General features: G+C 39.4%; 6 protein-coding genes and 2 long non-coding RNA genes across 26 annotated transcripts; 7 read left to right on the top strand and 1 right to left on the bottom strand.

Moving 5' to 3' along the window:
• Window positions 1-9,593: 9,593 nt before the first annotated feature.
• Window positions 9,594-38,415, top strand: PDCD4 (programmed cell death 4). 11 transcript variants are annotated; one of them, XM_074002699.1, is made up of 15 exons: window positions 9,594-9,684; window positions 13,627-13,711; window positions 13,874-13,978; window positions 14,586-14,671; window positions 15,180-15,267; window positions 19,356-19,658; window positions 21,142-21,236; window positions 23,375-23,488; window positions 25,783-26,004; window positions 27,951-28,048; window positions 28,967-29,081; window positions 32,483-32,590; window positions 32,802-32,912; window positions 34,343-34,482; window positions 36,438-38,415. In XM_074002699.1, the coding sequence occupies exons 9-15, from the start codon at window positions 25,786-25,788 to the stop codon at window positions 36,496-36,498; spliced, it is 852 nt and encodes a 283-aa protein (XP_073858800.1). In that variant the 5' UTR covers window positions 9,594-9,684; window positions 13,627-13,711; window positions 13,874-13,978; window positions 14,586-14,671; window positions 15,180-15,267; window positions 19,356-19,658; window positions 21,142-21,236; window positions 23,375-23,488; window positions 25,783-25,785; the 3' UTR covers window positions 36,499-38,415. The 11 variants fall into 11 exon arrangements, with proteins under 11 accessions (XP_073858800.1, XP_073858797.1, XP_073858798.1 ...); XM_074002696.1 differs by having other exon boundaries at window positions 13,672-13,711; window positions 14,586-14,732; XM_074002697.1 differs by lacking the exon at window positions 14,586-14,671 and having other exon boundaries at window positions 13,672-13,711.
• Window positions 38,416-38,634: 219 nt separating this feature from the next.
• Window positions 38,635-57,957, bottom strand: BBIP1 (BBSome interacting protein 1). 4 transcript variants are annotated; one of them, XM_005566414.4, is made up of 4 exons: window positions 57,885-57,957; window positions 56,866-56,958; window positions 39,933-40,007; window positions 38,635-38,935 (listed from the first exon to the last, which is right to left on the bottom strand). In XM_005566414.4, the coding sequence occupies exons 2-4, from the start codon at window positions 56,900-56,902 to the stop codon at window positions 38,769-38,771; spliced, it is 279 nt and encodes a 92-aa protein (XP_005566471.1). In that variant the 5' UTR covers window positions 56,903-56,958; window positions 57,885-57,957; the 3' UTR covers window positions 38,635-38,768. The 4 variants fall into 4 exon arrangements, with proteins under 4 accessions (XP_005566471.1, XP_005566472.1, XP_015312155.1 ...); XM_005566415.4 differs by having other exon boundaries at window positions 57,601-57,957; XM_015456669.4 differs by lacking the exon at window positions 57,885-57,957 and adding an exon at window positions 57,281-57,441.
• Window positions 40,231-56,718, top strand: LOC135965190 (uncharacterized). 2 transcript variants are annotated; one of them, XR_012418207.1, is made up of 5 exons: window positions 40,231-40,369; window positions 40,476-40,590; window positions 55,643-55,706; window positions 56,276-56,468; window positions 56,548-56,718. It is a non-coding gene; the product is annotated as an uncharacterized lncRNA (long non-coding RNA). The 2 variants fall into 2 exon arrangements; XR_010578093.2 differs by lacking the exons at window positions 40,231-40,369; window positions 40,476-40,590 and adding an exon at window positions 54,486-54,615.
• A 401-nt stretch (window positions 57,958-58,358) lies between the features above and the next one.
• Window positions 58,359-149,352, top strand: SHOC2 (SHOC2 leucine rich repeat scaffold protein). Of its 4 annotated transcripts, none has more exons than XM_074002692.1 (8): window positions 58,359-58,426; window positions 122,319-122,456; window positions 136,425-136,555; window positions 140,590-140,778; window positions 143,192-143,314; window positions 144,895-145,032; window positions 145,357-145,474; window positions 147,288-149,352. In XM_074002692.1, exons 4-8 carry the CDS (start codon window positions 140,701-140,703, stop codon window positions 147,494-147,496), a joined length of 666 nt encoding a protein of 221 aa, XP_073858793.1. In that variant the 5' UTR covers window positions 58,359-58,426; window positions 122,319-122,456; window positions 136,425-136,555; window positions 140,590-140,700; the 3' UTR covers window positions 147,497-149,352. The 4 variants fall into 4 exon arrangements, with proteins under 4 accessions (XP_073858793.1, XP_073858794.1, XP_065377483.1 ...); XM_065521411.2 differs by lacking the exon at window positions 58,359-58,426 and adding an exon at window positions 101,237-102,108; XM_074002693.1 differs by lacking the exon at window positions 122,319-122,456.
• Window positions 58,403-101,528, top strand: LOC141407628 (uncharacterized). Its single transcript, XM_074000856.1, has 4 exons — window positions 58,403-58,426; window positions 58,520-58,914; window positions 59,355-59,393; window positions 101,172-101,528. The coding sequence occupies exons 1-4, from the start codon at window positions 58,403-58,405 to the stop codon at window positions 101,314-101,316; spliced, it is 603 nt and encodes a 200-aa protein (XP_073856957.1). The 3' UTR covers window positions 101,317-101,528.
• Window positions 149,353-152,916: 3,564 nt separating the features above from the next.
• Window positions 152,917-185,104, top strand: LOC141407740 (uncharacterized). Of its 2 annotated transcripts, XR_012418205.1 has the most exons (5): window positions 152,917-153,077; window positions 155,581-155,693; window positions 160,627-160,811; window positions 163,652-163,709; window positions 184,995-185,100. It is a non-coding gene; the product is annotated as an uncharacterized lncRNA (long non-coding RNA). The 2 variants fall into 2 exon arrangements; XR_012418206.1 differs by lacking the exon at window positions 163,652-163,709 and having other exon boundaries at window positions 184,995-185,104.
• A 23,510-nt stretch (window positions 185,105-208,614) lies between these two features.
• Window positions 208,615-212,511, top strand: ADRA2A (adrenoceptor alpha 2A). The gene has a single exon (XM_045361523.3). The coding sequence runs from the start codon at window positions 209,583-209,585 to the stop codon at window positions 210,978-210,980; it is 1,398 nt and encodes a 465-aa protein (XP_045217458.2). The 5' UTR covers window positions 208,615-209,582; the 3' UTR covers window positions 210,981-212,511.
• LOC141407741 (leydig cell tumor 10 kDa protein homolog) lies at window positions 208,615-237,571 on the top strand. Its single transcript, XM_074002701.1, has 3 exons — window positions 208,615-209,145; window positions 220,397-220,522; window positions 236,388-237,571. Exons 2-3 carry the CDS (start codon window positions 220,516-220,518, stop codon window positions 236,639-236,641), a joined length of 261 nt encoding a protein of 86 aa, XP_073858802.1. The 5' UTR covers window positions 208,615-209,145; window positions 220,397-220,515; the 3' UTR covers window positions 236,642-237,571.
• The last annotated feature ends 50,787 nt before the right edge of the window (window positions 237,572-288,358 follow it).

Genomic DNA, 288,358 nt, shown 5'->3' on the forward strand with positions numbered 1-288,358 from the left:
ACTGCCGCAGTGGTGGCTGGAGAAAAGCCCTTCCATGGAACAAGTTCCGACTTATCTCTGGCCCTGTTGCCTGCAGCCCCACGGCCTCTGCTCTTTAAGATGTCTTCCCCATGATCTGCCTGTGGAAATTTTATAGTGCTTCCTATGCCTAGGATGCAGAAAGCACGTGTAGTCTTAATGTGTCACCCCAGGCTACTTCTCTGGGTGACGCATTAAGACGACATATAATAATTGTGCAAGAGCTCAAGACGCTTCACAGGTGGTACTTAAAGTATTCCCAGGCCTCTAGTATTCCCTGGGAAAGCTTGCTGTCAGGGCTGTTACTGACTCAAATGCCTTTGAAGGTAAGCTGGAGTCAGCACTCCTTTTCTCTGAGATAGGGGGTTCTCCCACAGAGCAACAATACCTGCAGTAATAACTTTGGTTCTTTGAAAAGAGGAGTTTCTCTTTAAGGTTATGTGATCACAGTTGCTAAAACCTTGCTGGCTTCAAAGAGGTTGCATAGTTTCCAAAAAACCAGCCCCATCAAATGCACATGGCCACCAGTCAGCTGCCTTTGTGTTTGCTGAGGTCTATGGCTATGGACCTACCACACATACTCATCACAGTGAATAAAGCTGACCCAGCTTTACAGCACTGGTTACATTCTGTTCTGGTGCCTCGACATTTGCCTTATCTCTCCAAAGAGTTCTTAAGAGAAGGTTGCTTATAAGCGAAATCATTGCACCACGCAGTCTCCTGGAAGAAAATATGCATAATCATGGAAAATGGCTATAAGCAGAATCTTAGACCAGATCTCAGCCAACTCACAGATCATATTGGATAGACTACAGCCCCAGAAAGAATCTGGGAAACGTTTTAAGTTCTACACCCTTGGAGCAGTCAAATTACCCAAGGTCATACATCCGATTAGTAGCACAACTAGGATCGGAATCCAAACCTCTTGCCTTCTAGTCCAGATCTCAGTCCATTGAATGTGTTTTCCAATATGTATTCCATAAGATGTTAATAGACAACATGTACAAAAGAGTGTTATGGTCAGATAAGAACAGCAAACATGGGGTTAAAGAAAATTGAATGGGTTACTAATGACAGAACTTCTCAGAGCCTTTAAAACACCATTATTTATTGTGATTTTCTAAGAGGGGAGATGATTAGCAGTTTTCCTAAATTTACTTCATCCTAAAACCCTTTTGTGGTAGAACATCTGTGGAGCATATTTTGAGAGACATCATGTAATACTTCCTCTCTTAAATAAGTTCAAGAGTTTTTTAAAGATATACTCATGGATAACAGGGCTGACTTTTGTTTAGGAAATGTTGGGAGGTTCGGCTTATATTTTTGGCCCACTGAAGTCATCATAATGGGAGGTAGGTGCCAGGCCTGACTAGAATTACTATTGGGTGTTCCAAGATGACAATCCATCTCTTTTTAGGACCACTGCCGTCTTAAAAACCAATTTTGTTTTGTTTTCCTACTGTTACTTTGAAGTACTTTGACACTGCACCTGTTTGACATATAGAGGAAAGGTAAGTCTGGTGGCCTCTCTTGATGAAACACTGTTGTATCAAACCCCTATCTACTCCAATGGGGATGGCACCAGGGTCAAGAGGAGGAAGAAGAGACCTAGAGCCAGCAAATGAGATATGGGGTTTGGCTGGGGGCTTACATACAGGAGACAGAGTCTAGTGGTGGTGGGCTGGACAGGATAACTGCATGGTGCAGTGATGGCTGGCTGGACAGGAGAACCACAACTGCTTGCAAAAGGCATGCAGTTTTTATATCATTTTCACTTAGCATCCTTTCCCTAATAACCTCCGCCTGGCAACCTTCACTCAACCCAAAACTCAGGACCTCAAGCCGCTGTACAGCCCATGTTTCAGAGGATGGTCTGGGAACTCAGATGTTCCTAATAGACAAGGAACGAATCTCCTGGTTGGCCACTTCCAGATTCCCTAGCTCGGAACACACATTCAGGTGCATTTGTCATACAGGTTCATTCTCAGGGTATGCTTTAGTTATTACTATCAGATGCATTTACCATACAAACACCCAATCTGAAAATGGGCCCAAACGTAGTAAGATGTAATAACATAAATGTAGTAATATACTCCAGATGTTCTTGATCTTTTCTGGGACATGATTCTTTTGGGGGTCTTATGGGAAAAAGTTATTGACCCATTGTGGCATCAAATGCATATTCATAATAAAACTCGCATAAAATTTTAGGGTGTTCTTGCACCCTCTGAAGCCAACCAATAAAGCACTGGGCTAGATTTACTGTCCTCAAAGAGGGCTCTCTGAAAACAAAACGTATCATAGACCTGTGTAACACAAGAAACGGTAGTAAGACTCTCAGTTGTCCGCTGAGCAGTTATTTTTTTCTTTCTTTTGAACTCTTGGTTCTTGGAGGGTGGCCTGTTGTTTGCTAGTTCCTGTTTCGATGTTGGCTTTGTCAATCGTGCTGCTGAATGACTGTCAATCATGTTACTTCAACTGCCGAACTTGGGGACTTCCTGGAGCTGTTGTTTACAAATGCCAGTCCTAGTTTTTCTTTCTGGACGCTGTCCTCCTAGCTTTTTGGAAAGAAAGAAAAAAAAAAAAACAGGGCAGAAGGACAAGATACATGCAGAGAACCATATGGAAAAGGAAGGCAGCTGTTGGCAGTGGAATGAGGGCCTATGGCTCTGTCTGTGACTTGCTGGGAGCCGCACCACTTCTGTCTGGGCCTTGGTTTGCTCATTTGTTAACCGAGCAAATTGTCCTCACCGGGTCATCTCCTGGGACTTTCTTCTTTTCTCTGACCTTCCAGGGGGCTAAGCTTCATTTTTATTATACACATGTAATAACAAAAAGCAACATCTTTCTTGGGTTTCCCTTGTTTTCCTGTTGCCAGTACTTTCATTTATTTATTTTTGCTCAAAATAAATAGAGGTTCGATTAGTTCCATTAATTAACTTCTACCCAGCATTTGTCTCTTGAGCCACCCCCCTCCCTCAACCCTGCATTATCCCTGCCCTTCTCTAGCCTTCTCTGTTTGTACTTCCTTGTAGATCTGGCTGTCTTAATCACAACCCAAGATCATTCATTTCATTTATTTTCCAGAATGAAAGTTCCTCATTTTTATACGAGGCTCTCTGGGCTCTATCTCCTTGTCTGGGAAGCAAGCCGACACTGCAGACATAGAGGGGAGGAGGGCACGATGGCAGCTATGTGCACTCAGGGCAGCTGGAGAAAAGAGGATTAATTCTGAGACATGTGAAGCCTAGCCCAGGACCCAGTGTTCCAGAAGAATGCAAATAAAGCCCCCAGAGATACAACTGGAGGAGCACTTCTCTACCCTGACTCAACACTATTAAATGCAGGGCGTGGCAGTTATAAAAACGCTGAAAAGCATCGGGTGGAATGGTCTGTGATTGCAAAAGCCTAATGAGCTGGAGTTTTCAAAGGCTTATAACTTAGGCCAAGTATAGGAGATGTGGTAAAATTTGTGTTTTGACGGGGGTTATGGTAGGGGAACGATTTCTTGCTAGAGTTCCTCAACGTTAATTGAGCTTTTTTCTAAATCTCAGGTGGTAGGAGTGATTTGAGCGGGGGAAAACCCTACAAAAGACAAATGTACTAAGAAAATCTTTCGAAACCTGAATTGAGGAAATAAAATCTTAGTAGTCTTTCAGTTTTTCTTGGTACATACTACAGTAAAATATTGCATCTGTTTTTTGAACTATGCTTCACATTACTCTATGCTTGCTTTTTACCCCAGGAAAGACATGCTAGAAATGCCCCTGAAGGGTTTCTAAACATTGTAAAACCCTTACTACCCTTTCCCTCTCCCCACTTTCAGGCCCCTCAGATGGATTCATCTGATACCAGGAGCCTCTAGGGCTTAGAAATTTAGCTTTCAATCAAGAGGCATGTGAGAGAAAGTCCATCGCAGCCTGGGTGCCAGAAGGTCCGGATTCCCGGTCTGCATATTCCCTACAATGCTGGGCACTGAGATCTCATATGCACTTCTGGCTCAGCTACTAACTTAGCTGTGTGGCTGTAGGTGACTCACTTAACTTCTCCGGGTCTGTTTCTTCATTTGTAAAATAAAAGATTTGGACTACGGAATCCCCAAATTTCCTTTCAGGATAAAAGTCCCATGATTACCAGTGACCTGCTCAAGTTTCATTATTTCCCTCCTGTTTAAAGCACAGAATCTTGTCCACTTCATAGGGAGGTGGTAAAAGTCTATGCAAATGTGCTCAGTAAACCTTAAGGCAACACAAGTGTCAGCTGTCATCATTATTATAAGTATTCTTTATGCAGCTCTCTCTTCAAAACATGTTTTATGTCTTTTACCATTTGTGCTAAAGTGCAATTTCTGCCTTACAGGAATTCTCAAAATTCAGGCTTTGGTTTGACAAAAGGAGACGAGACATCAGTTCAGGTAGATGAAGTTGCTGCAAATGGCAGCAGCATCTAAAATTTCTTAGGAAGCAAGTGGGCTAAGACCTACTCTTACTCCCCAGAAAGACAAATTCTTCTCAATTTCACTTAGGGGCATGAATGTTGCTTATTAAGAAACAGAACTCTCAAATAAGACTTTACCCAAAGAATGAAAAAGCCTTGGAGAGTTCCAAAGGCAATAATAGTAAATCTAGGTGCTTATCTTTTGCCTTCAACTGTGCATTTTCAAGTACTTTACCCAAATTAATTCATTAGTGCTCCTAAACCCACACCAGCCATCACTTTGCCTTTGGGATGGAGGGAGGTGATATTATCTGAGCTGTGCATTAGGAGAAAGCCCCTGGGTTGACAGTCCCTCTGTCCACACCCAGTGGAATCCTCTCCTGCCAACAGTGGCAAACTCCTTTCTTTGTTTGTTTTGAGGTGGAGTCTCTCTCTGTTGCCCAGGCTGGAATGCAATAGCGCTCTCAGCTCACTGCAACCTTCGCCTCCTGGGTTCAAGAGATTCTCCTGCCTCAGCCTCCCGAATAGCTGGGACTACAGGCATGCACCACCATGCCCAGCTATTTTTTTTTTTTTTTTGTATTTTTAGTAGAGATGGGGTTTCATCGTGTTGGTCAGGCTGGTCTTGAACTCCTGGCCTCAAATGATCCTCCCACCTTAGCCTCCTAAAGTGCTGGGATTACAGGCATGAGCCACCGCACCCAGTCAGCAAACTCTTATCTCTTGTTCTCCATTCCCAGGACTCCCATGGTACCAACTCAGTACCTTGCTCAGCATCCCACGGTATTAGAACTGAATGACTGCTTATGAACTCCCTGCGGTGGGCACCTCCTTCTTTTACAGCACAGAAAATCGAAGCATTCAATTCACCCAGGGAGAGGAAGCGAAACACCCAAAGCAACACAACTAGTTAGGGACAGGGTCACTACCTTGTCTTAAGAGGCAAAAAATAGAAACTATCTCCCACCCTCTCCCCTAACAAAACCAAACACTTGCACCCCTCCAAGTATCTCAATATTGCTTAAGCCTGAGTAGTACGGGAAAATGAGGTATATAACGTTTATCTGCTCACACAGCACAGAGCTTCTGTTGCCATCTCTGAACAGCTGTCTTGTTCTGGGCAACTGTGATCTCCCTTCCTCTCCTAAACTCTTGGAATGAATCATTCTCAAGGGAAATGGACGTTGCAATTCCATTATTCTGTATAGAGTGAGTTCAGGGGAAGGACCCTCTCCTTTTCTGTCATCTAATAGCTAAATTAACATAAGCCCATAGGCACAGGGATTCAGGTAACAGAAACCTAGTTTGTGACAATTACAACGTGAAATGAAAATGTACGTTGTGGCCCAGAAGCCTGGGCAGCTCTAGGCTTCAGATATTACCTACCCTAAAGTAGTACAATGCCTTTTACCAAGAACATAGCTGAATCAACTGTGCTTTTCACAGAATAGGCACACACCAAAATATTTCTGGATTGATTTGGTAGGCAAAAATTCTTGGCACTTGGATACTTTTCTATTTTCAGCTTATTCTTAAAAACATTTTTTTAAAAAAAATGTTTAGCTGCAAAGGCACAGGTGACTAGTGTTCAACACAGTTGGAAGGAATGTTGGTGATAGTGGCTATCATCCATATTTCCCAAGTTGGTTTCTAAGTAACACTGCTTCTGGGGTATCTTGAGAAAAAAAATGTTCTGTGTTCAAACAAGGTAGGAAGCATTACTAATCTTCCTACCTTGGTCTCCCAAGATGCTAAAGGCACATAGTTTATTAAAAACACTGAGAAGGCCGGGCACGGTGGCTCATGCCTGTAATCCCAGCACTTTGGGAGGCCGAGGCGGGCAGATCACTTGAGATCAGGAGTTCGAGACCAGCCTGGCCAACATGGTGAAACCCCATCTCTACTAAAAATGTAAAAATTAGCCAGGCGTGGTGGCAGGCGCCTAGAATCCCAGCTACTGGGGAGGCTGAGGCAGGAGAATCACTTGAACCCGGAAGGCAGAGGTTGTAGTGAGCCAAGATAGTGCCATTGCACTCCAGCCTGGGCGACAAGAGCAAAACTCCATCTCAAAAAGCAAACAAACAAAACACTGAGAAGAGTTGTGGGTAAAGAAACAGTTTTATCTTTGTTTAAACGAGTTATTTCCAAGAGCATTTGACCATGGAACAATCCCTCCCGCATTTTTTTTTTTTTGCATGATATCAAAGTTCCACAAAATTCGTGTTCTTTGGAAAATACTTTGGGAATTAGTGATTGAGCCCAATTTCTGAATTTTATTGGTAAAGAAAAAGGTCCTGAGAGGGACTGAAGTTCTTACAGGAAGTTAGTGGGGGAGGTAGGGCTACAACCCCATTTCCTGAGTGTCTGGCCCAACCTTGTCAACCACACGCAAATATGGCAGCATTCTCAAAGGTGGGTTCTGGGATCCCCATGATCCCCCCCCCAGCCATCATGGGTACTGCTTGAGATAATATGCAAAAAGGACACGAACATTTTCCTCCCTAATGGGTCCTTTGGGGGCAATTTGCTAAAACATAACAGGTTGTTTTAGATGCTTTGTAAAATTGGTAATCATATTCCATTCTTTCCTTATCTCATAGATCTTGGGATGCTTATCCAACACAGCCTGATTATGCTATAGGTGCTGAGTAAGTACATTCAATGAATGACTAAATGGAAGACAGGGAGGAAGAAGGAAAGGGTTGGGAACTGAAAGGAATGAGAAGAGAAAAAATGTGGAGAAAGAGAAGGATGGTAACAAAGGACCAGCAGTCACTGATCAGTAGAGTATAGGTGAGAGAGGGGAAAGGAGACAGCTGCAGATAATGGAAAAAAACAAACTGAGGTCTGGGAAGCTGTGATTTTAAAAAGTGAACATGAATTATGAGACTAATTCAGATACTGGCCAGGCCAGGAGGCCACTGCCCAGGAGATGAGGATGACCACCAACTGCTGAGAATCTTTGTAAACTCAAATCAAGGTGTATTTTGCACAGGCACAATAAATGAACAAGGTATCTTAAGTACTACAATAACGGGTGAGTGGGTCATGCACAGTGGCTCACGCCTGTAATCCCAGCACTTTGGGAGGCCGAGGCAGGCAGATCCCTTGAGCTCAGGAATTCAAGAGAAGCCTAGGCAACATGGCAAAACCCCGTCTCCACTAAAAGTACAAAAAACTAGCTGGGTGTTGTGGCACACGCCTGTAGTCTCAGCTACTTGGAAGGCTGAGGTGGGAGGATGGCTTAAGCCCGATAGGTCCAGGCTGCAGTGCGCAGAGATTGCACCACTGCTTCCAGCCTGGGCAACAGGGCAAGACCCTGTCTCAACAACAACAAAACCCAGATGAGTAAGACACAGGTCTTCCCCTAAACAAGGTTACAGTCTAATGGGCAGAAGGGCTAGACAGGGACTCAGATAAAATAATGCCAGGTAGAATGTGATCAGTGCCTCTGGAGGTGTGACAAGCCAATACGGTGAAGAACCAGGGGCAGGAAGATCATATCAAATCACGAGGCTCCAGAAAAACTACCAGCGTCCAGGAACGGTGGCTCACGCTTGTAATCTCAAAGCTTTGGGAGGCTCAGGTGGGCTGATTGCTTGAGCCCAGGAGTTCAAGACCAGCCTGGACGACATGATGAAACCCCGTGCATACAGAAAATACAAAAATTAGCTAGGCATAGTGAGGGGCACCTGTAGTCCCAGTTACTCAGGAGGCTGAGGTGAGAGGATCGCTTGAACCAGGGAAGTTGAGGGAGGTCGAGACAGCAGTGAGCTGTGATCATGCCACTGCATTCTCCTGGGCTACAGGGCAAGCCCCTGCCTCAATTAAATAAAACAACAACAACAACAAAATAAAAAACTACTAGGGAGGGCCATGAGGCACAGAAGGATTGCACCAGGCAGAGATAGGAGATGAGAAGAGAGACATTTCAAGGTGATATATAAAGAATTACCAGGGGTTGAGGAGGCATATAGGGATATGTGTGGAGACACAGCTTGAAAGTCTTTAAGTCACATTGTGGAGCCTTGAACGACCGACCGTGGCGCTGACACTCAAGAGAGGCAGTGGGAAGCCAGTGAAGGTGTGTGTGTGTGTGTGTGTGTGTGTGTGTGTGTGTGCAGAGAAATAGCAGCATTAGAGATGATTCCCAGGCAGGGTGACTGGGCAGCCAAGGGAAGGCGCTGGCCTGCGCGGGATGAGGCAGTTGGGTTCTGGAGGGACCAAGCAATCATTCAGGTGCTGCCCATCAGACAACTGAAAAATCTTATGAGAGGTAGTGGCTAAGTCCCCTCCTGGGAGCACAGAGGAAGCATAAGGTTCTGGTTATCACCCTCAGGGGACCGTGACGTTGAAATAAGGACAGGACCAGGCAAAACGAATGCAGCCAAGAGGAAAAGTCAGAGAGAACAGCGAGGGGAGGTGGAAGTTTCAATAGAGAAATTGTAGCCATGGCTGAGATTCCCAGCACCGGAGTCCGGAATTAGTGCGTTCGAACGCCAGAGGCTTGGCAAGTCATGATTAGCAAAGGGACTTCAAAGAGTTTTGGGGCCTGTTTTATATCTGTGAAATGGGAATTATTTCTATCTCAAAGGTTTGAGGGGATTCGCTGAGAGAAACTTCTTAGCATGGGATCTGCAGAAACTAGAAGTCATGGAGAAAGCAGGGGTCAGAGGGAGGAGGAATCGGGCAGGCTGATCACTTGGAGTGTTCACCTAAGGAGTGTCTAGAAATGGAGGCAGCGACGTCAGGAAGCTCAAAACCTGTGCTTCAGCCCAGTTTGCAGAACGCCCTGTAAGGAGAATGGGTGAGCTGGGACTAGGCAGCTTCATCCTCGTTCCCATCCCCCAGCACTGCCCTTTTCCCGACGCTCCCATCTCGCCACGCTTCCCAACACACCCCCACCCCGGCTTCCCGCTCCGCTCCCGCTCCAGCCAGTCTCAGGAACCACAAGCGCATGCGCTCTCCGCGCCCCTCTCCAACTTTCCACGTTTCACTCCTCTCCCCTTTCCGCCTCAGCTCCGGCTCCACCGCCACGATTGGCCAGCCGACCACCCGGCCTTGGCCAATAAGCGCCGCCCTCTCGCCCCCGTGTTACTGGGTAGAAGAAAACAAAAACAAACAGAGCGAGAGGGGCCAGAGACTCTCCGAGGCGGCGGCAGAGCCAGAAGAGCGGGGTCGGGGCCGGCTGACCAGGGACCTGGGCGAGCAGCGGCAGGGGCCGGAGGGGTCAGTACCAGTAGGCGCGGCTCACACGCTCGGGAAGACTGCGCCCTCTCCCCCATCCCCCCTCGGAGGCAGCCGCACGATGGGAGGGGGCGGGGGCGTGGGGGCCGCGGCCCTGTCAGGTCCGGGCCAGCGGTGCGGGGCCCCGGCTGCCTCCTCGTAGCCCCACAGGTCCAGCCGCGCCCGCCCCAACGCCCCGGACTGCGGGCAGCCGGCCCGGTTCCCTCTTTCTGGGCCCAGCCTGGAGCGTGGTGGCGCGGGCCCGCCCCCTCCCGGAGCCCTCTTCCCACTGAGAGGGGCGCGCGGGACGCTTGCCCTCGAAGGTCTCCCTCAACCCACCTCCCCCTCTGGCGGAGGTTGAATTCAGGGGCCGGGATTGGAAGGCGTGTTTCCGGCTGGACTGAAATCCTGTGAGGAAGATTCGCGCCCTCCCCGCCCCCTGCTCTCCCTGGGAATTCTCTGAAGATGCGCCCCCCTGCTCGGCGTGACCCTGGAGCTCCGTTCCTGGCCCCGGCCCAGCCCCTTCCGGGGGCCGACCCGGGCTGGGGACTTCGGGGGTCCTGGCCTGAGCCCGCTGCGGGAGAAAGGGTCCGGCCGCTGTGGGGAGGGGCCGCGCGCTAGCCTCACTGGGGGGGCCCTAGGAGGCGAACACGTGCCGGCCGCCCGAGCCCCGCGCGAACTTCGCCGAGCCAGTCCTCCGGCAAAGGGTCTCTTTTTTTTTTAGTTCAGGTAAAATATAATCTCCCAGAGAAAACAAAGCTGGGAAGGGAGCCCCCTTTCTGTGAAACGCATGCCGTCTGCTGCATTTGTCAGTTTGATGCTGTAACGTACATGGAGTTTTGCAAGAGCTTCAAAACTGTCTGCAGACGTCAATGTCGCCCACCTACCCCTTTTGAGAACTCGCTACATAGCCAGCGACTGTGTAGTGTCTACAAATGATGAAAACGATCAGAAATGCGACTACATGTCTGGCAAAAAAGGGTTTCCCTTGTTTTTTAACTTGTATTTTTACTTTAATTTTTATGATTTTGATAACGTGACTTTTTTTGGGAAACCACCAAGTGCTTTTTAAGCAAGGAGTTACTGGCATTTATACCCTTAATATTCCTTCATTATAGGCTTATTGAATACCTTAATATTTCAGTAAGTGTCTTGGAATTATAATTGATTGGCTTTTTCTGTGGTACTAATGTGAAAGGAAAAATAATTGTTAGGACTGCAAAAATAAATGCCACTTGAATATTATCTGTAGTGCTCACTTTTGCATTACTGTAGTAGAATGCTTTTAGCTGGTTTTAAGCTGCTAATTAGCTGTTTGTAGCCGGAGAATGAATACAAGTAATCCTAGTTAATAAATGGCCAAAGCTTGACTCCCCAAAATGCCAGAGCAATTTATGAGGTATAGTTCAGGAAATACATATATATTTCGTGGGAGAGTGGAGGGTCTCTTAGGGAATGTTTTGGCAATTGAATACTTCTGATTGCTTGTTTCATGTAACACTGAAGAAAAGGACAGTGTTTAATGTCAGCCTTCATTTTCTTCTAACTTGTATGTATAGTTTTCTCATCGAAAATTCATTTTTGTAGGTTAGTATGAAGGAAATAGGGTTTGGATTTTTTGCTTTATATTTTCTTGTTTGGGCCAAGTAAGGGTGGTTAAATAAATTGGAAAAAATCCTACTACTTTAAAGAGAAGAAAAACGTAGAACGTGTCTTATGCTTATCTAAACTCTTAAAACGTGTTTGTTGCTCTCAAATATGACTTGAGTTCTTGATCAGGTTATCATTGCCTAACGACACAGGACTATTAAGATAACTTTGTTTTTATCTTAATAAAAGAGATGATAGTCATTTCCTGACAGTTTTCTTTGTTTGACGGAATGCCTTCTGTATAATAGTTTAAAATAATTATTTTTAGTGTTTGGAAAACAGCATTTAAAAGTTTGATTTAACAGCAGAAGTCTGTTTTAATAAGCTTCTGGTAACCCTTGAAAATAATCTTCCTGTGGGTTATTAAAATCTTGGATTGAACTTGTGCAAACAGTACTGGATTTGGAAGGTCTGAATTCTCGTCCTGGCTGTTTCACTAAGCAGCTGGCTGTCGTTGGACATATCACCTATCCTCTCTGAATCTGTTTAGTTGTGTGTAAGGTACTTACCTGAAGATTGTTCTGTAAGGTACATTAAATAATACATGTACAATTCTTTTTGAATTGTAAAGGGCTTTATAAACATTAGTTATAATCATTTCACTTATTGGGCTCTGCAGAAAATATTCTCTCAAAGGTTATGCTTTCATCAAGAATGAAAAAGACTTTGTAATGGAACTCTAAAAAACTGAAACACATATGACATTATTCCTTTTCTATATGTAATTCATGCATGGAATTAAAACAGAATGTGGCCTTTTCAGCCATGAAGGATGCTGAATGTTTAGATTTGCAAATCATTTTTGTTCATGTATTTATATGAATCTCTACATATATTTAAGATTTTTTTCATATCTAAAGTTGGCGGGAGTTGTATTAAAAAGTGATTTTAAAGATTCACATTATTTTATTCTAAATAGAATTAGAGAATGATTTCACCGTTTTGTTAAGTTCCCAAGCAATATGATAGCATGTTAGTCTGAGGATTATGCCATAGCAAGAAGCTTATAGGCCGGGTAGTGGCTCACGCCTGTAATCCCAGCACTTTGGGAGGCCGAGGCGGGCGGATCATGAGGTCAGGAGATCGAGACCATCCTGGCTAACACGGTGAAACCCCGTCTCTACTAAAAATACAAAAAATTAGTCGGGCGTGGTGGTTGGCACCTGTAGTGCCAGCCACTCAGGAGGCTGAGGCAGGAGAATGGTGTGAACCTGGGAGGCGGAGCTTGCAGTGAGCCAGAGATCACACCACTGCACTCTAGCCTGGGCAACAGAGCAAGACTCCATCTCAAAAAAAAAAAAAAACCTTACAATTTTAACACAAGGTCCATTTGTTTTTGCTTTGCAAAATAGTACCCTTTTCTGAAGAAAAGGGCTATAAACTTGTGTTAGCAAATAATAGTATATAATGTGGAATTTAAAAGTCAGTTTCACCTTTGAGTCCCAGGAGGCTCTGCATATATCATTGTTATCCTTAAATGACATCTAACAGTAGGTTACGTTATATGGAAAAAAATGTGCTTTTCTGTAATTATTAGGCATTTCCATTAATTTGTGCATTTTATATCTCTGAAGAGCACACTGCTAGCAGCCTGATTGTAAATGACTGGAAGGACTTATAACCAACCTATGTGACTTAAACATACACTTAAGTACTCTAAACCACTATTTAAAAAATACTTCTAGAGAGATTCTGAAATCTTAATTTGGTTGCACTTTTTCTGGTAATATATTTTTTGAAAACTATTTTGATATTTCTTTCATATAACATTGGATCTGTATCACTAAGTTAATTGTCTAAAAGGTAACTGATTTCATCACACCTTCCAGGATTAATAATTTTTAAGCCATTTTGAAACTGAGGCCTAAAATACTGAGATGCTTATCTTGTTGTACTTACTCCTTTCTGAAATGATCAGATTTTTAAAAAATGGATTTCTCATATAAGTAATATTATCAAAAAAGCTGATTTTAAAAGTTTCTCCCAATCTCAAAGTCTTATTCTGGTAATTATAGACCTAGGTAATGAGTGGCAGATATATCTGCCTTTCAGATATGCCGTAATGTGAAAAATAACACAGTCATGTGATATTCTTTATTAACTAAAACTGTGTTGTTTTTATTTTGGAGTAGTTCTCATAATTCATTGGTAGGGAACTATCCAGTATTTATATTCCTATATATGTATATCAGATTAATTTTGAGGCTTAGTATTCCTAAAAGATTTGGATGTGTGTATTTTTTTTAACTTGACATAACCACATATCGCAAACATATCTTTTAATTCCAATTAAAGGGGTGCTTTGGCACATGCTGAAATCTGGAATTTTTTTTGACTTAGATAAATTTATCAAGAAGATTGGAACCAAATGTTAATTAGGGTAAGTTGTCTTTGAAAGTAAAGTGAACTCTTTTATTTAATGGAATTATGTTTTTTTTTGTTGGTTGTTTGTTTTTACAGTGTGCTTAAGTAAGTTTAATTCAGCTTAATTACATCAGTTTAAAAGATGTTGAAGCTTTCTTTTTTTGTTTTAAAAAAACAGATTCTGAAGGAAGACTTCCATTTGGTAATTTGTTTAATCAGTGCAAGTGAAATTAAGGAAAAATGGATGTAGAAAGTGAGCAGATACTGAATGTAAACCCTGCAGGTAAGTAAGAATTTCCTTTTTTTTTTTTTTCTTTTTTTCTTCGTCTTGGGATGAGATCTTGCTCTGTCACCCAGGTTGGAGTGCAGTGGTGTGATCATGGCTCGCTGCAGTTTCCACTTTCCTAGGCTTAAGAGATCCTCCCCTATCTCAGCTTCCTCAGCAGCTGGGACAACAGGCATGTGCCACCACACCAGGCTAATTTTTTATTTTTTGTAGAGAGAGAATTTCACTATGTTGCCCGGGCTGAATATCTTGAACCTTGACTATGTTGTGAGTAAGCTTCAGACCATTCCATATTTTATAAAAACATGATAGAAAAACTATCTTTAAATACTGCTTTATTCATGCTATAAGAAAACGGGCTATATTATTTTTAAAGTCAGGTTTGTGATTTTTATTTTCATGGGAATTCATTACACGTCCTATTTTTCTGCGTATCCTTTCACATTCCACACATTCCTATCCTGCATTATGTAGTACAGAACAGAGAAGAATAGTGAGCCTGCTTATTTTCACATGGGCTAGTTAGTGATTTCTGTAATATTAACTTACTGGTATCTTTTGATATCTTTCTTAACGAATAATTTTTATATTCTGAATTACCTAGGGTATTTTCCCTAATTCTCCATGGTGCTTCAATAGTATGTTATTATCATAAAAATGAACAAAGTTTTGTGGAATAGATGACCAAATGTGAGTAGCTCAAGACGATTTGAAATGTATTTATAGTTTTCAAAATCATCTCCACAAAAAGGTAATTAGAATTGTATAATATCTGAATAGTGAGAACAGTTCATATTGGTATACTTTAGATAATTCTTTGCCTTATAATTTTATTAATATTGAAAGCTGTGTATTTTCTGTCATTTTAAGTGTATTTCATTACTACATCTTTATTTCTTCAATGACAACTCAGTATTGTTTACAACATACATAGTTTTCTTTGATCTGAACAAACATGTTGAATTTGAAGCTTCTTTACCATTGTTTATTTACAGATCTTTTTAAAGTGTGGTAAAAAATTGAAAAAATTTTTATGTAATTAATGATCATTTCTGTGCTGCTATGTACAGAAGCTGTATGAGTATGCTTTAGGGTTATAAATGGGTAATATATACCTACTTAATTGAGATGGGGATGGTAATAGAGTTTAAGAATATATTTTACATATAGGTAATTGCTACTTTTCTGCACTGTCCAGTATAGTAACCACTAGCTACATGTGATTATTATTACTCCTGGGCTCAAGTGATCCTCCCTCTTCAGCCTCCTCAGTAGCTGGATTACAGGTGTGTGCACCACTGCGCTTCGCCACGTGTGTTTGTTGAGTACTTGAAATGTGGCTACTCTGAGTTGAGATGAAGGTCAACTATCTCAATAATTTTTTACATTGCTTGCATGTTGAGATGATATTATGGTTATATTAGATTAAATAAAATTTATTTAAATTAATTTCACCTGGTTTTACTTTTTAATGTGGTTACTGGAAAATTTAAAATTTCTTATGTGACTTGCATTCTATTTCTATTAGAAATAGAAACATAGCTTTAAAATGTATACTTTTTGTTCCTAACTACAATAAGACCTAGTTTTAACCCTGTTCTTGGTGCTTCTGTCCAGCACTGCCTTAAAATAAAAAACTTGTTCTTCAATATTTGGATAGGCGTAAGACAGACCCTCTTTGTAGTAAGTTCTTTCTATAGCAATCCAAGTCACACTCTTACTCTTTTACTTGGAGGAAGTAGGTTATTTATTCTGACCTTCAGTTTCTTAGTGTATAAAATTGGGATATAAACACCCTCTGTATAGATTTATAATTAGGATTTAGTGAGATACTGTATATGTGTGTTAAGTCTGTGAAGCACATAGTAGGTATGTAATACATGAAAATGTGGTAATATTCTAATTATGCCACTCATTGGACACCACTAATTGAAAATGTGATTTTCGGGTGCTGTGGTCATATACAATTAGAGTGGTTACTATTGAGATGTCAGAATTCAGAAAGAGGGAATTAGTACACAATAGAAAACAGTTTTGAAGTCATCACATTCTGTACTCAGGTTATCATTTTAATTTTGGTTTTCTTAAAGTCAGCTCAATAGGGGCTATGGAACTCCAACACTTAGGTTAGTATGAATAACAAAATATAAAGCAATTAATATAAACATAGGTTAAAAATTATAAGGTCAAATATATAAATTATACTGAGAGAGAATGTTTACTGCTGCAAAGACATAAACATACTTGAAAGAATATTAAAATGGTTGAAGAAAAGAAAACTTGATTATGGGAAATAGATACATTTAAATTGAATACTCCAAGGGACAGTTTAAGACATTTTATTATAGTTCTGAGTCCTGTGTCTTCTGGACTAGTTTTGTGGTTCACCTTAATAGTGCAACGATGAAAGCGCTATGTTACAGGTAGATATTTAATGTTTTTCTCAACCATCCACTCTTACATGAAAATGTCATCTAATTTATCTGATCCTGGTCTTTCTGCCCCTTCTACTTAATCATTTTTGTTTATCTCTCTTTACTTTCACTCCCTTGTCCATTTTTCTTTAGCTGTCAATACTCTGCGATATTCCAGTTTTGTATTTTCTGTAGTTATAGTCATATGGGATTAAAAATATGGGTTTGAATCCTAGCCATAATCCTTTCTAGATATGTAACTTCTTGTGAAACACATTCCTTCTGTAAAATGAGGATAAACAGTTTCTTTCTACAGCTTTTGAGGCTTACAGACCACATATGTAAAGTGCCTAGCATAGAACCTGGTATCTAATAGGTACCATGTAGTGTGGAACCTGGAATCTAATAGTTGACAATAGTAGTGGTAATGATGAAAGAAACAGTACTACGGCTGCTTCCACTAAGACTGTAATTACTGCTGATGGTTGTGGTGATGTCCCAAACACACCATCCTAACACCGGCTTCTCACCAGTTCGAAAACTTTTAAGGCATTGTTCCACTTCTCTTTAATCGTAGATACATTCTGCTTAAAAGCCTTTATTATTTTCTTTAAAAGTATAACATTATTATTTTCCCACAGTTACTACCCTTGCTCTTTACCAGTTAGCTTGTGACTGAATTACTGAAACATTTTCTTAGTGGTTTCCCACTTTATACATACTCTTTTTGTAATATACTCAATATTCTTCTGCCAAATGAATCCCTCCCATCTCCTTCCTATGATATCTAACTTAAGCTCTGACAATTTTAGTGTGGGAGTAGTTAGCAGTGATTCTGGTGAGGTAAGCAAGGGCAAGATCAAGTTACAAGGTAAAGAGTTTACATTTTGCCCGGCTGCGGTGGCTCACGCCTGTAATCCCAGCACTTTGGGAGACCGAGGCGGGCGGATCACGAGGTCAGGAGATCAAGACCATCCTGGCTAACACAGTGAAACCCTGTCTCTGCTAACAACACAAAAAAATTTGCCGGGCGTGGTGGCGGGAGCCTGTAGTCCCAGCTACTTGGGAGGGAGAGGCAGGAGAATGGCGTGAACCTGGGAGGCGGAGCTTGCAGTGAGCTGAGATTGCGCCACTGCACTCCAGCCTGGGCGACAGAGCGAGACTCCGTCTCAAAAAAAAAAAAAAGAGTTTACATGTTTTGTGACATAATGGGATTACTTTTAAAGGATCTTCAGTGAGGGCATGCATGAGAAAATCAGTCTTCATTCAGTATAGTTTGAAGACTGCAGGCAGGGAGACTACTTAGGAGACTAGTGAAATAATTTGGCTCTAATAGATGATTTTGTTTACAATAAAACATTCCCACCTTCCTAAGTATGTCAAGAATTGTAAAGATTTAAACACATGTAGGCTTTTTATAGGTTGATGAAAATTTTTGGTTTGAATATATCTTAAAACGTTAAAGTCCATGCACATAGACCTGACATGTTATAATTATCTTTAGGCATATAGAAAATGATTTGAGTGATTCAGCTCTGATTTGAGTTAACAATAATGAACAAAACTCTGGCCCAGTGGTAGCTAATTCAGTAGCCTTTCTGACTTAAAGAGCTTTCAGGGCAAAGCCAAGTGCCTCCACTTGATCTCCATGGAATTTGAGTATGAAGGACACTCTGCTAGGTGATGGGGATACAGAGAAGGACATACAGTCTAGTTGTGGTTTCTCATTTGAAGCGTATGACTTAGTTGGAAGAAAAAGACTGTTATATAAAAAGAAAGTGCTTTCCATGACGTGTTGAATGAATAGTATGTGAGCAATTAGTGTTACTGTAGCTAGAGTTGTAAGGGAAGTTTTAATGGAGGGAGTAAGACTTGGGCTATATCCTAAAGGATTTTGATAACTGAAAATAACAAAGAGGGTGACATTCTAAGTAGGGGAACCACTGGAAACTCCAGTATGTTGATCTCTTTTAGAAGAATCAATTTTATATAGGCTGGAAGATTTTCAGGATGGTAAGTAATATGAGAACAGTTTAGGGAGATGAATTAGGACTTTGAGATGATGGCTTTTCTTGAAAGCAAACTTTATCTTGAGGCAGTAAAGCATCAGCAGTTCAGCTTAACAATCATATGGATTATTTGCTAAATTCCTTTCGTTCTTTTTTGGATTACTAATAGATCTTAAGTATTTATACCTAGTTACGGGATGTTTGGCAAATCATTTAAACATTCTCAGCCTTAGTTTCCTTATCTGTCCTCAATGTTATAATAACTAACTGCCAAACTTGTGCATAAATAAATGATAGAGTGTCTAGTACAGTGCCTGATAAATAATAGTAGGCATTCTATAAATATTAGTTTGTGTCTCTTCTCAAGATGCTTTGTCTTTTCTTAATATCTCCAATTGCTTAACTCTTAGCTCATAAAAGTCTAAGGGTTTTATATTTGGTGTTGCTGTTAGCATAGATTTTATGATCTAAACACGTGAAATAACATGCTTCTTTTGGTAAACTGTTAAAATTCAGTGCCTTGGTTTACTTTCCTTGATAATGTGAAAAATAATCTTATTTAGTTGTTATTAGATTGAAGTAGATGAAATTCCCAATATGCGACTGTAATTTACCCGCAAAAATGGTCGTGTCATGTGATTCAACCTAATCTAACTTACCACTATGTCTGTAAAACAGTAGATACTTAAAATACTTAGAATTTTCTTTCACCCCGTCTCTACTAAAATACAAAAAAAAAAAAATTAGCCGGGCGTGGTGGCGGGCGCCTGTAGTCCCAGCCACTTGGGAGGCTGAGGCAGGAGAATGGCGTGAACCCGGGAGGCGGAGCTTGCAGTGAGCTGAGATCCGGCCACTGCACTCCAGCCTGGGCGACAGAGCGAGACTCCGTCTCAAAAAAAAAAAAAAAAAAAAAAAAAAAAAGAATTTTCTTTCTTCATTTTTCTCTTTAAGATCCTGATAATTTAAGTGACTGTCTCTTTTCTGGTGATGAAGAAAACCCTGGGACTGAGGAAATAAAGAATGAAATAAATGGAAATTGGATTTCAGCATCCTCCATTAATGAAGCTAGAATTAATGCCAAGGCAAAAAGACGACTAAGGAAAAACTCATCCCGGGACTCTGGCAGAGGCGATTCGGTCAGCGACAATGGGAGTGACGCCCTTAGAAGTGGAGTAACTGTGCCAACCAGTCCAAAGGGAAGGTTGCTGGATAGGCGATCCAGATCTGGGAAAGGAAGGGGACTACCAAAGAAAGGTTGGTATATATCATGTCCAACAAATGGAAGATAAACAAGTGGAAAAAAATTGTCTGGTTCTTGTACTACAATTTCCTTGTTCTAGGAATGAGAGAAATTAAAACAGTGATAATATAAGGCTTTACAGTTTGTATATATTTTTACTTAGTAATAAGGTGAGGACCATCTCACTTTTTCTTTAGGTTGATCTTTTTTCTTGTTTGAGTAGATTTAATTTTCTTTAGCAAAATGTTAACGGTTTATTTCCAGCAAAATATGCACTGATGTTTTTCACTGTTACGAGTTTTGCATATGTTCTTTAAGTTTGAAAGGAGTCAGAAATCCATCATACTTATTTAATTAATATAATTATGTCCATTACTACTACTAGTAAACATAAATTTGATTGATACCATCTGGATCTGAATTTTAATGTTTTCCGAGATCTGGTTGTGAGTTCTCATTAGCTCTTTATTTTGGGTTCTGTAGTGCATTGGTCTGTTTCACTGCTGTATCTCTAGTACCTGAAATAGTGACTAGCACGTCATAGACAAATATTTGTTGATTAAGAGTTTTCTGATGATTTCATCATCTTTTGAATGGTGGGAACTTCAATTTATAGTGTAGGTTTCTTGTAAAATGTTTTTGTGGTGTCAAAAATTATTTTTGTTGAATGGCTCTGCAATCATGGTTTATATCAAAATGAAACCTGGTTATCAGATTCTGTTTTGGTCTGATGGCAAGGATATAGTTGGTACAAAATAAAACCCTCCAAAAACAGAAATGTTGGTGACATTGTAAAGATTCTTTAAAAAATAATGTAGTGCATTGGTCCTTAAAACATTTCAGTAAGTTGATGTAGAAAAGCAACTTCGAAAATTGGAATTGTTAAGCTTCTATTGGTTGTTTTGTATTTAGAAAATAGAATTTTCAGGGCTGTTAATGCTTAAAAGCAATTAGTATTGTTTTCTATATTTGTAATATATTGCTTAATAGTGTGGTTTAATGTGTACTTTTATATTTAAAGAGTACTGTATTTGACTTTAAAATATTTGATGGTGGTTACTGTCCTTTTTTGTCAAATAATTTTTCCCTTGTTGAGTTTTCTATGCTACGCTTTACTGGCCCAGCATGTTTCTTTTTGTCTTGGTCCCAAAGAAATGTCGAATAAAATTTAGAGCTCAGCTGCAATATCATACCCTTTGAGGTCCTCAGTATAGCTATTTTTTATCTTTATTTGTTTTTGCTTTTATTTTAAAGTATCTGCTTTTTTAGTTTTTAACTTCATAAGCTATTTGAACTTAATGTTTTCAGAAATATTGAAAGAGTGGTCTGAACAAAAAGGAAACCAATAGGGAAAGAAAACTGGAAAAAAAACTAACATAGACATTAAATACAAATTTTTTTAGCTGTTATTTAACATCGGAACATTTAGGATTATTTTAGATTTCAACAAATTGATGAATTTTATGTGTTTTCTTTCTCAATTCTAAACTTTTTCAGGTGGTGCAGGAGGCAAAGGTGTCTGGGGTACACCTGGACAGGTGTATGATGTGGAGGAGGTAGATGTGAAAGATCCTAACTATGATGATGACCAGGTATCAGTGCTTTGCTTTTTCATAATATTTAAAATGTTTATGAACTTTTTTGACTTCATGTTTGTAGTTTACTCATACATGTGTCAAATCATATATATATATGTTTTGGATTAGGAAACCAAGTAAACTGACAGTAATATATGCATAACTTTCACTTGGTTTCCATAGTGAGTCAAAAATAGCTCTTTACAAATTCACTTAGGATTATTAAGTTGACCATTTTTCAGTAAATTCTGTTAATATAGTTTGTTTCTATAGTAATTATAATTGAGAATATCTTCTTTTGAATATTATGAGTTAGAGATACTAGGTTGCTTTTAAATATTACCGTTTAGAATGGTAACTAATTTTGTTTTGGGGACGTGCATCTTTTAGGGATAATGCTGAAAATGTAAATTTTTAATAAGATTGTGTAGTGAATTTTTAATATTTTTTTAATGGAAATTTTAAAGTAGAATAGTATAATCTGCTTGTACTCTTCTCTTAGCTTTACAAACTTAAATAATTACAAACTCATAGGCAGTCTTGTTTCATTCCATTTACTCTCTGTCTTCTCTTGGCCTGTTTGCCCTACCCTGTTTTGGATTATTTTGAAGCACATCCCAAACATTTTGATTATGTTTTTTGAAAATCGTGTCTTTGCATAAGGTAAGACACGGTGATGGAAATTTTAGACAGGAAAATGTTAAAGAGTATATGTTACATTGTTTTTATTGTGTGTTGTATGTATGTATTTAACTGTTTTAAGTAATAGTTGGACATGGAAATATTTCTAAGAGAATATGACAAATATGAAACTAGTAGGATTCAAGTACTGTAGAATCTTTGCTAAAAATGTCTTAATCTTTCAAGTATATGTTTTTAGGCTGAAGCCAGTCACAGGTTGCAAATATAGCAGTCTCTTCTTATCCGTGGTTTCACTTTCCACAGTTTCAGTTATCCATGGTTCGGTGTGGTTTGAAAATACTGATTGGAAACTTTCAGAAGTAATTCATAAGTTTTAAATTGCATGCCATTCTGAGTAGTGTGATGAGATCTCCCGCTGTCCAGCTTCATCCACCTCATCCTGCCTAGGATGTGAGCCATTCCGTTGTCCAGTGTGTATCTGCAATGTATACACTACTCATGCATTCGTCACATGGTAGCTGTCTAGGTTATCAGATTGAAAAAACAGTATTTATTGGGTTTGGTACTATCTGTGGTTTCAGGCATCCTCTGACAGGGCTTGGAACATACACCCTGTAGATAAGGGGGGGCACTACATTTCAGAGCTTGTTTTGCATGGGGAGAGAGGAGTGGTTCGATGATGTATGTTAATCTTCTTTTTGAAATTTCAATTGAACAGTGCTTTTTTCCTTAGAGATTTTTTTCTGTCACTACAACCTTGATCTTTGTGTTATACTTTTTATTATAATAATGCTAATCGTGAAGGCTTTGGTTTCTGCTTCATTTTTTCTAAAAGTGAAGTTTTAATTAAAATACCATATATGATAGGAAGCCATCATGAAGCTTTTTGGTTACCGAAAGATTGGTTTTGAGAGAGACATAAACATTTTGAGAGAAAAAATTAAGACATGGGGGTTGGGAGCAAATTATGTATTTGCTATGGTTAATGGCTCTAATCTATATATTGGCTTATTCTGATTTTGTAAAAGAGCAGTGACATACACATTCTACTATTTTTATTATTATTTTATTACTATTTTCTAGCTTTGTTGTCCATGCTGGAGTACAGTGATGAATTAATTATAGCTCACTGCAGCCTCAAACTCTTGGGCTTAAGAGAGCCTTCTGCCTCAGCTTCCTGAGTAGCTAGGACTACAGGTGCAGGCTACCATGCCTGGCTAATTTTTAAAATTTTTTTGTAGAGATAGGGTTTTGCTATGTTGCCCAGGCTAGTATTGAACTCCTGGCCTCAAGTGAACCTCCTGCTTTTGCTTCCCAAAGTGTTGGGATTGTAGGTGTGAGTCTCCTTGCCTGGCCTAGATTCTGTTTTTATGTGATGAATGTATGTAGCATATCTTTGTCTTGTGCTAAGTGGGGATTATTAACTACTTAGAATATAAAATTATACAACAATTTCATTTGTTTATTTGCATTTTGTTTTTTATAACTCTTACTCCCTTTTCCCCTCACAGGAGAACTGTGTTTATGAAACTGTAGTTTTGCCTTTGGATGAAAGGGCATTTGAGAAGACTTTAACACCAATCATACAGGAATATTTTGAGCATGGAGATACTAATGAAGTTGCGGTAGGTTTAAAGTTGCAAGTGTAATTTATTTAATATAGGAGAGAAGACATCTTTTATAAGCAAAATACATCTGGAATGATCTTGGGTCACTGAATAAATTTAATCATTTTCTTTTGCATGAGTGAATTTCTAAGAAATGGAATAAAATCTCATTACATTAAAATAGTTATATATTTGGGATGTGATGAGAGCTATATGCCATTTTCTTCTCTGAAAAATGACAATATTTTAATAATTTTTATAATGATAATTTGTAATGTATATGAATTTATAAAATCTGTTTTTATAATTTATAAGATATAATTTTAGCAGTTTGAGGGCACTTATAGACCCCCCTGAAACCTCTTCAGGGACCTCAGACAAGAATGCCTGACATAGTTTCATTTTTTTGACATTTATTTCAAGTATATTCAGAAGTAGGATAAAATTTCTTTGTACTTTGTCCAAAAAAAAAAACCCCACAAATAATAAAGATTTGAAAAAGAATTAGAAACCATGAGAATAATTATGAATTGTTCATAAAGTAAATTTAGGATAAAATAAAACTATTGGTCAGTTAGGATTATTGAATTAAAGTAATATAATTGTAACCCTTAGAAGACTTTGATCATTTAGATTCTTAAAATTTAGACTAGACTTTTATGATTTGTCTGGTACTGTGAGGTTTGTTATCTTTGGATTTGTAGGATTTGAATATAAGACAAATATTTGTTCTGTGCATACCATCTGGAGGAATTTGTAATAGGTGATTCTTGCCCTTTTGAAGCCCAGTCAAGTGAAAGAAATGATATGTAAACAGATTATTAAAGTATGTGAAACATTCTGTTATAGAGGAAAAGTTTCCATGAGTCTGTGAGGGCAGGGACTGTTGAAATCTTGTTATCTACCTCGCATAAGACCATCTGTATACTACATATCTATTAACTGAGTAGGTTTGGAAAGCATAAAATAGAGAGTAATAGTAGAGATGATTCTCTGCTGTTCTGAAGGATGGTGAGGAGTTCGCCAGTTAAGATAGTTTTCCAGGAAAGAGGAGTATCGTGTTTGAGGGTAATGGATTAGTTGTTAAAGTGCAGTCAATGAAGATGAACTGTAGTGAGTGAGAAGAGATTACTAACAAGGACACCAGTTAGGTGGCTGTAAAATAGTTCTGGCACTCTCTTAGTAGTGTATCATGATTTAAAGATTCTAAGAAAACTTTCATTAAAGAGGAGGGCACTCTAACTGAATTAGAACTTAGCTTCTAGAGTCAGTCTACCTTTATTCCGCTTTCAGTTTGGCTACTCCAGCTGTGTGCCCTCTCTGCTTTGAGTATGATAGGTATAATAATTTAATACTCAAAGGGCTATTTGAGTATTAAATAAGATAATATAAATAAAGAGGCTATTATAATGCCGGATACATTAGTCAATAAGTATTAGCTGCAGCTATTATATTTCTAGTAGGAAATTTTAAATTTACCCCAGAATTTTAAACCAATAATCCTATTTAAAAACAGTTGTTTAAGATCTAATTTTAAACTTGATACAGAAGTGTAAAGTGAATTTTTATTTCAAGAGAAGGCTTTGAAGAAAAGTAGTATATAAATAGCTTATGATAATGTAAAATGAATTTCTCCACAAATTCTCATAAAACAGTATTTATAGAAATAATAGATTGTAAGGCAGGTTAGTTACTCCTAATACCAATCTTAGCAATATTATGTGGTTTAATGAACTAGCCATGAGCTGCATAATGATGTTTCCATGACAGACTGCATATATACCTGTGGTCTCAAATAATACTCTTTACTATATCTTTTCTGTGTTTAGATAGGTAACCATTGTGTTATAGTTGTCTACAGTATTCAGTATAGTAACATACTATACAGGTTTGTAGCCCAGGAGCAATAGGTTATACCATATAGCCTACATGTAGGCTATGCCATTTAGGTTTGTGTAAGTACACTCTATAATGATTGCACACTGATGAAATCACCTAAATGGTGAATTTCTCAGAATGTATCCATGTCGTTAAGTGACCCATGACAGTATTTTAAATGTATTTCACATTTTTGAATTTAGCGATGTTAAGGCAGTTAAAGCTTGACAAAGTGGATCAATGTCTAATTTATGCACAGGGAAAAAAGGTGTATTTATCCTATCTCCTAAAACATGACTGTGTCTTTTGATTATTTCCAAAGAGTGAGAGGTAAAGACATATAGATAAAAGCTTGATTTTTCAAATATAAAATTTTATTGAACTGTAGGTAGTGATACACGTTAAAAATGTTTTTAAATTATTTTTTTGAACAGGAAATGTTAAGAGATTTAAATCTTGGTGAAATGAAAAGTGGAGTACCGGTGTTGGCAGTGTCCTTAGCATTGGAGGGGAAGGCTAGTCATAGAGAGATGACATCTAAGCTTCTTTCTGACCTTTGTGGGACAGTAATGAGCACAAGTGATGTGGAAAAATCATTTGATAAATTGTTGAAAGATCTACCTGAATTAGCATTGGATACTCCTAGAGCACCACAGGTTTGTATGATTCTTCTTTTTGTTCATTCCCTCCCACGACTATACTCCTAATTGTGGAAGTAATGTATACTCCTAGGAAATTTTAGTAGATGGAAGGGGATGGCCCACATTTCCTACCACACCGAACTACCCCTCTAACATTTCGGTGTATTTTTTCCTAGTTCTTTTGTTTTTTAAACATGGTCTTCATCATGCTATAAATTTAATGTTACGTTGTACTTTTCCCCCATGATCTGTGTAGTTTTTAGTTCTTTTTTTTTTGTTTTGCCATATATATAGTCTTTATTATATGTAATTGTTTTATTAACTAAGATTTTTAAAAAATGTAGGTTACGATTGCTTCACTAATGTTTATTATAAAAAGTCAGGAATAAGACTCTTCCCTTTTGTAGCTTTAAAAACATGTGAAATTGTTATTGTCAAAAGTTTTTAATCAAGGTAAAATCATTTTACCTAAAACATTAATTTAGAAATAGAATATAGGCATGTCAGTTCCTAAATGCTGTTTCTGTTATACTTATGACAGACAGTAGTCTGTATGAGATATTGAGTGGTGATTCTAATGCAGACATTTTTTCCTTTTATACCAATACACGTACTGTAACAAAATGATTATATAAGTTTATATTTATTGTAGAATTTTTGAAAAATAAAAGCCGGAAAGAAGAAAGGCCAGCAAAAACTGCTACTGGTGTTAAGTTTTCCATTCTCCTTTCTGTGGGTATATATCAGTGTATGACTTCTATAAATCCTTAATTTTTTTAAATTAAAAAAATGGAATCATACCATGTATGCTATTTTGTAAACTTGATTTTTCTCATACCATGAAATATGGTAAATATCTTTCCCTGTGGCCACATAATATACCATTTTACATATATACCATTGAACCATAGCTTTATTTTTGGACACTAATTTCCATTTTTTATAATAAGTAATGCTGTGAACATACTTCCAGCTATTTCTATACAACTTTTCTTTCTCCACAAGATAAATTCCTTTGATTAGTTTTTGAGAGAACCTAGTCTTTTTTTTTTTTTTTTTTTTTTTTTTGAGACAGAGTCTTGCTCTGTCGCCCAGGCTGGGGTGCAGTGGCCGGATCTCAGCTCACTGCAAGCTCTGCCTCCTGGGTTTAGGCCATTCTCCTGCCTCAGCCTCCCGAGTAGCTGGGACTACAGGCGCCCACCACCTTGCCCGGCTAGTTTTTTGTATTTTTTAGTAGAGACGGGGTTTCACCGTGTTAGCCAGGATGGTCTCGATCTCCTGGCCTCGTGATCCGCCCGTCTCGGCCTCCCCAAGTGCTGGGATTACAGGCTTGAGCCACCGCGCCCGGCCTCCTCTTTTTTTTTTTTTAAGAAGACTTCACTTGACCTTAAATCATTCATTTAACCCCAGCACTTTGCGAGGCTGAGGCAGGCAAATCACGAGGTCAGGAGTTTGAGACCAGCCTGGCCAAGATGGTGACACCCCGTCTCTACTAGAAATGTGAAAATTAGCCAGGCATGGTGGCGTGCGCCTGTAGTCCCAGCCACTTGGGAGGCTGAGGCCGAAGAATTACTTGAACCCGGGAGGTGGAGGTTGCAGTGAGCTGAGATCACGCCACTGCACTCCAGCCTGGGTGACAGAGCGAGACTCTGTCTCAAAAAAAAAAAAAAAAAAATCATGTACTATGTATTCAGGCAGTGTGCAAGGTGGTAGGAATTCATTAGTGAGCACAACAGAGGTGGCCCCCACTCTGGCACTTAACTTGAAGGTTAAGATGTGGGAGTGTATGCCAGGCATAACAGGTACTACATAGGCTTTTTTTTTAAAAAAACTTCCAGCATCTTTCAGGTACTGACTGTGTACTTCAGCCAATCATCATCATTTATGTATTTAGAAATTGTGTCCTATAAAAGTTATTTAAGATTTTTTTATATAGCTCTTTTTTTTTTTCCTTATTACAGTTGGTGGGCCAGTTTATTGCTAGAGCTGTTGGAGATGGAATTTTATGTAATACCTATATTGATAGTTACAAAGGAACTGTAGATTGTGTGCAGGCTAGGTAAGTAAATCACTTTTCCTGCTTAGAATTTCAAAATAGGGGAAAATTCTACAGGATCATATTGAAATGACACTTGGCATTAATCAAACACTCTGTACATCTGTTTGTCACTTCTCTATATTCTCCACTGTTAAAATGGAGAGAATGTTGACGTGACATACCAGGAAGAGGACAGTACTATAATGCAAAAGTTCTGGAGTTTAGCTAAATCATTAATTACCTTCATGTCAAGCCACTCTTCTTTGGGCCTCAGTTTCTTTATGAAACAAAGCCATTGGACAGATCTTTTAAGTTCTGTTTTCAGGTTCTAGCATTCTGTAGTAGTTTAATATTCTAATAAGATGGATAACATTAACAAGAGAGGCCTCATTTATAGTTTTATTTTGTATTTATCTACTGTAGGAATTTTAGTCAGAAAATGTCTTTTTCACTCTTGTGATTTAGTATAATTAATATGATATTTGGAATAACTAAATGTGATATTTGGGAGTTATGCTATATGATTTTTCTTGACTTCTTGGAGACTTGGACTCAGCCATGTCTTAGTTTTCCTTAGGTCTGTATATTAATTTTCTAGGGCTACTTCACATCATAGTGAAATGGTCTTCCTGGGTAGGAAGACATGGATCTAGGTGAAAGTTAATTATATATGAAGTGCTTCTTCTCAGTGTAGATCAGTTATTTTGTAATGTGTTTTGATTTTTCTTGAAGGAGAAATGAAATAAAGCATGAGAATATTAACATGAGGATCAACTTTTTTTGCTCCTTTTTGTTTTGAAAAAGTGTTTTGAATTTTATTTTGCTTTTATGTTTTGTGAAAGATTTAGGGCATATAGGATTTTGTAAGCTTTATCCATAATTTGGTAAACTTTAGGTATGTCCAGCTACCAAACTTAAATTTTTTTTCTTTCTCTGTAGAGCTGCTCTGGATAAGGCTACTGTGCTTCTGAGCATGTCTAAAGGTGGAAAGCGTAAAGATAGTGTGTGGGGCTCTGGAGGTGGGCAGCAATCTGTCAATCACCTTGTTAAAGAGGTAATGATTGGGTATTGTCTTTAACTTAATTTACATGTATTCCTCTGAGTGAAATAAATTGTGGCTACTAGCTGTTATTTTTATGGACAAAAATTAAGTTCGGTCTTACAGCTGTAATTGGAAAATGAAATAATTCTTTTATATTTGACTTTATGAGCTTTTATTATAAATTATATGATAAAAAATGAGTCTGTTAAAAGGGCTTTCATGAATAATTATAAGCAAGCCATCTATGAACTTCAAAGGAATGCCTGAAATCTTTCTCTCATATTATTATTTAATAATTTTCAAATGCTGTTGAAATGAGATTTTCTGTCTTTTAGCTATTCAATAAATATGCTTTTATATAAGTAAATTAAAACTAGATAGTCTTAAATAATGAGTTAGGAATTATGAGCACTAGAGTAGATCAGAGTGTTAGATTTTTGTGAGGACGTTCACTACCCATATGCGTGTTTTAAAAGAAAATTGATAGTAATCCCAGTACTTTGAGAGGCTGAGGCAGGTGGATTGCTTGAGGCCAGGAGTTCGAGACCAGCCTTGTCAACATGGTGAAACCCCATTTCTACTAAAAGTACATAATAATTAGTCAGGCATGGTGGTGCGCACCTGTAATCCCAGCTACTCAGGAGGCCGAGGCACCAGTATTGCTTGAACCCAGGAGGCGGAGGTTGCAGTGAGCCAAGATCACGCCACTGTACTCCAGCATGGGTGACAGAACAAGATTGTGTCTCAGAAAAAAAAAAAAAAAAGCGATTTATTGCATTAAAATGCCAGATTTATTTCCTGTGGATTTTTTTTTTTCTGGCTGTATTGTGGTATTCTGTAACAAGAAACCAAAAAACAAAAAAAACTCCTTATCTGCAGATCTCTTTAAGAAAAGGCATGCAACTAGAAGATTTGTAGTTCATGTGCTTCTGATTTTTGAGTATAATCTTTTCATGTAACTGTAATTTTGATTTTTAGTAAATCTTTTAATGAGGGGTGTGTGTGTGTATGTGTATCTAGCTTAAGTGTTAAGGAGTTCAAAATGTAGTTAGAGCCCTTGACCATTTTTGCTTTTATATATGTTAAAAGAGATGAGTCAGTGTTTGTAATGTTGTGATTTAGTATCTGTTTTTAAAAATTAAATAATAATTAGAAAAATTGAGGTATAAAAATAGTAAAGATGCCAGGGCAGTTAGGCAGGAAAGATAAAAGGCATCCAGATTGGAAAGGAGGAGATAAAACTAGTTGTATTCCCAGGTAACATGATCTGTATTCAGAAAATTTGAATGAATCCACATTTTTTTAACTCCCCAAGACTGAAACCAAACTATTAACTAAAAAATGAGTTCAGAAAGGTTGCAAGATACAAGATTAGTACACAAAATTCAATTCTATATACAGTAGGAATGAATGATCTGAAATGAAATTATTGCATTTATGATAGCATCAAAAATAAAATACTTAGGAATAAATTTAACAAGAGAAATGCAAGTCTTGTACACTGAAAACTGTAAAACTTGTTGAAAGAAATTAAAGAAGACCTAAATAAATAGAATGATATCCCATGGTTATGGATTAGGATATTTAATATTGTTAAGATGGTAATACTCTCCAAAATTAATATTTTTGGAAACTGGACAAGATGTTTTATGGTGTATGAATTCTCTCTCAAGAAAGAAAATTGACAAGATAAAAAAGGAAATAAAACTACCAGTATATGAGTTTGAGGTTGACATTATTTGGATATTTGCTTACATGGAAGGGTTGGATCAAAGAAGACTTTTAGAAATGTATAAATGTATTTGTAATTTATTCTCAGAAGTGCATGGAATTTGATGGGGTATATTTTTAATACTTTTAAAGTTATGTAACAAATGTTAAAAATAAGTAATATGATTTGAATAACAAGTACAGTCATGTGCCACATAATGATGTTTTGGTCAGTGATGAACTGCATGGGATGGTGGTGGTCCCACAAGGTTCTAATGGAGCTGAAATATTCCTATCCTCCAGTGATATGGAGACAGTTGTAATGTTGTAGCACAGTTACTTTGTTTTTTCATAAATTTAGTGTAGCCTAAGTATACAGTGTTTATAAAGTGCATAGCAGTGTATGGGTAATGTCTTAGGCCTTTACATTCACTAACCACTCACTCATTGAATCACCCAGAGTAACTTCCATCCTGAAAGCTCTATTCATATTGAGTGCTCTATACAGGTGTATCATTTAAAAAATCATTTATACTGTATTTTTACTGTACCTTTTCTATGTTTAGATACACAAATACCATTGTGTTCCAATTGCCTATATCATTCAATATACTGACCTGCTGTACAGATTTGTAGCCTAGGAGCAATAGGCTATATCTTATAGCACTGGTGTGTAGTAGGCTATACCATCTAGGTTTCTGTGAGTATACTGTATGATGTTTGCACCATGACAGTCATGTAACACACTTTTCAGAATGTATCCCTATTAAACGATGCATGATTATGTATTAGTTTGTAATTATAAAGTAAATATATTCAAATGCTGTGCTTTAAATATTTACTTACATGTAAATATTTAAATACATATTTACTTACATGTAAATATTACATCCTAAGGCATGACAGCAATTAAATTTTACTTTACCTTTTATGAAAATACATTATAAAAGTTGGAAGGATACTTAAATACGATTTTTTTAAATTCAGTCAGCCAGCATTCAACATTCAGACAACTAGATATGTGCCCACCAAATACAAAGAGGATTTTAACAAAGAACATATAGGCAAAAATATTCCTAGCTGAAGCTCTTGTGCTGAAAAAGTTCTCCCACTTTTTTGAGATGTTCAAGTTTGAGCAGGAAAATCAAGACTTGTTTCTTTACAGCTGGAAACTGAATTATTGAACATTTTAGATAATGAGTTTCAAATTCTCAGTTGTAGAGAAAAGAGAAACTGTGTGGAAATCTTTGCCCTGTCTAGTAATACCCCATTATCATCTCTCATTTTTTGGCTCTCAGTGCACTATTAAGAGCATCTTGATAGAAGTGAAATATTTATGCCACTTTATGTTGAAACTTTGTTAGTGCCCTCTAGTGGTATTTAAAATCCCTTATTTTTAGTGGCACACTAAAGCATTATGGTCACAACCCAGGACACGTCCATTATAAACCTACTCGTAGATCTCAGTGATTCAGACACACTGAAGCATTGCATTTGAGTCATAATTATGAACCATTTAAAAATTGGGGATTTATTTTTTAATTATGAAAAATTCTGTGATAATAGTACCATGTCCAGTCTATATGTTACTAGCTGTTACCCATTATTTCATTATATTGGAATGAGGGCAAATAATCCTGTAGGCAAGCACGATATTTTAAAAGTTAGGAATTCTAACACATCTCAACTTTTAAATCTAATAGATTGATATGCTGCTGAAAGAATATTTACTCTCTGGAGACATATCTGAAGCTGAACATTGCCTTAAGGAACTGGAAGTACCTCATTTTCACCATGAGCTTGTATATGAAGTAAGATTACCTTGCCATGTCAAAGAGAATTATTAAGTGTTCCTTTTTGTAGCATAGTGACTTATGCTTTTTAAATAATGTACATCCTTTTTTTAATATCAAAGGAGGAAGTGGTTTTTAAATTTTCACTATTACAAAAGGCATCTGATACATTTAGGAGCGGTTTCATATATAAATTAACCAAAAATTCACTCATTGATTCAATTTTTAGGCTGTTATAATGGTTTTAGAGTCAACTGGAGAAAGTACATTTAAGATGATTTTGGATTTATTAAAGTCCCTTTGGAAGTCTTCTACCATTACTGTAGACCAAATGAAAAGAGTAAGTATACCATTATTTTTGAACAACTTTTAGGATTATGCCTTAAATATATGATTGAATACAGATTATGAATTGTCAGTGACTTTTCTTTAGGTATGTTTAGTGTTATTATGCCTATATGTTTTATTTTTTCTTAATGGTAATGTTTGAGGTTTGAACCTTTTGCAACCATTTCTTGGAAAGTAACACTGCAGTGGGTTTTTTGTTTTTTTTTTAACCTACTTTGACAAATGTGATTATGTATTCTACCTCAAGGGTTCGGTTTCTAAGATGTGACAATTTCTATTTTATATCTAGCGAGAAACATGAACCTTTAACTTTTAACAAATTATAAAGTACTTTTTTCCTATTTAAAATTTTATGATTCTTGTTTTAAATGTTTGTGAGGTTTGTGTTTGGCCTGTATTTTTTAAAAGAACATACTAAGTGTATATAGAGAAGTAGATGGGAAAGGAGTTTGCCCAATGTCTGGTGTCTGCCTACAGCTCTTTTAAGAGAACAGTATTTAAAAAAATTTTTTTAGCTATGTAACCAATTTTACTTATTTTTTAAATTTACATTTTAAATTTTAGATATCAGAGGGGTACATGTACAGGTTTGTTAGATGGGTATATTGAGTGATGCTGAGGTTTGGGCTTCTAATTAATGATCTTGTCTCTAAGGTAAATACAGTACCTGATAGGTAGTTTTTCAACTCTTGTCCTCTTTCCCACCTCCCTACTTTTGAAATTCCCAGTGTTTATTGTTCCTATCTTCATGTCTGTGTGTACCCAATGTTTAGCTCCCACTTACAAGTGAGAACATGCATTATTTGGTTTTATGTTTGTGATAATTTTCTTAGGATAATGGCCTCCACCTGCATCTACGTTGCTGCAGAGGACATGATTTTGTTCTTTTTTATGGCTATGTAGCATTCCATGGACGTATATGTACCACATTTTCTTTGTCTAATCCACCATTGATGGGCACTTGGGTTGATTCCATGTCTTTGCTATTGTGAATAGTACCCGATAAATATACAAATGCAGGTGTCATTTTGGTAGAATGATTTATTTTCCTTTGGACATACACCCAGTAATGGGATTGTTGGGTTGAATGGTAATTCTATTTTGAGTTCTTTGAGAAATCTCCGAACCACTTTCTACGGGGGCTGAACTAATTTGCATTCCCACCAACAGCATATAAACCTTCCCTTTTCTCCTCAACCTTGCCAGTGTCTGTTATTTCCTGACTCTAATAAAAGAGAGCAGTTGTAAAACACTGTAACAAATCTACTTTCTGTGCTTCTCACTATTCAAATCAGACTTCAGTTTAACCACTTGAACATTTGGTCTTAAATATAGATTGATGACATAGTGATGGATCGATTGTGTTTTATGACATATATTTTATATTGGCTAACAATTCTGTGTGTAATTTCATTGTTGTAGGGTTATGAGAGAATTTACAACGAAATTCCAGACATTAATCTGGATGTCCCACATTCGTACTCTGTGCTGGAGCGGTTTGTAGAAGAATGTTTTCAGTCTGGAATAATTTCCAAACAACTCAGAGATCTTTGTCCTTCAAGGTACTTTATTTAAATACTACTTTCTCAATATAAAATAGTGGATGAGGTCTTTGGGGAAGTTAAGTGCTAAGTTAGTTTATCATTCCCTGAAGTCACTGAAGAACATGACTCTTGTGAGTTCATGGAGAAAGAAGGGCGAAGCTTGTTTTAGCCCCCTTGTAAATCTGTACAGGACTGCCTCATGAAGTCCCAGTTCATTTGAAAGAAACTAATCTTGTGGAGCAGTTGCTTTGTTGTAAGTAGTTTCAGTGTTATTTTAGAGTAGGTATTATCAGTGATAAGATGAGAAAATTGAGGCTTAGGGAGGTACACTTTTTCTAAGGTCACATGGCTAGTACATGGTAGAAGCCAAGTATGAATCCAGGACTTTTCTGGCTTCAAAGATCTAGGCTCTTACCTGTACTGGACATGGCTTCCTTGACTTTTTTACAGGTTGGAGAACTGGGTCTAATTGGATGTTCTCATTGGAAAGTGTGTGTGTTGGGGGGTGTGTGGAGGATGTTCTCACTGGAAAGTGTATGTGTGTGGGTGATTTTCCTTGGAGCTATTTTTTTGCTACTAGGATGTAACTCTTAAGGAGTTGCTAAGTTTTTTGTTGTTGTTAAAGCTAATAATGAAGCTTATAATGTAATAATATAAATGTTTAGTAATAGCCAAACTTACTGCTTGTGTGGGTCAGTTTTATATAATCTTAAGTTCTTACAATTTTTTATCTGGAAAATTTCTTAAGCTTTGATATTTTTATTTAAGTGCATTGTAAGAATTAAAACTCAGAAAAATATTTCCTAGTAGGGGCTTTTGCTTTAGAATTTTAGAAGCCATTAAAAGAGAGGGAAAAGAAAGTGATGAAAGATAGTTTAATAGCTTTACTAGAAATATTTGGAAATATAGACATTAGTTTGGTGATGGCAGGATTTATGTATGGATGTGCCAAGTGGTATACATTAGTAAAAACTCTGAACTTTGGCAGGCCTTATTATTATTGACTGCTTCTTCATTCCCTACCTTGGTCTCAATACGTAGTCTGAAGCCTTTATGTTCAAGATGATGTAGCTGTTTTCCACTTAGACTTGATATGAAAAGGGGCCAGTACCCTGGCATTGACTTTTTGAAAGTTTTTCAGCCTCTGTTTGAAAGTCTGAATGTTTCTGTGTGGCTTTATTCTCAAGGGTCATGTGAGGCAATAAACTTTCTGTGTATACATACCATATAGCTTTGACTTGGGTCCTTTATCTTTTAGCCTATTTGGGTGAGGTGCACATTTGTGTGTGGTTTTGCATGCTTGTGCCTGTAGGCCTGGGGTCAGAGAGTAAGGGCTAATGTTGCCCAACTTCTATTTCCCACTTACTGCTTTAGGCCACTGGCCAGCTGTTCCTTCTGGGCTATTGCCACTAGCTAGAGTGTGGTTACGTTATAGAGCTGGGCTTCTTGAGTTTGACAAAGCACAAATCCCAACATGGGGCATAGGCTATGATTCTGATTTCTTTTTCCACATTCAAGTTATGGCTTTTCTACAGTTGATAAAACTTTTTATTTTTTTTAATTGTCAAACATGGATATTTTGATAGGTTCCACAGCTCCAGTTTGCATAATTCTGAATTATGTTAGTGTTTCCTATTTGGCTCACTGTTAAGCTTACAAATAATAATTAGAAATAAATTTAAATTTCTAAATAAAATGCTTTAGTTTGAGTCAACTTTTTTTTAATATGACTGTTTGGATAGTGAACTTACTAAAACAAAAACTCAGATTTGATATTGATGTTTTATGGTAAGATACATAGTAGGGAGTCTTTGCCAAAGGAATTAGAGGCATGCTTTTTTTTTTTTTTTTAAATGGAAAACCCTTTAAAAGCTAACATGTAACAAAAAAATACCAAGTTTTTAATTTTTTTTGTTGACTATAGTCAGAATCTGTATCTGTTTTCATGTCTTTTTTTTTTTTCTTCATTACAGGGGCAGAAAGCGTTTTGTAAGCGAAGGAGATGGAGGTCGTCTTAAACCAGAGAGCTACTGAATATAAGAACTCTTGCAGTCTTAGATGTTTTAAAAATATATATCTGAATTGTAAGAGTTGTTAGCACAAGTTTTTTTTTTTTTTTTTAAGCACTTGTTTTGGGTACAAGGCATTTCTGACATTTTATAAACCTACATTTAAGGGGAATTTTTAAAGGAAATGTTTTTTCTTTTTTTTTTTTTTTTGTTTTTCGAGGGGGCAAAGGAGGGACAGAAAAGTAACCTCTTCTTAAGTGGAATATTCTAATAAGCTACCTTTTGTAAGTGCCATGTTTATGACCTAATCATTCCAAGTTTTGCATTGATGTCTGACTGCCACTCCTTTCTTTCAAGGACAGTGTTTTTTGTAGTAAAATCACTGGTTTATACAAAGCTTTATTTAGGGGGTAAAGTTAAGCTGCTAAAACCCCATGTTGGCTGCTGCTGTTGAGATACTGTGCTTTGGGAGTAAAAAAAGAAAGTTGTTTCTTTGTCTTAAAGAATTTTTTAAAAATTAGTCATGAGACTTATTCATCTTTCCAGGGAACATACTGATTGGTCTTAAAAGACTAGACAGTTAAGTAAATGGTGGCTGGAACATCTATTTTTCTACAAAACTGGAAAAATGAACCTGGTTCTAGAAGAATGTACACCAAAATAAAACATGTGAAGCAGTGTTGATTCCTTATTGGGGGTACATTATTTTAGGTCTCTTAAACTTTAATTTCACACAGTAAAGTTTAAATCTCATAAGGAAGCATATTTGAACCTAGTGAATTTAATCTTAGTGTTCCTTGAAAACTTTTTCCCTACAAAATTTCAAGTGAAAAGTACAATAGTAAATTAAGATTACACTGGGGAAAAAAATGCAGGTATCACTTTACTCCATTATTATCTGACCTAGAGCTTAATTAAGTTTTAGAAATATGTTATACCTTCCATCATTCCATCATCCTTAAATTCTGTTACCAAATAATGGCTAGTGTTACAAAAAGTTATACTCCAAAGACCCAAAGCTTGACATTTACCCAATGTATGAGAAAATATTACCAATTAGTAACACAGAATTATCATATTTTTAACCTCTTTTACATAGCCTAATAACTCAGCAAGGCCTCAAGGTCTATGCTAATTTAAACTGCCAAATATTGACTGTAGCAAACAAGAATTATATTCAGAATTTATGAGGGTACTGTTAGGAGTATACTAATTACAGGTTTAGATACAGTCCGTTAGAATTAAAACCAAGTTTAATGTTCATATTTACCTCATGGGTTTTATCCAAGCCCATATTTCCTCGGCTTATATAAATATAGTTACCATTTTTAGGTTTTTTATTGTTTGACACTTGGATGATAAATGCAGTCATTTTATTCTCAAGTCCTTAAAATTAATGTAATTAAAAGTTAGCTGCCCACAGAATAGGTGAGGGTTTCTTAAAAATGAGATTTAAGGGCTGGGGCGTGGTGGCTCATGCCTGTAATTCCAGCACTTTGGGAGGCCGAGGTGAGCAGATCACCTGAGGCTGCGAGTTTGTGACCAGCCTGACCAACATGGAGAAACCCCATCTCTACTAAAAATACAAAATTAGCCAGGCGTGGTGGTGCATGCCTGTAGTCCCAGCTACTTGGGAGGCTGTGGCAGGAGAATAGCTTGAACCTAGGAGGCGGAGGTTGCAGTGAGCTGAGATGGTGCCATTGCACTTGTTTGGGCAACAAGAGCAAAACTCTGTCTTAAAAAAAAAAAAGAGGAGGTTTAAGACAGTTTTGTTATTACTGGTAGGATCTGGTCACACAAGATAGCATTAAACGTGACACAGCACATAAAATTGGTTTAAAAATTTCGTTTTTTATGTAATGTGAAAGCTCATTGAACACTTTATGCAAGATTGGAATGTATCTTCAGATTTAATAAACATAAAGATCCTCTGTATATAAAAGTTGTATTTAGTCCCTTGTGCCCAAGAATGTTATCTATAAGAGATCCCAAGCAAGTTACCTATAAAAGAGAGCAATAGCAATGGTGAACAAATAATGTAATTTGCAATTCTAAAAACATGACTTAAACCCCATAAAACTTTGTTCATAGTTCAACTGTTTATGTTCAATACAAACCAGTGTGTTTATATTCATAATACAAATTTCATCAATCTTGGATATTTTTGTATTTATATGAATACTCTCAATTTTATTGATAATATTAACACATACTACTTTCAGCACACAGAAGCATATTTTCTAGTTATTGTTAAATAGTAGATAATGTAGGTTGTTCCCTAAAGCGCTCAGTTATTCAGTGGGTTATTTGCCGTTGATCCTTTTCTGCCATTTCTTGTTGGTGAATTGTATTCTGTGCTGCTTGATGCATTTTCTCTAGTTTTTCCAGAGTCAGAGATTTTAAGGGTAAAAGTTTGGGTTTACACAGCACCATTGTGGTTATATCTTCCACAAACAATGGCCCTAAGTTTAAGAAGAAATAAGAATTAATTCAAGAAAGATAACCCAGTTGTTTGGTAGTTAGATTTGCAGCTAGAATGAAGGTCTAAAAAATTAATCTGTTGTCAGTGAAAAACTCTTGTACCTAAACTGAGTTTTGCTGTGGGACCAGAAAGATCATTGTCACTCTAAGCAGCATTTCTTACTACTAGGGTGTTTCTGAGGAAGACAAGTTTTGAGCTTTCTACCCAAGCTATGCTACCATAAGACACAACTTTTTGTGTCAGAAGTTTAATTTTAAAATAAGATTTGGCAGAATATATATACATAGTGCAAAAAATATAGCAAAGTATGATATTTAACATAAATATTCAAATAACTGAATGTTTAAACCTTTGGCTTTTCTTACTGTTGCTTTAGGTTTCTCTTTTTCCACTTTCAGACCTTATTTAACATTACAGTAAATTCTATTATTTCTTTCATTGAAGTTTCATATTGAGCCGGGCATGGTAGCTCATACCTGTAATCCCAGCACTTTGGGATGCCAAAGGGGTTGGATTGTTTGAGACCAGCCTAGGCAACACATTGAGATCCCATCTCTACAAAAATAAAAACAAATTAGCCAGGCATGGTAGCACATGCCTGGCTAGTACTAGCATATCAGTAGGCTAGGGCAGGAGCCCAGTAGTTCAAGGCTGCAGTGAGCTATGATTGTGCCAACTGTACCCAAGCCTGGGTGACACAGTGAGAACCTGTTTCTTTAAAAAAAAAAATTCATATTGTAATTAGCAATTTTAGGAATTAATTAGCTAATTGGCAATTTTAGGTATAAGAAACAATGTTTTATTTGTTATCCTTTTACTGGATATCATGAAAAAGCATATAGTACAAGTAGACAGTAAATGGGATAATACGGAACACAATAGCTATAGATGTTTAGCTGTTAAGCCTCCTATGTGACACTGCCTATCACTTGTTTAGTCCCTATAATAATGACTTCAATATTTTGTGATGTACATACCTTGTTTTGGAAGAACTTCCCGGAACATTGACTTCAATTCTGCCATATCTGAGTTGTTGGATACAGTATTTTTTCCTTCAATGAGAAATCAGTATTATTCAAGAATAAATTCCCAAAGCAGATTGCCTGAGACATTTCCGTTGTAGTTTAAGAAGTAAAATCCAAATTCCTATAGAAAGTGAACTACCCTAACCTTGTATAATATTGCCATTAATTTCCTGTGACCTTGGGATAGTTCGCATAAACATTTAGATCTTGTCAACTTCCATTATTCAGTTGTGGTGTTAACTACAAGGCTAGGTGTTACAATTTTTTTTTCTCTCATAGTGAAAACTTGGAAGAGCTTCAGTTTTTAAGGCAAAGATGATTAATATCATCTGAGGAAAAGGCATTTGTGTGTAGCCAGCATGGTTCATTGATAGCATCTCCCCTGAATGGTGAGTGACAAAAAACATGACCACCATTTGAGACGGGGGGTGAGGCAGGTAGGTAGGAAAAGGAGGAACTGGCAGGCTAACATAAGATTCCTACTTGTCTCAACAGCTGGTTTCTACTTTGTGCCTAACAAAAAGAATCCTATGGCTCACTGGCTACACAGCTGCAATTGGTAATGAAGTAATACAATAGGTGAAACTGGCTCGTAAAGAACAGAAATAAGGTAGAGTTTCAGTTTACTATTTTCCTCTAATACTGAGATTCTATATGCGAAAGGACCAGCAATACTTAACTATGAGTATTTCTTATGAACATCCCAGCATATATGCCATTTTTGCCAGTGACATTTGCTCCAAGTATTACAGCCAAGATTCTGCTATGCTGTGTTCAAGGTGTTCTGGACTAAGCTGTAGAATGATCCCTTTCCAAACACAGATGCTTTTCTAGACGGTCCCACCTACTCAAGTGATTCACCTTGCTGATGCAACCTTACCATGCATCTTTCACATCACCCCCGCAGATTTATTATTTATAAAGTGGTGAATCTGGCTTGGTGCCTGCCTTTACCAACCACTGCAAATTAATTATAATCAAGTGAAGCTTCTTCTGGTCTTTGTTATTCCCGCTCCACTACTTTGACATTCCTCATAAAAGCTTCCTACTCTGTATTCAAGTCTCTTCCTCTTTCTTGCTCAGATTCTTATTCTGGAACGTCTAAGTTCCTGAAAACCTCTATCTGCTTTCCAGAACTTTGTCATCAAACTTTACCCCTATACTGCTCTAGCTGGGAGAGATGATGAAATAAGTAATGGACCAAGAATAAAGCAACTCATCACTAAATGGAATGTGAAGTAAATAAATATACAATTTCCTTAGCCTGCACAGCTTCTCCTACAATATTCTTTTCTTTTTAGGCCTGCCAGTGGTACCTAGTGATCACTGCCTTTTTTTTTTTTTCCTCCAGGTTAGGATGAAGGTTACTAGCATTGCAGACCCCCTGATTAGCCTTGAATTAAAGTATCAAAAATACCACCTAGCCTCTCCATTAAATATATCACAGTGAAAATATTCATTATGATCACGTTTCCTTATTTGAAGCAAACCTGACATGATATGCCACTGAAAGGGAGGACATTATAGATGTTGATAAATGTGAAGGAAATACATAGGAGCTAAGGAGTTTTATATGTATCACCAAAATCCTAAAGTGGTAGATGAACAACTCTTAGCTGTTATATAGCGTAAGCAACTCCAGCTACTCTGAATTGTCACTATCCTTTGTTTCCTCTTAGTCTGATACCTTTTTCACATCCAAAATCTGACCTGACAAAAACAATGAAACTTGGTGCTCTACCAAACCTCAGTTCTCTGTTTGACTAAGGTGCCATTGTTACTGTAAATGGTGTGGAGCCAAAGGGATGGTAGGGAGTGGGTTGTGCCTAGTGTGGGGCAGATCAGTGCCAGTCACTTGCCTGGATAGAATGTCTGTTTTAATAGGGTTGGTTCTTGTTTCTAGGCCCCCTTAGGCATTGGCAGGAAAGAAACAGGAAGGGAAGGGCTAAAATAAGCAAGGTGGTGGTTGGATGGCCAGCACTGGCTGGGCTCTACTTTGATAATCAACTGCCCTGGGAGTCCAGAGTAGGAAGGAGTACAGTCATGTGTTTCTTAATGATGGGATATGTTCTGAGAAATGCATCATTAGGTGGTTCTGTCATGGTGCAAACATCCTAAGAGTGTACTTACACAAATCTAGATGGTATAGCCTAACATAAATCTAGGCTATATGGTACAGTCTACTGGGCCTAGGCTATAAATGTGTACATGTTACTGTACTGAATACAGTAGGCAACTGTAACACAATGGTAAGTATTTGTGTATCAACATAGAAAAAGTAAAGTGTTCTGCCATAATATCATGAGCATTACAACGGGTATGACATCATTAGGCAACAGGAATTTTTCAGCTTCATTATAATCTTATAGAACCACTGTTGTATATGCAGCCTATTGTTGACTACATGTTGCTATACAGACAGTATTTCCTTCTCCCACACGGCCTGCTAATAGCCAGACATGGGTGATTTGCTTAGAGTAATGCACTCTAAGCAGTTGTGGCTACTTTTAAGAGAACTTTCTTGTCAGGTGAGATGTATTTAAACCAGGGACAGATGGGCCAAAGGAGAAACATAACAGCTATGGCTGAAATTGACGTGTATTCTACAACTGCCATGGCCATTTAATTCAATAAATATGCGAGTTTTTTAAATCATATGCCAAGCATTGTTCATAATGAACAGGACAAAAACTCAAAACTTTGCCTTTTTGGAGACTACAGTCTCGAGTAAGAAGAGAGAAACAACACCATGCCAGAGGGTCTACAGAAAATAGTGTAAAGGGGATTAAGGAATGCTGAGGGGGGTGGTGGTTCAATTTTAAGAGGAAAATTATGATGACCTCATTAAGAAGGTGACATTTAAACAAAGACTGCTTTTGTGTGTATGAGTGCATGTGTAATGTCTTTTTAAACAGCAAAAAGTTAAAAGTCTGATAGTATCCACAGGTAGGGACGGTATAGGGAAATTAGCACTATTAAGCTTTTTTAGAGGGATTTTGCAGTACTGTATCTACTAAAACTAAATATGCATATTTTCTTTGACATGGTAATTGGCTGTAAAGAAACAACACAAATGTAAAAAAGAATGTTCATTAAAGCATCGTGTTGAATAGCAAAATGTTCAGCAATAGATAAAGCTAACTAAATGTTCACCAGCAGATCAAAGGTTAAATAAATCATGGAACATCCATAGAACGGAATACTATGCCAAATTAAAAAATGATGCAGATTGTCAAGGCATATTTTAAGAGAAAACATTAAATTACAGAAAATGAAATTTTTCTTACATTAATAGAACCAAACTTACAATGCTCACAGAATACAGTGTCAATTCATCATTTTTTGAAGGCCTTGGTCTAGGTAAATGGAAAATAATCTGCTGCTTCCTTTACTTACGTAGATTCTAAAGTTTGTAATTTCTCCCAGAGATAATAGTTTTGATGAACAGTGCATTCCAAAATCATGATAAGGTATGCAAACCTGTTGTAGCTATTTGGGCTGGATGTCTAAAATTAATGCTGAAAAACTTGAAGGAAAACCAAATCTTTGTTATGAAATATTTTACTCTGCTGTAGGAGTGAGAGTTAAAAGGCATGTCTAGGATGGATTATTGCCTTCAAATCAATCATACACATTTGGCAAGTTAAAAATCCCTGGTGCGGGGGCTGGGCGCAGTGGCTCACACCTGTAATCCCAGCACTTTGGGAGGCCGAGGCAGGCGGATCATGAGGTCAGGAGATCGAGACCATCCTGGCTAACACAGTGAAACCCTGTCTCTACCAAAAATACAAAAAATTTGCCGGGTGTGGTGGCGGGTACCTGTAGTCCCAGCTACTCGGGAGGCTGAGGCAGGAGAATGGCGTGAACCCGGGAGGTGGAGCTTGCAGTGAGCCGAGATTGCGCCCCTGCACTCCAGCCTGGGCAACAGAGTGAGACTCCGTCTCAAAAAAAAAAAAAAAAAAAAAAAAAAAAAAAAATCCCTGGTGTGATTTAGCTGGATAACCAAACTAAATAATGGGTGTGAGACCAGACTAGATCACTGAAGCTTCCTTCTGAACCTGGAGAATATATTATCAGTGGTCTTCAAATTTTCTACTTGCATACTCCCAAAGAGATTTGGGAAAACTAGGCATCACTTCATACACTGATACTTAAATTTATTATCATAAATTTAAATTATAAAGGATATAATTTCCAGCATATTAAAAATAACTGTTACCTCAGTCTTTTAAAAACATCCAATATAATCTAAACGTAACAGCAAGTTGATAGCTACCATCATCCATTAATAAAAAGAAGCTAATTTTTAAGTTAGAAGTTTTATATCATCTTTTTTTCTTCCTGGACCTCTATTTCCAACCCACTTTATTCTAGTGCAACATATTTTCATGCCTTTTTTTTTTTTTTTTGAGATGGAGTCTCGCTCTGTCGCCCAGGCTGGAGTGCGGTGGCGCGATCTCGGCTCACTGCAGGCTCTGCCTTCCGGGTTCACGCCATTCTCCTGCCTCAGCCTCCCGAGTAGCTGGGACTACAGGTACCCATCACCACGCCCGGCTAATTTGTTTTTTGTATTTCTAGTAGAGGCGGGGTTTCACCGTGTTAGCCAGGATGGTCTTGATCTCCTGACCTTGTGATCCACCTGCCACGGCCTCCCGAAGTGCTGGGATTACAGGTGTGAGCCACTGCGCCTGGCCTCATGCCTGATATTTTAATGATCATCCTATCATACTTCTTTGCTACAAAAATGTTTATAAACTTCAAAATATTTTGGATTCAGTTATTACAATTGGTACGAAATTGGTCAAAATGCATTACACATTGATAAAGCAATTGTTGAACATAAAAATAAAGTTATTGGCCATGTATGTTAATAAGAACATAGCTTTATTTTCTCAATTAGTTCATGTATATACATGGCTGAAAATTTACTTATTGCTACAATTCTGTTGTTGTTCTTTTTTTTTTTTTGAGATGGAATCTTGCTCTGTTGCCCAGGCTGGGGTGCGGTGGCAAGATCTCAGCTCACTGCAACCTCTGCCACCTGGGTTCAAGTGATTCTCCTGCTTCAGACTCTTGAGTAGTTGGGATTACAGGTGCGTGCCACCATACCCGGCTAATTTTTGTATTTTCAGTAGAGATGGGGTTTCATCATGTTGGCCAGGCTGGTCTCGAACTTCTGACCTCAAGTGATCCGCCCTCCCTTGACCTCCCAAAGTGCTGGGATTACAGGTGTGAGCCACCGTGCCCAGCCCTATTCTTCATTTTTGTAGATGTAAACACTGAGATGAGAATGGGAAAATTTTTTTCAATCTTTGAACCTAAGTTATATGCTAACAATCATGTAGTGACCTATCATCAAGAAATAATTTTAAATGACTAGCAGACTACTCAATTAGGTATTCCTTCAGTATTGCTGAAAGCTGAGAACAGTCTCTTGACTTGCAAAAGCACTACTTAATAATTAGCAAAGCCCTTAGTCTTTCTTACTAGAGTTACCAATGTTTCCTTGTCTCTGTGTTTAGCTCCTAAGAGATGTTTATTCCCTTGAGCATTTTGTCATAGTAAGATTCTACCAGGCTAGAGAGATGCCTTTCCTTCATACATTCTTAGAAAAATAATTGTGGGACTGGTATGGTGGCTCGCATCTGGAATCCCAGCACTTTGGAAGGCCAAAGTGGGAGGATTGCTTAAGCCCAGGAGTTCAAGACCAGCCTGGACAACAAAGCAAGACCTCATCTCTACAAAAAATTTAAAAAAAAGTTAGCCGGGCATGATGGAGTGTGCCTGTTAGTCTCAGCTACTTGGGAGGCTGAGGTGAGGGTACTGCTTGAGCCCGAGTTTTAGGTTGCACTGAGATATGATCACGCCACTGCATTCTAGCTTAGGTGAGAGTAAGAGCTTGTCTCAAGACAAAAAAAAAAAAAAAAAGAAAGAAAGAAAAATGGTGAAAGGGGAGACAGGAAATGAGATGAAGCATGATGGTTTATCCACAGGTCCATTTTCTCAGGGAATGCATTATCAGCAGACATCACATATAAAAGTTTAGGATCTGAAAATTGATTGTTCTTAACCTCGCTTGCTTGTATACCCCTCCGATTGTCTTCAGGCATCTTGAGGGATATGCATATCCTGGTATATAGACTGATGATCAATACAATAACCACGTTGTTCTTTGAGATGTTTATGGACTTTCTGAGAAGATTCCATAGTATTAAATTTGAGAAGCCCTGGGAAGGAAAAAAGTTAAACTTTCTTTTTAACAGCAGGACTCTTTAGAAACTTTAATATGCTAACGTATGTGATACATTTCAAACAGGAGAATTGAGTATATATTGTTTCCTAAAGTTATGTGATTCTGGAATTCTTTAAAAGTGCAATTATGGGACCAGTATTGCCTAGAACACACTTTGTATTCCTAGGGCAATGTCGCTTTCAATATGGCATATGTAGTAATACGCACATTTAAGGAAAATACCAGTATTTACAAATAACTAATTTTGAAATTAGTAAAAACTGTATTTCTTTTGAATGTAACATTTATTAAAATCAAGTGAAGAATGACTTTTTTCTCTGTTAAGTGAAAAGTTTAGACCATCCTGGACAAAGCTGTTTTTTTAAAAAGGAATTATTTAAATATGAAAAGATAAAATCTTGCAAAAGACTTGTAGAGTTGGCAAAAATGACATCTTTTTCTCCTATCACAAGGATATTCTGATATGGGGGTTTCTAGTGACACAAGTACAATATTTTGTGCCAAAATGCTAACTAATGGTTATTTATGGGCCTTATTTCTACTTTCTATTACATGAACATCCATTACTAAGAAAAGGTTAAGAACAAAATTGAAGTATTCAAATGGCAAGTCGTCTTATATTGAAATTTTAATTCAGCGTCAGACTTACTAAGGCACAGTCTCTAGGCTTGAGGATCCTGAAGGATGGGGGTGGAGGGAGAAGAAATAGGCACATAAGCGAAGAAGCATAATGCAATATAAGTTCTATACTTAGAAGTATTTGTAAAAATGCCATGGGAACACAGAATAGGGAGAAACTGTGTCAGGTACAAATGGTGGGGGAGGAACTTTAGGTGCAGGTAACAACAGTTTGTGGAGAGGCATGAAGATGGGCAACACAAAGCACATGGTGCATTATGGGAGAGGCAAGGAATGCTATAAAAAAAAAAAAGTTACGAGCAACCTGTCTGGAAACAAACCCAAACCAAACTGCAGTCAAATTGATTTTGAAGGAAATAAGGAGAACCACTGAAATATTTTAAGAATGAGAATGACCTGAACAGATTTAAATGTATTCAGGAGGACAATTACAGGGGTATTTCAAATAGTTTAGGTGCAGGTGAAAAATGGGTGCTTCAATTGAGCAACTAGCTACACTGTGAAATCATAAAGCTAGGGAAAGACAAGAGTTCAACTTTGGAATCTAATGACTCAGATATGCTTATGAGACTTTTCAGAACAAGTGTCCAATAGGCAAAGGGAAGTATATGAAGCAGTGATTTAAGTAAAAGCCATGATAGGGTGGTGGTTAACTCAAGCCAGCAAAACAATGATACCCTCAATAGATTTTCCATTAGGCAAGTATCTTCATAGAAACAAAAGCAATCAACAGCAGGACCCTTCAAACTGTAAAGACTAAGATTTATATAATTTTGTTATGAAAAGGTTGGCCTTTTTTTTTTTTTTTTTTTTTTTTTTTTTGAGACAGAGTCTTGCTCTGGCACCAGGTTGGAGTGCAGTCGTGCAATCTCGGCTCACTGCAACCCCCACCTCCTGGGTTCAAGTGATTCTCCAGCCTCAGCCTCCCGAGTAGCTGGGATTACAGGCATGCGCCACTACACCCAGCTAATTTTTGTATTTTTAGTAGAGACGGTGCTTCACCACGTTGGCCAGGCTGGTCTCGATCTCCTGACCTCATGAGCCACCCACCTCAGCCTCCCAAAGTGCTGGGATTAAAGGCATGAGCCACTGTGCCCGGCCAGAAAAGGTTGGCTCTTACGTCATCTCTTGAACTTAAATGTTGTAGACTTGCAGGAGACCTACAAATGAAAGTCTTAGAGAAAGACAGAATCCTTCACGAAGATCTTCCCTGCATACCTATTACATATTTGGGAAAAGAGCCTAGCTCCTAGTTCTTTGTTCAAGAAAGTATAAATCTCTACAGTGGACAGAAATTATGAGTTGATAGGTCAAATTAATGCTGTACCTTGTATTCTATTTGGAAATAAACACTGGACAGTAAAGACTAGAGTGATAAACATGAGAATGTCATTGTTTTAGGTGACAACAAAAGCATTACTCTTTCAGAGTAGAAAACTAACAAATGTAACGTGAAAAGAATTTGGAATGATAAAGTGCCTATACGAACAGATTTTTTCTTTCAACAAACATACTAAATGTCTATAATGTACCAGCCGTAGCTAAGTGAGGGAGACAGAGTAGGTAAGAACCAGTTCCTTTCTTTGGTGGAGGTGAGGTAGGGAATGAGACACACGTAAATAAGTAATTATAATTGAATACAATGTACTTTAATAAAAGCATGCCTATTGTGCCTTAAGAAATGAAAACTACTAAAAACTTGGCCAAGGATAGGGGACAATGGGTGGTCTCTGAAAAAGAATCATTAAACATGACATTGGAGCTAGTCCCAGAAAGTTGAATGGGGGTTTACTAGGCAGAGAAGGAGATGTATAGCAAAGGGTAGATGTTGTAGACAAAGTGAACAATATGTTCAAATGAAGAAGCATTAAAAAAATAAGTGTTCTGTTGGGGGACATGGCTAGAGGGCAGTGCATGTACCGTGTGCAACAGGTATTGTGGTGGGAGTGACCAGGTAGAGGCCAGTTCACACTCAGTCTGCAATGCTGAATTTGGACTTTGTATCCTATAGTCAGAAGGGAGCTAATTGGATGGTTCTAAACAGTTATGTGACATGATTCATGTTTTGGAAACACATATTCTAGACAAAATGAAGGAAAAATGAGAAGAGACACTAGAGGAAAGATTAGTAAGGAAGCTGTAATTGTTTAGGTAAGATGATGAAAGTATGAATTAAAGCAGTGATAACAGACACTAAGAGGAGAAGATATAAGAGGTAATTAAGGGTACAAGAAGTTGAGATTCAAACATCCTCCACCTTCCCACCCCCCACCGCCAGTGGGTGATAATGAAATGACCACGGACGACTAAAGTGAGCTAACATGATTGTGGATATACCCGTATTAATTAATATTGGAAACACAGAGGAGAAGGTTAAGAAGGAAGAGTAAAGACCATAAGTTCGGTTTAGATTCACAGAGTGTGGAAGTCCAAGAGGAAGGTAAAAAGGACTGGAGGCCCAGAGTCAACTGTACAGTAGTGCAAGCTACAGAGGTGGACATAATCATTCAAGAAAGATATGGCAAGATGGTGAGTGGTGGGGTGATGGTAAAAAGAGACAAGAGTATAATATGGTGGTTGAAAGAAGCAGCTGAAGTCAGATTAGTCGCTTAAACAAATTACTTGATTTTCTAAGCCTTTGTTTCAACTGCAAGATAAAGCTTACAATGGCATCAACTTGAGATGGCTGGTGCATTAAAGATATAATTCATATAAAGCCATCAGACCAAACCCTGCATGAGAGCTCAATGAATGTCAGCAATTCTTACCATACTGTACCATTATAATGTTGGCATAAAATTACATTTTCAGAAAAAATAAGCTTATTAACATGTATTAGTTATAGAGGCTTGTTACTAAAAAAGCATGATGAAAACCCTATGGGCAAGCAAAAATATTTTAGAATTCTCCACCTCTTCTCTCAATACCTATACTCTTAAGAGTTACATGAAAGGCAGAATCGTTTAAATGTCAAGACATTTACCTTAGCTTCTTTTCTTTAGTTAGCTTAGTGGCTCTTAAATTTTAGTTTGCTTAAGAATAACAATAGCAACACAGTGTTTAGTATGAAGTCACGCATGTATTTCAACTAAGTAGATATTTTTAAGGAATTTTCTGCAGTAATTTTGAAAATAACTTTTATCACCATAACGGGTGATTTTATAATCGAATTACCCATGTGCCCATCCACTTCCCACTGCATCTCCCAACTGCAGCGGGAGGTGAATGGGCACATGGGTAAAATTATATATTGGGTACACATATATATGATGAAATTTAACAGACTAAAACAAGGTTTAAGAAAAGTTATCTTGTCCAACATCATATAGTTGACAAGTGAAGAAATGGGATTTGAACTCGGGTCTGCCTTACTCAAAGGCAAGGTCTCTTTTCAGTTTTCTCTATGCTGCATCTGTAGGACTGACAGGGAGGTCCCCTGCAGGTTTAGTATGGTGCTTCACTGAAGGAATATCAACATTTAAGAAGACGGTGGAGAGATAATCGTAGACTATGGTGTGCAGAAGCCAACAAAGGCTGAAGTAACATACAATCTTAAATTTCTACTGAAATGGGAAATTTTGAAGACACTAATAACCCTTACAAAGGACGGTGAAAATAAAATATGAGGCAAACAGTAAATCTCAGGAATGAGGTAGATGAAAAAGTAAGTGCAGCATATTGACTAAAGCACACTTCTTCCTCCTTAGTTTAGGGGAGCTGTGCCACAGTCAGACCAATATATGGCTCTAACCAACATGTAGCTTTTCTTTTTTTTTTTGTCTTCTTAATTTGAGGATTTAGCATTCCAGTTGTCATGTTTGATGCTTTCTGAAGTAAATCTCTTAGGAAAAAAAACTGGTTTTTGACTCTAGATTTTGTTTACAGCATTATATATTATTTAAACACTATGTCACTGAAACTTTCAAATCCCAAGCTTAATTAGAAATATACAACACTTTAAAAGCTTACAAATTTTGCATTTTTAAATTATCTTCATCATATCACAAATTATATGACAGCTTATATCACAGCTCATATGAGAAGATACTGATCCTGGGTTGAATAGCTGAAGAGGGCAATTAGCTTTACACTGCACCTATCTTCATCTAGCCATCTGGAAAATGTAAGCTGTGGCCACACAGGGGACAGACAGAGAAGGAGACTAAATTACTAAAATTCAAACTCCAATTCCTGATTACTCACAACGTGTACATATGGATCAGAAACATCAAAATGAAAACATATTGTGGATGCCAAAGTCAAGTCTTGGTTTCTAAAAATGTTCAGGATGGGATTTGGATGTTTTTAAACCTGTCCTCCCCACACTAAATCTCCTTAATCTAGTATTTGATCTTTGCTGGGAGCCCCAAGGAGCCATTCCATGCGTCTATGTGTTTATTCTCCATAATATATGCCTACTACTTCTCACTTGTCACTACATCTTCATTGTAATTCCTTTTTCCCTGTATTAATGTATCTAAACTTATCAGCTTATGCTTATTGTACAAGACCCCAGTTTTAAAGTTAGAAATAGAATGCTTGAGCATATCCTAGGATTCCATGTGTTTTAAATACTATGACAGTAAAATCCAATGTGTGACTTAAATAAAACAGAAGCTTATACTAGAGTCTGTCATTTTTTTTCTAATCAATCGATTTCACCTTTATATTTTAAATGAAGTACAGGGTTGCTCTCTGGTGCTAACTAGTTGTACTCTATTTCACATTTATACTTTGAATGGGGTACATGGTTGTACTCTGGTCATAGCTGCTAACTAGCTGTGTGACCTTGAATACATTTCTTAGCTAACTAGAGGTTTGATTTTCTCATACAAAATATGTTTATTATCTGTCCTGGGTTGTAAGGTTCAAGTGATAAGTGGATGTAAAAGTCCTTAGAAATACAGTATGACATTTATTATTCCAGGACTAATTTTCATATTGCTATAATAAAGGGCTTGTTCTAGATTACCATACGGTATCTTCTGTCTCTAAAAATCTTTGAATCTTCATAAATATCATGGTATAAGACAGCATGATCTATTTAGAGGTGCTTTTCTTTAAAAACCTGTTTCACTTACTTTTGAAGCACTATGTGCTGCCAAATTGTGTTCTTAAATGTTTTAAAAAGTATGATAATAAAGCAAACCTATTTCATAATAGAACTCAAAGTTGAGAAAATATGAACAAACTTTCAAAAGGGCAGCAAAGGTTAAAACCTTTAAAATTATAATCAAGGGAACAGAGGCTTGTTGTATAAAATAATCTATCTTGAATTTTTGATGGAGATGACAGTGACTTGTTGCCTAACCTATAGAAGTAAATGCAGTTGACATATGGCAAAAAGAAAAAATTTCTAAAGCATTTTGAGATTCTCAACAAAAGCACCACTTATGTTTTCATGTTAAGAAACATACATGTCATAAACTGGTAACCCTGGATGCTATCCACTTAAATATTTTGTTGGTTTACAGGTATTTAAAAAGTATTTGAGCCGATGTTTAAAAATCAGGAAATTTCACGAAAAATCCAAATTTTAGCTCCACTTGACAAATCTGGCAACATCAAGCCTACATTTCAATATGGCAAAATTTGGCTAGGGCTGGGAAGTGATGCTTCACTTAGGTAAGCACATGCTCTGGAATTCTCCAGTCCTTCCTACTGCCTATTGTTTCCTCTTACTACTTGCCCATCCATTGTACGCATTTGACTTTGCAACTACAGTAAAACACAGAGCCACTGTGAACATATGCCAAGCTAATTTTATTAATGGGCATTGAGATACAAAAATACAATCTCTGGGAACTGAAGGAGTAGTCAGGAGCAATCATGGCCATGGACTGTAAAGGATACTTTATGTAAAGAATATTTTTCTTCTGTGAATATTTATTAAGTTGGGTTCCTTAAAGTAAATTCAACCTGCCTACTGTGGGGGTTCTGAGTGGGGGTGGTGACAATAGTAGAATAACAAAATTTTTATCTTTTGTCTTATCCAAGACTTGTGGTTAACTGATAGGTGAATTTTCAAAAACATACTAGATTTCTGAATGTAAATATAAGAAAAAGGTGAAAAGGGAAGCCTAGAAAGAATGCATTTTTCAGCAAACATAAAGTAGTAATACTCACTCAAGCAACTGCCCACATGCTAGCAGAATGCTTAATTTGGATTGATAATGTTTATCTGGAGATGCCAAGTAACATCATATGTCATATACTGGAGACTACAGTAGATTCTACTGTTTTGCTATCTGGCATCTGCTGGTAGAAAAATGTTCCAACATGTTCGATTTAGCTAATTAATTCAAGCTCATGTGAATAAAATGTGTGGTGTCTAGCTTCTGAAATGTGCCTAGGCCTAAGAACGGGAATTCTTCTTGGGTGAACTTGGATGATGCCACTGGCTCTGGGAAAATCCAGTAGCAGACACTACTATTAAGTTAGTAATGATACATCCTACTCACGTAAAATGTCTTTTTCTAATAACCCTTCCTATTTCAAAATTCAATACTAGACAGTGGTCCTAAAAATGTTAGCTATTAACCTTTTTTTTTTTTTTTTTTTTGAGACGGAGTCTCGCTCTGTCACCCAGGCTGGAGTGCAGTGGCCAGATCTCAGCTCACTGCAAGCTCCGCCTCCCGGGTTCCCGCCATTCTCCTGCTTCAGCCTCCGGAGTAGCTGGGACCACAGGCGCCGCCACCTCGCCCGGCTAATTTTTTGTGTTTTCAGTAGAGACGGGGTTTCGCCGTGTTAGCCAGGATGGTCTCGACCTCCTGACCTCGTGATCCACCCGTCTCGGCCTCCCAAAGTGCTGGGATTACAGGCTTGAGCCACCGCGCCCGGCCAGCTATTAACCTTTTAAAAAAGTATTTGCTCACACCTGAGATATTTAGTTAGCTATTTCAACAGTGTGCAAGGAAAGAGAAAAGTTGTTTGATACTCTACAGAGTGCTTCTCAAAGCCCAGTCCCCAAATCATCTGCATCAAAACTCCCTGTACAATTATTAAAAATACAGATTTTTCTGGAGCTCTCCAGAAATCAGAATTGCTGAATCAGAATACTTTTTCTTTCTTTTTTTTTTAGACAGGATCTCACTCTGTTGCTCAGGTTAGAGTGCAGTCATGTGATCATGGCTCACCACAGCCTTGACCTTCTGGGCTCAAGTGATCCTCCAGCCTCAGCCTCCCAAGTAGCTGTGACTACAGGCACATGCCACCCTGCCCGGCTAATATTTTGTATTTTTTGAGACAGGGTGGTCTCAAACTCCTGGGCTCAAGTGATCTGCCCACCTGAGCTTCCCAAATTGTTAGGATTACAGGCATAATCCACGGCAGCTGGACCCTAACTTTTAATCAAGTCCCCCACATTAAACTTAAGAGAACTACTGCCATAGATTCATTCCTTCACTCACTAAATAGTCAATGTCAATATGTGCCCGAATTCAATACGTCCCCTAACTGGACTGCTTTAGAAGTTATTAACTACCATACACCGACTGCACTCCATGTGCTATATAAACTGAGGTAAAGCACTTTATATATATTTGAATTAATTCTGTACAACAATCCCTAACGGTTTTAAGGCTCTTTTTTAAAAATGTTACTTATTTTTTTCTTTTTCGAGACAGGGTCTTGCTCTGTTGCCCAGGCTGGAGTGCAGTGCCGTGATCTTGGCTCGCTGCAACCTCTGCCTCCCAAGCTCAAGCGTTTCTGATGCCTCAGCCTCTTGAGTAGCTGGGACTACAGGTGTGTGAGACCAAACCCGGCCAATTTCTGCATTTTTAGTAGAGACAGGGTTTTGCCATGTTGGCCAGGCTGGTCTCAAACTCCAGGCTTCAAGTGATACACCTGCCTCAGCATCCCAAAGTGCTGGGATTATAGGTGTGAGCCACACCTGGCAAGGCACCGTTTAATAGATAATAGAGTGAGTAGACTGTCCAAGGTCATCCAGTTATTGAATAGTCTTATTCCTGAAACCCAGGTCTGATGCTAAAACCTGTGATCTTAATTGGTATATTATTTTGCCTCACTTAAATCTGGAGTATTCCCACACAAGCAAATTCCCTTCTACCCAAAGGAAGCAACTAATGGAACGCATTACGTAATTTTCAATATGATGGCTAAAAACATTCTATACCAATCTAAGAGATTCTGTCCTCCCAGAGCATTTTCTTCCGCTCCCTTATGTGCAGTTTTTTCCTTTCACTTATCTTTCATAATCAAATATAAGTCTAGGCTAGGAGTATATGAGGTTGGCAGTCTTGAGAATTTTCCTTTTGTGATTATGAAGTAAATTCCACAAACACTTATCTATCCATTAGACAGAGGATGTATCTAATGTACTAAGTATAATCTTGATTTTGTAATTTTTAATAGGCTCTGCTTAATGCTACCAAAAAGCTATCACAAAAACACCAGGACCAATTAAGACTTGCATGAGAATTTCAGTGAGAAAAATAACAATGCCTAAATTGGAATGTGACCAGATGGCCAACAGTTGCCTTGGTATTTGCTTTGATAACATCAAGATTCATCTGTATTTGAATAGCAGGGCCCACACATCTTCCAACAATGTCTGCAGGGTGCCAGGAGTTGAAACTCATAAACTATGCTGACATCAGTACACTTTACTGCAGAAATACATTGCATCAGCTCCAAGAATAGGCAAAGTAGCAGCAACACTTTATTAAAGGTAGTCAGTCTATGTTGCCAACCCAAGGCACTAACACATACTCTATACACACATGATTAAATGCTACCCTCCTCTTTGTAGGACACCGGAGAGGGGTAAGCAGGCTGAGAAGTGAGATGGATTTAACCAGCAAATCATGGAAAAGGTGCGTATACTTGGCGTTTGAGAAGGCTTAGTCATGACTGGAAAAGTATGAACACTGTGACATATCCTTGCAAAAAAAAAAAATGTTCAACTTAAGCCTCTAGACTAATTTCTGGTTTACAAGAAGAAAAAAGGGGGGCCCATTTCCAAAAAGACTCCTGGCTTGAACTCTTCAAAATGCCAATATCACAGGGGGAAAAAGATGGGGGAACTCCACTACATTAAAGCTGAAGAAAAATTTTGACTGGATCCTGATTTCTTTTTTTTGCAAGAATGGGAAGGAGAAGGTATAAAGGATATTCCTGGGTAAATTAGGAAAATTAGCACTTGGGCTAGATTTTAAACATTACAAAACAGCTGTAATAATGATATTGTGTTTTGCTAGAGAACTTCAAAATTCTCAGGAAATTCATGCTCAAAGTCTTAAGGGTGTCTGCCTAACAATAAGTGTCTGCAACTTTTTACAACAATGAAAAAATGAGGAGGAATGAAAAAAATATGGCAAAATGTTAACTGCTGCATCTAGATGACGGGTATATGAATATTCATTAAATTATTTAATTCTTTCAGCTTTTAAATATATGAACACTTTCATAATAAAACATTGGGGAAAAAAATCATGTCAGAAAGACTTCACAGGGGAAACGTCAAAAAAGGCTGAGTAGCAGGCGCTCAGTTGAATTTCTGATAAATTGAAGATCTCTAAAACTTGGCTGGAACTGTCTTGGGCATCCAAGAGACACCCGAGATATTCAAACTTTCAGTAAGTATTTACCAAAATAATATCATGTGCAGGGTGAAAATGACAGGAAGACGAATCTGATACAAACCATTCTATTTAGGTGCAGACATGGTAGTGAAGTTAAAAACATAAGCGGCTATTATATATATATAACATACTGATTGTCATAAAAGACGTGCAAAAAATGCTAAACTCAGAGGAATTACTTTCTGCTGGGGAGAATCTGGAAACACATCTCCGCGAATAACAGAATCAGACAGAATCACAAAAGGTGAGTGCTACAACAGATTTCAGTAATTAACCGCCAAGAAACAAGAGTAGTTCATTTTGGCTGGCGTGTAAGTACCAGGGAAGTAGAAATTAAGTCGAGAAGGTAGGTTTTGTTGACTGGCTGGATATTAACAATTTTCAATTTTACCTGAAAGTTCTGGTCTTTTTGCTGCAGCTTTAAGCATCCAACCCGGTATTACCAAGATGACTGAGAGTTCTTGACTCAAGCATACAGAAGAAACTACAAGATAATGTATGATAACTTTGTAAAGGGCCATATTAAAGCAATACAGCATTTTCAAAAATATTCAACACGTTAAGAATCTGTAGACCTGCAGGATTAGGATAGTATATCCCACCACAAGAACCGCAGTCAAAGCTTACAAAGGACAAACGCGGAAAGGGGGGAAAACTCAGAATGAGAAGGCAGGTGGCAGGGGAAAAAGATAGAGGTCTTGCCCTGATTGTAGGGGCTCATCTTTTTCTTTTATAGCTGAAGGTGGAAAATTATTTTCTCAAGTTCCCGAATTCTCTTCCCTCTAAAGGCCAGAGAGTGAAAGTACTTAATAGGAACTTGCGGAGGCGTGGTCAGGAGCTCCATTTTGCCGGAGTTAGGAGCTCCGCCCGAGGTCCGCGCCCATTCCCCGCTGGGGCCCTCCCAGCCAGCCTGGCTCTGGCTGGGCTAGGGCGGCCTGTAGCGCTGCCTCACCCCACAGGGAGCCTCAGGGGGGCGGAGGGAGGGCGGGCCGCCGCTAGGCCAGCCCGGAAAGAAAAGCAGCTTCTAACGGAAGGGGCCCTGAGCCCCGCTCTCCATTTCAGCGCTCCGTCCCACAGGGACCGTCCGGCTCGGGTCCGGCCCACTTGTTGGGGCCCAGGGACTCACCTCACTTTGCAACTGAGGTCAAGAATGGGCATTCCCTAGGGCACGGGCGGCGAGGCTATTTACCCCCTTACCCCCTTCCGCCATGACCCTATTCGGAAGTGCCAAATGCAACTTCCGGGCAGGAGAGGGATTTTCGGAGCCCTAAACTATAGTCCATCTACGTATGTGACCAGATGTCTCAGTAAAATAAGGGCCGGGAAACTGGACGTGTAGTCCAGAGTATGAATTAACTTGTCTAACATGGGATGTCTGGTCACCCACGGTACCTCTTTGGGCTTACTTACAGATGCATCCCTTCCCAGACTGCTCAGCTGTTGCCCCGGGTAACGGTGAGACTGGCGAAGGAAAAAAATCTACGTCACCCTGGAAACAGGAAGCCAGGAAACTCCTGTTGCCATTATCAGTTATGGCCGCCTTAGCTTCAACAGTAACTTCCGATCGGAGAGTTGTCACTCTACCCTGCAGGAGGCTTACTCTGTAGCCCGGCTAGCCAGCGGCGCCCAGTGGGCGGGAGACGGCGTAGAGGAACTGAGGAAAGGAAAAGGGCGGAGAGAGAGAGAAGCAGGCGCCACTGCCCTTCTCTGATTGGGCAGCTTCGCTTGCCCCGGCTCCGCCCATTTTTCTTGCCTAGCGAGTGACGGGCCCACGCCGGAGGGGTGGGGCGGGGAGGCTGGAGCGAGAGTAGTGGAGGGGCGGGTGGGGCGGGGCGAGTGGGGGAGGGGCGGGCGGGGGGCGGCGGTTGGGCAGCGTCGCTTCTTAGGAGGAGGAGGAGGAAGAGGAGGAAGCAGGGCGAGCGAGGAGGATGGCGGAGTCGGGGCTCCTGACGGTAACCCGGGGCCGATGAGGCGGAGGGTGTCTGTTGGTCGGTTCTTCCTGCCTGCCTTCCTGTCCGTCGGGCTGTCGGGCTGGCTGTCGGTAGGGGGAGGCCCCGCGCGCCCTGACAGGCGCGAGCCGGCAACGCCGGGGCGAGGCCCGAGGGGCCGGGGCCCTGGGAGGCGCCGCCGCCGCCGCCGCTTTCCTGGGTGCTGTCTCCGGGAGTGCGGGGCCCTCGGAGCCTGCTCGCGTGGGAGCCCGCAGCTCGGCGCGGAGAGGAAGGCGGTCGGGTCTGACAGCGGCCGGGGCCGGGCCTGCGGCGGCGGCGGGCGGCCAGGACAGCGCCTGGGCGAGGGCGAGCCGGCGCGAGGGCGCGGGCCGGGGGCGCCCGGCGGACAGTCTCGCTCTTCTCGGTTCCCGGGGGCCCCGGGCCCAGTCCGCAGGGCGCCCAAGTCGTGTAAATCGTTGGCGAGGGCCCGGGCGCAGCGGCGGTCATACAGGGTGGGGTCTCTTCGCGCCCCCTCCCTAGAGCCCACCTTGCTTTCCCGTTCTCCTCTCCCTGAAAACCCTTTGAGTGAAGAGTGCTGGATCGGCTCTGGGTGTGTTGCCTGGCGAAGCGAGTTGTAGCCCTTCGAGACCGCCTCGTAGAACATGCCGGATGGCAACCTCTCCCCGTGATAGCACAGCTTTTAGGGAGAGAGGAAAAGTAGTCTCACTCTCCCCCGACTCCCCCAGGCTTATAACACAAGAGGCTTCGGGGCAAGACGATTTTTTCCCCCAGCCCCTCAATATCCATTGTTTTTGTACCATCCCCCTCCCCCCATGCCTAGGTGGAAGAGTAATGACTCCAAAGCATTAATTTGCCTTTCTTTCTCTTTATTTCTTTTCTTTCTTTTTCCTCTTTCTTTGTTTTTCTCTTCTTCCCTCCTTTCTTTCAGCAGGCAGTTTGTGTTATTGTGGAATTATGGATTTACAAACAGGTGGGATAACTACCGATTCGGGAGCTAGAAAGAAGATGCTTTGTGTGTGTGTTTAAGCCCTTATAGTTGGCTGTTTAATTTTCTTGTCTGTTGCTTTGTATCGTAATGGGGGTGATGAGAATAAAAGAGGAAGCACTGTTTTGCAACCTACCCAAAGAAATATTTTCGAAGTCTCTGGGGATGCTGAAGCAAAATTAGGTTGCAAATGTGGACTGTATAGTATTTGCCTCCAGCGTGGTAACTACCAGCAGTGTCTAGGCTTACACCTGTGTCATTTCGTATACTTTTCGTCGATACCGAGTGCGTCTAGTTTCTAGTCAAGAGGGACTACTATATCAAAAGCTTTTTGTTATGTTTTTCAGAATCCTAAGGTACACTTGTGTAACCAAGTGTTTTTTGTAACTAAATGCAGCAAAAACTGAAAACTAGTTTTAATTTTAAAGACCTCAGTTTATTAGTGTACTTACTAATCTTTACTCTCATCCTCCATGCCATGGGCTGTAGAACTGTTACTGTGTACTTGAAGAGACTTAGCTATGTCATCCAATTTGTAACATTCAGTAAGGTTATATTTATAATTTGAATTTATCAAGTGTTGATGTTTTGCTATGTGACAGTGAAAAGAATTTTAGGAATAAAGCATGCAAATGACCATTCTCATATGAAACTTACATTGAGTATGATAAACCTTTTATCTATTTGGACATAAAGTATACTGTAAACTTTTTATGTAATTATAAATACCCATTTGAAAAATAGACAAAAATAAAGACAAAACTAAATAAAAGCTTTGTCTAAGATTTGTAACTTTCAAATGGCTGAAATTTAATATAAAGCCAACATATAAAACAATATTGAAATCCCAGTTTCAAATTATGGACAAGTCTTTAAGGGTACGGCATTTTCCCAAGGTGCTTGTTCAGTTTTATTTTTAGTTTTTAATTTTTATGGGTACATAGTAGGTGTTTATGGGTTATATGAGATATTTTGATACAGGCATACAATGCATAATCACATTAGAGTAAATGAGGTATCCCATCATCTCAAGCATCTACCCTTTGTGATGCAAATATCCAATTATACTCTTAGTTATTTTAAAATGTACAATTAAATATATTGAGCATGGTCACCCTGTTGTGCTATCAAATACTAGATCGTATTCTTTGTGTTTTTTATATCCGTTAACCATCCCCACATTCCCCCTTCAGTTTTTGAAGAAACAGCTACATTAAAAGTTGACATTTCTGATTACTCATTATTAATATAATTTTTAAGTTTAAAAATTTTCTCATAAATTATTATGGATTAAAGAGTGATATTAAAATATACATTAGTAGTTTGCAGCTAGATCTTTTTTTTAGTTTTTAAACTACCGTATTCAGAAAGTTCATCAGAAAGATCAGAAAAACATCATCAGAGGTGTTTTTCTGGTAGTTGTAGCAAGTAAAGGTCATGCATCAACTTGTGAAATACAAGCCAGTTGGAAATTTGAAACATTTCATGTTTAAGTAGAAACATGAAAATTACAAATTCCTATGTCATACTGGCTGGAATTAGGCTTTTAAAATGATACTATTTTTTTTCTGTGACTTGGGTCAGGGAAGAATGACTTTTCTCTCTCCACATCAGAGAGACATAAACTGGAATTGTATGTGGAATATTTCCAAAGATGGTTTCCGAATAGTGGTTGGTATAGTTATTGCTTTGACTTACCTGTATGAATTATGGAGGATGAGTGAATAAAGCTGAAATTCTTTATTATACAGGTGGATAAATTATAGTCATATTTGCCTTAAAAATACTCATTTTCAATATTTGTTGTATAATTTAATATTTCTGGAAGACTGTTCTTTAAACTGTTCAGATATTTTGATTTTTTTGTAAAAATATTTAAATACAAAAATCTGTGTTTTGACTAAAAGATATAAACTCTATATGTAGATATAAGGATGCATATTTTTGGAGGCTGCAGATTAAGTGAAATATATCTTTAGAATTTGGTTTACTATATCATTCATGTATCTTTCATGTTTGGAAAAGCATAAGATTTATGCTTATAACAAAATAAGATTTAAAAAAACCCCAAACGATAACAACAAAACAAGTTAACTCACAAATCCTTCAGTGAGTTCTGAGATTTGTAGCTTGGACTTGGGAGAATTCTGCTACTTGTTTATAAAATGTCAATTGATAGAGGAAATTTAAATATAAATTGGATATTTTGACATTTCTTAAGATTAGTAGGGATTGGTATTTTGCTATAGATGAATAGATGGAAACTGTAATTTAGAAGTAGAATTATACATTAAGTACTTTTATGTGATACTTAAATGAGTACTTCAAATAGTAAGTGAGTTGTATTTTTGCTTGTTGGTAGACCTTTATTTCATGCTTTATAGGTTATGCATTAGACATAAAAGTTGGCTGAATCTTGGACTAATTTATGGACATATATCATCATCTGCTATTCTTGTAATCCCCTATTTTAACTGCTTGGCCTTCTGAATTTTGTTTCATTTACTTGTTACACTGCATCAAAGTCATGCCCTGTAGCTCTTTTTTGAAATATTTTCTCTTAATAACAAATTTTTATGTTTTCTGACTGTCTAAACTGACTTTTAAAATCTGAATAATTTCTAAATTACAGATGACCTGTGGTATGCTTGAACTTCATATATTATAGAGTGTTTTTAAAAGTGTTTGTTATTGCAGGTTGAAACATACATACATAAGTCTGAGAAACTTTTATGTTCTAAAATATGTAATTGAATTATTTTAATATAAATCAGTGTTCATTCTGGTTTTGTTTGGTATTTTCCCCTGGGTCTCAACTTTTTAACACAGCATCTTTAATTCAGCAAAGCAAAGTTTATACACACAAAAGGATATTCTGATTACCAAAGTTTATACACACAAAGCAAAGTTTATACACACAAAAGGATCCTTAAGCTTTTGAGATGATGGTAGCATATGTGCTTCTTGAGAAAGCATGCAGTCCCATTATCAAGACTTAAAAGAACACTAATTCATTTTCACACTGTATATCTCATTCCAACTTCTCCAAAGGTCAGAACTGCAAAAAGTAGTACATGCTCTGAAAGCTAAGGATTCATTTATAAGAGTGAACATACTGCTTGTAGCTAAAACATTACAGGAGACCTTTAAAAAGGGTATAATTGGTCTCTGTGTGAAATGAACCTGAAATATTTTTATAAATTATTTCTGCATGACTATCTTTTGTTTATAGCACTAGGAAGACTTCTAATGTTTAAATACTTTATTTGCCCTCAATTATTATTTAAAATTCCTGTAATTTTAAGTAATTTTACAGCTGACAAAGATAAATCTTCTTTTCTTTTAGTTTTTCTAATGTCTTGGAGGTAAAGTGGAAATCGCCTGTTCTGACACATAATTTCTACAACTTGGAGTTAATTTGATCAGTTAAATTTGTTTTTTTCAGTTTCCAGTTTTGTGTTGTATAACACTTCTTCCTGCTTTCAGTACTTTCTCAGTCTTGCAAATAGTCTTTAACTTTTCAATTTTGTTCTATAAATATTTCTCAGTAACTACAGTTTCACATTCACCAATGTCATGGAACTTCTGCTGAATGCCATGTGTGTCCCAGGCTCTCTGGATACAGAGATAAATATGTTTCCTTCTTTCAGTAAGTTCAGAGTTTGTTGCATGAACTGGACAAGTCAATAGTTAATTGTTAAACAATGTGACACATGCTTTTAACAGCAGTATACACTGGCAAACTCAGATGAGTTAAGACTCAGACTGCACATATAACTGGCAATGCCTACTGGAGGACAGGACTGCAACAAACACTTGAGGAATAAGTAGGATAGAGGAGGGTAGTAAAAGCGCAAAGGTTAGATATGTTTAGGTCCATTTGGACAATTGGAGAAGAATAACAGTTTGGATTCTAATAATAATATTGGTTATACGGTAATATTAGGTTACATGGTAATATAAGCTTCGGTTACAGCTTATATTATTGTTAATAATAATATTTCTTATGTTCCTAATTTTATTTGGGCTTTGAACTGCAGATCTGTATTAATGTTGACCATACTATTAAAGCTTTACCTTCAACACCTGTGAAAAGAAGGGAAACATTTTCACTTATTTTTAATTAATATTTTAATTAAATACAAGGAGAATATATCAGTGTAACGTGGGTAATAATTCCCAGGTTTAGAACTTGGATAATGATAATGTTTCAAAATCATACTTAAGGCTGGGCGTGGTGGCTTACACCTGTAATCCCTGCACTTTGAGAGGCTGAGGCGGGTGGATCGCTTGAGGTCAGGAGTTTGAGACCAGCCTGGCCAACATAACGAAACCCCGTCTCTACTAAAAATACAAAAAATTAGCTGGGCGTGGTGGCAGGCACCTGTAATCCCAGCTATTCCAGAGGCTGAGGCAGGAGAATCTCTTGAACCCTGGAGATGGAGGTTGCAGTGAGCCAAGAATGTGCTACTGCACTCCAGCCTAGGTGACAGAGTGAGACTCTGTCTCAAAAAAATAAAAAAAAACATACTTAAATATCTTTTGTCAGCATTTATGTTTCATGTTAAGAGTAACATTTATTAACTTTCTTAGAATTCTTAGTAAAGTTTTATTTTTGTATAATCATTTAAAATGTACTCTTTTTTGAGTATACGTTAAAAAATACCTTCCATACTTACTTGACAGTACCTCTCTTTAGGTAAGTCATACTGTATGGTCAACAGTTATATCCTAGAAGCAGACTTTGTAATTGTCTTGTATGATTTAAAAGTTTTCTGAACTTGAGAATTGAGTAATTTTTCATGCAGTATTTTTTGGGTTTTTTTGTTTTTGAGACAGGGTCTCTTTTTCATGCAGTATTTTTTTGTTGTTTTTGTGGGGTTTTTTTTGTTTTGTTTTCAAGACAGGGTCTCGCTCTGTCATCCAGACTAGAGTGCGGTGGCACAATCATGGGGCTCATTGCAGCCCTGACCTCCTTGGCCTCAAGTGATCCTCCCACTTTAACCTCTCGTGTAACGAGGACTACAGGTGTGTGCCACCATGCCTGGATAATTTTTCTATTTTTTGTAGAGACTAGGTTTTGCCGTGTTGCCCAGGCTGGTCTCAAACTCCTGAGTTCAAACAGTCCACCTGCCTTGCCCTCCCAAAGTGCTGGAATTACAAATGTGAGCCACCACGCCTGACCTTTCATGCAATATAATTTAATACTTCTTCCAGGGCATAGTGAGGCCTAATTTTGATGTCCCAAACTCCATTCCCTGCAAAGTGCCATAGTTTTCTATGTTGAAACACTCATTTGCATTTCTTGATCCTTGTAATTATTTTTATTATAGAAATTTGAGAAATTTCTTTTTAAAATACTCATATTTTAGCAATTGCCTTAAACATGTTGTTACACCTCATTTATCTTGAGATTACTTACTAGGAAACTAAAACTATCTGGTGTCATCTGCTTGGTTACTACCTCATGAACTCTTCATGTGGCTAAACTCTAATCACCCTTCAGGCTTCAATTTTGTATCCCATCCTTTGGGAGACCTTCCTTTGATCCCTAGTTAGGTTCTTCTGTTTTAAGGTGTCCTAGTGCTTGTACTTCCTTTTTTGTAACACTATTTTTGTAATGATATGTTTGATGTCTGTCTTTACTGCTAGACTGTAAGCCTCAAGATGAGCATTGAGTATGTCTGTCTGTCTTACTGTTCCACCAGTATACAATGTCTAGACTTTGTAGGCTCCAAGTGGAAAAATTAGTTTTAGATGAATAGTCTACAGCTCCAAAACAAACTGAACAGGCCCAAAGGAAGGACAAAGAGATGTCATAATGTTCTTGTTTTTAAACACACATTTTCTGTTCTTAGAGTCCGTCAAACCTTAATTCAGGCATTTTTATTCTCACATAGTGTACAATTTTTAAAAGTTTGGTAACCAAATGTAAAAAGGACTGAAATTACTCCTAGAGGCATAACAGAGTTGAAAATAAGAGCAGAAGAAAAACACTCAAAAAGCAGATGCAAGACATTTTGTAAAAACAGCAGTTTATAGCAACTTAGTGTTATGACAAATAGAATATTTCAAGACACAATTTGTTTTATACATAAAATAGTATAAAAATAATAATCTAGGATCATGAAGAAGAGATTATTAGATATTAGTAAATTTTGTTAATGATAACATAAGATCATGTATTTTGGAAAAATTCCATTCAAAATGATACAATTTAAAACTTACTGTGTTAAGCTTTTCTTACTGGAAAGGCTTGCTTAATGAGGTAAAACATACTAGGTAACAGTATTTATTGAACAAAATTAAGTTGAAACAAATTATCTGAAAGTACTGAATCAGTGCAGTATAATATACCACCTTATAATTTGTAGAGGTAGATGTTATACTTATTATGTGTTTATTTATTTACTTTGCTATGAAATATGTAAAATTGAGTAGCAACATGTTTTTCTTGATCCACTTCTAATGAAAACATAACCTGTTGCATTGATAAGACAAAATAGCTAAGTATTTCTTCCACTTTTATTCTGTTAAAGAAAATAAGCTTAATTCCTTGGCATTTCCTGGTTACCTGGACTGGGAAAATTAGGTTGAAAGTCATAGTTCTTTGCTAAAAGTATGTGGTGTCTGACAGATTGGGTGACCTGAAATAGATTATATTTAATTCAGTTTGGGTTTGTATATATCTGGGAGATATATATATATATATGGTGAATTCAAAATTTATATTCATATATATATAATATATATGGTGAATTCAGAATTTCACCAGAGCTTTATATCTGGTTCAAATAAATTATGTTTTATTTAAATATTGCGACTCTTGAAGTCTGTGACTATAAGGGTAGGTGGGAGAGCTAGTTATTTTGCTCCTAAAAGAAATACTGGTTTATCTACCTTGTGCTAATTGCAACTCTAAACTCATAGAAATGGGATGCTTATATACTAGGCGGCTTAAAATAGTAAGGTTTTATGATTTAATCTTGAAGACATTTATTTCTGTACTTGGGAAGTAGTGATTTGAAATTCTTAATACTAGAAAATGGCCTAGTTTCAGAACACCCACTAAGCAACTGTGGGAACTCAGTATGCTAAATGGCTGGTAGTGTTGCAGTATTTTTTAAAATTTCCCCACCTCCTGTTATGTAATAGCTTATAGTAGTACAACAGAATATGAGTATTTGGGACAAGAACAAAGCATATCGAAACCTCAAAATGATGTGAGATTGTGTCAGGCTTTGTGTTGGGCACCAAGCACCTTAAGATAGTCAGATATAATGATGGTTAGTGAATGTTTGAATAAATCAGGTGGTAATGTTTTAGGTTGCAAATAAGGTTTATGAAAATAATTATTTGGAGGCTTGAGAAAAATGACTTTTAAAATGGAGTCACTATTTTTAAAACACAACACTCTTTTATTAGGAAAAGTTTGATAACTCTGATATAAATATTCCGATGATGCTTGTGTACAATACTTAAAGCTTTTAGTGAAAATAATTTTTTAAAAAATATTTCCCCTGGCTGAGTGTGGTGGCTCACACCTGTAGTCCCAGCACTTTGGGAGGCTGAGGTGGGTGGGTCACCTGAGGTCGGGAGTTAGAGAACAGCTTGGGCAACATGGTAGAACTTCGTCTTTACTAAAAATACAAAAATTAGCTGGGCGCAGTGATGCATGCATGTAATCCCAGCTACTTGGGAGGCTGAGGCAGGAGAATCGCTTGAACCCGAGAGGCAGAGGTTGCAGTGAGCTGAGATCGCACTACTGCACTCCAGCCTGGGCAACAAACAAAAAAAATATTTTCCCCAGACTGTTGTGCAACCCAGTCATTGTAGCATTGTTTCAGCCCATGAGAACCAGATACTGAAATTGATTAGAAACTATTAAAAAAAAGTTCAGTAGTTTTTATTTACTTTTTTATTCAGGAAAATATGTTTATAAAGGAATTTGATGAAACATACTTTTACCAGCTTATTTTGTTAATTTATAAAGGGACCAAGTTGAGCCTGCACTAGTTGTAAAAGATAGATTAATATTAAATGTTTCAGATAAAAGATTTTGTGATATGAAAAAGGATGGACTTAAATTTGTTTTAAACGTCAGCTGTATGGCAGGTGCAGTAGCTCATATCTGTAATCCCAGGAGTTTGGGAGGCTGAGGCAGATGGATCACTTGAGCTCACGAGTTTGAGATCAGCCTGGGCAACATGGTGAAACCCCGTCTCTACCAAAAATACAAAAATTAACAGGGTGTGGTGGCATGCATCTGTAGTCCCAGCTACTTGGGAGACTGAGGTGGGAGGATGGCTTGAGCCTAGGAGATGGAGGTTGCAGTGCGCTAGATCTTGCCACTGTACTCCAGCCTGGGCAACAGATCCAGACCCTGTCTCAAAAAAAGTCAGCTGTGTAACTCTTGTAGCGTTAGCTCTGTGAATAATACCTTAATGCATAGGAAAAAACTTGCCAGGCTTTTTCTCAGTTGGAACTCAATTGTACCTGATACTTGCATGTATATATGCGTATATATAAAAATTCCATAATATAGCAACAATGATCCTGTGCCAAGATCTTGAAGATTTTTATTTTATCAAAGAAAGCTGAAATTGTTTAATATAATTGAAGTTTTCTTTTATTTTGTCATATTCAAATTCTTTGCAAATTGATAATCTGTAAATAGTAGATTCATGTGGTAAAAATAAAAATTGTTCATTAGCACATCTTATGGCCATTATCCAGTTTTTATAACTAATTATGCAAATTGATAATAGTTGAGTTGCTTCCAAGAGCAACTAAGAATCACTAATATCAACATTTTTTTCTTCCTGGCATGATTTAAATAGTATATCACTTGCTACTTGCAAATTACTGTATGATTTACATGTTTGTGGTATGGAAATTTTTTCATATCAAAGCTTCTTTAGCCTATGTGGGAATCTTATTTTGAGATTTTCTTAATCTGCTTGAACTGCTATAATAAAATACCATAGACTGCGTGGCTTAAATGACAGTATATATTCTCACAGTTCTGAAGGCTAGAAAGTCCAAGATTGAGGTGCCAGCCGTTTCTGTTCAGAGCAAATGAAGAGTCTCTTACAGATGGTGGTCTTCCTGCTGTATCCTCAGTTGGCAGAAAGTGAGAGAGCAAGTTCTCTGGTCTCCTCTTACAAGGGCATTAATCCCATTATGAAAACCCCACCCTTGTGACCTCATCTAAACCTAACTACCTCCCAAAGGTCCCATCTTCAAATACTATCACATTGGAGGTTATAGCTTCAGCATAAGAATTTGGGAAGGACACAATTCAGGACATAGCAGGATTATATTCACAAGATAGTAGATAATACATACCAGTTGGGAATTGTAGGGTTGTGTTTAATGTGTTAAATTACAAAAATAAAGTATCCCTTTATGTATATTTAAAAATACAAGCAAGAGCTGCCTTTCAGTATCTTGAGTAACTTCTGATGGGAGAAATTCCTTATTACCCTTAAATTGAGTATGGCTGCTTATTATGTTTCTTTTGATCTTATATGAGGAAGATTTTTGCTTTGTGATATTTTTAAAAATGTAATACAGAGATAAATGAGATTATATTTTTAAAACCCAAACTATATAAGTTCTATTTAATAAACCAAATTGTTAGGACAGTATATAAATAGTTGAACGTAGAGGTCTTTCTCTAAGTCTCAAAAATGGACTAAGTGTAAGAAAGGCTAGCTGTTTTATAATCATGGCAACTTACTAAATACTGACTGATACTCGAATATAAGATACCTTGAGACCACACATTCCTAGTCTTGTTATTAATAGTGCATTTATTTTTGTTCATTTTTTTTCTGACAGTTTCTGATAGTTAATAGAGTGAGTAATGGAAAGGATTTATAATGAGATAGACCTAGTGAAGAAATGTATGGCTTTATATGTACAAAAAGGTAGTAGTTAAATTTAATTAACATTTTTTAGCTTAAAAGATCTGAAAATCTTTTTTTCTTTGAAAATACTATGTTGAATATTGTAGTCATCTTAGTGTATGTAGCAGTTAAATTTTCTTTTTTGCTTTACACTGGTAATTAAATAACTAGACTTTTTTTTTTTTAATTGCCAGTTTGCATGGGAAATGAGAAGTAAAGTATATCTTGGGAATACTTAAGTTGTGTATGACATGTTTGGAGTTCCTTGGCAAGAAAGGCAATTTAAGCAAATATTCACAAGTAAATCTTTGGTTTTTTTGGGTAGTGTTTGGCATTTAAAACCTTTCAGATAATGTTTGGTCTTTTACCATTTGACGTTTACCATTATATCTTAGTCTTAGTACTTTTGAGACTTTTAAATCCCCTCTTCCCTACCCTGCCTTTTAACTGTTAGACTTTGGTGGAGAATTTTGCAATTTATGCATATGGTGAGTTGAAGTGTTGTACAAGAGAGCTGTAATCCCAATTATGGTTTATATTGTGGATTGGGTAAACAGGAATTTTCAGTTCTTTGCTCTCTTGTTTTCCTAGAATATAAATTACACGTGAAGTCTTTTGCTTTCCCATAAGAAGTAATGCAGATTTCCTAAACAACTCCCATTTGCTACTATGTAAAATAAATCGGTCCCATGTCTCTCCATGTCTTTCCAAAGTATTTTATTTTGCTTCCTTACCAAGGAGAGAAAAAGTTGAATGAATGAATTTGAAGATATTATGAGTTGTGGACTCTTGACATAGTTCTAGTTAAATGGACAAGTGTAGAACATTTTCTTTTCGTGGACGGTGTTTAGCCATTGTCCTACCTCAGGTTTACTTGTGCTGCTTAAAGATGTGCTTTTCCATTTCTCTGTAAACAGTAACATTCTTTTGAACATGTTAATTTTGGTTGTTTTCTCATTCTTTGGACCAATCTTTTGGTCTTCTAATTTTGAAAGTTCCCTTTTAAACTCTTAAACTGCAAAAAGATATAGCTTTACATGATTTAAGTGGGAGAGCTCTTTCTTTATATTTAAAAGAATAAGAAGCCTTTACATCATAATAAATAATGGGAAATACAATTGAAATCTTGTCATTTTTAGGTATTCATGTTAACATTTGAGTGACCTGGAGTTAATTTTAAGTAGGATATAGGGGAACTCCATGCATGAGGTGAAACCTTGTTTATTGTTCATTTATCATGTTATTCAACCAGTATTTATTGGGCATTTATTTTGTGCTCGATGGGTTCATAATGTTGTAGAGTACTTTATAGAGTAAAAATTGCTGTCTAGAATGGCAGATAAAGTCAAATTAGCAAGTATTTATTGTTCTTTCAATAAATATAAGTGTTTTATGTGCTAAGTATTGTCGTAAGTACTAGAGTACAACTGTGAAAAAGGCAGAAGGGTTCCTATTTTCCCATTACCTTTAAATGAGAGAGTCGGACAACTAACCTGCCAAGTCTAATAATAGCATGGTAAGTGTTCTGTTAGGGGAAGTTTTAAGTGGGAACACAGAGGAGGTGATATGCAGAAAGGCTTTTGAATAATTAGGAAAAGGCTTCCCAGACCTCTAAGCTGAGGTCTGAAGAGTAAGTAGGAGTTAGCTCAGTGAAGAATTGTAAATCTGTGTTTCTGGCAGAAGAATATAGCTTGTGCAAAGTCCTGGAGACAGGAGATAGAAGGCTCTGCCATGGGATGTGAAAGAAGTTCATGTGACCATAGTGCAAGATGGGAAATATTAAGAGTTGTGGCAGGCCGGGCGCGGTGGCTCAAGCCTGTAATCCCAGTACTTTGGGAGGCCGCGGCGGGTGGATCACGAAGTCAGGAGATCGAGACCATCCTGGCTAACATGGTGAAACCCCGTCTCTACTAAAAATACAAAAAACTAGCCGGGCGTGGTGGCGGGCGCCTGTAGTCCCAGCTACTCGGAGGCTGAGGCAGGAGAATGGCGTAAACCCGGGAGGCGGAGCTTGCAGTGAGCCGAGATCACGCCACTGCACTCCAGCCTGGGTGACGCAGCGAGACTCCGTCTCAAAAAAAAAAAAAAAAAAAAAAAGACTTGTGGCAAAAGTACTCAAGGACCAGATCTTCAAGACATGTGAATTATTATTAAGAAATTTGGGTTTAATCCTGAGGGCTGCCCTCAGTTCTTTTAATTGGACATTAACCTGATTAGATTTCAGTGTTTGAAAGATCACTAATTACAACATAGTGATTAGGTTAAGAATAGGATGGGAAAGTGAATATGGTGAGACCAGTTAGAAGGCTATTAGAAGACAGAATTTGGTATACCTTGTAGCAGGGTAATAGCAGTGAGAATGAAGAGAAGCCAATGGCATTGAGAAATCTGGGGAGAAAAGTTGATAGGATTTGGTGATTGTCAGAATGTAAACATCGAAGGGGAGAGAGAAGTCAGGATGACACCACCTGAATTCCTGGCCCCCTTTCACCTTTTTTGGTTGATTCCTGCTTAGATGTTACATAATCTCTAAGGCTAACCTCCAAGGCTAACCTCCAAGGCTAACCTCCAATTCCCCTAACCTCCAAGGCTAATTCAAGTGCCTTCCCTTTGTGTTTCAGCAGCACTTACTCGACTTTTTTCTTGCTTTACTCACTTGTGTATAAGCTTTCAGGCAAGGATTGTGCTTTATTGTTATTGCATGGTTTGCACCTTGCAAAGTGCAAGGTGTACTAAGTGCATTACACTTAGTATAAATGTTGACCAAATGAAAATATACTTTTTATATTTTATCTTTATAAAAATTTAAATATAATTGGAGAAAATTGGTTTTCTGAACTGCTAATGTTCAAAAACTTGTTTTACAACTTTAGAGTGAGTCATATCATTCCATGTACTTCTGAATGCCACTTGTAAAAACAATTTATATTGTAATTCTGGCTGGAAGTAGTAAATCTATTAAGTTCTTTATGGGTAATCATAGACTAAATGATCTCTGATTATTATATAGGTCTCTTATGCAGTCAGGTTTTCCTTGTAGGTCAAGTTTTAATTGGCTTTATCCTTTATCAGTTTAAAAATTAACGTAATGATTAGTGTTACATATATTTTATTTCAAAATGAGAGTATTTTTTTTTTCTAATTATGAAAGGAGTGATTGCTCATTGTATATATTTAAAAGGTATACATACAGAGATAAAAAGTGAAAATCACCTGTAATTGAAGGATAGCATTGCTAACACTTTATGGATGTTCTTCTAGACTTTCAAAATTTTATATATATTTATGATTATATATGATTAAGTTAAAAGAAAATTAACAGTAAATACTTACGTTTGTGTAAGATAAGGTATTAATATCATTTATACAAAGAATCTTAATAGCCAGTATGTAGCCAAATTAAACCAATATAACTGGGATATTAAACTTCAATTATTACAGGAGACCAGGTGGGTAACATAAATGAGTGAACCCAGTAGGGGAAATATATGAGGTGGTTGAATTGGAGAACACTTGGAGAGGGCAGCTCCTTTTCAATACCAGTTGATTTTCGACATTAAGAAATACAGAGCTGGGCGCAGTGGCAAGCACCTGTAGTCCCACTACTGTGGAGGCTGTGGTGGGAGGATCTCTTGAGCACAGGAGTTCAAGGCTGCAGTGCACACTGATCACACCTGTGAACAGCCACTGCACTCTAGCCTAGACAATGTGGTAAGACCCTGTCTCTAAAAAAACAAACAAACAAAAGAAATGTGGATCCAGTCCAGTGATGCCCGTATCTTTTGTTTTTTTTTTTAATGAAAAGTTTGGATTTTTATGTGAGGCTCCCAAAGATTAAATTCTGGCAAATTAAAAAAGCCACAGTGTGTGTTAGGCACGATGTAGTTTTTAGCTGTGTTTTGTATGAATACCACAAATGGTGGAGGAATGGAAATATTTGTACACTTTTACTAATAATTACGTAGATGTAAATAATATATCATTTTTCATACATCAGATTGATGAAAATGATTACTAATTTACAAGACTGGAAGAGTATAAGTTGATGCAGGCTCTTTGGAAGAAGGCAGTTTGAAACTACATATAAAAATTTAAAATGCATATTAATTTGCACCTGACAGTTCTACTTTCAGGAATCTGCCTTACAGGAATATTAGTCCCTGTAGGGGAAGATTTATGTTCAGTGAAGCATTATATATCTTGGTGAAAACAAGATTAAAAAATGGAAAATAGAAACAACCTAATTATCAGTTGATAATAGGAATGATTAAATTATGATATAACCATATCACAAATCATTGTCAATGGAAAGATGAAATATGTCTGTATTCCCATGTGGAAAGAGTCTAGAATTTACTATTTCTTATTTATATACAAAAATTATAATTTATACACATAAAGTTATACTATACTGTCATTTTTAATATCCATACAATATTGCATAGTACCATAATTTAGTCTATTGATGTATATTAGGTTATTTCCAACATTTTGCTGTTTATATGCACATTGCAGTGAACACTCCCTTTACGTATGTCCTTGCAGTGTTGTCTCCTAAGATATGTTCCTTTTAAATTTCATATGGTGACAACATGAAATACCTGAACTCTGTGATATCTTGGGGATATACATTTACCTCTGAGAATTTGCTATTTGTATGACCCTTGAATTGAGTGAATGTAGCTTGGGCATGGTAGACAGAGAACTAACCAGAAAAGTGGCACTGTGTTTAGTCATCCTAGATTCTTTAAGAGTTTTAAAGGTAACTTAAGTAGTAGTTTTTATCTAGTCCATACATGCATGTGGTGTAAAATTCGAAAAGTGTAGAAAGGTTAAGTAAATCTTTCTCCCACTCTGAAACCTCTTCTACCTAGTTTCTGTTCCTGGGAAACTACTATGAGTGTATTCATCCTTCTGCACATATTTTATACATATATGTGTATTTTATGCACATATATGTATATTTTATGCACATATATGTATATATTTTAAGTTTTTTGTAAATGATAGCATACTATGCTGTTCTACAGTTCACTTTTTCTCACTTAACTGTAATAATATCTAACACTTACCTATGCTTTGTTCTAGGCTCTGTTCTAAAGTGTTGTTGTATTGATTACTAATCTTCATCACAAACGTGAGAAGTAGGTAAATATTATTCCCTTATCACAGAGGAACAAACTGAGGCACAGAAACTTTAAATGACATGCTAGTAAGTTGTCAGCTGGAAGGTGAACTCCAGCATCCGGCAGTTTGGCTCTGGAGTCTTTTAGCCCATTTGCTATACAAACTCAATTGCTGCCCTATTCTTTTTATTAACTACATAGTATTCCCTTGATAAACTTTAATGTATCTAACTAGGTCCTAGTAGGTGGACATTCAGGTGTTTCCATATATTGCTGTTACAGATTATGCTAGTGTGAATATCCTTGTGCTTATAAATGCCTGTGTCATTTTGAATATGTAAATCTCTATTTCATTTTCATCCATTCAGATTTGGGGGTTAGGGGAGTCTTGTGTTCATATAGTTACATTCTATTTTGAGATCTAATCTGAGACTTTTAAAAAATGAATTTATTTAGCTCATTTGTATTTATTATAGCATTATGGTTGTAGCCTCATCTTTTATAGCTAATGGACTAAGAGATAAGGTATATTAACAATGGAAATATACTTAAAGATGTAAAGCAGTACAGTATAAAGCTATTAGCATTCCTTTATTTACTCTCACGTTTTGTTGGTTATATAAAAACATTATCAGGAATTGTAACAATTACTTTATATTCTGTAGCCATTGCCATAGTTTTAGACCAATAGTTGAGTGCATTCAAATGCTCAAAGTTTGTTCTTTCGGATAGTTTTTTAAAAATCATCTTAGATGGCTGAACTTTATCGTCGAGTATTTTCTTAAAGTTTATGAAAACAATATTCCTTAGGGTTTTGTATATTTAGTGATGTTTAACTGTTGGTTTCATGCTGGGGATAAATTCTTGAATACTCTAGATATTGCTTCACTGATTTTTTTTTTTTTTTTTTTTGAGATGGGGTTTCGCTATTGTCACCCAGGCTGGAGTGCAATGGTGCGATTTTGGCTCACTGCAACCTCTACCTCCTGGGTTCAAGTGATTTTCCAGCCTCAGCCTCCTGAGTAGCTGGGATTACAGACACCTCTCACCCTGCCCAGCTAATTTTTGTGTGTGTGTTTTTTTTTAAGTTGAGACGGAGTTTCACCATGTTGGCCAGGCTGGTCTCAAACTCCTGACCTCAGGTGATCCGCCTGCCTCGGCCTCCCAAAGTGCTGGGATTACAGGTGTGAGCCACCACACCCAACCTGCTTCACTGATTTTTAAACATTGATTCCCTTCTCCTTCACATGTTAAGATAGTAATGTTTTTTGCATAGATTCTCAAAGGATTCTCTCTTTAAATCTTTGAGAAACAGTAATTTTACTATAGCAGTATTTATCTTGATTAGTCTGCATCATCTTTTCTTAGGAAAGGGCATGTCCTGTTTTTTTTTTTTTTTGGTCCAATCCTGACTCTGTTTTAGTGATGCCTAATGAGGTCTGTGAAAGCTTCAGATGTTTCAAGCAAGGGACTGTTGGGTTTGCTTTTCTGACTGTCATGTAATTTACAGAACTGAACTAATAGTTTTAGGATTTGAAGATGCAAGCCATTTCCCTCGCTTGAGCTCTTCTAGCATCCCTCTTTACCTTCACTGTATTTAGTAGACTTTCTCATATAGTGTGGTTAGGGATATGTCCTAGTTTGTTGAAGATGTAGTTTGTGTTTCTGTTTCTCACTCTCCTCTCCTAGTTGTTTTCAGATATTTTTAAGAGGAAAAGAGGGGACCATACTATCTTTCTCCTGCCATTTAAAATCAGAAATCCTAACAGCTATAGGTCAGTCCAGTTTTGTCAGAATTAAGATAACTTTAAGGAATAAAATGTTTTGATGCAGTTTTCTGAAAGCCAAAAATAGTTCATTTACAGAGGTTCTTTTGGATAAATTTTTTTTAATTAAACAAAATCACAATTTAACATATGAGTTTGATTATATCAGTTTGTAGTTAGGAAGTCTTGTGCATTAGAAAGCATTAAGAATGAAACTGTTAAGTCTAGAATTAAGAATTAAGCATGAGACCAGAGACTAATGCCTAAAGACTAATAACTAAAGTTAGAGTTTAGTTTTAGAGGGCTCATCAGTTCTACAGTTTGCCTTAGATGATGATGATTATTTCACCTGAATCTGAAAATTACACTTTCATGTGCTAAGTTCTGCTACTAGAATATTTTTAAGTCCTTTGGCTTAATGAATGTTAGTTCTGGAATAATCTGATATTCTAAATGGCATCTTGTTTTTCAAGGGTAATGTCCATTTAATTTCCTCACTTAATTGGCCCTATCTGTTAAAAGAAATACATTTAAAAAATTTTGATAGCTAGTGGGCAAGCCTTCTTCTGTTCTCTGATTTGAACATATTCTTATATTCACTTGCCTGAGTTTCATTTTACCTGTGGCACCTGAGAGAAGCTAAGTATTTTTTCCACCCTGTTTCTTTTATGTGACTGACTATATATTTCTTAGTCTCAAGTATAAAAACACATCCAATAGCTTCACAGAAAATTTTAATGCTTGGTAGATTATTGGAGCTTTCAGTTTTTAGCCTTTGTTACTTCAGTTATTGATCATTTCAGTATTTTTAAAATCTCAATTACATTTTTAATAATTTATAATAATAAAATTCAGTGTTTTAATTTGATGATAGTGCGTGTGTTTAGTACTAAATAAGTGTACTTTGAGCAGTTGAAACACTATGAGATATAGATAGATATTTCTCAAAAAGGGTTTTGTGACCCAAATAAATTTGGGGTATTTTCTATGTAATACAATAATGTACTTTGCGAAGAATGTATAGAACACTAATAATTTCTACTTAAAGAGTGTAATTACATTGGAAGCACATCTTATCCCAAACCTATTTGATAATGGAACTGAATGTTGTAGAAATACATTTTGAGAAATGCCAAGAATATATTATAGAATATTTTCAGATCAGTGTATTGTTATGGTATTTCAAAACATGTATTTGCATGTCAGTTGCTTTTTAATAGGGATAAATAATAATTGCTGTCCCAGGATGTAAATATAATAAGAACATTTAACTGTGGTAGTATGTTTTCTATAAATCTGAGAGTTTTTTGACTTGGAAATTTTGTTACAGTTGATTTTCCAGACTAAAAGTAATTCTTGAGTGCCTCCTATGTATTAAACATCAAAAATTGATCTCCTTTGGAACTACTTTCTGTTAAGTCCTAGTAGGAGGAATTTTAGAAATCTTGTAGCCCTCCTGACTTATTTTTCAGTTGTAAAAACTGAAGCCTAGAAATGTAGCTTTTGCCTAAGTCACATTGGAACCAAATCCTGTAACTCTAGATTTTTTTTTTGCTGTTTTTTTTACTGCCTTAAAAGTTTTATTTATTTATTTTTTTGAGACTCGGTCTCCCTGTGTCACCCAGAGTGGAGCGCAGTGGCACGATTGTGGCTCACTGTAGCCCCTATCTCTTGGGCTCAAGCCATCCTCTTACCTTAGCCTCCTGAGTAGCTGGGACCATAAGCACATGCCACCATGCCTGGCAATTTTTTTTAATTTATTGTAGAAATAGGGTTTCTGTATGTTGCCCAGGCTGGTCTCGAACTTCTGGCCTCAACCAGTCCCCCTACCTTGGCTTCCAAAAGTTCTGAGATTACTTTTGAGTACATTACTTTTGAGATGGAAAGCTAGGTGGTATCTCCACTTAACATGAGAATTGAGGTGAGATATCGAGTCATCTCTGATGTTAGATTATGCAGTCTGTCAACTTTAATATATGTAGAACTCAAGTTTCTAGACATCTAGTTTCCCCCTCACTTCTCTGAATTATTTTTCTGCTAGGCAAGAGAAAAAGTAGTTTTAAAATAAGCACGTACCCTTACCAGTATTATACTAAGGAATAATCAGTGCTAGTTTTTAAGAATTGGTGCACAGGCCAAGAATGGATGAGTCGGATTCTTTTCTCAGTTGAGCTACATCATCCCTTCTATTGGTCAATTGTGGAGATATTTTCCTACTATTAATGGAAAAGTGGACTTAAATGACTATGAAGTTAATCTCTAAGGTACTGAATTTAAATTTATAGAATATATTATTTTTTTAACATACTTTTCAGAAAGATACCTTTCTGTTGAAAATAATTGGCTTCTTGGTTATATGAATTATGCATTTAGACATAATGTATCATTGGAAGAAATTTCTCTTTTAACTACCAGAATGATAAAAATTATTAGTGCTTTCTATAGAATCAGGACTGAAATGATAGGAGAAAATTTTTTTTTGATAAAATTTTTTGAGATACATGTGGATTTTGTGTATTTTGTCGGCCACTCATTTTACTCAGTTTGCCAAGACTAGAAAGCAGTGCTGCCTTTCCTAATCTTGTTTTATCAAAGTTTCTTGGGGTTTATGTGTCTAATCTTTATATTAATTGTGGTGTATGTTCATCTATTTCTTCTGTGCTTCTTTCAGAGATGCATAACTCTGACATACTTTATATTTTTCTTAGAAAAGAAATGAATCATATTCGGAAGAAGGCACATCTTTAGGGTTAGGTTCAAAAGTCAGCATATATGTGAAAATAGTGTATATTGAAAATGTCCATTCAAAGTCCTGTAAATGCTGAAAGTATAATACATGTGATTTTGCATGTATCGTATATGTGAATTCAATTATTCATAGTTATACAATTTTATATGGAGGTTATATAAACAAATTATTCAGGTGCTGCTTAGGTATTACAGCACATTTATGAACATTTCAATTTACTGATTCTGTTTCTTGTCATCTTTATTTACTGTGATGATTTTATCAGTTCCTCTGTTATTTAATGGTTTTCTGTTGTCTTTAATTTAGATTTTTTCTTTTAACAAATTGAGGAACTGTCACCATCCACTCATCCTGGCCACTTGGATAATTGGTATACATTTTATAGAATGTTTGGATATGTTGAAAAATGATTCACACTCTTTCTATAGATTGACCACACACATTTGTCTTTCCTGAGGAAAAACAAAATAGTGGTATTTGTGTTGGTTGTTTTTTTGTTTTTTTTTGTTTTTTTTTTTTTTGTGACAGGGTCTAGCTCTGTTGCCCAGACTGGAGTGCAGTTAGCACAGTCTCTACTCACTGCAACCTCCACCTCCTGGGCTCAAGCAGTCCTTCCACCTCAGCCTCCCAAGTATCTGAGACTACAGGTACATGCCACCATACCCAACTAATTTTTAAAATAGTTGGTATTTAAATTATTTCTCTCTCCCCATCTCTCACTTCTTTTTTCTAAGTTCTGATAGGTGTGTAGTGATCTGTCATTGTGATTTTAATTTGCATTTGCCTATTGATTAGTGATACTGAACATCTTACTTGAACATACTTGTTCTCTGTATCTCCTCTTCCGTGAAATGTCTGCTTGAGTGTTTTGCCCATTTTCTACTTGTATTATTTCCTTTATTAATGTTGAGGGTTTTTTTTGTTGTTTTTTATTTTTTTGTTTTTTGTTTTTTGAGACAGCATTTTCCTCTGTCGCCCCAGCTGGAGTGTAGTGGTGCGATCTTATCTCACTGCAACCTCTGCCTCCCAGACTCAAGTGATTCTGGTGCCTCAGTCTCCCAGGTAGCTGGGATTACAGGTATGTACCACCATGCCCGGCTAATTTTTGTATTTTTAGTGGGGACGGGGTTTCACCATGTTGGCCAGGCCGGTCTTGAACTCCTGGCCTCAAGTGATCCACCTGCCTCAGCCTCCCAAAGTGAGGCATGAACCACTGTCCCTGGCCTAATGTTGAGTTTTGAGAGTTCTTTTTATGTTTAACTGTAAGACACTTGTCGAATACATGGTTTTCAAATATTTTCTCCCAGTCTTTATAGCTTGTGTTTTTCATTCTCTTAACAAGATCATTTGTGGTGCAAAACTTTTTAATTTTGATGAAGTGCAGTGTATTGATTTTTTCTTTTATGATTTTTTTCTTCATGTATATTTGAATTACTTTCTAGTGTCCTTCCATTTCAACCCAAAGTACTCACTTTAGTATTTCTAATAGGGCAGGTCTGTTAGCAATGAATTCTTTTGAGTTTTTGCTTATCTGGTAATGTCTTCATTTTACCTTCATTTTTGAAGGATAGTTTTTATGGATATAGAATTCCTGTTAGTTTAAAAAAATACTTTTAGAACTTTGAATATATCATCCCACTGCCTTTTGGCCTTTATATTTTCTGATGAGAAATTAAATGTTAATATTTAGTATCTCTTGTACATGATGAGTCACATCTCTTGTTGCCTTTGTTTTCAGTTTTTTCATCCTCAGTTTTCTAAGATAAAGAATTCTATCAGCAGTTTGATAATCATCTGACTTTCATGTGGATTCTCTTTGAATTTATCTTGCTTGGAGTTTGTTAAGCTTCTTAAATGTGTAGATTGATGCTTTTCTTCAGAATTGAGATGTTTTCAACCATTATTTCTTTTCCTTCTTTCCTTCTGGGACTCCCGTTGTGAGTATGTTAGTTCACTTAATGATATTCCACAGATCTCTGAGGCTCCATTTCTTTTTCTTTATTCTTTTTTTTTTCTTATGTTCCTCAGACTGGATAATATCAATTGACTTATCTTCAACTTTGCTGTTTCTTTCTTCTTCCTACTCATATCTGCTGTTGAACACTTCTAGTGAGTTTTCCAATTCAGTGATTGCACTTTCAACTCCACGTTATTTGGTTCTTTTAAAAACAGCTTATATCTCTGTATTGATATTCCCTATTTGGTGAGACATTGTCCTTGTGCCTTCCTTTGGTTCTATAGGCATGTTTTCCTTTAGTTCATTGAACATTTTTAAAATAGATAACTTACAGGAAATTTGATTTTAAATTTTCATTTACACCTTTCACCTAAGTGAACATGAGCTATCACAACCTTCTGTGAGCCTGTGTCTTCAACTCTATGGCTTGATCAGTAAGAAATGGCTGAGTTGTCCTGCTGGAACACTGAAACCTTGCTGACTCACTAGAGAACAAAAAGTAGTCTCACGGCCAGGCACGGTGGCTCACGCCTGTAATCCCAGCACTTTGGGAGGCCGAGGCGGGCGTATCACCTGAGGTCAGGAGTTCGAGACCAACCTGGCCAACATGGCGAAACCCCATCTCTAGTAAAAATACAAAAAAATTAGCTGGGCATGGTGGTGTACTCCTGTAATCGCAGCTATTCGGGAGGCTGAGGCAGGAGAATTGCTTAAATTTGGCAGGAGGAGTTTGCAGTAAGCTGAGATAGAGCCACTGCACTCCAGCCTGGATGAAAAGAATGAAACTCCATCTCATTAAAACAACAAGAACAACAACAACAACAACAAAAAGTAGTCTCACTATGTTAAATATTAAGAGTGAGTAACTTGTGTTTGTAAAATTGAGAACTTATTTTCCTATATCTAAACAAGGAAGTTAATCTTGAGGCAGTAGGAATGGAATTAAGAATTCTGGTCAGGGAAAGTCACATTGGCCTTTTATGGATCAATTTTAACAGTCTGCGTTCTCCTTTTCTTCTTGGCAACCCAGAATCTTTCTACCAATTCTTTCAGCACACTTCTTCCACCTATTATCATTTCAGATCCTCTTTTGCCCCAACTTTGCCCCATGTGTCTACGGATTGGATTTGATCTCACCAGTCTCCTCCTTCTTGCTCGTCTCAAAGGAAAACCTGCCTATTATCTCCCTGCCTTTTTGTTCTTATAGAAAAACTGAGAATGACAAAAACATACCGTGGAAAATTTATTATGAAATCTGAAATGTGACATGTTACAAAGTTCATAAGCTCCTTGTTCCATGATAAATTGTTATATCTATTCTTAGGATATTCCGTTGTGATACTATTTTCTGCTTTTTATTTTGAAGTTGGTACTTATCCAGGCCCTCTTACATTTTACCATTATCCAGTGAAAATCTATGGATCCTACCTTTATGTATGCCCCTTCTGCCTACAGTGGAAGATGAAGATAATCCAGATCACAAATAAAAAGTATGTATCTTTGAGCCAAAAAAAAGGCCAACTTAGAAGTGTTTAATAAGTCCAATATCTGGATTTCCTCAGGGACAGTTTCTGTTATTTGCTTTTCTTTCTGTGTATGGTTCATATTTTCTTGTTTCGTTGCCTATCTTATAATTTTTTGTTGAAAATTACGTTTGGACATTTTAAATAAATGATCTTTGAAATAATGTGGACATTCTAAATAGCATAAAAATATCAAAATAGTGGAGACTTAAAATAATTTGGCAACTATGAAAAGCACATTTTGCCTCTCTCCAGGGTTTGTTGGAGTACTTGTAGTTGGTTCTTCATTTAATTACTTTTGTGAATTAATTCTGCAAGCTCTATTTGATGTGTGTGACTACCTCAGTAGATCATTCAGTGTCTAGTTGGTTAGCTTAGTTGTTTCTAATGACTGGACAAAGATTTCTTTACATGACTGGAACCAGTAAATCTCCTAGTCTTTGCCAGAGGATTCTCTGTGTGTGTGTTGGGGCATGCCTTCAACATTCAGCTGGGTAGTTGGCAACTCTGCCTTGTCCTTATGTCCTGCTTGTGCAGAGCTTCAAAGCTTAGGGCCTTTTTAGGTCTTTATTGAGCATGCACACAGCCTTAAGCATGTGTATGATCTTCTAGATTCCCAGTAATATGTCAGAGCTTTTCAAAGTCCCTATGGGTATTTCATTCTCAGCTTTTCGTTTTAAGATTTTAGTCTGTTGCTCCAACTGTTATTCACTGCTTCAAGTAGATATGGTATAAAACACTTTCTTGTAATTTTTTTCAGTGAATATCTCCCTGGGGACAAGTCGTTTTGCATTGTGCAAGCTCTGAGTCAGGTCACATTGCAAATAGGGTCTTCCTGGAAACAAGATCAGTCAAGTAGTAATTTGGGGGGAAATGAAGCTTTGAATGAGCTACAACTCTTGCTGCTTTTTAAGGTAGCTTCTAGAGTGCACTGGGAATGTGACCTGTCATTTCTTCGAGACTACTGTGGATCTGGAGAGCAAGGGATGGGACTAGGGCAAGTTAAAATGTTAGAAAACTCATCATGTTTACTGAGATTAAGCTTTTTAAAAATAAATGCGACTTGGATGCAAGCTTTTTATTAATTTTTAGAGTTCTGATAAAGGTGATTCTGACTATATTTTCCAGTTTTCTTAGTGCTTTTGTTGAAGAGAGAGTTTTTAGAGATCCTTACTCTGCTGTTTTCTGTGATGTCGCCTCCACTTGGGCTTTGGCATCCCATACTGACAAACCTCCATGTTTGACTCTCCCTATCTCCACCCCAACCCCACTCAGACTCTGACTCTCCATGCTAGGCTTACCCTCTGTGTGAATGCCTTCTTCACCTTGCTTGAAGTCTTAACTGTTCATGATGTTCAGCCTCCCCTTTAACCATCAAGCCTATCATGTAGAAATCTTCCTCACTCTCCTAGACTCCAGTATCACACTCTGGTTCATCACTACCAAATCACTACCTGTGGATGTTCTTCTCACCCCGTCAGGTTCTGATTCTCTAGGTTGAGCTATTTTCCTATGAGCATACCCACCGTATCCCAGTTGGCCTCTTAAACCTCTTGTGGGTTACCATAATATGTCAGTGTTCATCTCTTCCTGTTCTGACTGATACCCTACACAGAACTGCATCTTTGTGGGATTGTCCTTTTCATCCTACTTAGGCCCTGAGTAGGATATTTTAATCAAATAAGAATCTCTTAAGTTTGAATAGTATAATCATGATATCACTCAGTGAAATCCTTGATATCTTATTATTGTAGTGGTAGCTTCTGATGGGTATGGGAATGGGAATGACATAATTCTATACTATGCCTTCTATATTTTTCATTTTAGTTTTTGTTTTACTGAGATATCAGATATTTTGAAGCTGATCATTTATATTTCTTAAAGAAGAAATTTATTCTAAAAAATTATATCTAGATATATTAATTTGTTGTTTTATTCATGTAGTAACCATTTCTTGGACATCTAGTATTGGCCATGTTCTAGGCTCTGAATATACAGCTGCAAACCAAATAGTCAGAAAGCCCCTGCTTTCACAGATTTCACTTTCATAGAGGAGAGGGAGATGATAGACAAAATAAATAAGTAAATATATTTTATCAGGTAGTAAATGTTGTGAAGAAAAATGAAGCAGGGTAAACATAATAGGAAAGATACATTTCTATTTTATATGTAGATTAAGAATGAGATATTTGAGCAGGGAACAAACAATGATATTTGAGAGAAAGGGCTATATATATGCAGATGGAATGGCTAGAACAAAGACCTAATGTGTGAGCTGTAGGTCTGCATTCAGAGAAAAGCAAGATTAATGTGAATGGAATGCAAGTACCTAGCAGGGAGAGTTGGAGAAAAGCTAGAGAAGTAGGGGCTAGATCATGTGGAGTCTTAGAGGTTGGAGTAAGGACCTGCCTTTTATTTTGAAAGATGGGATGGCATCAGACTTTTTAAGCAAGGGAGTGACTTCATCATACTTACAATAGGAAGAGCGATGTTAGCAAAATGTCAGAATAGTAGTTTTCAGCATTTGTTTCTTCACAGAAACATTTGGAATAACCATTCATAGACAAAAATACCTTCACAAGAGCTAAGGATTCCAAATGATAGATTGTAGCACCCGGGTGTAGCATAGATACAAAAATGATGCATTGAAGAGGTTAGGAAGGACAGTTTCACATTAATTGTTTCACCCCTTCCCAAGCCTGTGCAGCACAGTATAGAGAAAGATACCCTCCAAGTGCAGGAAGGAGAGTCAAGTGAGCACCCAACTTTACTGTGAACCCCAGCACTAGAACCATCTTAGTGAAACCCAGTGCCAGGCTGGCACCATGGACCCAGGGCACCAGGCCAGATCCCACAGAAGCAGTCTCCAGACCCACCCTTGCGAACCTGGTAACTGAGGCTAGCCTACTGGAGAAGTCAGGCAGCAAGCCTGCTCGTGGACAATGCTAGCCATACTGTCCAGAATCTCTGGACAGACTGACTGGTAAAGGGCTTCCTATGTTAAAGCTCCTCTTTAAAGACTGGAGAGGTGCCTACTTCTTCAAATATGTAGAAACCCGTGCAAGTCCATAAGGATCTCAAATGATCAGGGAAGCGTGACACCATCAAAGGAACAAAATAAAGCTTTAGCTATGATAATTTGTTGATAGCTATATAATATAAAAAGATATAAATTGTGTCCTCAATAATGTAAACTTGGAGAGGGTGTGGAGAAGTTAGAGTTTTTGTATGTGATTGAAATTAAATTTTTATCAGCCTAACAACAGACTATTATAACTATAAGATGTCTTATATACATCGTGTGGAGAAAAACCCCTGTAGTAAATACACAAAAGATAAAGAGAAAGCATATAACTACCAAAAAAAAAAAAAATCAAATCACAAAGGAAGACACTAAGAGGATGAAAAAATAGAGGAACTACAAGATAGTCAGAAAACAACAAAATGACATTGGTAAGTCTTTATCCACAATTACTTTAAATGTAAATGGATTAAGTTCTCTGATCAAGAGACAGTTTTTTTAAAAGTTTTTTTTTTCTTCAAAGATCCTACAGTATTATAGAAAGAGAAAAAACAATTCTAAAATTTGTATGTAACCATGAAAGACTCCAAGCAGCCATAGCAAGAACAATTTTGGAAGCATCGTACTACCCGATGCCTCCAGAATTGTTCCAAGTATACTACAAACCTGGCAATCCAAATGGTGTGGTACTGGCGTAAAGACTGGTAGAACAGAACAGAAAGCTTGTACCGTGTGTACCATCAGTCGATCTTTAACAAAGATGTCAAGAACACACAATGGGGAAGGGATAGTTTCTTCAATAAATGGTGTTGGAAAAACAATATCCATATGCAGAAGCATGGGCATAAAAATTTCATTCCTGTACTATATATAAAAACTCAAATGAAAATCATTACACCATATGCAAAAATCAACTGAAAATAGGTTAAAGACTTAAAGAGCTAAAACTGTAAAATTACTAGAAGAAAACAAAGGGAAAAGTTTCTTGACATTGGTCAGGGCAGTGATTTTTTGGATGTGACCCCAAAAGCATAAGGAATAAAAGCGGAAATAGAGAAATGGTATTGCATCAACTGAATAAGCTTTGACACAGCAAAGGAAATGATCAACAGAGTGAACGATAATTGACAGAATAGGAGAAAATATTTGCAAAGCATACATTTGATAAAGATTTAATATCCAAAATAGATTTAAGAACTCAGTGATATGAAAACAACCTAATTTTTTAAGATGGACAAAGGACTTGCGTGGATGGTCTTCAAAAGACAACATACAGTGTACATCAGGTATGTGAAAAAAATGCTCAACATCATTAATCATCAGGGAAATGCAAATAAAAACCACAATGAGATGTCACCTCACACCTGTTAGATGTTACCTCATACCTATTATCCAAAAGACGATAGTAAGACTGTAAGTGTTGGTGAGGATAAGAGAGAACAGAACTCTTTTACACTGTCATAACTTGGTACAGCCACATACTGAAAAATAGTATGGAGTTTCATCAAAAAATTAAAAAGATAACTTTCATATGATCCATCAATCTCATTTCTTTGAATTCTTGGTATATATCTAGAGGAAGTGAAATTATTATGTTGTGAGATATCTACATTCCCATGTTCATTGAAGCATTGTTTACAATAACCAAGATATGAAATCAACCTATGTCTTCACTGATGGAGGAATACACAGAGAAAATGTGACATTCAGCCTTCAAATCTAGGAAATCCTGATATTGGTGACAATGTGGATGAACCTGAAGGCTGATACGCTAAGTGAAATAAGCCAGGCACAGAAAGACAAATACTGTTTGATGTCACTTACATGTGGAATTTTAAAATGTGGAACTCATGGAAGCAGAGAGCAGAATAGTGGTTTCTGGGGATTGGAGATAATGGGGGAAATGTTGGTCAAAGGGTACAAAGTTTCCATTTTTTAGGATGGATAAGTTCTGGAGATCTGGTTTACAGCATGATTATAGTTAATGCTGTGTCTTTTAGTGGAAATTTGCTAAGAAAGTATATCAGTGTTCTCACACAAATAATTCTGTGTGTTAGTGGATATGTTAATTCAGTTGTGGTATTCATTTCACATTGTGTATGTGTATCAGAACATCACATTGTACACCTTAATATATTCACTTTTTATTTGTCAATTATAATTCATTAAAGTTAACATGGTGGCACCTAACTTTGGGAAAATACAAATACTTGTTCTTGAGTCTTGCAAATGATTTTAGTAACTTTTTTTGTATATTTATGAATGAGAGAATTTATAGTCACTCAAGTAATTTGATGTGTTATAAGTGGAAATAACATCATTTGGAGGAGGTAGGATGAGATAGCAGAGCACTGTGAAATTAGAATAATTTGGTTCATTCCTGCCTCTGCCACTAATTGACCCCATAACTGGGCACAGATCAGTTCATCTGTAGAACAGGTGGTTGTACTAGATACCAAAGGTCTTTTTATTTTTTAAGTTCTATGCATGACGTTGCTTCTAATTTTACTGTGGGAAATTTTTCTCTTCTGATAATCAGTAGTGAAAAAAAATAGCTCACCCAGGAAAACTGAATTTACAGAAATACCTAAGATCTTATGCAGACAGAATTGGGATTTGAACTCAGGCATAAAATACCAAAACCAGTAGAATGGAAAGGAACAGGTCATCTTATATTTTGTAGCAAGTCATTCAGAAAGGTTTCAGTCCTCTAGTTGCTGATGTCAGACTGTTTTAATTCTGATTTCACTTTGTAGTGATGAGATTTTAGGTAAAAGTTTTAACCCAAGTCTGTTACCTAATTAGAGATTTAGAACTTTTTAACAAGTTGTCTTCCTCCCTCTCCCTGATATTTTACATTTTTCTGTTCAGACATTTATAGGAATTATTTTGCAAAAAGAGAGGATTTCTGATACATAGGTATTCATAATATCTTTTTTCTTTTTCTTTCTTCTTCTGTTTTTTTAGATGGAGCCTTGCTCTGTCACTCAGGCTGGAGTGCGGTGGCATGATCTGATCTTGGCCCATTGCAACCTCCACCTCCTGGGTTCAAGCGATCCTCCCACCTCAGCCTCCCGAGTAACTAGGATTATTAGCCATGGCTAATTTTTCTGTATTTTTAGTAGAGATGGGATTTCACCATGTTGGCCAGGCTGGTCTTGAACTCCTGACCTCAAGTGATCCACCTGCCTCAGGCTCTTAAATTACTGGGATTACAGGTGTGAGCCACCCCACCTGGCCTAATAATGTTGTTTCAATTGATTAAAACTTATAGGCATAGGGTTGTTTTTATTCTTGAGTTAGGACAGGCTTAAGAGGTCCTCTGTAGATTGTTACAGACAATGAAACTACTAGTTTCTCTTAAATATTGCTCTCTTTCATACTAGTTTGTAAACCTTAATTTTTTGCCTTTACATTTTGGTTTTTCAACTTTTAATAAAGCAGTATTTTAAGTGATTTTTTCCAATTACATTTTTAAAATATAGACTTCACTTTTAGATAAATTTTAGGTTCATAGCAAAATTGAGTTGAAAGTACAGAGTTCCCATATATTCCCTTTTCCACCCTGCAAGCGCAGTCTTCCCCATTACCACCATCTTGCATCAGAGTAAGCACATTCATTATTATTGATAAACTTGCATTAACATATTATCATTATCACCAAAAGTGCATAGTTTACATTAGGGTTTTTACTGTTGTAGGTTCAATGGATTTTGACAAATGGTGTAATGACATACAGCTATCCCTATAGTATCATAGGGAATTGCTTTACTGCCTTGAGAATTCCTGTGTTCCACCTATTGATCTTTACTTCCCCAACCCCTAGCAATCACTGATTTTTTTTTTTTTTTTTTTTAAGTTTAAGTTCCAGGATACATGTGCAGAATGTGCAGATTTGTTACATAGGTATACATGTGCCATCATGGTTTGCTGCACCGATGAACCCATCATCTAGGTTTCGAGCCCTGGATGCATTAGGTGTTTATCTTAATGCCCTCCCTCCCCTTGCCCCTGACCCCGCAGCAGGCCTTGGTGTGTGTTGTTCCCCTCCCTGTGTTGTGTCCATGTGTTCTCATTGTTCAGTTCCCACTTATGAGTGACAACATGCAATGTTTGGTTTTCTGTATCTGTGTTAGTTTGTTGAAGATAATGGCTTCCAGCTTCATCCATGTTCCTGCAAAGGACGTGAGCTCATTCTTTTTTGTGGCTGCATAGTATTCCATGGTATATATGTACCACATTTGTTTATTCAGTCTGTCATTGATGGGCATTTGGGTTGGTTTCAAGTCTTTGCTATTGTAAATAGTGCTGCAATAAACATATATGTGTGTGTATCTTTATAGTAGAATGATTTATACTCCTTTGGCTATATACCCAGTAATGGGATTGCTGGGTCAGATGGTATTTCCTGAGATCCTTGAGGAATTGACACACTGTCTTCCACAATGGGTGAACTAAATTACATTCCCACCAACAGTTTAAATGTGTTCCTATTTCTTCACCGCCTTGCCAGCATCTATTTTTTCCTGACTTTTTAATAATCGCCATTCTGATTGGCATGAGATGGTGTCTCATTGTAGTTTTGATTTGTGTTTCTCTAATGATCAGAAACACTGATCTTTTTATTTTCTGTTTTATCTTTGCCAGAAAGTCTCATAGTTGGAATCATACAGTATGTAGCCTCTGCAGATTGGCTTCTTTCATTTAGAAATGTGCATTTAAAATTCTTTTAAAATGCATTTAAAATGTGTCTTTTTGTGGCTTGATAGCTCATTTCATTTTAGCGCTCATTAATATTGTATTTTTTATGATGTACCTCATTCACCCATTGAAAGACATCTTGGTTGCCTCTAAGTTTGGGCAATTATAAAGCTGCCGTAAACATCTGTGTACAAGTTTTTCTGTGAACATAGTTTTCATCTCATTGGGTAACACCAAGGAGCACAGTTGATGGATTGTATAACTTGTGTGTAGTTACAGTAAATCTTTGATATATGTATATATACACACACACATACACATATGTGTATATATATATTTTGATAGGTTTGATGTGTATATATATATATTTAAACCTACCATCTTATGCCACATATTTGATGGATTGGGGGGAATAGAAAAGGAAATATACTTTAAAAATGGATATCCAGTGATACCTCTTTTATAATATAAAAAGGAGAAACACATTTTTCATTATATATAATTATTACTTTTTAATGTATTTAACCTAAGTGAAGTCATCTGTCTTCATTCATTTTATTTTCTAATTTGGCTTGTCTATAAGCATTAATTTAGTTTTCGTTGACCAACAATTTGTTGAAAAATTATACTTTTATTCTAAATAATTTGGCTTCAGAAAAAGCTGCTGTTTGCTTCTTTTAAAGGAAAAAAGTCCATTGTTTTTATGTATAATTTGTTAATGTTTATATTCCAATTTAGTGTCACAGTATATACTATTAAGTTAAAATATTTACTTACATTAATATTAAATATTACAAATTCAATTTCTTTTTTACTAAATGATATTGTCCTAGAATAGAAATTGAAATATTTGAATTAAGTGCATGTTTTATTTTCTGATACTACATTTTTTAACATGAGAGAGGCAGCATGGTTAGGGTGGCAGGGGTATATTGACTATGGAATCAGAAGACTTGGTTATCTAGAATCATCTCATTCACTACCTAATTATATGATAAATGTTTATATTAGCATCAAAATAAAGGGGTAGTATCAGCTAGTTTCTTTGCAGCAGATTCTCAAATCACTTTGAAATTAAAAGTGCCTTTGAATTTAAAGTTTAAATATTTTGTTATTTTAATGTAGGTACTAATCAACTACTATAAAACAGGCACTGATACAGATGTTAACAATATATCTGTGAACAAGACAGACAAGGTCTCTTATCTTAGGGAAGGAAGTCTTACAGAGCTTACATTCTTGCAGGGAAATGGGATGTATCATAAGCAGATAAACATAAAAGAGTAAAGTAATTTCATATACTAATAAATGTTTTGAAGAAAATAAAACAGGGTAGATGGTCAGAGAAGGCTTTATTTAAGGGGTGAAGCTTGAGGTGAATCCTAAATATTAATAAAAGAGTCAGCCATGTGAAAATAGGGGAATAACATTCCAGGCAGAGGCAACAGGGACAAGTACTTGAGGTAGGAAAGAAATTGGTGTTTTCAAGGAACAGAAAGAGCAGTGTGACTGGGATAGTAAGCCAATGAGAGATTGATAAGAGATAAGTTTGAAGAGACAGGCAGGGAAACCTTTTCCTAAAATATGTTCATTTTGAGATTTAATGGAGCAACTCTAAGATGTCTTTTCTTCAATTAATATTTGAAAAATTAGCCATTTCTGGTCCTCTGTAACATTTTGTGCTGCTTACAGTGGAAAGCCATTAGAGAATTTGAGCAGGAGAGTAATTTGAACTATTTGGATAAAAAGTGCTTTGTTCACTTTTTGGAGAATGGATTTAAAGTATGTGGGAATCAGCAGGCCAAGGTAGTTCAAGAGAGAGATGATGAGAGCCTGGAGTACAGTGAAGGCAATGAATGTGGAGAGTAGACGATTTGTGATTCATTTTTACTAAAGTCCACCATGCTTGCCAAAGGTTTGGATATGGGAAATGAAGGAGGAATAGGAATAACTCTTTAAGTTTCTTAAGTTTCTTGCTTAACCGAATGTTGTCTTTTACTGAAATGGAGCAGTTTGGGATAAAGATCTGATTGGGAAGGAAATCAAGTCTGATGCAAATGAGGTAGGAGGTTTTTAGAGAGATTGGGGGGAAAATCTATTGATTATCTCAGTTCAGTTTAAAAGACATTTATTGAGGTCTCTGTATGCAGAATTTTGTGTAGACTCATTAACTGCTGACTTAATAAATTCTTACTTGCAATATCATGTGTGGGACATCTGTTAACCTGTAGTGTGAAAGGGAATTCAGGGGGAAAACAGAATCTTTTAACCAAGAAATACATAAATATGACTTTATGTCATTGCTCTGTTTTCTGTAATTTTTGTTTCAACCAAAATATTATAATTTCTTTTTTACTAAAGCACATTGTCCTAGAGTAGAAATGGAAATATGAGACTTAATTACATGTTTTATTTTCTGATATTACAATGTTCATTCAACACTGAACAAAGTTCCTGTTCTCATTGAAGAGTTAGGGGGAAGGAAGGGTATAAAGGCATAAGGAACAGTTAAGCAAATAAAATAATATCAGATAATTTAAAGGTCATTGTCATCAAAATTGGAAGATACGACAGAGTTGTAAATGATGGAAACCTTATTAAATATATGCTTTTTAAGTACATGGGTCAAGCAACCCAAATATATGGGTATGTATGGGTAGCACATGCACTGACACATGTAGAGAATTAAAGTGTAGGCTTTGCAGAGTCACCTGTAATAGCTTCCTCTGCTATCTGCATGTGCCTAACTGCCTGAAATGACTCCTGTGCATCCAACAGGTTTTTTACATTTAATTTTTTTTTTTGAAACAGAGTTTCACTCTTGTCACCCAGGCTGGAGTACAGTGGCGCTCACTGCACTCCACCTGGAGTGCCTGGAGTCTCCGCTCACTGCAGCCTCCACATCCAGGGTTCAAGTGATTCTCCAGCTCAGTCTCCCGAGTAGCTGGGATCACAGGTGTACGCCAGCGCACCCGGCTAATTTTTTTTTGTATTATTAGTAGAGACTGGGTGTCACCATGTTGGCCAGGCAGGTCTCAAACTCCTGACAACATTTTATACCTTAAGACCACTCCGCTTCTTTGGATATAACTGCTTGCAATTCTGCTTATTTGCCTAATGTCCTGTGATACTTTGCTGCTTTTTTAAAAATCTTTGTTTTTCACAGCAGCACTCCTTGTCCTAAAATATGTTGAAATTGTGGAATAAAAAGTTGAAAACTTTTCCAGTTTGAAAACTCTTCTTACATGTTAAAAAATGATAGTCTTGTATAACATGAATGTTTTAAATCTTACATTTATCTTGATCTGCTTGGGTTTAGATTGTCTGCTTCCGTTACCTTATATAATCATTATGTATTTCATGTTTATGAGAAATAAAAAATAAATGATTGGGCTGTGGGCAAAATCCTTTTTTTTAAATAACAAACTATGGCTCAAGCCTGTAATCCCAGCACTTTGGGAGGCCAAGATGGGCGGATCACAAGGTCAGGAGATCGAGACCATCCTGGCTGACGCGGTGAAACCCCATCTCTACTAAAAAATACAAAAAACTAGCCAGGTGTGGTGGTGGGCGCCTGTAGTCCCAGCTACTCGGGAGGCTGAGGTAGGAGAATGGTGTAAACCCGGGAGGCAGAGCTTGCAGTGAGCTGAGATCTGGCCACCGCAGTCCAGCCTGGGCGACGGGGAGAGACTCTGTCTCAAAAAAATAAAAAATAAAAAAATAAAGTATTCCTTTTAATGTGTATATATTGCCAGTGAAATATCTCATAAGTAGCTGCTTCTTGTAAGTAAGTTAGATATATTTGTAGCCTCTTTAATTGAAAGAAAAATTTTAGTTGACCTGCAGAATTAGACATCAGGGTACCTTTTCTGGTGAACCTGAAACTTTGTTCAGAGATCAAGAAAACAAGCTCTTTATTGGGCGTTTGTCCTAAGGCAACATTAACTTAATAGAGATTTTCTTTCTGTAATTTGCTGATCTTTGTATTTAAGTTTGGAAATAGCAATATTCATAAATGGGTACCTTTGGTTGTAGTATTGTTCCATGCTTTCATGCCATTCAAATGGTTCATCAGATAAGATACGTTATTGTAGTCAGCAAGATTGGTTAGAATAGTGCCCTGAATATCAATAGCTCTGTATTCTAGTTTCAGCAACTCAGTGCCTCCAATACGCGCTTGAGTAAATCAGCGCATTTCTTCTCAAATTCTTAGGACTGTTGTGATTGAAAGCTTATTGCTTTGTTTTGCCATAATTTACTGTCTTTTTAGCTTTTTAATGCTCGTCTGTTATACCAACTCTTTGACTTAATTGAACATAGTTTTTTACCTGGTGTGTATAATGCCGTGCTTATATGTTTGTGGATAAATGTAAATTCTCCTGCAGGAAGAACATCAGATTCTTAATCGGTAAGACATCCCCTCACCCCACCCCCACAATTTCCAAGTCACTCTTCCAGTTCCTTGATCTCTCCCTTTTCCTCTAATTATCTAAGAAACGAATAGCTTATTAGGTTCACTTTTTTCTCCTTGCCAGCCCAAACTGTACTGTCTGGTTCCTTATTGTTCTGCCACACTTGCTCTGTGAATCCCCTCAACTTTAAATTAATTTAGGAATACAATTTAGATTGCCAAATACAGTTTTGAAGATTGATGCCACTACAAATTAATGATATCAAAATTTATCAGACTCAGCAATTTTATTTATCTCTGGTCTATGTCCTCATCCATTCCCTTTTTACTTCTTTCATCAACCCCTTAGCAAACTTTGCCTTTCTTGCTCTCAACAGATTAATTTGCTTCTGTTTCACCAAACGAATATGATTCTGTATGTAACTGGAGATGATAATCTCACTTAACTCTCTCTTATTCCTCTTCCCTTCAAACAAAATTTGTTTGTAGCTGAATCCATTCTCATTTTTTAATTGAAAGGAAAAAAGATCCTTCTTCTCTAAGGCTAAGTTTTCTGCCAGTATGCTGTGTATTTTTGACTACTCCTTCCTTCTAAAATTTAAATAGATGAACTGGCTGCTGCTTTGACAATACCCTTTCCTAGTTTATGTGTACCTCTGTTTCTCTTTGAGGGCTTTGTCATCCATCCATTTCTTTCTTTCTTTTTTTTTTTTTTTGAGACGGAGTCTCGCTCTGTTGCCAGGCTGGAGTGCAGTGGCGTGATCTCGGCTCACTGCATCCTCTGCCTCCCGGTTCAAGCGATTCTTCTGCCTCAGCCTCCTGAGTAGCTGGGACTGCAGGTGTGCACCACCATGTCCAGCTAATTTTTGTATTTTTAGTAGAGACAGGGTTTCACCATATTGGCCAGGATGGTCTCGATCTCCTGATCCGTCCACCTCGGCCTCCCAAGGTGCTGGGATTACAGGCATGAGCCACTGCACTTGGCCCATCCATCCATTTCTAAATATTTATCTTCCGCAGAGTACCAGTATCATCTTCTACATGCATTTTGTGGATATTCTCATTTCAAACCTTTGCTGTTGACACCAAAGCTGTATCTTTATTTCTAGCCTAGACCTCCCTCCTTTATTCTAAAATCACATTTTCAAGTGTGGACTAGACTAGAATCTCAGTATAAATTTGTTCAAAATTTTACTAATTTTCTTTTTTTCTATGTTCCCTGTCTTGAATAATCATGCTGCATCTACCTGATTTAAGCTGTCAACTCAGACATTACCCTGAATCCCTTCCTTCTGTCTACTCCTGTTCATCCCCAGCTGCTTTCTGTCTCTAGAATTTTTCCTGTGTTTTCCTAGTACCTTTGTAGTTTAAACCAATTGTTCTCAAGTACATCAGACCTAATATCCCATTTATGCAACATTCTGTAACGGTTCCTTACTATTCTAAAATGATAGTAACCTACATTATTTTTAAAAATCTATGTAATTTCTTAAAGGAGATACATAAGAAAAATATTGTACATTTTGTATGTTATATAAATGCTTAGGCACAATGATATTAGAAAACAATGAAGAATTTATTATACATTTTATGTTTCAGTACTTAAGTGTTCAAGCACGATACCAGAAAGCAATGAAGAGCAAAAGTTTGTACATATGTCATGAATGTAATTGTTAGAAGTGCAAACTGATATGGATGTGTTATATTTGTGACTCGGATACCAAGATCAGTATGAGTATCAGTGATCATCAGAAATAAAAAATAACTCTTAAAGAATAGTGCAAAAGTACTGCAATTTTTGTGTAAAATGGAATTAGATTCAAGGTGCTCAAAATTATAAACAGGTATTTCACCTAGTTACACAGGTTGAATATTTGTAGGTATTTGAAGGTTGTACAGTATGCAAGGATAGTTCTTATCTCCAGACCTGGCCCATTAAATACCAGTAGCATTTCTCTAAACATTGAGACAACCTAAAGTGAACCTACAAAATTCCAAAATACTGTAGCTAAAAATAGTTAGATTGTACCTTTATCATGTTTGGCGTGGACTATTGCAGTGACTTCTAAATTTGCCTCTACATAGAATCACCTCGAAAACTCTTTAAACATACAGCTTACTGTTCCCTACCACAGATACTTATTTTGTTAGCATTCTTGGATTAGAGGCTAGGATTTCTAAGCTCCCCAGATGATTCTTGCTGAAAATGTCTGGCACTGATTGAACATTAGAGAATTCTTGCTGAAAATGTCTGGCACTGATTAAACACGAAATTATTAGCTTTTTAAATTTTCTGCCTTCCTTCTGAAGTCCTGTTTACAATCATTCTTAACAGTGTCAGGTAAATTTTGTTAAAATATGACCGTAATCATAGCCTCTTCTCCTTCAGGAGTCCTTTACTGGCTTTTTATATTTACTCTTGGCAGCCCCTGAGAGTATACTGCTGGAACATTAGAGTTGAAAGAATCATGATGTCTGCATGATAAAGTCCAAATTACTAAATTTGAATAACCAGCCTTTCCAAATTTGGCAGCCTACATTTTTTACTTCTTGTGTCCAATTTGCATAAAAATATAGTTCCTGAAAGGAATGATTTAAAACCTGACACTGACTTATGACAGGGCTTGGCAAACTATGGCCTGATGGCCAAATCCAGTTTGAGGTCTGTTTTTGGTAGAGTTTTATTGAAACACAGCCACTCTTACTCATTTGCATATTGTCTACTTTTCTGCTAAAATGACAGAATTGAGTACCTGTAGCAGAAAGCAATCTGTCTTGCAAAGCCTCGAGTGTTTAATATCTGACACTTTACAGAAAAAGTTTGCTCACCCTTGACTTAGAAGCTATTAGAAGCCTAAATGAATTGTAATCAACACCCTCCTAATCATGATTTGGATGTTTATCTCCGAAATCCAACATGGGATGGGGGAAGAATATATCTGGGCTTTCGAGTCCTTACCAGGCTGACCTGGTTTTGAATTTTTCGTTAGTCACTTAGTAGGTATCTGACTTTGGTGCCTCAGTTTTCTCATCTGTAAACTGGGACTAGAGGAACTCTTAGGAATTTGAAATTCAGAGTTTTCATAATTTGGAATATAGTTATGTACCAGAGAAAAATGGTATCAACTCAGAGCTCCACCAAGTTTGTAGTTTGTAGTTTTGTTTTTGGGGAATCTCTCTCTGTTGCCCAGGCTAGAGTGCAGTGGCGCAATCTTAGCTCACTGCAACCACTGCCTCTTGGGTTCAAGCGATTCTTCTGCCTCAGCCTCCCGATTAGCTGGGATTACAGGCGCCCGCCACCACGCTCGGCTAATTTTTGTATTTTTTAGTAGAGATGATGTTTCACCATGTCAGTCAGGTTGGTCTCGAACTCCTGACCTTAAGTGATCCACCTGTCTCAGCCTCCCAAAGTGCTAGGATTACAAACATGTAATCCTAGCAAATTTGCCACGCCTGCCAAATTTATAGTTTTTTTGTTTGAGGTCACTAATGGTTAAATGTATTCAAGGGAGCTAACATATCAAGTGCTTCATATGCGGTAGTTATTAGGTGGAGGTGAATAAGAGAGTCCTCTGGGGTAGTAAAGATCCCAGTATAAAAACCTCCTTGCCAGCCTCAGCTTAATTATTGATGTAGTTTTACGCTTTTATCACTAGATTTCAAGCATTTCGAGACTGGGTACTGTGTATTCTATTACCTAAGTGGGTACAAGATTCAAATTGTGTGCAAATATAGCCTTCCCCCAAAACATAGTGGAGTTGAAGTGATTAAAAAACAACTATTAAATAAATAACTTATTTCCAAGAAACATGAAAGATTACTCTCAATATGTTTTCTTATCTAAAATGTTTGACAGTGTCACCTGATTCAGGTCTGAACTAGATCCAGAACCTAATTTTTGACTGTCAGATAACTTGTTAGTTCTCTTGGCCAAAAATATTTTTACTGGATGTGAGAAATTTTTAGTTAATAGCTAAGTCTGGCTGGTGAGTTAATTCCCTTAAGTAAAGCATAGTGATTTTGTCAAGGTCAAAAGCTTTATTCTCTGACTAGTTACATTTCTTATGAGCTATTACTGAACTATATATATCTGCAAATCTCATTAGGTACAAGAACTACAGGATGAGTTTGTGGGTCACTAGTTCAAATTCATCACCACTGCAGTAAACCCATCAGACAGTTCAAGTATCAGTCTGAATTTCAGATACAGTGGATAGTATTATAGATTATGGGAAGTCCTTTTAGATTTCAATGGGAACTTTATTAATAACTTGTATTTCCATTAATACAGTTTCTTGACCCACCCATTACCTTCAACCTTCATTATTTTTTAATTATATTTGAAAACTATAATATTAAATATACTGGTGTTCAGATTTTACATTTGGTCATATCTTGTATTTCCCGAACTTGATAAGCTTTTGCTGAGGCATTTATTTTTATAAAATACCTAGACCCCTTCTCCCTAAAACTTTGATTCAGTGATTTGTGATGGAGCCTGGAAATTTGTATATCTCAGGTCATGTATTTTCTTTTTTCATTTTTATCATTAGAAAAGTTTACTTTTTATTTCTTTCTAAGTTTTCTTACCTTTTAATAGGGATAGTCTTGTTCTATCCTCTGTACTTAATATATGTGATTTTACGCCTTATATATCTCATTTGATCTTTATATAGGAGGTGTCCTTCTAAATTTAGGATATACATATCTTGCTAAATAGAAATTTGATTCCAGAAACTTGATATAGTGACATTTCTTAAATACAAATTGATAAGCAATGCCTGTAACCCTTTAGCTATGCATACTTCCCATTATTTACAGTTGTATGGTTTTAGTAAATGTATTTTCATATTGGCTTATCAGCATTCTTTTCTGAATCAGTATCTCTAGAGTTTTTCTTAGTCTCTCTCCATTGTAGTGCAAAATAATTCTTTTCTTTTTTTCGAAAGGGGTGGGTAGTAGTAGATAGAGCTCTCCTGGTGTGCTAGCAAATAATGACGTGTTTGTTTAATTGTAGAATCTTATATACCAGTAAAGTTCACACTGTGCAGTTTCAGATTTACAGATTATTCATCCTCTACCCCAGTTCCTGTTATTTCTGCACATTTGACCGTTTGCTTCAGCAAAGTGACACATTTTCAGTGTCCTGTGCAAACTAAGCTCCATTCCTTATTCTAGGCAAAACTTTCTTTTTCATGACACCCATCTGTAATGCTTTGCTGCCTCTCCTTTAGTTGCTTGAACGCAACCCGTTAATCTAGGACTAGTTAGCCTAAGTCCTTCCTGTATGCTTTTCTCAACCGTTCTCACTGATACCAATTTTCTCAAAAGTGCTATAGCATATGCCACTCATCTGAGGATTTAATAATATACTGTCTTATCAATTACTTGTTATATGTGAGTGTTTTGGCTGTCTAAACTGCAAGCTTGTATATAGAGTGGGGTTCACATCCTGTAAAAATAAATTATTAGCAGAATCCTTAGCACTTAACATTATCACATCCTTTTGGTAGTCTGACAAAATTCTAATAACTATTTTAACTGCTTAAGCTAGTCAGGTAAGAAGTTATTTTATCTTTAATCCCAAGTACCAAATAATTATTAGTTAGATAAATAGAGTTAACAATAGAGTCACAAAATAAGAATTACTAATTTTAAATTCCAAAATGTTTAGGGAGGACTGATTCCTTCCATAAATATTTTACTAATCTTTTTATCCTTTGCCAATCTTTTCGGCCTGTCATTTTACCAGCAAACTTTTTCTGCTTTTAAGAACTCTGTGCCATTGATCTTTCTCACTTTTTCAGTCCCTAGGATATTCACATCATCGGACATTGCCCTTTATCACTGGTTTTCAAAGATGATCCCCAGGTCTACCTCCATCAGAATCATATAGAGTGCTTATTAAAGTACGGATTCTTAATGCCCCTTTCCCTGAACTGTGCTGTTTTTCATACATATTTCACTTTGTTCATTTTTTTTCTTTTGCCAGACTGCTCTCCCTTCTATCTTCACCACCATTGAAATCCTTTCTATTATCTAAAGCTATCTGCCAATTGTAGATAGAACTGTTTTAGTGTAGTGGGTTAGGAATGTAGGCTGTGAGCACATACTACCTAATTTGGAATATTGGCTCCATCATGTTTCCAAGATCTCAAAGTTAGTTACTTAAAAATATTTCTGTGCTTTAGTGTTTCTTTATATAAAATGCGGATAACAATATATCTCATCGGGCTGTTGTATGTGTTATATTAATATATGTGAATTCCTCAGAATAATGCTAGTACATAGAAAGGACTTAATAAATATTAAGCTTATTGTTGTGGTTTCTTCCACTTTTTAGCTCTTACAAAATTTTATACTAAAGTAACTTACATTCTTACCTCTTCCTATGAGACTGCAAGTTTCTTAAAGGTAGAGCCAGCCTTATTAAGCTGTGTAGTTTTAAATGGATTTTTACATAATAAAGGATGTTCATAAATATTTAAGAATGAAATCAGAGGAAAATGACAAACTCTAATAAGATTGTTTTTCAGAGCCTATTTACTTAATATAAATTATCTAAAGTAATTTAATACTCTCTATATTATATTTCAGGAATTCTAATGAATCACTGATTGACCAGCACTATTTTACCAGTTGGAATGCATTATCAGAAATGGGCATAGTGCTTTTAGATCCAACATGTAACAGATGGATGTTACTGCATGCTGATTACTTCTTCGAGCCAGTACTTTTTTGATTGTGTAGGATCTTTGTCTCTTCATCTTTGAATTCAATTACTGGAAAATAAAAGGAGTTCATGTAGTTTTTGTCCTGGCTTGAGTCACCATGAGTAGTAGTTTAGGAAAAGAAAAAGACTCTAAAGAAAAAGATCCCAAAGTACCATCAGCCAAGGAAAGAGAAAAGGAGGCAAAAGCTTCTGGAGGTTTTGGGAAAGAGAGCAAAGAAAAAGAACCTAAGACCAAAGGGAAAGATGCCAAAGACGGAAAGAAGGACTCCAGTGCTGCCCAACCAGGGGTGGCATTTTCAGTTGACAATACGATCAAACGGCCAAACCCAGCACCTGGGACTAGAAAAAAATCCAGCAATGCAGAGGTGATTAAAGAACTCAACAAATGCCGGGAAGAGAATTCAATGCGTTTGGACTTATCCAAGAGATCTATACACATATTGCCATCATCAATCAAAGAGTTGACTCAATTAACAGAACTTTATTTATACAGTAACAAATTGCAGTCCCTCCCAGCAGAGGTGGGGTGTTTAGTAAATCTCATGACATTGGCTCTAAGTGAAAATTCACTTACCAGTTTGCCTGACTCTCTTGATAACTTGAAGAAGCTGCGGATGCTTGATTTACGGCATAATAAACTGAGAGAAATTCCTTCAGTGGTGTATAGGCTGGATTCTCTCACCACTCTTTACCTTCGCTTTAATCGTATAACTACTGTGGAAAAGGACATCAAAAACTTGTCAAAACTCAGCATGCTTAGCATTCGAGAGAACAAAATTAAACAACTACCTGCTGAAATTGGTAAGAGGCCTTGGATTATTATTATTTGTAGTGTTTGTTATGCTAAATAATTTTGAGTGCTTTTTCATATCAAAAAATGCCTGATACTTGCCTAAAAACAGCTTATTTCTAAATTACAACTTTTTAAATGGTTTACTTTATTCCATTTTCAGCACTGTTAATAGTACACAGCTTGAAATTGTTTCATAGACTTAAAAAGTGAATTAGAAAATAGATGTAATTAGATCTTTCCCACACAACCTAATCTTCTTTTACTTTCGTTGGAGAATAAATTTAAAGAAGAAAAGATGTTTGCCTAATTTTCATGTTGTTGTTACCTGTTTTTAAAGTATCTGTTGATACAATTTTATTAGATATATGAAAACTACATTTTCTCATTCTCTGACTTTTCCATCTTTTTCTGAAAGATGTTTAAATTCACATCACTTTCTACCTAATTTACCACAAAAGGTTGACAAATCAGAGCTTTATGAAAGAGCAGTGTCATAAGAAAATAGGAAAAAAATTTTTCTTGCATCTTGAAAGTACTTACATGTTTATTAAAAATAACACAAGAATTTAGAACGGTAGAAGAAACGTCACCTGTAGCAAATGCAACGCTGTTAGCATTTTGGTAATTTTCATTCCAGTCTTGTATATAAAGCTAACTTGTACTAAAACAAAGAAAATGTTTTTTAAAGCCTGGTAGTAGGAGAAAAACATAGGGAATATACACATGTGAACATGTCAGTAAAAAATTAAAAATTAGTTCTGGCATTTTTAATTATGGAAAAACATTCTGAAACATTTGGAATATAGTAATCCATTGACATCAGTTTTGAAAAATTGATAAAGGTATTGCCTTTGTGGGCCCTTTTTATAAGATTTATAAAAATCGTCATAAAATGTTGATTATGAAGCTTTTTAAAGGATGTTTTCTTTTTGTATTAAAGGTAGTTTATTTTATTCTGAAAAAAATAAAGATTACATTGTTGCTTTCAGTATTGGTCTTATAATGAGTGATAAACTTTCTGATTTTTAGGCTTTGCAGCTTTTCAAAGATATGATATTCTGTGGATGTTTTAATATTTTGTTTAGCTTTGAAAAAAGATGTGGTTTAAATTTTAAGTATGACTTGTTACATTTAACTCTTAACTAGACAATCCAAATGTTAATTAAATTTTGGTTTAATTTAATGTGTTTAGAAAATTTATGATAGGTTTTCTCAAGTAATGTACTACAGAGTATGACTTACTCATGAGATTTTAAAATATTCCCAGGAATTTCTGAGTGAAAATGCTCCATTCCATGTCTTCAGATAGAAATGTGGTTGTTGAAGGACTTGTTTTAGTGTCATATTTAGTCAAAATTTGACCTGCGTGTTATGGCTCGTGTTATGGAATAGAATTACAGGCAGTTGGAGAAATAAATGCTGAATTTCTACATAGAAATATAAAAGTTATTTCCTGTCTTTGTTCTTACTGTTTTGTGTAAGTGTTACACTCAGTACTAAAAGTCTGACTTTAATTCACAAATCTCTAAGGACTTTTTCCATAGAAATGCTATCATATTACCTAGGAATTAACATACATATATGTTCTTGAGCATATAGATAGCATTTTTATTAAAAAGTGAATGTATCTTTTAAAATTGGCATATTTTAAGTAATTATATGGCTTGTATTTGTGGCTACCTAGTCTTTTGACCTTTATTCCTAAATTGTAATTTTAAAAACAGCCATTGAATTTGTTAATGGGCTCCTTCCCATAATTAGTGACATTACTAAAGTTTGTGTTTTTGTAATTGCTGGACTTCTGTAAAAATGGTAATATCGTAAGTGTTGCTTGTTTCATTCTAAGCAGGGCATCAGAAAGTAAACTGCTTTTAAAAGTATAATTTAATGTTTCTCATAAGGAATTATGATTTATAAAGTTTAACTTAGATGCATGGATCTGGGGCAAACATGCAGAAGTCTGCGTCATCTGTTTCTTTATAGGGAATAAGAAAATAAATGTTAGTAAAAATAACATCATAATAATAAGAATGGCTGTTGTTTGAGCACATGAATCATAGTACTATACATTGTTCTGTCCGTGTATACGTTAAATATACTATCTTATATCCTTACGGTAACCCAATGAAATAGGTATTTTTCCCATTGTACTGAAGAAGGAACTGACAATGTAGGAAAATTAGGTAATTTACCGAAGATCGTGCTTCTAGGTTGGCAGAGTCAGAATTTGAAATGTAAGTCTTGGTCGTTTCCACTATACTGTCCCCACAATCTAGAAAAGTGGGTACCACCCCCATAGATTTTGATTCTCTGGTAGCTCCAGGGTCTGTACTTTTAAAGTGTATCCTGTGTTATTTTATGTGCAACTGCAGTTGAAAGCCATTGCACAAGATTTGGGGGGAGGATTGGGTTTAACAGTTTAATTAGAATATAATTCACATACCGTACAATTTACACATTAAAAATAAACAATTCAGTGATATTTAGAATATTCAGATTTATGTAACCATCAGAGATAATGTTAGAACATTTTCAGTACCTCCAAAAGAAACTCTGAACCCTTAAGCAATCACTCCTGATTTCTGCTAACTCATTAACCCTAGGCAAACACTAATCTACTTTCTGTCTCTATAGATTAGTGTTTTCTCTGGATGTTTCCTATAAATAGAATCGTATAATATGTGGTCTCTTATGACAGGTTTCTTTTAATTTGCATAATATTTTCAAGTCTCATCAAGGTTATAGCATGTATCAGTACTTCATTCCTTTTTATTGCTAAATAATAGTTCATTATATGAGCGTACCACATTTTATTTATCCATTTATCAGTTGTCAGACATTTGGGTTGTTTGTGCTTTCTGACTGTTATGAGTATAGTTACTGTATTTGTGTACAAGTTTTTGTGTGGACATTTGTTTTCACTTCTCTTGAGTATATACCTAGTAGAATTGTTGAGTCACATAGTAACTCTGTTTAACCTTTTGAGGGACTACTAGACTGTTTTCCAAAGGGACTGCAACATTTTACATTCCTACCAGTAGTGTTTGAGGATTCCAATTTCTCTGCATTCTCAGTATCCTTGTTGTTATCTGTCTTTTCTTATTATAACCATTCTATGGTGTGAATTCGTATCTCATTGTAGTTCTGATTTGCAGTTTCCTGATCACTATATATTTGTTTTTAATTCTTGAGAGCTATCTTTTATTGTAACAGAAAGACAGAAATAGTTATTTTCTGTGATGTAGATCTTGCTTTAATGGGTTTTTAATTTAAAAGAAGTTCTGAGCTCCTTGGAGAATGTTTATAAAATAAGACCTGTGCTCAATGATCAAATAAAATGGAAATTTGACATTTTTTAAAGTGTTAAACACCTTTAATATAATTTATTTGACTTACTGCAGAAACCCATAACAGGGAATTTTTAATTCAAAATATATGCTAATTATAGTTTTGTTAAACTTTCATTTATGCCTATTAGAGCTACATTATTTATAAATATATATTAGATTTATATTAGATGCTTATTCTTCATTGTTTGAATAAATATATCACTTTAAATCATGCCATCTAGTTTGTATTCAGCAGTATATTTGAGGAATATAAGTTTTCAGCTGGGCACTGTGACTCATGCCTCAAATCCCAACTACTGGGAAGGCTGAGGCAGGAGGATCCTTGAGCCCAGGAATTGGAGGGGCAGTCAGTGATGATTGCGCCACCGCACTTCAGCCTGTGCAACAGAGCTAGACCCTATCTCTAAAAAATAAAAATAAATTTTTTTAAATTAGGAGTTTTCGAAATAGAGCCTACTATTTAGTTTAAATAATATAATTGGAATTTAACCACTGCACAAGGTTGGGCTATGCTGTTGCTTTGATAGGAAAAAAATATTAAAATTAGAACATTTATCCTTTTAAGCATTAATGTAATGCGATTTGATACCAGTGGTACATATTACATGGGTAAAAATTGGCAGAAAACAGTAAAAAGATACTGGAACAGACTGTTTAGAGCCAGAGATAATATATCAGAAAGTAGTTAAGAAAACTTTTCATTTGGTAATGTTCACTTACTTTTCTCCTTTTGTATGTTAAGGCATGGACAAATAAAGTAAACGTCCCCTCTTTTTGGGTTAAGTAGATAAATTGAAACCTTAGTCATTGCTTTCTTTTATAGATCAGTGATCCATTCCTTTTTTCTCCATTTCTAATCTTGAAAAAGACTCTTCACTCTACACAAAGACAGTCAAGAACCCATGTTTTCAGAGGGAAAACAGGAAATAACCACTTTTTTAAACCTCCTTTCCCAACTGATTGGTTCCTTTGAGTTTCCTGTTAAAGATGTGCTTTTGTATATTCTCTGTTTATGAGTGGGTTAGAGCAGGGGCCACCAGATAGTCAGTTTGAATAATGAATCTGTTTATTCAGGCAACTGTAGACAGTGAAGTTTTAAAGGATTTTATTTTTTTGGGAAGGAAATTGTTGCTCATTGAAACCAGATATAAACTTCATTTTGTATTTTGCTAATATTCCTGTGATTTCTTTTCTCTCTGAATTGTGTGTTTAGGATTTCTTCTCTTTCTTTTAAGTTTCCCTTATTTATTATTCTTTATAAAAACAGAAGTTGGAGTATTTTTAAAAATGTGTTCTATCTACATTGTAGGTTCAATAAAATGCTACATATTTATGTAGTATACAATTTCATGTGGGTCTAGTTGTCAACCTTTTTGCTTAGGAAAATTATCTGATATATTAAAGTATATGCTTTTTGAGAACCCAGATCATCTTCATTTACAAAGCAATTCTCACAGCATTCATATGTATGAGAAATAATAATTGTACTTATTTATGGTTTACAATGGTTTACAATGTGATGTTTCCGTACATGTATACAATGTGTGATGATCAAATCATGGTAATTAGCACATCCATCCCTCAAACATTTATCATTTCTTTTCATTGGACACATTCAAAATCCTCCTTACTAGCTATTTGAAAATATCCAATAAATTGCTGAAGTCACCCGACAGTGTTATAGAATAGCAGAATTTAGAACAGATAGAATTCCTCCTATCTAGCTGTAGTTTTGTGTCCATTAACCAACCTCTCCCCATCCCGCTGCTCCCCAATGCCCGCCACCCTTCTCAGCCTCTAGCAACCACTATTCTATTCACTACTTTGAGATCAACTTTTTTAGCATGAGACAACATACAGTATTTATATTTCTGTGCCTGGCTCATTTAACTTAACATAATGTCCTTCAGGCTCATTCATGTTGCTGTGAATGACAGAATTTTATTCTTTTTTTGGCTGAATAGCATTTCATTGTGTATATATACCACATTTTCTTTCTTCATCTGTTGTTAGAGGTTGATTCCATATCTTGACTATTGTGAATAGTGTTGTAATAAATAAGAGAGTGAAGATAACTGTTTGATAAACTGATTTCCTTTCCTTTGGATATATACCCAGTAGTCGGATTATTTGGTCATATGGCAGGTTTTTGTTTAGTTTTTTGAGTAACCTTCATACTGTTTTCCATAGTGGCTGTACCAATTTATGGTACACCCGCCAACAGTGTATAAGAGTTCTTTTTCTGCATCCTCACCAGTATCTGTTGTTGTTGTTGTTGTTGTTGTTTTTGTCTTTTTGATGATAGCCATTCCAATAGGGTTGAGATACCTTCTCATTGTACTTACGATTTTCATTTCCCTGATGATTAGTGATGTTGAGCATTTTTTCATATACCTTTTGGCCATTTGTATGTCTTGAGAAATGTCTATTTAGATTGTTTGCCGGCCGGGCGCGGTGGCTCAAGCCTGTAATCCCAGCACTTTGGGAGGCCGAGACGGGCGGATCATGAGGTCAGGAGATCGAGACCATCCTGGCTAACACGGCGAAACCCCGTCTCTACTAAAAAAAAATACAAAAAACTAGCCGGGCGAGGTGGCGGGCGCCTGTAGTCCCAGCTACTCAGGAGGCTGAGGCAGGAGAATGGTGTGAACCCGGGAGGCGGAGTTTGCAGTGAGCTGAGATCCGGCCACTGCACTCCAGCCTGGGAGACAGAGCGAGACTCCGTCTCAAAAAAAAAAAAAAAAAAAAGATTGTTTGCCCATTTTTAAATCATAATGATGATTATTGTTTTGCTGTTGAGTTTCTTGTATATTAATCTATTATCAGATGAGTAGTTTGCATATATTTTCTTTCATTTTGCAGGTTGTCTCTTCAGTCTTTGTTTCCTTTGCTCTGCAGAAGTTTTTAGTTTGAAATAATTCAATTTGTCTATTTTTGCTTGGGTTTGCCCTACTTTTTGAGGTTTTACCCATAAAATCTTTGCCCAGACCATTGTCCTGAAGTGTTTCCCCTATGTTTCTTCTAGTAGTTTTATATTTTTGGTTCTTGACACGTAAGTCTTCAGTTTATTGAGTTGATTTTTTGTATATAGTGAGAGATAGGGATCTAGTTTCATTCTTCTGCATATATATATCCAGCTTTCTCAGCACCATTTCTTGAAGGGTTTGTCCTTTCTTCAGTGTATATTCTTGGCTCCTTTGTCAAATATCAGTTGGCTGTAAATATGTGGATTTATTTCTGGGTTCTCTATTCCATTGGTCTATTGTCTGTTTTTATTCAGTACTGTGCATTTTGGTTACCCTAACTTTGTGTATACTTTGAGGTCGTGCAGTGTGTTCCCTCCAGCTTTGTCCTTTTTGCTCAGTATTACTTTGGCTATTTAGAGTCGTCTGTGGTTCCACATGAACTTTAGGATATATATACATTTTTTTTTTTAAGAATATCATTGGCATTTTGATAGAGATTGCATTGAATCTGTAGATCACTTTGGGTGGTATGGTTATTGTAGCACTATTAATCCTTTCAATTCATGAGCGTGGAATGTCTTTCCATTTTTTGGTGCCTTTGAATTTCTTTCATTGTTTTCATCATAGAGCTTTTTCACCTCCTTAAATTTACATTTAAGAATCAGCATTTTAAAAATTACCTATTTGACTCAGTAACATTTATTGAAAACAAAATCAGTTTCTTACTATTCTGCGATATGGGGGTGTTAGACTTTATCATAAGTCAAATGATGTACATATAACCAACATATACATGTGTATATATTTAATATTTCTATATAAAAGCATATTGAACAGAGTCAGTAACTTTTTTCAAAAAGTTGACCTTAGAGATTTAGTTTAACTCCTATTATGTAATTTTTCTGTGAATTTTTTTAGACGTGAAGTGGTAGGCTTTCAATAAATGTGGCTTGAAGGAAATTTAATAAAGCTCAGTACTATTAACCTATTTTTATTTTATATTTTAGTATTATAGTATTATAATATGGTATTATTACTATAACTTTATAATATATAAAAACTAGTATTTTCAAGATTTTAGTATTGTATATTTTTATTTTAGTATAGCATTATAATATTTCAGTTACATTTTCAGTATTAACTAAAATTGTAACTTATGATCACTAAAATTCTTGAAATTCTCTCAGGACTGCCAGGAGTGATACAATTGCTTATATGGTCCAGGTAACATTATTTAATAATCTCATTTGAATGTTTGTACAAATGCTAATAAGTAACTTACTTTAGCAGGAAAGAGAAATCAGTAAAGGGAATTCATAGTTGTTAATAAATAACTCCTTTCGACTGGGAACCAGCATGAAACATTAGAAACCTATAAATGAACTGTTTACTTATTACTGTTATGAAATTGTCATGCTTTTCACTAAACAACAAAAACCCAGAGAAGTTATTATTGCTAAAGGAGGCAAAAAAAGAACACAGAATAGCACTTTGGGAGGCCAAGGCAGGTGGATTACTTGAGCCCAGGAGTTTGAAACCAGCCTGGGCAACATGGCAAAACCCCATCTCTACAAAAAAGTAGCTGGGCATGCTGGCACACACCCACAGTCCCAGCTACGCATGAGGTTGAGGTGGGAGAGTCAGAGTCACGTGAGCCGGCAGGTTGAAGCTGCAGTGAGCTGTGACCTCGCCACTGTAGTCCAGCCTGGGTGGCAGAGACCCTGTCTCAGGAGGAAAAAAAAAAAGAACACAGAAAAATAGCACTTGAACTGTTTTAGAAGGATTTGATAGGTTCAAAGGAGACAGTTTACTTTCCATTTGGCTGAGATACGGGAAAGAGAGGGGGACAGACATGGTACCCTAAAGACAGCATGTTACAAAGTCAGAGGAACATTGTCACTTGTCCATGTCCCTTAGTTGCAGAAACACTTGCTTAGAAGAGTCCCTGAAGTCGTCTTTGTAATGAAAAGGGATAATTAAGCTTTTAAGACAAGTATAAATAATGTTCTGTTATAAAATCTGACCTCTCTAAATCTGTTCAAACTTGTGGGATGAGTATTTCCAACTCTTTTTAATTACATAGTTTTACAAATGTATTTTATTAAGATTTGCTATGTTATAGAGCTAAACTCTGAATATTTGAAAAATATCCCTATAAAGAACAAGGGTTATTTTAGAATGTCAGAATCCTAAATGTGAGTCAAGTAAGAGTAAAGGAGAGTTTATAACCGTGAAAAAAACCTAAATTACTCATTTACCAATCTTTGATTGCCTACTAGGTACATTTTCAAAGGGCCTTTTTATATATTTCTAGATTTAATATACTAAAATTTTGTTAAGGATTTTAAAATCTGTATTTATCATTGATATTGATCTGTAATTTTACTTTCTTTTTTAAAAATTTTGGTCATGGTTTGGTATCAGGGTAATAATGTCCTCGTATCATAGAATGAGTTGAGACATGTTTCTTCCTCTTTTGTTTTATATTCTAGAAGGGTTTGTGCAGAATTAGTATTATTTCCTCCTTAAATGTTTGGTAGAATTTATCAGCCATACAATCTGGGAGTAGGGTTTTTTGTGTGTGTATGGACAAGTTTTGAATTTCAAATTCAGTTTATTTAATAGACACATAGTTATTCATGTTTTCTATTTGTTCTCTATTGAAAATTTGTGGTTTGATCTGTCAGGGCATTTGTCTATTTTGTGCAGTTTGTTGATTTTATTGGCTTAAAGTTCATATTTTTGTTAAGCTTTTAATGTTCCATATATATATATATATAGTGATGTTCCCTTTTCTATCTTGAAATTGGTAATTTGGGACTGCTCTCTTTGCTTATCAGTTTGGCTTGATGTGTATCAGTTTTGTTGATCTTTTAAAAAATCTTTTGTTTTTATGCTTTCTTGTTTTTAATTCCTTGGGCTTAATACGATTTTCTTTGTTTTCTTAAATTGGTGGTTTAGATTGATTTCAGGCCTTTATTCTTTCATTATATAACTATTTCATAGCTAGAAATTTCCCTCAAAGTACTTTTTTAGTAGCACACAAATTTTGGTAGGTTGTCTTTTCATTATTCAAAATATTTTCTAAATATCCCTTGTTATTCTCTGATCCATGGATTATTAAGAAGTTAATTGTTCAGTTTCCAAATATGTGAGAGAGGTTTTCAGATTTTTTTTTTTTTTTTTTGCTTTGATTTATAAAATAGGGCTTGTCTTGATAGGTGTTCTAAATGCAGTTGAAGAAAAGACTGTATATTCTGCTGTTTTTTGGAGGATTGTAAAATATCAGCAAGGTCAAGTTGGTTGTTAATGTTTTACATTCAGCGGTGTCATACAGTGCTTGCATTGTATACCTTTTTCTAGCTTTTTAAAATGGGTTTTGTAAACAGCATATAGTTAGGTCTTGTGTTTCTGTCCTGCCTGACAGCCACTTGTTGCTTTTTTCCCTTCCTCTCATGCTTTCTTTTGGATTAAGTATTTTTTAAATGTAAGTTTCATCTATCTAAACTTTTGGCATATTAGTTACACATCTTTGTGGGATGTTTTTTAGTGTTTCCTCTGGTGTTTACAATACATATCATAACTTGACACATTTTACATTGAAATAATATTGTATTATTTTGCATATATTCTAAGAACTTCACAACAGAACACCTTTATTTCCCTCTTTCCATTCTTCGTACAACTATTGTCATTTTACTTCTTCACTATCGTAAGTCCCATAATAATACATTGATCCTATTTTGCTTTAAGGTTTAAATTATGTTTTTAAACAATTTTTCAACAATTTTTATTTTGAACAAATTTTAGACTTACAGAAAAGTTTCAAAACCATTTTGGAAGGTTTCCTTATACCCTTCGCTCAGTTTCTTGATATTAATTAACATCCTATATAACCATTGTATAATGATCAGAACCAAGAAATTAACAGTGATACAGTACAATAAACTAAGTTACAAATTTTAGTTAATTTCACCAGTTTTTCCACTAATGTCCATTTTCTGTTCGCCCAGGCTGGAGTGCAGTGACGCGATCTTGGCTCACTGCAAGCTCCGCCTCCCGGGTTCATGCCATGCTCCTGCCTCAGCCTCCCAAGTAGCTGGGACTATAGGTGCCCGCGACCACACCCGGCTAATTTTTTGTGTTTTTAGTAGAGACGGGGTTTCACCGTGTTAGCCAGGATGGTCTCGATCTCCTGACCTCGAGATCCGCCCACCTCGGCCTCCCAAAGTGCTGGGATTACAGGCGTGAGCCACCGCGCCCGGCCCATGTGACATTTTTAATAGTCATGTATGTGTCCATGGTATCCTCTGATCTTTGACAATCTGAAAGCAAAGACTGAAAGGCTTTCCTTTAATGGCATTGATACTTTTGCAGAGTACCACTCAGATGTTTTATAGCATATCACTCATTTTTCGTTTAATTTTTTTTTTTCATGACTAGTTTGAGTTTGGTTTTTTTGTCAGGGATACCACAGTGGTGATTGTGATGCCTTTTCCAGTGAATTATATCAATTCATATTGATAAGTCTCATTACTGGTGATTTTGACCTTGACCAGTTGGTTAATGTGATTTCTGCTGTGCTTCTCCACTTTAAAGTTAATATTTTTTTCTTTTAAATTTATCTTGGGAGATGTTTTTAGACTATGCAGATACCTTGTTTTTCCCTAATCTTTTGCTCACTATTTTAGTATTCATTGCTGTATCTTCTCTTCTTTTTCTTCTTCTTCTTTTTTTTTTTTTTGTGAGAGGGGGTTTTGCTCTTGTTGCCAAGGCTGGAGTGCGATGGCGCCATCTTGGCTCCTTGCAACCTCTGCCTCCCGGGTTCAAGCGATTCTCCTGCTTCAGCCTCCTGGGTAGCTGGAATTACAGGTGTACGCTACCACACCCGGCTAATTTTTGTGTTAGTAGAGACGGGGTTTCACCACGTTAGCCAGGCTGGTCTTGAATTCTCCCCTCAGGTGATCCGCCCGCCTCGGCCTCTCAAAGTGTTGGGATTATAGGCGTGAGCTGCCGCACGCGGCCTCAAATCATTTTTTTTTTGCCCAAAGAACGTGCATTAACATATTGTAGTGTAGGTCTGCTCAAAATGAATTCGTTAAGCTTTATTTTAAAATCTTTATTTTGCTTTTTTTTTTTTTTTTTTTTTGAGACAGGGTCTCCCTTTGTTACCCAGGCTTGAGTGCAGTGGTGTGATTATGGCTCACTGCAGCCTCGACCTCCTGGGCTCTAGTGATCCTCCCTCCTCAGCCTCCCGAGTAGCTGGGACTACAGGTGTGTGCACCATACCCAGCTAGTTTTTGTATCTTTTGTAGAGGCAGGGTCTTACCATATTGCCCAGAGTGGTCTTCAAACTCCTGGGCACAAGCAATCCACCCACCTCAGCCTCCCAGAATGTTGGGATTAAGAGTGTGAGCCATCACACCTTGCTGCCTTCATTTTTGAAAGCTGTTTTTCCTAATATAGAATGCTAGTTTGAAAGTTTCCTTTTTTCCCCCCTCAGTGTTTTAGAGACACCTCTCCATTTTCTTATAGCTTGCCTAGTTTTTAACAAGAAGTCTGCTGTTATTCTTATCTCGGAGTTTATGAGCCTCTTGGATCTGTAGGTTTATGGTTTTCATCAAAATTGGAAAAATTTTGGCCATTATTTCTTGTAACTTTTCCCTTTCTTGGTCCTGTTTTTTTTTTTCTATTATCTGAGTCTCTAATTAAATATATATTAGACTTTACATTTTAGGTCATTGATGCTCTATTTGTCTGTGTGTGTCCCGTGTATATTTTAGATAGTTTTATAGCTATTTTTTTGTTGCTGCTGTATATCATTTCTTCTTCAGTGTCTAAATCTACTGTTCTATACAATGAAGTTTTCATCTCAGGTATTTTATTTCTCACTTCCATACATTCCATTGGGTGTCATTTTTATTCAAGTTTTCTTTTACCTTGAACATATGGAGCTCATTGTTTAATAGCTTTTTCACTGTCCTTGTCTTATAGTTTCATCTTTTATTTTTGTGTCTGTTGCTACAGAATGACTTTTCTCCTTGTGTGGGTCTTATTTTCCTGCATCTTGCATGTCTAGTAATTTTTTTTTTTTTTTTGAGACAGTTTTGCTCTTGTTGCCCACACTGGAGTGCAATGGTGTGATTTCGGCCCACCGCAACCTCCGCCTTCCGGGTTCAAGCAATTCTCCTGCCTCCTAAGTAGATGATATTACAGGCATGAACCACCACGCCTGGCTAATTTTGTGTTTTTAGTAGAGATGGGGTTTCTCCATGTTGGTCAGGCTGGTCTTGAACTCCCATCCTCAGGTGATCCTCTTGCCTCAGCCTCCCAAAGTGCTGGGTTTATAGGCATGAGCCACCATACCCATCCTACATGTTTAGTAATTTTTAATTGGATGTGAGCTTCATAAGATTTTCACATTGTTAAGTCTTGGATTTTGTTGTATTCTTTTAATAGTGCTGGACTTTGTCCTGGCATACAGTTAAATTTTTCTGTAGTCAGTTTAATCCTTTCTGGCTTGCTTTTAAGCTTTGTTATGGTAGTTTTAGTAGCCTTTTGTCTACATCTAATTTAGCCCCACTGCTAAGGTAATAAATTTTGATGACTCCCTGAAAATCTATATATTAGGAGGTCTGTTTTGTGACTGGTAGGAATTCAAACTATTCACAACCTTGTGTGACTGCTGGGAATTGTTTGGGTTGCTGCTGCTAGGTCTTTGCCTAGCCTTTGGTGGTTTGTTTGCACCTAATGCAGATAAGAATTTAGGCAAAGACTGAATAAGTCTTTCTTGCAGATTGCACAAATCTACTTGCTACTCTCTTCTGTCTCCAATTCTGCCTCACAAATTCTAACCATCTTGGCTTTCCTAGACTAAAATATTTTGCCCTAACAGTAATAACTATTGGCGCTTGTTCTGTATTCCTTCTCTGCTTTTTCTGTGACCTGGAACCTGCCTCCAGGCAGTAACCTGGGGCAATCATAGGACCTCCTATTGTTTTCCTTTGATACAAGGGAGCACAGTCATACATGGCTATTGTCTGCAGTCTGCAAACCATTTTCTCAAACATTTTTTTCATTTTCTAGTTGCATCCATGGTGGTAAATAGAAGACAGTCTAGTAATTCTTGATTGGCTAGTATAAATAGCTAGTACTGTAACTACTATGGATTCCGTTATCCTCTGAAAAGTATTACATTTTGTTCTGCTAGGCAGTTAAATTGCTGTTGAGTCACCTTGACCATAGAGACTTAGATTTAGCTCTTCTAAGGGTGATGCTATTTGGTTATATCCTTAAACCTAGGGTAAATTCCTTAGTTTTGAGATGTGGTCTTTACTCTCCTATGTTATAGCCCTCTTGGAATTTTGTTTTCTTACTCTCCAACAACTTGACAAGACTGAAAATCCAAACTCTTAAAGAACTTTGGCGACTGTTGAACTCTCTGCTCAGCTCCTTTAGCCTTTTAGCTGTGGTTCTCCCCTTGGACTCCTTGCAGTCTCCTCTCCCACATGCATTTTCGGAGTCAGGCAAACATTTGAGGAGTGTGTATTTGCAGATTTTAGGACTCTGCTCTTTGTGATTTCCTCCTTTACAGAGTATCCAACCTTGAATTCCAGTCACTCTTATAACCCTGAACCCTGTCCTTTGGCTTCTTGGCAGTAGGACTTTGGCTTTTGACTTGAGATTTACTTTTCACCTGCAGATTTTTTAGTAACTTCATGGTAAAAGCTTTATAAAAAGGCATTTATGAAGGTGAATCTCATGTGATTGCTGTACTAGTTGTCTATTGTCGTATAACAAATTACTCTGAAAGATAACTCTTAAAACAACAATCATTTGTTACCTTATAGTTTATTTGGTTTGGGTATCAGGCACAACTTAACTGGACCTTCTGATTTAGGGTCTCTCACAAGATTTTTCAGTCATAGTGTTAGCCAGGGCTTGAGAAGGCTCACCTGGGAAAAGATTCACATCCCAGCTCATGTAATTTTTGTTAGGATTTAGTTCCTAGCAGGTTGCTGGAGAGAGGGCTTCAATTTCTTGCTGACTGTTGGCTGGAGACTGCTCTTAGTTCCTTTTCACATGGGTCTTTTCAACATGGCAACTTGCCTTATCAAAGGGTGTAAGCTAAGAAATCATTAAAGTGCTAGCAAGATGGAAGTCACAATCTTTAGTAACTGAATCACAAATGTGACATCCCATCACCTTTGCCATATTCTATTGGTAAGAAGCAAGTCACTAAGTTTAGCCCACACTCAAGGGGAGGGGTAATTAGATAATGTATATAATTATTCATGAGGCAGGGCCATTGGGGGTTATCTTAGAAGTCTGCCTATTACAGTTCCCTTCTTTTTAAGGGTTAAATTCCCTCTAGTTTTAACTTTGGTATCCCTATATGCCTTTAAGTATTTTATCCACAGTTTTAAATTATCAACACGACTCCACCATTACCCTTAGCCAGAAGAGCTCAATGTTTGCAGATGTTAAATCCAACTTTCTCTTAGGACAAAAATGTTCTACCATGATAACATTTTCTTCATGTTTTTTCCCCCACAATTAACCACTAAATATTTTACGTAGATGTCACACTAGTATCTCAAATTCATCATGACCAAACTATAACTTCAGCTCAACTTTTCTTCTTTGTGGATTCCATTCCTCTCTCATAATTGCATCTTATCTTCTCTATCAACCCAGGCTCAATATCTTAGGATCAGAGAATTTTTTTGTTGTTGTTCTAGTTCTAGTCAAGGTGTAGCCTACTCACTAGACAAGTACTGGGCCACCAACTGTTTGTTACTAGTTTGCCCAAATTAAGAACAGAAACTGAAAGGAAGCATTTAGAATCTTTTTTAGTTTTTGGAGACAGAGTCTGACTCTGTCACCCAGGCTGGAGTGCAGTGGCACGATCTCAGCTCACTGCAAGCTCCGCCTCCCAGGTTCATGCCATTCTCCTGCCTCAGCCTTCCGAGTAGCTGGGACTACAGGCGCCCACTACCGCACCCGGCTAATTTTTTTTTTTTTGTATTTTTAGTAGAGACGGGGTTTCACCGTGGTCTCTATCTTCTGACCTCGTGATCCACCCGCCTCAGCCTCCCAAAGTGCTGGGATTACAGGCATGAGCCACCGCGCCCGGCCGCATTTAGAATCTTATGTAACAATTTGACATTGCTGAGACATCCAAGTGTGTGAGTTTGTGTTTTAAATATTCATCTACAACCACTTGGGAAAAGCAAAAGACAAAGAACCAGGCCTTCACCATATGTTGTCTGAAAAGCGTTATTCTACCACATTCCTGTCACTTTTTTTTTTTTTTTGAGACGGAGTCTCGCTCTGTAGCTCAGGCTGGAGTGCAGTGGCGCAATCTCGACTCACTGCAAGCTCTGCTTTCTAGGTTCATGCCATTCTCCTGCCTCAGCCTCCCGAGTAGCTGGGACTACAGGCACCCGCCACTATGCCTGGCTAATTTTTTGTATTTTTGGTAGAGACGGGTTTAACCGTTTTAGCCAGGATGGTCTTGATCTTCTGACCTTGTGATCCGCCCGCCTCGGGCTCCCAAAGTGTCTTGTCGCTTTTTCTGTCCCTCTTGATAGTAGGCCTGTTGTTCGTTCACTTGATTCCACTGCCATTGATGTAGTATAGACTTTCACACTATTTCTTGTGGCCTAATTGCAGTTGTGTCAACCTAGGCTCTGTATTTTTTCTCTTTCTCCAATCTATCCATTCAAATCTAGAGAAAACAGACTTTTTAGAGCAGTACTCTGATTATCATGGTTTGCTTAAAAACTTTAAATTGTGCTTTATTATCTGGTCAAAATGGTCTAGATTCCTTAGGGTGATATTTAAGACCCTAGATTTCTCACTTTCTTTCCCTCATCTCCTTTTCTGCCTATTTCCCCTCCCAACCCCCTGTGTCTCAGTTCAAACATGCTTTTTTTTTTTTCCCACCCCATCTTCCCCCAACAGTCACAGTTCCAACTTCCTTTCCTTGTGTGTTTTCTTCTTGTTGTTTACAGCAGTTATCACATCCTGACACTTTATTTCTTTATTTTATGATTCCCCACTCCATGCACACTACAGTGTAAGTTTCATGTGGATGGAACCTTGCTTTGTTTCCTGCACTGCTGAATCTTTCATGTAGATGGAAACTTGTTTCATTGCCTGCACTGCTGAATCTCCAGTAGGTGCACAGTAAGTTTTTCTTTCATGAATTAGTCAGTGAAAGGGTCACCACCTTAAAGATAAAGAACTTTGAGGTGAATGGCCATGAAGATCCAAAAGAATGGCTCTTTAATGGTGAAATTTTATAAGCAAGCAATGAAGGAGACCTAATTGGAGCAGAGACTCTTTGTAGCCTCCTTCAAATCACATTGTCTTTTTACGAGTTGTAAGTTTCATGAATATGAGCATTTGGTATATTGTAGTCTGTTTCTTCAGTGCCCAGTATTGGGCCTGAAAAAAGAGAATGTACATAGCAATAATTTTTTGTCTGAACGAATTAATTAGTTCAGTAAGTGTTCCTACCAAGCTCCCAGCTGTGGCTTCTACTCCTGGTAACTCTGTATCACATTTCTCTCCAGTTCTGGGGGCAGAGGTTTGTCCTCAGATCTCAAAAGGATATAAGAAGAGTTGATAATCTTCATTTTATTCAGCCTTTTTCTTGTTGTGAGGACAGGAGCAATGACTTCAAAATTTTTTATGTGTTAGATTGGAAACTGGAAGTCAGCTGTAAGTTTTTATAGAAGCTTTTTACTAAATGGAGGTAATTCCCCACTGTTTCTAAATTGGTGATGGTTTTTTAACATGAATGCATTTTGAATTTGTTAAAAGTTTTCCTTGTATGAATCATCAAATGACCTTACTTCCTTAGACTGTTGATATGGTAAATAACATTGATTGATTTTCAAATAGTAAACCCGCCTTGCATATCAAGAATTAATCCTAATCGTACTTGGTCATGATGTATAATCCCTTTTATATTGTTGAATTCAGTTTTCTAATATTTTGTTGAGAATTTTTGTGTCTGAGTTCCTGACACAGAAATCTCATGAGAGACATTGATTTATAGTTTTCTTTTTTGTACTGTCTTTGATTTTAATATCAAGGTAATACCTCATAAAATGAGTTTGAAATTGTTTCCTCTATTTTTTGGCAGACATTGCATAAAATCGGTGTTAATTCATTTCTAAGCATTTGGTAAAAGTCTGCAGTGAAGCCATCTGGGCCTAGAATTTCTTTTTTGAAAAACTTTTTAGTTACAAATATTTATTTAATGGTTATAGTACTATTCAGGTTTTCTGTTTCATCTTGATTGAGTTTTGGTAGTTTGGCTTTGGAATAATTAGGTTATATCTTCTAAGTTTTTGAATTTATGATTTATAATTACAAAGATTTTTGTAGTATGTCCATTTTCTCTTTTTAAACACCGTAGGATCTGTATTCCTTTTTTTCATTGCTAATATTTGAAATATGTGTCTTCTCCCTTTTTTATCTTTGTAAATCATGGCAGAGGGCTATAAGCATTGATTTTTTCCCCCAAAAAACCATCTTATATTTACATTAACTATTCTCTTTCTTCCTTGTTTTCATTTTTATTGATTTATACTCATTTTTATTAACTTCCTTTTGCTTGCTTGGACTTATTTTTATCTTTTTCTATTTTCTTGAGATGGACTTAGATTGCTGATTTGAGATCCTACCTCTTTTGTAATGTAAAAATTTAGTGTTATAAACTTCCCTCTTAGCACTGGCTTAGCTATGTCCCATAAGTTTTTTAATTATAAAATATGCATAACATGTAATTTATCATTTTAGCCATTTTTACTTGTAGAGTTCAGTGGCATTAAGCACATTGACATTGCTGTGCAATGATTACCATTATTAATCTCCAGAACGTTTTCATCGTCTGAGACTAAAACTCTGTACCTGTTGAACAATAAGTCCTCGTTCCCCTCTCTCCTCAGCACCTGCTAACCACCGTTCTGCTTTCTGTCTCTGTGAATTTGACTATTCCAGGTACCTCATATAAGAGGGATCATAAAATTGTTCTTTTGTGTGTGGCTTATTTCACTTGGTATATAATGTTTTCCAGGTTTATCCATGTTTAGCACCCATCAGAAATGTATTCCAGTCTGTAGAGTACTCCATTATATATATATACCACATTTTGGTTATTCATTCGTTAATAGACAGTTGGGTTGTTTCCACATTTTGACTATTGTGAATAATGCTGCTATGACCATTGGTGTACAAATACCTGTTTGTGTCCTTGTTTTCAGTTCTTTTGGATATATACCTTGAAGTTGAATTGCTGACTTGTATGGTAATTTTATGTTTAATTTTTTGAAGAACCACTGTGCAGTTTTTCACAGCAACTGTACCATTTTCCAACAGCAGTGCACAAAGGTTCCAATTTCTCCACATCCTTACTAGTACTTGTTATTTTCTATTTTTTGATAATAGCCATCCCAATGGGTATGAAGTGGTATCTTGTGATTTGCATTTCCCTAGTGATTACTGATGTTGAGCATCTTTTCATGTGTTTATTGCCCACTTGTATATCGTTAGAGAAATATCTATTGAAGTCCATTGCCCTTTTAAAAATCGGCTTCTTTGAGGATTTTTGTGATGGTCTTGTTTTATGGTAGTTCTTTATATATTCTGGATATCAATCCATTATGAGATATGTGATTTGCATATATTTTCTCCCACTGTATAGGTTGCCTTTTTACTCTTCATAGTATCCTCTGATGCACTAAAGTTTTTAATTTTGATAAAATCTAACATCGATTTTTCTTTTGTTGCCTGTGTTTATTATGTGTGGCTTAAAAATGTGTTACACACCCATTCTTCAGAGTTCTATAGTTTGTACTTTTCTGTATCTCCAACCTCTGCCTTAAAAAATAATAATAGAAAAACCTTGACAAGACCAATAAAAATGAAAAGGTTTTTTAAAACTCAGTAACACTGCAGGTAATTTAAATTGCCAATACAGACCTTTCAACCAGAATGGAAACAGAGAAATATACCTTATTTTCTGTCCTTTTAGAGTCCTAGTAAATTGAGAAGCAATTTTTACTTATAAATGTCAATTTATGCATTTATATAACATCAGAACACATGCATATTCGAAAGCATATATGAGATTTCATATTTGAAAGCTGGATGTAGTTCACAATCAACTTGAACACCTTCCAAGGGAGATTGGAAACAGTACACAGATAACCAACTTTGTTTGGCAACATAGTGAACTGCTAGACCTCCTAGATACTATAGGTGTGAGAGGAGAAAGAAGATACTGATAGCTATTAATAGCTAACTGGATATTAAGAAGACTATCTTGATCCATTTTGGTAATGAAAATTCAAGATTAAAATTCACAATTACCAAAGTTGTAAAACTTTTAAGATAATTATTTTAAAATTACTTTTCCATTTCCATTTATTTCCATATCTTGAGGTAGATTATGACCCTCAAACTGAACTCAAGGTGTATCTGATATTATTTATGCTGAATTTGGTTAACAAAATCAGTACTTCAAATTTTGGAATATATGTAAACATTTGTGACTGAATTGGTTACTTAAAGAGGTTGGAAAAGTAATCATTCACAAACAACATTTTATCAGATGTCATCTTGAAGTAATGGTTTCAGATTTGTGGTTGACTTAGTTTTTGAGAAAGAAAATGCAATTGTGATACAGAAAAAAGAAATTTTCATTTTCTTGCAATGCAAGTATGTTCACTAAATGATTTAAAATTTTAAAATAAAAGTTGCCTCTATAATGTGGTTTTGTTTCCAGTTGTTTTCAGAAATTATAAAATTTATTTTCTTGCTTACAAGTATTATCTGAGTATGTTTTTTAATAATGCTTATTGAATTTTTATGTTGGTCAATTTACAGGTGAATTATGTAACCTCATTACGCTGGATGTAGCTCACAATCAACTTGAACACCTTCCAAAGGAGATTGGAAACTGTACACAGATAACCAACCTTGACTTGCAGCACAATGAACTGCTAGATCTCCCAGATACTATAGGTATGAGAGGAGAAAGAAGATATTGATAGCTGTTAATAGCTAACTGGATATTAACAGGACTATTTTTGGTCCATTTGGTAATGAAAATTCAGGATTAAAATTCACAATTACCAAAGTTGTAAAACTTTTATGATAATATTTTAAAATCACTTTTCATTTCCTTTTCTTGACAAAGAAAATAGGTTTTAGGACATGAGCCCGATGGGATTATAAAAGAGAGAGAATATTGAGTTACATGTATATATATTCTGTCATAGTTTAAATTGCAAAATGGGTGGCTTTTTCTATTTCTGCTTGTTTCTGAGTTGCATGTTGTTATACTGGGTATGGTCCTTTCTTTGCTAAAGTATTCCATATTGAAAAATAAAACCATGTTGTTTAGTTTTTTAAACACGGCCAGTATACTTTAAAGTTTGTTTATTTGTAATACTAAAGGGATAAGCGAGGAGATGACTTGAAGTTCAAAATATGTTTTAGAGACTTAGCCAAATTGCAAAAAAATTGAATTGAGCTGTGATATGTTCTGTGTTTATGTAGTCTTGTTTATTTTTCTGATTGCCCATAAATTTATACCAGTAAAGGGAATTTAAAAAATTCTGATGCTTTTTTAGTTATTAATGTGGTATAAGGATACTATAATGTTTATTTAGAAAAATTACATCGCTACTTAATTTACATAATTTCAGTCATGAATATTTAGTATTTTACTTTTTTCATTTTTATTTTTTTTGAGACAAGTTTCACTCTGCCGCTCAGGCTGGAGTGCAGTGGTGCGATCTTGGCTCACTGCAGCCTCTGCCTCCTGGGTTTAAGCGATTCTCCTGCCTCAGCCTCCTGAGTAGCTGGGACTACAGGTACCCACCACTACACCTGGCTAATTTTTTTCTATTTTTAATTGAGATGAGGTTTCACTATGTTGGCCAGGCTGGTCTTGAACTCCTGACCTCAGGTGATCTGCCCACTTCTGCCTCCCCAAGTGCTGGGATTACAGGCCTTAGCCACCACGCTTGGTCCAGTCATGAATATTTCAGAGGCGTGATTACTAAATCATTTGAGGCCTGTGATGATGTTACCTTTCTCCAGAAGAGTTTTTGTCTGCCTCTGTTGGGTACCTAGTAGAGAGGGGATCACTTTAATCCATTTGTGTTCAAGGCTTGAGATTTTTTTGGTCCCCCAAGTGATTAAAAGGTTTTCTGCAGGCTAACTGGATGGCTGTTTTATTTCCAGTTCACCCTTACTGGTAGGGTGCAGCTCTAGAGGGTCCCACTTGAGGTTGATGACTAAGAGTCCTCACCCTTGGCAGACCCTAGATTTTGACTCTTGCTGGAAAAATGACTTAGCCTTTTAGCTGCGTCTTCCAGTTAGGGATGTGCTCTTAGGACGGAATTATCTCCATTGTTTTGCTTGTATCTGGGTTCCCAGCTTGTTTCTGGTCTGGCGCTTAGTCATTATGTTGTTAACTCTCTGATTTTGGTTTTGGAAGATGTTTTTATTTATTTATTTTTTTATTGGGAGAATTTATTTGAATTACCTACCATTACTTAAAACAAAGCAGTTTTAGGGAATTTCTTAGCAGGGTTGCGTAGACTGTCTTAGGTTATACAGGACAATTATTTACAGAAAAGCAAGCTGAAACATGGATGTAATAAGTAGCCATTAGAATCTATGTTTCCCTGATTTTTGGCCCATGACACTATCATATTACTATTTGTAGTGGAAAGAGATTATGTATTCTAGTTAACTGGTTTATGGTTTAGATGTCCCTCTGAAAGGCAAGATTGTCTGCAACACATACTGAATTATTCTATTAATATCCAAAATTAATATTCTACCGAATGTCCTGTATAAATAAGAGAATCAGATTTCTGATTCAAGATAATAAGGACCAAGCACAATTATTTCATGCTTTTTTTTCTCTTTAAAATCTATTAAAATGGCCAAGATGAACAAGGAGAAGTGATCCTAGGAGAAAAAGAACATAGAACGGATATTTAAACTGCATGTTTAAAATATGATCAGGCTGATACAAAAAGGAAACAAAGAATAAAATACAACTCTTAGAGATATGTTTGCCAAATCAAATTTAATGGAAAATTCCATATAACCAAATGAACACAGCCAGAGACTGGTCTCTAGGATAAACTGAAAGTCCCCTAGAATCTAGATCAAAAAGAAATGTGTAGAAAAGAAGTGAAAAAGTTACAAAGTCATGGCAGATAGGACTAGACGTTCTAGAAGGCCAAATAGTGCTGATACAGTTATAAAATCTAATTTTATAATGTTTCCCTGAACTTGATAAAAACCCAGATAATAAGACCAAAATTGCTTACCAAGAAGAAATAAATTAAGAAGTTACATTCTGGTAGAAGTTCTAAATATTAGATGTATTTGTTTTGAATAAACAATAAATTCACATGTAATATTATACAACCTATCTTTACCTAGTTTTTGGTTTCAGGGTAATGCTGGCTACATATGTTCAATTTTTGGAATAGTTGGTATGAAATTGCATTATTTCTTCCTTTAATATTTGATAAAATTCACCAGTGAAGCCATCCAGGACAGGACTTTTCTTTATAGGAATTTTTTTTAAAGCAATTTCAATTACTTTAATAGGTATAGGGCTATTCAGGTTATTACTTTCTTCTTCAGCAAACTTGGTCATATGGGTCTTTCAAGGAATATATTTATTTTATTTTAGTTATCACATTTAAAAGCTTTAAGTTGTTCAGTTATTACTTTCTTCTTCAGCAAACTTGGTCATAATGGGTCTTTCAAGAAATATATTTATTTTATTTCAGTTATCACATTTAAAAGCTTTAAGTTGTTCATAACATTCTTAACGTTATTTTAATATCTGTAGAATCTGTAGTAATGCCACCTCTCTAATTCCTGATATCAGGAACTTGTGCTTTTTCTTAATCATTCTGGCTAGAAGTATATCAATGTTATTGATCCTCTCTTAGTTTTATTGATTTTCCCTATTGTTTCTCTGGTTTTTATTTCATTGATTTCCATTTTGAACTTTATTATTTCTTTTCACCAGCTTACTTTGAGTTTTATTTGTTCTTTTTCTAGTTTCTTATGGTGGCACCTTGAGGTCATTAATTTGAGATCTTTCTATTATTCTCATAAAGACAGTTAGCACTATAAATTTCCCCTTCAGTACTGCTTCAGCAGCTTCCCACAAATTCTGATATATTGTATTTTCCTTTTAGAAGTATTTTCTAATTTACCTTTTTGTTTCTTCTGTGATCTATGGCTTATTTATTAGGTTGGTAAAAAAGTAATCGCGGTTTTTGCTATTATTTTTAAAGGCAAAAACCTTAGACTTTGACTTCTAGTTTACCTCCATTGTGGTCAAAAACATTCCTGATAGGACTTGAATTCTTTCATCATAGTAAAAGTATTCCATGTGCAGTTTAATATGTATTCTACTTTTGTTGGGTGGAGTGATCCATAAATATCAATTATGGTACAGATGAGGCAATCAATGAGTTTATTCTACTTTCTGCCCTTTCTGGAGGGGTCTCTTTTTCTTCTTAATTTTGTTAATTGCATTGTCAGCATAGGTAACACATACCTTGTTATACTAATTCCCATTTTTGTTTTAGTCTTAATGTTCATCAGCAGTCCTGTTGCCATAGTTGCCTCAGTCATTTCTTGGTTGGCTGAAGTCAATCTGGTTGGTAGTCATTTTCTCAAAAATGGTTCATGGGAACAGTATTCTCCTATAGTTCTTGTATGTGTGTAGCTTTTATAATTCAGGAACAGTTTAGATGGATATAAATAATTGGGTCAAACTTCCTTTCCTTGAGGATCTCAGTAGAACTAACAGATAGTTCTACCTTCTTCTGGAATTGAATGTACAAAGATGAGGCCAGTCCATTTTTTTTTTCCCCCTGTGATAAGTGACTTAGTCATTTTGCTTGGCCAGCCAAAGTATTATTTCTAGATTTCTGAAATATAAGAACTATATTTTATTTCTCACTGTTTATTTTTCAGGATCACATTTTCCTAGTATACTCTGGGCCAATTCAACATATAGGTTTAAGTTTTATTTCAGTACAGTGTTCTTCAGTATATTCAGTATATATTCAGTGTATATTATGCTTTCTCTGTTGGCCATATATATTCAGCGTATATTCAGTATAGTGTTCAGTATAGTAAATATGTCACACAGTGACATATTTAGTTTGTGTTGTATGTTTTTACATTGAAATATGTATCTGTAAGTTTGGTTAGTATGAACAACCAACTAATTAGAATGGTAAAGAAGAAAAGAAGGAATAATGTATAATCTCATCATAATCACTTTCAGTGAAACATCACCTAAAAGCACTTTCAAAAAATGACTTTTTATAAAATCCAAATTCTTAGTCTTAGAAAAACAAAATGTTGCTTTACTCTACTGCAAATCAGACAGGAGAACTAAAATTTAAGATACTTGAAATGTTATAAAGTGATTTTCTTATCCTTCTCATTGATGTTTAGTCACTGTGTATATCTTAGGATATTACACATGCTAGACATTTTATTGTTTCTTGAACATATCAGGTAAATTCTAGCCTTGAGATCTTTGTACTTCCCATCTCTCTGTTTAGAACTCTTTTCTCTTAAATATCTGTATAACTTTGCCTACTCCTTCAACTGATCAGATAGATATATAAAGCATGATTTTCATTCGACCTTCTTCTCTGTCTCAAATAGTCTAACAATATTTTATTATTTAATATTTTTATATGTGTCTGTATCTCAGTCTTGTTAAATAATAGTCAAAGGTGCATGCGATTAAAGTACTGAAATGAATAATCCTGGCAAACAGAGAAAGCATAGGTGGTGATATATGATACAGTCTTCTAGTAAGTAGGATTAGTGTCCTATTAGAGGTGATTCTTCTGTGTTTTAAGTGTGTTTACTAATATGAAAACATTTGATTTTAGTATTAATCTCTTGTAGTTTAGATGTTATCTCAGAATAACACATATGCCTCACCTCTAGCTTATTCTATAGGGTCAGATTACAGTATTACAAATTGGAAATCAATGAGAACTGAAACATTAACAAGAAAATTTTAAATAACATTGCATTTACTTTTATATAGCTTTGATAGTTGTTGCGAAGTATAGTACAGCTGTTACTCTGAGTAAATGGCAAAGCAAATTGGTAATATTTATTGAAACTTTTTATGACATTGTAGTCATTTATCAATTACCATGTTTATTAAAATAATTACTCTTGTCTTTCTCCATCCTTTCCAGTCCTAGTATTTTGATTATGTAGCAGAAGATTGAGGTTTGGTGGGCAACTTTGACCTTTGGGTCTTGGTCTCTTACAAATTTCAACAGTTTTAATTGACCTTTGAGATTTTCACTGTCATTTATTGAAGAACAACAATTTACCCTAAATAGTGGAAACTTAATTGAATTATGGTTCTCCTGATACTTTTCCTTTTTTAAATCCTACTCTAGTTCTGGGAAAGTATAACTTAAAATGAAAAACAGAAAGCCCAACACCTATTCTACAGAGTTGATGCTAGTCTGGAAGCAGCTGCCCACACTCTTTTCTCTGGACTAAAGAATCTTGCCCTAAATTCATAACTGAAAATAAAATCTTGTATCATCTTACAGTTACTTTCCAGAAATCACTGTATTTACTTGCCTTTTCCTTCTTTTCTTTTTTCTTATAAGTAGACCAGAATGTTTTTACTTTTTTCTTTATTTAACATGAACATTCCTGGAGTAACTATCACTCCCCTGTGATAATTGCTGCCATTTACTTCCAGGCTGAGTAGCTAGTGTTGCTGACAGCTCATAGGATGTGAGGAAGAGACAGAAGGAAATGGGTTGGGGTTTACCAAGTTGCAGTTAAGTAAGAGAGTGCTTAAATACATATTTATAGTTTTTCTGATTTAACTGTTAGTCTGCCTTCTTGAATTAAAAAATGTATTTTTATATGAATATTTTCTCATTCAGAAATTAGCTATGATCAGAAGAAAATATTAAGCTTCATTCCAACAGTTACTTTGTTTTAAAGTATGAACCTGATGTTTTTTAAAGCCTTCTGGTACCTCTAGTAGTTTTATGTCATCCAGGGAAGAAACGGTCTGAAGTAGGAAAAAATATTTTACTTTCTATTTCTTCTCAAAATGATATTAGGAGAGAACTATGCCACAAAACCTTGCCTTCAAGGCTGGAGCACAGAACAATTCACAGAGGCCTTTTTGTTGCACTGGGCTCTGAAGAAATGTTACAGTAATTATGGTTATACCAACAAGTAGCATTTTAGTCATTTTAGTAATTGGGTTTTAGGTAATTACAGTGCAGCGTATGTATAACAACTTTACTAGTTTTCTTTTTAATAGTGGTGTTCTTTGGGTTTTTAACATTCAGGAATTTCTGTGTTGCTTACTTTTCAGTTTGCTTTTAGTTTAATGTTTCTGAAAAAATAATTGTACCTTTGACATTTCATCCTTCGAACCCTGAGTCTTTCCTACTACTTTTTTGCTACTTTGTTAAAATAAGATTATGATCATTTAAATTAGTCTTACTCAAAAGTTATACTAAATTAACCTAAAGCTGCTGGTTATATTTGCTGAAATTGAAAGAATCTAATTTTAATTCATAGCCATTTGATTTTACCATATTTTTAAAATCTGACAGCATAAGAGAAAGCAAGCTGTCAAAGTGGAGCACAGAACAATTTATAGACAAAGTTAAGCACTTGAAAGCTAAATGCCAGTGATTGGCACTGATCAGCCTACGTTTATATACAGAAGCTCAGCAACAGTGATTTTATTTCTTAGTCAAGATGGCTCAACATTACAGCAAGCATGTGTTGATTTCTAGGTTGCAGTTTAGTTTGTGGTTAAAACCACTCATTGAGAGAGGTTAGAGTTGAAACCACTGCAGAGGGTGAATCACAATAAAAGCCAGACTTCTGATGTTTTCTTCTGGCATAAAAGAGTTTTGATATTTCATCCTTAATTTTCTTAACCTCTTTTATTTAGCTGAGAGTAATGGACTCTGGCAAAATGTGGATGACTCTGAATATGCCAGCAGTCTCAAGTGATAAGGCCTTTGCAAATGTGAAATTTCTTCATCAGAATAGCCTATTCTCATGGATTACAGTGTTAGAAATTCAACCCCTTCTGCCCCACCAAAAAGCAAAAAATTTAGATCCAACAAAGGTGGAGGTACCTCTTAATTTAAATTACCACTGGTTTTGGTACTAGATAATGTCATGTAGCAATTTAGCTACATTATTTTTATTTTGTAATTTTTAAATTCTAGGAAACTACTCTGGTTTTAAAAGTGAGAAACTTAAGAGTTATTTGGTTTTGGATGAGAAGTTTCAAGAATCTGGTTCTATTTACTAGGATTTGAGTTGACAAACATTTAGAATTTGGCTCTCTTACTAATCTTTGTTACCAGAGAAAGTTTTTTAGTTTTCAGTGAGAATAAAAAACATGTTTATTGTATTCCTCTACTATGATACTGTAAAGGGTTATTGAATGGGGCATGTCAGTTGATGGAGTAAGATCATGGAGACTTTCCTCTGTTAATAAATTCTCCACTCTTATGGCAGACTTCAAAGACCCCTTGGTGAACAAGTCAGCCATTTTGTTAAAATGGAACAACTTTCTTCCATAGGGAAAGCAGTGATGTAAAGGAGAAAAAGGGATGGTCTTGTTTACTTCCATTTTATTTTTAAAGGTTAGCTGCCTCTTTTTATCTGCAGCTGCATACAGGAAATTAAAATTTTATTGGAAGATTTCGAAGTTCTTTATAATCAGACATGATCACTACTCGCAGGAAAATTTTCACTTCTGCTGACCTTGCTATAGTGGTGGCCATAGGAATGGAATAGGCAAGGGATAAAATGTTGATACCATCCCTCCCCATTTTACAAGGATGTGAGTAAATGGGGCTATTCTTCACTCTTGGTAGAAGTAAAAATGATGTAACCTTTTGTTATTAAAATTTTAAACATCTATATCCTCTGACACATAAGAAATATTTTCACATGTACACAAAGATATATGTCTAAGGGTATTTATTACATAAATCTTATTTAAAAAATTAAACAAATGCCATCAGTTGAACAATGATTGGAGAGATAATGGCACACATACCATGAAACACTTTACAATGGTTAAATAGAATGAGGTATATCTGTGTTTACTCAGCATAAAAATATTTCTGTCACCTGTTACATGGGGGAGGGGAGAAGCAAATAGAATGATCTCATTTATATGAAAGCAAACACATAAACATAAGAAATCCCTGTATTATATGTATAAATAAGTGCTTAGAGACAGGCTCAATAGGTATGTAACAGACTATAAACCACGGTTATCTAAGGAAAATAGGAAGATACATTTATGTATTTTATAACTAAGAGTGATGCGGTGGGGTGGGAGGAATGCAGAAAGTTGGAATTGTTAGTAGTTCCTTCCCGGCTAATATCTAAGTATGGACTGCTCAGATGTTGGATATCTCAGAAAAATTCCTGCAAATATTTGTAGAATAATTAATTTATATTCAGATAGACCAGATGAGAATATATGTTTTTCAGTTATGTCCAATAAAGTCTATATTTCATAGACATGCTATTTTATAAAATAAGAATGAGTTGAAGAAAATAGATTTTTATGGACCTTTCATATAATTTTTTGTGTCTTGTTCCTAATGGAAAGGAGGACAAATAATGAAATGTTTTAGTTTTTGTAATTATTAAGAAAGTATGAATTAATGCCTATTGTATGCTTAGCACTGAAACAAATTCTGTGGAGAGAAATATCGCAAAGCTCCTCACTTACTGGGTTTTCAGTCTGGTGAGGGAGATAACTGATCCATGAAACAGTTAACATAAGACCAAATATAATTAATTGCCAACTTACGGTGAAAACAGTATGCTGGTATATTCAGTTTACGAGGAGGTCAGTAAGATCTTAATAAAAATGGCTAAGAATGACTTAATGAACAAATGCATTGGACTCAGTATGGAAGAAAAATGCAGTCTGAACACAGCAGTGAGGACAGTCAAACAGCATGGAGGTGAGAATGAGCACAGCATGGTTCTGTGTCAAGGAAACAAGCTAAGTGGAGCAAAGTCAGTGAAGATCTTGAAGGAAGATTTGTTGATAGGGAGCCAAGTTGGATTCACCAACTAGCTGGTGACTGTGACAAGTTATTTCACAAATGTTACGGTAAAGTCCCTGCTGATTACCCTCAGATGGCTCTTACTGCTGCTTCCTAGGTATCTTTTTCATTTCTTTTTATCAAATGTCACAGGATGGCTATCTAAAACTTAAAACCACCATACTCATTTTTTTTTTCCCACAATTTAGCTTATGTGTTCACTTTATGGAGAAGATGACCCTTACCATGTAAAGGGCCCAAACTTCTTACTTCTACATTTATTTTCCCTCTTTGCTCATCTTTTGTTCATTCTCTCCTGTTCCTAGAGACAGAGATGTTCCTTCTTTCTAAGATTAACTTTTTCACTTTCTTTATAAAGCCAGCTTTGATCCTTTGTGTTGGAAATTGTCTCCCCCATCTCTAAACATTCAAAGATTTTGTTCATACTTCTTTTAGGGTATTATCGTAGTCTACTAAGTATTATAGTTATTTGTGAAAATAAACCACTGTACTGTAAGCCTCTTGAGAGAAGAGACTATGTCTTGTGTGGCACTGTGCAGTTTTACAGCAGTTAAATAAGTAGCTTGATTGATGGGTGGAGGTATATCATGGGGACCCCTAGAAGCTAGCAAAGAGTGTTTACATTTGATACAATAGGAAATAGGTTGTTTTTAGTATAAATGTTTTTGGCCAGGTGCAGTGGCTTACGCCTGTAATCCCAGCATTTTGGGAGACTGAGGTGAGTGGATCACTTTAGCACAGAGATTGAGACCAGCCTGGGCAACATGGCGAAACTCTATCTCTACAAAAATACAAAAATTAGCTGGGTGTGGTGGCATATGCCTGTAGTCCCTGCTGCTCCAGAGGCTAAGGTAGGAGGATCACCTTAGACCAGGGAGTTTGAGGCTGCAGCGAGCCATGATTGTGCCACTGCACTTCACCGTGGTCGACAGAGTCAGACTCTTGTCTCTTAAAAATAAAAAAAATGATGAGGGTGGGATTGGAGAAGGGACAAACATGAGAAATGTATTTTGAGAATACAAATAGAATTTTGTGACTGACTTAGAAGGGATAAAACTGATAGTAGAAAACATTTTTAACTAGATAAATATATACTTACTCCCTTTCTATAAACACAGTTTTATAGAATACAGCCTACCCTTTTAATGTTTCTCAATTTTTGCTTTATTATAATAAACTCTCAGTAAACAGCAAATACATATTATCAGTGTCTGGCTCTGCACTAGGGTTCTGACAGTGGATAGCTCACTAAGTCTAAAAATGGACACAGACATGAAATAAACATTTATAATATGGTGTAATCATGACGATAGAGGTGTTGGCACAGTGCCGTGGGTGTGCCTGTGCACTTGTCAAGAGGTGGGTAGAGCTTTATCACAGAGCACAGAGTTAAGTGAGTTAAATATCAGGAAACTAGGAATTCTAAAATGAATTTTGGGCATTTTTATTTTGTTCTTTATTTGGCAAATGATGTATACTGTTTATTGGCATTTTCCCCCTTGGTCTTTGCATTGTTAAGATAGCACATTTTGAACTTTAAAACAAATTGACTTAGAAACCAGAATTAAGTGAAATAACCTGCAATATATTGTCTAATATACTATTAAAAACATGTACAGGCATATAATGCAAATTGGTCACATTATATAAAATATCTCTGTAATGTAAAATATTCATCCAAAAGAAAAAGGATGGTGGAAGGATGTCACAATTTTTAAAAAAATTAGGATGACTTTAGAATTATAGATCTATTCTTATCAAAATTTTTAAAAATTTTAAAATATAGAAAATTAGGAAAAATGCAGACAAAATGAAACAAATTTTTAATTGTTCTTCCGTAATTCTGCCATGCAGAGATAACGGTTAGTTTTGATACATTTTCTTTCCCTTTTTTTGCGTGCCTGTTTCTTACGTTGTTGAAATTATACAAAATACACAATTTTATCATGCTTTTTTCCCCCAACTTAACATCATACCTAAAGTCTTTCACATCTTAAAACTTTTTATAACAACTTTAATATGTACAAAATATTGCAGAATATAGACATACTATAGAATGAAAATTATATATTTGAACATCTATTATGTATCTATTAGTCATGGTGCTAAGTATCTTATGCGTGTTATATCTAACCCCTAGAGCTACCCTGTTAGGTGTGTGGCATTATTTCCACTTTATGGATAAGGAACTGACACAGAGAGGTTAAATAACTTGCCCATGGACATATAAATAATATAAAATACTTCGGTTTTTCTATTACATTGTGATGCTTCCAATTTAAATAATTATTTTTCTATTGTTGAATATTTAGATTGTCCCTATTTTTGCCATTATATGACTTAATTAACATATTTTGTCATAAAGCAAATTATTTTCTGCCAATCCAGCTTTTAAGTAACATTTTTATTGTCTTTTTTTTTTTTTTTTTAAATGAGATGGAGTCTTGCTGTGTCGCCCAGGCTGGAGTGCAATGGCGCAATCTCAGCTAATGGCAACCTCCTCCTCCCGGGTTCAAGCCATTCTCCTTCCTGAGCCTCCCAAGTAGCTGGGACTACAGGCGTGCACCACCATGCCCGGATAATTTTGTATTTTTAGTAGAGACGGGGTTTCACCATGTTGACCAGGCTGGTCTTGAACTCCTGACCTCAAGTGATCCACTTGCCTCGACCTCTGAAAGTGCTGGGATTACAGGTGTGAGCCACCACGCCTGGCCTAACGCAGTGATAGCAGTAGTGAATATTCTCGTTCATATTTCTAACCACTGAATTTTCTGAGGCTTTGGAAAGTCAATTTTTTTTTCTCCTGCAGAATTGACACGTCTCACCAGAGTGTCATCAGAAAGACGCTTCTGATGAAGTCACTAAGTGAAGCATTCTTAGTTAATTTACAAAGCATTTTAAAGACTAAATTAACTTGTCTTTGCTAAGTGGTGGTTTTTTATTGTTGCTTTTGTATTCAACTTTATGCCGGTTGGAATCTCACTTAATTAGATAGACCTAGTAAACTCTTGGCCCAGTTTCCAAACACTATTGTACAAAAGTGATGTATTAATAAATGAACATAGCATACCTATGGAATAGTTCTAATTGGAAGAATTGAAGTGGTTGTTACATTTTTCTGCATTATAGTTGACAACTGATGGCATAGAATTAGGAGTATTTTTTTATCAGTGACTGATTCTTATCTTGAAAATGTAAAGGCTAAAAATTAGCTCCAATTATTCATTATGTGTAACTTCACTCGCTTGATACTTTCCACAAGAAGGAAAGATGCAGATGATTGATGACCAGATAAGGATCATGAGGCATAATGAGTGCCCTCTTAAGGTGTCAAGGCTTAACTTATGCTATAGACTAATGTATGTTTTCTGTAAGTATTGTAATATTGCATCTAAGAAAGTTGATCATACGACAGCTTTTTGAACAATGATTAAAGCAAAAGGAAAGAAATGGACATCAAGAGGTTGCGAAGGCTGAAAGGCCTCAAAATACTTATCTCCAAGAAGTTAAGTGTTGACACAGGCATCCACTTCTGTAATTTCTAACACTGGAAATAACTGTTTAATTTAAAAGTAAAGGCTGCATTTGGCATTTTAACCTGGCCCATCCAAGTATCTCATAGCAACAGTTGTGATTTGAAGTGAAAAAAGAAATTAATCAGCCACAGCAAAATAGCATGTTGGACTAAATTCTTGTCTTGTTAGCTTTTTTTGTATCAAAATTAACTTATTTTTAATGTATATTATTTGCAGAATTGAATTTGAGTTGAACCATTTATGATAACAGAAGTCATTATATTCATCATTCATTATATATAGCTGGCCATGTAGTCTTGGCAAGAAAAATAGAAAATACCTAGAAAATAAAATGCTCAGCTGGGCGCAGTGGCTCATGCCTGTAATCCCAGCACTTTGGAGTTCCAGGCAGCAGATCACTTAAGGTCAGGAGTTCAAGACCAGCCTGGCCAACATGGTGAAACCCCGTCTGTACTAAAAATACAAAAATTAGCTGGGTGTGGTGGTGGGCGCCTGTAATCCCAGCTACTTGGGAGGCTGAGGCAGGAGAATCGCTTGAACCCAGGAGGTGGAGGTTGCAGTGAGCTGAGATTACACCACTGTACTCCAGCCTGGGCGATAGAGTGAGACTCAGTCTCAAAAAAGAAAAGAAAAGAAAATGCTCTGCTTTTTAAAAATTCAATAATGGCTATTTTGTGCTCAAGCTGGATATGCTTAGATAAAAGAGACTATAACTTTCACTTCAGTTTGTAAGTTTTGGGGAGGGGGTTGAGAAATTTTTTACCATCAGGCCAACTTTTCAGTATTGAAGCTTTCTGATCTCAGTAAATAATTTATGTTTTAAACAATACTATTTTAGAAATTTGGAAATTTCTTCTCCAAAATTACGTGTACATACTTATATATAACTACTTGTTCTAAATTGGATCATCATAACATAGAACAAATGGAATAATTATTGTAAGTTTAAAATATACACAGCTTTGATGCAGTTAAATTAGGCCTTATCTAAAGATTAACTTGTTAAAGTATGCCAATACTTTATCTAATTGTTCATTTAAAAACTAACTTATAGCTGTATATTTCCTTATTTCTCCAAGACAAGTGAGCATAAAAGTGATTTCAGTTTCATCCTAATCGATAGTGTAGTGTGGGTTCCTTGTGCTAGAAGTTAAGGATCTTGCTGAAACAGTACTTTAATTTTTAAATAGTTAGTACATAGCCTGTGACAGTGAGAGGCTCATCAGATTTTGTAAAAAATAAATTTCTTTTTTTGTGTATGTTTACAGGAAACCTGTCCAGTTTAAGTCGTCTTGGTCTGAGATATAACAGACTGTCAGCAATACCCAGATCATTATCAAAATGCAGTGCACTTGAAGAATTAAATTTAGAGAACAATAACATTTCTACTTTACCAGAGGTAAGAAGTGGATTAGAGAAAACAAGATTTGAAGTGAGTCTGCAAGATAATTCAAGGAAAGCTAGTAAATCTTTATAGCAGGGTAAATAATTTGGTCATTGAGATTGTTTAAATAATGAGTATGCTGTGGATGTACCACCACTGCTAAAGTAACTCCAAACAAGAAAGAATGGGTATATGAACCTATTAAGTTTTTATTTTTTTTAATGCAAAGAAAAAGGGAAAAACTAGGAGAAAAGTAAGTGTGCTGTATTCTACTTTAGCACCATGTAAATCTCATTTCATTTTGGGAACTGACAGTAAAGGTATTAAGGAAAAGCTATATGACTGGTTTTAAAATTCAACTACCCTATCCAGTTCAGTTATAAAAAGAAAGATGATAAGTGATACAGAATGCACTGTCTATCATCAAAATTAATATTAGCAGCAATTCTCCTGTGACTCAAATTATTACCTTGTTTATGCAATAATATTAAGGCCTATTTAGTATAAAACAATTGCCAGAATCTTTTTTTAAAACACATTTTTAGGTTTTGTTGATTCTATTAGAAAAGTATTTTCACTTATTTTGCTTAGGGATTAATTGGGTAAGATATAATACTTTTTTTTTTTTTTTTTTTTTTTTTTGAGGCAGAGTTTAGCTCCCGTTGCCCAGGCTGGAGTGCAATGGTGCGATCTCGGCTCAGCTGCAACCTCTGCCTCCCAGATTCAAGTGATTCTCCTGCCTCAGCCTCCCAAGTAATTGGGATAAAAGGCACTACCACACCAGGCTAATTTTGTATTTTTAGTAGAGATGGGGGTTTCACCATGTTGGCCAGGCTGATCTCGAGCTCTTGACCTCAAGTGGTCTACCTGCCTCGGCCTCCCAAAGTGCTGAGATTACAGGCGTAAGCCACCGTGGCCAGCCAATATAATACTCTTCTTTTAAAGTTGTCTTTATCAATATTATTATTAGTCTTTTACTATTGACTTTCCTTATTTTCCTACCTATTTTAGCATGTCAACAATGGATGTTTGCTTATAGTTGTTCAAGCATATCTTACTGTAGTAATGTAACAGAAGAATTGTGGACTTACTGATTGATTGAGCTTTGCAAAGTCTTTTTTTTGTAACAAAAAATGTCTTACGTAAGTGCTGCTACTATGTTTTGACTTGGTAGTTTTTCTGAGTGTGTGTGTGTAATCGAATTAAGAACAAAGATTCTTTAAGGCCAGGCGCTGTAGCTAATACTTGTAATCCCAGCACTTTGGGAGGCCGAGGCAGGTGGATCACTTGAGGTTAGGAGCTCAAGACCAGCCTGGCCAACTTGGCAAAACCCTGTCTCCATTAAAAATACAAAAAATTAACTGGGTGAGGTGGCGGGCACCTGTAATCCCAGCTACTCCGAAGGCTGAGGTAGGAGAATGACTTGAACCCAGGAGGCAGAGATTGCAGTGAGCTGAGGTCACGCCACTGCACTCCAGCCTGGGCAACAGAGGGAGACTTTGTCTCAAAAAAAAAAAAATAAGTGAAAAAATTTAAATTAATACATATCCAGTCTTATTGTCAGTGAAGTGAAACTAATAATTACTGGGTACCTGTTAGGAAATATGGATTTTCCTGGGAGCTTGTTAGAAATGTGGACTCTTGGGCCCCACTCCCAGTCCCACTGAATATGGGAAAGTATGAAATCTTAATTTAAAAGTAATCAGTGTGCTTTGGAAGCAGCATAGTCTCAATGCAAATGTGAAATTATCTGCATTTATAGTGAGGAAAACAATAAAATCCATTAGACAGCACTTATAAGATACCCAAGCTGGGTTAGGCAAGAAATCATGAAAGTGGTTTTCAATAAGGGCATATTAAATAGCTGAAATCAGAGCTGCTAAAATGACTATTTTGTCATTTGAAGACTGTCTGAAAATGGACTTATTTTAATGTAGATGTCTACATATAAGTAAAAGGAACTTAATAATTTGAACCACATAGTCCCAAGGCATGAGTCTAGGTACTCTACACGTACTATCTTGTTTAATCTTTGTCATAAACCTACTAGTTATTGGAGTATCCTCATCAAGCAGCAAAATAAGGCTTAAGAGAAGTTATATTTTTGGCCGAATTTGTTACCTTAGATATTTTTCTGGAAGTATGGTAAGAGGTGTATTGATTATCTAATTAATTCACCAAAGTTGACGAAACTTAGTAGAAGGTATAAAATAGGAGCCTAGATGTGTCTGATTCTAACCAAAAAAAAAGATAAGCAACCCCTGTTTCACAATGTGACTAAGAAATGAGAGCTCGAAGAGCTGCCTTCTTGTTGCCCCTTCTCAAATATATTCAGTATTAACATTTTATCATATGAGTCAATTCAATAAAGTAAGTCAGTTGTAAGAATAAAAAGAATCACATTTTTTGCCATGAGGCTCAGTAAAACTCCTTTATTTTCAATTGAGTAGCCCGTAGAGATTTTTCGTGAATCGACTGCCATGCAGTTTTCTGGCCACAGGTTTACCTCTGTTGTTCCTTTTGTTTGTGTATAACAATACACAGATTTTAAGGGTAGCTTCTTAAGATACAGTATAAAGAAACAAGTTTCAGTTCTCTGTATAGGTATATCCTCAATTATATAGTTACTTCATTCCTTCAGATGGCTTTGCCAATTACACTGTCACCTCAAGTACTAAGTTTTCAATTTGCTGATGGTAGACAGCTGAAGTTTGAATATTGTTTAAAAAACATACATACCTCACACAGTGCTTGCTTCTCCCTGCTTGTGCTTTTACTTTGAATCTAGAGTGTTTCTTCTATTTCTCTGAGTATTTTAAAATGTTTTCATCCTTCAAGATCTAGCTGTCAACTTTCATCCTATTTTTCCAGTTATTCCAGTATTCCTTGCTTTGAATTTAAATAGAGAAAGGATTTAAAATTTAAGCACTTACTCCCTGCTAGGTATTGTAAAGTTATTTATGTATTTTATCGCTTTTAGTCTTCCCTATGACCCATAAAATATTGTTATTTAAATAATGATACACTAGGTTCAGAAAAATAACTTGCCAAAGTCACAAGCTATTTAAAGATAGAGTCAAGATTCAAAACAATTTATAGCCTTTACTAGTATTTCTCAGATGTTAATGAGCATGCAGATCACCTGGGAATCTTGTTAAAATGCATATTATGATTCACTGGCAGTGGGGCCCAAGAGTCTGCATTTCTCACAAGCTCCCAGGGGATGCTGATACTGCTTTTCCTTGGCCCAGACTGAATAGCAAGAGCCTATTCTATGTAATTGATTATTGATTATATACAGTCATATATTATTTTCTAATTATTTCTTATCTATGTACTTCTTAACTGCAGAGATTCTTTGGTAATACCTGAATATTTAATACTTTGGTTAAATGGTGGGAGTCTAAAGTAGGGGAAGATGGGGTTATGTGCTAAGTAAATACTTGTTTAATGGGTACATATATGCCCTCAGAAATTTTACCATATAGAAAAGCGGTGTATTATACAGTATCAGGAAGCATAATTATCTCCTGAATTTAATGTTCCCTAAAAGGAATCATTATGTTAATCTCAATAATTTAGAGATAGGTATATAACTTAAGACTAGGTAGGATTTGTCACACAGCCAGTGGCAGAGGCAGGACTCAGACCTGGAACTGTCTGACACTCAAGTTTCTGCAATGTAGAAATTTCAAATTAGTCACCCATGAGGCACCTCTCCACACACAGACATGTTTTCCTTATTCCATACAGTGTTTTAAATAAATTGAAGCCAAAGAATAAAAATTGGAAAAATGTTCTGTTTCCTCCTATAAAATCTGGAAGTCTACATTGGTTCCACATTTCTGCAAGGTACCAATCTGCTAGAGCTATGTAGTGACTGTCCCTGTAAAGAGGTGTCACAGACTGCCCTAACCAGTCTTTGTCATTTGTCACCCCCAAAGCCCTTTGAGGCATTTGTGTTGAGACTGCTGTTCTATACAAAATGAGTCTCATCACAGTTCTAATTCTTATGTTTATTTAATTTTTTTTTTTTTTTTTTTTTACAGAGTCTTTTATCAAGTCTTGTGAAACTGAATAGTTTGACCTTAGCTAGGAATTGCTTCCAGTTATATCCAGTGGGTGGTCCATCTCAGTTTTCTACCATCTATTCCCTCAACATGGAACACAATCGAATCAATAAAATTCCATTTGGAATTTTCTCCAGAGCAAAAGTATTAAGTAAGCTGAATATGAAGGTAAGCATATATTTGTTTATTAGGGGAAGGAATTACTTTAACTGGTACTTCCACTAATATTTATGTTTTTTCTAATTGTGTGGGGAGTGGGTACTTGTACCTTGCTGATGGGTCTAAACTGATAATAAGACATTTCAGGGTACTTTGTATCAGATAACAAATATCTTAGAACTGTGCATACCCTTAGGAATTTGTCCTAAAGAAATAATCATTGTCCAGCTCAGTGGCTGATGCACCTGTAATCCCAGTGCTTTGGAAGGCTAAGGTGGGAGGATCCCTGGAGGCTAGGCGTTCAAGACCAGCTTGGGCAATATAGTGAGACCTTGTCTCGCAAAAAAATTTTTAAAAATTAGCTGGCCTGTAGTACCAGCTACATGGAAGGCTGGGGCAGGAGGATTGCTTGAGCCTGGGAGTTCAAGGCTGCAGTGAGTTATGGTGGCACCACTGCACTCCAGCCTGGTGTAGAAAGCAAGAACCTGTTCCCTATCCCCCACAAAATAGGAAATATGAATATCTGTAAAAGTATAGTTGTAGGGATATGTATTGCAGAGCCATCTATTTCATAGGTACCAACTTATTAATAGAGATTTAATTTTGTTAAGTAATTTGTCTTTAGTGGAATACTGTAGAGCCATTAAAAATGATATTTTGGTCTAAAAGAACACTACATACTAGTTGAAATATTCTCATTTTATCAAGTGGAAGAAAGTTAAAGCATGTAAAAAATCTTTTCCCACCCGGAGTTTTTGAAAGCTGTTTTTAATATGCTTAATTATATATTAAAGATCTTTATATTTATACATATAGCTGGTTTTTGCCAAAATGTTTAGAGATCAGAATTATTTATGGGTGAACGTTAGTTTCCTTTTGCTTACAGTGATCGAGTTTGACTTTTGTAATGCAATTTATTGCAAAAGGAGAAAACAAATGGAAAATTACCAAGTTTAGTGATTTAATTTGTACTGGACAAACTTTAGGCCCAAAGAAGATAACTGAATTGACCACATAGCTAATAGTATTCTTCCTGTCATGATGAACCATTTGAACATAGTTGTGGTTCTTTAAACTATAATCTTAGATGTACAATTTTTAAATTATATCCACACTTGCTCATAAATATGGTATATATCTTTTATGATGATTCTTTGGAAGTATATAATAAGTAAACTAATGGAAATTCAAGATACTCTTACAGTTTTAACAATTGTAAAATTTCTTGTTAATCAGTCTGGTTATATGAGATTTAGCAGTGGTAATGGTGTTGATTCTGAACATTCATTTTGTAGTAATAGGCTTAAAACACAGTGGTTCAGGGTTCATTAGTTTATGCATTTGCATGTAAGTACCAGTAGTAAATTTTTAAAAATGAAAATACCTTATAAATCATACTATAAGTGTCAGTAGTTTAGGCATACATAGGTAATAAGCTTAAATATTAAATAGATAACAAGTTTAAATATTACAATAAAAGAAAAAGTTGGTTTTCAAAAGAATGTTTGCTACTTGGGATTTCTTTTGTGGGTCATTTTGTGTGAAATGAGACAATCCATGTGCAATGCAGCTAATTTTAAAGATACAGATTGACATAAAGGATATAAAATAATACTGCCACTGAGGTAGCATCACTGTTAACATACTGGCATATATCGTTGGTATTGAGCTGGATGGGGTGTTGATTATCCTCTCCCAGGACCAATACCCCTAACACATAACAATGTGGTACAAGACATTATTGATGAAAGTGTACTTTGTAAGTGAATTAAAGTGGCATACTTTTTTTCTGTGAACAGCCGTGTCTAATTTTTAAACCAAATTAAGACCATATTTACTGTTTCCTCTGTTTCAGCGATGAATATATTTTACCATTTTTTTCTTATGGATTTTTAAAGTGAAATGGTAAATACCTGATTCATGTTTTAATTATTTAATTTGTTGTCTTTTTAAGACTATTTTCCTCCCCTACTTTACTGCTTAGCACCTCAAGAATTCCTGAGTTCATTCTGGTTTCCTCATGGGATGTGATTAGATGTGTCTTATTCTATTGTTTTCATATCTTTATTTGAGCATTTATATTTTATTCAGTGATTTCTACATATTGTGAAATGGTAAAAACATATTTATAGGATCTTTGAAATCTCCAGTGTTTCTCTGTATAATGTATTTTTCTATTTCCATTACAATCACATAAGGAACAAACTTCCAGTTTAACTCCCAAATAAAAGCCTCATTACTGTATAAAAAACTTTGGAGGCTTAGAGTTTTCTGTTGCTGATTTTTTTTTCTTTCTATATTTAAATATCAAAAAGGAGAGTAAGATTTTGTTTAGTTAAGAATTCTCTTTCTGAAGCAACAAGTGTATATGGAACTTTGTTTTTGTGGTTCTACCTTGGATGCTTCTTTTTGTCTTTGCCAGGACAATCAATTAACATCACTTCCCTTGGATTTTGGAACTTGGACCAGTATGGTAGAATTGAATTTAGCCACTAATCAGCTCACAAAGATCCCTGAGGATGTGTCTGGTCTCGTTTCTCTTGAGGTTAGTATAAATGAGCACCTCAGAACCTTCCATACTTATCTCATTTAAAAATTTCAAATTGAAATAAACAATTTCTGTTTGGGTGAAGATTATAATTAGAAATGTTAGAACTCACTTAAACATACAACCCTAATAGGATAACGAAGTGTTGACTTATGTAGTCTAGATTCAGTCCTTTTGAATTTCTCTTGCCTACTAAAAGTTGGTATGTTTGAGTGCCATAAAGTATTAATATCTCTAAAAGAAAAGTTCTGTAAAAGCATCTTTTAGAACAATTTTTTTCTTTAGTCTGTTTAAAAACTACACTATTGTCTACCAAAATAATTATCGATTCTCAGACTGTCATTTAGAATGCTTTATCATACTTTTTCATCCTAATTATCCACCTGCTATTTTATTTACTCATTGATTATTGTCTTTGTTGTAAATCTGGTATGCCAATTTCTAGCCCTCTAAGCTTAGTCCTATTGTTTTCTGTATCTAGAGTGCCCTCTTGTCATCCCCTTTTTTCTTTTAGTATGTTTTTCCATAATTAAAGATCCATTTTATTTTCACCTCTTCAGTTAAGGATGATTTCTCCTGCTTCTGAGTTCCTAGAGTTTTCATCCCTTGGTGAAAACACTTACTAAGAGTAAATATATTGTTTTTTAAAATTTCCTTCATATCCATGTTTTTTAAAGATCTAATTTTTAAATTATTTAATAAGGTGAAATAGTGTGGTTTAATGGCTAAAAACATGGGCTTTGAAGTCAAACAAAGCTGAGTGTAATTATCTCTGTATATTTATGTACTTAACTTGCCTAAGCTTCAGTTTCTTAAGCTGTGAAATGGGGATAATAAGAGTATTTATCTTGTAGAGTTGTAATTAGGATTAAATGCAATAATGCACATAATACATTTAGTGCAGTGCCTTGCAAATAGTAAAGTCACATGGTGACTGCTGTTATTATTTTCTCGGACTTATTGTATGTATTTATTATGGGTGATATAACATTAGGGAAAATAAATGAACATAAAAACTTACCCAGAACCTTAGGCATCTGTTTTACCTATTGCTCTTTCTCCCAACCCAGTATTGTCTCCTTCCTTTCTGCTAGTTTGTAACTTTATCGGAACAAAGGCTATCTTCCTCTGCCATTTTTCCCCTCTTCAGTATCTTCCAGGATGCTTTCAATATAATAAGTATACCACAGATAATAAATACAGTGGATTGATATAGCAAGTTTAGAAGTTAGTTTTTACCATCCTTTAGTAATGGTTTGTAAGGGTTTTGAATAAATAGTTTCCTATTAGATAAACATTTGTAACTATTCAGTAATTTTTTTGAAACGTAGTTAAAATTAAATTGCTTCTTTTGTTTTCATTAGTTTTGATATAATCAAGTAAAATCTCTTTTCTAATAACTATGGTGATTTTTTTTGAAAAGTAAGTTAAATATTTTATATGTTATATAATTGAACATTACCCTTAATATTCACTGTTTGGAAAATAAGCATTGCTTAATAGATTTTAAGCCACACAATGATAGTATATAATTTCATTTCATGATTTGCTAAAAATTATCAATAATTTCTCATTAGGTTCTTATCTTATCAAACAATCTTCTAAAGAAGCTTCCCCATGGTCTTGGAAACCTTAGGAAGTTAAGAGAGTTAGATCTGGAAGAGAACAAATTGGAATCCTTGCCAAATGAAATTGCATATCTTAAGGATTTACAGGTAAACATTATCCTAGTGGTTTTGTAGTTATATAAAGTTTTTGGAATCCATTCTAAACTGCACATTTTTCTTAAGATTTTGATGTAATTCTTGGATCAGAGAGACTTTCCTATTCTAGTATTAGGGCTGAGTTTTGTGTTCATATAACCTGGCTTTGTTTTCCTAACAAATGATATTTTGTGAAAGAAAAATATGTAAGTGATTCTCATTCTATCCAATCTAGTTTCCCTGTTAATTTATTTTATTGTTTAGACATATTATTTTAATTTACATTAAATGTAGGAAATATATTTGTAACTGTCTCTTATTTTGTTAATCTTCTAGAAATTAGTCTTGACAAACAACCAGTTGACCACTCTTCCCAGAGGCATTGGTCACCTTACTAATCTCACACATCTGGGTCTTGGAGAGAACCTACTTACTCACCTTCCTGAAGAAATTGGTATGAACCCTATGAATGCTTGACTCTGTACTAATAATTTGCTCTTGTGCATTCAAGCAGTATATCAGATAAATATGACAAATCTATTGTTTTTTAAACTGAGGTTATATCAGGCTTAAGATTTTTTTTTTAATAGAGCACTGATGGTTGATTGTTGATTGGTTTTGGTTAGGATTCCTAAAGGCTGTTAGGATTGGTTTTAAGATTAATACTGTATTTGAGAATGTTTTGGAATACCTACATTTCCAGTAGGTTTTATGTATAACCTCAATTTAGAAGTTATTTTATATTCCTTCTAAATTTAAAAATTACACAGGGTTGAATTAAATTAGTAATGTTTTATGCCAAAAGAACATTTCTTTATGAGATTTTAGAATTGATATTAATATTTAACCAATATTAACATTTGGGAATACTTAACATTTTCCAAGTGTTTTCATTTCCATTATTTTATGTAATATACATGACCACCTGGAATTTTAGACAGTGCAAGTTGTAATCTTGCTTTATAAAGAGAATTACTTGATTAAGGTCACATGGTAATTAAATATTAGCTTTTAAATTAGTAATTCTATGCATTATGTTCTTCCATCTGTAGTGCACCGTCCCACAGGAACTATAGGTTAGTAAACACCACATGTTCTCACTCATAGGTGGGAATTGAACAATGAGAACACTTGGAAACAGGGTGGGGAGCATCACACACTGAGGCCTGTCGTGGGGTGGGGGGAGGGGAGAGGGATAGCATTAGGAGATATACCTAATGTAAATGTTGAGTTAATGGGTGCAGCACAACAGCATGGCACATGTATACATATGTAACAAACCTGCACGTTGTGTACATGTACCCCAGAACTTAAAGTATAACAACAAAAAAAATGGTTTTGGAGATGGTTGACAATTCAAAATCTAGCGCTGCTGCTTATTGGCTTTGTGACTTTAGATAAGGTATGTAAACTCCCTAAGCCTCAAGTTTCTTACCTGTAAAATGATGATAATAGTAAGTTCTCATAGGGTTGTTCTGAAGCTTAAATATCTTACATGTAAACACATTGATTACATACTAGTTATTATTTCTGTTAGTTTTCTAATAAATACCACTGTCAAATATTCTGAATTTTGAAATTTAAAAATTGGAAACACATGAGGCAAATTTACACATATATTTCTAGTATATATATTCACCTGATCTCATTTAATTGCTTGAGACATTTTCCTAGAGAATACAAGTATCCTAAGATAGTCTAAGAAAAAAATTTTAAAGGTCTCATAAATCGAGTTTTGGCTTACTGCCATACATGTGATAACTCTCAGTGAAAGCTTCATATTAAGTAATAAAACTTTTGCACATAAGAAATCTATTTGAGAAAATTTTACATGTACAACAGAAAAGTGGTTATAGACATTGAATATATAATAAGCTCACTTTTGGAGTTTAAAAATATATATAAGTAAGTATTATATATGTGCCAAACTATCCCAAACAGAATCTCTGGAGATGGGGCATATGTATTTTCAAAATACAAAGCTCTCCAAGCTTGAAGACCTACCATAAAGGAAGGAGTTCTAATTTATTTAGTTTGTATGGAGTGTGAGCTGGACATCAGGAGTTTAAAAAGTCTTCCAAGTTGATTTGAATATGCAGCAAAATTTGAGATCCATGGTTGTAGAGTTTTAAAGCTAAGAAAGGAGAATTAAAGGAAATGTGTGTTCAGTATATGTAATGACCAGCATAGCATCATGCCCGGTTGAACTTTTAAAATAGCAACTAATTTTTAAAAAAATAATTGATTTGATTTTTTTTTTTTAACAGGTACACTGGAGAATCTAGAAGAACTGTATTTGAATGACAACCCTAACCTGCATAGCCTTCCCTTTGAGCTGGCACTCTGCAGCAAGCTTTCAATCATGAGTATTGAGAACTGTCCACTCAGTCACCTTCCACCTCAGATTGTTGCTGGGGGGCCTTCTTTCATCATTCAGTTCTTAAAGATGCAGGGTCCGTATCGTGCCATGGTCTGATACAAATCTGCTGGTCCCACACACTGTTCAAAAATAGACTGCCATTAATGTTTCTTATCTATATCTGTATCTATTTATGTAGATATTGGTATATGGCAGATTTATAAAAATTGCATTATGTGTTTATGCTAATAGAGGAATCATAGCCATTTAGAATTTTTTTTAAATTCTGTACAAAAGGCTTATATAAGTTTTCTTTGCTGAATATGATGGATGTTTTTCTGTTGTGTATTCTGATATGCCAGTTTGCTTAAAACATTTGCCAACAAATTATGAAGTTATTAAATTTAAGGGACAGAGGTAGTATAGTTAGATATACTTTCTCTTAGGAAAAATAATGGGCAAACAATTTTGTTGCAACTTTTCATATATATTTTCCCCTTACCAATTGTTGTATCTTTATAGTATTGTAGGCCCTGAAAGTAGAATTTTTCTTTAACTTATTTTGAGATTTGAGATTTAAATTTTATGTATTGTTTACAGTCAGAGTAAATCACTGGATTTTTTGTTTGTTTGTTTTGATTTGCTCTGTTTTATTCAGTCAAATCTAGAGTTTGAATCCTCTGCTAAAGAATTTGCATCAGCTGGTTTAAATAGTGAAAGGTATTTGCTTGTTAAAAAAAAAAAAACCAAAAACTGGCAAAGTGAAAAGTTACAGTCGAAAATCTAGAATTTCTTTAATTATGCTTCTCTGACGAGTTGTGAAGCGAAATACCTGAAGTGAATCTTTGAGTAGGAGAAAGGGTATTGAGACCTTTTCTAGTATGAATATTTTTTAAGTTTGGGGGAAGAGAAACTTGTAGTGAAAAGGAGTTTTTTCATTCCTGAAAGTTGCAGATCCACAAAAACTAACAGGATAATTTGGCAAATAAATTACATATAAACACACACAATCTATATATGTATATACAATGCTATATAGATATGTATTTATTATATCATAAACTACAGTAGGTAACTTTAAGGATTTCTTCCTATCCTTGTACAATGACATGAATGTCTTTCTTTGAAAACTGCAATATATGTATGTTTCAAGGTTATTTAACAGTGTACTATGGTTTTATATCTTGACTTGCCTTGTACATCTTTCAATTCTGGAATATCTGTGTCTAAGCACAATATCTTCACACTGTGCTGTATTGCTGCTGAACTAAATGCACTTTTCCCCACATGTGGGGCACTGGCTTCAAACAATTCAGTTCAGTATCATTACTTTTAATCTCATCTTTCCTTTCTTGGTATTTGTTAATACAGTTATGGAAAAGAGGCACATTGCATAGAAGCCATTGGGGAGTTCAGTGGAAGTTCTGTAAGATGTGCATGTACTATTTGATATATTTTCTTTTGCTTCACTGCTTTTAATACTTAGCAGTATTGTTGGTCTAAGTCAATTTGATTATTGAGGAGTCTCAGAGCAAGTTGCGTTCTGGATGTCATCCTATAAAACACTTCATATATAATTAATAACTATTTTGTATAATTACATATTGCTGCTTGTGTTTTTTTTTTTCCCATTTAGTTGGGCGTTGTGTTTTACACAAAACCATTTTTGAATTAAGGCTGTGATATTAAGATAGAAATTTGGACTGTTGTTCTGCTTTTCCTGGCACTCAAATTCATGACTAGGTTTTAGATCAAACCTATGTTTGTAATTAGAGATTTTATAAGGATCAACTAAGAAATGGAAGGCAGGTGAAGATATAAAACCCTAGAATGCTTAAATGTGCTGTAAAACTATTGTAGATGTCACTGGATTTTACCAAGTAATATCCTTTCTTCTTTTTTTTTCCCCCATCTACTGCTTTTCAGTTAAAATTTTGTTTATAAAAGGAATTTGTTTATTACAGCTCTACCTAGAGCTTGTGTGTATGTGTGGTTTTTTAAATTCCGTATCCAGGTATGTTTATGTATTAAGATGATGGAACTTGAACTTTAAAGGTAGTAACTAAATGTCTTTTCTTAAAAAAAAAATGGTTATTGTTTCTTAAAATGAAAATAGAGTTCTAAAAGCATTTTCGTTCCACCTTTATTTATGTTAATCTGTAACAGAAATGTAAAATGATCAGTCTTACATGTAGAAGTCATGCTGTGTGTAAGCAATATAATGACAAATTATAAAAAATTTTGAAGAAGTATAAAACATATATCCTCTGTAGTCTGTCACCTTGTAAGAGCCCACAAATTTCATTATTTCTACCAAGAAACTAAAATGAACTCTGATTAAGATATCCCTGTGAAATCAAGATATTTAATATTTAAATAGTTTGAATATAATAAGGGATATTGTTGAAGACTACATATGAGCTAATACTTTTTCCTGAAACTGCAATGGGACTAATTGGCATATCCAAAAATTTGCCTTTCTTTTAAAGAAATTATATTTAGTCTCTCCATGAGACTCAGCAAATAAGAATGTTCAAGGATGTTATATTATAAAAACATTGCTCTAAACTTTGCTTTTTGTTAATATGTAGCAGAAAAATGGCAATGGTAATGTCAGGCTGTCCTTTTGTGAGAGTTTAATACTTTCTAAATCCCACATGATTATTTTATACAGAAAGGGGGAGGTGCTAAATAATTTATGAACTTTATAGATATAAATGAAAACAGTAGATGATACAGGAAGGAAGGGAAAATACACTTAAAACATTTATTTTTACTTAAAATGTAGGTATTGCAATGGGAATGATCTCTAAAAAATGTAATGCAAATTTCTAATTTATCTGTGCAGCTTGAATCATTTAAAATAGATAACTTATTATACATTAAAATTTATCTAGGTTTTCTGTAAATCTTTGTTAAAACCTTTTGCTTTTCATCTGTTATTTCCTTTTTTTTCCTTTTTTTTTTTTTTTTTTTTGGAAACAGAGTCTCGCTCTGTCACCCAGGCTGGAGTGCAGTGGCGTGATCTCGGCTCACTGCAACTTCTGCCTCCCATGTTCAAGCGATTCTCCTGCCTCGGCCTCCCGAGTAGCTGGGACTACAGGCGCCTGCCACCATGGTCGGCTAATTTTTCGTATTTTTAGTAGAGACGAGGTTTTACCGTGTTAGCCAGGGTGGTCTCGATCTCCTGACCTCGTGATCCGCCCGCCTCGGCCTCTCAAAGTGCGGGGATTACAGGCGTGAACCACCACACCCAGCCTCATCTGTTATTTCTAAGCCATGTGCATTGAATCCAAATTTCACCTTGCAGAATTTATAATTGTTTATTAATAAGAATGTATAGTAACTAAGTATATAAAAGTAGACACTTCTGAAATGAAAAGGGGGCACTACCGATAGTTATATAGGGCCAACAGCGCAACAGTGGTCTCAGGAAATCAGAATATATGATCACTCTTGCATGATTAAAATTAGATGAAAGCAGATAGCATAATTCAAAATAAACTGGAGAAGTATACATTCCTGAAATCTATAAACTTGAACTAAAATGAATTATTTGTGAGGAAAGGTCTCCTTCTGCCTTGATCAGAAGATAAGATAGTATATCAAATGTCTTAGCTAAAACTTTTCTCTTGCGTTATTCTTTTGAGTAGTTTAGTCTTTAGGAGTCATTGGGAAACGCATGGCAAATCTTTAGTTGATTATGTAATCTTGGAGAATTTGAATGTGCAAGAGTTGTGACATTGACTTGGTATCTAAGGGAGTATCTTGAACATTGTTATATTAGGAAAATATGAGAATGTTTTATAAAATAGTTATCAGTACTTTGTTATTGAATAGAATGCCTTTCTGAGAAAAATTTCTGGGTTTATTTTTTCACTTTAAAAAATGACTTTAAAAATAAGGGATTTTTTAAATTTAAAAAAACTGGAGTTGGTTCTCATTACCCTTAAAAAATACTTTCTTTTGTATACACTTGTTAAATATCCCACTGACATATTATAAGTTCTTTATGTAAACGGTTTTGAATTTAAATACCTGTCTGTGATCAAGACTTTATCTGGATAGTAGTTTATAGTATTTCAGACTGGAAATGTTTCCAAGTTTGTTAGGAGGAGTAGCCTCTACTGTTGAGAGTAGTTGGGGCAGGGCATGCAGTATGTAGCTTTTGCAGTTTGTGCAGTATACAGCAGCATAATATACTGGGGGTGATGTTCATTCACATCATAGATTTGTATGTTATCACAGTTTTTTTTTTAGCAGGTGTTGGTAAAGTTTCTTGTTCTAACAAAATCAGTATATTATGTCACATTTCTGACTTAAGAACCTTAAGGAAGGAGCCTTTTTGTTTGTTTGTTTCTTGCACAATGTGCAAGTTTGGCTAGAGGGGAGATTCTGTCTTTGTGCAAATTGTTAGAGTTCCATCCTAGGAATCCTAATAATAATGTAATAATATTTAAATGGCATTAGAAGCATTTTATATGTTATAGGTACTCCAAAAAATCATCTTTCTTGGAAAATCTAATAAGAGTTTTGGGTGCTTTATCAGTGACCATCATCATTTAGATGTTCTGTGTTATCTAATTTGCTTTTTATAATTACTGATGTTTCTTTTCTTTTCTTTTTTTTTTTTTTGAGACAGAGTCTCACTCTGTTGCCCTGACTGGAGTGCAGTGGCGCAGTCTTGGCTCACTGCAAGCTCCACGTCCCGGGGTCACCATTCTCCTGCTTCAGCCTCCTGAGCAGCTGGGACTACAGGCGCCTGCCACCACGCCTGACTAATTTTTTTGCATTTTTAGTAGAGATTGGGTTTCACCATGTTAACCAGGATGGTCTCAATCTCCTGACCTTGTGATCTGCCTGCCTCGGCCTCCCAAAGTGCTGGGATTACAGGCGTGAGCCACTGCGCCCAGCCTGTGTTGTTTCTTAAAATGAAAATAGATAAAGTTTTTAAAGCATTATAGAGAATTTAACCTTCCGCTGGTCTGATTAAACAGTATACAAGTAGCATCTGCATCAGCCGTCTATGCCATTTTCTTTTTATGATTTCGAAGAAATTATTCAAGAAATCTGCCAATTTAGCTAGTACTTAAAACCTGATGTCCACTACTAAAAATGTTTTATGGGTGGATCAAATAATTTATTTTAATACTAGTCTTGAATAGAAAAATATACTAATACACACTTTTTTTACATTTGCTGTTTGTCTCTTCCACCTCAAAACTCATTTTTAACATAGTTCAGAAAGTTACCTTATAATTGCTAAATAAGAACATGATATATTTAACAGTTTGGATTTTTCTCCAGGTAAAGATTAGGTTTCCACTGATGTTTAACAGGGCTTGTACTGTGCTTAGAATACTTAGCTATTCTGAATTATGATTCAAGGCTAAAAGGTATAAACAGCCTTCACATAATATACTTTGAACCTGAATTATATTGTTGATTATTTCGACTTTATAAAAATTGCCATTTTAGTAAGTCATTCTGTATTGTTATTCAATGGAAATAATGTATTTGTAAACGTTCTGCCATAGAGTCTTTCAAAAGATTTCCAATGCTGTGTGTAACTGAAGCTGGACCTGAAATCAGTCTTTGCAGTGTCATGAAACCATAAAAATGTGGAACTGAGAGAAATGACTTTTTACTACTATGAAATTCTTCTGGAAAACTTGAAACAGCAAATGGCATGCAGAAGGTATACAGACATAAGTGCACAAAAACATGCAGCATAGTATTTGATATGGTCAGTGGTGTCCTTCAATATAGTTATGTTGTTTACATATTACTATTTTGAAAACCTTAAATTTCAGGATTTTGTTGTTGTTGTTATATCCTATAATGAAGACTGTGCTCTATAATGGAGAAATGAATTCTTAGAAGTAATTCTCCCATGCTCTGAGCCTTCTAGTCCTAATAGTATTTTTATCATGATCTCCATGTTATGTAAAGAAAATGTTTTTGTTTTCTTTTGTAAACTTTCATAAGAAAGTTTGCTCTGACTCAGCTGTTTAGGATGTCATGGTAACTAAAGGTGGAAATTGAGTGCAGGTTTCCTAGAAAAATAAGGTGTAATATTGGCTAATAAAGAAAACTATGTAAGTTTGTGTTTTAAAATGTTTCACAAGAACAAAAGCTACGAGGATAAAGGATAATGGTAACTATTGAATTGACTGAAGAAAACTTAAGGAAGACAACAAATTCTAGTCCTTTACACAATGTGATTAAATGTCATCTTTCCTGGTATCATTCTTTAATATGTATTTTTAAAAACCACTGTGGCTACCTGGAGAAGAATAGATTGAAGGATATCACAACTAGAGACCAAGAGGTCAGATGAGAGACTGTTAGAGTCATCCAGATGATGGATGACAGTGGCTTTGATTGGAATTTTAGTAATAGGGGTGGAAAGAATGACCCTTAAGGGACCCTTAGCAAGACATATTAGTAAGAAGTAATGATTGAATGGGTAAAATGGGTAAGGATCAAAGAATATTCCCAGGTTTGTGGCTTAAGCGTCTGAGTGTATTTACTAAACTAAGGAACCTTGTCAGAGGACCAGATTCTTTTGGTTTGTTTAGAGGTAGGAAGAGAATGTGTTTTAGAGCCCGTGGAAAATCAAGTGGAGATACCAGGTAAGCAATTGGATACATACATGTTAGGAAGTTAGGCCTGGAAACAGATGATCCAACATATAGATGGTAATTGAAACAAGGATTCCCTAGGGAGATTGTGTAGGATGGGAAAAAGATGGAATCCCTGATGAACTCCAAAAATCAAGAAGTAGCTGTAGTAGAGGTGAGAAATTTTATTTCCTTAAAGAATTGGGGTGGAGAATGTTAAGGGCAGTATAGGACTGCTTATACTCTTTATTTAGATTTAATTCCCTTAAATCTTCTCTTTAGAAATAACATGTAAAGATTGAGCTTATTTTTCTGCATTAAAAAAAAAATTTTATTGCTCTTTTCCAGACTTTTAATTATTTAATTAACCTGTTTATGCTGGTTTTTCCCTCTTCATTTTGCTCTTTAACTTTTCCTTTACTTTGTGGTTAACCTTGTGGAATAGATTAGGTTTGAGATAACTACTAGGTCTAGTTTTTAACTCATCTGTGACCCAGAGTGGCTTACCTGATCCAGTTAAAGAATTAAGATTTTTTTTCATAGTCTTAGCTTTGTTAGCAAAATTTAGGCCTAGGAAGAGAATGCCTGTATTTTGGAAGGGCCCAGTTCTAAAATAGACAGACAAAATATTCTGACTTGAAAAGAATACTGTTATAAAAATAAATTACATTTAAATGATTAGATTATTGGCTCTGTAATGCTTTAGTAGATTGAAGTGATTAGACTGTTAAACTTTTTTTTACTGGAATTTCTTAAAGACTGGGTAATCATTTATTCAAATTACAAGTGCATATATCTGAGAACATATATACAGCCAGATGCTCTACCCCTGAGTTATACCCCCTGAGAACATATATTATAAATATTATCTTCCAAATCAGGCATTGTAAATGTCCAGATCGTTTTAAAAAATATTTTATTTGATTGAATAATTTCCTTGTTGAGATTAGAGATAAGAATCTAAATGTTTGGATTTTTTTAGTTTAGATTGTATCACTAACTTTGAAAATTAGTTGGAAACTCCAGTTTTAATGAAATTTATTTTCTAGAGCAAGAAGGTGGTGGATTTTAATGCTCAGTGTTTTAGACTCTGAATGACCATATTTCTTATGGCAGAAGTGCACACAGTGTTTGGGATTCATTTTTCAGTTTCTGAAATGTAAAGATGTACCATGTGTATACACGTGTGTACATACATACGAATATATGAAAGAAGAGAAAAGGGATAAAATCACGAAGGTGAAAATACAAACAAAAGTGAACTTTATTTGTCTCAACTCAGGCAGGTGACCAGTTTGTCAAGAAGTTCTTCTCTGGTTTTCCCTGATTTGGGATCATTATATTTTGCTGAATTTTATTTATTATATATTCGATGTCTTTTAACTAGCACTGTTCATTAGTGCAAAATTAAATGTTTATCCTATATCTTCTGTTGTCAAACACACACTATGGACAGATAGAACATTTTTGCCCTTAGATTACAAACTAATGGAATTCACACCTATTTTGAGTAACCTACTTTTTTAAAAGTAAGAGTATCTGATTTAACTCAGAATTCGATTTTTCTAACCTCCAAAGCACCTCCTGTGACTGCGGAATAAAGTTCATCTTGGGGCAAGTGAGAACATTGATTGCCTTTATAGAGACTAAAATGTTAACAGTGAAGATTCATGGATGAACCTAGATTTGAGGTAATCACTGTTTTCTAATAAAATATTTGGAGATGACTTTTCTTTTTTCTGTGATCATCAACTTAGAGGCAAGTCATAAATTTACAGATTTTGGCCTTTGATGTGCACTTCAAAAAAATACTGTACATCCAGTAATTCTGGGTAACCCTTAATTTATTTGGATTGCAGGTGAGAACCGTAAAAGCAAACTTTTTCAAATTTTATGTTTTTGTACAATAATTTATCCAGTTAATTTTCTCAGGGCATGATCATTGTTACCATATTCATTGGGTGTTAGCATAGATGATATATCTAAGAATTAAGCATTACTGTTTTTCAGTTTATATGTGTATACCCATACATATGTATATTTGTTTCATTTACCACTCTTCATGGAAATTACATTTGTAGGACATTTGAATATTATTTACTACATACCCACTTAAAAAAATACTGTACTGTAAACCGTTCTTCCAAGGGAAGCCTTAAAACAATTTGAATTCAACAAGAGTTTGCTTGTGCCTGTGTGCCTTGGCAGTTATTTTATAGCTTTTCTCTATTATATACTATTGTTTGTCCAAGAGCAAATTTTTAAAAACAATTTGTATTACTAGCATTCCATTTGGGCTGCAAGTTAAATTGAGTGTTGTTAAGGACCTAGGTTTCTTTTAAACCTTTAAAAACTTGTCATGAAAATGTTGGTAATCATTTTTTTACACTTCTTTAGTTTTAGTTATGCTTAGTTTGTTTATTTAAGGATCAGTTGTGTATTATTTTAGACAAATAAGCTAATTTCATGTTTCCTTTCCTGATTCTTTGGTTTCTATGTAAATCTAACTTCATTTTCAGGGAATATCCAGGGAAAGTGAATGACTTATACATTGATGCAGTGTCATATCAGCATTGAAATTACAACCTTAGTCTTTCACTACTTAATCAGTATTCTTTCTACTCCACTGTATTGCCTCACCATCTAAACCATGACATCTGCACTGGCCTGATTGAAATAGGCTAGCCAGGTGAAAGCTGATAAAGTGGAGCCTTGACTAAAATAGGCTAACCAGGTGAAAGCCATATCAGACACAACTTTTCTCCCATTAATCTTTAACTTGAAAAAGCATATATTGTAATAGCCATAAATTTGATTAGTTTCACATTTCTTTCCTCCTCATCCTTTTAAACCAAATGCAAGATTAAAGCCACAAACAAAGTGCAAGACTTTAAGTGTATAATCTATAATTTGCATACTTAATTGCTGTTATTTTTGTTTGGGATCTTTCATGTTGTTTATAGGGAGAATATCAAATACAATTTTTGTCTTGGACAGTGACTTTACAGTTGTAGGTTCAAAAAAATCACATAGACTGCCCCCTTTCTCTCAGGAAGATAAGACATTATCCCATTTTAAACTAACCAAATCAAAAGGTTTTTAAGCCAACTGTCTGATAAGTAGTATAAGGATACTGGGGACCACCTGTCCTAGTATAGTATTCTTTTGATTCTATCACATTGACTGTGATTTTGTGAATTGGTGATGATGCTTTAGCCACGGTCACATTCTCTTTTCTAAAATTTCAGCTTTGGGAGAGATTGGAGCTGTGCGTGCAGCAGTAATTAAGAAAAAGGGCCTCCTGGCTAGCCAATCTGATTGGCTTAGATGAATCCAGGGGGAAGAAAGGAATGACAGGTATTGCAGCCAGATTGCATTTCTTCCAAGACCAAGGAAGCCAGGTGGCCTGCAATATATAAATGCAAATTAAAGTTATCACAGTTGTCTTTTGTAGTATGGTTGATATATGAGTCTACATTCAAGTTCATTTTTTTTCTATCTGATGACTTTCCTGGGAAAGTCTAAGATATATTTTTTCTTTATCTTTTTTTTTTTTTTTTTTTAAAGGTGTCTTGCTCTGTCACCCAGGCTGGAGTGCAGTGGCATGATCATAGCTCACTGCAGTCTCCAACTCCTGGGCTCAAGTGATCCTCCCACCTCTGCCTCCTGAGTAACAGGGTGACTACAAGCACACACTACCACACCCAGCTAATTTTATTATTATTATTGTTATTATTTTGTTGAGTCAAGGTCTTGCTATGTTGCTCAGGCTGTTCTCAAATTCCTGGGCTCAAGCGATCCTCCCACCTCAGTGGGAGGCAAGCAAAAGGTAAGTAAATTTTATGATTTATTAAAGGTTGATAAATACTATTTATAAAAAAGCAATGGACTTCTGGTTTCTGATGCAACATGTAAGGAGCTTGGAAGTTGTCACTCTGTCCTAACAAATAGAAAGCTAAACAAACTGAAAATCAACAACTTTTCTTAGATCCATCAGAGAATGGAGGTCACAGAGCAAACTGAAGCCACCCAAATTGGAGAAAGACACATGAATGCAGAGAATCAACAACTTACTGGATCAAAAACCCACAAGCAGAAACCTTTGTGGGAACCAAGGGCAGAGTAGGAAAAACCTAAGCTATAATTGACAAACTGCTGGAAGCTCAATGTGGACAAGTCTGAGAGTTAACTTGTGGGGGAAGGTGATGGATATGTTAATATGATTGTAGTAATTATCCCACAATATATGTATATTAAATCATGTTTGAATATATTAGGTCTTGACAAATAACTTTTAAAAACAAAACCTTGGAGGGGTATCAAAAAATGGATCCCCTCCCTTTTCTGAGTTTTACCTCTAGGAGCCCTACCCGGTTCTCATAGTGAAGATTGAGAAGAAAAAAACCAAAATCTCATGTTTCCAGCATGGGGAGAGAAAAAGGAACCATTTTGAAATACGCCAGAGCATTCTGTATTTCTTAAAAAAGCCTGGCCTCAAGAGAAATTATTTTATCAGAGCCTAACCTCCTGCCTACCCAATTCAGGGAAAGGGAAATACCCAACTTTAGTCACCTCTAGCTTTCCATGTGGGAGAAGGGAAATCTCCAATTCTATACTTCTTATCTGACTTAATTGGGAGTGGGGGAAGGGAGGCTAAGAGCATTTGTTTAGGTCACAGCACAGAAGCACAAGCTCACTAAAAGACTTGAGACCTAATCCTAGGACTGTAGAATGCTTCCCCTCCCGACCACAACTTAGCACTACACTACTAAAGGCCTATTTACCTCAGTTCCTTTTAACCAGCACATTGTGGTTAGCTTTCAACAAAAAAATTACAAGGCATACTAAAAAGATAAAAACACCATTTGAAGAGACAGCAACCATCAGAAGCAGACTCAGATATGACAGATGCTGGAATTATCAGACCAGGAATTTTAAATAAGTACGATTAATATGCTAAGGGCTCTAATGGAATAAGTAGACAGAATGTAGGAACAGGTGGGTAATATAGCAGAGAAATTCTACAAAAGATTTACAAATACTAGAAATAAACACTAACAATAAAGAATGATTGGCTAGTACACTGGACACAGCTGGGGAAGGAAGCTTGAAGATAATGTATCAGTAGAAACTTCCCAAATAAAAAGCAAAGAGGAGAAAAAGCAAAACTAACTGGAACCAAATATCCAAAAACTGGGACAACTACAAAAGATGTAATATACATTTAATGTGAAGACCAGAAGAATAAAGAGAAAGAAACAGAAGTACTTCAGGAGTAATGACTAAGAATTCACAAGATTAATGTCAACCTGCAAGACTGTTTAAACACCGAACAGTTAATGTAATCCATCACCTTAACAGGCAAAGAAGAAAAATCATGTATCAATAGATGCAGAAAAAACATTTGACAAAATCTAGCACTCCTTCATTACAACTCTCAGCAAACTAGGAACAGAGTAGAACTTACTCAACTTGATAAAGAACATCTACCTGAAACCTACAGCTAACATTATGTTTACTGGTAAAAACAACAACAAAAAAAAAACAAAAAAAAACTTGAAGCTTTCCCACGAAGACCAAGAACAAGGGAAGGATGTTCTCCCTCACAGTTTCTTTTCATTATCTTACTGGAAGTTATAGCTAATGCAGCAAGACAAGGAAAGGAAGTGAGAGTCATACAGACTGGGAAGGAAGAAATAAAACTCTTTGTTTACAGATGATATGATTGTCTATGGAAAACCCAAAGGAATTGACAAAAACAACTGATGATAGCAAGTGATTATAGCAAGGTTGCATAATACAAGGTTTATATACAAAAGCAAATTGCTTTCCCATACAGAGAAACGAATAATTGGAATTTGAAATTAAAGACATAATACCATTTATATTAGTACCTCTCTCCCAAAATGGAATACTTTGGTATCAATTAAACAAAATACAAAATACACATGAGGAAAAATACAGATCTCTAATGATAAGACTAAATGAAGAGAGATTCCATGTTCATGAACTGGAAGACTTGATATTGTCAAGAAGCCCATTCTTTACAACTTGATTTATAAATTCAACATAACATAATCTCAAAATCCCAGGAAGTTGTTTTGTGGATATTGACAAACTGATTCTGAAACCTATATGGAGAGGCAAAAGATTCAGAATAGCCAGTGAAATATTTAAAGAGAAGAAAGAGTCAAGAGGACTGACACCACCCAATTTCAAGACTTACGATAAAGCTATTGTAATTAATACTGTGGTATTACAAATGGATCAAAGTAACACTATAGAGTCCCCAAAAAGAGACCCACACACATATTGTCAACATTTTTGACAAGGAAGCAAAGGCAATTCAGTGGAGTAAGGATAGTTCTTTTCAACCTAACAGTGCTGGAACAACTGGGCATCCATATGCAAATATAAGCAAATCTAGGCCTTAAACTTTTCACAGAAATTAACTCAAAATTGGCCATACCTAAATGTAACATAGAAAATTATAAAACTCCTAGAAGGAAACCTAGGAGAAAGTCTAGATGCCTTTAGGTCTAGCAGTGACTTTTTAGATACAATACCAAACCCACAATTCATGAAAGACATCATTGGATTTTATTAAAATTTTTTGTTCTTCAGAAGACACTATCAAGAGAATGAGAACAACAGACTGGGAGAAAGTGTTTGCTGAAGACATACCTGATAAAGGACTCACCCAAAATAGACAAAAGAGCTCTTAAAACTCAGCATAAGAAATGGAACAACCCAATTAAAAAATGAGCAAAAGATCTAAACAGACACCTCACCAAGAAGATATACATATGGTAAGTAACCTCATGAAAAGATGGTCAGCAGCATCTATCATTAGGGAATTGCACATTACAACAATGAGATATCACTGCACAACCATTAGAATAGCTAAAATCCAAAACACCAACAGCACCAATGCTGGTGAGAATGTGGAATAACTGGAAATACCATTTATTTCCGGTGAAAATGCAAAAAGGTACAGTCACTTTGGAAGACAATTTGGCAGTATCTTACAAAACAAAACATACTCTTACCATATGATCATGCTTTTTAGTATTTACTCAAATATATTAAAACATCTGCTCAGAACCCTGCAATTAAATGTATACAGCAGCTTTACTCATAATTGGCTAACTTGCAGGCAATCAAGATGTCTTTCAATAAGTGAGTGGATAAACTGTGGTACATTCATACAATGGGATATTACTCTATAGGAGGAGGAGTGGCAAATACTGTAGGTATCACAACCAGACCCCTTGTATGCCTTTACCATTTTGATGCACTCTGACTGCCTCTCAGGGTCACATAGAGAGCCTGAGGTGTCTGGGAAATCCCTAAATAAATAAGTTATCAAGCCATAAAAAGACATGGAGAACTGAAATCCTTATTACTAAGTGAAGAAGCCAATCTGAAAGGATTTTATACTGTATGATTCTAACTAAATTCTGGAAAAGGCATATGTTTAGTGACAATAAAAAGATCAGTGGTTGACAAGAGTTTGGAGGAAGGGAGGAACGAATATGTAGAGCACAGAGGATTTTTCGGGTGGTGAAAGAACTCGGTATGATATTATGGGAGATACATGTCATTACACATTTGGCAAAACCTGTAGAATGTACACCACCAAAAGTGAACACTATGTGAACTATGGTCTTTGGGTCTTAATATGTATCAGTCGTCAGCAGGACATTGGCTGGGAAGGCTCTGGGTGTATATGGAATAGGTATATATGGGAGCGCTGTACTTTGCTCAATTTTGCTCTGAACGTAAAATTGCTCTTAAAACTTGTATTTGAAAAAATATGATGTTGCTATTTCAGATAGGGTGGTATGGGTAAGTCTGGCTAAGAAAGTGCCATTTGAGTCTTATAAGAGATGAAGTTTAGTTATATCTGAGTGAAGGGCATTTTGGGTAAAACAGCTGATGTTTAAGGAAAAATGAGGCCTGTGTGACTGGAGTGAGGAAAAACAAGTTGATTAAGAGTAGATCATAAAGTCAGAGAGATGGGGAAGAGAAAAGCAGATCACGAGGCTTTGTGTGTCATGCTAAGGATTTTAGTTTTTATCCTGAATGAAGTGAATAAATGTAGCTCTGCCACTACTAGTTCTGTGACCTTAGGCAAGTTATTTTTACCTCTCTGCTCCAAATTTACTCATATCTAAAATGGGTATAATAAGAATACCAAACGATTAGTGTTAGTAATATGAGCATTAAAAGGAGTTTTGTGTTTATATATTAGTATTTGCATCATTATTTTGAACAGGGGAATGACATTATTTGATTAGGTATTTAAAATGCTCCTGTTTGCTGTGTTGAACATATACAGAGGTAGTGATGAGGAGTAGAGGTTATTAGTGGCACAAGGGTGAAAGCAGGTAGACCAATTAGAAGGCAAGGTCAATAAACAAACAATAGCTTGGATAAGAGTGATTGCAGTAGAAATGGTGAGAAGTAGATTCTAGATATACCCTTAAATTCGTATTTCCTGAAAGATTGTATGGCAAGTGTGAGAAAAGGGGAGCGAAGGATGATTTTAAGGTTTTTAGCTTGAGTTCCTACAATTACAAGAATCCCACCAACTGTAAAAAAAAAAAGTAGTTGCACGTATCTATGGGATGCATGCAGTTATATAAGGATACAATGTGTAATGATCACATCTGGGCAATTGAGGTGATGTCCATCACCTCAAACATTTATAGTTTCTTTGTGTTGGGAACATTCCAAATCTAGCTATTTTGAAATATACAATAAATTGTTAACTATGATTGCCCTATTGTGCTACCAAACACTGTATCTTATTTCTTCTATCTAACCATATTTTTGTACCTATTAACCAACCCCTCTTTAACCCCCACTCTCACTGCCCTACCAAGCCTCTGGTAACCACCATTCTACTCACTGCCTTCATGAGATCAATTTTTTTTAGATGCCACTTATAAGTGAGAAGATGTGTTTGTTTTTTCGTGCCTGGCTTATTTCATAGTGTCCTCCAGTTCTATCCATGTTGCTTCAAATGACAGGATAACCTGTTTCATGGCTGAATAATACTCAGTTGTGTATATATACCACATTTTCTTTATCCATTCATCAGTTGATGGACACTTAGGTTGATTCCACATCTTGGCTATTGTGATTACTGCTATAATAAACATGGAAGTATGGCTATTTCTTTAATATACTGATTTCCTTTCTTTTGGATATGTACCCAGCAAAGAAGTTATTGAACCATATGGTAGTTCACTGTTTAGTGTTTTGAGAAACCTCCATATTGTTTTCCATAGTGGCTCTACTAATTTACATTCCCACCAACAGTGTATGAGGATTCTCATTTCTCCACATCCTCAGCAGCATTTATTATTTTCTGTCTTTTTGATAATAGCTGTTTTAATTGTGGTGAAATGATATCTCATTGTGGTTTTGATTTTTATTTCTCTGGTGACTAGTGATGTTGAGCATTTTTTCATATATCTGTTGGCCATTTGTATGTCTTCTTTTGAGAAATGTCTATGAAGATCTTTTGCCCATTTTTAAGTTGGAGTATTAGTATTTGCTATTGAATTGAGTTCCTTATATATCCTGGTTATTAATACTTTGTTGGATTAATAGTTTGCAAATATTTTCTCTCATTCTCTAGGTTATCTCTTCACTTTGTTGATTGTTTCCATGGCTGTGCAGAAGCTTTTTAGCTTGAGGTAATCCCATTTGTCAGTTTTTGCTTTCGTTGCCTGTGCTTTTGAGGCCTTATGAAATCTTTGCCCAGATCAATGGCCCAAAGTGTTTTCCCAGTGTTTTCTTCTAGTAGCTGCAGGTCATATATTTATGTCTTTAATCCATGTTGAGTTGATTTTTGTATGCAGTGAGAGAGATGCCTATTTTCATTCTGCACATGGATATCGTTTTCCCATCATGATTTATTGAAGAGATTATCCTTTCCTCAATATATGTTGGTGCCTTTGTCAAAAATCAGTTGACTGTAAATGTATGGATTTATTTCTGAGTTCTCTATGCTGTTCCATTGGTCTATGTTTCTTTTTATGCCACTACCATGCTGTTTTGGTACTATATTTTGAGGTCAGATATTGTGTCTCTAGGTTTGTCCTTTTTGCTCAGGGTTGCTTTGGCTATTCTGTTTGTTTTTTGTGATTCCATAAAAATTTTAGGAATTTTTTCCTATTTCTGTGAAAAATGTCATTGGTATTTTAATAGTGATTGCATTGAATGTGTAGATCACTTTGAGTAGTATGGACATTTTAACAATATTAATTCTTCCAAACAATGAACACAGAATGTATTTCCTTTTGGTATGTGTGTGTCCTTTTCAATTTCTTTCAGTAGTGTTTTATAGTTTTCATTGTAGAGATCTTTCATTTCTTTGGTTAAATTTGTTTCTAGGTGTGGCTTTTTTATAATTATTAGAAATGGCATTGCTCTCTTGATTTCCTTTTCAGTTTGTTTGCTCTTGGCATATAGAAATGCTACTGATTTTTTTTTTTTCAAGTGCACAACTAACATCATAGCTCCTGATTTTTGTATGTTGATTCTCTATCTTGTAACTACTAGTTTATCAGTTCTAGTAATGTTTTGGAAGAGTCTTTCATTTTTTCTAAATGTAAGATCAAGTCATCTGCAAACACAGACAATTTGACATCTTCCTTTCCAATTTGGATGCCCTTTATTTCTTTGTCTTCCCGTAGGAATGGACTCTGGATGGGACTTCCAGTACTATGTTAAATAGAAGTGTTGAACATGGGCATCCTCATTGTGTTCCAGATTTTAGAGGGAAGGTTTTCAATTTTTCACCTTTCAATATGATGCTAGCTGTGGGTGTGCCATATATGGCCTTTATTATGTTCCTTCTATACCCAGTTTGTTGAGAGTTTTTATGATGAAGGGGATGTTGGGTTTTATCAAATGCCTTTCCAGCATCTATTGAAATGATCGTATTTTTTTTGTCCTTGTTTCTATTAATGTGATGTCACACTTATTGATTTGCATATGTTAAACCATCCTTTTATCCCTAAGATGAATTCCACTTGATCATCATGATCTTTTTTATGTGTTGTTAGATTCAATTTACTAGGTTTTTGTTGAGGATTTTTGCATTTATGTTCATCAGAGATATTGGCCTGTACTCTTTTTTTAAAAATTATTATTGTATGATTTTGGTATCAGGGTAATGCTAGCTTTGTAGAATGAGTTTGGAAGTATTCCTTCCTCAGTTTTTGGAAACAGTTTGAGGAGAATTAGTTCTTTTAATATTTGCTAGAATTCAGCATGAAGTCATCGGGTCCTGGGGGTTTTTCTTTGATGTTAGACTTTATTACTTCTTCTTTCTTGGTACTTATTATTGATCTGTTCAGGTTTTCTATTTCTCATATTTCAATCCTAGTAGATTGTATGTGTTTAGAACTTTAAGCCCCAGTGGGCATGTGTTACAGTGTGCTTTTTCAGTTTTGCTGTCCACAAGCGGCTTGTGTTAATCAGCTCAGTTAGACCCTCTGCCTTATCGCAGGGACAGAGGGCTTTCTGTATCCCAGATTCTTGCCTTAGTATACCAGAAAAATTGGATCACATGTGGGCTTGGAGAATGAGTGCAAAGTTTTAATGAGTGGAGTAGCTCTCAGCGAGTTGAATGGGGAGGCCCTAAGAGGGATGGAGTGGGAAGGTGATCTTCCCCTGGAGTTGAGCTGCCCAGAGGTAGACTGTCCTGTGATCGCCCTGGCTGAATTCCATATTGTCCCGCATTGATGACCCGTCAGCATTTGCTGGTACCTGTCGGTGTGCTCTTCCACTCTGCCCCTCAAGAGGTTGACATTCAGGAACTTCTGTGTTCTTCCGCCAGTGTGTTCCTCTCTGCGTCCAGCCGCTTATCTCTGTGCCCGCTAGGGTCTTGGGGTCTCAGGGTTTTCATAGGCATAGGATGGGGGCATGGCGGGCCAGGGTGGTCTTGAAAAATGCAACATTTGGTTGCGAAAACTAGAGTGCCTGCCCACCTAGGTCCGCAGGCACAGGCCCGAGGGTAGAGCCCTTGCTGGGTACCCTTCGTGTCCCTACCCAGCACTTCCCTGCCCCCTCCCATATCATTTACATAATGACTTTGTCTTTTTATAATTTTTTACTAGAATTCTATTTTGTCTGATATAAATATAGCTGCTACTGCTCTGTTTTTGGTTTCCATTTGTGTGAAATATCTTTTTCCCATCCTTTCACTTTTAGTCTACGTGTGTCATTGCAGATAAAGTGAGTTTCTGATAGTCCGCATATAGTTGGGTCTTGCTTTTGTTTTTGTTTTTAAATCTATTCAGGCACTCTGTCTTTTGATTAGAGAATTTAGTCCTTTTACATTTACCGTTATTATTGATAGGTAAGGACTTACTACTGCCATTGTGTTGTTTTCTGGTTGTTTTGTAAGTCCTGTCTTCCTTCTTTGTCCTCCTTTGTGGATAAGTAGTATTCTCTGTATTCTCTGGTAGTATGTTTTAATTCCCTGCTTTTTATGTTTAGTGTATTTATTATAGGTTTTTTCCTTTGTGATTGCCATGAGAATACCACAACTTTGAATTTTCCCCCCAAACACTAAAAAGTATATTGTCTTTTTCCTTTTTTAGAGTTTGACATGATGAAATATGAAAGATCATGGAATTAGTCTGAGCTTTATTATTATTATATTAAACTATTAATCTGAGAATTTAATAATTTATAACTAATTATCACTGACATTTATCACTGTCACACCCGGGTACCATGAAGTTACCATCTGATTCATTCTTGGATGTGAATGTTACCTTTCTTTAAAATTCCTAAGAGGAAAAGACAAAATGCTTCCCAAGATATGAAACCAATGGGAAAGGCGACAAGTAACGTAAAGGCATTTGTCTTCATTAACCAAAGTGGAGAATACAGTGTGTGAACTAAACTTCCAAGACTTTTAATCTAGCTAATGCTAGAATTGTAATGTGCAATATCATCAAATGCTTCTTTTTGGGTAGCAGTCTTTAAATCTGGAAGAAAAAACTTCCCTTATTTTTTATATTTTTTCACAATTTCTGAAAAATTTAACTCTTTATTTTGTGAGTTACCGGTTTTTGTTTTTCCTTCTGATCTTAAATGCTCTGTGTGTATGAAGGGTATTACATTGTCAAGTAAGTCACATATATATTTTTCAGTTGTAGGTAGCTTTTTTATGTAAACTATAAAAGTAAAAATATATATAAAAGTACACAAAATACAAATGAAATTTATGATGCATATATAATTGTAGTTTGTTCATTTGCATTGCTATATAGTATTCCATCATGTGAATATACCACAATTTATATCACCATTCTGCTGCTGATGAATATTATGATTCCTTTTCAGTTTCAGGCTTCTATGACTAATGCTGCTATGAACATTTTTGAATGTGTCTTTTGATAAACATATGTATGTGTCTATGGTATATACCTAAAAATGGAATTACTTATAGAATATACAGATATTCAGATTTACTAGATACTATTTGTATTAGTCTGTTTTCATGCTGCTGATAAAGACATACTCGAGACTGGGAAAAAAAAAAGAGGTTCAATTGGACATACAGTTCCACATGGCTGGGGAGGCCTTAAAATCATGGCAGGAGGCGACAGGCACTTCTTACATGGTGACGGCAAGAGAAAATGAGGAAGAAGCAAAAGCAGAAACCCCTGGTAAACCCATCAGATCTCATGAGACTTACTATTATGAGAATAGCATGGAAAAGACTGGCCCCCATGATTCAGTTACCTCCCCCTGGGTCCCTCCCACAACATGGGGGAATACTGGGAGACACAATTCAAGTTGAGATTCGGGTGGGGACAGAGCCAAACCATATAATTGTGCCCTGGCCCCTCCAAATCTCATATCCTCACATTTCAAAACCAATCATGCCTTACCAACAGTCCCTCAAAGTTTTAACTCATTTCAGCATTAATCCAGAAGTCCCCAGTCCAAAGTCTCATCTGAGTCAAGGCAAGTCCCCTCTGCCTATGAGCCTGTAAAATCAAAATCTAGTTACTTCCCAGATACAATGGAGGCACAGGTATTGGGTAAATACAGCCATTCCAAGTGGGAGAAATTGACCAAAACAAAGGGGTTACAGGGTCCATGTAAGTCTGAAATCCAGCAGGGCAGTCAAATTGTAAAGCTCAGGAATGATCTCCTTTGACTCCAGGTCATGCTGATGCAAGAGCTGGGTTCCCATGGTCTTGGGCAGCTTTGCCCCTGTGGGGCTTTGCAGGGTATAGCCTCCCTCCTGGCTGCTTTCAGGGGCTGGTGTTGAGTGTCTGTGGCTTTTCCAGGTGCGCTGTGCAAGCTGTCAGTGGATCTACCATTCTGGGGTCTGGAGGATGATGGCCCTCTTCTCCCAGCTCCACTAGGCAGTACCCCATTAGAGACTCTGTATGGGGGCTCTAACCCCACATTTCCCTTCCACATTGCCCTAGCAGAGGTTCTCTGTGAGTGCCCTGCCCCTGCAGCAAACTTGCCTGGGCATCCAGGCATTTCCATACATCTGAAATCTAGGTGGAGGTTCCCAAACCTCAATTCTTGACTTCTGTGCACCTGCAGGCTCAAATACCACGTGGAAGCTGCCAAGACTTGGGGCTTCCACTCTCTGAAGCCACAGCCTGAGCTGTACATTGGCTGCTTTCAGGCAAGGCTGCGGCAGCTGGAACATAGGGCACCAAGTCCTTAGGCTGCACAATACAGGGACCATGGGCTTGGCCCACAAAACCACTTTTTCCTCCTGGGCCTCTGGGCCTGTGATGGGAAGGGCTGCCATGAAGGTCTCTGACATGGCCTGGAGACATTTTCCCTGTGGTCTTGGGGATTAACATTAGGCTCCTTGTTACTTATGCAAATTCCTTAAACCAGCTTGAATTTCTCCCCAGAAAATGAGTTTTTCTTTTCTATCACATAGGTGGCAAATTTTCCAAACTTTTATGCTCTGCTTCCCTTATAAAACTGGATGCCTTTAACAGCACCCAAGTTACATCCTGAATGCTTTGTTGCTTAGAAATTTCTTCTACCAGATATCCTGAATTATCTCAAGTTCAAAGTTCCATAAATTTCTAGGGCAGGGCAAAATGCCCCCAGTCTCTTTGCTAAAACACAACAAAAGTCACCTTTGTTCCAGTTCCCAACAAATTCCTCATCTACACCTGAGACTACCTCAGCCTGGATTTTATTGTCCGTATCACTGTCAGCAATTTGGGCAAAGCCATTCAACAAGTTTCTAGGGAGTTCCAAACTTTGCCACATTTTCCTGTCTTCTTCTGAGCCCTCCAAACTGTTCCAACCTCTGCCTGTTACCCAGTTCCAAAGTTGCTTCCACATTTTCTGTTATCGTTTCAGCAATGCCCACTCTACTGGTACTAATTTACTGTATTATCCCTTTTCATGCTGCTGATAAAGACATACTCGAGACTTGGACAAAAAAGAGGTTTAATTGGACTTATGGTTCCACATGACAGGGGAGGCCTCAGAATCATGGCAGGAGGTGAAAGGCACTTTTTACATGGTGGCAGCAAGAGAAAATGAAGAAGCAGAAGTGGAAACCCCTGATAAATGTATCAGATCTCGTGAGACTTACCATCACGAGAATAGCACAGGAAAGACTGGCCCCTGTGATTCAATTACCTCCCCTAGGTCCCTCCCACAACACAAGGGAATCCTGGGAACTACAGTTTAAGTTGAGATTTGGGTGAGGACACAGCCAAATGATCTCACTATTGAACAATTTTCCAAAGTGGTTGCATTAATTTACACTTCTACCAGTTGATATATAGGGTTCCATAGCTCCAAATCTTGCCTGACATTTACTATTGTTTGACGTTTTCATTTTAGTTATTCTATTGGATTTATAATGAGCCTCTCAAATTTTGAGAAACCGTCATTCTCAGAAATTCTCTGGTGGCTATCTCTTTTTGAGAGAAATCAACTCCTGTGCCCTCTTTATGAAATTATTATGGCAGTACCCTAATGCCCCAAGTATCAGTAGCCTCAAAATATCCTTTTAAAATCATTTTTTTTTGCGATTTTATCCTTATCTCTAAATATGACTTATAAAAGTCCTAGCATGCAGTTATTGTGCAACTCTCAGAATTACTCTTGATAACACACTGACCTCCCCCAGATACTGTATCTTGGATCCTACCATGGTAGTGAGCATGGTTAACTCCTCTTTAGCACATTTTTTCTAAAATCATTTTATTTTGCAATTAATATTGTCAAAAATCATGTCACTTTTAAGTTTTTTTTCTTTTGTTTGGTTAATGTTTGTTAAAAGCTTGTTCATTGCTTTCACAAAAAATGTAATCTTAAAATGGTGTTTCTGCATCTCTGATTTTTCTATTTTAAAACTTTCACTTCTCCCTACAAGTGACATTCTTCTGACTCGTTACATTCTAATGTTGGGAAGAACAGGAAATAAATATTTTGGTCATTTGAAATAAAATTGTGGAAAATAATGTAGTGAAGTCTTGTCACCAACCTAGGAGGATATTGAGGTGTTGATGGAAAAGCCATCAGCATTTGCCCAAGTTGGTGTGGTAAACTTTGTGTTGCTTCCACCGTTTTTGCTTAAACAAATTCACCCCAAAAAGAGAAAATTCAACATTAAATGCCAAAATACTGAATATAGGTTAGGACTTAGTATTTCACCATATTTGGCTACAGTGAAAATAACTTTCCAGAAATAAAAGAAGACCTGAATGTACACACTCAGAAGGAGTCTATTGATTCCCCAAGAAAATTGACTAGAACAGTTGACTTAGAGACACACTATAGTAAAACTATTAAAGATTCTTTTAAAAAATCCTCAAGTCCTTCAGGAAAAAAAATTTAAAAGGCAAGAGATTGAGAGACATTATACTTTCAAAAATAGGAAAGCACAAGCACAACTGTGGAACATTATTTTGAAGTTTAGTGTGAAGATTATATCCATCAAAGTTAACCTTCAAGTATTAAGGCTATAAGCAGTTTTGAATGTGCCAGATCTAAGGCAATGCTGTAAACATGTACCATTCCTGAAGAATCTACTAGATACTGAGTATTACTGAGCAAAAAGATGACTGCGAAAACAAACACCAACTGTGAGCATTTTGTATATTTGTGGAAATAACATTAAAACCAGGGTGGAATGAAGGGCAGATGAACACTAAATACTCTGACAAAGTAGAGAGAATGCAGTCTAAAAAGGAGAGGTATATAAATCAACACCACAAGAAGATGTCATTTCACACCCACTCAGATGCCTATAATTAGTAAGACAGATAAGAATACATATTGATGAGGATGTGGAGAAACTGGAACCTTCATAAATTGGTGGTGGGTATGTTAAAGGGTACAGCCACTTTAGAAAACAGTCTAGCAGTTACTCAAAATGTTAAACAGAGTTACCACATGACCCAGCAATTTCACCCCTAGATATATACCCAATATAGGTGAACACATTCATCTACACAAAATCTTGTACAAGAATATTCATACAACATTATTCATAATAGCAAAAAAGGCAAAAACCCAAGAATCCATCAGTTGATTAATGGATAGATAAATGTGGTATATCCACAGATTGGAATGTTATTTGGCAATGAAAACTGAGGAAATACTGATAATGCTACAACATGGATAAACCTTGAAAACATTATCTGAAAAAGCTAAGTAAAAGAAGCCAGTCACAAAAGGCCAAATATTGTATAATTTCATTTATATGAAATGTCCAGTATAGGCAAACATAGACATAACATAGATTAGTGGTTGCCTAAGGCTAGAAATCTTGGAGGAAAATGAAGAGTGACTACTAATGGCTACAGGGGTAATAAAATATTTTAAAATTGATTGTGGTGATGACTGCATAACTCTGAATATAATAAAATAGTATCTAATAAAACAGAATCTACTTTAGGTAGATGAATTGTGTGGTATATCAATTATATCTCAATAAAGCTGTTAAAAGGGAGAAGGCAGAGAGAAAGCTTAAATAAGATCTTAAATCACTGTATAGGTGAAACTTGAAAGATACATAAGAGCAACATACCATATAGTAAAAGGTTAATGAGAAGGGGACTAGGGCATTATTTTAAAACTATTAATGCAAAGATAACCTTCCAAATAGAAAGGCAAACCATTCTAATACCTAAATAAATTTTTAAAAAGCAAGACAGGACACAGCAAGTAGAGAAACACAATGAATACAACATAAAATAACAAAATCGAGACCAAACCTGAACAGAGATATAGTGTATTCTGCTTATGTACTGTGATCTTTTAGAGACCCACAAACTAGATTTTTATTCCACCAAACCAATTTTTGTCTTTGAGGAGCAATAATGCCACTATTGAGAATGTGTGTATACACAAGTAATAACCAGTTAGTTGATGCAGTGGATGAGAAAATTCCAATTATGTTAGCAAGAAAAACAAATTACCTAACAAGAAATGTTCAGAAACTACATACACATATATAGATATATATGTACACATACTATATATATATCATATGTACATGCACACAGTATAAAATGCACCTGAAAGACAAGTAGACTTGAACAATTTGAAAGATAATTCTTGTTCTTGCTTACACATCTCAGCATCATCCAGATATTCTCCCTAAGTTACAAATTTAGTGCAAAACAAAAAATGCCAATGAGTTTTCATGGGGCTAAACAAGTTGATAAAGTTTTTGTAAGAAGACTAATATGCAAGAATACCTAGGAAAACACTGAAAACAAAGCTGTGAGCATTTCCCTATCAGACAATAAAATATACTAAAATTAAAAATGGGATACTGGTACATGTATAGGCAGACCAATGGATTAGAGTAGAAAATTCAGAAATAGGCTCAATTACAGGTGGAAATCTATGTAATAAAGGTGATAAATCACTTGGGAAAAATATTCTAAATGGTATAAGGACAACTGGATAGCTCTTTGAAAAAATTAGATCCATTCTTCCCACCACACACAAGAATGAACCCCAAATGAATCAGAGACCTAAATGTAAAATTTAAAAAGCACAAGTAACTAGAAGATAACATCGGTGATTTACTTTTTAATATGGGTATAGGGAAAACCTTCTAAACTATGACCAAAGTAGCTAATTGAATAATAGAAAAATAAGCTAAATACATAAATAGATGTAAAATATGTAAAAAAGATATTCAGCTCTACTCATAACATAAATGTAAATTAATGCATTTTTCACCCACCAGCTTGACAACATGTAAAAGTTTGACCATATGCTCCATTTGCAAGGCTTTGTAGAGAACAGGCCCTGAGGTGAACCTTTGTTGCAGTGCCAGCCCTACTGGTGGGAAAGCAATATTGTACAACCACTGAAAAGGAAATTTAGCAATATCTAATATAACTAGGTATACATTTTCTTTTCACTCCAGCAGCCCCATTTGTAGTAATTTACCCTGAAGATACATCTCTAACAATATGAAAGCACATATGCATAAAGCTAGTCATTGAAGCATTATTTATAATGGCAAAATATTGAAAAATAATAGTTCAAGCAGATTTGGATATTAGTTGAATATGATGTATCCACAAAATGGAATACTATGCACCTATACAAAATATATGAAGGGAAGTCTTTATAACTGTTACGGAGTGATGTTTAGGAGACAGATTGTTCAGAAAATAAAAGCAAAATATAAACATATATACAATATTACCTGTTGTGTAGTAAAAGGAAATAAACACACATTTGCTTATCTTTATAGAAGGAAGACAAGTAAATTGGCTATGTACAAGTGGTGGTGATGCAATATGATGCAAGGGTGGTCCTTCCCACAGGACAAACAAACAACTCTGTCCTTCTGTGGACTTGTTTACAGCCCCATTTGGCCTTGGTCTTACCAATAGGACTGGCCACTGAGGAATCTGGGAGGAGCTATCCCTACCAATGTGTTGGTTTACAGGCCTTGTGATCATGGTCCAATTGCTGATTCTGAAGTGGCCCTATAACCCAATTCCAACCCCTCTCAATGATGGTCTGGGAGCAGTTCTGCCCACTCATGGACCCACACCTGTCTGTACACTTGGAGGCAGACCTGCAGACCTCAGTTTTGGCTGTGGCACCTGAAGAGTGACTCAGCCAAACTCAGTTCCAGCCCCTTTCAGCCACAGTCTGGGGCCAGTCCTGCCCACCCAGGAACCCACCCAGACACCTGATGGTAGCCCTCCCAGGGACCAATGTGGAATTTAAAACTGTCCAAGTAACTTGAAAGTATAGAAATCACTGGCAAAGATAAACATGTAGTCAAATTCAGTATATAGTCACACTCACCTATGCACCTGGCAAGAGTAGACACAACTACACACCCTGAAGTGAACTCTTGTTGCAGAGCCAGCCTTACTGACCAAAGTACCGGTGGCAGTCCCATTCACCAAGTAACTTGAAAGTATAGAAATCACTGGCAAAGATAAACATATAGTCAAATTCAGTATACAGTCACACTCACCTATGCACCTGGCAAGAGTAGACACAACTACACACCCTGAAGTGAACTCTTGTTGCGGAGCCAGCCTTACTGACCAAAGTACCGATGGCAGTCCCATTCACTCAGGGACCAAGAAGGATCCACACCTCTGGAAATAGGTTTGCCAACTGCAGACCTAACTGTGAACCGAGCAGCAGCCACATGACCCAGGTTCAAACTTTCTCAACTGTGATCCCAGAAGCAATCCTATCAGCCCAGGGACCCAACAGGAGATCTTTACCTACTGAGACCAGACTGTAAATGCCAGAAGAGGTGCTTGCTCCTTCAAATGCGCAGGCACCAGTGGAAGGCTACATGGATTATGAACAATCAGGCCAACATGACACTTCCAAAGGGAATCAATAACGTTCTAGTAACTGATCTCAAGGAAATGGAGATCTACAAATTGCCTGACAATTCAAAGTAATTATCTTAAGCTACATGAGATGCAAGAGAACAGAGGTAGACAAAGAATAAAATCAGGAAGACAGTGATTGAACAAAGAAGTTTAATAAAGAAATAGAACATATTGAAAAGAACCAAATAGAAAACCTAGAGCTGAAAAATACTTTGACAGAACTTAAAAAAAAAATCCAATAGAGAGTTTTAACAACAGACCTGATCGTGCAGAAGAAAGAATTAGTGAACTCAAAGGCAGATCATTTGAAATTAGCCAGTTAGAGGAACAAAAATGAAAGAGAAAGCATGTGAAGAAACCATATGGGATCTATGGGATACAATCACATGAACAAATGTATGCATTATGGGAGTTTAAGAAGGATAAGAGAGAGAGAGAGAAAGAAGGTAGAAAACTTACTTAATTTCCTGAATTATTTCCCACATCTGGTGAAAGAAATGTACATTCAGATCCAAGAAATCAAAGGACACCAAATAAGATGAACTAAAAAAAAAAAATCGACAGCAAAACACATTATTATCAAATTACTAAAAGTCAAAGATGAAGAATATTTTGCAACAGCAAGAGAAAAATGACTCATGTACAAACCAATTTCCATAATGCTATCAGCAGATTTCTCAGTAAACACTTGCAGACCAGGAGGAAGTGGAATAAAACATTTAAAATACTGAGAGGAGCTGGGCGCAGTGGCTCACGCCTGTAACCCCAGCACTTTGGGAGGCTGAGGTGGGCGGATCACGAGGTCAGGAGATTGAGACCATCCTGGTTAACACGGTGAAACCCTGTCTCTACTAAAAATGCAAAAAATTAGCCAGGCATGGTGGTGGGCACCTGTAGTCCCAGCTACACGGGAGGCTGAGGCAGGAGAATGGTGTGAACCCAGGAGGTGGAGCTTGCAGTGAGCCGAGATCATACCACTGCACTCCAGCCTGGGTGACACAGTGAGACTCCATCTCAAAAAAAAAAAAAAAATGCTAAGGGGAAAGAAAACTGTGAACCTAAAATATTATACCCAGAAAATATGTCCTTTACAAATGAAGGAAAGATAAAGACATTCCCAAACAAAAGCTGAGAGAATTAATCACCATTAGACTTTACAAGAAATGCTAAAGGGAGTTCTTCAAGTTGAAATAAAAGGATGCCAAGTAACGACATAAACATTCTTGAAAGTATAGAAATCACTGGTAAAGATAAATATATAGCCAAATTCAGTATATAGTTGACTCGAGCAATAAAAGGGTTGGGGTGCTGACCCCCCACACAGTTGAAAATTCATGTATAATCTTGACTCTCTCTCTAGAAACTTAACTACTATAGCCTACTGTTGACTAGAAGCCTTACTGATAACATAGTCAACACATTTTGTATGTTGTATGTATTATATACTCTATTCTTAAAGTAAGCTAGAGAAAAAATATGAAAATCTTAAGGAAGAAAAATATATTTGCTATTCATTGAGTAGAAGTGAATCATCATAAATGTCTTCAGTTTCATTGTCTTTATGTTGAGTAGGTTGAGGAGAACAGAAAAAGGAGTGGTTGGTCTCACTGTTTCAAGGGTGGCAGAGGTAAAAGAAAATCTGCATATAAGTGGACCCTCACAATTCAAACTCATGTGGTTCAAGGGTCAACGGTACTCAAATACTGTAATGGTGTAGAAGTCACTTTTAACTTTGGTATAAATATTTAAAGACAAAAGTAATTAAACATAACTATAGCTATAATAATGAGTTAATGAATACATTCACAATATAAAAAGGTGTAAAGTATAAAATAAATAGTATAACATATTGGGTAAGGGGAGAAGTAAAAGTGTAGAGTTTTTGTGGGCAATTGAAGTTAAGTTGTTATTTACTTGAAATAGACTGTTATAAATATATTTTATATAAGCATGTTAACCACCAAAAACCCCTCATAGTACATACACAAAAAAGAGAAAGGAATCAAAGCATATAATTCCAAAAATTAACAAATCACAAAGCAAGAGAGACAGAAAAGAGCTATGAAAAAGAAAACAAGAAAATGCTAATAGTAAGTCTTTACCTATCAATAATTACCTTAAATATAAATGAAGTAAATTCTCAAAATTAAAACAAACAGAGTGACTGAATTAAAAGAAAAACAAGACTCACCAATATGCTGCCTACAAAAGACTCACTTTATCACTTTAGCTTTAAGGACACATACAAGCTGAAAGTGAAAAATGGAAACATTCCATGCAAATAATAACTAAAAGAGAACAGGGGTGGCTATACTTATATCAGACAAAATAGACTTTAATTCAAAATCCATCACAAGAGACAATGAAGGTCACTAATGATACAGGGTCAATTTATCAAGAGGATATAACAATAGTAACTCTATATGCATTCAACATCAGAGCACCTAAATATATAAAGAAATATAAAAGACAGCAATGCAATAATAGTAGCAAACTTCAATACTTCACTTTCAACAAAGGATAGATTTTCTAGACAGAAAATCAGGAAGAAATAGCTGACTTGAACACTACTATAGATCACATGGAACTAACAGATATATATAGAACATTCCATCCAACAGCAGCAGAATATATATTCTTCTGAAGCACACAGGGAACATTCTCCAGGATATATCATTTTAGGCCACAAAACAAGTCTTAAGAAATTCAAGAAGATTAAAATCATATCAAGTATCTTTACCAATCACAATGATAAGAAACTAGAAGTAAATAATGAGAAAAATTGGAAAATTTTTAATATCAAGTATGTGGATATTAAAAATCAAGTATTAAGTATTTAATATCCACAAGTATGTAGATATTAAAAATTAAGTATTAAGTATTTAATATCCACAAGTATGTGGATATTAAACAGCACACTCCTGAAAAAAATAGGTCAACAAGGAAATCAAAGGGAAGTTAAAAAGTATCCTGTGTAAAACAAAAATGAAAATACAATATGTCAAAACTTATGCAAGGCAGCAAAAGTAATTATAGAATCAAAGTTTAAGGACAGGTGCAGTGGCTCACACCTATAATCCCAGCACTTTGGGAGGCCAATTGCTTAAAGCCAGGAGTTCAAGACCAGCCTGACCAACATGGCGAAACCCTGTCTCTACTAAAAACACAAAAATTAGCTAGGCATGGTGGCATGTGCCTATAATCTCAGCTTCTTGGGAGGCTAAGGCCCAAGAATTGCTTTAACGTAGGAGGCAGAGGTAGCAGTGAGCCGATATCATGCCACTGCACTCCAGCCTGGGCGACAGAGCAAGACTCTGTCTCAAAAATAAATAAATAAATAAAATTTAAAATTTAAAGTTTATTGTGATAAAATAACACATATTCCTATATGCCTAAGGAATATATCTTAAATAAAAAAAAACTGATACATCAAGGAGTTAGAAAAAGAAAAACTAAGTCCAAGGTTAGCAGAAGGAAGTAAATAATAAAGATTGGAGAAGAAATAAATGACATTTTAGATAGTAAAACAACTGAAAAGATAAATGAAACAAAGTTTCTTTGAAAGGCTAAACAAAATAGATAAACCAAGAGCTTGGTTTTTTTTTGTTGTTGTTTTTTTGTTTTGTTTTTTTGTTTTGTTTTAAAAGGATAAATAAACCTTTAGCTAGATTAACCAAAGGAAAAAAAAACTCAAATCAATAAAATTATAAATGAAAGAGGAGACATTACAACTGATACTACAGAAATACAAAGGATCATAAGAGACTACAATGAACAGTCACACACCAAAAAATTGGATCATCAAAGAAATGGATAAATTCCTAGAAACATACAACCTACCAAGACCGAATCATGAAGAAATAGAACATCTGAACAGATGAATAACAAGTAAGGAGAGAAGTAGTAATCAAAAATCTCCCAACAAAGAAAAGCCCAGGAACAGAAAACTTCACAGGTGAATTATATCAAAAATTTAACCCCTTTCCCGTTTGCCCTGAGAGTATTCACCAGCGGCACTTGTAGCCGCAGCATTTACCCCGAGATAACTTTGCTACAAAATATATTGCTTTTATTATTTTTGCATTGCTCTAGTATATCAACTTTGGATACAAAATACGTCATTCTATTTATAGCATTCTGTTTTTAGTAGGGGTATCTCCATTTACAAAATATAGTAATTCTCGATTGCTAAAAATTTCAAATCCTTGAAAGCATAGCATTCCTACACACGATGTTTTAACATCGTTCTTGAACAGTTGTTGACTGAAGATTCATTTGATGAATCAGATTTTTCCAAAATAGATGATTCTGATGATTGAGATGATTCCGATGTTAGTTCTGTTTAGAAATAACTCCAAAAACAGTTTTCATATTTTATTTTCACAATGGAAAATCAGTCTGATTTGCTTCGGCCTGGAAGAGTGTGCTTATGTAAAATTAAATGAGTGCCGGCAGCAAGCTGCACTTTTATTTCTAAACAGGAAAAGGGTTAAAGAAGAGTTAATGGGCTGGGCGCGGTGGCTTAGACCTGTAATCCCAGCATTTTGGGAGGCTGACGTAGGTGGATCACGAGGTCAGGAGTTCAAGACCATCCTGGTCAACATGGTGAAACCCCATCTCTACTAAAAATACAAAAATTAGCCAGGCATGGTGGTGCACACCTGTAATCCCAGCTATTCAGGAGGCCGAGGCAGGAGAATTGCTTGAACTCGCGAGGCAGAGGTTGCAGTTAGCCATGATTGGGCCATTGTACTCCAGCCTGGGCAACAGAGTGAGACTCCATCTCAAAAAATAAAAATATAAAAGGAAGAGTTAATGACAATCCTTCTCAAACTTTTCAAAAAATTGAAGTGGAGAGAACACTTCCCAGCTCATTTTATGAGTCTATTGTTACCCTCATACCAAAGCCAGATTAAGATATAATAAGAACGAAAATTATAGGCAATATCCCTGATGAACATAGATTCAAAAATCCCCAATAAAATACTAGCAAGCCAAATTCAACAGCACATTAACTGGTTCATAAATCATGATCAAGTGGAATTTATTCTTGGAATGCAAGAATCGTTCAACATAGGCAAATTTATAAACATAGTACATCATATTAACAGAATTAAGGATAAAAACCATGTGATCATCTCAATAGATGCAGAAAAAGCATTTGACTAAATTCAGCATTTTTTTGTGATAAGAAACTCCCAACATATTAGGTCTATAAAAAATATATCTCAACATAATAAGGGCCATATGTGACAAGCTCACAGCTAACATAATCAACAGTGAAAAGTTGAACGCTTTTCTTCTAAGATGAGTAAAAAGATGAGAGTGCCCACTGCTGGAAACCCTAGGTAGAGCAATTAGGCAAGAAAAAGAAATAAAAGGCATACAAATCAGGAAGATGTTAAATTGTTAAATTGCAGATGACATGATCTTATATATAGAAAGCCCTAAAGACTCTACCAAAAAAACTGTTAGAATAAACAAATTCAGTAAAGTTGCAGGATACAAAATAAACATTAAAAATTTATTTGCACTTCTATACATTAACAAAAAACTCCCTGAAAAAGAAAAAAAATCCCATTTACAATAACATCAAAAAGGATAAAATACTTAGGAATAAATTTATTCAAGGAGATGAAAGATCTGTAAATTAAAAACTACAAGATATAAATGAAATAAATTGAGTAAGACACAAATAAATAGAAAGATAACCAATGTTTATGGATTGGAAGAATTTATATTATTAAAATGTCCATACTACCAAAGTTATCTATGAATTCAATGCAATCCCTATAAAAATTCCAGTGGCATTTTTCACAGAAATAGAAAAAAATACTAAAATTTGTGTTGGCCACAGAGGACCCCAAAGACCCAAAGCAATCTTGAGTGGGAAGACCAAAGCTGGAAGCATACACTTTCTTATTTTAAGCTATGTTACAAAGCTAGAGTAATCAAAACAGTATGGCATTGCCATATAAAATCAGACACATAGACCAATGGAACATACTAGAGAACCCAGAAATGAACCCAAACATATATGGTCATGTAATCTTTGAAAAAGGTGCCAAAAATACACAATGGGGGAAAGGATAGCCTCTTCAATAAATGGTGTTGGGAAAACTTGATATCCACATGAAAATTATAAAATTGGACTCTTATCTTACACCATACACAAATATTAACTGAAAACGTCTTATAGACTTAAATATAAGACCTAAAGCCATAAACTCCCTGAAGAAAACCTAGGGGAAAAGCTCCTTGACATTTATCTAGGCAATGATTATTTTGGATATGACACCAGTAGCACCCGCAATCAAAGCAAAAACAAACTAGTGAAACTACACCAAACAAAAAGCTTCTGCAGGGAAAAGGAAATGATTAACAGAGTGAAGAGACAACCTACGGAATGGGAGAAAATATTTTCAAACCATAAACCTGATAAGGGGTTAATATCCAAAATATATAAGCAACTCACACAGCTCAATAATAACAACAAAAACCCAAATTATCCTGATTTTAAAATGGGCAAAGGACCTGAATAGACATTTTTTCCAAAGAAGACATACAAATGACAAACAGATCTATGAAAAGATATTCAACATTACTGAATATCAGAGAAATGCAAATCAAAACCACAATGATATACCACCTCATGCCTGTTAGGATGGCAATTATCAAAAAGATAAGAGACTAAAAAAAGTGTTGACAGGGGTCTAAAGAAAAGGCAACCCTTGTGTATTGTTGGTGGGAATGTAAATTAGTATAGCTATTATGGAAAACAGTATGCAGGTTCCTCAGAAAATTAAAAATAGAACTACCATATGATCCAGCAATTCCACTTCTGGGTATTTATCCAAAAGAAATGGAATCAGTGTCTTGAAAGAGACCATTTGCACTGTCATGTTCATTGCAGTATTATTCACAATAGCCAGGAAACAACCTCAGTGTTTACTGGAGAATGAATGGATAAAGAAAATGTGATCTATCTGTCCTTGTCTCTATCTAACATATTGAGCCTTTAGAAAAGGAAATTCTGCCATGTGTGACAACATAAATAAGTCTGGAGGACACTGTGCTAAGTGAAATAAGCTAGACACAGAAAGACAAATACTGTTTGATCTCACGTATCTGGAGAATCTAAAAAAGTTGAACTCACAGAAGCAGAAACTAGAGTGGTGGTTGCCAGGGGCTGGGAGCTGGAGCTGGGGGGAGGGGGAAATGTTGTTCAAAGGATACAAACTTTCAATTATAAGATGATTATCTAGTGTACAGCATGGTGACTACAGTTAATAATACTCTATTGTATAATTGAATTTTCTTAGCAAATCTTAGGTGTTCTCACCATTTAAAAAAAAGTGATGTGACCTGGCTAACGTGGTGAAATCCCGTCTCTACTAAAAAAAATACAAAAAACTAGCCGGGCGAGGTGGCGGGCGCCTGTAGTCCCAGCTACTCAGGAGGCTGAGGCAGGAGAATGGCTTAAACCCGGGAGGCGGAGCTTGCAGTGAGCAGAGATCCGGCCACTGCACCCCAGCCTGGTCAACAGAGTGAGACTCCGTCTCAAAAAAAAAAAAAAAAAAAAAGTGATGTGAAGTAGTGGACATGTTAATTGGCTTGATTGTGATAGTATTTCACGATGTATAAAACATCACATTATACATCTTAAATATGTACAATTTCTGTTTGTCAGTTATACAGTAATAACTCTGGAAAACAAAAACCAAACAAAAAAACTAAATAAAGATAGGAAGGGGAGAGGGAAACAAACAAAACCTGGAAGCAAACATACAAACTCATTCCTACTTGGTTGTATTTCCTCTGTGTTGGGGGTTGCAGGATAGAGGAGAATGGCATACAAATTTTTAAAACATATTTTAAATGAAATTCACATAACATAAAATTAGCTGTTAAAGCGTAAAATTCAGTAGCATTTAGTACATTCATCGTGTTGTGCAACCACCACCTATATCCAGTTCCAAAGCATTTTCATCACTCCAAAAGAAAACCCTATACCCATAAAGTAATCACTCCTTATCTCCCTCTTACCCCCGTGCCTGGCAAGCATGAATCTGCTGTCTTTATGGATTTAGCAATTCTAGCTATTTCCTATAAATAGAATCATACAGTATGTGACTCTTGTGTCTTGCTTCTTTCATTTAGTATACTTAAGATCTCTGAACTCTTTATAGAAGATTCTTTTTTGGGTAGTGAGATGAGTGAAGCAACTCTTAAATTATTAACATTTTATATGTATTATAAGATTGAGCAAATGAGGATCTATATTAAGGTTGTTAGGAGTCAGGGTCCTTATTGTGAAAGAAGGTTCATATAAATTTGGAATGGGGAAAGGCAAGAAAGAGCCCTGTGAGAATGGACAGGCATTGGGGTAACAATGTGAACTCATGATTTCTAAAATATATTATGTGTGTACATGTATATGTATAGGTGTGTGTTTGTATATATACATCTATGTCTATGTGTATATACATTCATATATTTCCTAGCTCTATCTGCTGAAAGGACCCAGAAACAGACACCTAAGCAGCAATGAGCACTCGTAGTGTCTGGATGTTGGTTTCTATTACTTCATTAACAGGGAGCAGGGCTCTTTAGAGAAACAGCTGAATCTAGGGATGAAGAATCCCTGAAACTTCTTCTTAAGCCAAAGCAAGAAAGTACTCAGAAAATTGACAAAGGCATGTCACAAGCACACAGGAACCGCTTGAAGGGGCTCTCAGAGGTCAAATCACGGATTATTTGGACACCAAAATAATTAAGAACAATAATTAGTTATAAATCATTGAAAAAATAGAAAGCCATGAATACATATCAGTGATAGATTCATAAATACTTAGGGAAGAAATTAGGGTCCTTGTGGAATGCCAAAAATTGACTCAGAGAGAGTCAGAGGATAGAGTGCTGAGGTTAGAAAATAATTTTTCAACCATCATTGTAAAAACAAAAATCGTCAACAGATGATAGACCCAGGAAGATACTTTGATCAACAGCAAGATATTTGTATAACTGTAAAATAAGTTGCCACAGATTGCTTACTAGTTGTAAGGAAAAAATGGTCACTACAAAAAAGAGAAATCCAAGAAACACCTTGACTATGTGATCAAAATTAACCTACCAAGGGAGGCAGATGAACATTATTTGCTCTGGATGTGATATGCTAAGAAGGATACAATATCACATTCATATTCCTGATGGGAATGTATAACTGGAATTTAATCAGGAGGAAATATCAGATAGACCCAGAATGAGGAATCATATTTAAAAAAACCCACTGTTCTTCAAAAATGTTATTATTATAAAAGACAAAGTCTGAAAATGATCCATTAAAGCCAACTACAAAGACATGACAGTAAAATGTGATACGTAATCCTAAAATGGCTTTTGTAGTGGAGAAGAAATTATTATTGGGTCAGTTGGCAAAATTGAAATACAAATGATAGATTGGTGAAAACAATGTACAGGTGTCTGTTCTATAGTTATGTAAGATAACAGGTATATTATTAGGAAATACACACCAAAGTATTTAGTGGTAAAGTGCTATGATATTTGTAACTTACGCTCAAATAGTTCTGAAAAGCAATACTCGTGTGTGTATGTGTATGTGTGTGTGTGCACATGCATGTGGAGAGAGAAAAGGAGTAGGGAGAGAGTAAATTATAAAGGAAATGGAGTAAAATTTTAACAATGGGTAAATCTGGATAAAGGATATATGAGACTTTTATTATTCTGGGAGTTTTTTTGGTAAGTATGAAATTATTTTAAATAAAAAGTTAAAAAAATTATTCCATGATTGCCTGACATCTCCATAAAGAACTAGTGTAGCTACATAAAAAATAAGTATTTTTCATTGAAATAAAATATTTTGGACTAGAAACCAAAATATTTTAAATTTGGAAAAATACAAGTCTTTTAATTCTTGATAGACATCTCTCTAAGGCACAGCCAGGCAACCCTTACCTCTACCTCCTTTTTAATGTTAGGGTGATGTTTCTTTCACCTAAAGGTTTTAAGAATTTCCATTAGCTTAGAAATATTATACTATGATTACTGTATTCTCATGCTTTATTTGGCCTGAGTTAAAATTTTGGCTTTCAACAGGAACAGGCTGAGAAGTTAAAGAGCAACCCTGAGAAGTTAAAAAGCAAACCATTCAGGGTAAATGAACTGGCCTGAGTTCTTTGCAGCCTATAGGCAGCAGTTCTGTGTAAGTATCATTGATCAATTTGGCTACACATTGATCAATTTGTTGATATCATCCAATAACTGGCTTTTGGTTTCATTGATCTTTGTCTATAGATTTTGTTTTTATTAATATCTACTTTTTATTGTTTCCTTCTGCTTGCTTTGGGTGTAATTTACTTATTTTAAAAAATGTATATCATTGGTCTGAGAACTTGCTTCTTTTTAAATATAGTCATACAATGCTATTGATTTTCCTCCAAACACAGCTTTAGTTGCATTCAAAAATTTGGTACGTTATATTTGATTTTTCATTCCATTCAAAATATTTTCTAATTACTTTTGAGACTCCCTTTTTGACATGTGTGTTCTGCAGAAATGTGATATTTTGGTTCCAAATATTTGGGGGATTTTCCATACAAGTTTCTGTTATTGATTTTTAGTTTGGCTATGTTATGGTCAGATAATATACTATGTATAATTTCAATTATTTTAAATTTGGCAAGGTTTGCTTATAAGCCAGAATATGGTCTATATTTTTTATTTTTATTGAGAGATAATTCACGTACCATTAAGTTAACTGTTTAAAAGCATACAGGTCAGTGGTTTTTACTTTATTCACAAGGTTGCACAGCCGTTACCTCTATTTAATTCCAGATCATTTTTCACCACCTTTAAAAGAAGCTCTGTACCCATAGCAGTAACTCTATTCTCTCCTCCCAGCCCCAAGCAAGTAATTTTCTACTTTATCTTTATGGATTTGCATATTTTAGACATTTCATACAAATGAAATCATATAATATGTGGCATTTTGTGTCTGGCTTTATTCACCGAGCCTGTTTTCAAGTTTTATCCAAAACTTGAAAATGAAGTATCAGTAGTTCATTCCTTCTTATGGCTGAGTAATATTTTATTATATGGATATATGGATATACCACATTTTGTTTATTCATCAAAGGACATTAAGTATATGATTTTTGTATATGTATATTAAGTATAATATTTTTGTATATGATTAATAATGGCTATGACCATTCATGTACAAATTTTTGTGTGGACATATGTTTTCTTTTCTCTTGGGTATATATTTGAGGCTGGAATTACTAAGTTATAGGGTAACTCTATGTTTAGCATATTTAGGAATTGCAAAACTGTTTTCCAAAGCAGATGACATTTTTATCAATACTTGTCATTATCTAACTTTTAATTTGAGTCATTCTAATGGGTGTGAAGTGGTATCTCATTGTATGTGTGTGTGTGTTTACATATGTTTTAAGAGATGGGGTCTCACTGTGTTGCCCAGGCTGGCCCTGAACTCCTGAGCTCAAGTGATTCTCCTATGTCAGCCTCCCAAGTAACCTCCCAAGAACTATAGGAGCACCTCATCACATTTGGGTTTATTGTGGTTTTAATATGCATTTCCATCTATGGAAAGTTGAAGTTAGCATACGGAAAGTTGTTAAAGGTCTTTTCATGTGCTTATTAGTCACTTGCATGTCTTCTTTGGAGAAATGTCTATGCAAATCCTTTGCCTACATAGAATTTAGTAATTGGATCTTTTTTATTATTGAGTTATAAAGGTTCTTTAGATATTCTAGATACTAGATTCTTATCAAATATATGATTTGCAAATGTTTTCTCCTGCTTTGTGTGTTTTTTCACTTTCTTGGTGATGTCCTTTGAAACACAAAAGTTTTTAATTTTTATGTAGTCTAATATATTTATTTTTTCATCAGCTTCTTGTGTTTTAGGTGTCATATCTAAGAAACTATTGCCTAATCCAAGATATGGAGACTTGCATCTCTGTTTTCTTCTAAGTGTGTTATAGTTTTAGCTCTTGCTTTTAGGTCCTTGTTCTAATTTGTGTTATTTTTGCATATGGTGTGAGGTAGGGGTCCAAGTTCATTATTTTGCATGTGAAAATCCAGTTGTCTGAGCACTACATTTTGAAAAGACCATTCTTTTTCTCCATTAAATTGTCTTGGCACCCTTGTTGAAAATCAATTGTCCATAGATGTGAAAGTTTATTTACGGATTCTCAATTCTATTCCATTAATCTATATGTCTATTCTTATGCCAGAAACACAGTGTCTTAATTACTGTAGCTTTGTAGCAAATTTGGAAATCAGGAAGTGTGAGTTCTCCAACTTTTTCTTCTTTTTCAATATTATTTTAGCTATTCCTTGTTCATTGCATTTCTATATACATTTTAGGATCACTTATAAATTTCTAATAAAAAGATAGTTGAAATTTTGATATGAATTATATTGAATCTGTAGATCAATTTGGTAGGTACTATCATCTAGCAATATTAAGTCTTTCAGTGTATGAATACAGGTCATCTTTCCAATTTGGTATTTTGATGAATATTCTTTTGTACTTGAAAAGAGTATGTATTTTGCTATTGTTGATGGAGTGTTCTATAAATGCCAATTTGGTTGATAGTTTTTTCAGGACCTTTATATATGATTACCCTGAAAGGAGTGTTGAACTCATCATTGTGAATTGGTGTATTTCTTTTTTTAAATCTATCAATTTTTGCTTAATGTATTTTGATGATCTTTAATGTGCATATACATTTAGGATTTTTGTCTTCCTTCCTTCCTTCCTTCCTTCCTTCCTTCCTTCCTTCCTTCCTTCCCTCCTTCCTTCCTTCCTTCCTTCCTTTCTTCCCTCCCTCCCTCCCTCCCTTCCTTCCCTCCCTCCCTCCCTCCCTTCCTTCCCTCCCTCCCTCCCTCCCCTCCTGCTGCTGCTTCTTCTTCTTCTCCTCCTTCTCCTTCTCCTTCTCCTTCTCCTTCTCCTTCTTCTTCTTCTTCTTCCTCTTCCTCTTCCTCTTCCTCTTCCTTCTCTCTCTCTCCCTCTCTCTTTCTTTCTTTCTTTGAGACAGGAACTATTTCTGTTGCCCAGGCTACAGTGCGACATATTATTATGTGGCATAATAATAGCTCACAGCAGCCTCTACCTTCCAGGTTCAAACAATCTTCCCATCTCGGTCCCCTGAGTAGCTGAGACCACAGGCATGCACCATCATGCCTGGCTAATTTTTAAATTTGTTGTAGAGATGGGAGTCTTCCTATGTTGCCCTTGCTGGTCTCAAACTCCTGAGTTCAAGTGATCCTCCCACTTCTACCTCCCAAGGTGATGGGATTATAGGTGTGAACCACCATGTCTGGCCTGTATTTTCTTAATGTATGTAATCTTTTATTATTATATAATATCTCTCTTTATCTTGATATTTTTGTTCTGAAGTTGGCTTTGATATTAATATAGCCACTGGATTTATTTTGATTAATATTTGCATCGTATATCTTTTTTTCATCCTTTTACTTTTCTTTTTTTTTTTTTTTGAGACGGAGTCTTGCTCTGTTGCCAGGGTGGAGTAGAGTGGCATGATCTCGGCTTACTGCAACCTCCTCTTCCTGGGTTCAGGCGATTCTTCTGTGTCAGCCTCCCAAGTAGCTGGGATTACAGGCACGCACCACCATCCCAGCTAATTTTGGTATATATATATTTTTAAGTAGAGATGGGGTTTTGCCATATTGGGCAGGACAGTCTAGATCTCCTGACCTCGTGATCTGCCCACCCCAGCCTCCCAAAGTGCTGGGATTACAGGCAGGAGCCACCACGCCTGGCCTCATCCTTTTTACTTTTAATCTATCTATATCATTATATTTAAATTGGGCTGCTTGTAGAGAGCGTGTAGTTGAGCCTTGTTTTATTTATCTAATCTGATGATCTCTGTCTTTTTATTAGTGGGTTTAGACCATTTCATTTTAATGTAATTATTTGTGTGGTTGAGTTTAGGTTTACATTTTATTATTTGTTTTCTGTGTGTCACTTCTGTTCTTTGTTCTTCTGTTCTCTCTTTCCTGTCTTTTTTGGATTATTCAATTACTTCTGTTTATATCTACTTTTCATTTTCATATTGATTTTTTTGTTATAATCTTTGTATTATTTTTCTATTGGCTGATCTAGGGATTGCAATACATACCTTAGCCTTTCATAGTCGTCTTAGAGTTAATGTTGTACCACTTCAAATAAAATGTAGATATGGATGTTCCTCAAAAAGTTAAAAATAAAAATATTGTATGCCCAGCAGTCCCACTCTTGTGTAAATATCCAAATGAAACAAAATCAATATCTTAAAGAGATGTATGCATCCCCAAGTTTATTGCAGCATTTTTCAGAATGGCCAAGATATAGAAATAATCTAAGTATTTGTCAGTATCTGACTGGATAAAGAAAGTATGAGATACACACACACACACACACACACACACACACACACACACGAGGGGGTCTTCAAAAAGTTCATGAAAAAATGCATGTTATGAAAAAAAACTATGTATGGTTTTCAATTTTTTTTGCACCAAAATAAACCTGTACTCATTTGTTATAACGTGTCTGAACAAGATCTAGTTTGAGGTACTAAGTTTCAAAAGGACATCCATTTGAAAAAAGCTTCTATTAGAGCAACATGAATTTTGCTAAAATTGGAGCAAGAACAAACATCAAATTTATGGGGAAGCTTGGGTGGAAGAATGGTTAAATCACTGATGTTTTACAAAAAGTTTAAGGGGACAATGGCGCAAAGAAATCAGCAATTTGCAAATGGATAAGTCGCTTTAAGAAGGCATGAGATGGTGTTAAAGATGAAGCCCACAGTGAACAGACCATACTCATCCATTTGCGAGGAAAAAATTCATTTTGTTTGTGCCCTAATTGAAGAGGACCTATGAGTAACAGCAGAAACAATATTTACTACCACAGACATCTCAATTGGTTCAGCTTACATAATTCTGGCTGAAAAATTAAAGTTGAGCAAACTTTCTATTTGATAGGTGTCAAAGATTAGCTGTGCCTAGATCAGCTGTAGAAAGAGCAGAGCTTTCAATAGAAATTGTAAAAAAGTGGGATCAAGATCCTGAAGGATTTTTTCCCCCAAAGAATTGTAACAGGAGATGAAACATGGCCTTACCAATATGATTCTGAAGACAAAGGACAATTGAAGCAATGGCTACCAAGAAGTGGAAGTGGTCCAATCAAAGTAAAAGTAGGCTGGTTAAGAGCAAAGGTCATGGCAACAGTTTTTTGGGGGATACTGAAGGCATTTTGCTTGTTAACTTTCTGGAGGGCCAAAGAATGATAACATCTGCTTATTATGAGAGTGTTTTGAGAAAGTTAACCAAAGCTTTATCAGAAAAGTGTCTGAGAAAACTTCACCTGAAGAGTCCTTCTCCACCACAATAATGGGCCTGCTTTTTTCTCTAATCAAGGTCAATTTTGTTAGAGTTTCTATGGGAAATCACTAGGCATCCACCTGACCTTCCTAATTTGGTTCCTTTTGATGTGTTTTGTTTTAAGTCTTTTGTTTTTCTTTTAAATCTTTAAAGGCACCCAGCTTTTTTTAAAGTTAATAATGTAAAACAAAACAAACAAACCCTACATTGATGTGGTTAAATTTCCAGGACCCTTAGTTTTTTAGGGATGGACTAATCAGCTAGTATTATTGCTTACAAAAATGTTTACTTTGATGGAGCTTATGTTGAGAAATAAACCTTATATTTTTTTATTTTTATCTTTTAATTCAATTTTCCTTGATGTTTTTGAGGTCCCCTCGTGTGTGTGTGTGTGTGTGTGTGTGTGTGTGTGTGTGTGTGTGCACGCGCGCATATAAAATGGGATATTATTCTGCCTCAAAAAAGAAGGAAATCCTGCCATAGGATACACCTTGATGGCATTATGCTAAGTTAAATGAGACCCAGAAAGTCAAATACTATATGATCTCACTTATATGTGCAATCTTTTAATCCTTTTTTTTTTTCTTCTTTTTTTTTTAGACAGGGTCTTGCTCTGTCATGTAGGCTAAAGTGCAGTGGCATAATCTTGTCTCACTGCAACCTCAGCCTCCCAGGTTCAAGCAATTCCTGCCTCAGCCTCCCAAGGAGCTGGGACTAAAGGCATGTGCCACCATGCCCAGCCAATTTGTTTTATTTTTTTTTTGTAGCGATGGTGTTTTGACATGTTGGCAAGGCTGGTCTCGAATTCTTAGCCACAAGAAACCTACCTGCCTCAGCCTCCCAAAGTTCTGGGATTACAGGCATGAGCCATGGCGCCTGGCCTTATATGTACAATTTTAAAAAGTTAAACTTGCCAGGCACAGTGGCTTGTGCTTATAATTCTAGCACTTCAGGAGGCTGAGGCAGGTGGCTTACTTAAGCTCAGGAGTTCCAGACGAGCCTGGGCAACATGGCAAAACCCTGTCTCTACAACAATTCTAAAAATCTAGGCAGGCATGGTGGTGCGTGCCTGTAGTCCTGGCTACCCGAGAGGCTGAGGTGGGAGGACTGCTTGAGCCCAGGAGTTCAAGGCTGCGGTGAGCTGTGATTGTGCCACTGCACTCCTGCCTGTGTGACAGAGTGACCCTGTCTAAAACAAAAAATAAAAATAAAAAAGTTAAACTCATACAAGCAGAGATCAGAATTGTGTTTGCCAGGTTACACCAGCAATATGGCTAACTAGAGATGGCTGGTGCTCATTCTTCTCACAAGAAAGGACCAAGACAATGAATAAACAGTTAAGATTTGACTGGAGTGCTGAAGGGAGAGTGCCAGAGTGCAGTGGGAAAGTGGAGATGCATCTCCAGGAGGGCAGCATGGAGGCATGTGGATTCTGCAGCCCATCTCTCTCTCCCAGATCATATCTGCCCAGAGTCAGGAGGGACTTCACATTTTGGGGAAAAGGTAAGCAGAAGATCCGATTCCCACCAGTCCCCATTGCCAAATACCTATAGTCCTTACTGCAGAATGATCCCACAGTCCTTCGAAGTCCTGAATCCAGTTTGGAGAGCTACCAGGAATTTACACAGCTGTATTACCCCCAAATAGGGTGTCCTCCACATCCCTCATCCACCACTTGTGAGCCAAGCTCCTGTAGCATAGCACAATCTTGAGACCAGAGCCACTTCTGGAGTGCACCCTGCTCTGAGGGCCAGTAGTGACTATACCTCTCCATCTTCATTCCACCAAACCCACACATGGATGAATACCAGTGTGCCTGGAGCCTAGGACCTGGATTGGCTGTAACTCTGGTCATGAACAACCCCTATTACTGCACTTCCAGCTGGAGCAATAGTCTGGCAGCCCTGCCCAAGACAAACCCACTCTCGAGCCAGTCAAACCACTGCGTGCCCATCCGCAAGTGGGAGAGACCCCTGAGCCTCTGAACAGAGGCTATGTTCATGGGGCTGTGGAACAGCTACATGTTCATGCTCAAGACCTGAGAAACAGCCATAAAGTACTCCCTTTGGCAGACACTCCCCAGGCATGGCTGAGTAGCATTGTACCCATATGCCAGACCTGAGAAACAGCCCTGGAGGGCTGCTCCTGGTGGGCATACCCCTGAACTGACTGAACAGCCTCGCACTCATGCTCCAGACTGAGAAATAATCCTGTAGGCCACCCCTGGTGGGCATGCCCTAAGGCCATTTAAGCAACCCTGTACCTGCGTACTAGGCCTGAGACGTAGCCCCGAGGGTCACCCCCTGCAGAAACACCCGCAGGGCATTTCCCTCACTTGTTTCCTTCTCTATACTTCTGGAACACCCATAATATGAATATTTGTTTGCTTAATGATGTCCCATAAATCATGCAGACTTTCTTCATTCTTTTTAATTCTTTTTCTCTTTTTGTCTGTCTGTGTTATTTCAAAAGACTTATCTTCAAGTTCAGATTCTTTCTTGTGCTTGGTCTAGTGTTGCTGAAGCTCTCGAATTTTTTTAAAAATTTCATTCATTGAATTCTTCAGCTCTAGGATTTCTGTTTGGTTCTTTTTACACACACAGACACACATATGTGTATGTATATATATTATATATACACATACATACATGTATATATATAATTTCTCATTTGAATCATGAATTTTCTGATTTCAGTTAACTATCTGTTTTCTCTTATATCTCACTGAGTTTCCTTAAGTATTAATAATTGAAATTCTTTCTTTGGCATTTCACATATTTCCTTATGATTAGGGTCTGTTACTGGAGAATTATTGTTTTCCTTTAGAGGTGTCATGTTTCCTTGCTTTTACATGTGTGATGTGTCTGTTCCTACATTGATTTCTATACATCTGATAGAAGAGTCACTTCTTCCCATTTTATGGAGTAGGTTTTGAAGGGAAATACTTATTCATATGAATGGGTCAGAGTTTTGGTTTGGTTGGGATGTATTGGCCTTACTTCTAGGTGGATGCAATAGTGTAGTCTCCATGTAGTTTCTTCATCTGTAATACACACTACTGATACTTATAAATGTCTCAGTGGCCTAGGCTGAGAATTTGTGGGGGTAGTGCCAGAGTGGGTTGCTGGGTTGTTTCTCACATTGGGAGAATGTGTATGTGTGTGTGTGCACATGGTGCACTGGCCAACTTGGGATTTGGCTTGCTGAGATTGGGGCTGATACTCTGGCCAGGAGCACAGGCACATGGTTGTTCAGTCAGCCTGGGGCATGCCTGCCAGGAGTGGCCCATGGAGCTGTTTCTCAGGCCCAGGATGCAGGCACACTGCTGCTCAACTTGTGGGGTGTGTCTGCTGGGGCAGCCCATGAGGGCTGTTTCTCAGGCTCAGGATATGGTGATATGGCTTCTCAGCTGGCTTGTGGGTGTGTCTGCTGAGTGGGTGGCCCATGGGGCTATTTCTGAGGTTTGAGATTTTGGTCCAAGGCTATCAGGCATCCCATGGAAGGGTCATGCCTATCAGTGGCATCCTATGGAAGAAGGACTGAAAACTTGGGAGAGAGATGAACATCCAGGTCCAGGAAGCTCAAAGAACCCCAAATACATTCAACCTGAATAGGTCCTCTCTGAGGCACATTATAGTCAAGCTATCAAAAGTCAAAGAAAAGAATTCTAAAGACAGCAAGATAAAAGCATCAAGTCATATATAAGAGAATCCACATTGGACTAACAGCAGATTTCTCAGCAGAACCTTACAAGTCAAGAGAGAATTGAATGATATATTCAAAATGAAACTAACAACCAAGAATATTATGCCCAGCAAAGCTACCTTTCGGGCATGAAGGAGAAATAAAATTTTCCACAGAGAAGCAAAAACTAAGAAAATTCATCACCAGTAGATCAGCCTTACGAGACATACTCAAAGCATACTTGCACCTGAAAGTGAAAAGACTATAACTACCATCATGAAAACATGGGAAAGTATAAAACTCACTGGTAGAGCCAGCACAAAAAGGAGAAAGAGAAAGGAAGTAAACCTTATTACTATGGATATCACCCGACCACAAAAATAAACAATAAAAGAGGAAGTAGGGAAAAAAGAATATACAAAACAACCAGAAAACAATCAATAAATGACAGGGCCAGGCATGGTGACTTATGCCTGTAATCCCAGCACTTTGGGAGGTCAAGGCAGGTGGATCATTTGAGGCCAGGGAGTTCGAGAGCAGCCTGGCCAACATAGTGAAACCATGTCTCTCTTAAAAAATACATAAATTAGCCAGGTGTGGTGGCACATGCCTGTAATCCTAGCTACTCAGGAGACCGAGGCAGGAGAATCTCTTGAACCTGGGAGGTGGAGGTTGCAATGAGCCAAGATTGTACCACTGCACTCTAACCTGGGTGACAAAGAGAGAATCAGTCTCTAAAATAAAATAAAATAAAATAAAATAAAATAAAACAACAGGAGTAAGTTCTCACCTATCAGTAGTAACATTGAATGTAAATGGATTAAATCTCCCATTTAAAATATACAAATAGGATGAATGCTTACAATTTTTAAAAAGACATAACTATATGTTGCTTACAAGGAACTCACCTTAATGTAAAGACAAACTATATGTTGCTTATAAGGAACTCACCTTAATGTAAAGACTGAAAGTGAAGAGATGTGAAAAGATATTCTTCACAAACAAAAACCAAAATTGAGCAAGATTAGCTATACTTATATCAGACAAAACAGATTTCAAGTCAAAAGCTGTAAAAAGAGACAAGGACATTATATAATAATAATGGGGTCAATTCCACAAGAAAATACAATTGTAAATATGTATACACCCAATAAGAGAGCACCCAGATACATAAAGCAAATATTTGATTTAAAGGGAGAGATAGACCCCAATATGATGATAGCTGAGGAATTCAACACCCCACTCTCAGCATTGTACAGATCATCTAGACAGAAAGCCAGTAAAGAAACATCAAATTTAAATTATACCATAGACCAAATAGAGCTAACAGACATTTATAGAACATTTCACCCAACAGCTGCAGGATACACATTCTTTTCTTCAGCATGTGGAACATTCTCTGGGATTGATCATATGTTAGGATACAAAAGAAGTCTACGCAAATTAGAAAACACTGAAATCATATCAACTATCTTATCTGATCACAATGTTATAAGAGAAACATTAGAAACTATATGAACATATGGAAATTAAATAACATGATCCTGAACAACTAGTGGGTAAAAGAAGAAATTAAGAAGGAAATTGAAAAATTCCTTTAAACAAATGAAAATATAAACACAACATACCAAAACCAAAAGGACACAGCAAAGGCAGTATTAAGAGGCAAGTATACAGCAATAAATGTCTACACCAAAAAATAAGAATAATTTCAAATAAACAACCTAATGATGAATCTCAAAAACTAGAAAAGCTACAACAAGCCTACCCCAAAATTAGAAGAAAAAAAGAATAAAAAAGATTTGAGCAGAAGTAAATAAAATTGGGTCTAGAAAAACAATACAAAAGATCAGTGAAATAAATGAACAAATCATTAGCTAGACTAAGAAAAACAGAGAGAAGATCCAAATAAATAAAACTAGAGATGAAAAAGGAGATGTCACAACAGACAACACAAATACAAAGGATCAGTAGAGGCTACTACAAACAACTATATAACAATAAATTCAAAAGCCTAGAGGAAATGAATAAATTCCTGGACACACACAGCTTACCAACATTGAACCAAGAAGAAGTAGGAAACTTGAACATACCAATAATAAGTAATGATATTGACTCACTAATACAAAGTGTCCCCCCTAAAAAGTCCAGGACTGCATTGGATTTACTGCTGACTTCTACCAAACCTTTAGAGAACAATTTTTCTCAAATTCTTCCAAAAAATTGAAACAGAGGGAGTTCTTGCTAAGCCTGCATAACCCTGATACCAAAACTAGACAAGAACATAACAAATAAAGAAAACTAGGCTGGATGTGGTGGCTAACACCTGTAATCCCAAAACTTTGGTAGGCTGAGGCAGGTGGATCATTTGAGGTCAGGAGTTCAAGACCAGCCTGGCCAACACGGTGAAACCCCATCTCCATTAAAAATACAAAAATTAGCTGGGTGTGGTGTGCACACTTGTAATCCCAGCTACTTGGGAGGCTGAAGCAGGAGGATCACTTGAACCCAGAGGTAGAAGTTGCAGTAAGCAGAGATCACACTCCTGCAATCCAGCCTGGGTGACAGGGTGAGACTCCATCCCCCCAAAATAATAAATAAATAAATAAAACTACAGGTCAATGATGAGCATGGATGCAAAGATCCTCAACAAAATACTAGCAAACCAATCCAACAACGCATAAAAAAGATAATACATTATGATGAAGTGATCATGATATATCATGATTAATCATCTGTGCATTCCTGGGAAGTATCCAGGAGTACACAGATTTCCCAACATGTACAGATCAATAAACATCACATATTGCATCAGTAGAATGAAGGACAAAAACTATATATGATCATCTCAATGGATGCAGAAAAAGCATTTGATAAAATTCAACATCTTTTCATGATTAAAAACTCTCGATAAATTTGATATAGAAAAAAGTACCTCAACATAATAAAGGGCCAGTATGATAAACTCTATACTGAACAGGAAAGGCTGAAAGCTTCTCCTCTAACAACTGGAACAAGACAAGAACACCCATTCTCACTACTCTTATTCAACATAGTACTGAAAATCCTAGTCAGAGCAAATTAGGCAAGAGATGGAAATAAAGGGCATCCAAATTGGAAAGGAGAAAGCAAAATAGTTCCTGTTTGCAGACAACATAATCTTACATGTAGAAAAAACCTAAAGAATCTACAAAAAAAAGCTCTTAGAACCAATAAACAAATTGAGTTAAGTTGCAGATACAAAATCAATATACAAAAATCAGTAGTGTTTCTGTACATAAACAATGAACTAGCTGAAAAAGAAATCAAGAATGCAATCACATTTACAATAAATACCAAATAAATTTAATCGAGGGGAAAGATCTTCAAAAGGAAAGCTACAAAGCACAGATGAAAGAAATAGAAGATACAAACAAATGAAAGGACACCCCATGCCCATAGGTCAGAAGAATTAATATTGTTAAAATGAACATACTACATTCAATACAATGTATTGTATTGAATAGTCAATACAATTTCTATAAAAATACCAATGACATTCTTCACAGAAGTGGGAAAAAATTCCTAAAATTTGTATGGAACCACAAAAGACCTGGAATAGCCAAAGCAATCCTGAGGAAAAGAGAAAAGTTGGAGGCATCACACTTCAAAATATACTACAAACCTGTAGTAACCAAAATAGCATTGAACTGGCGTAAGAACAGAAAAAGACCATGCATGAAATAGAAAACCCAGAAATTAATTCATATACCTACAGTCAACTGATTTTTGACATTGGAGAAAGGACAGTCTCTTCAATAAATGGTGCTGGGAAAACTAAACATCCATATCCCCGAGCTATTACACTATGTAAAAATCAACTCAAAATGGATCAAAGACCAAAATGTAAGAGCTGGAACTATAAAAGTACTGGGAGAAAACAGGGGAAATGCTTCAGGACATTGGTGTTGGAAAATATGTTATGAACAAGACTTCAAAAGCACAGGCAACAAAACAAAAAATAAACAAATGGGGATTATATTGAACTAAAAAGCTTCTGCATAGCAAAGGAAAACAACCAACAGAGTGAAAAAGCAGCCTATGGAATGAGAGAAAATATTAGTAAACTATTCTTCTGACTTGGAATTAATACCCAGAATATACAAGGAACTCAAACATCTCAATAGCCAAAAAATATATAAATAAATAAAAATAAACAATCTTACCATTTATTTGATGAAAAAATCGGCAAGTAATCTTAACAGTCATTTCTAAAAAGAAGGCATATATGTGGCCAACAGAGAAATATTAAAAAATGCTCAACATCACTAATCATCAGGGAAATGCAAATGAAAATCACAATGAATTATCATCTTACCCCTGTTAGGATGGCTGTTATCAAAAAGACAAAAAATAACACATGCTGGTAAGAATGCAGAGAGAGGGATACTCTTGATGGGAATGTAAACTTGTCTAGCCATTATGGAAAACAGTATGAAGGTTCCTCGAAAAACTGCAAATAGAACTACCATATGATTCAGCAATCCCACTACTGGGCATTTATCCAAAGGAAAGGAAATCAGTATATTGAAGAGATGTCTGCACCCCCATGTTTATTGCAGCACTATTCACAATAGCCAAGATATAGAATCAACCTAGATGTCTAACAACAGATGAATGGAGATAGAAAATGTGGTATATATACACAATGAAATACTATTCAGCTATAAAAAAGAATGAAATCTTGTCATTTGCAGCAACAGGCATGGAGCTGAAGGACATTATGTTAAGTGAAATAAGCCAGGAAAAGAAAGTGAACACAGCGTGTTTTCATTCATAGGTGGTAGCTAAAAAAAGTTGATCTTAGCTGGATGCGGTGGCTCATGCCTGTAATCCCAGCACTTTGGGAGGCCGAGGTGGGCAGATCACCAGGTCAGGAATTTAAGACCAGCCTGGCCAACATGGTGAAACCCTGTGTCTAATAAAGATACAAAAATTAGCCAAGTGTGGTGGCACACGCCTGTAGTCCCAGCTACTTGGGAGACTGATGTGGGAGAATTGCTTGAACCTGGGAGGCAGAGGTTGCAGTAAGCAAAGACCACACCATTGCACTCCAGCTTGGGTGACAGAGACTCCATGTCACACACACACACAAAAGGTGATTTCATAGAAGTAAAATGTAGAGCAGAAGATACTAGAGGTTGGGAAGGATAGGGGAAATAAAGAGGTAGAAAGAGATTTGTTAAAGGATACAAAATTACAACTAGATAGGAGGAATAACTTCTAGTGTTCTATATTCTATACCATTGTAGGATGACTGTAGTTAACAACAGTACATAGTTTCAAATAGCTAGAAGGAGGATATTGAATGTCCCCAACACAAAGAAATGATAAATGTTTGAGATGATGGATATGATGATTACCCTGATCTGATCTGTATACATCATATGTATGGAAACATCATTATGTACCCCATATATGGGTACAATTACTATGTGTCAATTTTAAAAAAGTATAAATGAAGAACTGTAGTTGCCAGGACCTGGGGAGTAGGGAACTGGGGAGATGTTAGTCAAAGGGTACAAAGATTCAGTTATTCAGAATGAATAATTTCTGGGTATCTAATGTACAGTATGATGACTATAGCTAATACTGTATACTTGAAATTTGCTAAGATAGTTGATCTTAAGTGTTCTCACTACACAAAAAAAATTGTAACTATGTGAGTTGATAGATATGTTGATTGGCTTGATTGTCATTCTTATTTCACAATGTATATGTATATCAAAATCATATTGTACACTTTAGGTATTTACAATTTTTATTTGTCACGTACACCTCAATGAAGCTGGAAAAATTAAAATGTAGACGACTTATAACTATAAAAATTGCTTTACACTGTTAATGTTATAATTGTCATATATGTTACATCTGTGTGCACTGAAAGCCCTACCAGATGTAGTAATTTTGATCTTAAAATCAATCATATTTTAAATAACCCATAAGGAAAAAATATATTTACCCTCGTTATAGATACCCAAGTGTTGGTTGAGTTTTGCCCTTCAAAAAATAGATATTGAGTCCTAACCCCCAGTACCTCAGAATGTGCTTATTTGGGGATAAGGTCTTTATAGAGGTAATCAAGTTAAAATGAGGTATTTAGGGAGGCCTCTGCCCAATATGAAATAGGAAAAATTTGGGCACAAAGATACAAGCACACGGAGAACGCCATGTGAAGACAAAGGCAGAGATCGGGGGGATGCATCTCTGCTGATACCTTGATCTTAGACTTCCAGCCTCCAGAATGATGAGACAAAAATTTTCTGTTGCTTAAGTCACCCAGTGTGTGGTACTTTGTTACGGCAACCTTAGCCAACCTTAGCCAAATATTTCCCGTTTCTGTTGTTATTCCCTCATGCCTGAGGTCTCAAGCTTCCCTCGTATTTTTCCCTTCAGACTGAGCAACTTCCTTTAGTGTTTCTATTGATTTATCTTCAGGTTCATGGAATTTTTCCTCTGTCTTCTCTGTTTTTGCTACTGAGCCTGTAATGGGTTGCATAGTGTTCCCCACAAACTCACATTGAACCAGAGCCTTAGAATATGACCTTATTTGGAAATAGGATCTTTGCAGATGTAATTAGTTAAGGATCTCAAGATAAAATCATCCTGGATTTAGGGTGGGTTCTACATCCGGTGACTTTTTGTCTTTATAAGGAAAGAAGAGGGAGATTTGCATAGGAAAAGCATAGAAAGAAGAAGGCCATGTGAAGATGGAGACAGAGATTGGACTGATGCTGCTACAAGCCAAGGAATGCAAGAAGCCACAAGGAGCTGGAAGAGGGAAGGAAGAATTCTGCCTTAGAACTTTTGAAGGGCATGTGACCCCACTGATACCTTGATTTCAGACTTCTAACCTACAAGACTGGGAGAATATGTGTCTATTATTTTAAGCCACTCAGTTTGTGGTAATTTGTTACAGCATCCCTAGGAAACCCATACAGAGCCTTTTCAGTGAGATTTAATTTTTTGAACGAATTTTTTAGTTTTAAGATTTGGCATTCAGTTCTTCTTTAGCATGTCTATTTCTCTGCTGAGAACTTCTATCTTTTAATTTACTTAATGCATACTTACCTTTACCTCTTGCAACCTGGTTATAATAGTTGCTTTAAACTCTGTCAGATAATTAATTCTAACATCTCAGGTTAAACATCTGTTCATCGTTTCCCCCTTCCCAGCATTTAACTGGATCTTTGTATTTTGAGCAATTTTGGATTCTGTCTTGGACTTTATGAGTATTACTCTTGGTCCTGCGAAAATCTGTTTGGTTTATGTTCACAGGAAATCAACCTAGTAGTTCGCTTCAAATCACAGGTCTCATCTCTTCTGTAACCAGTGTTTGGATGTTGGGGGTATGAATGTTGGCTATCCTGCTTGCCATTGGTCTCACGCATGCACAGGTCACAGGTGGGCCTGGGACTTACACCTGATCAGACACAAGGCTTAGAGGATTCCCTTCTCCAGCTCTTTTCCTTTGGGTTCCCCTATGCACTCTTGGTCTCCCAGGGACCCATTGTCCTATTCCTCTGGACAGAAGGATAGGTTTTCTTTTAGAGTTTTAGTTACTCATGATCCTGCCACCCAGTTCTGCATGACCAATTCAGTCCCTGGGCAGAGCGGTAAGGTAAAAGAGCAAAAAAAAAAAAAAGACAGTAAGTGTCCTGACATCCCTCCCCAGCTCTGCCCTTTAGAGCATAGGGTCTTCCTTTCCCTGTTCCTACTGCCAGAAAAGACCTTTGTTTTTTCCTCCTCAAAGTTGTAGCTGCCTATATGGCTACTGCACATTTCCCTATTTGGGGCCACTCTAGTGGCAGGGTGAGGAGAGTAAAAACAAGACAAATAAGAAAAAAACGTTGTTCAGAGAGTTTCTCCATATTTCCTAGCTCGCAGTGTACCTCTCCACCATTCTCTGTCAAAAGAGGGAGCTTCACCCTCTGAGTTGCTCATACCAGCTGGGCTGCTCAGTTCCACAACAGAGGCCTTCCGTGGATCAAATGTGAGAGACAAAAGAGGAAAAAAATCAACAGGGAACTCTCTCATGAGGCTTCCTTCCTCAATTTTTGTTTTCCCTTCCCACTCTGCCTGCTACTGTCTGCTTTCCAGATAGCTGCTTTTTGAATTTTCCAGATGTTTTAGTTGTGCTGTTTAGTGGGACAGAGAGGCTGTAATAGACTTGCTATATTGCTTGGCATAGGGAGTGGGTCTATCTTTTAAAATTTCTTTTGTTTATCTTTCATTTCTACATGATTGCACAAAGCGGTGCTTCAAAGTCTTGAGTTTAAGCCACGCACAGTGGTATAGGCCTGTAGACCCAGCTACCTGGGTGGACTGCTTGAGCTCAGGAGTTTGAGGCCAGCCTGGGCCACATAGCAAGACTCCATCTCTAAGCAAAGAGAAGCATGAACTTACAGTGCTGTCATCAACTGAAAATATTTGGTGCTTAAAAAAAAAGCTGTTATTTAATTTTTTTTGAATATCTGTAACGCTAACAGAAAAGATTCCTTTCAAATACTTTGCAGTGTATCGAAGTTATTGGAAGTTATGTTTTGATGATTATATGATCATTGTCTAGCATGGAATCTGGTTTATTGAAGATGAAATTATTTTTATGAAGTTAAAGCTCTAGCATTCATTCTGGTCAAGTATTCTGGTTGCACAAATAGAAAACAACTCCAAGAGGCTGAAGTAAAATGGGAAGTAGTTGTATGGTCTCTGAAATCTCATGGAATCCAAGAACAAGAAGCAACAGGTTCATCTCAGCTTCCTAGCAACAACATTTGGAATTTGGAGTGCTGGGAGAAACCAAGGCAGCTTCTTTCCCATATGATTTTTTTTTTTTTTTTTTTTTTTTGGTGGGGAGGATTGCATGATTCCTTATATTTATTACTCTCTATTTGCTTAATCCTCTTTCCTTTCTCCAAAAAGTTATCAGCTTCTTAGAGACAGTACTGAGTCACTGCATCCATCTTGCCCAAAGCCAGCTCTGCCTCAGGTTAAAATAAATTTGATTTATGTTGAATCAGTCCATTTTCTGTTCTATTTTAGGCAGTTTGAGTTGGCTCAAATTACAAAAGAAATCACCCAAAAAAACTATTTGCCTCTTTATCCTATTTAAGTTTCCATCAGTTTTGAGATTCCAACTCTCTTCTCTTTCTCTAAATTTTAAAAAAACAAATTTTTTTTTTTTTTTATTTTTTTGAGACAGAGTCTCGCTCTGTTGCCCAGGCTGGAGTGCAGTGGTGCAATCTCAGCTCACTGCAACCTTTGTCTCCCAGGTTCAAGTGATCCTCCTGCCTCAGCCTCTCGAGTAGCTGGGATTACAGGAGTACGCCACCTCGCCCAGCTAATTTTTGTATTTTTAGTAGAGACAGGGTTTCACCATGTTGGCCAGGCTGGTCTGAGCACCTGTTAAACCCAACACTGTCTTATGTATTTTTTATGTATTCACACATTTAATCTGTGAGGGTATGCATGAGGTGTGTGAAACTATTTTCCCCTTTTTCCATATAAGGAAACTGAAGTCTAGAGAAGTTATGTAAATATAGTTATGAAATGGCAGAAGCAGTGCCAGAACCCAGGTTTCTCTTACTCTAAAGCCTAAATTCTTAACGCCTTCACTCGAATGTCTCCCAGAAACTATCAGGCAGTGGTCTTTTTACCAAGGAAGAGTTTGTGCTTGGTGTTATCAACTAGGAAGAATGGGGAAAAAAAGATTATTTCCAGGGAGCAGTGAGAGCCAGACCATCTCTAAAATATGTGTGTGTGCATGTGTGTGTGTGTGTGCCTGCGTGTATATGTTTCAGGCATGGCGTCTCCATGGTTTCTTTGAGTAAATATGAAAGGTGATTTACCTTACCTAATTAGATTAATGGAATATTAGCTTAAGAGTTATTAATGTTGGTGACAAATATCTCCTTTATACCCAGTGGCTCTAGCTCACCTGTTATACCTGAGAACAAGTAAGCATTGCTCACCATAACTGTTTCAAGGTTTGCTTTTCCTCATGCTTCTGGACAAAGCACACAAGATAATTCACCTGGATGTGGTGGGAAAGGTCACTGCTTTGTGAGGGCTGACTTGGAAGACTGTGGTAGGTGATGTTAAACTGTGTGTGTACACACAAGCTCTCAAAAGTCACATTGTAGTGGCAACACAAACATACCCTGCAGGGTGGCACACCAGCGAAGAGCCAGCTGGGAGCCCAATCTTTCTTGGCATCCTCAAGGGTGGAGTTGATCCTAGTACCAACTACTGTCTTTTTGGTATTGGCCAGAGGCCCTTGCAGAGATAGAAAACACCTGGCTTAATTTTCCAAGCTGGGGCAGGATGGGTTAGCACGTTAGAAAGAGAGAAAGGTGATGGCAGGACTCATCGCTTGTTTCTGTGAGTACAGCAAGACTGATCCAGCAGTCAATGATGAACATGGCAGGTGGTGAATAAGCCAGCTCCTTACAGCACTCCCGGAGTTGATGCTTTTCTTTTGGCTTCCATTAACCTTCAGTAACTATGGGATTCCCAAGGGCTTTAGCACAGGTACAAAGAGGTGGAGGAATTAAGCAATAGCTTAGAGGAAGCAACAGAGTTTTCCCTATTGACTCTCCCTTTCCCCCTTGTCAGCAATACAGTGAATTGACAGATGTTTGTAGCTTACTGCAGCATTTGGTTCCAGCTGTGCACACGGCATGGGTAGTAGTGAGAACATTGTGTTCCCCACCTGTTCATCATGTTCAGACTAGCGAGTGTGTGTTTAAGTACAGGCTGTGTCCAGGGCGGGCGGGGGAGGGGGTGGGGGTGGGGGGCTGGCCTGTGTTTATGTGTGTGTGTGTGTGTGTGTGTGTGTGTGTGTGTGCAAATTGCTTCTATTTGTGAGGATTTTGTCACAGCCTAGGAGTCCAGGCTAACAGAGTCATGTTTTCTTTTTCTTAGTCAACTCTTCTTTTCAAAAAGTAAGCAATTAATATTCTCTCCCAGCCAGCTCCCTCACTTCTGTTAGATGAAGTAGCCATCAAAGATATGGAAGTCAAGACAAATTTTGGTATTGCCTGACACTTTAATTTCAGATATAACTCGAGGACAGATGATTTATCTTAAGAAGCTTTCTTTTACTGGTAAATTACCTAGCTGATAGTTACAAATTTATCTTCTTCTACTTACATATTCCTTTTAGGAAAAAAGAGAATGAGAGAATCCTATACTTATATCCTTGAATTAGTTAAGCTACCTCAACTATTAAGAAATCCTGACTTTGGAATAAAATGCTAGCCATCATAGTCACCAACTTCACCAACTTTGGGCCCCTCTTGCCTCTTTGATAGCGTCAGTGTAAGTAGAATTCATTCATTTATTCATTCATTCATTCATTCATTCATTCACTCGTTCATTCATTCATCACACAAACATGTATCAAGTATCCATGCGCGTGTGTCTTGCATTTTGGTATTTATTGAATTACTCATGCACTTGTTAAAAATGCAAATACCCAGGCCCTGACTTCATCCTACTGAATCAGAATCTCTAAGGAGTAGGTACTAGAAATATGATTTTTAAAAAGTCTGTTTTAGAGGTACTCTAGGAATACAGAGATGAAAAGGACAGTCCTTTCTCCCTGCTAGATCATCATACAAATGAATAGATAAGCTAGAGCAAGAAAAGTCCATCTAAGCCATGATAAAATATGTATGGCACCCATGACAGAGAGAGGTTGCTTCTACTAGGAGGAGGAGGGGTTGCCTAACCAGTTGGTGTAGTGCTTGCTCTCCATCAGCTTGGCTGCTGGGGAATGGCCAGTCTCCTAGAGTGTATGTGATGTTGCCTCCAAGAGTGGGCATTAGATACAGAAAGAAGGAATACATCTTGCCCTGTACTGTCCTAATCTAGCAGCCATCAGTGGACTGAAAGAAAAGGGCTAGAAGGAGGATTTGCCAACTTGTCAATGCTCTCATTTCTGATGAACATTTTGCAGGTTTCTCTTTGGCAGTACGATCAAGGCTGGAGATTCACAGTAAGGAACTTAAAAAGCTCACTGGGCTTACCACCAGGAAAAATGGAGTTTGGCTCTGTCCTTGCCACTTATTAGCTGGGCAGTTTACTTAATCTGTTGCCTAGTTTCCCCCATCTACAAAGGCAGATAAGAATATCTATATTACAGGATTGTTTTGGGAATTATATGATATATAGTACATAAACTGCTTGACATTGTACCTGGCATGTGGTCAGTGCTAATAAGTAGTATTTATTTTTAGTAATAATATCAATAATAATGGACCCCCCTTTGGGTCCCCAGAAATGACTCCTTCTCAGGCCATCAAACCCAAACTCCATATTTACAGTGGCTCTCAACTATTTGCTCTGTCCCAGCTCCCTGGAGGGCTATGACACTGTCATAGCAGTCTCACTGGCTCAGGGCAGTGATTCTCACTCTGGGGTCTATTCTTTCTAGGTTTGTTTTTATTTCCCCTGTTGATTCTGAAATTAGATAGGAAGGAGAGCAGTGTGTTGGAAGCAGGGGTGGAGATGGTAAGTGATGGTCTCCCAAGACTCAGTCCCCAAGATCTGCAAACAGCAACACAGCAAACCCCAGATTGCCATGGGCTCTGATTTTTGTCTCTTAGCATGAGTGTAGCCATGTTTCCATCTGAGCCTAATGGTGATGTCCACAGCCCCTGCCAAGAGCCTCAGAGCAGAGACTTTAGTAGAAGATGGAAAATGAGTGACTCAACATAGTGAAGACATTCTCCAACTCCTCAGCTTCCTTTAGATTGTCCCGAAAGGGAGATTAGAAAGGCTTCTCAGAACTAAGACTGGAAAGGGAGTTTATACCATTAGGGCAAAGATTGGGAGACAAAGGTACTGAAGTCAAATGAGACTTCTGTGAAACACTTTGGAAAGTACAGATTTTGAGACTAACTACATGAACAGCAGCAGCATCAATAACTGTATCACTGGTGCAGGCTGCAGACATCAGCTGGGAATGAAGGTGATTCTCAGGGCCCTTAATTTAGCCCTCAGCCCCCAGCCAGACCTAAGCCTGCAGCTGGCTGCACAGAGAGGCAGCCTGTTCCATCCTTGGAATTCCAGCTTAGGTGACTACATAAGGCATTTTGGTTTAGTGGTTCCTTAAATAAGACGACGTTCCTCTAAGTTTAATCTCTCTCCTGCTGAAATTTCCTACCCTCCTGGGCTTTACCCGTTAAACTACTGCTCATCTGAAAAGTGCAGCTAGCAGGGTGCAAACTAGTGCTCTAGTGACCGTTAAAATCTATCCTGGGCCAGCTAGCACGCACGGAAAAACTTGCCATTCGCCGCCCACCTCCCCCCCACCCCCCGCTATTCTTATCAGAGAGAACATGGAAAATATTCTCCCTTCCTTGGCTACTCCCTCCTCCCCTTACTGAAGGATGGTGTGTGTACATCTGAATGGGGGTGGGATGCGGGGGGTGGAGTTTAGCTTTCGGTCCTCAACAAAAACATAATGGTTCCCAGTAGGCCAGAGCGGGGCAACCAAGGAGGCAGGATCCTGGCCTCTCTCGGATCTGCAGGAAGGGTGGGCTGTGCGGGTCCAGGGTGGGATGCCCGTTCTGGCCGGCGGTGCCTGCTGAGCCCCTCCTGATGTGACTTTATTAGACAAACCCCCACTCCCGCCAGGGGTAGACACACGAGTATCTGCTTTAGGAAGATTTCTGCAACACGACAGGGTGCAATTCAAAATCTGGGTTCTCCTTTCCTGAGCTCAGAAACCAATTTGTTCTGAGATAGGAGAAGGCTCTGTAGGCAGACGACCTAAGAGATGGGAGGAGGCGCCTGGCGTCAGCGGGTCGCTTCTCAGCCGTGACCACGAGCGGCCAGCAGGTGTCAGTACGTCCTCGCTTTGTCCTGGCGTTCGGCTCCTGGACCCCTCCCCACCTCTGTCTAAGGGGGCGCGGTCCAGACCCCCGGTCGCGCGTGTCCCGCAGACAGCTTCGTGGCTGGGAGGACACGTAGCCGCTTCTTCCCTAAGCCAAGGTCCGAAGTCTGGCCTGTACCACTTATCCATAGGTGCTGTACATTCCGCCCAGGGGTTCCATCCGAACCCGCGCCTTCCTCCCTCTCCAGCACCCCTTTCTCCCCAGCCGCAAGGAGCACCTGCGGACCAGGTCGGCTCTGGCCCGGAGCTGGGCTGCTCCAGATGTAACCCACACCGGAGGTTACTTCCCTCGATTTGGGCAGGGATTCCCCTCCACTTTTTCTTCCCTTTTCTTCCAAGATCCAGCTCCTTGGGGGCACTCACGGGTGCCCGTCGAGTTCTGCTCCGTCGGCCCGGAGCTGCATGGCCAACTCCCAGCACGGGCCGCTCCCCCGCCCCCCCAACCACCGGGCTCCCTCTTTAAGCCTCTCGCTCAAGGTACGCGCCTCTCCAAAGGGCTGGTCCCGCATGAGGGCAACTCTCCCCGAGGTCCAGCGCTGGGCGCCGGCGCTAGACTGGCGGAGGGGTGGTGCGAGGGGCGGGGGAGGGTCGGCTTCCCACGTGGGGGCTGACGCTGGCTGCTCAGCAACGCCGGCTTGATCCTGGGGCTATAAAACGAGTCCACCGTGAGCGCAGCGGAGCAGTAGCAGCTGCGGCTCCGTGCAGACGCCCAGCAGCCGGCGTGCCGCCGCCCGGCAGCTCCAGCGCCTTCTTCCCCCAACCTTGCGCTCCAAGCCCAACTCGCGCTGTCGTCGGACCCCGGCCCATCCAGTCGCGCTCGGCGCCCACCTGGCGGACGCCCAGGAGACACCCTGCCTCCGTCGCAGCTCCTGCAGAGCTGATCGTTCACCTACCCCGGCCCGCCTGAGGACGGGGGTGCCTTCATGCGGTGCCCACACTCCTCACCCCGCCGCCGCCGCCGCCCCCGAGCTCCGCACAGTGCGCCCCAGCCCCAGCAGGGCGCACAACTTTGGAAGTCTCGCGGCGCTCCGAGAGGCGGCAGGGTCCGCGCCCCAGCCCCGGGCCGGGCCCGGCCAGAAGCGCAGCGTCTGGGGGAAGCCAGAGAGTCGGTAATCGCTTCGGGGATATAAGGAGACAGACATAGGACCCCAAGCTCGCATCAGCATCCCTCGGCTGCCTCCCGGGGTGGGGGCGGGCCCCGCACACGGTAAGACCTCTTGCTTTCGCTCAGGCTCAAGAGTCAAGATATAGATATCGATATGTATATATATATTTAATTTCCTGTCATCCTTCCAAGTTATCAGGCCACCGATGATTTTTGTTCTCCCTTCTTGAAGAATAAATCTCTTTACCCATCGGCTCTCCCTACTCTCTCCCGCCGCTTAGAAATAAAACTTGGCTGTGTTAGGAGCTCGGAGCGAGAAGGCGCCCACCGAGAGCGTCCGAAGCGCGAGCCAGGCGCAGTTCGCGGGACCCGGGCCATGGGCCGCTAGCGGTCCCCCAGCTCGGGCCCGGCCTCCCTGCGGCCCCCTCCCTATGTGAGCTGCAGCCAGGCGAGCGGGGCGCCGGAGGAAGAGGAGGACCCACGGGCGCCGGGCCGGAAGGCAGCTGGCAGCAGGCCCAGGCGAGCGGGCGCCCGCGTTCATGTTCCGCCAGGAGCAGCCGCTGGCCGAGGGCAGCTTTGCGCCCATGGGCTCCCTGCAGCCGGACGCGGGCAATGCGAGCTGGAACGGGACCGAGGCGCCGGGGGGCGGCGCCCGGGCCACCCCTTACTCCCTGCAGGTGACGCTGACGCTGGTGTGCCTGGCCGGCCTGCTCATGCTGCTCACCGTGTTCGGCAACGTGCTCGTCATCATCGCGGTGTTCACGAGCCGCGCGCTCAAGGCGCCCCAAAACCTCTTCCTGGTGTCTCTGGCCTCGGCCGACATCCTGGTGGCCACGCTTGTCATCCCTTTCTCGCTGGCCAACGAGGTCATGGGCTACTGGTACTTTGGCAAGGCTTGGTGCGAGATCTACCTGGCGCTCGACGTGCTCTTCTGCACGTCGTCCATCGTGCACCTGTGCGCCATCAGCCTGGACCGCTACTGGTCCATCACACAGGCCATCGAGTACAATCTGAAGCGCACGCCGCGCCGCATCAAGGCCATCATCATCACCGTGTGGGTCATCTCGGCCGTCATCTCCTTCCCGCCGCTCATCTCCTTCGAGAAGAAGCGCGGCCACGGCGGCCCGCAGCCGGCCGAGCCGCGCTGCGAGATCAACGACCAGAAGTGGTACGTCATCTCGTCGTGCATCGGCTCCTTCTTCGCTCCCTGCCTCATCATGATCCTGGTCTACGTGCGCATCTACCAGATCGCCAAGCGTCGCACCCGCGTGCCACCTAGCCGCCGGGGTCCGGACGCCGCCGCCGTGCCGCAGGGGGGCGCCGAGCGCAGGCCCAACGGTCTGGGCCCAGAGCGCGGCGCGGGCCCGGGGGACGCGGAGGCCGAGCCGCTGCCCACCCAGCTCAACGGCGCCCCTGGCGAGCCCGCGCCGGCCGGGCCGCGCGACGCCGACGCGCTGGACCTGGAGGAGAGCTCGTCGTCCGACCACGCCGAGCGGCCTCCCGGGCCCCGCAGACCCGAGCGCGGCCTCCGGGGCAAGGGCAAGGCCCGTGCGAGCCAGGTGAAGCCGGGGGACAGCCTGCCACGGCGCGGGCTTGGGGAGACCGGGATCGGGACGGCTGCGGCAGGGCCGGGGGTGGAGCGCGCTGGGGCCGCCAAGGCGTCGCGCTGGCGCGGGCGGCAGAACCGCGAGAAACGCTTCACGTTCGTGCTGGCCGTGGTCATCGGAGTGTTCGTGGTGTGCTGGTTCCCCTTCTTCTTCACCTACACGCTCACAGCCGTCGGGTGCTCAGTGCCGCGCACGCTCTTCAAGTTCTTCTTCTGGTTCGGCTACTGCAACAGCTCGCTGAACCCGGTCATCTACACCATCTTCAACCACGACTTCCGCCGCGCCTTCAAGAAGATCCTCTGCCGCGGGGACAGGAAGCGGATCGTGTGAGGTTTCCGCCGGCGCCCGCGTAGACTCACGCCGACTGCAGGCAGCAAGGCACCAAGGAGTGCTCAGCCCCAGGGCACTCAGAAACCCGGGCCCTGTCTGCTCTGCGTTTCCTCCTCTGGGGTGGCTCTGCAGCCTCCTGCGGGCGGGCGTCTGCTGCTCCTACAAGGGAAGCGTTCTTGCTGCCAGACCCACGCGTCCCCAGTTGTTGGTTTGGCCACTCTTGACCTGGAGCCATCTTCCCGGTGGGCCACCCCAATCAGTATTGCTTCCTGAAGGTATTTTCACCTTCTTCCCCTGGTATAGCCCTCACAGCTCTTCAGAGCAAGCACTGGACTACAAGGGCATGGCTCACAAAAGGTTAATGGATGGTTACCTAGAGGATTACCTAGCCCTGGCTAATTCCCCTTCCATCCCCAGCTCTCTCTCTCTCTTTTTTAAAACCCACTCAGGGCAGCCCTGACTGCCCTCCCCACCACCCCCTCCACAATGTAAATATACACTATTTTTGATAGTACACATGGGGACCCCATATCTCTTGACCTTGGTTTTGACGGTGAAATCCTGGCCTTGGGAGAGATGCCTTCCAGGCAGACACAGCTGTGTGATTCAGGCCAAGCCCCATTTGCAATGCAAGCCCTTTCTGGTGTTATGATGTCCCTCTATGTCGTCCTTTTCACCAGCAACTGGTGACTGTCCCTTTGACACGGACCTGCTTTGAGATTTCCTGACGGGGAAAAGATTTCTGTCCATTTTTTTTTCCTGTGCCTAACAGCATAATTGCCTTTTCCTATGTAAATATTATGATGATGGATCAAGACATAAGTAAATGAACCTTTCTGCCTCACATCAGCCCTGTGTATAAAGCCATTATTCTCTGATGCACTGTTCACCCCAGTAACTCACTTTAAAACCTCTCTTTCCAGTGTTCCCTCTCTCCCTGCAGGGCCACTGCTTGAAGAAGAATATGTATGTTTCTATCTTGTATGTATGTGCGCCCCTCCTGCCCCCAAAGTGCTGACTATGGGAAAATCTTTTAGCTGCTGTTTTTAGACACCAAGGAGTGGAAATTATGTGGAAGAAGCAAACCTGATACAATTTGCCCAAGGTAAACAGTTTGAAAAGACAAATGGGCCTGCCAAACTGTACAGTTCCTGCCCCAAGAGCTGTTAGGTATCAAAGTGTGGTCCTTTCCCCCCTCCCTGCTTTTCTGGTTGAGATCATGTCATTGATGAACTGCCAAAGTCAGGGGAGGAGGGCGGAGACCTTGTGTTTACATCTGCGTTTCTACATGTTTTAGACAGAGACAATTTAAGGCCTGCACTCTTATTTCACTAAAGAAAAACTAATGTCAGCACATGTTGCTAATGACAGTGGATTTTTTTTAAATAAAAAAGTTTACAGATCAAATGTGAAATAAATATGAATGAAGTGGTCCTCTTGTCTGTTACCTGAGTTTTCAAAAGCTTTAAGGCTCTGGGAACATCTGATTTTGTGGATTTTTTAAAAATAAAAAATGTACATTATAAATTTTTTTAAACATTCAATCAATAACAAAGCTACCATTTCCTAAGTGTTTCTGACATGCTAGACACTGTGGTGAACTGGTTGTAGGCATTGCCTCGTTTACTTTTCTCAAGAACCCTATGAGGTAAGTTCTGTTACTATCCCCATTTTTCAGGTGAAGAAACTGAGTCTCAGAGCAAGTGACTTGCTCAAGGTTAACAAGCGGTGGAAATGCATTGTACCTAACTTTATCTCGTTCTAGGGCCTGTGAACTTAACCCCAAAACCTTTCCAGAGTTTTGGCATTAGCCCTTCTCAGAACACTCCCAGTGGAGAGGTGTCTATGCAGTGTGCTATCTACACCAGGTGTGAGATATATCCCAAGTATGTAATATACACAAGGTGTATACATACCCCAGTGTCTATATGACCTAATGTGTCTATATACCTCAAAGTGTGTATCTACTCCAAGGTGTGGTATATGCACCAAGTGTGGAATATATCCAAAATGTATATCTCACCTTAAAGCATGGTAATATATGACATGTAACATATACTCCATAGTGTGGTTATGCACAAAGTATGGTCTAAACACCTGAATAGAACCATGTATTAGTTGGTGGTTTGTGGTTTGAATTGTCTCTGGTCAGAAGGCACGCATCCTTCTTGTTGCATTGCTGTAATAGCAAAGTCTGCTCTGCTGTCTAGGAGGGCTTATGGTCCTCACACTATGGTTATGGCACTTTGAAGCTGGAAGGGGCCTTAACAATCCAGGAGTCCAACCCCTCATCTGACAGATGAGAGGGCAAATGCAGATTCAAGAGGAAGCGACTTGCTCAGGATCCCATGGCGCTAGGTGACAGGGCTCTGGCTCCAGGCTGCCTGGGTTAGGGAGCAGCTGAGAGATGTGTAGTAGCCCTGTGCATATAGTCAGATGCAGTGCTGATAAATAGCCACTCATAGAGGAGGGGGGTTTGAGGGGCAAACCCAAGCATCAGGCTGTGGTTTTGGGGGAGGCCAGCTTTTGTGAGCCCAGCCACCTATAATATGTATGGATCAGCTTTGGACGCCCCCCGGAAGCAGGTCCTTTGCACCCTCTGGGCCATACATGCAGCATCTCCTCATCTTCCTTTGCTTCTCTGGTGCAGGAGAGGGTGTCTGTGTGTGCAGCAGTAGGAGGGTGGAGAGCCCTGAGAAATGATCTGGGCACTGAGGGGTCTGGGAGAGGGAAGACCATGGCTCTGAGGGGGTGAGGAATTCCTGCTGTCACCTAGATCCTCTGAGCCGGCAGACAGGAGGGTGGCCAGGTGCTGGGCTCCAGTGACCCTGGCTCAGAGGCTTCAAAAACCAGCCTCCTGGCCTGTGGCGCCAAGGCTGGCTCCCTGGTCTGGTTCTGTGGCCTGCTCCCCATCCCACCCTCACCCCAGTCTCTCCTTTCCCTCCTCACTCCAGTGCACCCATCGCCCCAAAGGCAAACAGTGCCAGACAATAGTCTGCCTGGCAGGCCCCCAGGCCCCAGGCTGTGTGTCCCAGCCACAGGAGCAGATACAAACACGCTTGCTGTTGACTCTCGGCTCTGTCCTGTCTGCCAGGGAAGTGTTTGCCTTGCCTCCACCCCCAGAGGGAGAAGAAGCATGGGCTGTGGTGCCACACGGAGGGGCCTCTGGTGTCATGCTCCTTCCTCCCCGTTACAGAAGCAGAGAAGCCTTAGAGGTGGATGGAGGCTTCAGAAAGTGGGGGAGAGAGGGCTGGAACCCAGGCATGGATGGGTTTCTGAGTTCACAATAGGAATCACTGTTTATTCATTTGCAAAGGGCTCAAGCAACAGTCTGGCAAGATGTGGGGTGGGGAGGGAAATTGAGGCAAAATGGCTCCCGCAGGGATCTTGGCTTAAAGAGCAGGAGATAAGACTCTAACCCCCACATTTTCCTGTGCATCGTATCTGTTCCCGAGTATCTGGGCCAAGAGGGTCTGTGTTCGTGGCTGAATCTCCTGTTTTATGTAACTTTGGTTGGGATATCGAAAGCCATTAGCTTTTGGGTCTGAAGTGCGTCTTGCTAGATTTACTCCTGCAAGTGCACTGGGTTGGGGGAAGGGTAGTGCCTTCGTTTGAGCCTGGGCACAAGCACGATCTCCTCCTCCCCAAGGCTTTGTTCAATTTCTTCTGTGCTAAAAGGCTGGAGGAGAGAATGATGAAAACATGGCTTAGGCTTTCCCCTGTCTAGGACCCTATAATCAAATCAGAGATTTAGAGCCAGAAGCATCGTCATCAATCCTTACCTCTTACCTTGTACTGGCAGATCAAGGGACCTGGGACCTAGAACAGCTGTTGGTTATGTAGCATTCCAGGAGCCCTTGAACCCACTCCTCCCTGTGACTCTCCGTCTGATGCCACATACACCCAACATGAATTCTATTTTGTTTTGGGATGTGGTGAGTGGTTAATCAACCCCAGAGGACCCCCTGTGCCTGCTTTGTGTCATGGACCATCTTAGGCATTGCAAGGCAGTTCTCTTCCTTCCCTGCATGCACTGTGCAAAACTCACCACTTGTCCCTCTGGAGTGAGATGAGGGCCTGCCTCTGCCCTCTGGAAGCTTTGGAGCTACATGGGAAGCCAAGATGTGCCTGTGAAAATCACTAATTAGCCACACACAGCGACAGTGTGGCAGTAGGGGAGAGGATGCCATGTGCCCACCAAGGATAATGGGCATCCGTACTGTGAGTGAGCGGTGGGGGAGAGGTGGCTGTGGCTGGGAGCTCAGAGCATAGAATGTGGGAGTTGGGATGCCCACACTTTGAGAAGGAAGCCCGTGAAGGAAGCTCTGGTTCTAGCAGCTGAGTCCTGTGGGACCAGTGCCAGGCCTGAGCAGTGGCACCTGGGCCCAGGTCAGGCCTCAGCTTTCATCCAACCTTATCCTTGGGGATGGCATGACAAGGTCCTGTCCCCATTTGGGGACACCTGTAAGGAAGTCTACCTCCTTGACTCAGTAGCATAATAGGATCCAGGTACCCAGGTCCAGAGCCCAGTGCCAGGCTAGCCCTTGGGCCTCTGCCCTGGGCCCTGCCACCCCTCACAGTGGGCCTGAGAGTCCGGGGTGCAGGATGGGGCACCTTCCTCAGCAGAGGGCACGCCGGAGAGGGAGACCACGTCAAGTCACGGAGCAAAATCACTGACACTCGGATTTGTTTTGGAAATAACATTGATCTATTTGATTACCAGAAATCCTGGGGCTTAGAGTTAGTTAAATACAAAAAAAGAGAACAGGGTCTGTTGGAAACAGCCTAGATTGAGGATTAGGAGGCCTGGGTTCTAGGCCCAGTTTTGTCTTTTACCAGTGATGTGATCTTGAGCAAATCCCTCTCTGAGTCCCTGCTTCTTCATTTATGAAATGCAAGTGGTTGGTCTAATATTATTTAAAAGTGTGTTCTGTGCAGTTAATTTAACTACAAAATCTATCTATAATATCTACATTATCTATCGACATTACCATTCTATCTGTCTCTACTGTCTATCACCTCTGTATCAGCTCTTCCCTGTCTGCCACCTATCTGGTGAAGTGCTGGGGTAAGCAGTCTTTAATAGGTATCTTTAATCCTCTCCTTCAGGATCTCTCAGAGACTTTGATGTGCCTGTGTGGTTTGCGATTGTCTGAGAGAGGATGACATGGTGTGCTGATTCCCAAACTCCCTGGACTGTGGAATTTCTTTCTTTCTTTTTTTTTTTTTTTTTTAACAGAGCATCTCAGTGAATCATGTTTGCTGGAACACTTGTTGAGTAACACTGGGTTAAGGGATCTCATGGGGCTTTTCTGCTGATCCATTTTATAATTCTATGAAATGCGGGTCTGCTCTCTCCTTCTGTCCAGGCCATAGGTGAGGCACACTGGGAAGGGCCAACGCATGTTCTCTCTGTAGGGACAGCTGGCGCTAAGGGCCATTGGCATCATGGAGGCTGGGGTAGAAGTGAGGGTTTGGTGTGTTTTCCAAACATAAACTAAGCCTATGTATATGTGTGTGTAACATGTGAGTGTCTATGGGTGTGTGTGTATATGTGTCTGTGTGTGTGTAAACAGGCACCAATGGACACTGAGGACCACTTTGCTCACCTGGGCCTGACATGTGAGGGTATACATGTATGCACCAGGGGAAGAGGTCACAAAGGAAATTAAAGGGGAGTGTGGTGTGTCTCACTGGTTGTCATGTCAGTTGGCCCCTCCCTGCCTGCGAGGCTGCTCCCCCGAGGTGGAATGCCACTCCCCTTCTAGGGCAATGAAGCCAATCTAGGAGGAGGATGGGATGATGCAACGTGCACATTCTGGGGCAGGCAACACTGCTTCTCTGGCAGGCGTATTCTGTAGCCTCCAGGCTGTCCTGTTCTCCGTGGAAGGGGCAGTTTATCTGACTACAGAGAATTCTGGAGGGGATGGGAGGCAAGAGTGAGAGGCTGTTAATGTTGTCCCCAGGTTTTTCAAGGGCAGGGACTTGAGACCTCTTTAAAATCTGTACCTGAGAAAAACAAGATGGCACCCTGTGAAGGGATGAGAGAAGGGGAATTGAAAACGGACTATTTGCAAGGTACAGGCAGGGTTAAGAGAAACTTACAAGGGCCCTGGGACATGCACAGTGGGAAGCTGTCAGCACCTTCAGAAGGGGCGAGGTGCTACCCACACTATTGGAACTGGGACTTTGGGGAAGGATGCCTGGCAGGCACTGCTGGCAGAGGACCCCTGCAGCCATTGCTAAGCTGTATCCAGACAGGGAGAGAGCAGGAAGTATCAGCACATTCTCCACTCTCACTCCTGCACCCTGATCTGCTGGTGGCTGCCCTTAGGCAGAACTCAGAGAGCACAGAAGAAAGAGTAAGGGGACAGCTCACAGGGCTCAGCCTTCCGGGGCTCAGCATGGACAAGGGCAGAGACTATAGCCAGAGGTGCAAGTAGAGAACATCTAGTGTAGAACCCAAAGCCTGAGAAAGGCAGAGTAACAGCACTTTGGGGAACAGGCTGGAGAGAGGCCAGCTGCCTTTCTGCAGTTTGTCCAAGGGCCAGCTGCTTGGGTCACTGGGCATCTGTAGAAGAAAAGCACAGGCCCTCCTTCTTCCCTGACTATGCAGATGCAAGGCTGTGTGTGGGGTTATTATGTGTGGCCAGACTGTGTGAGCATGTGCGTGCGCGCGCGCGCGCACACACACACACACACACACACACACACACACACACTATCCTCTTCTCTGTCTTCCCTGTCACCTGGTCAGGTGAGAGAGAGAGAGAGAGAGATCCCCAGGGACCCATGTGGCTGGCTCTTGGCCACAGTTCTCTGGGTAATCCCCGTCCCATGTCTGTGGCTCAGACAGAGCTCAGAGCTGCCCAGCAGTGATGGCCACTGAGGCTGGGGCCAGTGGGGAGTCTGCTGCTCTGTTTTCAGCATGCTCCCTGGACACACTTAAGGGATTGTTTTTTATGCCCTAGCCCTAGAGGAGACACGGAGACATTTAATGAAAGAATGATAGAGTCCTTCCTTCGTTTCTTCATTCAACTCTGTTTTGGAGCCGCCCCAAGCTAATGTTACTAACATTACTCTATTTGTACTAGGTGTTGGGGTAGAGTGGGGAGCAAACTAATTAGGATCTTTACCTCACAGAGCTTCTTCTGTTATTGGGGACAGCTTCCTCTTGTGTTGGGGGAGAGCTTCCTTTGTGGGGAGAGGGCTGCTTCTTTTGTTTGGGGAGAGCTTCTTTTGTAGGGGAAGAGCTTCTTCTTTTGTTGGGGGAGAGCTTTTTTTTTGTAGGGGAAGAGCTTCTTCTTTTGTTGGGGGAGAGCTTTTTCTTTTGTGGGGGAGAACTTCTTTTGTGCGGGGGAGAGCTTCTTTTGTGGGGGAAGCTTCTTCTTTTGTGGGGGAAGCTGCTTCTTTTGTGGGGGAAGCTTCTTCTTTTGTGGGGGAAGCTTCTTCTTTTGTGGGCTCCAGCAAGTGGTAAGCCTAGTGATGCAGGTGCCAGGGTGGGTGGGCTCACCATGGGGAAAGCTGGCCCAGGTGAAGGCATTGGGGAGGGAGCCTAGAGAAGTGTGCAGTCAGATGAGAGATGAGAGATGGGTAGGAATAGGTCCAGCAAAGGGACTGGGAGTGCTAGGGGTGGGGGGCATTGCATGTTCAAGCAACTTATGAAGTCCACTTTAATAGGACCATGAGATGTGAGAATGGCGAGGCTGGAGGAGGACAGTCCAGATCATGCAGCCACAGGTAAAGGTTTTATCTTGAGGGCTTGGGGAGCCATTAGAGGTGTTTTAGGCAGGGAAGGGACATGATCAGATTTTTTTTTTTTTTTTTGGTTCAGAACAATCATTCTGGCTGCTGGGTGGAGACTGTTAGGGGAGGGGTATTGGGAGCAGTAACTCAGAGCGTTAATAGCCTAATTAGGGTGCTGACACCACAGGGAAGGCCAGGAACCCTCACTCCCTCAGGGTCACCCAGTGGCAGCGCCAGTCTCTGTGCAGACCCAGATATTGGGATTTTAGAGCTTCCCTTACCTGCAAAATACTGTATACCACTGCCCCTACCCTCTGTGAATTTCCATCTTCTCCTTGGCTCAGAGCTTCCTATTCATGGTCAAATGCAAACATCTCCTGGAGTGTGAATTCGGTCGGTCGTGGTGGTATGTTGACCTAACAGGCCACGGGACCTGACCTGGTCTGACTCGCTTCTTGTTTCCGAACATCACCGTCTATCGACACAACAGGCCAGGGAAGATTTGAGGAGAGACCGTGGAGCACAAGCACATCATGTCCCCAAAGACTAGTTGATTATCAAGGGTGAATGAGAGCTTGCAAGGACTCACCCCTGCCAACTCCATGGATTCTGCTTGGGAATCAGAAGATCTGATAAGCCCAAAATCTGGAACTCGCACTGCTGACTCCTATGCCAGGCTGTTCAGGCCCTCAAAGATAAAAGTCATCCATTTCCAAGAAGTTAGGGAACTTGTGACTTGACAGGGATGTCTACTTTGCCTGCCATGAGGAGCTCTCAGCAGCACACTCACTGCTCTCGGCTGGGCCTTTTCCTATGACCCTCCACATTTGCTTGTTTGCCTGAAACCTAATCCTTCCTTTTTGAACACTTGCTGGGAATGGAGCTATCCCTCCCAGGAGCTCCCAGAGAGGGTGGCCCAGGTGAAGGCATTGGGGAGGGAGCATTGCGTTCTACACTAGATATTCTCTACTTGCCCCTCCGACTATAGTCTCTGCCCCTGTCTATGCTGGGCCCTGGAGGGCTGAGCCCTGTGAGCTGCCCCCTTACTCTTTCTTCTGTGCTCTCTGAGTTCTGCCTAAGAGCAGCCACCAGCAGATCAGGGTGCAGGAGTGAGAGTGGAGAATGTGCTGATTCTCCCTGCTCTCTCCCTGTCTGGACACAGCTTAGCAATGGCTGCAGGGGTCCTCTGCCAGCAGTGCCTGCCAGGCATCCTTCCCCAAAGTCCCAGTTCCAATAGTGTGGGTAGCACCTCGCCCCTTCTGAAGGTGCTGACAGCTTCCCACTGTGCATGTCCCAGGTCTTGGAGGGAATGGCTGGTATTCCTGAGAAGGGCACTTTAAAGCTGAAACTTTGGAATCAGGAAGATCGGAATTAAAATCCTGGTTCCATCACATAGCTTTGGTTTAACCTTGAACAGAGGGCTAAGCACCAGTTTCTCCACATGTAACTTGTAGAAGAAGTTGCCAGTGTTTTGGTAGGTTGCTTAGGCCTACGCTTGGCATCTGGTAGGGGCTCATTAGTGCTAACCTTTTCTTCTCCAGTTTGGAAGCTGGGCAGCTCCTTTTGCTCCCGTAACTGCTCTGGGCTGAGTGGGGCTGGGCTGGGCAGTGTTTTAGGGTGATTTGTGACAGAGATTTGACCTCTTAGGTCTTAGCTTTCTCTCTTTACAGCCTGATGGAAGACCTTATGTCTTCAATAGCACAAGAGGGTGGGCCTAGAAGAACTCCAAGACCCATACGTGACCTGAACGACCACGATGCATTTCTAGACTTGAAACTGAGGTCTCCTGATGCCAGGTTAGTGCTCCTTGCTGCTTCGCTGTACCACAGGTTGGTTTAACTATCTTCTGAACATAATGCTCATTTCTGCCTCCATAACTCTGCTTCGATTCTCCTGCATGTGGAATGCCACATACATGCTCCCTCTGCTGCCTCCCAAAATCACACCCAAACTTTAAAGCCAAGCTACACCACCATACTTTAAAATTTTAATAGTGGAAAGAACCTGGGGTTTGGCATCAGTTATACTGAGGCTTAATCCTTGGGTCTGTCTTGCTGTCAGTTCCACTCCCCCTCTCCAAAGGTGGCAAATGCCCAATGGGGGTACATGGTGGAGGGCGCCATGCTGCCGCTGAGAGGAGCTACTCATGGGCCTGCCCCCTGCCCTCCCATTCTTGAAAGCTCTGAGGGAGGGTCTTTTCGTCACTCTTTCTTCTCATTCAAATGGATTGGGGCTAGAGACTTGTATCTTCCCCAGTTCTTCTGTGCCCACTGCTGGAGAGCTTTTGGTCAGAAGAGTTTCAGATCTAAACCAAAAGGGTTGGGTGTGGTGGCTCATGCCTGTAATCCCAGCACTTTGAGAGGCTGAGGCGGGCACGTAATTTGAGGCCGAGAATTCAAGAACAGCCTGGCCAACATGGCGAAACCCTGTTTCTACTAAAAATACAAAAATAGCTGGGCATGGTGATGCATGCCTCTAATCCCATCTACTTGGGAGGCTGAGGCATGCGAATCGCTTGAACCTAGGAGGTGGAGGTTGCCTTGAGTGGAGATTGCGTCACTGCACTACAGTCTAGGTGATACGGGGAGACTCTCTCAAAAAAGAAAAAAAAAAAAAAACAAACGTAAACCTAACGGAAATCATGAGAAATGCAGATTTTCCCCTTAGAGGGAAAGGTTTCTACCGTATAAGCCGCCCCTAACTCATGAGTTCTCCAAAGCTCTCCAGCGTGGGGCTAAGACGAGCTTAGATTTTGGTGTCTGAGGGACTGGGGTTTGCATCCTGGCCTCAACTCTGACAATCTACATGACCCTGGATATGTTGTTTTTTTCCCCATGGCATCAAGTAAAAATGGGTAAAATATTACTTATCTCATGGGGCTGCTGTAGAATTAAACGAGGTGATGACTTTGCAGTAATAACTCAGAATTTGACATAGAAGATGGCTTTGGTCCTGTGAGCTACAGGTCTGGAGGCAGGGCTGCCTCTGTGTAATCTTGGACACTCTTTGATCCCATCTCCAACACTTGCCTGCTGCTCTGCTAGCTTTGTGGAATGTGGCCTGTGGATCCATATTTCACTTCAGGGCTGCACCAGGGTTCCCTGTTTTTGTCCCAGTGTAAGTTCTGAAAGGGCAGAGCAAATAGGAGGAAGTGAAGGGAACTAATTGGAGTAATTTCTTTACTGCTTTATGCTTTGGTTTACTCATATGTAAAAATTTTTGTTTTTTGTTTGGTAAGAAACAAACACGTTAATGTAAATTAAGTGTTTAGAACAATGTCTGGTGCAAAGTAATTGCTCAGTAATGGTTAGCTATTATTTACTTATTTATTTGGCACTTACTGTAAATTTGTCACTATGCTAAGTCCTGAGGATACAAAATGGGAAAGATCTAATTCCTGTCCTGAGTTTCATGTTGGAGATAAAGTAAATAACTAGAATAACTCATTGTGTTATAGACAATGCAAGAAATTAGAATCAGTAGTTCTCACCATTAATAGGGCATTAACTCTGCAACATTTATTTCATTTATATACTGGAATATTTTGTGTATTTAAGAAGAAAACAAATCTATGTGAAAACTGTTCATAATACAGATTTAAGAGAAAAAGACAGATGATAACCAGCAGAGTATGATCTCATAGAAATTGAAAAATAAAAAGACAAAAAAACTGGAAAAACAGACTGTTAGTAGTTACCTTTGCAGTCAATTTTTTCCTAAAATTTTCTTCTTACATTTTTCTGTAATGATCATGTATAACTTTTGTAGCAAAATGAAAAATTCTTTGAAAGCAAGAAGGAAACACTATAGTGTCTCCAGTTTAGAGAGAAGATATGTTACTGTCTATTGAAGAAATGAAGGCTGTGATGAGAGAAGATGGACATAATCGATTCATAAAAATTCAAAAATAGATGTTTACAGCAGAAAAAAAACAGTCTCACCAAAAAGGAAATCAACACGATGGGAAAAGACATTAGGTAGAAAATATTCCGAAAAAATTCCAATCCTGCACATTTAAGACTGATTCCTTATAATAAGAGGAGTCTGATATCGATGTTGATGGTCGGCACATAGGGAAATAAATGCATCTCCATTTGGTTAATGGAAGAACTTTCTAGCAATGAAAGAAATGAGCCTGAGAACAACTGTAGGATATCTCACAGTAAAAAAAAATATGGAAATAATAAAGTCACATAATAAAATCACAGTAAAAAGGAGAAATCACAGAACGCAAGGCCAGGAAAGCCACGGCTGTGCTGGAGGTCGACAGCAGGTGTCCGTTCTGACTGCTGCATGCTCATGCTCTATTGGGTGCTAATATTTTAAATAACCCCTCTAGAAACACATGTGTTCATACACACTGGTATGATATGCAAATTGGGCCTTATCTTCTGGAGAGAAATCTGGCAATATTGTAAGAAGAGCCATAACATTACTTACAATATTATTTTTCTCCATTGTCGCACTCTTGAAAAACACTCACTAAAGAACTAATATTAAGAGAAAAAAAGATGCCCACAATAATGCTGTTTATGTTAGCAAGCATTGAAAACTATCTGATGTCTACTCGTAGGGACATGGCATATTTTCATAACACCACGTATCCATCAGGGTTGTTTGCAATGCCCTCTTCATATCTGAGTTCTCATGCAGTCCCACCAGTGGGTGCATATTGTCATTCTGACTTTGTGGTAGATCTATGTGACATGCCAAGGTTACTCAGAGTTCAGTTTCAGCTCTACCACTTCTTCAGGGGCACAGTCCACAGCTCTTCCTATAGCTTGTGGTTACATGTTTATGATGCCACATCCAAGGACTTTGTTTCCTGCTGAGTTTCAGTCACCTACAACCCATAGTAGGCATCCAGTAAACATTTGGTGGATGAATGAGTTAATATGATGAAATACACTTAAGTCAGTAGACGTGACCATTGAGAACCACGTTAATGCAGGAATGGTGAATGTAAAAATGAGAACATGGTGTTGAGTGTGACAAGGCACACATATTACATGACTGCTCCACACTGGATGTGCACAAAGACAGAGGAAATTGCTCACCTCACAGGGACTAAGTTCCACAGGAAAGAGAACGTAAGTGCTTATGTTTTAAGGACAGAGGAAGTGCTGTCCACCAGGGAAGAGCCTGTCTCCTGGCTGGCAAAGTCCTTGCTCATAAATTATCAGTGGTTGATATGGTACAAGGGCTAAGATAAAACCTGATGAGATCTGCAGGTGTTTGACTTCCCAAGAGCTGTCGCTCTGATGCATTTTTGTGCTTGAAACAACTCCAGAGTGAAGATGGGATGTACAAAGACTTGTGTGGATACACTTTGTATTAGCCAGGATTCTCCAGAGGGACAGAACGAATAGGATATATGTCTGTACGAAAGGGAGTGTATAGGGGAGAACTGGCTCACATGATCAGAAGGCAAAGTCTCATGAAAGGCTGTCTGCAAGCTGGGGAAGAAAGAAGCAAGTAGCGGCTCAGTCCAAAAGCCTCAAAAGCAGGGAAGCTGACAGTGCAGCCTTCAGTCTGTGGCCCAAGGCCTGAGTGCCCCTGGCAAACCACTGATGTAAATCAAGAGTCCAAAGGCCAAAGAACCTGCAGCCTTCCAAGGGCATCAGAGGAAGAGAAGGAAGCATCCAGCATGGGAGAAAGATGAAACCAAAAGACCCAGCAAGCCAGCTATTCCCTCTTCTGCCTGCTTTGTTCTAGCCATGCAGACAGACGATTAAATGGTGCCCATCCACATTGAGGGTGGGTCTTCCTCTTCCAGGCCACTGACTCAAATGTCAATCTCCTCTGTCAACACCCTCACAGACAACACCCACAAACAATACTTTACCAGCTGTCTAGGCATCCTTCAGTCCAATCAAGTTGACACTTAATAGTAACCATCACACACCTATAGGCTGTCAAGGGCTGTGATAAACACTGCCTGGAGGGTTGTGGAACAATCCTCAGAGAGAATAGCTTTGTGCAGGATCTTGAGGATATGGAGGAGTGGATGTGTTCATGCACAAGTGTGTGTGTATGGGATACACAAACATGTCATATACTATACATATATATGCCTTTCCTCCCTCTATCTTTCTCTATATATCTATATATATGGCAATGAGTGTTGTGAGTTGGGGGAAAGTCTTAGCTTTTAAACACAGGGACAGGGATTGAAAACAGAACCCTGATCTAGGAGTTTGCCAGTGCTCAGGACAGTGGAGTTAGAGGAAGGTGTTCTTGTCCCAGCTTTTAGGCCAGAGACAAAAGGTAGTCTCAGCTCGTTAAGTAAGGATGGCCCTGGATCTGTAGGGAAGAACCAGAAAGGGGAAGGGGGTCAGAACTAATCAGCTCATATGGCTCCGGGCTTCACAGTACCATTCCTGGTCATCCTTTGTGTGTGCAGCAACAAAGGTCAGCCTTTGTTTTGCTCTCTGGGTGACTCCTGTCCTCCATGCCACCCTCCATGGAACCTGCTGAAGCAGAGCCTCAAAGTTAGGGTCACCTGGGCATGTATTCACAGCCACTTCTTCTGGGTTCTCTGTTGTGTGGCCTGGGTCGGGCAGGGTCTTGGCACCCCGTCACTGCACTTGCTCATCTGCAGCATCTCGGGCCTGTGCTCACTGTTCGCGGTGTTAGTCCTGAATCACTCACCGCAACTCACTTGCCTCGTGCTGCCCAATCTTACTTCAGTTGTCCTGATGACTAATGTGGTTACTTGCTCTCAGTTTTTAATTGTTTTGGTTTGTATTCGGTACATGCTGTTGTTGTCTTATGGGTTTTGTCTCCTCTTAGTGATGATGATGATGATGATGATGATGATGATGATGATACCTATTCGGTGATAATGATTCCTCACTCTCTATCCCAGCAATACAATGAAGAATGTCTTATGCACATTTTCTCTGACCCAGCCCTGGGCTCCTACTATCATGGGGCAGGGATGACTCAGACTCTGCTGATCTCAGCTTTGCAGATGCGATCTGGACAATTTCCCTGCCTGGGAGCAGGATGGGAGCAAAATTGATGGAAGCAGTAGACATATGACACTCTTTGTGAGGTGTCAGCTCCAGGCTCTCTGTGGGGTTGGAGACTTTCTTGTACCTTCTGCATATTCCCTGCTTTTCTGCAGCACTCCCAGCAACCTCTTTTCACTGGGGCGGAGAGAACCATGGTGATGGTATTGAAGGGATTGGATTCTGTCTGTAGCTCATCAGGGTCATGTGTGGGATAGAGGCCACGCATGAAAATCAACCCGCTTGTTATGTAGTGAATGTCTGTGGTTTGCATTCCCAGCCATCATTCCCTCTTCTGGCAATAGCCTCACTCCCATCTATGTATTGCTCTCAGTTGGTGTGTTTGGGGTGGGCTCCAAGGTGACTCTATGAGCTAAACCCAGATTTGTAGCCTGCCATTGTATCCCCCACTGTGACCACAATGAGTGGGCCAGGGGCCCATCCCTGAATTGGTCAGAGCCAATGAGATGCCAGAAGACTTTCAATGGAATTGTTGAGAAAGAGGCAGTGTTTTTTCCCACTGGATGTGCCATGTCCATCCACAACCTGGGGCACCATGGAAGATGGAAGAACTCTGAAAGAGGAAAAGAAATGGAGCCCCAATGACACCAATTGAGTCCTTAATCTAGTTGTGTGTGAAGTGAGACCTATCTCTAGACTTTTAAAAAATTTAATGAGCCAATACATTCCCGTTCTTTTAATTAGGCCAATCTGAGTTGAGTTTTCTGTCACTTACAACAAGGAAGTCCTGACAGATATAGTCCTGCGACCTTTGGGTCAAAGTCACCTCATCAATATGCTCAAAGATTGCGTGAATTTGAAGTGAGTTTCTTTGTTTTGCTTCTTTAGTTGGGTGTCACTTTGTCCTTGTGTTATGATCAACTTTCTAATTCAAACTAAGTTGACACTGCCTTAAACAGTTCTTTGAACTTATCGAGAGTCCATCAAACCAAGGTCAGAAACCCATAACCCACATGCTGTCCTATGGGGGCCAACAGGTCAAGTATATAAGATTACTTGGAACAACTCCTTGGGAGGGTGGGAGGAACTTTCAGTTATCCATCAATTTCTGGGATTCTCTTATGTTACTGGATAGGAGGTAGAGGACTTCTGACCATCTGGGCTTCCAGTCTTGGGGTCCAACTTACCATTTGCATGTTTCTAAAGAGGACAGAGCAGTTGTTCTCACAACTATTTCCTGGCTCTGCAAATAGCACAACGCCATCATTGTCCCAGAGGCATGACCCAAATCCTGGCTGTCCTGTAACAGGAGTTGTTGCCACCAAGTGACTTATTTCATGGCGAAACCTTCCAGAAATGGGTTTAGACATTGTTGGAATGTGTATGTATTTTTGTGCATTGCATTTTGGGGACATTATTTGATCTAGTTGGCAAAGTGAAGCCAGATGAGCTGAGAGCATAGGTCATTTGGGCTGCCAGCTTTCTGCACTTAAATATTCTGCTTTATTCCCCTCACATTTCTATAGAAGTTCAGCTTTCAGAACTATGCAACAGTATTTGGGCACAAAACTCTGTAAATGCCAATAATCTCTGTAAATCATCTATGTGTGTACATGAATCCAGTGAAAAATAAAGGAGCATTGTGGTCAAATGTGTGGACCCTGAAGTCTGCACACCTGTGTTCCTCATTCACCTGAGGAATGAGGAATGTCTGTCTTGAGGAAGAGAGGAATGTTGGGGATCACATTTCTTTTGTCTTTCCAAAACCAGCTGGGGTGTCACTGGCTCACCAAATTCCTCCATGTTTCCCATTTACAGTCTTTTTGGGCTGCTTCATCACACCATGAAAGGGGATGTATTCTGGATCCTTGTCTTACCATATTATTTGATTATTTATTATTTTTTGGTCTATGTAAGCCTTTCCTCCCTCTCTAGCCTGAAAGTGCTGGGTGGGTCAAGGCTGTGCCTATCCTGCTCCCCACTCGAGGTCTAGCACAGTGCCTACATGTCGAGGGTGTTGGGTACGGTCTTGTTGACCCTTGGGCCTTTGCTGCCATGGTGATGGGGTTGGCCAGTAGGTGTGAGGGAAGAGCCTGAGGGCAGAAGTTAGGGATGGGAGGAGAGGTGTGGGTGGGGTGGCCCAGGGAGTGGGGGTTCAGTGAAATAAGGAGGCTAGAACCTTGCTTCTTTGTACGAGGAAGGTTCATGTGGCCCATTAGCTTCACTGAGAATGGTCCTGGATTCATGGCTTGAGGGGGAGCTAGAGACCTGGAAGCAACCACGGCCATTTAACCAAGGTCCATTGCCCTGGTGATGTGGGGTCCTTCCCCTGGGCCAACTCTTCTGTTGGGCCAGTTCTGTTAGGTGGTCTGTGTCCTGCCCCATGGGGTCTGAAGGATATAGAGGGGCTAATGGCCAAAGAACTATGGGCAAAGGACTTGCCCTTGTTCTTCTTGGATGGGAAGCATGGAGGACACCTGGAGTTGGTCCCTGATCCTCTGTTGTCTGCAGCCATAGCCTCAGGATCTCATGGAGGCAGGAAGACCTAGCCTTGCTCTCAAAGCAGCAGGCCCTTATTCCTACCACTTCTGCCTCAGCTCGCCCGCTGCGCCTCCTTGGGAGCCCCTCCTCAACCATAGCCTCCAACACATTGGCAGCATGCTCAATTGTTGACCAGGGAAGAAACTTACAGCTCACCAGAGGAGTGACCCTGCTCTTCCATTCCCCACCTGAGATGGTCTGGGGTCTCTTTCTGGATCCCAGATGTGCCTCTGTGTGTGTGTGTGTGTGTGTGTGTGTGTGTGTGTGTGTGTGTGTTTATGAGAGAGAGAGAGTTACTATAAAATTGGGGGCAGAGAACAAGTGGAAAGTCACAGAGAGCATTTCTTCCCTCTTGGGTGCCCCAGTCCCCAACCCTATGGAAGCCACCTGTCCTGGGCATGAGGAGGCTGGGAAGGGAGTACAGTACAGAGGGCACAGTACTTCCAGGACTTCTGACCTCCAGGAGTGTACTTTTGGGAAAGGAACTCAAATGTACAGCAGCTTCTCTTGGGTTACCAAGTGTGTAGACTTGTATAGGCAGCTGGGCCTGGTCCCTGAGCCGAGCCCCAGGGGCTCTGACGCTCCTATTTACTGTCTTCCTGACTTGAGCACACCATCTCCCTTTCCACTGTCTCTACTTTTTCATCTGTAGAATGGGTATCCTACCACCTCACTCCAAAGGTAAGTCTAAGGAGACCACAGGTGAGGCAGCACTTTGCAAATTCTAATGTTCCTTGCCACAGCGCTGATGGACATGGTGGATGACAGAGCACAGGAGCCCCGCACTGAAGTGCTGGGGGTCTGCAGAAGGACAAGGAGGGACAGAAAAGGCTGCTCCAAGGAAGGGCATTTGGTTCCTACAAGAGTCTTGGATCTTTGTCTTCTTGCTCTGGGCCATAAGGAACCAGAGGCGCAGTCGGGCTTTGGGGTGGTGGATGCAGGCAGCTGCAGGGGATGGAAAAAACAGGCACCGTCCCTCATTGCCTCAGATTTATCCAGTTCTTTGTCCCTGGTCTCAGAGGGTTCCTTTCCAGACTGTGTTGGGAACTACAGGGGCCCTTGGACCTTCAAGTGTGATTTTTTTTTTTTTTTTTTAATGGAAGTGGTTCTAGAGAACTCAGGAAGAAAACTGGCATCATAAAAATATGATGTGATGTGGCTAACAAGAAAGCATAACAGGCCTGGCTCTGCATGGCCTAATATAGCCTGGCATTCAAGCCCCAGCCAGGATGTAAATGGGGATTGGTAATTGAAAACACGAGAGGTCTCTCGGATGGGATGACGGAGAGCCTGCTGCGATCTCTGAGGCGGACATGCCAAGGGGATCTGAAAAGCGGCCCAAGGGGACTGTCCTGGGTTTCTAAGTGTGGGTGGGGTTGGGACCTGGATGAAGGCACCCCCCTGCAGCCTCCTGCCCACACTCTGCCTAGCGGGCCAGCATCGGACTGACCAGTTCAATTAGCCCTCATGGGGAGGAGTGGTGGGCTCAGCGCCACCAGAGATCATAAATTCCATCACCCTGACCTCTTGAGAGCAGAGTGGACCAACCTCTCCATTCCCCTGCCCTGCCAGCATCCTGGCTAGCTGGTTTTGGCCCTACATGGACTCTGAGAGAACATGGCCCAGTCCTCCCCCTCAGACAGCGGATTGACGCCAACTTCGAGTGTGGAAGCATCATGGGGGCAATGCCAGACACTTTTTCTTCCTCATCCTCTCTCCTCCTGCAAAGACACAGATCCATGAGTCAGCCAAGAAGCTAAAGGACTCTGATGCTATTTGGTGCTGACTTGTGACTCAGGTCTGGGGAGGTAGAGGGGGCAGAATGTGGGAGAGGAGAAACAAGTTTGGGAGTGAGAATGGTTTCCCTGGGGCCACCTTGCCGGGTGACCAGTTCATCTCTGTTTGCCTTGGGCCTTCCTGGTTTTGGCACTGAAAGTCCCAAATCCCAGAAAACCTCTCAGTCCAGGGAGAACCAGGATGGTTGGTCATCCTTTCCCATCAAAACCTCTGAAGTCTGCTCCTATGGGAGCACCATCTCTGGATTGGTGTCCCACGTGACTCAGCCAAGGACCCAGAGCCTCCTGCTGGCAGAGCTAGGACTTGAATACAAATCCAGGGCTGTTTGCCCCCAGCCTGCATTACTCAGGTCCTTCCAGGAAGTGGGACACCTGGATCTCTCCAATGATCTTGGCCAAGGCCTTTCCCCAGGATGGAAGTGGTGGTGAAATACCCAAAAGAGGGAGGAGAGGGGTGAATGAGTCACCCTTGGAGATCAAAAAATAAGACCCTGCAGTTCACCCTAGCTCAGAGATGTGGGATCCCAAGAGGGGAAAGATGCGATCTCTGCCCTTAAGAAGTTCACATCCTTCTTAGAAAGGTGCAGTGGGCTTGCCTTTGGGTGCCTGGCTCAGGTGCCACTCAGTGCCACCTACACACACTCACCAGGAAAAAATAGACAAAGGGTGTGGTTTATCAAGATTGCATTACTTTTAATTTCCCTTATAGAATGTATTCATTCAAGAAATATGTATTGAATATTTGTTCTTCAGTGTGTTGTTCCTTGTGTATGAAACATACTCTTCTCTTTTCCCCTCCTTCTGTCCTTCACCCCGACGTCCCAATTCCACCCATTCCTCAGGTCCCAGCTCAACAGGTAATATTTATTGAACACTTAGTACGGATCAGGTGCCATAGTAAGCACTTTGCACTGCTTTAATTAAATACATTTAATCCTCATGAAAACCATATGATTCTATTATATCCATTTTACAGATGAAGAAACTGAGTGGTTAACTGGCTTGCCCCATTATGACACATGGCTCTTCACTGTTAGGCTGGGTTGCACCCCGGCTTGCACTTTCCCTGCAAGGAAGGCTTTCCTGAGCCCTAGTGCCCAGTTTCCAAAGTCCCTTTGATTAGTCTCCGCTTGAGCACTTGTCACCAAGCTGTGACACACAGTCTCCTTGTCTGTCTCCTCCATGAGATGGGGTTCCTGGAGGGTTGGACTCCTTCCTGCTGTGTCCCTGAGAGTAGGCATTTAGGAGGAGTTTGGTAAATACATATTGGATGAGTAAATGAATGAATTGATGGATGAGTGAATGAGTTGCCTCAGTGGCCATAGGAGCTCTGAGGTCCTCAGCAAAAGCCTTTGTTTTGTCACTGAGGGGCACTCCACACTGGCAGCATTGGGCCGAGGAGCTCTTGACGGCACAAGGCAAACAGCCCTTCTGAGTAACCACATAACTATGACATCGGGAAACAAACTGATTTTTAAATACTAAAACAAGTTTAAACTTTTTACAGTAAATGACATCTTTTCATGAATTCTTGGGATGAAACTGAGATTTGGACGAAATTTCATGCTTGTGTTGGTGTCGACAGGCACGTCTCAAATTTCACCCTTCACCCAGCCCCCTGCAAATTCTCCTCTGCTGTTGGAGTGATTTGGGGAAAAGTTTGAGAAATGCCACCCGGAGGAGCTGGCTGGAGCTCAGGACATGGGATGTCTGGACTCAGTGTGGGCTGAAGGAAGGGTATTTCAGGGAGGCGCACTGCAGGAGCAAAGGTGCAATAATGGGGACAGGTGGCCCTCTCCTTGTTCCTTGTTGCTGGAACTGGGTGAGCAGCCAGTCCCTGTGAATGGCTCTGAACATGCCAATAGCTATTGCAATATACGATTAGCAGCCACATCCTGAAGTACCACTGCCACCACCACCACCAAGTACCATCACTTGGAAAACCTCACAGTATTTTTAGTCCCTTTAGCTCAAGAAAATATTATATCATCTCTTTTCCTCCCTACAAGCCAATTCATTGTTGATCTTGTCCCGTCATAAAACCCTGTTCTCCTTTTTAGCTGTGCGAGACCAATCAGCGGTGGGGTGGAGTCCCTCTGCTATTTTCATATTTTGTGTCACTTGTTCACATGGGAAAAATCATGACATTTTCCCACGTTGGGGCCCTGTGCAACCTGGCTTTGAATTTTAAGCATGTAATTGCTCTGGATCATGCAAGGGGGCCGATGAGCTGACCGACCAGCAGGGCTCAGGGTTCCAGGCGCCTGATGTTGGCATGACTGGGGCTCGATGCTGACAATCTTATTGATTTTAGAACCATTTCCAAATAGAAGAGGAGGAACCAGTGCCCTGTAGAGTGGTGGGAGAAAAGAGGGGCAACGTCCTCCATTGAAGGAATCTGCTCTGATTCAGTAGGAAGGCCGGGAGATGCTTGGCAGTTCCAGTTCATTGCAGGTTTACAAAATGCTTTTCCACCTTGATCTCTTTTGGTCAAAATTCTGGGAGTTGGGGTGGGCAGAAGACATGATCTGCCTCCTACAATTGAGGAAACAGAAAGGGCCAGAAAAACAGCCCAGTGCCCCATGGAGCTAGAAATGGCAGAACCGGACTGCAACTGGAGCAGCGTAGTGGCTGATGTGATGGGTCAGGGGTTCAGACAAACATGGATGTATATCAGGCTTTTCCATCTGTTGGGTGAGTATCTGCACAGTCACTTCTCTTCTCTGAGCCTCAGTTTTCTCAGCTGTAAAATAGGGATGATATCCTGTCACAAGTTGAGTAGAATGTGATAATAGATGGGAAGTACGTAGTAAGTGCTCAATATATGGTCCCTATTCATACTATGAATACTACTTTTTGCTGCAGATGTCCCATCTCTCTGTGTATCTTGCCCAGTCTTCCCCTCTCTCCTTCCCAGAGGGTCCCATCTGTTATCTCTTTCAACTTGCAGCCAAATAAGCTTAAAGAATATGTAAATAGTTTAAAAATTCAAGGCACAGACGTGTCTGTTGTGTTCTGGATCTGCCAAGAGACGTCGTTGCCATTTCTCTGCCACTTCTAGCTCCATGAGCCCCTGGGCTACTTTTCTGCCCATTTGTTTCCTCAGTTATAGGAGGAAGATGATGGCTTCTGCCCACCCCAAATCCCAGAACTTTGACCGAAAGAGATCAAGGTGGGAAAGCATTTTGGAAGCTGCAGTGACTTGGAGATGTGCATGTCCTTTCAGCAGTGAAAGGGGATTAAGAGAATCTGCCGCCATGGGCTGGAGTCTGACCTGGCATCACCTGGACAATGGCTGGCATTTGTGGAGCTGTGAGTTTCTAAGAAGGAAATTATCTTGGCACCTCAGCAAAGCAATGGGCAGCTGTCTAGAGTCCCATCTGTAGGGGACACACACACACAAAAAAAACACTGGAAATTTAATGTCACAGGCAATGTTTACCCAAGTGCTTTCAGGGAAAGTTTGATGAAATGGGAAGATCGTTTTTGGATAAGCTGTGTGGGATACAGCATAGTCTCCCAGAGTGAGTGCCAAGAGCACAAGATGGTCCCTAAATAGGGTGGAGACAACCTTCTGATGAGCTTTTAGTTTGCTGGGTATATTTGGGGCCAAAGCTGAATGGCTTGGGGAACCCCCTTGCCAGGGGATGCATGGGTCTCTCTATCATGAGTCTGGGCTGAGACTGGAAAGCTGGAAAGGGAGGAAGGTGCAGTGAATATCAGGCATGTGACTGTCCTGCTATTAAACCATTTACCCAGACTGTCCCACCCCAGCCTGAGGTTGACGTGATAGGGGTGCATACATTAGGCAGATGCTGTGGGAACTCCCTGAATGGTTGCCCAGCTCTGGGGTGGACCTGGCCATGCTTAAAGGAGAACAAACCCTGCCAGGATTTCAGGTGGCCCGGGAGGTGGGGGTGCTGGCAGTGAGTGTGTCTCACAAAGGCCACTGTCCTAGAGACAAAGGCTGGATGGAGGCTGGCCCAGTTCCTTCTGTTCCTAATCCTACAGAATCTCCTTGAAATTTCATGGGCCTCAGGGGTCACCATTGGCTGAGGGGTTGAATGCTCCATGGCCGAAGCTTCGCTCTCTGCTTGGTAGTGAAAACAGCCACCTCCCCACCACCCTGTACGGATGAGCCACGGCTCCTGGCCTCCTGCCGTTCACATGGTCTAGGTGGATGGTCCAGCTAGACAGCCAGCTGGGCATGTGCTGAGCCTCTGCTGTGTGCCAGCTACCCTGTTAGGTGGCTCCTCCTGTACCCAGTTTTTAATCCTTCCAATACACTTGCAAAGTCAGTGTTAGAATTCCCATTTTATAGAGGAGGAAGCTGAGGCTGGGGTTAAGGATTCTGCCTCTAGTGGCTTGGGGACTCAGTCCTGGTCTAGAAGGACCCTCCCTCCCATGCATGTCTTCCAGTTCTAATGTCCACACTGGCTGAGATTTCCAGTGTCCCGCCCTGCTTGCTGGGTCCTTGTGGGTTTTTGCTGTGGGTCAGGGAACTTCAGGATTCACAGATGCCGGCTGACTTAGGGTCTGGGGTGCTGGGCTCCCACCCTATTAGGGACCAGCCATAGCTGCTGGGGCCTCCTACTCAGGTGAGGAGGAAGCAAAAAGGCAGTTTTTTGTGGGACCCTGCACAGAAGGTGGACGCATGCTCAGGGGAATGGGGTGGGACTCCTTCTCCCTGCACCTTTCCAGTTTTTCTGGGCACTTGGTGGTGGGAACCCCAGGGGACAGTATTGCTTTCCTTCTGCTTTTTGGGGTGGGGCTGGGAGGTGTGAAAAGGAAATGCAGGCCTTGGGCAGAGGTCAACTACAGAGGATCAAAAGACCCATGTGGTATTTACTTGTCCCATTTCCTTGCCAAAGGCCACCCCTGGAGCACAAAGCCCGGATCTTCAGAACTTGAGCCCTGCTGTTGTTCTGGAATTCTGGACTGAGATAGGGCAGGGGGCCATGACCAGATGGATTCTTGCCTCGTTCTAGCCAGGGGAACAGCCGACTTGTTGGGCTGGACCAGGAATATGGCTACCCCCTCACCCACTTTAGGAATCCTAATTGATTTCTTTTTGACATTGCACTTTGCAACTCCCTTCTCCTGCAGGTGAAAGGGCAAATTGGAAGGTAAAACCTGCGGCGGCAAGGCCTTGAATGTTGCTTATCACCTCCAAGAGCAGGGTGGAGAGAGTGACAGCTTTATGATGATTAACCTGTGAGTCTGCTGCACTGGAAAAAAATTAATCTCGAGGCCCAAGACCTCCCCGCCCCCAGCCACTTTTAAATGCTACTTTCTCAAGGCTGTGAACTTGATTCTTCCCCTCCAACTCATTGTGTTTATTTTGAATAGTACTTCTCAGGAACTTTTACATTAAGCTTTCCTACCTGATGTTGCTTGGTTTGGACTAACGTCAATAATAGGCTTATTTCCCTGGTGTAATAATGGAAACTATGCTTCATTTCATGTGCTGCCTCGGCTAAATTGTGGTGGCAACATGGAGCTCTGTATTGGGAAGAATCTGGGGCTGAGACCAGACTCAGCAGAAAGTAGTGCTGTGATTGATTAGCAATGTCTGTCATGGCCATGGGAGGCAGGAGTGGGGACATCTGCGCCATCCCCTATTTAGGAGATTAAATTTAATTTCCCCACTCCTGTCTGTCTAGTCTGTAGCAAGAAGACCCTTAACATAAAAAGTCAATCCTCTTTTACAAGGGTCCAATATGCTGTGCCCAGTAGGGCACGTTATGCTCTCCAGAATGGTCTTGCTTTTCACCCAGCTTTCAGAGTGATTTTTCTTTTTCTTTTTCTTTTTTTTTGTGACAGAGTCTCACTCTGTCGCCAGGCTGGAGTGCAGTGGCACAATCTCGGCTCACTGCAACCTCCTCCTCCCGGGTTCAAACGATTCTCCTGCCTCAGCCTCCTGAGTGGCTGGGACTACAGGCGCACACCACCACGTCCAGCTAATTTTTGTATTTTAAGTAGAGACGAGGTTTCACCATGTTGACCAAGATGGTCTTGATCTCTTGACCTCATGATCCGTCCTCCTTGGCCTCCCAAAGTGCTGGGATTACAGGCATGAGCCACTGCGCCCTGCCCAGAGTGAATTCTCTACAAAATAGATACCATCAGCTCCCTGCCACCTACAGCAACACACGTAGCACTTCAACACGTGGACCCAGCTTTCCTCCCCGGCATCATCAGCAATACTCCTGCACCTGCACCTTAGAGTCCAGGTGTGCGGAATTTTTCTCATTGTGTTCGGAATTCACAGTGCCCTTTCCTACGTTCTTGCATTGTCATGTGTGTTCCCTTTGTCCGGAACATCTCTTCCTTTCTTCTTATCCTTTAAGATCCAGCTGACCTCTTCTGCCGCGTGCTGGATCCTAGCGCACGGGCAGCGCGAGTTCCAGGCGCACAAGCCACTGAAGAGGCAGCGGCGGCCTCTGAAAGGAACCGGAGCCTGAGGAAAGACGGTCGTGTTACAGCTCCCAAGAAGGCGCGCGTCGGTCAGCAACAAAAGCTTAAGAAGAACCTAGAAGTCAGGATCTGGAAGAAGATCGAACATGACGTGGTGAAGCCAGCAACAGCCTGCCCAAGAAGCTGACACTGCTGAAGGCCCCGATCAAGAAGAAAGGGGAGGCTGCTGCCACCTCCTCCAACAAGGCACCTTCCTGAGGAGGCTGGCCCCAGCGCAGGCCAACATCGCAGCCCCCGCCTCCACGATAGGACCTTGCAGGTGATCCCACAGGCTGCACTGTCAGGAAGAGGACCCTGCCCCCCAGCACTGGGTCTCACCTAGAACTTCACTGGGAGCCTGGCCTTTGGGCAGCAGATCCTAGGGTGCTGAGAACCCAGCAATGGCCGGGAAGATACAGTCACCAACTTCATCTGCCCCGTCCCCCTTCCCAGGTCCTACCTTCATAGGTTCAACCCAGCGCAACAAACCTGAGTTTATCATTTAAAAAAAAAAATCCAGCTAACATGTCACTTCCTTCGTGAAGTCCTCTCTGATCCCTCCAGACAGATTAGTCCTTCTCTCCATCATCTGTATTCCCACAGCATTCTGTTCATTTCTCTGTCATAGCACAGGGACATATAGACAGACAACTAAAGATGCAGCAAGCTGTTTCCCATTAGACCGGCAGCCTCTGGAGGGCAGAGACGACCATGGGATGCCGCGGTGTTAGCACTGCCTCTGGCTCCCAGAAGACGCTTGGTGAGGGGTGACTGAAGCAATCAACATGAGGATGAATGAACTCCAGGATGTGTTGTAAAGTGACTTGAATTTTGATTCCCATTTGTTCGAGCCTGCCAAGGCTTAAATCGCGTTTGTTGGAATGTGAGAAAAGGAGGAAGAGTGGTGATTAAATGTGCTTGATAAAACTTCTCTATTTTGTGTTTGGAATAAAAATGAGAAGCTTGAGATAAAACGGTGCTTGTTTCAGTGCTGAACAGGCTTCTCCAAGAAGGGCCTCGTGTCTAAGTGTCTAATCTTCCGCTCCAAGTGGGGAGGGTGGCACCAGGCTGGGCACTGTCGTGGGGGGCATTATAAGGGGTGGCAGTGGGATGGAGGTGGGAGACACCGTTTCCCAGGTGGCAGGGCATGGACGATTCCACAGAGGGGCAGCCAGAGCCCAACATGCAAGGGTGGGAGTTAGTCGGGTGGGGCAGCTGTTCCAGGCAGGGAACAGCATGTGCAGGGCATGAGTTGTGTGCATTAACTTCCACCACACCAGGGCGCCATGCTGAGTAGGGGGAGCGTTCCCTGCTTCTTTCTCATCCAGATCCCCAGCTCCACCAGGCTGCATCCCCAAATGTAGTGTTCACTGGTCTGTTGATTTTACTTTTCTTGGGTGGCTAGTAGACATAATTTGTGTGTCTGTGTGGAATATGGCATCTCGTGGAGGTGACTGGTGGTGTAGGCTTCCCTACAGAGTTGGCTGTGACCCTGTTATCATTCTCTCACTTGGTGATATGGTTTGGCTCTGTGTCCTCACCCAAATCTCATCTTGAATTGTAATCCCCATGAGTCTAGGGAGGGACCCGGTGGGAGGTGACTGGATCATGGGGGCAGTTCCCTCATGCTGTTCACATGATAGTTAGGAAGTTCTCAGGAGATCTGGTGGTTTCATAAGGGGCAGTTTCCCCTGCACTCTGTCTCTCTCCTGCTGCCTTGTGAAGAAGGGGCTTGCTTCCCCTTCACCTTCTGCCATGATTGTAAGTTTCCTGAGCCATGTAGAACCGTGAGTCGATTAAACCTCCTTTGTTTATTAATTACCCAGTCTCAGGTATGTCTTTATAGCAGTGTGAAAATGGACTAATACACTCGGCTTCTCTGGCTAACGGGAAAGGCAGGGAGGGAGGGTGACACTTGCAGAGCCACCATTGCAGCCCACCATCCCTCCCATTTCATGACCAGGAAGGGCAGAATGTGAGAAGCAGAGCCGGGATTTGAAGGGAGTCTGTGGGCCCCCTGGGGCTGAGCATGTGTAATGAGCAGAAAGAGTTCGGGCCACTCCGAGTGTCCCCAGATCCTTCCCCCATCTCTTCCCACAGGGCTGAGCTGGTGAGGCTGCCTCACAGGGCCGAGGAAGGTCAGCACATTCAATCTGGTCCCGCAGAGTCTCCCCCAGGGGGCAGCAAGGATTTCACTTGGGGCTCTGCCATGGTTATTCTCTGCTGACCCTGACCAAGGCCATGTGGGGTGGCTGGCACCACGCCCTGGAGTTTACCTGTCCTCTGTGTGCTCATAGCTCAGTAGAGAAACAAGATTAATGCTGACAGGCAAATAATACAGTTTGGATACAATCTGAAGCTATTTGGGACACAGGCACATCCTCGGAAAGTTGTGCGAAATGTGTTTGCCATCAATAGTATATGGCCTGACTAAAAGGTGTCCCATGCCCCCTTCTCCCTAACTTACACCTCAAAGCAGTGCTGCCCAATAGAAATGCAATGGGAGCCACCTGTGTCATTGTAAAATTTCTAGTAGCCACATTAAAAAAACTAAGAAGAGAAGTTGAAGCTAATTTTAGTAAAACAGTTTATTTAATCCAATCGATTTGGAATGTTATTTCAACATGCAAGCAATATAAACATTGTTAATGGGCTATTTTACATTTTTAAAAAATACTAAGTCTGAACTGTGTATTTTGTGCTTACAGCGCATCCCAGTTCAAACTAGCTGCATTCGAGGGCTCCATAGTGGCATGTCCTTAGCAGCTATTGCATTGGGCGGCAAAGCCTCAAAGACTTAAGCAAGTTATTTAGCCTTTCTGTGCCTCAGTTTTCTCATCTGATGGATGGGGATGATAAGAGTACCTAGAGATAATACATACATAGGGTTTAGCACAGCCCCAGGCTCAGGAAAACCTTTGGTAAATGCTCATTCATTATATTGCTAGTGTTGAAGGCAGGACTGGGGGGTGTGCAGTTCTCCCACTTTGGGTTTGGCTTTGGGAAGCAACTTTCCTTCAACTTGGATCCTGTGTCCACCTCGGTATTAGCTCTTACAGCCCTTTAGTCTACTGGTCCATTCCTTCTGGCTTGCTGGGACTCCCGACACCTCCCTGGGCAACGAGCTGCCGGGCTATGATGTTGGTGGGTGGAGGGAGAGGTGTTTTTCAAAGGAGAGGACCACACTTCTGATCTCCTAGGGGACCACTTTGTTAGCTTGGTTTGTATCATGGGTATCTAGTATATTAAATCCATGGGGCAGCTCATGACTCCTTTCAGCATGCTCAGGAGAAAGCCCAAAAGCCGGTAGGGTAACCTGTATGGCATTTTGCCATTTGGCCAGTTTCTGTCATGTGCAAATACGACAGTCCTCATTGGGAGCTCTGGAAGTAGTGTTGTCCAGAGGAGAGGAGCCCAGCCTTGCTTCTTGCCTCTGGGCTGTGCTTAGTGTCTGCCATTCAGAAACCCTTCAGTGATTAGGGTTGAAGACCAGTGTTTCCTCAGCCCTTGGTGGGATCCATCAGCTCCCTGGAGAAAAGAGGTTGCTTATCACAGCCAAGTAAGGGGTCAGGGCTTGGTGTGGATGTCAGCCCTGGTCCTGGCCCCCCCACTGTGGGCTGCTGGGCCTAATGGGGTCTCCCTGAGGGGCCTGCTCCTTGCCTCGCCTCTTTGCCTTGTCATCTTCCTTTCATCGTTTCATGGATTCCACAATTCCTCCCATTATCATTCATTTAACTAATACTTATTGAATACCAACTGTTTGCTTGGCACATGGTATACAATGGTAAACCCTGCATCCATAAGCTCACTGTCTAAGAGAGTAAGGCACTAATCAAACACTACAACCCCAGCCAGTGCCTGGGTGCGAGGGAGGGCCAGCTGGCTTGCTTGGTTTAGTGTGTGGTTGGGGTATTGGCATTGTTTTTCAAGCTTTCCAGGTGATTCTAAGATGCAAGCAAGCAGGGCTACAGCCCACCAGTAGGGGCAGGGGCAGGGGCAGGGGTTGGGGGGTGTGGAGGGAAAGCATGTGGTGGGGTGGGGGTTGGGTGGGAGGAAGTGCTTTGAATACTATTCCTGGGTACTCTCTGCAGCCCAGGTACAGAATCCGAAGCACTTCCTCCCACCCCTCCCTTCCTATCTGTGTGACTGTATGTGGGACATTCTGATACAGCCCCATCAAAATGCAAAATTGCGGTTTTTAAATTTTTTCTTTTAGTTTTTAGAGATAAGGTCTAGCTCTGTCACCCAGGCTGGAGGGCAGTGGCGTGGTTATAGCTCACTCCTGGGTTCAAGTGATCATCCCACCTCAGCTTCCCAAGTAGCTAGGACTACAGGCAGGCCACCATGCCTCGCAATTTTTTTTTATGTTTTATTTTCATAGAGATGGGGTCTCACTGTATTGCCCAGGCTGGTCTTGAGTTCCCAGCCTCAAGCGATCCTTCCACCTGAGCCTCCCAAAGTGTTGAGACTATAGGCCTGAGCCACGGCACCTGCTCCTCCTTGTAATTTCCAAGTAACACACCCATCAGTTATTTTAACCTTCCGTGTTTTTGTTGTTGTTGTTGTTGTTGTTGTTTTCCTAACTTAAATGGTACCTGAGCCTCACTCCAGGATTTGGGATAGGAGGCGGCTGAGGAAGTGGGGAAGGATATTTGTTTTCACACAGTACTTGGTAAATCATGAAGAAAGTTGAAAGCATAATATTACAATTTTTAAATTTATTTTGTTGAATAGGCAATATATTTATGTGGTTAGAGAAAAAGGTTTAGAGTGAAGAATCTCCCTTCCAGTTTTACTTCTGTGCAATTACCACCCCCTACCCTTAACAGGGAAGCACTTTCATTTTTGTTTTATAAATTTTAGTTTAAAACTCCTTTCACCTCCCAGTTTTTTATACCAGAAGCAGTGTAATGTAAACACTGGTCTGCCCCTAAACAATATATCTCTTGGAGCTCTTTCTATGTCAGCACATAAAGAGCTTCCTGATTCTTACTTTTTTTAAAAACAGCTGCACAGTACTCTGTTGGATGGATGTACTATAACATCATAATTTATTCAACCAGTCCCTATTGATGAACGTTTGTTTGTTTCCCGACTTCTTCTGCTATAATAAATTACGCTGCAGTGAATAACCTTATAAATATGTCACTTCACATGTTTGCAAGTCTGTCTGTGGGATAAGTTCTTAGAAGTGTGATTACTGGGGTTAAAGGGTATAAGCATTGCAATTTTGATAGATTTTACCAAATTGCCCTCTGTAGGGGTTCTCCCACCAGTAACGTATGAGGAAACTTGTTTCTCTACAGCCTCTCCAACGGAGTGAGTTCTTAAACTTTTGGCTCTTGGCCAACTTTGCTAGATAAATGATACTATCTCAGTGTAGTTTTCATTTGCACTTTTATTATGAATAAGGTTGAGCATCTTTTCATAGAGTTAAGGGTCAGTTATAAATTTGTTTTCTTTTAACATTTAAGTTCAGGGATACATGTGCAGGTTTGTTACATGGGTAAACCTGTGTCACGGGGGTTTGTGGTACTGTAAATTTGTTTTCTATGAACTCTTTACTCACATCCATTTGTGTGATTATCCTTTTCTTACCAATTTGTAAGAGCTTGTACATTTTAGAAAGATTAGCCCTCAATTTGTGATATGGCTTATAAATATGTCCGCTTAGATTTTTCTTGCTTATTATTATTATTTTTTGAGAGACAGGGTCTTACTCTGTCACCCAGGCTGGAGTGAGGTGGCACAATCACAGCTTGCTGAAGCCTCGACCTCTCAGGCTCGAGCTATCTTCCCCCCTCATCCAAGTGGCTGGGACCGTAGGTGTGTGCCACCATGCTTGGCTAAGTCTTAACTTTTTTGTAGAGACAGAGTCTTGCTATGTTGCCCAGGTTGGTCTCGACCTGCCAGCCTCAAGCAAACCTCCTGCCTACGTCTCCCAAAGTGCTGGGATTACAGGCATGAGACACTGCACCTGGCCTGCTTGTTATTTTTTTTTTCCATGCAGAAGTTTTAATTTTTATTAATCAAGTGGATCAGTCTTTTATGAGTTCTGGAATTTGAGTGTTGGCTAGAGATATTACCCATGGCTATATAGGAATTCTGCTGCTTTCATCCAGGCATTTCATAGTTTCATAGTTTTTAGTTTTAAGTCTTTCATCCCTTTGACATTTATCCTGAAATTTAGTGTGGGGTATGGATCCGACTTTATTTTTCTCCAGATGGCCACCCAGTTGGTCCCATACAGTTTATTGATTAAACTATATTTTCCTCACTCATCTGAGATGTCACCTTTATCACGTCCTCAGTTTCACACATAGCGGGGTCTATTTCTTACATTTATATTCTGTTCTATTGGGATATTTGTCTGAGCATATGCCAGTGACACTCTGATTACTGGGAATAGATAGCATGCTCTTTTTCATAGCTCCTCTTTTTCTGTTTCTATGGATATGTTGGTTTACTTTTCTACACGAACTTTAAAATCAGCTTGTCTACTCTTGTAACGTCACCCTCCACCCCTAATTGTGTTAGTATTTTATAGACCAGTGGTTAGGAATGTAGATGCTGGAATGAGACTGCCTGCATTCAAATCCCAATTGCCATTTTCTCTGTGAGTGGGCAAATTTCTTAGTTTTTAAAACTTTAATTTCCCCATTGAATATTCCACACAGTATCCTGTTATGAGAATATTCACAGAAGGAACCCAGCTAACCCTCATTTCATTTACTAGGTACCAGGTACAATACACTTATTGCTGATGTTATGATTCTAATAATCATTATTGGAGTGTCTCCATGACAAAGTGTCCCCACACCAAAACAGCCATATCTCAATGTCATGTGTCACTGGAGGGTGGCAGAAGGAAGGGCTCTGGTAGCTTAGTTTGTCTATGACCATGAGATTGGGTGTGGAGGGCCTTCATGGCCTCTTGTCTCCAGTGGAAGAGCCTCATGTGTCCTGAGATTTAACACATGTTGCAACCTCTGGGGGCTGGGAGTGTTGGCTGGACACACTGTGCCCTTCTAAATCTCAAAACACAACCCCCATCTTTCCTCCTCCCTCCACTTCTCAGCACCTCTCCTCATCATAGATACATTCTTTGATTAAAGAAGAGAGAGGCCTGAATAATAGCAAGAATGATGAAAATAACAACATTTGCTGGTATTTCATGCGTCTTTATCCTCCCAACAACTTGGAAGGAGTAGCTGGGAAGGAATCTAAATCATGGTGACCATTCAACAGTTGTCAGGATTTTTGGTTTTGATGCATAGCTTCCAATAAACCCTGTTGGGCTGGAGCTTGACATCTTCCTCTTGCTACAGAGATGTGCAGCAGTGAAAGTCAGTCTCAGGCCAGATTCCACCATGTGAAATTCCACCAATGAGAGGTAAGTGTCCACCAAAGCCTCACCCCCATGCCTGTGAGTGCAGAAAGTCCTTGGCATTTGGACAAGCACCATGTGTAAGAACACTCCAGGAGAAGGAAACAGTGTTTTGGTGGCAGAACCTGCCATCCTTCTAGGAACACCAGGTGGCAGACCCCTCCATCACGTACGGGTTGGGGCACACAGAACCAAAGGGAATTCTAGTCCCAGAGCTGTGCTGGGCCCCTGGGTTTCTGCATGCTTGAACCCTGTTTATGCAAAGGCCAGAATGCTGGACAGTCTTTCTAACCAGCCCCAATTCTTGACCCCTGTTATTTACCCAGGACAAGTGTGTCTGACCTACATGAGGTTAGGCTATAAACCCTATGGTGTGAATTTAGATAAAGGTAGTTGAAGTCCTTGATAGCACCTTCTAGAGCATGTGTTCCTGACAGGGAATCTCAACTGTTTACTCTTTTTCTTAGGGTAAAGATGAAAGTAAATTTATACACACGTCTACATTTCCTTCACATTGTTTATACTTAAGTATTTTAAAGTAATGAGATAATAGGGATTTAATTCAACCTGACTTCACACATGGGGAAACTAAGGCTGAAGAAGGCAAGTAACTTGCCCAAGGTTACATGGCCACTAAGTGGGGTTCTGGAATTGAAACCTAGGTCTCTGCTGCCCAAAGCCTAGGCCTCTGCCCTGCCCAACTTTCTCTGAACAAGGCTTAGAGCTCTCAAAATCCTCAGTTCAAAGTCCCTCAGTAGTGTCTGATGTAAGGTCTCTAACTTAGGGTGGCTTCAGACCCTCAGCTATGGGTCCCTGAAAGCTGGTCCCTGAGGGACTGAAGGAACTCGGGGGGTAGGAGCCCAGGCCCAGATCCAGGCCTGGAGTCAGGCCTTCTGCATCCAGCTGTGTGACCTGAGGCAGGTTACTGCATGTCCTGAGCCTTAGGTTTCCCTTCTGAAGAGTGAGAAGGATGATTCCTGAATGAAACAGTATGCATCAATATTTAATTCAGTGCCCAGTACATACTAGATGTCTGCAAACTGTTGCTGTCATTGTAAGGAATAGAACACTCAATGCAAACAGGTTTAATCACATGAAAGGTGGTGTTTGGTTCATGCAACTGGAAAGTCCAGAGGTGGGTGGGTTGCAGGATTGGTTGGTCCAGGGCCTCAATAATGTCACCAGAGACCTAGTCCTTTCCACCCCTCTATTCTTGTCTACAATGACTGCCAGTAGCCCCATGCTTCATGGCTGAATTCATAGACCGAGCCACGGCCTGGTGAGCCCTCTGAGTAGACGGGCTTCAGTCACAGGCTGTCTTTGGGACCGATGACTCTGGCCAGGAGATAGAATATGCTGGTTGGTGTGAGGCAGTGGGGCCTACCCCTCGAACTGGAGGCTTCATTTCCTCCAGAGAACACGAGTGTGTGTGTGTGTGTACATGGAAAGCAGGTGGCTGGTCCAGGGCCAACCAGGGTTCAGTTAGGAAGAGGAAAAGAGGGCCGGGAGATGAGTGGGCAGCTAACAAATATTGTGGTTTTTCTTATCCTTTCCCTTTTCTTCAGAAAGTACAAGGAAGATTCCTCCTATGACCCCATCTCTACCCTGTGGCGAACCAGTTTCTTCTCTGCTGCACAGGGGTCACCGCTGTCTTTTGTTGCTCACATCCGTTTGACACCTCCAACCTGTCCAAATGGGGTCCCCCAGGATGTTTCTCCAAGAAGCCTTCTGGAGACTTCCAGCCCTCAGGGAGCTGTCCACCTCTGAGGACCTCGGCCTCACAAGTGGTCTCTCAGCGACACTTTGTCCCACCATGCTTTCCTACCCTGTGGTGACTGACTCCCTCAGAATGAGTGGACGCTTAGGAGCCATCGTCCTGACCATGCCCCTGATCCCACTCTTGGCCCTTTGCCCAGCAGGTGTCACCCCAGCCTTGGACTGAGCTGCTCCTCACACCAGCGCAGGGCTGGGCACCGGCCTTGCTGCCTAAATCCTCCTGCCCTTTTCCCCCTTAGGGCTTTCACACTTGCTGTGTCTTCTGCCTGAAAAGTTCTTCCCAGCGCTGGAGCTTTCATTTCCATTAGAGCCCAGTGCACATGTCACTTCTTGGTGAGGCCCCTGACCACCCAAGAAAGCCACACTCCCTATGATTCTTTATCTCAGCACTTATGTTTCCTTCAGGCACTTTCCACAATGTGCAGTTGCTTCATGTGTAAGAACGCTGTCCCACAGAGGCTGGGGCATGGCTGCTGCAACTCTTTTATCCCCATAGCCCACAGCAGATGAGACAATCAACTTTCATTGAATGGACTACCGAGGGTAAGTGTTAGTAGGCCTGAAATCCAGCATGAACTCGGGGTATCCGTGTGACAACCGCTGCCCTTTATCCTCCTTCCTTGTCTCTGCCCATTAGTCTATTGTGGTTTCTGTTTGGGTCCCGGTGAACATCCCTGTTCCGGCTGGGCCTGGAGCCACCCTCTGAGTCACAGCCTGCCTGGTGGGGGTTCCAAGCTCCCAGCTAGCTGTACCAGTCTCCGCACTTCCCCAGGAAGTGGCCTCAGCTCCTGTATCTCGAGCTTGTCAGCACCCTGAGAGCATCTGGTTCTATGGGTGTGCTGGGGACAGGGTGCTTCCCCCATTCATTGCTTCCACACCGACCTCACCTGGGAGGCCAGCCTGGTGTCTTCATCTGTTTATCTCTCTTCATCCTTGAAACTGCATGACCCCCAGCAGCGCTCCAAGCAGAGGTCTTACACTAGCCCAGCTAAACTCTCCCTTTCTTCCTCTCTTCTCTCCCCTTCAAGGGCCTCGTGCTTGCTTCGTCACCCCATGCCAGAGCCAGGGATGGTAATGGCCATAGCCCTCGTGAGCCCTTTCTGCGTGCCAGGCAGGCGTGCTGCAGGCTTACCCATGAATGAGCCCAGGTGAGTGCTCTTCTCCCCATCTCACAGATGAGGAAACTGAGGCATGCATAGGTTGGGAAGTGAGTTGTGTTTGTTGGCCAGGACTTATTTTGACTGGTAACTACATGGTTCAGGCTGGCTCATCAAAGGGTGCCCTTGTGAGTGGCCTGCCACCAGTGGGACCGACAGGGCTCCCTTGGTGCTGCCAATGAGAGCGGTGGATGCCTCCACGTGGAGTCCCGTCATTAGCCCAATATTCCTGACTTCTCTTCTCCCAAGGCGATAGGAAGGATAAATGATTTAGCTGATAGGTGAATTTGGGAGAACAAACAGGTCTCAGGAACCCTCACCTTTTTCTCCTGCCTGCAGGGTGCCTGGGTTGCTACTATTGTTGGTCACGGAGTGAGCCAGGAGAATGGCAGCCTCCCTCCCCTGCCTGAGCTGCCCTGGAGCAGGACTGGGAGGGTTCAGGGCTGCGGGAATGGAGTAGGTGATTTGTCTAGTTCTGGGATTTGATATCAGAAGACTCAGGTGCTTGCAGCTGTCAGCCCTATTCCCCCAAATCAACTTTCTCAGCTGCTAAAGTGATATTTCAGTCTCTCCTCCTCTTCGCTTCTCTCTCTTCACCATTGTTAGGACCTAGCAGGCAAGAGAAGGCCATTTATTGGTCCCCCTCCAGCCCTAACCCACAGCTATGAGGAGGTGCTGGGGGGTCAGTGGGGCTCTCTGACCCCTCCCAGGCCGCCTCAGGAGATGCCTGGGTGCCATCTCAGAAGCCTCTCTGGATGACAAACCATTTTGGAGCGTAGTCTGCTGCCAGGCGAGAGAAAGGAGGGGATTGGGGTAAAATACAGGGTGCCTGCTTAAAATAGAATTTCAGATAAACAATGGGTAATGTTTTTAGTATAAGTATGCCTCAAGTATAGCACGAAACATAATATATTAGAAAAATCACTCATTGTTTACCCGAAATTTGAATCTAACAGGGCACCCGGCATTTTCATTTGCTAAACCTAGTTTTGTTTGGCAACCCTAGTTTGGATAGGCTCTGGATGTTTCTCAAGCATGACATAGGGAGAGAAGAGGAGATGGGGTCCCCATATCTCTCAGACGGCCCGCAGCTATCAGTAAGAAAACTCTGAGTCAAGGGGCATAGTCAGTGAGGAAATTTATCGTTTCTCATATCAAGGAGTCCAGGGCCGGGCAGGTTCCCCCTTCAGGCTCAGGAGCTCCAGCTCCACCCAACCTGAGGCTCTCTCGGCTCTGTCCCTGGGATGCCCACCCCCAGGGTGCAGCATTCAGATGTGGGTGTGATGGCCCAGCCCCCCTACAAGGAGCCCTGTCCCTATGGCCCTCTGGCAGGCTTGTGCAGAGAGGAGGGTGGGTGTCTGAGTGATTTGGAGTCTCCAGCTCTGAAGGAGGGAGGAGGTTGAGATGATGCCCGCCCTTCCCCTCGGGGTGGGCTTTGGTGGAGGTGGTGAGCTCTAAGATCGCCCTCTGCTCTATGGAAGCTTCCGGGACACAGCAGCACCTGCAGGCGCATGCCTTCCTTTCCCAGTCAGTGTTTCTCTGAGCATCCTGGGCTGCCAGTTTCAGATTCCAGGCACTGAAGGACCCTCCACAAATGTTTCCCTGCTTCAGGGGCTCACGCCTGCCACCCCACCAGTACTGACCCATGTTTCCCTGTCTCTGTCCTCTGCCAGGAGCACATCTCCTCCACCAGTCTGTAAGTTCCTCTCTGAGGAACGTGCCCTGTGTCCCCACGGAAGCATTTCCAGGAGCCCTATGAATCCACGTTGTTTCAGAATCTGTGAGAGGTCCCTGTGGCCCTGCCTAGCCACCCCAGGCAACAGGTGTTGGTGCTGCCATCTCCCTGCCTCCCTCTGCACCCCAAGTACTGGTTCTCCCCTGTTCCTGGCACACAACCTGGCACATGACAGATGTCCAACTGTTAACTGAGTGTCCCAAATAAGCCTAGTGGCAGGAGCCCAGGCTGGCTGGGGATTAGGGGGTCCAAGGCCATAGCCACCCTCAGGTCTGTCCCAATCCATAGGTCCGACAGTGGGCGGGGGTGGCCGTTTAATCGAGGGCAGGGAAGGGTCAGGCAGAGGCTAGACCGTTCAGGCTAAAGCTGCTTGAGCCTGACAGAGCTGGGAGCAAGGCTTGCTGGGGAGGTGCCTGGAAGGAGATGTGATTTGAAGCAGCTTCCTTGGCATAAGCTGTGGGCTTCTGCAACCCTGCAGAGCTCCTGTTTCCCTTGGTAGGGCTTAGAGGGTGAGGCCCCAGCTTCCTGGCCTTGGCTCCTGCTGACAAGGGTGAGGAAGTGAGGGAGGTGACTGCCTCTCCAATGCCAGTATCTGCAAAATGTGCAGGAGGCACATTTTGTCAGAACGATAGTATGCTGGTTAATTTTATGAGTCAACTTGGCTAGGCCATGGTGCCCAGACAGCTGATTGAACACTATTATAGATAGTTCTATGATGGTCTTTTTTAGATGAGATTAACATTTAAATCAGTGGACTGAGTGAAACAGATTACCATCCATAACGTGGGTGGGCCCCCTCCAATCAGTTGAAGGCCTTAATAGAAAAAAAAACAAAAACAAAAAAACTGACCTCCCCCTTAATATAAAAAGACTGAAGAAGAAGGATTTCTGCCAGAAAACTGCATTTGGACTTGACCCGGGAGCCGTGAGTATTCTGCAGCATGATTCAGTTTGACGAACATTTGCTTAGCGCCTCCTCTGTGGCAGGGTAGGATATCGCTCACGGGGAGTAACGCCCACATTTCTGCAGTACCAAATGCCAAGAATCAGGTTAAATGTTTTATGTATCTTTATCTCTTTTAACCTCATGACATTCCTGTGAGGTAGGTATTATTCTTATTCTTTGTTGTTGTTGTTTTTTTTTTTTTTTGAGATGGAGTCTCGCTCTGTTGCCCAGGCTGGAGAGCAGTGGCTGGATCTCAGCTCACTGCAAGCTCCGCCTCCCGGGTTTATGCCATTCTCCTGCCTCAGCCTCCTGAGTAGCTGGGACTACAGGCGCCTGCCACCTCGCCCGGCTAGTTTTTTGTATTTTTTTAGTAGAGACAGGGTTTTACCGTGTTAGCCAGAATGGTCTCGATCTCCTGACCTCGTGATCCGCCCGTCTCGGCCTCCCAAAGTGCTGGGATTACAGGCTTGAGCCACTGCGCCCGGCCGGTATTATTCTTATTCTTGTTCTCATTTTTCAGATGAAGAAACTGACGTTCCAAGAGGTTCAATGACCTCACAAGTACATGGGCAATGCGCAGCAATGTGGAGGCTCCAGAGAGGGCAGCAGAGTGGGGCTGCTCCTGGGGGCCGCTGCTACTGCTGAAGCATGGGGAGGAGGCCTGAGGGCAACCCTGAGGCCATGGAGCAGATGGCCTGTGTACCAGTGGTTGTCAGATGGGATAGTGTGACTCTCTGACTGTCCTGGCAACATGGTAGCCCTGGCCTGGGGGTCTGGGGAAAGGACAGGCCAGTGTTTTCATGGGGGGCAGGCTGTTTGGACACTGCCACTTCCCTGGCCAACATATGCATTGATTCTTTTTCCCATTTGGCTCCCACAGGGCCTGGTAATGGAATTGAAGATATCTGAATGAATTGTCTGATGCATCATGACTAAGCTTGGAATGTGCCAACTGTCCCCCAGGAGTGGCCCTTGGACAGCAGAGCTGGAGTGCTGGGACTCTGCGTGCAGGAAGGAGGCCATGCTCTGGGAGAGCCATTGACAGAGCTGCTCTGGAGTTCTGGAAGTGCTTGGAGGGTGTGGGCAGTTGTCACACGAATCTGTTGCACCAGCCTGTTGGCTTTCTGGTGAAGGGGTGGTGGCACAATCTGCTGCTGTGCCTCTGGTGGTAGGTGGACAATCAGTCTACACAACCTTCTTCATTTCTGGTCAGATTTGGATACTCCCAGGCTTTGTCACTGATCTCATTTTGACTTACCAGGAAGCTCCACATCTTGGTCTTTGTTAATTTCATGGAGAGGATAATTCTCATTTTATTTCCATGAACACTCCATTTCAAGTCTGTTCAGGAAGCCTTTCATCACCTCTTTTGGGCCTCCACTTCCCTCCCACCTCCTTCCTACATCTGTTCTTCTCCAGGGTGAATGGTTTCAATTTTATCAACGTTTCTTCCTGTGGCTATATGTTTAGGTCCTTTCCTCATGCGGATCACCAAATATAAGATTTATTTATATCCTACCTAACATGTACTCTTTAAAAATCAGGTGCCCATAATAATGATAGCAGCTAAGAACTTTTATTGAGCTCAAACTCTATCCACATACTTCATGTTCATTTTCTCTTTTAATCTCACAATCACCTTTCGAAGTCAATATTGTTACCTCCCACTTGATCAAAGAGGACACTGAGATTCTGGAAGGTTAAGTACCTCACTTGCTCAAAGTTACATAGCAAATGAGGAGTAGAGCTGGGATGAGACCTAGGAATCTAGGCTCTGAGGTCCTCTACCCTGCTACTCAAAGTATGGCCCAGAGAACAGTGGCACAGGCAGCCACCAGGGCCTTGTGAGAACTGCTGACTCTCACGCCCACATCCAGACCTCCTGGATCAGGAGGCCGGTGGTTCACATACATGCTTAAGTTGGAGCAGCTCTGGGTCTAGTCTCCTTGGAAGGAAATGGGCCCTTTTACTTCCGTTGATGCTGCCTTGGAGCACGTTAGATTTTGCTGTCACAGCCCCTTCTCTATACTCTTAGTTGGTACTGCCCTCAGGCTCATCTTTGTCCTGCACGGGCCCTTCCTGCAGGAGGCACATTTTGTCAGAACGATAGTATGCTGGTTAATTTTATGAGTCAACCTGGCTAGGCCATGGTACCCAGACACCTGATTAAACACTATTATAGATATTTCTATGATGGTATTTTTTAGATGAGATTAACATTTAAATCAGTGGGCTGAGTGAAACAGATGACCATCTATAACGTGGGTGGGCCTCTTCCAATCAGTTGAAGGCCTTAATAGGAAAAAAAAACAAAAACAAAAAAACTGACCTCCCCCTTAATATAAAAAGACTGAAGAAGAAGGATTTCTGCCAGAAAACTGCATTTGGACTTGAACTACAACTCTTCTCTGGATCTCCAACCTGCCCGCCTACCACTTTCATGTAAGCCAATTATTTACAATACATCTTTTTCCCCTCTCTATTAATCTCTCTCTCTCTCTCTCTCTCTGCTGTTTGTTCTTTTTCTCTGGAGAACCCTACCATACCTTCTCTTTTCTGGAGTCAGAATTTACAGTTTTAAGCAGACTTGGCTCTAGGGGTCAGAGGAGATGGATGAACACAGAGGGAAGCCTGGCTGATGTTTTACCAAGGGACAACCCTTATTTATCTGAAGAAATAGATAGTGTTCCTTATCCTATAACTCTCATTGGGCTCTTCTCTGCAGAGATGGACAGTGATGTACACCTGGGCTCTGACCTGGGTTATTCAGTCACATCTCACATGCTTACACCCATGCCTACTGCTCCCATGGCTCTGGATCCTCTTGGTACCTATCTCCCTGGTGACCAAGCTTAAGGGTACCTCTCCTTCAACTCTGCTGCTTGGCCCAGGGCAACTCTGAGGTCATAGCAATGTCCCAATCAGACTGGTTAGGAGGAGGAGGGGTTGGGGCAGAGTGAGGCAAGGGAGGCTTTCAGCCGTTCAAATATCATGTGTCAGGTTTTGCTGTTTTGTGGTTTTGTTTCTAATTTTCTTACCCTACTTGAAAAAAACAGGGTAAAACACTGAGCTTCTTGGTTCTGTAAGTCAATAGTTTTCACCAAATTTGGAATTTTTTTTCTATTAATGTCTCCAAAGATTTTCCTGGAAAAATTCCCATTCTCTTTTCTTCTAGCATTCAAATTATAGACATACAAAGTCATTTGATATTTTCCTATTAGTTATCGAGGCTCTGGTTATTTTTCTTTAATCTCTTTCTGTTCTTCAGATTAATACTTCAAATGGATTGTTTAGTTTGTTAACTCTTTCTTCTGCTATCTCCTATTTGATGTTAAACCCATCTAGTACAATTTTTGCATTAGCAATTGTACAGCTCTCATTTTTCTTCCTGTTGAGATAGCCATTTGTTTATGAATTAGGATATTTTCCTTTGATTCCTTTAAGTCTGATATCTTGTTTGGGTACTCAGCATGTTAATGAGGTGTGGGTCACAGCGCTAATGTCCACCAGCACTCTTCAGCCTCTCTATTATGCTTTCAAACTTGTAGTAGGCATTCTCTGATAAGACCTAGATAGTTACACCCTGAACATATACAGCCCACTCCTCAGTCTTCAACTTCCAGGGTGCAAGACTTCTAGACTCTGTCCTCAGCTTTTCCCTCCATGATATCCTGCCCTGCAACCCTCAGTTGCTTCAGCTGCCTTGAAGTCTGTTTTCTGCCTCCTCAGTCCTTTGGTACTGCCATGCTTTGTTTGGACTCATATTCATTGCTCTGAAGTTGGGAAATTTCCCTAGAAAGAGAGTAGGGGTGATTATTGAGCGTTGCTTTTGTTTCCTCTAACATAACACCTAGTAAATTTGAATTTTTATCTTCTGTCACTTATGTTGGGCCATAGGATTGAGTAGTTTCTCTGGCCTTTCTTGTTCTTACACAATGGCATTTTGCCTTTCAGTTCATCTGATTGGTCACAAGACTCCCTTCCTCCTTTTTTTTTTTTTTTTTCCTTTGTTTTTGAGACAGGATCTTGCTCTGCCACCCAGGCTGAAGTGCAGTGGTGCAGTCACGGTTCACTATAACCTTGACTTTTCAGGCTCAAGTGATCCTCCCACCCACCTTAGCCTCCTGAGTAGCTGGAACTACAGGTGTGCACCACCACGCCTAGCTAAATTTTTCATTTTTTGGAGAGATGGGGGTCTCGCTATATTGCCTAGGCTCATCTCAAACTCCTGGCCTCAAGCAATCCTCCCATCTTGACCTCCCAAACAAAACACTGGGATTTCAGACATGAGACACTGTACCTGGCCACAAAGGCCTTTTTTTATTGTGATAGGTAGTATTTATTCCCACTATGTGGCACTCACTGTGTTAGGCATTGTGGTAAATGCTATGCATCTATTTCTCACTCTCATATCAGCCTCTTCAGGGAGGTGTTCATATCACCCCCATTTTACATGTAAGGGAGGGGAATGTAGAGGGGTGAAAGGGCTTTCAATGGTCACAAAATAAGGCAATGGCAGTTGAGACCCGAACTCAGGACTGTTCTGTCTCATGCCATGCTCTTAGCCATTGTTCTCTTGTTTCTATACACCTATACACAGCCAAACTTCTCTGCCATTTCAGCCACTTAAAGCACTAACATAGGTTTCTGGAAAACAGTTTCCTCTGGCACTGATTGTTTCTGCCAATGTACAACACAGTATACTCCTGCACTTGATACCCCTGCACTCACCAGACACTCTCTCCTTTCCGCACCATAGCAGCCTTTGATCAAATAGTTTCCAGCACCATCTATGGCTACAGCACTGTCCTAGGGACCCTGGGACTTACAGGGTCCCTAGGACTTAGTTATGTCATCCATTTTGCAGAGGAAGAGAACCTAGAAGGGACGGGCCTTGCGAAAGGCATGTAGCTGCCACAGTGCCAGCACTAGAACTCAGCTCTTCAGATTTCCAGGTCTATCTGTTAAGATTCTGGCAGGAAGCACATGACACTTGGATTGTAATTGAGGAGAATTCAGTGAGGGGACTATTTACAAAGAGTGGGCAGAGTTAAAGGACACTAACAAGGGATGATGAAGGATGCCAGGATTAGTTACAGCAGAAAACCATTGCTACACCTGTGCCTGTAGAGTTTAGGGGCAGGAGAGCTAAAGCAAAGGAGAGGGCCACTATGCCCTTGGGTAGAGGAATGCAGCCCAAACAAGCTCTGGCCCATCAGGGAGGGAGTTGGGGAAATAAATACCCTGATGTGTCTCTCCTCCCACCTTCTGATCTCCTCTTAGCACCTCTCATTGGCTGAAACCCTCTGGAAGTCAGACACCAGGGAAACCTTGTTGATGCAGTTCATGGAGTTTGGCTTCCCTGGACACAGAGCAGAGCAGAGCAAAGTGGAGGGAGGCTCTGGAAGGGCAAATGGAGAGTAGCCAGCACCTCATACTGATGCCTCTACTCCCTCTGCTCCAGAAGACAGATCATCTCCACTCTTCAGAAGTTTGTAAGGCCAGATAGAGGGGCAGGTGTGAGCAGGTAACCAATAACCCAAGACTAAACCCCTGTGTGGAGCAGAAAGATTGCTCACCAGGCTGGATGTGCATCTGCCCCAGGGGATGGGGTTCTTAGGGAACGGTTCTCCTAGGTAGGGCTTGCTGCTCTCTGCACCTATGGAGAGAATAGGATTCTTTCAATGCAATTAAATTGAACAAGCATTTATTGCATGTGCACTGTTTGTAAGGCGTTGGGTCTCTAAAGATGCAGAGGCGTAATCTTCCTCTGCCTTTGAGAGATTCAGAGAGGCATGTAGGTGACCAGCACAACGTTACTTTTCTGCATGAATGTTGGGGGAGACAGATGTGCTTTTTGGTTCACCAGCTGACAGGGTGAGATTTCCGTGGTGGGTGTTGAGTGTGTGCCTGGACTTGGGCATGGCTTTGGGATAAAATGTTTTAAATCTCTGCCTTCTGCCCTGCCGTCTCCCTCAGTTTCTAATTATAAGAGGAGTGGCAAAGTGTGGCCATGGCGTGAGCAATCAGGTCTGGGAACTTGCCAGGGTAGACGTTTTCCTGTTTGTTCTGAACTAAGACATCTTGATCCAGTGGCTACTCTGAGAGTATGGGGAGTGGGCACGGGTGATGGTGGAGATTCCCAAGTGTCTCAGGGACAGGCATTATAGAATGGTGGCTCTTTCCCTACTGGGGGTGGGGGGTCTGTGAGTGAACACTAAAGATTGGAGCTTCCAGTCCTCTGTAGGTCAAATCCTACAACTGTGCCTTGATGGTATAATCGTGAAAATCGCTAAAATACATTGCCAGACACTATGTTAACTGCTCTGCAAGCATTCTCTCGATATGTTCTTACAGCAATCTTAAGTAGTAGGTATTAGGAGCAAACCGAACCTATGAAGGATTAAGGGACTTGCCCAGGGTCACACAGTTGGTACATGGCAGAGCCTGAATTCCACTCAGGCCTGTGTGCCTGTGGAATGTTTCCTGGATGTGGAGGTGCTGACAACGGTGTTGGACTTCAGGAAACAGTTTGGCTCCTGAACCATTTTCTGCATCATTCTCTGTTTGGGAGGATTGGACCCTCTTGTTCTGAGCATATGAAGGACTCGCTGACCTTTCCTGATGCTCCTCAGAGCCCAGGGTTCTCTGAATGACAGAATATGCAGGAAGCCAGAGCAGGCCTCTGGAGGGCAACCCAACTTAAATAAGCTCTCTAAAAAGCAAGGAAGGTGGAAGGAGGCTGGGGACCAAGAATGCAATATAAAACTTCACCACCCAGGCCTCCCTCCCGACCTGACCGGCCACCTCTCCTTCCCGTCTTCCCATAAGACCAGGGGAAGGCATTAGAGGGCAAGCAGAATTGATGTGAGACATGGTGGGATAGAAGACACTCATCCTTCAAAGCTTAGACGCCCTTCCCTGGAATGCGACCCTGTTGTTACTCTTTGCTCTTGGTTGACCTGCTTTGGTAGGAAGCAGGATGTGCTCCACTCAGCCCTCTGGTTCACATCCTTCTCCACTGGGTGTGGTGTCCACTGTGCTGTTGACCAGGGGCTCATTCAGCCACTCATAATATGTGAGGACTCCACGGTTCACAAAACCCATTCATGTTTCATTTGATCTTCACAACGGCCTCATGAGGAAGGAACTCACATCATCCTTAGTTTAGACAGGAGGAAACTGAGGCTCAAAGGTGTCAGCTCATCCATCCCAAATCTCCAAGCCAAGATGGATCTGGCGGTTTATTCCACCAGCATTGGTTGAGCCCCTGTCAGCTCCAGGCCCTGCTAAGCAAGCTGCCTGGACAAATGTGGTGGCTGGGCACAGAGGGCAGAGTCAGCACATTTCCCAGTTTGCTGCCTCTGCCTTCAGGAATCAAGCCATTTCCTGAGTACCATCTCTGAGCTAGGCACTCTGGCGGGTGAGTGAGGAGGACACCTGCTCAGTTATATCATTCTTGCCCTCTAAGAGCTTGCAGTTTCCTTGGAGAGATGAGAATTTTGGGTGTAATAGTAACCAATGCCACTAGGCCAAATCAAGGCTGCTTGGGAGAAGTAAAAAATTCAATAGGCCAGTTGGCCTCAGCTGCAAATGGTCCTTAGAATATCAGAGGAGGTGGGATTTATGCTGTTTTTTACAGGAAGAGCAGTTCATGTTCATGTAGGGATGACATGTAACAGTATTCTAAGGAGGAAGACCATCATAACGGCCTGGAGGGAAGAGAGGAGGAAACTGGAGATAGGGAGGCCAGTCTGACATAGACTGGGGAGGAGAGGAAGGCAGTGTGGGTCTTTGTACAGGAGAAAAGAGAGATATATTGAGTTCCAGAGGGAGCTTTCAAGCTGGGTCCTGCAGGGGGAGAGAGAAGACTGAGACGGTGGGTGTTTATGGAGGGTCTTGTACCTTAGGTTGTTGGGTTTAGCACTAGTGTCATTTACCCTCAGGGCCTTGGCCTCAGCTTCAGGCTGTGTTGTCCTGCGAGTACAACTGACTTTTCCCCATGTGCTTCAGGATCACCTCCGACTCCCCTTGCCATGGGGGAAGGATACCCAAGGATCTGGGTCAGGCCATGAACACTTACCCAGGTTCTGCACAAGCGACCCCCCACTCACCTCTCTGAGCTCACCTCCAACCACATCTCCTGTCACTGACCACTTCATTCACAAAGCCCCTGCCACACTGGCCTTCGCCTATTCATCCAGCACAGTGATCTCTTTCTATCACTGGGCCTTTGCACTTGCTATTCCTTTTGCCTGGAATAATTTTCTTCTAGCTCAGCACATGTACGGCTCTTTCTCATCCTTGAGCTTCACTGGTCAGTGTGACCTTCTCTGACCTCTAATTTTACTAGGGAGAGGCCAAACTGTGCTCCACTGCCTAAGAGCTTCAATTTCCTCAGCAACTCCACTGTGGCTCTGCAGAGATGAATGCCATCAACCGATAAGGGTGCCAGAGGCCTTGGGTCACTGAAATCTTCTTCCCACAGATGCTCAGCCCTGGCCGTGTCTGCAGGGGGCTGCAATCTTTCTCTGGGCACAGTTTCCTGCTCATGTCCTCATCTATAACATGATAACAGAGTAGCATCACTCAGCCCCTGGAGATGAAAGCAGGAACTATAGGGTACTAAGATCTGTGTTCTGGCCACTGGCAGATCTAGACAACATGCAAGGTCTTCTGAAAGATTTAGCACCCACTGGGGCACTTCAAGATCAGACGCACCAAGTTCAATGCCAAGGGGACCCAATTCTGTCATCTCAGAGGCAGACATGTGACTGCCATTATCAAGATATTAGATATCATATCTTGATATCATTATCAAGATATCAAGAGTCAGTCCCTCCTACCTCCCAGTAACTCTTCATTACATCACGCTATGTATATTACCTTGAGGGCACTTACTATCTGCTGTAATTTCCTGATTACTGTCTTTGTATTCCCTGTAGAATATAAGCCTTGTGAAAGTGTGGACCTGGTCTATCTTGTTGCCCACACAACATGTACTGGTCATAGTAGACAATCACATTTGCTCAATTAACGAATGAGCACCATTTCTCCCCAAATCTCCTTGGTCACACTCAGACAGTATTAAGGGTGAACAGGGCTCAGGAAGTGAACAGGTCTGTGGACCTCTTGGAGTTATAGGCATGCTTCTATATTTGCATTTTTTTTTTTTTTTTTTGAGATGGAGTCTTGCTCCGTTGCCAGGCTGGAGTGCAGTAGTGTGATCTCGGCTTTCCTCAATCTCCGCCTCCTGGGTTCAAGGAGGCGATTCCCCTGCTTCAGCCTCCAGAGTAGCTGGGACTACAGGCATGCACCACCACACCCAGCTAATGTTTGTACTTTTAGTAGAGATGGGGTTTCACCATGTTGGTCAGGATGGTCTCGATCTCTTGACCTCATGATCCACCTGCCTTAGCCTCCCAAAGTGCTGGGATTATAGGCATGAACCACCGCACCCGGCCTCTATTTGCATTCTTTTCCCTGGGAAGTAGATTGGTGGTAATCATTATATTCTGTACCAAATGCTTCTGGCTCTCCATCTTCTGGGCAAAGGATATAATTGTACTTCCTTGGCCCCTTGGAAATGAAGCATTGTTCTAGGATTTGTTTTGGCCTCTGAAATGTGAGTGGAAGTGATGTGTGTCTCTTTGGGGCAGACACTGTAAGAGCAATGTATGATTCACCATGCTCCTTCCCTCCACCTTGATCGCACCATGATCGTGGGTTGTATATTGAGATGGAACATCTATTAGTCTGAGTCTCTGAATGACTTCAGTGAGCAGAGAACATACTGACCCATGCTGGAAATGTAGCAGGAGCAGGAATTAAACTTTGGCTGTGTTAAACCGTGGGGATTTTGCTTATACGGCCTAACCCATCCAGACTGATAAAGAGTCCCAGGTTTTTATTAGGTTCTCAGAGGAGTCTATTAGCCAAACAAGATCAGGAACCACTGGCTCAGGGGTCAGCTGGAGTTGTGTGGAAATGCAAAGAAGGTAAAACTTGTGTGTAGTACATGTAGTTCCATTATGTGCGAGATGCTTTGCTGGGTGCTTAATGTATGTTATCTCATCAAATCTCCAACAACCTTGTGAGGCAACTAGTATTAGCCTTATTTTGCAGATGAAACAGGCTTAAAGAGTTTAAGGCATTGCCATTAGAAGTGTGGTCTGCAGACCAGCAGCATCAGTATCAACTGAGAGCTTATTAGAAATGAAGAATCTTGGACCCTTTCCTAGTCCTGTTATATAAAAATCTGCATTTTGACAAGGTCTCAGGTGATTTGTGTGCACGTTAAAATTTGGGACACATTGATTTGGGGAGTTCACCTGATGATCTCTGTCTAGCTCATAGACAGGGAACCCAGGCAGCGATCATTCAAGAGATGGGATGGCATCCCCACTCTGCCCTACCATCCCTTGCAGGTAGAGTGAGAATCAGGATGTGCAGGACTTGAGTTAGGCATTTGATCTCCCTCCCAGCTCGTGTTCATTGGCTCCCCTGGCAGATACGTCTTCAGCCAGTTTGAATGGTTTGTGGTAACCAAAGCTATTTATTGACTTAGAAAACCACTCAGACCATATGTCTAGGGTGTGTGTTCCTCCCACCTGTGGATTTGTTGAACAAACAGCAGTCATGGGCTGGAGGTGAAGTCAGACTTGGGTCTACAGTGAAGAAGTCTCACCCGCACTATACCTGACATGAATGGGGAGCTGGGGTAATATCTTGATAATGGCAGTCACATGTCTGCCTCTGAGATGACAGAATTGGGTCCCCTTGGCATTGAACTTGGTGCATCTGATCTTGAAGTGCCCCAGTGGGTGCTAAATCTTTCAGAAGACCTTGCATGTTGTCTAGATCTGCCAGTGGCCAGAACACAGATCTTAGTACCCTATAGTTCCTGCTTTCATCTCCAGGGGCTGAGTGATGCTACTCTGTTATCATGTTATAGATGAGGACATGAGCAGGAAACTGTGCCCAGAGAAAGATTGCAGCCCCCTGCAGACACGGCCAGGGCTGAGCATCTGTGGGAAGAAGATTTCAGTGACCCAAGGCCTCTGGCACCCTTATCGGTTGATGGCATTCATCTCTGCAGAGCCACAGTGGAGTTGCTGAGGAAATTGAAGCTCTTAGGCAGAGGAGCACAGTTTGGCCTCTCCCTAGTAAAATTAGCAGACTGTTCTTAGCTGTTTTCTTTCCACGTATTTAGATTTTCCATGAAAAAGGCACAATGTCCTCTCCCTCAGTTAAGATCTAGTTATCCATTCAGCTAAGTGAGAAATCTCATATTACAGAATTATTAATTCGACAAATATATATTGGGTACCTGCTGAGTGCCAAGCACTGGGGCTAGGACAAGTAATAAAGTGTTTTTTGCATTTGTTTAGGCCCTGGGCTGGTTCAGATATAAAGAATAAAACAATAGTGCCCTGTCTTCGATTGCCCACAGTCCAGGGAGGCAGGATTTCACATTGCTGCTATGAGGACGATTGAGGTGTATGTAGAGTAATTCCTGGGCAGGCACAGAAGTAGACGACAGTGTGGGGCAGTGGCTTAGTGGGCTGGCTGAGGACTCAGACCTGGATTCCTGTTCTGGCTATAGAATTTGCTTCCTGAGAGCCACATCTATTAGACAGATATAGCAAGAATATCTGGTGGTAAGGATAGGAGAGCACTGCCATTGGTTGAGCCCTTATTATAAGCTCAATGTTGTGTTAAGGTACCGGAGACACAGGATTATTGGAGGCTTGTGCAGCTGGTACTGAGAGGAGGTTAGGGGTGAAGGGGCAGTACCATTTGAGAGCCTCATTTATTAGCTGGGGAGTGAGTTGCTCAAGGTGCCAGATCCAGCTGGTGGCAGAGCTGTCTGTTGTTCCCAGGCCTTCAGTTTCTTTCTGCGCTGACTGGGCACTTGCCCCACTTTCCGAAGCTGGGCTCGGGTTTTGTTCCGATATGGAAATGTGGCTGCAGAGGGGCTGAGGGTAGCAGAGACTCACCCAGGATGGCTGCCAGCTCCCTTCCTATGGATCAATGGAGCCCGCACCTCCAGTTGGCAATCTGTAGAAAAACAAATTAAAACACAGAAGCTCTCATTTCCTTCCCCCCCCTCACCCTGCCCTGACAGATTTATTTTGGAAAGCGACAGGAGGCTAATGGAATCACTTAATTTCCCTGATAATAAATTACCCCCAAGTGCAATAATTAAACGTTTCACAACAAACAGTTTCCTTCTGCAAAACCTCCCTCATAGGTCTCTCCTGGTCTGCCAGTCCTCTTTCCTCCCTCTTCCTCCCCCCTGCCCCCTGCTCTGCCCTGAGTTAGCCTGGTCTGTCTAGTGAGTCATCTTTCATTTCTGGGCTTAAGGAAGCTGATGCAGGCAATCGCCCAGGTCCAATAGGAGGACCCTATAGGATTGTGGAACAGAAAAGAATGTGTCATGAGAGAATCAACCAGATCAGGGTTTGAATCTTGGCTCTGCCACTTCCCAGCTGCATGACTTGGGAAAGTCACTTAATTTCCATTTGCTTCAGTTTCTTCATTTGCAAATGGGGATCATACCGCTCAGCTGGCAGAGTGTTGATAATGTTTAGAACCGGTGCGTGCAAAGTCCCTGGTGCATAATAGGTCTTCAGCAAATAGGAACTGTTAAAAATTAATGTTTCCAGTCTACTTTTGTTTTTTTTGACGTACACTGCCTTGAATTGTTGGAGTGGGGGAGAGAGAGAAAGAGAGAGCCAGAAAGAGTGACAGACAGTAAGAAAGAAACAAATAGAAAGAAAGAGGAATAAAAAGAAGGAAAAGAGGTGAGCTGAGGTGGGCGTCTCAGGTCATCGCAGGGCTGGAGAGAGCAAGTGAGGCTTTGTCAAGTGGTGCTCAAACCTTTATGTAATCAAAAAGCATGCCACAGCCAAGGGACGGCACATTAGCCAATCTTCCTAGCCAGATGTCTGAGGCTTCACAGCAAGCCGAAAGGAGCCAGCTGGAATTTGGAGACCTGCCTCTCTTCCCTTGCAGCTCAGAAGCTGGGTGCCTGTCTGCACATTAGCAGATTTGGAAGCAATGATGGCATTTTCCCCTATGATGCATGATTAATGTACAATTGACTGTGGAATGCACAGCTGTTGGATATTTTCAAGGCAAAAGACTCCATAAGACTAAGAAAATACGTGGGTTTGTGTGATACAAGGTCCAGCCTTGGTGTTAGTTATAGACAACAGGTAAGGGTCAACCCTGCCGGCCCTCTGGCCTGGACGATGGGAACAGGGTATTTGGTCATCTCACTGTTAGCATCCCTGGGAAGGATGTTCTGCAAAGCATCCCGTTTTCTCATGGTTTCCTCCTGTGTCTTCCATGTGTCATCATGCATGTCTGGCTCCAGCACTGGGCCCAACTCAGTTGGGATCCACAATGGACAAGGCCCTCCAAGGCCAGTCCAGAGGGGTATTAAGGGTGTTCACATCTGTACTAAGAAGGCAGAGGAAGGGGAAAGTGTTCCAGGTTGGGAGCTGCAGAGAAGCAACCACTTTTAATTGGCAAAATGAGGAATGCTTTGCGGACTAGTGGGTGAAAGGAATTCTATGAATTAAGCCTCTGAAAAATGTTTTCAGCCTGTTATTTGGACCTGACAGAAGCTATGACTTTATTTTCTTGCAGGGTCAGTCTACCTCTTTGTGTCTCAGTTCCACCCTTTATAAAGAGAAAAGGATAGTTTCTGCCTTACTTGAAAATTAAATGAAGTAATGCCCATAAAGAATACAGCACAGGCTTGACCTGCCTGAGTGCTTAAGAGTGGGCAGCTACTCTCCTGCTCTTGGGTGGACTAATTCAGTCAGCCTCATGGGTAGCAGGGGTCCTGCCCTGATCCCAGGGTTCCCTTTCCGTCCTCTCTCCCTTGCTTCCATTAGAGAATCATGACTCCTTTGTGCTGGAATTGCTTTTCGGGGCCTGAGCTACATGAGGGGCGGGGCAGAGTGGGGACAGGTTGCCACAGCTCTTCCTTCTCCTCCCCCTGTTCTTTCCTGCCTCCTTCAAGGGTGCTGAGCAGTGAACCTCTCATCCACTTAGACCAAGAGCCACCTTGGGATGTGCATTCTGCCTGCTTTCAGCCAGGAAAAGCAAGGTGCCTCTTGGGCCTTACTGCAGCTCACTTGAGAATGAATTTCAGTTTGTTTCAAAGGTTAAGTTTTAAGTTAAGGGAATTTATCTGGGAACTTGCGGGGGGCGGTAATCGAATAACCACAACACACCGAGGAGGAAAGCTGCAAACGCCTCGCTTTTTGTTCAGGCAACCTATGAGATTAACTGGGTGGGAAGGCAGTGTTATTTACCCATCAATCTTGTGGAGAATGTGGTTCAGGTGGGTAACCTGAGAGGCTTGAGTGGCTGGAGCTGAGCTGGTGAATTTCAGTTTCAATTTAGAACTGAAAAGGCCTTTACAGCCCAAGAATTTCCTTTACAGAAGCCAGGGGACCAAAGCTCAGAGAGTCCAAGAGTCTCTTTTATAAGCAAGGGACCAGTGTTCAGAGAGGGGCCCTTGGTTATCTGTGTCCACCCAGCTTTCTGTTCTTTCGACTGGGGCAGGTTAACTCAGACCTTCACGACAGCCAGCTGCAACACGTGAACTATATATCCTTGAAGGGAAAAGTGTTCTGTAGCTGTGTGTCCCATAATCAACAAATATTTGTCAAGAGAAGGGATTTGCTCCTTTGATTTAAACTATTGTTTCCAGAAAGCCCAGTGAAAATACAAATATGTTTTCTGGGAGTGTCAGCCTGTTAAACTATTAAGCCGATAACCCCAGTTTGTTGACTTAGTTCTGGTTACCTAACGCCATCATCTTCAGGAGCCCCAGCAGGTGATTTTGGTGGCCGGATATGGAAGCTCAGGACAGGACTACAGGGTGGGGTTGTTTTCAGTGCAGGGCCAGCCGGAGAAGTCCCACGCTCAGGAGAAGAATGGCCTAGTTCCACCTTTTGCCAACTCTGTTGGCAAGGTTTCGGACACTCCAGAGGAGGAATTGAAAATCATGTCCCTTCAGAATCTTCCAAGTGCAGATCTCCAGAAAGGAACTAAAGTTGGCCAACTTGGGAAGTGTCCCCCATTGCCAGCTTGCCAGCTATTGTATTGAAACAATTAAAGGGAAATTGAGAACTATCCCCATCACTGTGTTGTCACTGAAATGCAATATATATATATATATATTTAAGTTCCCGTGTGTACTTAATGTTTAGCTCTCACTTATAAGTAAGAACATGTAGTATTTGGTTTTCTGTTTTTCTGTGTTAGTTGTCTTAGGTTAATGGTTTCCAACTGCATCCATGCTGCTGCAAAGGACATGATTTTATTCCTTTTTATGGCTGTGTAGTATGTCGTGGTGTATATGTACCACATTTTCTTTATCCAATCCACTGTTGATGGGCACCTGGGTTGATTCTGTGTCTACTCTTGTGGGTAGTGCAGTGATGAAAATACAGGTGCATGTATTTTTTTGGTAGAATGATTTATTTTCCTTTGGGTTTATACCCAGTAATGGGACTGCTGAGTTGAATCAGGTGGTTCAACTCTCAGTTCTTTGAGAAATCTCAAAACTAGTTGCCACAGTGGCTGAACTAATTTACATTCCCACCAACAGTGTATAGGCATTCCCTTTTCTTTACACCCTTACCAGCAACTGTTACTTTCTGGCTTTTTAACAAAAGGCATTCTGACTGGTGTGAGATGTTATGTCATTGTGGCTTTCATTTGCATTTCTCTGACGATGAGTGATGATGAGAATTTTTCATACGTTTGTTGGTTGCTTGTCTATCTTCTTTTGAAAAGTGTTTGTTCATGTCCTTTGCCCAATTGTTAATGGGGTTGTTTTTTGCTTGTTAATTTAAGTTTCTGATGGATTCTGGATATTAGACTTTTGTTGGATGCATAGTTCATGAATATTTTCTCCCATTCTGCAGGTTGTCTGTTTATTCCCTTTATAGTTTCTTTTGCTGTGCAGGAGCTCTTTAGTTTAATGAGGTCCCATTTGTCAATTTTTATTTTTGTTTCATTTGCTTTTGAGGACTTAGCCATAAATTATTTGCCAAGGCCGATACAGAGAAGGGTATTTTCTAGTTTTTTTCCCCTAGATTTTTGTAATTTGAAGATTTACGTTGAAGTCTTTAATCCATCTCAAATCAATTTTTGTATACAGTGATAGGTATGGGTCCAGTTTCATTCTTCTGCATGTGGCTAGCCAGTTATCCTAGCACTATTTATTGAACAGCGTCTCTTCTCCATAGTTTATTTTTGTCAACTCTGTTGAAGATCAGATGATTGTAGGTGTGCAGCTTTATTTCTGGGTACTCTATTCTGTTCCATTAGTCTATGCGTTTTTGTACCAGTACCATGCTATTTTGGTTACTGTAGCCTTGTAGTATAGTTTGAAGTCAGGTAATATGATGCTTACCTTTGTTCTTTTTGCTTAGAATTGCTTTGGTTGTTTGGGTTCTTTTTTGGTTTTATATGAATTTTAGAATGGATTTTTTTCTAACTCTGTGAAAAACGACATCAGTAGCTTGATAGTAATAATGTTGAAATGTAAATTGCTTTGGGCAGTGTGGCCATTTTAATGATGTTGGTTCTTCCAATCCATAAGCGTGGGATGTTTTTCCAAATATTTGTGTCATCTATGATTTCTTTCAGCAGTGTTTTGTAATTCTCCTTTAGAGATCTTTCACCTCCTTGGTTAGCTGTATTCCTCGGTATTTTAGTTTAGTTTTTTTTGTGTGTGTGTGGCTATTGTTAATGGGGATTGCATTCTTGAATTTGTTCTCAGCTTGAACATTATTGGTGTGTAGAAATGTTACTGATTTTTGTACAATGATTTTGTATTTGACACTTTAGTGAAGTCATTTCTCAGCTCTAGGAGTCACTTGGTGGAGTCTTCAGAGTTTTTCTTAAGGTATACAATCATATTATCAGTGACGAGACATAGCTTTACTTCTTTTCCTATTTGAATGCCTTTTATTTCTTTCTCTTACCTGAGCCCTCTGACTAGGACTTCCAGTACTATGTTGAATAGGAATGATGAGAGCAGACAACCTTGTCTTGTTCCACTTCTCAAGGGGAATGGTTTCCACTTTTGCCCATTCAGTATCATATTGGCTGTGGGTGTGTCATAGATGGCTCTTATTATTTTGAAGTATGTTCCTTTGCTGCCTAGTTTGCTGAGGGTTTGTATCATAAAGGAATATTGGATTGTATTGAAAGCTTTTTCTGTATCTATTGTGATGATCATATGAATTTTGTTTTAAATTTTGTCTACATGGTGAATCATATTTATTGGTTTGTGTATATTGAAGCAACCTTTCATCCTAGGAATAAAGGCTATTTGAGTGTGATGAATTATCTTTTTGATGTGCTTCTGACTTCAGTTTACTAGTCTATTCTTGAGGATTTTTGCATCCATGTTCATCAGGAATATGGGCCTGGAGTATTTTGTCTTGTGTCTCTGTCAGCCTTTTGTATCAGCATGATGCTGACTTTGTAGAATGAGTTAGGGAGGAGTCCCTCCTTGATGTTTGGAATAGTTTCAGTAGAATTGGTACCAGCTCTTCTTTGTATGCCTGGTAGAATTTGGCTGTGAATCCATTTGGTCTAGGTCATTTTTTGTTTGGTAGTGGTTTTTTTTAAATTACTGATTCAATATTGGAACTTGTAATTGGTCTGTTTACGCTTTCAGTTTCTTCCTGATTCAATCTTGTAAGGTTGTGTGTCTCTAGGAATTCATCCATTTCTTTGAGAGTTCCTGATTTGTGTGAATGGAGGTGTTCATAACGGTCTCTGAGGATCTTTTGTGTTGCTCTGGTGTTGGTTGTAATGTCATCTTTGTCATTTCTGGTTGTGCTTATTTGGATCTTCTCTCTCTCTTTTTTTTTTTTTTTTTTTTTTTTTGTTAATCTAGGTAGTAGTTGTGTAAATTTTGTTTAACCTTTCGAAAAACCAACCTTTGGTTTCACTGATCTTTTGTATGGATTTTTTTTTGCATCTCACTTTCATTCAGTTTGGCTCCGATTTTGGTTATTTGTTTTCTTCTGCTAGCTTTTTTTTTTTTTTTTTTTTAAGGAAAAAAAAAAAAAGCAAAAAAAAAAATTTCTGATTCCTCTAGATGCAATGATGGATTGTTCGTTTGAGATCTTTCTAACTTCTTAATGTAGGTATTTTGCACTCTAAACTTTCCTCTTGACACTGCTTTAGCTGCATCCTAAGATTTTGATATGTTGTGTCTCTGTTTTCATTAATTTCAAAAAATTTTTTGATTCCTGCCTTAATTTCATTGTTTACCCAAAAATTATTTAAGGACATCTTCTTGGTATTGGTTTCTATTTTTAGAAGAATAGAGCACATTGGTCTGAGAATGTGCTTGGTATGATTTTTATTTTTTTGAATGTACTGAGACTTGCTTTATAGCTGAACATGTGGTTGATATTAGAATATGTCCCATGTGCAGATGAGAAAAATGTATATTCTGTGATTGTTGGGTAGAGTATTCTGTAGATGTCTATTAGGTCCAATTGGTAAAGTGTTGAGTTTAGGTCTAGGATTTCTTCATTGGTTTTCTGCCTTATGATCTGTATAACACCGTCAGAGGGATGTTGAAGCCTCTCACTATTATTGTGTGGCTGTCTGAGTCTTTTCGTAGGTCTAGGAGAACTTGCTTTATGAATCTAGTGCTCTAATGTTTGGTGTGTATATATTTAGGATAGTTATATTCTTGTTGAATATAACCTTTTATCATTATGTAATACTCTTCTTTGTCCTTTTTCACTGTTGTTGGTTTAAAGTCCTTACATTATATAAGAATAGTGACCCCTGCTCTTTTATGTTTTCTATTTTCCGGATTGATCTTTCTCCATCCCTTTACTTTGAGCCTGTGGGTATTGTTACATGTGAGATGGGTCTCTTGAAGACAGCAGACAGTTGGGTCTTAATTTTTATCCAACTTGCCACTCCCTGCCTTTTAAGTGAGGCATTGAGATCATTTACATTCAAGGTTAATACTGATATGTGAGATTTTGATCCTTTCATCATGTTGTTAGCTGGCTGTTTTGTAAACTTGATTGTGTAGTTGCTATATATTGTCTGTGGGCCATGGATGCAGTATTTTACATTCCTACCAGCAAAGCACAAAGCTTCCGATTTCTTCATTTCCTTGCCAACACTAGTTATTTTCCACTTTTCTTGGTTAATTGCCATCCTAATAGGTATAACTATATATAAAATATATATACACACACACACATATGGTTATATACATATGGCTATACCTATTAGGATGGCAATTAATATTTGGTTATATTAATAGGTAATACTAGGTTATACCTATTAGAATGGTAATTTTTATATATATATAAAATACATATATATTTAAAGTTGCTCTTTTCTTGGTCACAAATATCACAAATGTCTTGGAACAAGAGCCAACACATTGTTTTAATTTTTAAAAATAAAAACTGTCTGACTTCAACAGACAAGTGACACATGATGAAGATTCAGAATGCATAGTGACATATAGTCAGGTGAAACGAGCAGATATTTGATAATGTGCATGTGCATAAAATTGGTCACAAATAGTAACTGTTTACCCTAAAGGAAGGAACTTTGTCAAATTTTAAATAAACAAAATAATGGATTTTTTCTGCTAATTTTTCCCAATATCATACTCAGCATCTCATGTGTGAGAGATGGTTTTCCCAGAGGGTTTCCCTGGGTCCTGTCTCTAGTTCAGATAAGGCACCTTTTCTGCCATAGAGTTAATCCTTCAGTTCTGGTCTCCGCTCTTTTTTCATCTTCTTGTTTTGGATGTTTGTGAGATAGATACAAATACAATTCTGGGTCCCAAAGCTGAGGGTCAGAAAAGAAATCTAGCAAAGCCACAGAAGCATGGTCTGTATACACGACAGATATCTATTGATCACCATGCCTGGCCTGGGTGACATATAGCAATTGCCCCCTTATCTGAGGGGGATATGTTCCAAGACACCCTGTTGATTCTTGAGGCCTCAGATAGTACTAAACCATATATATACTATGCTTTTTCTTAAACATACATGCCTATGATGAAGTTTAATTTATACATTAGGCACAGTAAGAGATTAGTAAACATAACTAATAAAATAGAACATTTATAACAATACAGTATAATAAAAGTAATGTAAATGCAGTCTTTCTCTCTCATAAAATATCTTATGGTACTGTATTCAACCTATATTTAGACTGCAGTTGACTTCAGGTAACTGAAACTGTGGAAAGTGAAAGTAAGGATAAGGGGGTCTACTGCAAGTATTGATCTTGCAGAACCCCTACAACAAGGCAGGCGGAGATACTCTTATTTTACAGATGAGGAAATTGTTACCCAGAGAGGCAAATGATTTGCCCAAAGTCCCCCAGCTGGTTAGTGTCAGAGCCAGCACTTAAACTTGGGTCATCTGACCGAAAGCTTTTCTTCCTTGCAACATTGCCTTTTCCTTCATAACTGAGGTAGTTGAATCAGAGGCGTGTGAATAGTTGACTTCCAACAGCACCACAGGAGAGCGCCTCACACAATAAACACTCATTGTGCTGCAAATATTTACCAGGAGCCCACTGTGTGCCTTCCCTGTGAACACAACCTCCAGTGTTGTCCAAAAGCAGGAGTCAACCTTCAAATGGCCTGTGTGCTTTTGAAATTTCATTGTGAAGAGATTGATCATGTGAGGAAAGTAGTTCCACCTCAGACCTCCAAGAAAGCCTCTTGAGTGCCATTGACATTTAGGAGAACAATGCAAGAAAATCGTCCGCAGAGGGTTTTCTCAGTTAGAAATAGGACCTGCATATTTAAAAATCTTATCTTGGGAAAGATATTATGTTTTTCAATTTCTTTTTCTTGTTTTTTTTTTTTTTTAGTTACACAGGCTGTATTGCTGGGATCTTAATGTTCTCGACAACGATGACACTGAGGAAGGAGGTATTATTTACTTAGCCAGATGATTTTTTTTTTTTTACTAACATTGAAGTTTATTTATTAACTTATATGTGCACTAAAAATTATTGACTTGGTACTTGATATGTACCAGGTATTAGACATTTAAAATTAAAAGTTGACCAGGACATGACCCTGACCCTTGCCCAGCTCACTATTCATGAATAACAGTGGAGGCAGATACAAAAACCTTTAACTAGCATAGAATGTAAGAAGGCCTATAGTAGACAATTGTACAAAGTACTGTGGCAATGCGGATGTAGTAACAACGATCTCGCCCTACAGAGATCAGTGAAAGCTGTACTGAGCAGGGGACATTCGAGTGGGGTATTGGAGGATGAGTAGAAGCTTGCAATATGTAGAAATGGAAGATTAATGTGGGAAGTGGTTAGAGACTGAGCTTGATAAGATTCATAGAGGGAAGGCTGAGGCAATTGGACTTTTATCTATTGGCATTGAGTACCTGTTGAAGGAAAGGTTCTGAATGAGTTACTGAGAACACAGGGCTCCTTTCAGCACCTTATTCCCTGACCACCCTTTCTCAGGAGGCAACGATGCTAGGAAAATTGGTAAACCTGTGTGTCTGAAAATGTGCTTGTGATAAACATTCTATAAACCATAAACTAGCTTTCAAATTACCTACAGGATACTTCTGGATTTTTTTTTTTTTAAATTTCTGAAGGATCTTCTAAGTTGCAGTAGTTTCAAAACACTTTTCAGCTCTTCACCTCAAGAGCCTCCCTGCTAAACTGATTTTACCTTTATTGGCTGTTCTTAGGGTTTAATGAGCTCATGGTCATGATGTTCCAGGTGCACAGGACTGAAAGAGTAGGATTTCATCGAGCCACCTTGCTGTTTTACAGGTAAGGAAGCTCAGTTATGAAGAAGGTGAATGTCTTGAACAAGGACACACAGCTGGTAAATGGCAGAGCCAGGATTTCAACCTGGTTGGCCTGGCTGCAGAACCATGTTCTTAACCATGATGCTGTTCTACTCCAACAAAAACTCTTAAGTACAGCCCAGTCACTCACAGTCTGCAGGGAGAGTCTTAACATTTACCAGGGAACACTGAATAATGGAGAGAATATGGATATGTAGTTAGATCTGTGGTTTAAATCTTGACTTCATACATTTTCAGTCATTAGACTTCTGGCATGTCACTAAACTTCTGCAGAGTTCAGACTTACCTTGTGGAATTATTGCGAAGATGAGAAACCATAGTCAGGGAACATAGAATAGGCCCTGGTTCATAGCCCCTGCATAGTAAACGAAGGTGATTTATAACAGTAATCGTTGTAATAATTATGGTGAGTTTCTTTTGTGAAGTAGGGATCTTTTCCTCACCTCAGACTTCAGAATATGAGGTAGGTAGGTGTTTATGTAATAAGGTTTGTTGGAAATGTTGATAAACCCTTCTTTTTAACAGGAAATCAGAACCTTGGAAACTCAAGCCAATGCACACCAACCCCATGTACATGGTTTTATACTCCATGCAGAGCATGGAAGAGCAAGAAGTGGTGGTCTTTCCTCCCCGTAGGAGCTGACATTCTGCTTCTTCATGGCTCTCCGCATCCTCACCTCACCCCCACTGTCTGGGAAATGCTAGAGAAAAATGAAAGAAAATGCCCTGTGAGCACTAGAGAGAGGTATAATTCTGGCTAGTGGGAGCTGGGAAGACTTCAAGAGAAGGTGGCTGCGGCTGGACCCTAAAGGACAGGAAGGACAAATGGAGATGCCTGGGGACAGGGGACCTTTTGGGTGAGGGGTAAGGGCAGAGACAGCAGCTGGGAGCACTTTGCTTCTTAGCTGAGGATTGAGCTCCCAGGGATGAGGGAGGCAAGCGGCCTGGAAAAGTTCTGGAAGGTAACGAAGATAGAGGAAAGGGGCTGTGAAAAGGCGGCATGGCAGTGAGTCATGGGACTGGCTGTGGTTCTGGAGATGAGCAACGAGGGCACTAGCGTGGAGCCAGCTCAGGGGTTTTCAGGATAAGCACACAGAGGTGCTTTGCCGAAGCCGACAGAACCTGCCCCTAATGCATCCAGGGGACACTAACCACTTTAGTCTATTCTCTGATGAATAATTTCTCCAACTCTAACTACATTAGGGACACACGGGGCTGGGGCTGGGTGCTCTGTCTGTCAGATATCGTTGCCACTTAAGTGAGTGATGCAGTGTGGGCCGGCCACAGTGCCCGGGCCTGCGGACAAGGCAGGCAGCCAGGAGAGCTGGCCCCAGAGGTCTTATTTCTTTGGTAGTGTAATCAGATTGGAGGCAGAATGTTTTTCTGTCTCCTCCCTATAATCTCTGTTTTGGTACCGTTTCCTCTCCTCTACCATTCTGATCCCTGTTTTCCCTGCCTGTTGGTATGTCAAACTTCTCTGCCTCTCATCCTTCCAGGCCCACTGCCCACGCAGGACTGAGACAGAGGAAAGACCCCAGAGTGGCCCATTCTCTATTCTGTACTCCCAGTTGGCGGAGGAGGAAAGGGAAAGCGTGCTTATTAAATTTCCCAAAGGTGCAGCGCCAGGCTGCTCACGCATCTCATGACAGCAACAGGAGTCAAAAGACCCCACCCAGCAGGCTGGAACTCAAGGAAAATGATGGCATTCTGCAGGGATAAATTAAAGGCTGGCATTTAGGTTCAAAAAGCCAACTATACAAGACCAAAAAAAAGTCTCTGAGTTGTATTTTTTATTAAAGACTTAACATGGACTAATTGTGTGGCAAAGCTACCCCAAACGCTGAAGTTTACAATATGAAATGCTGTTGTTAGAAAAGAAACTCATATCCATTGTAAAATAACTTGAAAATTTACAAATATGAGAGAGAGAGAGAGAGGTAGAGGTAGAGAGAGAGCTGTGTATATGGAGATTACTTAATCCCATCTCTGACAATTATCTGTTAATCCACTTGATTATAACCTTCTATTTCTTTTCCCTAGGCAGGTATTCGAGATATATCTATAATATAATTGTATTTTTGAAAAGATTTATTTGCAACTTGGCTTTTTTTTTTTTTTTTTTTAAACAGAGTCTTTCTCTGTTGCCCAGGCTGGAGTGCAGTGGCATGATCACAGTTCACTGAAACCTTGTTCAAATAAGCGTCCTGGGTTCAAGTAAGCCTCCTACCTCAGCCTCCTGAGTAGCTAGGACCGCAGGTGTATGCCACCATTCTTGGCTAATTTTTAAATTTTTTGTAGAGTTGGGGGGGGGGTCTCTCTATTTTGCTCAGGTTGGCCTTAAACTCCTGGACTCAAGGAATCCTCCCCTCAGCCTCCCAAGGTGCTGAGATTACAGGTGTGAGCCACCACACGGGGCCACAACTTGACTTTCTTATATAACTAAATATTGTAAATAACTTTCAAAGTCATTACTTTTCCATAACGACATTTTTATGTGTTGTAAAATATTCTATTTTACAAATTTGCATAATTTATTTATAAAATTCTATTTTATACATTGATTTTTCCTTGATTTTTCTGTAATGTAATGAATCCTGGGCAGAATAGCCTTGGAAATAAATTTTTATGTACATCCTTGAGTATTTCCTTAATATAAAGCCCTAGAAGTAAAAGGTATAGAATTTAAAGGGTTACGAACATTTTGAAGGTTTTGATTTACTGGTTTGCTTATTTGTTTTTGATGTGTGTGATCAAATCATTCCACACCACCAAGTGTGAGAGTATCTCTGTCTCTCCATATTTTCCCCAGTACTGGGCACTATGATGTTGAAATATCTTGCCAGATTTATATGGGAAATGTGGTATCTTGCTTTAATTTGTATGTTTTGAATTATTAGTGAGGTTAAATATTTTTTATTTCATATTCGACATTTTAAATCTTATGAATTACCTAGTTGTGTCTTTTGCCTAGCTGCTATTTTCCTTTTCTTAGTTGCTTTAAAAGTTTTCAATGTTAAGACTACTAGCCCTTTGTCTGCCATCTAGGTTGCAAATATTGATTTTCATTGCACTTCTTGCCTTTGATTTAGTGTATGCGTATTTCAGGTTTTATATTGGCAAACTCATCAAAACGTTACTTAATTTTTCTTTGGTGTCATATAAAAACATCTCTCCTGACCTCAGATTATATGTTCCCCTATATTCCCCCTGCCCATACATTTTAGGTTTTGTTTTTTACATTTAAATCATCACAGTTCAATTACAATGCAGTGTAATATCCAAATAAAAGGAGATAAGTTATGAGGAAAAAGATTTTGACTCAATACAGAATGAAATTTCTAATAATTAAGAACTATATAGAAAGTAAGGGACTGACAACCGAGGAAGCAGCTAATCCCATTGCTTGACTTTCTATCAAGTTTTAAGAATTGCATGGCATTCTGTAAGTGCTCAATTAACATTTGCTGAGTGAATGATGGAACAAGCGACCTCCACAGGATGTTTCAACACTGATTCCCTAATCTTGGCTCACTTCATCTCCACAGATCATTCCAGACTTGGAAATTGTGGTTCCTAGGGGTGAAGCAGGCAGGCGGATGGGAGGTGGCATGGAGAGAGTCTACTTCTCAATTCTCAACTTCCAAATGTAGAGTAAAGGCTTGCTGGGCTTGGCCGTTTGCTGGACAGTGGGAAGGGAGGGAAATAGGTAAGTTAACCCATCCCTAGCCAAAGGGAATTACAAGCAAGTTGGGGATGTGAAGCAGGCATCCCTGAGAATTGAAAAAACAACATAAAGGCAGAGGGCTGTAGCAATGGGCGTGTGTGTCGGGGATGGGGTGAGAGGAGTGGGGAGTACTGCTGCTGTGAGTTCTTAAAAATAGGCACTATGCGTTTTATGAGTCCCGGAGGTTTGCTCCAAGTGGTTCTCTCCTGAAACACTCTTTGAAATTCTCCATTATGGAAAATGGAAGAAATCACACCGAGAGTTAAGAGTCTTTTCTCTACGTTTTCAAATGACTCTGACTCAGCGGAGAAGAAAATGTGCGTACTCATTGGATTCATAAATGAAGATGTGATTATACATGTGTCTATACACATACATACACATACAAACCCGTGTGTGTACATGTACATATGTGCCTGTCTGCTGTTTCTATTTTTTCTGTATAGAGATCACTGTACTTTCCAGATTACACCAGCCTGGACTAAAAGTAGGGTCTTGATGATAGAGGAAAAATAAGGATTTCTCTGGCTCTACCTCATGCATTCTATGGAAATGCCAGCCCTCCTTAAAGGACTGGTGAGCACATCTGTTCTCCTGTTGGTAACCCAAGGCATCTGCTATCTCTGCTGCTCCAGCTCTGGCTTTCTCAACTTGGGGGATGCAGACGGCAGCAGCTCTGCCTCCATTTCTGTGGCTGTTCCTGCCATCTGCTGTCTGTGCCCAGTTGGCCAGCACCCATGAGGCGGAGGATGATGTCTGCATCAAGGTGCTACCTGCTGTAGCAAATGAGTCTGCCATTTTTTACCCTCCATTGACAGGGTACATGTGGGTCTTTGAGGGCTGGGCTGGAATATGGTTTCATGGGCAGCTGTATGTGAAGCTTCTACCCCTTCCTGACACTGGCTTGTCATGTTTGGACAGAACTTGGACAACTCCACTTCTGTTTTTTTCTAGTCTCCTTATTTCTTCAGGCAAGGCCTTCTCATCCAGACATGGCTGAAAAGTCTAGGATAGGCATAGTTTATGGGATGTCCTTAGCTGCTGGGGACTAACATGGTAGATTTGAGCGTGGGCTCTGGAGCCAGCTGCTTCAGTTTGTATCGGGTGAGTGATCCTAGCCGGCCACGTGGCTTCACCTCTGAGCCTTGGTACTCATATGTAATGTGGAAATGATAACAGTATCTACCTCACATCATTGCTATGGAGATTCTCTGAGTTAATTTACATGAAATGATTAGATGAGTGCCAGGTGGAGAGTTGACATGTAGGTCAAAAAAATGTTAGCAATGATTATGGTGACTTCAGACTCATTCTCTTGTTTATTTAGATTTTGTTTGGTTGGTAAGTTCTAATCTGCATACACTCTCCATGGACTCCAAAGAGTTGAAAGCATAAAGAATAAAGGAGAGTATTATATAAATATTATAATAATTGCAGGTTTGAATTCATATATTAGACTTTAGGGGCCTCTAAGTGCCAAGCCCCGGAAGACCAATGGCCTGCCTGGACCAGTTTTCCTTCCTTCTTTCCTGTGTCCCTCCTCAAATATTTTTTTGAGCAAGACAGACCTGGCTCATATTCTTAATGAGCTCCAGTTATTATAGATAAAATAATAATTGGGAGAGAGGGAGAGAAATGAATGATTCTTTGAGTGGAGAGTGGTGTAGGGCATGAAATATTGGATAAAACACAAGTTTTGGAGTCTGACAGACCTGGCCTCATCATTTCTAGTGTGAACTTGAGTTGATTCACCATTTTGAACTCAAGAGCTATAAAATGGTCTTACTAATTACCTACCTTATGGTGTGGGGTGAGGCTTACAGGAGGATATTCATATGGTAGCTACTCAATAAGTGTTCATTTCTAACCCCTGTCTGGCCCTTTCCCCCACACAATCAAACCAGTGTCATCAATTGCCTGCCCCGATATAGACCTTGGAAGAATTTTTAAGTCATTAAAAGATAATTTTTAAAGAGTTTACCAGGAACATCTATCCCTATAATGTTTCCTCTTATCGGATTTGTTTTTGTTTTTGTCTTTTATAGGCCAGGGCTTGTCTACAGTGGGTACGCATGAAATCTGCCAATGGTAGTGGAATCCATAGATGGCAGTGCCATCATTGCTGACTGACTTCCACTTCCGACTGCTGGTGTGACGTGATGCGAGCGATTGGCGCATTTTGTCACTTTCCGTCTGTTCCCTATCCCCTCTCCTACCCACCCCACATCGGTGTTTTTGGAAGAATGGTTAAGTACATCAATCTTTAAGAAAAGTAATTATTAAATCTTTCTTGTCATCAAGATGTTGTGGGGTTGTGTGTCATGCATGACTCTTGGCAGCATCTAAATCTGGATTTTAGAAACAAGATAAATTTTTCCCTTGGCCTTTTAATTTTACCTTTTCCCTTTGAAAATGTTCAGCTTCTATAGCAATCTAATGGTTACTTTTCAGATATTTCCCTGACTTAACCAGTAATGAAATGATTTCCCCCGATTTTCCCATCTGAATAGCTCTGCTGAGGTCCAACAAATCACATAGGGCTGAGTGGTTACTGCAAGGAGTTTTGCTGCTTACAAAATATAGTTTTTTAGGTTGGTTAACTTCTCTTCCCTGGAGCCTAAAGTGTGAGGCTTTAGAAATATGCTCATTTGAGCCTACTGGCTGGTTGGGCTCTTGGATGAATGAATTGGGGCTCAAAGTGGCTGCCACTGAGGAGTAACAACTGTCATGTATTGAATACCTGATTACCCTGTGGGGGCAACTGGAAAAGTGCTTCCATACATTATTTCATTTAAGTTCCCTAAAAAACAGCTAGTATTAATCGAGGGCTCACTGTGGGCTAGGTTACGCTGAGTGATTTCATAGCATTTTTATTTGATATTCATATTATCTTATGAGGTGGAGTTACTTGTTTAGGATGCAAGTGACAGTAGTCAACTCAATTCCTTTGATCAGCCCACACTCATTTTATTGGTTGATGCAATGAAAAACAAGTCCTTGGGTTAGATCTTAATGACTAGACTTGGCTGGATCCAGGTACTCAAATGATAAGATCAGGACTCCCTTTCTTTCTTTCTCTTCATACTACTTAGCCTTCCTTTATATTGTGTTTGTTCTCAGTAGGAACTCCCTATGAGGTGACTAAGATGGTCATCAGTAGCTCCAGCTTCCATTCTACCAGCTTAGAAACCTAAGTCAAAAGAAAGTGCTTTTTGCCCAGTGGCTCCAGCGTTTGCTGTCAGTGGATACATTGAGTCTCATGTTCATACCTGGACCCAGGAGGAGGACAAGGCTGCTTGGCCAGAGCCAGGTCATGTGTGTGCCCCAGGTGCTTCAGGAGAGGAACAAGGTCCACTCCATCCACAGCACATGGACTGACAGTGGGAGGAGATGATGCTCCCAAGGAAAATTCAGGCCATTTAATCCAAAGATGACAAATGTCAGGCATCTAGCATTGTCCTATTATAGGGTCCATTTCATAGAGACCGAGGGTCAGAGGATTTGTGTAATTTGCTCCAAGATCTCACCACAGGAAAATGCCAGAGCTGGGATTTGAATCCTCATCTGCTGTATCCTAAAGCACATCTCCTTTCCATTATTTGGCTTATTTTTTGGATTTTCCAAAGATATTACAATCCCTGCCTCAGAAGCACCTACTGGGTCTTTCTGCTGGCTTGGGTTACTGTAAGTCAACCGTGAGCAACTGGAGCCAATTATCAAATAAAAAGTTAGCCAGTAACACAGGCAGGGTTATTAGAAAAGAGCTCTGAAGGACGGACTACTAATCTGGTTCCTGTACGTGGGGAGTGGAGCCCAAAGACAATGTCATGGCAGATAGGCACAGAGCCAGTGTTTCTCAGGAGGCAGAGAAGTCACCAATGGCTACTTCCTCTTGAATACTACTTCCTGGGGCCTGGGACCCTTTCCCCTTTGGTACAGGAAGCCCCAGAAGCCACAACCTGAGAGTTTTGAGGTGATGCCTCCTACTGCTGTTCAGGAAGGGATGTGATGATTGTGGCTTCTGCTGCTTCCCCTACCGAGGGAGAGGCATGAACCTGCCACCCTGATATGTCAGTAGAAGGCCTTCTGCTGGGCAGTGTTCTCAGGGTGCACAGTAAAGATGGGCATGTGGGTTTAGTCTGTTCTGGCACTAGCAGCTCCCCTGCAGTTACATCAAAGCAATTGCTCCCGACACTGAGAATGAAAGCCTTTCATGTGCTCCCTGGCTACTTGCCCACAACCCTGGAGTCTTGTATCTGCAAGTGCCGGATGGAAACCTCTGGTTGCACCTGGGATGATTTCAGATGGGACATACATGGATATAGCATTAAATAACAGGGATCACGTGGTTGGAAACATATTCTCTTCTCAATTCTCCATCACTCCTTCTGATAAGCATCTCCCTGAGATGTTGTCCTTGATGTACATACCTCCCAGCACCAGACCAACTTTCATTTTCTTTCTGACACTAGCAGGATGAGCCAGCTCCAAATGCTTGGAGCCTGTGGCAGGCAGGAGCATCGAACTGGAATTCCATGGCATTGCATTTGATTTTATTGTATTTCTCTATTATGAAAGGTGGCACTAGTTTTTTACTTACAGTAAGCAGGTAAATTTTGTGTGTAAAATACATTTATTTTAGTAAAATTAGGTGAGTGGATTGAAGGCAAACTTTCTAATGATATATATCTGTCAGAGTTCTACCAGAAAAAACAGAGGCAGTAGGAGATATATAGGAAGAGATTTATTGTGAGGAATTGGCTTATGTGGCTGAGGGGTGGTCTGGCTAGGCAACTCCAAAATCCAGTTTGCAGGTTTTCCAGAAGGACAGTCTGGAACTCTTAAGCATGGGCTGAATCTTGAGTCCGCAGGTGGAATTTCTTCTCCATCAAGGAAGCCTCAGTTTGGCTCTTAAGGCTTTTAATGCTGATTGAATCAGACTCACCCAGATTACCTAGGATAATCTCTTTCTTAAACTCAACTCATTATGGGCCTTAATCACATCTACAAAATACCTTCACAGCAACACCTAGGTTGGTATTTGATGGAATAACTGGGAACTGTAGATAGCTAGGTCGACCTGTAAACCATCTCATTATATAATAGCAGGTGACACAGAGTCTGGTCCAGGCTGTGGAGATCAGTAAATGATGAGCAGTTGGCAAACCTAAGCCTAGCAGGTAGGGTGACTGGCTAAGATGTTAGACTCCGGGTGAAGGAGCTGGGGGTTTGAGGTCTGCCTGGGAGTGAGGCTGTCTATGTTGGGTAATGAATATTTCAGCAATCTTGGGGTTGGCAGTAGGGGGTGGGAGGTGAAGTGGTGGGGAGCAGAACACAGCATCCTGCCTTTTCTGCCTCCTCTTCTCAGGTACCTTTTCCAAGGGGCCAGCTTTTGCCTGCTTCTACTGCCCTGATTTCATCACTGGTATCTGTTCTACTTAATAGGGGTAAGTTTATTCTTAGTCTCTGAAAAAGGCGGATGCCAGTCATTTAACCACACAGTGACTGCAGTGCTCACAACCCCACCCTATCTCCCGTGGCACCCCTTTCACTGAAGACTTAGATGTCAGAATCATTGATGGACTTCATTTTTGCAGCTCTGAGGTCACTTCATCCAATGAGACTGGTCACCGAATTGAAAATGTAATTACATAATTATTAATCAAGTGGTTTTTTCCTCCAGATTGAAGAAACAACTAGGAAGGTCCAGAGGGAACTTTTTCAGTGAAGGCAATTAGAAAGGGATATAGAAATTGTGCTAAGATGAGAAGGTTGACTTTATGTAAGTCTCCAGGGGACAGGAGGAAGAGGGGAGAGGAGTCGATTTTACTTTTCAAAGACTAGGATTTTCTGTTTGCTCTGGAGACCTTAATTAATTTTCTGGACCGTGAAGCTGTGTCTTCGTGAAACACAGAGGGCTGATCAGATTTCCAGGCCCTGACCTTGGAGTCATGGTGGTAAACCAACATTGCTGCTGACATCTGAGATTGACATGCTGACAGGTGAAGTGTGGCCTGGAAATCTCTTTTCCATGACTGCCAACTGTACAGCTGTTTGCCAGGGTAATTGCTTTGTGCCAGGCCTCTTCCTGAGCTTTGGAAGCAGGAGTTCCTGCTGGTAGACCAGTTGAAGGGTTGGATCGCTTTCCAGTGCTAGTGAGTGGGGATGGGGGATGGGTGGGTTTGGGTGCCTCTTTACTATCACTGGCATTTAGGAGGCAAATAATTTTCTGAGGGTCTCTAGAGGTAAATTGTCATAAGTCCGTTGATATGAGAAAAATATATATTTTAACTCTGTTTTCGTGGTCTGAAATTTTCAAGTTTTCAAATAACATCAAGCCAGATAAACAGGTTTCGTTTCAAGGACCAACCTTAACAAAGTGGTAGGGATGGCCTGGAAGGCAGGCAGGAGTCCAAGCCTTCCCTGGGTGGAAAGGGGAAAGCATGATGCAGCTCTTACTAAGTTCGCCATGGTTAGTGTGCGTGTAGGTAAGACAGTGGCAGAGGAATGAAAGGCCAAGCTGATAGCGGTGAAACTATAGAATGTAAAGGTGAATACTAAGACCAGTGTAGAATTTCTCTGCTCTGTTTCCTTAATTAGATTGCAAACTACCTGAGAGCAGAGTTAGGGACTTGCCTATTTGCCTCCCAGATTCCAGTGATAGTAAAGACAGAGTGACTTTGTCATGCCCACCCCCCTCTCTGGGCGCTGATCCTGCCGAGGATATTCAGCTGCAGTGACGAGTAATGCCGATTTTTCTGAACGATGAGGAGGTAGGCCTGCAGCTCACCTCGGAGCAGCCCTCCACCTGAGTCTCCTTTGGATTATTTAGGATTTGCATTTGGCTGCATGGGATACTAGCTTGACGTCATGGCTTAACCCCAGGTGGGTTTATTTTTCTCATATAACAAGAATTCTGGAGGTGGGATTGCCACGGGCAGCAGCTCTGCCATGCTGTCAGTTTTCCAGGTGTGACCTATCTTTGCACTCCACCATCTCCAGCATGTGGTTTTCATTCCCCTGCTTGTTATCTCGTGGTAGTGAGATGACTGCTTTCCCTGTTGGCCTCGGATCCATGGTCCAGGTAGGAAGGAGGAGAAGAGGGGAGGGCATCAGGCACTTGCCAGTCTCTTTTTTATCAGGAACATCCAGCAGAATTCTGTTGCCATATTTACACCTCACTGGCCATAACTGGGTCACATGGCTGCTTCTAGATGCAAGGGGATCTAGCAGGGTAATTGCTTTGTGCCAGGCCTCTTCCTGAGCTTTGGAAGCAGGAGTTCCTGCTGGTAGACCAGCTGAGGGGTTGGATCGCTTTCCAGTGCTAGTGAGTGGGGATGGGGGATGGGTGGGTTTGGGTGCTGCTTTACTATCACTGGAATCTGGGAGGCAAATAATTTTCTGAGGGTCTCTAGGGGTAAATTGTCATAAGTCTGTTGAGATGGGAAAAGGTATATTTTAACTCTTTTTTTGTGGTCTGAAATCTTCAAGTTTGCAGATGACATCAACGCAGGTAAATGGTCTCATTTCAAGGGCTAACCTTAACTGAGTGATATGGGTGGCCTGGAAGGCAGGGAGGAGTCCAAGCCTTCCCTGGGTGGAAAGGGGAAAGGATGATGTGGTTCTTACTAAAGTCCGTCACAGTTTGTGTGTGGGTAAGACAGTGGCAGAGGAATGAAAGCCCAAGCTGATAGCGGTGAAACTATAGAATGTAAGGGTGAATACTAAGACCAGTGTAGAATTTCTCTGCTCTAGTTCCTCAATTAGATTGCAAACTACCTGAGGGCAGAGTTTGGGACTTGTCCATTCGTAAGACAGAATGACTTTGTCATGCCCACCCCCCTCTCTGGGCGCTGATCCTGCCGAGGATATTCAGCTGCAGTGATGAGTAATGCTGATTTTTCTGAACGATGAGGAGGTAGGCCTGCAGCTCACCTCGGAGCAGCCCTCCACCTGAGTCTCCTTTGGATTATTTAGGATTTGCATTTGGTTGCATGGGATGCTAGCTTGACGTCATGGCTTAACCCCAGGTGGGTTTATTTCTCTCACATAACAAGAATTCTGGAGGTGGGATTGCCACGGGCAGCAACTTTGCCGTGGTGTCAGTTTTCCAGGTGTGACCTATCTTTGCACTCCACCATCTCCAGCATGTGGTTTTCGTTCCCCTGCTTGTTATCTCGTGGTAGTGAGATGACTGGTTTCCTGTTGGCCTCAGATCCATGGTCCAGGTGGGAAGGAGAAGAGGGGAGGGCATCAGGCACTTGCCAGTCTCTTTTTATTAGGAACATCCAGTAGAATTATCTTTCCATGTTTATACCTTACTGGCCATAATTGGGTCACATGGCTGCTTCCAGATGCAAGGGGATCTAGAGGGATATACAGAGGTTTTGTGCTTAAGAAGGGCAGAACACACATTGGGCAGACAAACAGCAGGGATAAGCACAGTCTCCCAGCCACCTCTTGTCCTGCTCCTGTGCCCCGAAGACATTCCCTTCACCTCTGACCACATTCCTTCCAGCCTGCAGCCTCCCAAGGATCTTCTCCGCTTCCTCCCCAACCCTCTTCTACTCCTGAAGCCCCTGGCTGGTCATGGAGATGGCTCTGCTCACAGATCTCCTCGCTGTGGGGAGCACAGTTGCCGAAGAGACTCAGCTGCCCACTTTTGGGTCCACTGTGATGTTCATGCTGAGACCACAATTCCTGTGGGCCTCACCCAGCCAGTGGGCACAGTGAGGACACGAGAGATCGCCATTCCTGCTCAGTGTGGGACCCCTCGAATGGGCAACCTTTGCTCAGAGCCTCTTGATCCACCCAGCAGAGACTTTCCCAGAGCTGGTCTACACTATGAGGCTCTTTCTAGCCAATCCTCCTTTTTCCCTCTTTCTCCTCTCGTTGGTGTTAGACTTGCATTGTGAACGAAACGTTCTCCTCTCCTCTACTGCTCTCTTTCCTTTCATCCTTTACAGACATTTCCCCAAATAAATCTCTTGCATATCTGTTGCTCTCTTGACATTTACTTCTTGGAGGACTGAAACTGACATGCCTCCCCTCGCACATATTCGTGTCCTTTCTCTTACCTGGAAAATTTTCTTTGTCTGTGATCTTCGGTTTGCAATGAGAGAGGCATAGTTTTACCTGTAATCTTCTCATTATCCCCTGACTTCTTAAAACAGGAGTGTCCAAGATGGATTCTTTGAATTCTTAGGCTACTTTTTTTTCTTGCCACAAAATCAGTCACATTTATTGAGCATCTGTTATGTGCTAGGCCCTGTTGTAGGTGCTAGAGGATACCAAGATTTATCTATCTCAGGCCCCACCCTGGTGAAGCTCACAGGTTGGTGGGTTTACGAAAGAGCCTCATTTTCCATTGGTGGATGATGTGTTCTCCCCACCAACCATCTCTCTTAACTCCGTGGCACCTTTCTTGTCCGGCATTTCTACCTTTTGAGCCTCTCTGCCACTTTTCTGGCAAATTACAGAAGAAGCAAAGCAGTTGTTGCCCCTGCATCCAGCACATCAGAAGTCCAGGTAATACAGGCCTGGAGTAACCATGGCAACCTTAATGGAGCTCAATGACCCAGCATAAATCTGGCCGAGCTCATTGTGAAATGGGAGGGAGCTCTGTCTGTTCCAAACTGTTTGGAGGGAAAGGTGCCTTGCACTCCGTGGGTGACTGACAGAAGGTTTCCCCAGAGCACAGAGGAAAAGCCGGGGGATGCGACACTCAGAGTGAAAAGGAAAGGAAGATTTGATGTTGGTGAGGAATGGTTTTCTATGGTCTGTTGACATGGCCTGCTGAACCAGGCTGATGTGTTCTTCTGGTCATTTATTTCCATGCTCTGGGCCTGCCTTGAACCTGCTAAATACATTTTAAAAAGGCTCCAGCTATGGAAGGAACATGAAACATTTTCGATATAACTACACACGTGCATGTGCACCCGCCGTTTCAGGTACATAGATGAGGTGGAACTGCCTGGTGCTCAGTTCCTTGCAAATAGTCTGTTCTCTTCTTTCCCCTTACCTGGCTGGGAATAGCTTCATGCAGTGTGTACTGCTGATGCCGCTTTCTTTGCTCCCTTTGCTGGAAGCTGCCTTCTGCATATCCTCTAGGCTTTGACCCAAGTGTCACACCCTTGGAGTGGCTTTCCCTGACACTCAGAGCAGGTGCCCCGCCTCGTGACTCTATCACCCTTTTCGTTTTTTTTTGTATTCCCATGCTCATTTCTTTATGTGCCTGTTTGTTATCATTTTCCCCAGTATTGTGAATTCACAGGGAACACTTCAATCTTGAAGGATTTTTTTTTTTTCCTAGAAGCTGCCCTTCCCTGTTCCTCTAGATGCTGTGGCATTTAGGTAAATTCTGGCTGCAGGCTGTCCATTCATTCTCACCTGTCTGAGAGCACAGTGCTTCTACTCTTGGGTAGCAGGGAATCAAGCATAGAGGGGCGGTGTGGGAGGGCAGCAGGAAGAGCTGGTACGACTCTCCATTTCATGTGTGAGTGTGGTGTTTATACCCCTTTATCCTATTGCTTTATTAAAAGCAATCTGAGCCGTGTACAGCAAGCTGGGAGGTCGCAGGTAGAACCACACAAATGTCTCTATTTAATTCACAAGCTGATTACCTCCTGCTGTTTCTAAAAAGATAAAAGGAAAAATAAACACTCCTCAACCCTGCCTCTTTTGAACTTCTCTTTCAGAAGATGCAAGTCCTGATCCTTTGGTAATAGCTGTGCAGTAGAAAGGCTTGTGTCTACTGTCACTCTTCTAGGTTCTGATCTCCTCCTTCCCTTGCAATCCTGATAGGGATAAGCAAGATTACTGATCGTTTGAATGGTCTATGGCTAGAAGATAATTTATTTTTATTTTTTGTCTTTTCTATTTGTTTTTAATTTAAGTTCTGGGATACCTGTGCAGAAAGTACAGGTTTGTTACATAGGCATACATGTGCCATGGTGGTTTGCTGCACTTATCAACCCGTCATTTAGGTATTAAGCACTGCATGCATTAGGTATTCATCCTGATGCTCTCCCTCCCTTTATCCCCCCCATCCCCTAACAGGCCCCAGTGTGTGATGTTCCCCTCCCTGTGTCCATGTGTTCTCATTGTTCAGCTTTCACTTATAAGTTAGAACATGCAGTTTTTGGTTTTCTGTTTCCATGTTAGTTTGCTGAGATGATGGCTTTCAGCTTCATCCGTGTCCCTGCAAAGGACATGAACTCATTCTTCTTTGTGGCTGGTAATGCAATATTTTGGGGCAGGGTCTGGATTAAATGCCCTTTGGACAAAGTTTTGGGGAGAGGATGATGTAGTAGTCTCACGTGGTGTATATGTGCCACGATTTCTTTATACAGTCTGTCGTTGAAGGGCATTTGGGTTGATTCCATGTCTTCGGTGTTGTAAATAGTGCTGTAATAAACATACATGTGCACGTGTCTTTATAATAGAATGATACATAATCCTTTGGGTGTATACTCAGTAATGGGATTGCTGGGTCAAATGGTATTTGTGGTTCTAGATCCTTGAGGAATTGACACATTGCCTTCCAGAATGGTTGAACTAATTTACACTCCCACCAACAGTGTAAAAGTGTTCCTATTTCTTCACAGCCTTGTCAGCATCTGTTGTTTCCTGACTTTTTAATAATCGTCATTCTCACTGGTGTGAGATGGTATCTCCTTGTGGTTTTGATTTGCATTTCTCTAATGACCAGTGATGATGAGCTTTTTTTCATATGTTTGTTGGATGCATAAATGGCTTCTTTTGAGAAGTGTCTGTTTGTATCCTTCACCTACTTTTTGATAGGGTTGTTCGTTTTTTTTTCTTGTAAATTTGTTAAAGTTCCTTGTGGATTCTGGATATGAAACCTTTGTCAGATGGGTACATTGCAAAATTTTTCTCTTATTCTGTAGGTTACCTGTTCGCGCTGATGGTAGTTTATTTTACAGTGCAGCAGTTCTTTAGTTTAACTGGATCCCATTTGTCAATTTTGGCTTTTGTTGCCGTTGCTTTTGGTGTTTTAGTTAGGAAGTCTTTGTCCATGCCTATGTCCTGAATGGTATTGCCTAGGTTTTCTTCTAGGGTTTTTATGGTTTTGGGCTTTACATTTAAGTCTTTAAACCATCTTGAGTTAATTTTTGTTTAAGGTGTAAGGACGGGGTCCAGTTTCTGTTTTCTGCGTATGGTTAGTTAGTTTTCCTAGCACCATTTATTAAATAGGGGATCCTTTCCCCATTGCTTGTTTTTGTCAGGTTTTTCAAAGATCAGCTGGTTGTAGATGTGTGGTAGTATTTTTGAGATCTCTGTTCTGTTCCATTGGTCCATATATCTGTTTTGGTACCAGTACCATGCTCTTTTGGTTACTGTATGTTCGTAGTATACTTTGAAGTCAGGTAGCGTGATGCCTTCAGCTTTGTTCTTTTTGCTTAGGATTGTCTCGGCTATACAGGCTCTTTTTTGGTTCCATATGAGATTTAAAGTAGTTTTTTCCTAATTCTGCAAAAAAAAGTCAATGGTAGTTTGATGGGATTAGCATTGAATTTATAAATTACTTTGGGCAGTATGGCCATTTTCACAATATTGATTCTAGAAGATAATTTATAAATGATCCTGATATGCTTGTGTCTAGTCTGGTGCTGGTAATGCAATATTTTGGGGCAGGGTCTGGATTAAATGCTCTTTGGACAAAGTTTTGGGGAGAGGATGATGTAGTAGTCTCACATTCCATTGGTCAGTGAATGCAGCCATAGACAGACATTTGTATCAGTCCCAGTAATGTTGGAAGTTTTTCAAGCCGATGATTGCCTTCTCCCTTGTTAGATTGCCTGCATGCCAGCCTCTCTATCTGGAGAGGTGGGGGCAGCCCAGTCCTACCAGGATGAACGAGGAGGGACTGGCAACTGCATCAACACCATCTCAGCTTGCCTGCTCTCTGCCCCTCACCACCCCTCTCCCTTTCATTGAATTGTTTTTATCATAAACTCACAGAATGGCTGGGTTGTAATGGTGTGGTCCCTTGATAAGGACTGCTCCTGCCTTTGGGTTGAGCTCTCCAGTTCCTGAGATTTCCTGATACTTTTACTGTGAGCCCTCACCTTCTGCTTGTGGTCCTGGCACAGACAGGCTTGACTGTCCGTTGACTGTCTGTTGCTGAGGCTGGTGTGATGAGCTCCAAGTCTGTCCTCATTAATGTTATTTACTAGGTGCTTTGTAGTTATTGAATAATTTTTATTTCCCAGCTTACT

Source organism: Macaca fascicularis, chromosome 9 (genome assembly GCF_037993035.2).
Source record: "Macaca fascicularis isolate 582-1 chromosome 9, T2T-MFA8v1.1".
In the NCBI taxonomy this organism is placed as follows: domain Eukaryota; kingdom Metazoa; phylum Chordata; class Mammalia; order Primates; family Cercopithecidae; genus Macaca; species Macaca fascicularis.

Coding starts and splice junctions, on each gene's coding strand:
- PDCD4 (XM_045361515.3), top strand. CDS start 13,936: ATGGATGTAGAAAGTGAGCAGATACTGAATGTAAACCCTGCAG. Junction 26,005..27,950: donor ATACTCCTAGAGCACCACAG/GTTTGTATGATT, acceptor TCCTTATTACAG/TTGGTGGGCCAGTTTATTGC. Junction 29,082..32,482: donor TCAATCACCTTGTTAAAGAG/GTAATGATTGGG, acceptor TAAATCTAATAG/ATTGATATGCTGCTGAAAGA.
- BBIP1 (XM_005566414.4), bottom strand. CDS start 56,902: ATGCTTAAAGCTGCAGCAAAAAGACCAGAACTTTCAG. Junction 40,008..56,865: donor AAAAAGACCAGAACTTTCAG/GTAAAATTGAAA, acceptor TTCTCATTGAAG/GAAAAAATACTGTATCCAAC. Junction 38,936..39,932: donor GGAAGTTCTTCCAAAACAAG/GTATGTACATCA, acceptor TCTTAAACTTAG/GGCCATTGTTTGTGGAAGAT.
- LOC141407628 (XM_074000856.1), top strand. CDS start 58,403: ATGGCGGAGTCGGGGCTCCTGACG. Junction 58,915..59,354: donor CGCAGCGGCGGTCATACAGG/GTGGGGTCTCTT, acceptor TTCTTTCAGCAG/GCAGTTTGTGTTATTGTGGA. Junction 59,394..101,171: donor AATTATGGATTTACAAACAG/GTGGGATAACTA, acceptor ATTATATTTCAG/GAATTCTAATGAATCACTGA.
- SHOC2 (XM_065521411.2), top strand. CDS start 101,406: ATGAGTAGTAGTTTAGGAAAAGAAAAAGACTCTAAAGAAAAAGATCCC. Junction 136,556..140,589: donor ACATTTCTACTTTACCAGAG/GTAAGAAGTGGA, acceptor TTTTTTTTACAG/AGTCTTTTATCAAGTCTTGT. Junction 143,315..144,894: donor CTGGTCTCGTTTCTCTTGAG/GTTAGTATAAAT, acceptor ATTTCTCATTAG/GTTCTTATCTTATCAAACAA.
- ADRA2A (XM_045361523.3), top strand. CDS start 209,583: ATGTTCCGCCAGGAGCAGCCGCTGGCCGAGGGCAGCTTTGCGCCCATG.